The following is a 288,358-nucleotide window of genomic DNA, read 5'->3' as shown; positions in this document are numbered from 1 at the left end:
GTCTTGGCCCTCTGGTGGGCAGGACTGTGTCAAGAGGTGTGTCTAGAGGTGGCTGTGGGCTCAGGAAGTCTTTACACAGCCTTTCTGATGATGGGTGGGGCTGTGTTCCTGCACTGTTGGTTATTTGACCTGAAGCATCCCAGCCCTGAACCCTGCAGGCTGTTGGGTGGGGCTAGGTCTTGGTGCTAATGACCCAAGCAAGGGTTTTTTTGTCTGCCTCCAGCAAGAGTTCATATAGATGCACAGTCCTCAATAGGTCTGTCACCAGCTTTTATGATCCCAGAGCGAGCCACCATTCTCCCCAGGAGACCCTCTAAGATCAGCAAGTAGGTCAGGCCCAGGCTCCTATGAAGTCACCGCTTTTGCCCTGTATCCTGGTGTGCAAGAGACCTTATGTGTACCCTCAAAGAGTGGAGTTTCTGTTTCCTTCAGTCCTGAGGAATTCCTGCAATCATGCCCCACTCGCCTTCAAAGCCAGATGCTCTGGGGGCTCCTCCTAACACCAGACCCCTAGGCTGGGGAGCCTGATGTGGGGCTCAGAGCTCCCACTCCTGTGGGGGAACTTCTGTGATGTAATTATTCTCCAGTTTGTGGGTTGTCAACTGGATGGTATGGGATCTGATTATATCACAAGTGTGCCCCTCCTACTGTCTTATTGTGGTTTCATCTTTATGTCTTTGGATGTAGAATATCTATCTTTTTTTGGTAGGTTCCAGTCTTTTTTATCAATGGTTGTTCAGCAGTTAGTTGTGATTTTGGTGTGTTCATGAAAAGAGGTTAGCTCAAGTTCCTTCTAATCTGCCACTTTGTCTCCAGTCCCCAGCTCTGTGACTTCTATTTGGCATTTTTAAATATTTTCTGTCTCTTGTTAAAGTTCTTAGTGTGTTCATACTTTTCCTGAGTTCTCTGATCGTCTTTATGACCATTACTTTGAACTCTTTATAAGGTAAAATACTTACCTCCATTTCATTAAAGTTTTGTTCTGAGGTTTTATTTTGTCTTTCATTTGGAACATATTTCTCTGTTTCTTCATATTTCTTGATTCTCTGTGTTGGTTTCTATGCATCAGATAAATAGCGACCTCTCCCAGTCTTGAAGGAGTAGCCTTGTGCAGGAGATGAAACTTATCTTTCAATCTTGCCGTAACTCTTGATTGTTTTTTGATTGCCCAAGCAGCCCATTTTATTTTTAATGGCTCTGAGGTTGAGGTTGTACTAAGACCTGTCAGTGTCCTAAAGGGGAAGATCTCAGTCAACACCTAGATTCAGGCAGGTGGAAACCAGACCCTCAGGCAGCAGCTTTTTAAAGTATGTAAATATACACCATCTTATGGGACCACAAACATAATCCCTGCTGGCCACCAGAGCCAGGTGATCTGTTGGTATCTCCCGGGTGGCAGTTGCAAAAATCAGGGTTCCAGGTAAGGGTACAAGCTACTCTCTGGGAGCTACTGGTGAGCTGTAGTGGGGCAGAGAAAAAGCACAAAGATTGTGTCCCCTGGGCTATGGTCCCTGAAAGGACCTCCATAGGTCTCTAGATGTGTGCCAAACCAGAAGCCTGCCCCCAGGCCAAAGGTCTAGGACAAGCAAATAGGCCTTTTTCACAGAAAGACTGGCGGTATTTTCCAGTCTGCTGTTTTCACTATGCCCTAACGGTGGTAGCCTGCCAATAACTGTCTCTGCAATTGTTACAAATCCCATCGGGCTCAAGAATCCAAGTCCCCCCAACCACCAGAGTCAGGCAATCAAGGGATCCCATGGGCGACAGTCACAAAAAGTAAGGCACAGCTATAAAAACTGTGACACTAGGTGCATGTAAAAGCTCCCCCCAGGAGATATTAACACTCTGGAGTACAGCCAAGGGAAAGTGTGAAGATAGTGCCTGTCCTCCAATTTCTCTTACAAGGATTATGGTGAACCCTTAGATGTGTGTTTAATTACAAGCCTACCCCTCAGACTGCAGCTGTGATAGTAAGCTAACTGATCACTTTCACAGAAAGACTGAGCTCCTGGATCTGTTGCCCCTTGCTGTGCTAGGGGTGGGGTTCAGGGTGGGGGAATAGCTGTTTAAGAACTCTTTCTCCATCGATTACAGTCCTGTGGGACCCATGAGCATAAGTCCCACTGGCCATCAGAATTAGGTGATGTTAGGTGTTTGCAGATGCAAAAATCAGAGTGGCAGACAAGAGTATAAGTTCCTTTCTGAGAGATACTGGTGATCTATTGCAAGGCAGAGGGTGAGTGCAAAGGTTAAGTTCACGAGGCTCCATTCCCTGAGAACGTTTCCAAAGGACCCTAGTTGTGTGACAAACCAAAAGACTGCCCCTCAGACTGAAGTGCCAGGACAAGTAAACAGGCTTCTTTCACAGAAAGAATGGGGGTGTATTTAAGTCTTCTGTCTATGCAGTGCCTTGGAAGTGGTAGTCAGCCAAGAACTGTCTCTCTGAATGTTATAGTCTCATGGGGATTAGAATCACAAGCCCTCTTGGCCTCCAGAGCCAGATGACTAAAGGGTATCCCAGGGGAAGCCTCAAAAACTCAGGCACCAGACACATGTAAAAGCTCTCCTCTGTGAGATTCTGGTGCTCTGGATCACAGCAGAGGGAAAGCATGAAGATGGTACCCATAGCAGATGGAGAACATATACATGGTGCCGACAAGAAAAAAGAAAAAAGGATGGCACCTGCCAGCTTGAACAAGGCAGAGGGAGAGTGTGTAGATGTCATCTGCAGGAAGAAAAAATATGGAACCTGCTGGCTAGTATGAGGCAGAGTGAGAATGTGAAGATGGTGCCCGCCAGCTAGCAGGCCCCTAGATGTGTTCTAAATTAGATGCCTGTCCCTCAGGTCAACACTTTAAAATTAACAAATGAGCCTCATTCACATAAAGTATGGGTACGTCTTGATTGGCTGTTTCTTCACTGGACCCTGGGGCAACTGAATTCAAGCACACAAGCCCTTTAAGAGCTGTTTCTCAGATTGCTAGAGGCTGAGGGTCTCGTGGACTCAAGAATTGTTGCTTTTCAAAACTAGATGTTTTGGTGGCTCATCTCCCAAGTGCAGGTCGTAAAAGTTGGGTTACCTGATTCAAAATGTTCAAACCCTTTGCTCTTTATGGAGAAGCTCTGGGTTTTGAGTTCCTTCCCAACTGTGGGTTGCCACACTAAGGGTGGGGTATATTGGTGAGATTGGTTCCCAACCTCTCCTATTCACTTTGATGTGGTCTTTTCTCATTCACCAGATGCATAGGAATTGCTCAATATTTAGAGTTTTTTCAGAGGAAGTTGTGCCATATGTAGCTGCAGATTCAGTGCGTTCATGGGAGGAGGTGAGCCCAGAATCTTCCTGTGATGCCATCTTGAGCCAGATCCCTCTCGCCATACTATGTTTTTTAAATAGATCTTTATTGGAGTATAATTGCTTCACAATACTGTGTTAGTTTCTGTTGTACAACAAAGTGAATCAGCCATATGCATACATATATCCCCTCCCTCTTGAGCCTCCCTCCCACCCTCCCTATCCCACCCCTCTAGGAAGTCACAAAGCACGGAGCTAATCTCCCTATGCTATGCTGCTGCTTCCCACTAGCTATTTTACATTTGACAGTATATATATGTTGATGCTACTCTCACTTTGCCCCAGCTTCCCCCTCCCAACCCCATGTCTTCAAGTCCATTCTCTACGTCTGCGTCTTTATTCCTGCCCTGCCACTAGGTTCATCAGTACCTTTTTTATTTTTTTTAGAATCCATGTATATGCATGGAATCCATGTTAGCATACGGTATTTGTTTTTCTCTTTCTGACTTACTTCACTCTGTATGACACACTCTAGGTCCATCCACCTCACTAGAAATAACTCAATTTTGTTTCTTTTTATGGTGGAGTAATATTCCATTGTACATATGTACCACATCTTCTTTATCCATTCATCTGTCAATGGACTTTTAGGTTGGTTCCATGTCCTGGCTATTGTAAATAGTGCTGCAATGAACATTGTGGTCCATGTCTCTTTTTGCATTAGTTTTCTCTGTGGATATGCCCAGTAGTGGGATTGCTGGGTCATATGGTAGTTCTGGTTTTAGTTTTTTAAGGAACCTCCATACTGTTCTCCATAGTGGTTGTAACAATTTACATTCCCACCAACAGTGCAGGAGGGTTCCCTTTTCACCACACCCTTTCCAGCATTTATTGTTTCTAGAGTTTTTGATAATGGCCATTCTGATTGGCATGAGGTGATACCTCATTGTAGTTATGATTTGCATTTCTCTAATAATTAGTGATGTTGAGCATCTTTTCCTGTGCTTCTTGGCCGTCTGTATGTCTTCTTTGGTGAAATGTCTATTTAGGTCTTCCACACATTTCTTAATTGGATTGTTTGTTTTTTGATATTGAGCTCCATGAGCTGTTTGTATATTTTGGAGATTTGTTTATGGTTCATCTTGTTTATGGTTTCATTGCTGTGCAAAAGCTTTTAAGTTTAATTAGGTCCCATTTGTTTATTTTGTTTTTTTTCATTATTCTAGGAGGTGGGTCACAAAAGATTTTGCTGTGGTTTATGTCAAAGGGTGTTTTTCCTGTGTTTTTCTCTAAGAGGTTTATAGTGTCTGGTCTTACATTTAGGTCTCTAATACACTTTGAGTTTATTTTTGTGTATGGTGTTAGGTAATGTTCTAATTTCATTCTTTTGCATGTAGTTGTTCAGTTTTCCCAGCACCACTTATTGAAGAGGCTGTCTTTTCTCCATTGTATGTTCTTGCCTCCTTTGTCATAAATTTGGTTACCATATGTGTGTGGGTTTATCTCTAGGCTTTCTATCCTGTTCCATTGATCTATATTTCTGTTTTTGTCCCAGTACCATACTGTTTGGATTACTTGGTAGTATAATCTGAAGTCAGGGAGCATGATTCCTCCAGCTCCATTTTTCTTTCTCAGGATTGCTTTGGCTCTTTGGGTTCTTTTGTGTTTCTATAGAAATTGTAAAATTTTTTGTTCTAATTCTGTGAAGAATGCCATTGGTAGTTTGATAGGGATCGCATTGAATTGGTAGATTGCTTTGGGTAGTATAGTCATTTTAACAATACTGATTCTTCCAATCCAAGAACATGGTATAAATTTCCATCTGTTTATGTCATCTTTGATTTCTTTCATCAGTATTTTATAGTTTTCTGAGTACAAGTCTTTCTCCTCCTTAGGTAGGTTTATTCCTAGATATTTTATTCATTTTGTTGTGATGATAAATGGAATTGTTTCCTTAATTTCTCTTTCTGACTTTTCGTTGTTAGTATATAGGAATGCCAGAGATTTCTGTGCATTAACTTTGTATCCTGCAACCTTACCAAATTCATTGACTAGTTCTAGTAGTTTTCTGGTGTCATCTTTGGGATTTTCTAGGTATAGTATCATGTCATCTGCAGACAGTTACAGTTTTACTTTTTCTGTTCCAATTTGTAGACTTTTTATTTATTTTTTTCCTCTGATTGAGGTGGTTAGGACTTCCAAAATTATGTTGAATAAGAGTGGACATCCTTGTCTTGTTCCTGATCTTAGTAGAAATGCTTTCAGTTTTTCACCATTGAGTATGATGTTTGCTGTGGGTTTGTCATATATGGTCTTTATTATGTTGAGGTAGGTTCCTTCTATGCCCATTTTCTGGAGAGTTTTTATCATAAATGGGTGTTGAATTTTGTCAAAAGCATTTTCTGCATCTACTGAGATGATCATATGGTTTTTATTCCTTAATTTGTTAATGTGGTGTATCACATTTGATTTATGTATATTGAAGAATCCTTGCATCCCTGGGTTAAATCCTACTTGATTGTGGTGTATGATCCTTTCAGTGTGCTGTTGGATTCTGTTTGCTAGTATTTTGTTCAGGGTTTTGCATCTATATTCATCAGTGATATTGGTCTAAAATTTTCCCTTTTTGTGATATCTTTTTCTCATTTTGGTATCAGAGTGATGGTGACTTCGTAGAATGATTTTGGGAGGGTTCCTCCCTCTGCAATTTTTTGAGAAGATTTTGAGAAGGATCAGTGTTAGTTCTTCTCTAAATGTTTGATAGAATTCGCCTGTGAAGACATCTGGTCCTGGACTTTGGTTTGTTGGAAGATTTTTAATTACAGTTTCAATTTCATTACTTGTGATAGGTCTGTTTATATTTTCTAATTCTTCCTGGCTCAGTCTTAGAAAATTGTACCTTTCCAAAAATTTGTCCATTTCTTTGTGGGTGTCCATTTTACTGGCACATAGTTGTTTGTAGTATTCTCTTGTAATCCTTTGTATTTCTGTGGTGTCAGTTGTGATTTCTCCTTTTTCATTTCTAATTTTATTGATTTGTGTGCTGTCCCTTTTTTTCTTGATGTAGGGTTTATCAATTTTTGTTTATCTTCTCAAAGAACCAGCTTTTAGTTTTATTGATCGTTCCTATTGTTTTCTTCATTTCTATTTCATTTATATCTGCTCTGATTTTTAAGATTGCTTGCCTTCTACTGACTTCGGGTTTTCATTGTTTTTCTTTCTCTAGCTGCTTTAGGTGTAGGGTTAGATTGTTTATTTGAGATTTTTCTTGTTTGTTGAGGTGAGATTGAATTGCCATAAACTTCCCTGTTAGAACTGCTTTTGCTGCATCCCAAAGGTTTTGGCTCATTGTGTATTCATTGTCATTTGTTTCTATTCATTTTTTAATTTTCTTCTTTGATTTATTCAGTGATCTCTTGGTTATTTAGTAGTGCACAGTTTAGCCTACATGTATTTGTTTATTTTTACAGTTTTTTTTCCTGTAATTGATTTCCAGTCTCATAGTGTTATGGTCAGAAAAGAGGCTTGATACAATTTCAATTTTCTTAAATTTTCCAAGGCTTGGTTTGTCACCCAAGATGTGATCTATCCTGGAGAATGTTCCATGTGCACTTGAGAAGAAAGTGTTTTCTGCCACTTTCAGGTGGAATGTTCTATAAATATCAATTAAATCTATGTGGTCTATTGTGTCATTTAAAACTTGTGTTTCCTTATTTATTTTCTGTTTGGATGATCTGTTCATTGGTGTAAGTGGGGTGTTAAAGTCCACTACTATTACTGTGTTACTGTCGATTTCTCCTTTCATCATTGTTAGCATTTGCCTTATGTATTGAGGTGCTCCTATGTTCGGTGCATAAATATTTATATTTGTCATATCTTCTTCTTGGATTGATCCTCTGATCGTTATGTAGTGTCCCTCCTTATCTCTTGCAACAGTCTTTATTTTAAAGTCTATTTTATCTGATATGAGTATTGCTACTCCAGCTTTCTTTTGATTTCCATTTGCATGGAATATCTTTTTCCATCCCTTCACTATCAGTCTGTATGTGTCCATAGGTCTGAAGTGGGTTTCTTGTAGATAGCATATATATGGCTCTTGTTTTTGTATCCATTCAGCCAGTCTGTGTCTTTTGGTTGGGGCATTTAATCCATTTACATTCAAGGTTATTGTCAATATGTATGTTCCTGTTACCTTTTTCTTAATTGTTTTGGGTTTGCTTTATGGGTCTTTCTCTTCTGTTGTGTTTCCCGCTTAGAGAAGTTCCTTTAGCATTTGTTGTAAAGCTGGTTTGGTGGTGCTGAATTCTCTTAGCTTTTGGTTATCTGAAAAGCTTTTGATTTCTCCATCAAATCTGAATGAGATCCTTGCTGGGTATAGTAATCTTGGTTGTATGTTTTTCTCTTTCATCACTTTAAATATATCTTGCCACTCCCTTCTGCCCTGCAGAGTTTCTGCTGAAAAATCAGCTGATAACCTTACGGCGATTCCTTTTTATGTTATTTTTTGTTTTTCCTTTGCTGCTTTTAATATTTTTTCTTTGAATTTAGTTTTTGTTAGTTTGATTAATATGTGCTTTGGTGTGTTTCTCCTAGGGTTTACCCTGTATGGGCCTCTCTGTGCTTCCTGGACTTGGGTGACTATTTCCTTTCCCATGTTAGGGAAGTTTTCCATTGTAATCTCTTCAAATATTTTCTCAGACCCTTTATTTTCTTCTTCTGTGACCCCTATAATTTGAATATTGATGCATTTAGTGTTGTCCAAGAGGTCTCTGAGATTATCTTCAATTCTCTTCATTCTTTTTTCTTTATTCTGCTCCTTGGCCATTATTTCCACCATTTTGTCTTCCACCTCACTTATTTGTTCTTCTGCCTCAGTTATTCTGCTATTTATTCCTTCTAGTGTATTTTTCATTTCAGTTATTGCATTGTTCATCTCTGTTTGTTCTTTAGTTCTTCCAGATCTTTGTTAAACATTTCTTGTATTTTCTCAATCCATGCTTCCATTTTATTTCTGAGATTCTGGATCATCTTTACTATCATCACTCTGAATTCTTTTTCAGGTAGATTGCCTTTTTCCTCTTCATTTATTTGGTCTTGTAGGTTTTTACATTGCTTCTTCATCTGTGACATATATTTTGCTCTCTCATTTTTTTTTTTTTTTTGATTGGGATTGTGTTCCTACATTACTGGTTGTTTGACCTGAGGCTTCCAACACTGGAGTTTGTCAGCTGTTGCATAGAGTTGGGTCTTTATGCCGAGATGAGGACCCCCGGGAAACCTCACTCCAGTGAATATTCCCTGTAGTCTGAGGTTCTCTGTTAATCCAGTGGTCTGGACTCAGAGCTCCCACTGCAAGAGCTTCAGCCTGACCCCTGGCTCATGATCTAAGATTCCACAAGTTGCGTCAGGTGGCAAAAAAAAAAAAAAAAAGGAACAGTAACAAGGTATAAAATAAAATGACACTTGGAAACTAACAGATATGTTAGAAAGAATATAAAAATAAAAATGTAGATGAAACAACAACCAGAAGGTAAAATAGAACCACAGTGGTAAAAAGAGGAGGAAGAAAAAAAAGAAAGTTGAAAAGTCCTTTGTTGTGGAGGGCAGGGCCTAAGCAAGGGTGGGTTTTGGGTGGTGGACGGGGCCTATGCTTAGGACCCAGAAAGCTGGAAATGAGTGTGGGGGGTGGGGCTTATGCTCAACGGAACAGAAAGGGACCAGGTATGCCTCTGGTCTCAGAGGGTGGGAGACCCCACCTGGGAGTGCAGCGTGTGGGTGGGGCAAATGTCCTCCACTCCTGTCCTGCTCCCAGAGAGACCCTCCCACTTGCCTCTCCTGATCTCCCCTGCCTCCCTCCAATGCCCCAAGTACCCACGTGGCTGTAGGGGGCTTTGAATGGAGGGGAACCTGGCCTGAGAGCTCAGCAGGCTTCCTGGGCCTATGTGGTGGGGCACATGCTCTCTGCTCTTTCTCCTGCTCCTCTGGTCCTGGAGGGCCCCTCCCACCTGCCTCTCCTTTTCTCTCCTGGCCTCCCTCCTATGCTCCCAGGACCAACGTGGCCTGGAGGGCACCTCTGAGGACGTAGGACCCAGCCTGAGAACCAGGCAGACTTGCCCGGACCACTGGGCCAGGGATACGCTGGACACACACCTCCCTGATCTGAGCCCCCAAGGGTCCCTCCAGGCATGTGAACCCCTCCTCCCTCTTAGCCACCCCTCAGGGATGCTGGTCCAGTCTGGCCTCCACTTTTTCCTCCCCCTTCAATCCCCCCACGTCCTACAGGTTTGCTTCAGTGTTCCTCCCATCTCCTTGGGTGTCAAGGTCCCCCACCAGCGTCCTGCAGATGCTCTAGTAGTGGGGAGACATGAACTCCGTGTCTTCCCACACCACCATCTTGACTCCACCCCCTCGTCATACTCTTAACCATAACCATGCTTCATTTCCCTGCTTTGTGACAACCCTTTGTCCCCTTTCCCTTAAAACAAATTTATTTTATAACACGACCCCTATGTCTGAGGCCTTTGGAATGAAATTATTCTGAGTCTTCCCAAATATTCTTGACTCAGCAAGTAACTATGATAAAAGAGATTGGCAGGCCTTGAGAGAGGTACCTTAAAGAAGGGCATGGATGCTAAGAAGCAGATAAGGATGGAACAGCTCTGAGTACAAACTTTACACCTTAAAACATATTAACTCAGGAGAAGTTTGTGTAGGGGAAAAACTAGGCAGCCAAGAAATGAACAAGGAAGAAAAGGAAACTGAATTATGAAAGAGGTAATAGAATCTCCATTTAGGGAAAGTTTTTAAAGAAGATTTAGACTCATAGCTAGAAGGATTTTTATGAAAAAGTGGATGAGACAAAATGTACAGATGTACTCCTGTGATTACCCTTGGATGAAAAAAGAACAATTTAGTTAAAATTGGTGTGTAATTTTAGCATTTGCAAGTTGAATCCTATTGTGATTATAAAATAGATTTTTTTTCTATTTGTTTACTTTCTTATTCTTTCCAGTGACATTCAAAAAGGTGGCCACCAGAGTAGGGGAAGATTAGAGGTTGAGCAGAAGAAAATAGTTGTGTTGCACAAATTTGTCCATGTAGACACAAAACACACAAGATGCTTATTCTTTGCAAAAATACCAAGATCTTGGGAGTCTCCAAAGTAAAGATCTAGTAGTAGACTGCTCATATTTTTCCAACATGTAGCATATGAAAATAAAACATTTATGAGGCTTTTTACATGCACATTAATTATCTAAAATTAGACACGCTAAGAGTGGGTCATTAAGTGCTGATTAGATAATGATATTATGAGTTTGGGCAGCATTGGTAATAGGGAACTAAGTGTACTTCCAAAGGGAAGAGAGGTCATTAAATTTTTAATTTGTTTCTCAACAGTTCAATTATAACATGCCTAATGTGCTGGACATGAACCCTAAGGGACTTAACACAATTATGGGAATTTTCCAATGAACAATGAATCTTTCTCTCTTGCGTTTATTTTCTTATAAGATTAGGTATTTGTAACTCCTTTGGATCATTCCTGGCTCTCAAATATTTCATAATGTCTGTCTTCCACTTCCTATACTCTTTCTATTCCTTAGATACATGACAAGATTACCTCAAATAATGAGAACTATTTATTTTGCTGGGAAAAAACAACCTTCAAGTATGCCTTTTAAATATGGTTCACTAGCTGCCTATTCAGTGTCTCATATGAGGATATCATGCTAATGGCTCCCTCTGGTCAAGAATTCATTGACCACTTACTTAATAATGCATGGTCTTCATTTGATCCTTCTCTCTTAAAAGTTCTTTTTTTAACGTTTTTATTGGAGTATGATTGCTTTACAATGGTGAGTTAGTTTCTGCTTTATAACAAAGTGAATACGTTATACATATACATATATACCCATATCCCTTCCCTCTTGCATCTCCCTCCCTCCCACCCTCCCTATCCCACCCATCTAGGTGATCAGAAAGCACGGAGCTGATCTCCCTGTGCTATGGACTGCTTCCCACTAGTCATCTATTTTACATTTGGTAGTGTATATATGGACATATATACACTACCACTCTCTCACTTTCTCCCTGCTTAGCCTTCTCCCTCCCCGTGTCCTCAAGTCCATTCTTTAGTAGGTCTGCATTTTTATTCCTGTCTTGCCCCTAGGTTCCTCATGACCTTTTTTTTTTTTTTTTAGATTCCATATATATGTGTTAGCATACACTATTTGTTTTTCTCTTTCTCACTTATTTCACTCTGTATGACAGACTCTAGGTCCAACCACCTCACTACAAATAACTCAGTTTCGTCTCTTTTAATGGCTGAGTAATATTACATTGTATATATGTGCCACATCTTCTTTATCCATTCATCTGTCGATGGACACTTAGGTTGCTTCCATGTCTGGGCTGTTGTAAATAGAGCTGCAGTGAACATTGTGGTACATGACTTTTTGTGAATTATGGATTATTCAGGGTATATGGCCAGTAGTGGGATTGCCGGGTCGTATGGTACTTCTATTTTTAGTTTTGCAAGGAACCTCCATACAGTTCTCCATAGTGGCTGTACCAATTTACATTCCAAACAACAGTGTATGAGGGTTACCTTTCTCCACACCCATCGAGCACTTAAAGTTTGTAGATTTCTTGGTGATGGCCATTCTGACTGGTGTAAGATAATATTGCATTGTAGTTTTGATTTGCATTTCTCTAATGATTAATGATGTTGAGCATTCTTTCATGGATTTGTTGGCAATCTGTATATCTTCTTTGGAGAAATGTCTATATAGGTCTTCTGCCCAGTTTTGAATTGGGTTGTTTGTTTTTTTGATACTAACCTGCATGAGCTGCTTGTAAATTTTGGAGATTAATCCTTTGTCAGTTGCTTCATTTGCAAATATTTTGTCCCATTCTGAGGGTTGTCTTTTGGTCTTGTTTATGGTTTCCTTTGCTGTGCAAAAGCTTTTCAGTTTCATTAGGTCCTGTTTGTTGATTTTTGTTTTTATTTCCATTTCTCTAGCTGGTGGGTCAAAAAGGATCTTGCTGTGATTTATGTCATAGGGTGTTCTGGAACTTAGGTTCCTCTAAGTGTTTGATAGTGTCTGGGCTTACATGAAGGTTCTTAATCCATTTTGAGCTTATTTTTGTGTATGGTGTTAGGGAGTGTTCTACTCTCATACTTTTACATGTACCTGTCCGGTTTTCCCAGCACCACTTATTGAGGAGGCTGTCCTTTCTCCACTGTGCATTCCTCCCTCCTTTATCAAAGATAAGGTGACCATATGTGCCTGGGTTTATCTGTGGGCTCTCTATCCTGTTCCATTAATCTATATTTCTGTTTTTGTGCCAGTACCATACTGTCTTGATTACTGTAGCTTTGTAATATAGTCTGAAGTCAGGGAGCCTGATTCCTCCAGCTCCGTTTTTCGTTCTCAAGATTGCTTTGGCTGGTCGGGGTCTTTTGTGTTTCCATACAAATTGTGAAATTTTTTGTTCTAGTTCTGTGAAAAATGCCAGAGGTAGTTTGATAGGGATTGCACTGAATCTGTAGATAGCTTTGGGTAGTAGAGTCATTTTCACAATGTTGATTCTTCCAATCCAAGAACATGGTATATCTCTCCATCTATTTGTACCATCTTTAGTTGCTTTCATCAGTGTCTTATAATTTTCTGCATACAGATCTTTTGTCTCCTTAAGTAGGTTTATCCCTAGATATTTTATTCTTTTTGTTGCAATGGTAAATGGGAGTGTTTTCTTGATTTCACTTTCAGATTTTTCATCATTAGTGTATAGGAATGCCAGAGATTTCTGTGCATTAATTTTGTATCCTGCTACTTTACCAAATTAATTGATTAGCTCTAGTAGTTTTCTGGTAGCATCTTTAGGATTCCTATGTATAATATCATGTCATCTGCAAACCTTGACAGCTTTACTTCTTTTTCAATTTGTATTCCTTTTATTTCTTTTCCTTCTCTTATTGCTGTGGCTAAACCTTCCAAAACTATGTTGAAAACGAGGGGTGAGAGTGGGCAACTTTGTCTTTTTCCTGATCTTAGTGGAAATGGTTTCAGTGTTTCACCAGTGAAGATGATGATGGCTGTGGGTTTGCCATGTATGCCCTTTATAATATTGAGGCAAGTTCCCTCTTTGCCTACATTCTAGAGGGTTTTTATCATAAATGGGTGTTGACTTTTGTTGAAAGCTTTCTCTGCATGTATTGAGATGATCATATGGCTTTTCTCCTTCAATTTGTTAGTATGGTGTATCACATTGATTTGCGTATAGTGAAGAATCCTTGCATTACTGGGAAAAACCCCACTTGATCATGGTATATGATCCTTTTAATGTGCTGTTGCATTCTGTTTGCTAGTATTTTTTTGAGGATTTTTGCAACTATGTTCATCGGTGATATTGGCCTGTAGTTTTCTTTTTTTGTGACATGTTTGTCTGCTCTTGGTATCAGTGTGATGGTGTCCTCGTAGAATGAGTTTCAGAGTGCTCCTCCCTCTTTTATATTTTGGAAGAGTTTGAGAAGGATAGGTGTTAGCTCTTTTCTAAATGTTTGATAGAATTCGCCTGTGAAGCCATCTGGTCATGGGCTTTTGTTTGTTGGAAGATTTTTTTTTTTAAACATCTTTATTAAGTTTAATTGCTTTACAATGGCGTGTCAGTTTCTGCTCTATAACAAAGTGAATCAGTTTTACATATACATATGTTCCCATATCTCTTCCCTCTTGTGTCTCCCTCCCTCACACCCTCCCTATCCCACCCCTTTAGGTGGTCACAAAGCACCGAGGTGATCTCACTGTGCTGTGTGGCTGCTTTCCACTAGCTATCTATTTTACGTTTGGTAGTGTATATATGTCCATGCCACTCTCTCACTTTGTCTCTGCTTACCCACCCCTCTCCCTGTATCCTGAAGTCCATTCTCTAGTAGGTCTGCATCTTAATTCCCGTCTTCCCATAGGTTTGTTGGAAGATTTTTAGTCTCAATTTTAGTGCTTGTGATAGGTCTGTTCATATTTTCTATTTCTTCCTATTTCAGTCTCAGAAGGTTGTGAATTTCTAAGAATTTGTCCATTTCTTACTTGTTGTCCATTTTATTGGCATTAGAGTTGCTTGTAGTAATCTCTCATGATCTGTTGTATTTCTGCAGTGTCAGTTGTTACTTCTTTTTCATTTCTAGTTCTGTTGATTTGAGTCTTCTCCCTTTTTTTCTTGATCAGTCTGGCAACGGTTTATCAATTTTGTTTCTCTTCTCAAAGAACGAGCTTTTAGTTTTATTGATCTTTGCTATCATTTACTTCATTTCTTTTTCATTTGTTTCTGATCTGATCTTTTTGAATTCTTTCCTTCTGCTAACTTTGGGGTGTTTTTGTTCTTTCTGTAATTGCTGTATGCGTAAGGTTAGGTTTTTTATTTGAGATGTTTCTTGTTTCTTAAGTTAGGATTGTATTGCTATAAACATCCATCTTAGAACTGCTTTTGCTGCACCCCGTAGTTTTTGGGTCGTTGTGTTTTCATTTTCATTTGTTTCTAGGTATTTTTTGATTTCCTCTTTGATTTCTTCAGTGATCTCTTGGTTATTTAGTAACGTATTGTGTAGCCTCCATGTATTCGTGTGTTTTACGTTTTTTCCCCTGTAATTGATTTCTAATCTCATAGCGTTGTGGTCAGAAAAGATGCTTGATATGATTTCAATCTTCTTAAATTTACTGAGGCTTGATTTGTGACCCAAGAGGGGATCTAAACTAGAGAATGTTCCATGCACACTTGAGAAGAAAGTGTAAGCTGCTGTTTTTGGATGGAATGTCCTCTAAATATCAATTAAATCTATCTGGTGTATTGTGTCATTTGAAGCTTGTGTTTCCTTATTAACTTTCTGTCTGGATGATCTGTCCATTGGTGTAAGTAAGGTGCTAAATTCCCCCACTATTATTGTGTTGCTGTCGATTTCCTCTTTGATAGCTGTTAGCAGTTGCCTTATGTATTGAGGTGCTCCTCCGTTGGGTGCAAATATATTTATAATTGTTATATCTTCTTCTTGGATTGATCCCTTGATCATTATGTAGTGTCCTTCTTTGTCTCTTGTAACAGTCTTTATTTTAAAGTCTATTTTATCTGACATGAGTATTGCTATTCCAGCTTTCTTTTGACTTCCGTTTGGATGGAATATCTTTTTCCATCCCCTCACTTTCAGTCTGTATGTGTCCCTAGGTCCGAAGTGGGTCTCTTGTTGACAGCATATATACAGGTCTTGTTTTTGTATCCATCAGCCGGTTTATATCTTTCGGTTGGAGCATTTAATCCATTTACATTTAAGCTAATTATCGACATGTATGTTCCTTTTACCATTTTCTTAATTGTTTTGGGTTTGTTATTGTAGGTGTTTTCCTCCTCTTCTCTTTCCTGCCTAGGGAAGTTCCTTTAGCATTTGTTGTAGAGCCGCTCTTGTTGTGCTGAATTCTCTTAACTTTTGCTTGTTTGTAAATGTTATCTTTTTTTTTTTTTTACATCTTTATTGGAGTATAATTGCTTTAAAACGGTGTGTTAGTTTCTGCTTTATAACCAAGTGAGTCAGTTATACATACACATATGTTCCCATATCTCTTCCCGCTTGCGTCTCCCTCCCTCCCACCCTCCCTATCCCACCCCTCTAGGTGGTCACAAAGCACCGAGCTATCTCCCTGTGCTATGCGGCTGCTTCCCACTAGCTATCTATTTTTACGTTTGGTAGTGTATATATGCCCATGCCACTCTCTCACTTTGTCACAGCTTACCTTCCCCCGCCCCATATCCTCAAGTCCTTTCTCTGGTAGGTCTGTGTCTTTATTCTCGTCTTACCCCTAGGTTCTTCATGACATGTTTTTTTCTTAGATTCCATAGATATGTGTGTGTTAGCATATGGTATTTGTCTTTCTCTTTCTGACTTACTTCACACTGTATGACAGACTCTAGGTCCATCCACCTCACTACAAATAACTCAATTTCGTTTCTTTTTATGGCCGAGTAATATTCCATTGTATATATGTGCCACATCTTCTTTATCCATTCATCCGATGATGGACACTTAGGTCGCTTCCATCTCCTGGCTATTCTAAATAGAGCTGCAATGAACATTTTGTTACATGCCTCTTTTTGAATTATGGTTTTCTCAGGGTATATGCCCACTAGTGGGATTGCTGGGACGTACGGTAGTTCAAGTTATAGTTTTTTAAGGAACCTCCATACTGTTCTCTGTAGTGGCTGTACCAATTCACATTCCCGCCAGCAGTGCAGGAGGGTTCCCTTTTCTCCACACCCTCTCCAGCACTTATTGTCTCTAGATTTTTTGATGATGGCCATTCTGACTGGTGTGAGATGATATCTCATTGTAGTTTTGATTTGCATCTCTCTAATGATTAATGATGTTGAGCATTCTTTCATGTGTTTGTTGGCAATCTGTATATCTTCTTTGGAGAAATGTCTATTTAGGTCTTCTGCCCATTTTTGGATTGGGTTGTTTGTCTTTTGATATTGAGCTGCATGAGCTGCTTGTAAATTTTGGAGATTAATCCTTTGTCAGTTGCTTCATTTGCAAATATTTTGTCCCATTCTGAGGGTTGTCTTTTGGTCTTGTTTATGATTTCCTTTGCTGTGCAAAAGCTTTTCAGTTTCATTAGGTCCTGTTTGTTGATTTTTGTTTTTATTTCCATTTCTCTAGCTGGTGGGTCAAAAAGGATCTTGCTGTGATTTATGTCATAGGGTGTTCTGCCTATGTTTTCCTCTAAGTGTTTGATAGTGTCTGGGCTTACATGAAGGTTCTTAATCCATTTTGAGCTTATTTTTGTGTATGGTGTTAGGGAGTGTTCTACTCTCATACTTTTACATGTACCTGTCCGGTTTTCCCAGCACCACTTATTGAGGAGGCTGTCCTTTCTCCACTGTGCATTCCTCCCTCCTTTATCAAAGATAAGGTGACCATATGTGCCTGGGTTTATCTGTGGGCTCTCTATCCTGTTCCATTAATCTATATTTCTGTTTTTGTGCCAGTACCATACTGTCTTGATTACTGTAGCTTTGTAATATAGTCTGAAGTCAGGGAGCCTGATTCCTCCAGCTCCGTTTTTCGTTCTCAAGATTGCTTTGGCTGGTCGGGGTCTTTTGTGTTTCCATACAAATTGTGAAATTTTTTGTTCTAGTTCTGTGAAAAATGCCAGAGGTAGTTTGATAGGGATTGCACTGAATCTGTAGATAGCTTTGGGTAGTAGAGTCATTTTCACAATGTTGATTCTTCCAATCCAAGAACATGGTATATCTCTCCATCTATTTGTACCATCTTTAGTTGCTTTCATCAGTGTCTTATAATTTTCTGCATACAGATCTTTTGTCTCCTTAAGTAGGTTTATCCCTAGATATTTTATTCTTTTTGTTGCAATGGTAAATGGGAGTGTTTTCTTGATTTCACTTTCAGATTTTTCATCATTAGTGTATAGGAATGCCAGAGATTTCTGTGCATTAATTTTGTATCCTGCTACTTTACCAAATTAATTGATTAGCTCTAGTAGTTTTCTGGTAGCATCTTTAGGATTCCTATGTATAATATCATGTCATCTGCAAACCTTGACAGCTTTACTTCTTTTTCAATTTGTATTCCTTTTATTTCTTTTCCTTCTCTTATTGCTGTGGCTAAACCTTCCAAAACTATGTTGAAAACGAGGGGTGAGAGTGGGCAACTTTGTCTTTTTCCTGATCTTAGTGGAAATGGTTTCAGTGTTTCACCAGTGAAGATGATGATGGCTGTGGGTTTGCCATGTATGCCCTTTATAATATTGAGGCAAGTTCCCTCTTTGCCTACATTCTAGAGGGTTTTTATCATAAATGGGTGTTGACTTTTGTTGAAAGCTTTCTCTGCATGTATTGAGATGATCATATGGCTTTTCTCCTTCAATTTGTTAGTATGGTGTATCACATTGATTTGCGTATAGTGAAGAATCCTTGCATTACTGGGAAAAACCCCACTTGATCATGGTATATGATCCTTTTAATGTGCTGTTGCATTCTGTTTGCTAGTATTTTTTTGAGGATTTTTGCAACTATGTTCATCGGTGATATTGGCCTGTAGTTTTCTTTTTTTGTGACATGTTTGTCTGCTCTTGGTATCAGTGTGATGGTGTCCTCGTAGAATGAGTTTCAGAGTGCTCCTCCCTCTTTTATATTTTGGAAGAGTTTGAGAAGGATAGGTGTTAGCTCTTTTCTAAATGTTTGATAGAATTCGCCTGTGAAGCCATCTGGTCATGGGCTTTTGTTTGTTGGAAGATTTTTTTTTTTAAACATCTTTATTAAGTTTAATTGCTTTACAATGGCGTGTCAGTTTCTGCTCTATAACAAAGTGAATCAGTTTTACATATACATATGTTCCCATATCTCTTCCCTCTTGTGTCTCCCTCCCTCACACCCTCCCTATCCCACCCCTTTAGGTGGTCACAAAGCACCGAGGTGATCTCACTGTGCTGTGTGGCTGCTTTCCACTAGCTATCTATTTTACGTTTGGTAGTGTATATATGTCCATGCCACTCTCTCACTTTGTCTCTGCTTACCCACCCCTCTCCCTGTATCCTGAAGTCCATTCTCTAGTAGGTCTGCATCTTAATTCCCGTCTTCCCATAGGTTTGTTGGAAGATTTTTAGTCTCAATTTTAGTGCTTGTGATAGGTCTGTTCATATTTTCTATTTCTTCCTATTTCAGTCTCAGAAGGTTGTGAATTTCTAAGAATTTGTCCATTTCTTACTTGTTGTCCATTTTATTGGCATTAGAGTTGCTTGTAGTAATCTCTCATGATCTGTTGTATTTCTGCAGTGTCAGTTGTTACTTCTTTTTCATTTCTAGTTCTGTTGATTTGAGTCTTCTCCCTTTTTTTCTTGATCAGTCTGGCAACGGTTTATCAATTTTGTTTCTCTTCTCAAAGAACGAGCTTTTAGTTTTATTGATCTTTGCTATCATTTACTTCATTTCTTTTTCATTTGTTTCTGATCTGATCTTTTTGAATTCTTTCCTTCTGCTAACTTTGGGGTGTTTTTGTTCTTTCTGTAATTGCTGTATGCGTAAGGTTAGGTTTTTTATTTGAGATGTTTCTTGTTTCTTAAGTTAGGATTGTATTGCTATAAACATCCATCTTAGAACTGCTTTTGCTGCACCCCGTAGTTTTTGGGTCGTTGTGTTTTCATTTTCATTTGTTTCTAGGTATTTTTTGATTTCCTCTTTGATTTCTTCAGTGATCTCTTGGTTATTTAGTAACGTATTGTGTAGCCTCCATGTATTCGTGTGTTTTACGTTTTTTCCCCTGTAATTGATTTCTAATCTCATAGCGTTGTGGTCAGAAAAGATGCTTGATATGATTTCAATCTTCTTAAATTTACTGAGGCTTGATTTGTGACCCAAGAGGGGATCTAAACTAGAGAATGTTCCATGCACACTTGAGAAGAAAGTGTAAGCTGCTGTTTTTGGATGGAATGTCCTCTAAATATCAATTAAATCTATCTGGTGTATTGTGTCATTTGAAGCTTGTGTTTCCTTATTAACTTTCTGTCTGGATGATCTGTCCATTGGTGTAAGTAAGGTGCTAAATTCCCCCACTATTATTGTGTTGCTGTCGATTTCCTCTTTGATAGCTGTTAGCAGTTGCCTTATGTATTGAGGTGCTCCTCCGTTGGGTGCAAATATATTTATAATTGTTATATCTTCTTCTTGGATTGATCCCTTGATCATTATGTAGTGTCCTTCTTTGTCTCTTGTAACAGTCTTTATTTTAAAGTCTATTTTATCTGACATGAGTATTGCTATTCCAGCTTTCTTTTGACTTCCGTTTGGATGGAATATCTTTTTCCATCCCCTCACTTTCAGTCTGTATGTGTCCCTAGGTCCGAAGTGGGTCTCTTGTTGACAGCATATATACAGGTCTTGTTTTTGTATCCATCAGCCGGTTTATATCTTTCGGTTGGAGCATTTAATCCATTTACATTTAAGCTAATTATCGACATGTATGTTCCTTTTACCATTTTCTTAATTGTTTTGGGTTTGTTATTGTAGGTGTTTTCCTCCTCTTCTCTTTCCTGCCTAGGGAAGTTCCTTTAGCATTTGTTGTAGAGCCGCTCTTGTTGTGCTGAATTCTCTTAACTTTTGCTTGTTTGTAAATGTTATCTTTTTTTTTTTTTTACATCTTTATTGGAGTATAATTGCTTTAAAACGGTGTGTTAGTTTCTGCTTTATAACCAAGTGAGTCAGTTATACATACACATATGTTCCCATATCTCTTCCCGCTTGCGTCTCCCTCCCTCCCACCCTCCCTATCCCACCCCTCTAGGTGGTCACAAAGCACCGAGCTATCTCCCTGTGCTATGCGGCTGCTTCCCACTAGCTATCTATTTTTACGTTTGGTAGTGTATATATGCCCATGCCACTCTCTCACTTTGTCACAGCTTACCTTCCCCCGCCCCATATCCTCAAGTCCTTTCTCTGGTAGGTCTGTGTCTTTATTCTCGTCTTACCCCTAGGTTCTTCATGACATGTTTTTTTCTTAGATTCCATAGATATGTGTGTGTTAGCATATGGTATTTGTCTTTCTCTTTCTGACTTACTTCACACTGTATGACAGACTCTAGGTCCATCCACCTCACTACAAATAACTCAATTTCGTTTCTTTTTATGGCCGAGTAATATTCCATTGTATATATGTGCCACATCTTCTTTATCCATTCATCCGATGATGGACACTTAGGTCGCTTCCATCTCCTGGCTATTCTAAATAGAGCTGCAATGAACATTTTGTTACATGCCTCTTTTTGAATTATGGTTTTCTCAGGGTATATGCCCACTAGTGGGATTGCTGGGACGTACGGTAGTTCAAGTTATAGTTTTTTAAGGAACCTCCATACTGTTCTCTGTAGTGGCTGTACCAATTCACATTCCCGCCAGCAGTGCAGGAGGGTTCCCTTTTCTCCACACCCTCTCCAGCACTTATTGTCTCTAGATTTTTTGATGATGGCCATTCTGACTGGTGTGAGATGATATCTCATTGTAGTTTTGATTTGCATCTCTCTAATGATTAATGATGTTGAGCATTCTTTCATGTGTTTGTTGGCAATCTGTATATCTTCTTTGGAGAAATGTCTATTTAGGTCTTCTGCCCATTTTTGGATTGGGTTGTTTGTCTTTTGATATTGAGCTGCATGAGCTGCTTGTAAATTTTGGAGATTAATCCTTTGTCAGTTGCTTCATTTGCAAATATTTTGTCCCATTCTGAGGGTTGTCTTTTGGTCTTGTTTATGATTTCCTTTGCTGTGCAAAAGCTTTTCAGTTTCATTAGGTCCTGTTTGTTGATTTTTGTTTTTATTTCCATTTCTCTAGCTGGTGGGTCAAAAAGGATCTTGCTGTGATTTATGTCATAGGGTGTTCTGCCTATGTTTTCCTCTAAGTGTTTGATAGTGTCTGGGCTTACATGAAGGTTCTTAATCCATTTTGAGCTTATTTTTGTGTATGGTGTTAGGGAGTGTTCTACTCTCATACTTTTACATGTACCTGTCCGGTTTTCCCAGCACCACTTATTGAGGAGGCTGTCCTTTCTCCACTGTGCATTCCTCCCTCCTTTATCAAAGATAAGGTGACCATATGTGCCTGGGTTTATCTGTGGGCTCTCTATCCTGTTCCATTAATCTATATTTCTGTTTTTGTGCCAGTACCATACTGTCTTGATTACTGTAGCTTTGTAATATAGTCTGAAGTCAGGGAGCCTGATTCCTCCAGCTCCGTTTTTCGTTCTCAAGATTGCTTTGGCTGGTCGGGGTCTTTTGTGTTTCCATACAAATTGTGAAATTTTTTGTTCTAGTTCTGTGAAAAATGCCAGAGGTAGTTTGATAGGGATTGCACTGAATCTGTAGATAGCTTTGGGTAGTAGAGTCATTTTCACAATGTTGATTCTTCCAATCCAAGAACATGGTATATCTCTCCATCTATTTGTACCATCTTTAGTTGCTTTCATCAGTGTCTTAATAATTTTCTGCATACAGATCTTTTGTCTCCTTAAGTAGGTTTATCCCTAGATATTTTATTCTTTTTGTTGCAATGGTAAATGGGAGTGTTTTCTTGATTTCACTTTCAGATTTTTCATCATTAGTGTATAGGAATGCCAGAGATTTCTATGCATTAATTTTGTATCCTGCTACTTTACCAAATTAATTGATTAGCTCTAGTAGTTTTCTGGTGGCATCTTTAGGATTTTCTATGTATAGTATCATGTCATCTGCAAACAGTGACAGCTTTAATTCTTCTTTTCCGATTTGCATTCCTTTTATTTCCTTCTCTTCTCTGATTGCTGTGGCTAAAACTTCCAAAACCATGTTGAATGAGAGTGGTGAGAGTGGGGAACCTTGTCTTGTTCCTGATCTTAGTGGAAATGGTTTCCCTTTTTCAACATTGAGGACGATGCTGGCTGTGGGTTTGTCATATATGGCCTGTATTATGCTGACGAAAGTTCCCTCTACGCCTGCGTTCTGCAGGGTTTTTATCATAAATGGGAGTTGACTGTTTTTGAAAGGCTTCTCTGCATCTATTGAGATGATCATATGGTTTTTCTCCTTCAGTTTGTTAATATGGTGTATCACGTTGATCGATTTTCGTATATTGAAGAATCCTTGCATTCCTGGGATAAACCCCACTTGATCATGGTGTATGATTCTTTTAATGTGCTCTTGGATTCTGTTTGCCAGTATTTTGTTGAGGATTTTTGCATTTATGTTCATTGGTAATATTGGCCTTTAGTTTTCTTTTCTTGTGACATCCTTGTCCGATTTTCATATGAGGGTGATGGTGGCCTCACAGAATGAGTTTGGGAGTGTTCCTCCCTCTGCTATATTTTGGAAGAGTTTGAGAAGGTTAGGTGTTAGCTCTTCTCTAAATGTTTGATAGAATTCGCCTGTGAAGCCTTGTGGTCTTGGGCTTTTGTTTGTTGGAAGATTTTTAATAACAGTTTCCTTTTCATTGCCTGTGATTGGACTGTTCATATTTTCTATTTCTTCCTGACTGAGTCTTGGCAGATTGTGCATTTCTAAGAATTTGTCCATTTCTTACTTGTTGTCCATTTTATTGGCATTAGAGTTGCTTGTAGTAATCTCTCATGATCTGTTGTATTTCTGCAGTGTCAGTTGTTACTTCTTTTTCATTTCTAGTTCTGTTGATTTGAGTCTTCTCCCTTTTTTTCTTGATCAGTCTGGCAACGGTTTATCAATTTTGTTTCTCTTCTCAAAGAACGAGCTTTTAGTTTTATTGATCTTTGCTATCATTTACTTCATTTCTTTTTCATTTGTTTTTGATCTGATCTTTTTGATTTCTTTCCTTCTGCTAACTTTGGGGTGTTTTTGTTCTTTCTCTAATTGCTTTACGTGCAAGGTTACATTGTTTATTCGAGATGTTTCCTGTTTCTTAAGGTAGAATTTTATTGCTTTAAACTTTCCTCTGAGAACTGCTTTTACTGTATCCCATAAGTTTTGGGTCGTCATGTCTCCATTGTCATTTGTTCCTAGGTATTTTTTTATTTCCTCTTTGATTTCTTGTGTGATCACTTCGTTATTGAGTAGTGTATTGTTAGGTTGCATGTGTTTGTATTTTTTAAATATATTTTCCTGTAATTGATATCTAGTCTCATAGCGTTGTGGTCAGAAAAGATACTTGGTAAGTTTTCAATTTTCTTAAATTTACCAAGGCTTGATTTGTGACCCAAGATATGATCTATCCTGGAGAATGTTCTATTAGCCCTTGAGAAAAATGTGTATTTTGTTGTTTTTGGATGGAATGTCCTTTAAGTAGGAATTAAGTCCATCTTGTTAATGTATCATTTTAAGCTTGTGTTTCTTTCTTTATTTTTATTTTGGATGATTTGTCCATTTGTGAAAGTGGAGTGTTAAAGTCCCCTACTATGAATGTGTTACTGTCTATTTCCCCTTTTATGGCTGTTAGTATTTGCCTTATGTATTGTGGTGCTCCTATGTTGGGTGCATAAATATTAACAATTGTTATATCTTCTTCTTGGATCGATCCCTTGATCATTATTTAGTGTCCTTCTTTGTATCTTGTAATAGTCTTTATTTTAACGTCTATTTTTTCTGATATGAGAATTGCTACTCCATGTTTCTTTTCATTTCCACTTTCATGGAATATCTTTTTCCATCCCCTCACTTTCAGTCTGTATGTGTCCCTAGGTCTGAAGTGGGTCTCTTGTAGATAGCATGTATATGGGTCTTGTTTCTGTATCCATTCAGCCACTCTGTGTCTTTTGATGGGAGCATTTAATCCATTTATATTTAAGGTAATTATCGATATGTATGTTCCTCTACCTATTTTCTTAATTGTTTTGGGTTTGTTATTGTAGGTCTTTTCCTTCTCTTGTGCTTCTTTCCTAAAGAAGTCCGTTTAGCATTTTTTGTAAAGCTGGTTTGGTGGTGCTGATGTTTCTCAGCTTTTGCTTGTCTGTAAAGATTTTAATTTCTCCATCAAATCTGAATGAGATCCTTGCTGGTTAGAGTAATCTTGGTTGTAGGTTTTTCTCCTTCATCACTTTAAATATGTCATGCCAGCCCCTTCTCGCTTGCAGAGTTTCTGCTGAAATATTAGCTGTTAAGCTTATGGGGATTCCCTTGTGTGTTATTTGTTGTTTTTCTCTTGCTGTTGTTTTCTTTGTAGTTAATTTTTGACAGTTTGATTAATATGTGTCTTGGCGTGTTTCTCCTTTGATTTATCCTCTATGGGACTCTCTGTGCTTCCTGGACTTAATTAACTATTTCCTTTCCCATATTAGGGAAGTTTTCAACTATAATCTCTTCAAACATTTTGTCAGTCCCTTTTTCTCTTCTTCTTCTGGGACCCCTATAATTCGAATGTTGGTGCGTTTAATGTTGTCCCAGAGATCTCTGAGAGTGTCCTCAGTTCTTTTCATTCTTTTTTCTTTATTCTGCTCTGCAGTAGCTATTTCCACTTTTATCTTCCAGGTCACTTATACATTCTTCTGCCTCAGTTATTCTGCTATTGATCCCTTCTAGAGTATTTTTAATTTCATTTATTGTTTTGTTCATCGTTGCTTGTTTCCTCTTTAGTTCTTCTAGGTCCTTGTTACCTGTTTCTTGAATTTTGTCCATTCTATTTCCAAGATTTTGGATCATCCTTACTATCATTATCCTGAATTTTCTTTCAGGTAGACTGCCTATTTCCTCTTCATTTGTTAGGTCTGGTGGGTTTTTATCTTGCTCCTTCATCTACTGTGTGTTTTTCTGTCTTCTCATTTTGCTTATCTTACTGTGTTTGGGGTCTCCTTTTCACAGGCTGCAGGTTCGTAGTTCCCATTGTTTTTGGTGTCTGTCCCCATTGGCTAAGGTTGGTTCAGTGGGTTGTGTAGGCTTCCTGGTGGAGGGGACTAGTTCCTGTGTTCTTGTGGATGAGGCTGGATCTTGTCTTTCTCGTGTGCAGGTCCACGTCTGGTGGTGTGTTTTGGGGTGTTTGTGGCCTTATTATGATTTTAGGCAGCCTCTCTGCTAATGGGTGGGGTTGTGTTCCTGTCTTGCTATTTGTTTGGCATAGGGTATCCATCACTGTAGCTTGCTGGTCATTGAGTGAAGCTGGGTGTTGGTGTTGAGATGGAGCTCTCTGGGAGATTTTCGCTGTTTGATATTATGTGGAGCTGGGAGGTGTCTTGTGGACCAGTGTCCTGAAGTTGGCTCTCCCACATCAGAGGCACAGCACTGTCTCCTGGCTGCAGCACCAAGAGCCTTTCATCCACATGGCTCAGAATAAAAGGGAGAAAATGTAGAAAGAAAGAAAGAAAGAAAGAAAGAAAGAGAGAATGGAGGGAAGGAAGGGAGGGAGGGAGGAAGGAAGGAAGGAAGGAAGGAAGGAGTTGAAAGAAAAGAAAATGAAGTAAGATAAAATAAATTTATTAAAATAAAAAATAGTTATTAAGAAAAAAAATTTTTTTTAAGTAAAAAAAAAACAGATGGACAGACCCTAGGACAAATGCTGAAAGCAAAGCTATAAAGACAAAAATCTCAACAGAAGCATGCACATACCCACTCACAAAAAGAGGAAAGGGGAAAAAATAATAAATCTTGCTCTCAAAGTCCACATCCTCAGTTTGGGATGATTCGTTGTCTATTCACGTATTCCGGAGATGCGGGGTACATCAAGTTGATTGTGAAGATTTAATCTGCTGCTCCTGAGGCTGCTGGGAGAGATTTCCCTTTCTCTTGTTTGTTCGCACAGCTCCCGGGGTTCAGCTTTGTGTTTGGCCCCGCCTCTGCGTATAGGTTGCCTGAGGGCATCTGTCCTTCGCTCAGAGAGGACGGGTTTAAAGGAGCAGCTGATTCGGGGGCTCTGGCTCATTCAGGCTGGGGGGAGGGAGAGGCATGGAGTGTGGGGCGAGCCTGCCGCAGCAGAGGACTGCGGGATTTTACAGCAGCCTGAGGCATGCCGTGCGTTCTCCTGGGGAAGTTGTCCCTGGGTCCTGGGACCCTGGCAATGGCGGGCTGCACAGGCTCCCGGGAGGGGATGTGTGGATAGTGACTTGTGCTCACACACAGGCTTCTTGGTGGCAGCAGTAGCAGCCTTAGCATCTCATGCACGTCTCTGGGGTCTGTGTTTTTAGCCGTGGCTTGTGCCCGTCTCTGGTGCTCCTTCAAGCAGCGCTCTTAATCCCTCTCCTCGCGCACCAGGAAACAAAGAGGGAAGAAAAAGTCTCTTGCCTCTTGGGCAGGTCCAGACATTTCCCCGGACTCCCTCCCGGCTAGCCGTGGTGCGCTAACCCCTTCAGGCTGTGTTCATGCCACCAGTCCTCTCCCTGCAATCCGACTGAAGCCCAAGCCTCAGCTCCCAGCCCTACCCTCCCTGGCATGTGAGCAGACAAGCCTCTCGGGCTGGTGCGTGCTGGTCGGCACTGACCCTCTGTGCGGGAATCTCTCCACTTTGCCCTCCGCACCCGTGTCTGCACTCTACTCCATGGCTCCGAAGTTTTCCCCCTCCACCACCCGCAGTCTCCGCCCGCGAAGGGGCTCCTAGTGTGTGGAAACCTTTCCACCTTCACAGCTCCCTCCCACTGGTGCAGGTCCCATCCCTATTCTTTTGTTTATGTTTCTTCTTTTTTCTTTTTCTCTACCCAGGTACGTGGGGGAGTTTCTTGCCTTTTGGGAGGTCTGAGGTCTTCTGCCAGCATTCAGTGGGTGCTCTGTAGGATTTGTTCCACGTGTAGATGTATTTCTGATGTACTTGTGGGGAGGAAGGTAATCTCCGCGTCTTACTCTTCTGCCATCTTCCCCGAGACCCCTCTGTAAATGTTTTAATTTCTCCATCACATCTGAATGAGATCCTTGCTGGATAGAGTAATATTGGTTGTTGGTTTTTCCCTTCCATCACTTTAAATATGTCCTGCCACTCCCTTCTGACTTGCAGAGTTTCTGCTGAAAGATCAGCTGTTAACTTTATGGGGATTCCCTTGTGTGTTATTTGTTGTTTTTCCCTTGATGCTTTTAATATTTTTTTCTTTGTATTTACTTTTTGGTAGTTTGATTAATATATGTGTTGACGTGTTTTTCTTTGGATTTATCCTGTATGGGACTCTCTGTACTTCTGGACTTGATTAATTATTTCCTTTCCCATATTAGGGAAGTTTTCAACTATAATCTCTTCAAATATTTTCTCAGCCCCTTTCTTTTTCTCTTCTTCTTCTGGGACCCCTGTAATTCGAATGTTGGTGCTTTTAATATTGTCCTAGAGATGGCTGAGACTGTCTTCAATTGTTTTCATTCTTTTTTCTTTATTTTCCTCTACAGTAGTTATTTCCACTATTTTATCTTCCAGGTCACTTATCAATTCTTCTGCCTCAGGTATTCTGCTATTGATCCCTTCTAGAGAATTTTTAATTTCATTATTATGTTGTTCATGATTGTTTGTTTGCTCTTTAGTTCTTCTAATTCCTTGTTAAATGTTTCTTGTATCTTCTCCATTCTATTTCCAAGATTTTGGATCATCCTTACTATCATTATTTTGAATTCTTTTTCAGGTAGACTGACTATTTCCTCTCCATTTGTTAGGTCTAGTGGGTTTTTGCCTTGCTCCTTCATCTGCTGTGTGTTTCTCTGTCTTCTCATTTTGCTTAACTTACTGTGTTTGGGGTCTCCTTTTTGCAGGCTGCAGGTTCGTAGTTCCTGTTGTTTTTGGTGTCTGTCCCCAGTGGCTAGGTTGGTTCAGTGGGTTGTGTAGTCTTCCTGGTGCAGGGGACTAGTGCCTGTGTTCTGGTGGATGAGGCTATATCTTGTCTTTCTGGTGGTCAGGACTGAGTCTGGTGGTGTGTTTTGGGGTGTTTGTGGCCTTATTATGATTTTAGGCAGCCTCTCTGCTAATGGGTGGGGTTGTGTTCCTGTCTTGCTAGTTTTTTGGCATAGGGTGTCCAGCACTGTAGCTTGCTGGTTGTTGAGTGGAGCTGGGTCTCGGTATTGAGATCTCTGGGAGATTTTCTCTGTTTGATATTATGTGGAGCTGGGAGGTCTCTTGTGGACCAGTGTCCTGAACTTGGCTCTCCCACCTCAGAGGCCCAGCCCTGACCCCTGGCTGGAGCAGCAAGAGCCTGTCATTCACACAGCTTGGAATACAAGAGAGAAAGAAAGAAAGATAGAAAGAGAGGAAGGAAGGAAGGAAGCAAGGAAGGATGGAAGGAAGGAAGAAAGAAAGAAGTTAAATTAAATTGAATTAAATTAAAAAGTTATTAAAATAAAAAACAAATAATTATTAAAAACATTTTTAAAATAATTAAATAAAAAGAAAGAGAGAAAGAAGAGAACAACCAAACCAAAAAAGAAATCCACCAATGATAACAAGTGCTGAAAACTATACAAAAAAATAAAACGGGCAGATAGAACCATAGGACAAATGGTAAAAGCAAAGTTACACAGACAAATTCACACACAGAAGCAATGCACTCACACTCACAAAAAGAGAAAAAGGGAAAAAATATATATATCGTTGCTCCCAAAGTCCACCTCCACAATTTGTGATGTTTCATTGTCTATTCAGGTATTCCACAGATGCAGGGTACATCAAGTTGATTGTGGAGATTTAATCTGCTGCTCCTGAGGCTGCTGGGAGAGATTTCCCTTTCTCTTCTTTCTTCGCACAGCTCCTGGGGTTCAGCTTTGGATTTGGCCCTGCCTCTGTGTGTAGGTCGTCTGCAGGCCTCTGTTCTTTGCTCAGACGGGACGGGGTTAAAGAAGCAGCTGATTAGGGGGTTCTGGCTCACTCAGGCCAGGGGAGGGAGGAGTACGGAATGTGGGGTGAGCCTGCGGTGGCAGAGGCCGGCATGACGTTGCACCAGCGTGAGGTGCACCGTGCGTTCTCCCAGGTAAGTTGTCCCTAGATCACGGGACCCTGGTAGTGGCGGGCTGCACACGCTCCCGGGAGGGGAGCTGTGGACAGTGACCTGCGCCCGCACACAGGCTTCTTGGTGGCTGCAGCAGCAGCCTTAGCATCTCATGCATGTCTCTGGGGTCCGTGCTGATAGCTGTAGCTCGTGCCCGTCTCTGGAGCTCCTTTAAGCAGTGCTCTTAATCCCCTGTCCTCTCGCACCAGGAAACAAAGAGGCAAGAAAAAGTCTCTTACCTCTTTGGCAGTTCCACAGCTTTTCCTGGATTCCCTCCCGGCTAGCCGTGGGGCACTAGCCCCCTTCAGGCTGTGTTCCCGCAGCCAACCCCAGTCCTCTCCCTGTGATCCGAAGAAGCCGCAACCTCAGCTCCCAGCCCCCGCCCGCCCCGGCGGGTGAGCTGAGAAGCCTCTCGGGCTTGTGAGTGCCGGTCGGCCCTGATCCTCTGTGCGGGAATCTCTCCGCTTTGCCCTCCGCACCCCTGTTGCTGCGCTCTCTTCCATGGCTGCAAAGCTTCCCCCCTCCGCCACCCGCAGTCTCCCCCCGAGAAGGGGCTTCCTAGTGTGTGGAAACCTTTCCTCCTTCACAGCTTGTCCCACTGGTGCAGGTCCCGTACCTATTCTTTTGTCTCTGTTTTCCCTTTTGCCCTACCCAGGTACGTGGGGAGTTTCTTGTCTTTTGGGAGGTCTGAGGTCTTCTGCCAGCGTTCAGTAGGTATTCTGTAGGAGTTATTCCACATGTAGATGTATTTCTGATATATTTGTGGGGAGGAAGGTGATCTCCATGTCTTACTTTTCCACCATCTTGAAGCTCATCTCTCTTAAAAATTTTTATGGAGTGCCATGTGCTGACACTGTCCCTTCCTGATTTTGAAGTGCAGTCATACCCATGATTAAGTAGCTTCACCATGCTGACAAAGATCCCCTGACACATCTTCAAAGTTTGGGTCTCTGTATTCAATAAAATTATCAATGATTTTATAAAGTAATCTTTGATAATATGAAAAATCTAAAGGAAACCTTGGAGAATTGCATTTTTCTTCCCATATTTCACTTCTATGCTTTAGCTAGAGTTTTCTGCTGAAAATTGCCCTGTGTTTCAATATAGAGGAATTGTAGTCCACATATCAGAAACATCATTCCCGGAAGTCTAAGTACAAAATGATAGTAGGACTTTGGGTTTGCAAGTGCTAGAAACCTTTTTAGAAATTTATAGTAAGTCTCATGTATTTCCCAGACCCTAAAGGTATGCAATTCAAGGAGGAAGAAAACTGTGTGAGATACACATTTGTAGTAATTAGTGAATGTGTGGTATTTAAGGCCATGATACCGAATGAAGGAACTCAAGAATGAGCACCAATATTGAAGAGAAGAGGTAAGAGCACTAAGCATGCCAACACTTTGAGTTTCCTGTGTACATTCATTAGAATGTGGTGTCCTCTTTACCAGGTGAGGAAGGATTTGGAAAGGGAGTGATCAACTGTGTCAAAGACCACTGAAGTTATCAGAGATATGGGAATTAATCAATTCATTAGGCAAAGTGGAGGTCATTCATGATCTTGTCCAGAAGTATTTTCAGGTTTTGTTGAAGAATGAGGGATCTGGTGGGGAGGAAAGCCTGATCAGAGAGAGTTCAAGAGAGAATAGGATTAAACAGTACACTGTAAAAGAGGGTCATTTGAGGTAGTTTGCTATTGGGAAGTAGCAGGAGGAGTATAGGGTATCAAGAGGGGCTTTTCTTTTTTCTTTTTTATAGTTAAGATGAAAGTTCTTATAGGATTGTTGGTATATTTGTTGGTTTGCAACCTCAGGAATTCCCCTGGTGAAATCTGAAACTGGCCCAGCGAACAGAGGGCAAAGAGAGATTGAAGAAAGAGGCAGACCACTCCAAGTTGAGAGATGGCAGGTTTCATGAGCCAGGGAACTTACATACAAGTCTTCTCTTGGGCAGTCACAAGATGAGTAGATCTCTGCACCTGCCCACTGAAATCCTAAAAGTTTACATAGCAGCCTAACAGGGTTCAGTCATGAATACCGTCCAGATAGTCTCAGTAACACGTTGCTCTCTCTGAAGGCCGCGTTGTTGAAAACAGCACCTAGTGAGGGAATGGGAGGTGGAACTTACATTCCAAGGACAGAGGAGGAGGTAAGGAGCTTCTGGTTGTCTGGGTCCAGCTTGCATTTCAACTGATAGGTTCTCTTGCTGACCTCCTCTAACACCCTCCCCTCATGACTAGCTCTTACAATATTACACATGCCCTCTCTTCCACAATGTGCCCTGAGCTGTGTAAGAAGTTTTGTTAGTATGAACATGGCTCGTTAGGTGACTCTCAGACTATGTTGAAGGCAGAGGCCACAGCAACAATATAGGTACATGTAAGAGAAACACAGATTAAGCCAGTGATTCCCAAAATAAGGAATTTTCTTTTCACCAAGAGCCACATGATCCAAACCATTGATTTACTAAATCCCCTAGGTTGAGGGTCAGATCACCCAGGGCATTTACTCGTATGCTTATGTGATTTAATAAAGATGACACATTAGCAGACTCGTCAGGTATAAATACACAAATTCTGTTTGGAAAATGGCACAAGTACCTTTTTGTGGTTCATTAATAATGTCTAAGGCTATCCTACTTTGGAGGACAGCTTTTCTCATTAGACATTTCAGTGTTCCGTAAAGAAAAGCTTTGCAGACTATCATGTCAGGTTTGTTGGGCAAATTTAGTGAGGACTTCTCTGCATGCTATAATGTCTTCCAAGCCAATGGAGGGAACAAAGATGGCATCCAAATGATCAAACCAATGGAAAACACAATGTGCCCACCTGGCCTGAGGAGACGGAGGGTAGCAGCTTTAGGAACTTGACCTGGTTGTGCGTAACATTCATGTCGGCCAGGAGAGGCAGAAGTGAGCAGATGGATTGGGGATATTCCAGGTCAGAGCCCCCACCTTCTACCTTCTTTTGGTGGTAAGTATTCCAGTCCAGATGTAGTGCATTTCCACAGGTGCAGCTTGCAGTAGGACAAAGGGATCCCAGTGGAGACTGAGTAGTTTCCCCTCACCCAGGGGAGCAAAGTTGTTCACCCACCCTGGTGGAACATCCAATTGCAAATTCCAGTAGATAATGCCTTTCCCAGGCCTGACGAGGCTGGGTGTTCTCAGCAGCATAGCACATTGATCCATGGTGAGAGCCAGGGCAATATCTTTCCCCTGAGACTTCTATACCTTTATGATGTTGTGTGTCTCAGCAGGGATCCCCAGTCTGGACTATGGGGCAACAAGCCCTAATGATTAATCGTTCAAATATATTAAAGGCTGGGATAGAACTTTAGTTCACTCAGTCAATCTGGTTTTAACTGTTAGTAATTCAATATGCTGCTTTGATATTCCGTTCTTCCTTTCTATCAACCCTGTTCATTGTGGGTCATAGGGGAGATAGAATCTCCATTCAATGTCATGTTCTGTTGCCCATTCTTATATATCATGACCTTTGAAATGTGTCCCTTAATCACTGTGTATTTGATGAGGATACCTGTACATTGTACTCAGCTTCTCTAATCTCCTAATGGTGGCAGCCTGGTTTACATAGTGACACAGTAACTTGGGTTAGGCCAGACACAGTGTCCACACAAACCAAGGCATATTTAGAGCCCTCATTTGGAGGGAGGGGGCCAATATAAGTTTTTCAATTCCACACCAGCTGGGAACTCCAGTGAATGGCCCCAGACTCCTTTGGCATTTTCCCTGGGGATTGTTTGGAACACACAGGACATGCTGTTATTGCATTAACCAAGTCACTGTATTTCACTGATTGATTTGCATATGTTGAACCATTCTTGTGACTCTGGAACAAATCCAATTTGATCATGGTGTATGATTCTTTTTATGCATTGCTAGATTCAGTTTGCTAATATATTGTTGAGGATTTTTGCATCTATATTCATTGAAGATTTGGCCTGTAATTTTTCTTTTTTTTTTTTTTAGTGTCTTTGTTTGGTTTTGGTATCAGGGTAATGGCTTCGTAGAATGAATTTGGGAGTGTTCCCTTCTCTTCAATTTTTTGGAATAATTTGAGAATTTTTGAGAATAATTTGGAATAATTTTGGAATAATTTGAGAAGGATAGGTGTTAGTTTGGTAGAATTCCTCTGCAAAGCTGGACTTTGTTTGCTGGGAGTATTTTTATTACAGATTCAATTTCACTTCTAGTGATCAGTATGTGCAAATTGTCTGATTCTTCTTGACTCAGTCTTGGAAGGCTGTATGTTATAAGCCAGAAATCTGTTCAATTTGTTGGCATATGACTGCTCATAGTATTCTTTTATGATTTTCTGTACCTCTGTGGTATGTTTATTTCTCCTCATTCATTTCTTATTTTGTTTATTTGGGTCTTCTCTCTCTTTTTCTTGGTGAGCCTAGCTAAAGGTTTATCAACTTTTTTAATTTAATTTTTTATTTTGTATTGGAGTATAGTTGATTTACAATATTGTGTTTCAGGTTACAGAAAAGTGATTTCATTGTACATATACATATATCCATTCTTTTAAAGATTCTTTTCCCATATAGGTTATTACAGGTTATTGAGTAGAGTTCCCTGTGCTATACAGTAGGTCCTTGTTGATTATCTATTTTATATATAGTAGTGTGTATATGTTAATTCCAAACTACTCATTTATCCCTCCCCCTTATCAACTTTTTTTTCTTTTATAAAAACAGCTTTTGGTCTTATTGATCTATTGGGGATTTTTATCTCTATTTCTTCTCCAATCTTTATTATTTCCTTCCTTCTATTGAATTTCTGCTTTATTTGTTCTTCTTTTTCTAATTCTTTTAGGTGGTAGGTTAGGTGTTACTTGAAATTTTTTTTTTTTTTTTTTTTTTTTTTTTTTTTTTTTTTTTTGCGGTACGCGGGCCTCTCACTGCTGTGGCCTTTCCCGTTGCGGAGCACAGGCTCCGGACGCGCAGGCTCAGCGGCCATGGCTCACGGGCCCAGCTGTCCACGGCATGTGGGATCCTCCCGGACCAGGGCACGAACCCCGTGTCCCCTGCATCGGCAGGCGGACTCCCAACCACTGTGCCACCAGGGAAGCCCTGAAATTTTTCTTGTTTCTTGAGTAAGGCCTGCATTGCTCTGAACTTTACTCTTAGAAAGGCTTTTGCTGAATCCCTTAGACTTTGGAAAGCTGTGTTTTCATCTTCATTTGTCTGGAGGTATTTTCTGATTTCCTCTTTGATTTTGTTGACTAACTTCTTTTTAGTAAATTGTTCTTTATTCTTCACATGTTTGTTCTTTTCCCATTTTTGTTTCTGTAGTTGATTTCTAGTTTCATAACCTCACGGTTAGAAAAGATGCTTAATGTTATTTCTATCCTGTTACATTTCTTGAGGCTTGTTTTTTGACCTGGTATGTAATCTATCCTGGAGAACATTTCATGTGCACTTGAAAAAGAATGTGTATTCTGCTTTTTAGGGGTGTAATGCTCTGTAGATGTCAATTAAGTCCAACTAGTCTATTGTGTCATTGAAGACCTCTGTTGTCTTTTCGATTTTCTGTCTGGATGGTCTGTCCATTGATGTCAGTGGGATGTTAAAATCTCCTACTACTGTTGTATTATTGTCAATTTCTCCATTTATTTCTGTTAATATTTGCTTTATATAATTAGATGCCCCTGTATTGGGTGTGTATATGTTAATGAGTATAATGCCCTCTACTTGTATTGATCCCTTTATTATTATATAATGTCCTCTTTTGTCTTTCATTATAGACTTTGTTTTAAATTCTATTTTGTTTAATACGAATATTGCTCCACCTGAAAGTATTGCTACTTTCTTGTTTCCATTTACATGAAGTATCTTTTTCTATCCTCTCACTTTCAGTCTCTATATGTCTTTCACCCTAAAGTGAGTTGCAGCATATTGAAGGATTTTGTTTTTTATTCAACCAACTACCCTATGTCTTTTGATTGGGTTATTTAGTCCATTGATATTGAATGTAATTATTGATAGGTGTATACTTATTGAAATTTTATTCCTTTCTACTCCCCTCCCCTACATTTTAAGTTTTTGATGTCATATTTTATATCTCTATGCTATCCCTTTACTGTTCATTGTAGTTATAATTACTTTTACAGTTTTTTTCATTCTTTAATCTATGTACTGGCTTAAGTGATCTTCAATCCTTACTGTATATTTGCCTTCCTTATTGGAACTTTCCCTTTTCTAAAGATTCTTCCTTTTTTCCATTTAGAGGAGACCCTTCAACATTTCTTTTAGGGTAGGATTAGTATTGCTGAATTCTTTTAGTTTGTGCTTGTCTGACAAGTTCTTTATCTCTCCTATTCTAAATAATAATTTTACTGGGTAGATTTTCCTAAGTTGAAGATTTTTCTTTTTCTTTTTTGTCTATGAATATATCATGTCACTCTCTTCTGGCCTGCAAAGTTTCTGTAGAGAAATAAGCTGATAGTCTTATCAGTATCCTCTTGTATGTGACTCTTTGTTTCTCTCTTGCTGTCTTTAGAATTCTCTCTTTATCTTTAGCTTTGCCATTTTAATTATAATGTCTTGGTGTGGGTCTGTCTGGGTTCATCTTGTTTGGGACCCTCTGTGTGTCCTGTACCTGGATATGTTTCCTTCTTTAGATTTGGGAAATTTTTATCCATAATTTATTCAAATACATTTTTGCTCCCCTTCTCTCTCTCTTCTCCTTCTGGAACCCCTATAATGTCTATGTTGGGATGTTTTATGTTTCCCATAAATCTTATATGTTGCTTTCATTTTTTTATTTGTCTTTCTGCTGTTCTGATTGGGTGATTTCCATTATTCTATCTTCCAGGTCACTTATGCATTCTTCTGTGTCATTTAGTCTGCTATTCTTTGCTTCTAGAGTGCTTTTTATCTCAGAAATTGAATTACCTATTTTTGGGGGTCATCTTTATTGTTTCTAGTTCCTTGTTAAAATGAGCTATGCATAGATCAATTCTCTTTCCTTAATTAGTTAGCCACTTGTTTTGTTGTTGTTGTTACCAACTCTTTGAATTCATTATCTGGGAGACAGATTATCTCTGTTTAATTTGTTTTTTTCAGGGGTTGTCTCTTGCTCTTTTAATTGAAAAGGCAGAGGAACTACTCTCATCTTACTTAACTTTCTCTGTCTCTATGAATTTATGTAAAACAGTAATCTATTTTGGTCTTGAAGGGGGTGTTTTTATGTGGGAGAATTCCTATTGTAGCCAGCATGTGCCCAACCTTTTTGGTGTGAGGTATGGTAAGGATGCCAGACACGTCTTTCCTCAGGGTGTGCTGGCCACTCTCACCTTAGTAGGGGGTGTGGCTAGTGTTGGAATAGCTAGAGCCTGTGCATTTTGTGAGGTGGGACTTCCTTTCTGCTCAGTGGCAGTTACCTACCTGTCAGGAACGGGTTCTGCTCCCAAGTTGCTAGAGCAGAAGCCCTGAAGGTCAAGCTCAAGCTGGCACTCTTCCCTTTAAGTGTGTGTATTTCTTCTCCCTACACTGGGGCCTTTACCCCAAAGGAGTGGAGTCTTGAAGTAAGTGGATCCTGTGCCTTTACAGAGGTCTGATGTGCTGCTTGTGTAGGTGTCTGCAGCTCCACTCAGAAGCAGCCCAAGGTTGCATCTTTTCCTCTGTTGTGGTCATCCCAGATCTAGTGCTATATTTTGACATGGTGTGTGTAGGGCTAGAGTGATTGCTCAGGTAGGACTGAGGATTGCAGCATGTTGGTTGTGGGAGTTCAAACAGCTGAGCTACTGTCAGAAGTCTGGGCTGCTTCGGGGGAGCTATTTGAGTAAGTGCCAACAGTGACCACTGCCATACTACCTGGACCACTTCCCAGAACCCAGGTTGCCTCTGCATCCCTAGATCAAGTATCTTCCCAGGTCCTGGCTGACCTAGATCCAGTGCCAGGCAGTGGGGTGGAGAGAGCAGGTCTGAGGTGTTTGCTCTGTTCAGTTTGGGGAGTGAAATGGCAGCCGCTAGGGGAGACCTCTTTCTGCCCTGACTGTGGCACACCAGCACCTGTGCACTCCTCACAACTGGAGTCTTTGCTATTCCAGCCATTCTGTCTGTCCTAGTGGTTCTCCAAGCAGCTAAGGGGGCTTATCTCCTCCATGTAGGTCCCTAGGGCTGGGACGCCCAGTCTGTGTCTCATCCTGCTCACTCCCCAGGGCAAGTGTCCACTGGTGCAATTTCCCTTTTCCTCTTAGTCCCTTCCCAGGGGCCCAGATCCTGACCGGATGCTTTTCTTCCTGTTCTGCCTGATTACATGGGTATCTCTTGCAGTCTTGGTTGTATAAGAGTTCTTTTGCCAGTTTCCAGTTAGTTTTCCATGAGAACTCTTACTCATTTAGATGTATTTTTGATATGTTTGTGGGGGAAGGTAAGCTCCACGTCCTCTACTCCTCCATCTTTTCACCCGAATATAAGTACACTATTGATATCAAAGTTTATTTCTCTTTAAGCCAATTAAACAGAGCTCTTTTACAAATTATTTTAAAAATACCATCTGATGGTATAAAAATACCACATATATATATATAATATTTATAGACACACACAAACATACAGATGCAGAGAACCTATGGCTTTCATCCCAAAATATTAATCACGAATCATGTACAACAGTGCAAAACTAACTAGTTTATGAATAACATTTGAATCCAAATTGTGTCTGGCAGACAGAACAAGTTAAGGTTACCTGCTCACATGGCTAACGATTTTTACTAATATCTGTGGGAAAGATTTTAAGATTTGTATTTGCCTTTGAGTAATCTTATGGAGACTGTGGACTAGATTTTGGGCAACGAAGTTTCTATAGCAGTCTATGTCTTAAAAAGCCTCTTTTTTCTTTCTCATTTTTAAAATAATCTCAAGCAGTCATGGGCAGTGTTTTAGGTATCTCCTGGGGTGTTTAGATTTCAAAGATGTAAGATTTCTATCTTCAAGGGACAGAGAAAGAATGTAAGCTTTTTCTAAGGAGTTTTGGGGTATACTTGTTTATTATCAGAAGTCTAGGGTAATTACTATTTAAAATTTTCTTCTGTATTAGTGGTTGGACAGCATATGGTGCTTCATCTTTTTCTTTGTCAATCACTACAACATCCTCCCCTTTCTGTCCTCACTTTGCTAGGGGTTTCACCTCTTAGTGTCTCAATCAGGCTTTGCCAAAAGTGTTTGGGCTCTAATCTGTGGTAATTTGTGTCCTCCTAGCTTTGCAAAATGACATGCCAAGGTCTCCAACTTATTATCCTATTCTCCCACCTTGTCTGCCAGCCCCAAAGCTAACAGTCATGGACACTTTGCACATTCTTCTCTAACCTCACCCCTTCTTTCAACTTTCTAACTCAAGCTTTAGTCTCTAGTTAGGCATCAGTGTCCAGCCAATCTGCCCACAGTAGAGGCCCATCCACTACACAGCCCTTGGTCTCCTTTCTTTGCCACAGTGCACTCTGCACAGTTCATCAAGCAAGTGCATCAGACAAGTCCCCACTTGGGGGACATCCCCATATTCACTCAGTGGTCCATAAGCATCTCACATACAGCCTATCCCTCCCCACATAGAGGTCATTGGCTAATCTGGATTTCCCCCATGGATGCCTCTTTTCCAAGACCCATATATACTTTTTTCTACTGGATGGCTCACGAGTTGCTGGTTCACAACCTCCAGAGTTTCCTGAGTGAAATCTGAAACTGCCCCTCACCCCCATACACAGAGGGCAAGGAGAGACCAAAGAAAGAGGCAGATCAATCCAGATTAGTAGGTGGCCGGTTTAATAAGCAAGGGAACATCCATGCAAGGCTTATCATGTACCACCAAAAGATGAGCGGATCTCTGCACCCACCCACCAGAATCCTAGACGTTTATATAGAAACCTTAACTGGGTTAAGTCATGTATACTGTCCAGATGGTTTCAATAACACGTGCACTCTCAAGGCTGCATCCTTGAAAATAGCTCTCACAGTGGGAATGGTGGTCAGAACAAGCATTCCAAGGACAGAGGAGGGGGTGAGGAGCCCCTGATTGCCCGGGTCCAGCTCATGGGTCAACTGGCAATCATGTCCTCTTGATGACCTCCTCTAACAATGTTGGTGATAATAAAAATGCAGAGACAGAAAAATTATAAAGTAAGGGAGAGGGGACAGTTGTCAGAACAATTTACAGATGAGGAAACTGAGATATGAAATGTTGAGAAATTTGCCCCCAGTTTCACTGTTAGTAAGTGGCAGACCTAGAATGAAATCTCAGGATGCCTCACTGCAGAGATTCTCCACTTCAGTTCTACTCTATGTTGCCTCTCCCTGCGGAGTGGGGGGAATGATTAATCACCTCACTGTAAACTGGGTGTATGCCCCAAAACACATCCTAGCAGCCTAAAAGTAAGGGAGTTCCTAACAAATATGTTATTTTATAAACCTCAGTAAGGAGAGAATTCCTATGTGGATTTTAGAAAACATTCTCATGTAGACCACAGGAAAAAAACATGTTTTTGAAGTTTTGTGGGAATGTATAGGCCATTATCCCCAAAGGTGGTGTGTGAAAGAAGGAAGCAACAATAGCAAAAGACCTAACCACAGGCCTTCCCCACAGGCATAGGAAAAACCCTCACTAATCACAATAATACAGAACAAGGAGACCAGAAAGTTTAAGCTTTCTGTCCAGGCCAAAGCAGAACTAATTCATCAAGTTCAGCAAAAATCCAAAAAACAGTGACTGTGAGGCACATAGTTCATAATGCCATTAGGTCAGTAAGATGACTTTCTTTAGATAGAAATATGTGAACAAAATATGTTCTGATTATATTAACATATAAGTAAACCTACAGAATACAAACAATTTTTCACATTCACATGAATAGTCAAGAAGCAGATCATTCAGGAGCCCACTTCTGGCAAATCTATCCAAGCAGGCAGCACCTTCAGAGTCTTATGTGACTTCAGAGATACATGCTGGGAATCACATGCCTTCCAGGTGATGTGGATCTATAGAACTTGACTTGGAATGTGCTGGTGTTCATCACCTATAGATCATGTTTCCTTCCACCAGGGTGTCTGCCTCCTAGATCAGCATGTGGAGGTCAGGTCTTCAGCTCTTCCCCTCCATACTCTGTTTAAGCACTCTCCAGCCAGGAATAACTCCCCAGTGACTGGACAAGCAAAGCAGCCTTTCATTAGGGGACAAGTTGTCTCTCATCCAAGAAAATATAAGACTTCTGAGAAGGCACAATCTATTCTGGACATAGCTTACACTTGACAGGCCTAAACTCATTCTAGACTATATAAAAACGAATGCATTTTCCATCCTCATAGCTTTGGTAATAATCCAGATTACAAACCATTCTAGTCATCTAGTCTCTTCAGTACAAGCATCCTGTTTTGTACCAATTTTAGTTTTATACTTTCTCCAATACTAACTTCCTTATTGAAATTTCCATTGTTCTATCAGGTACCTCAATTCTGTGACTGGCTCCTTTACTCCTCAATATCTATTGACTATTTCTCTCCCTGTTGGCATAACTGAAGTCCATCTCATTCTTGTGGATATCAGTTTCTCTCCATCTTCCTCAAGTGGGCACTGCTAATTCTCTCATGAATACATAGCTTAAGACCCAGATAATAATAACAATTAATGTTTAATGAGCACACATGTGATACATTTTATGAAAATTTTCTCATGTAATCCCATCAGTATTTTGATTCTCAATTTTCAGATGAGAAAATGGAAGCAGACATGAAGTAAATTTGCAGAAGCCAAACAATTGGTAAATTATGGGACCAAAAGGCTCAAAGTGCCTGAGACCAATCCTAGTGTGCAGTCAGAATCTTCTTCAACATGTTCTTCTGTTTTGTACAGACTACATTGGAATACATATTACATTAAAGATGTCCCTGAAAACTCAGTGCAAACTGGATAAGACAGTGCATTTTTCTGGATAATGCTGTCTATCTGATATACATAACATACATGAAAGTAAACTTTAATCAGAGTTTAACCAAATACATATATCTATATCTGTATCTATCTATCTCTTATCTAATTTAAAAATACCACACTAGGAAAACATCCATTTCCAAATAGGGGTTAGGTTCCTGGGCTAGGTCTCACCTCCCCCTTTTCTCTACTTTCATGATAGACTAACCCCTACATTGACTCACACATTCTTTGTTAGATATATAAAATACATATTTTTCTTTTTCTAAATTGAAGTATAGTTGATTACAATGTTGTTTTATTTCTGCTGTATAGCAAAGTGATTCAGTTATACATATATATACATTCTTTTTTAAAAATTTTATATTGTAGTATAGTTGATTAACAATGTTGTGTTAGTTTCAGGTGTACAAAAAAGTGATTCAGTTATACACGTATCTATTCTTTTTCAGACTCTTTTCCCATTTAGGTTACAGAATATTGAGCAGAGTTCCCTGTGCTATATAGTAGGTCCTTGTTTGTTATCTATTTTAAATATGGTAGTGTGTATATGTCAATCCCAAACTCCCAATTTATCCCTCCCCCACCATATTTCCCCTTTGGTAACCATAAGTTTGTTTTCTAAGTCTGTGAGTCTGTTTCTGTTTTGTAAATAAGTTCATTTTTTACATTCTGCATTAAAGCATTTTCATATGATATTTGTCTTTCTCTATCTGACTTATGTCACTTCGTATGATAATCTACAAGTCCACCCATGTTGCTGCAAATGGCATTATTTCATTCTTTTAAATGGCTGAGTGATATTCCATTGTATATATGTGCCACATCTTCTTTATCCATTCCTCTGTCGATGGACGTTTAGGTTGCTTCCATGTCTTGGCTATTGTAAAACATAGCCAAGACATGGCAATGAACATTGGGGTACATGTATCATTTTGAACCATGATTTTATGCAGATATATGCCCAGGAGTGAGATTGTAGGATAATATGGTAACTCTACTTTTAGTTGTTTTAAGGAATTTCCACACTGTTCTCCATAGTGTCTGCCCCAACTTACATTCCCACCAACAGTGTAGGAGGGTTCCCTTTTCTCTGCACCCTCTCCAGCATTTGTTATTGGTAGACTTTTTGATGATGGTCCTTCTGACCTCTATGAGGTGGTACTTCATTGTAGTTTTGATTTGCATTTCTCTAATAGTAATGTTCAGCATCTTTTCATATGCCTATTGGCCATCTGTATGTCTTCTTTGGAGGAATATCTATTTAGGTCTTCTGCCCATTTTTCAATTGGGTTTTTGAGTTTTTTGTTGTTTTTGAGTTGTTTGAGCTGTTTGTATATTTTGGAAATTAAGCCCTTGTTGGTCGCATCGTTTGCAAATATTTTCTCCTATTCTGTAGGTTGTCTTTTTGTTTTGTTTATGGTTTTCTGTGCAAAAGCTTGTAAGTTTGAATAGGTCCCATTTGTTTATTTTTTTTAAAATTTCTATTGCCTTGGGAGACTGACCTAAGAAAACATTGGTACGAATTATGTCAGAGAATGTTTTACCTATGACCTCTTTAGGAGTTTTATGGTGTCCTGTCTTATGTTTAAGTCTTTAAGCCATTTTGAGTGGCTTATTTTTGTGTATGGTGTGAGGGTGTGTGGCTGTCCAACATTCCCAACACCATTTCTGGAAAAGACTTTTTCCCATTGTATATTTTTGATTCCTTTGTTGAGGATTAATCGACCATAGGTATGTGGGTTTATTTCTCAGCTCTCTATTCTGTTCCATTGATCCATATGTCTGTTTTTGTGCCAATATGATACTGTTTCGGTTACTGTAGCTCTGTAGTATTGTCTGAAGTCTGGGAGGGTTATGCCTCCTGCTTTGTTCTTTTTCTACAGGATTGCTTTGGCAATTCTGGGTCTTTCATGGATATATATAAACTTTAGGATTAATTTTTCTAGGTCTGTGAAAAATGTCATGGGTAATTCAATAGGGATCACATTAAACCTGTAGATTGCTTTGCATAGTGTGGCCATTTTAACAATATTAATTCTTCCAATCCAAGAGCATGGGATATCTTTCCATTTCTTTCAATCCTTGTCAATTTCCTTTATTAATGATTTATAGTTCTTAGCATATAAGTCATCTCCTTGGTCAGGTTTATTCCTAAGTATTTTATTTGGGGGCTTGTAATTTTAAAAGGTATTGTCTTTTTACATTCCCTTTCTGATAGTTCATTGTTAAAGCAATGCAACCAATTTCTATATGTTAATCTTACATCCTGCTACCTTGCTGAATTCGTTTATTAGTTCTAGTAGTTTTTGTGTGGAGTCTTTAGGGTTTTCTATATGTAGTATCATGTCATCTGCATATAGTGACAATTTTACATCTTCCCTTCCAATTTGGATTCCTTTTATTTCTTTTTCTTATCTGACTGCTGTGGCTATGACTTCCAAAACTATGTTGAATAGAAGAGATGAGAGGGAGTGTCTTTGTCTTGTTCCAGATTTTAGCGGGAAGGTTTTCAGTTTATCACAGTGAAACATTAGATTGGCTGTGGGTTTGTCATAAATAGCTTTTATTATGTTGATATATATTCCCTTTATGTCCAGTTTGGTAAGAGTTTTTATCATGAATGGATGTTGAATTTTGTCAAGTACTTTTTTCTGCATCTATTGAGATGATCATGTGGTTTTTGTCTTTTGTTGATGTGGTATATCACATTGATTGATTTGCATATTTTGAATCACCCTTGTGAACTTGGGATGAATCCCACTTGGTTGTGGTGTATGATCTTTTTTTTATGTGTTGTTGGATTCAGTTTGCTAATATTTTGTTGAGAATTTTTGCATTAATATTCATCAAAGATATTGGTTTTAATTTTCTTTTTTGATGTTGTCTTTTTCTGGTTTTGATATCAGGGTGAATGTGACTTCATAGAATGTCTTTGGGCATGTTCCCTCCTCTTCAATCTTTTGAAAGAGTTTGAGAAAGGTCATTATAAGTTCTTCTTTGTATGTTTGGTAGAATTCACCTGTGAAGCTATCTGATCCTGGACTTTTGTTTGTAGAGGGTTTTTGTAAATTAAAGATTCTATTTCACTCCTAGTGACCGGTCTGTTCAAATTATCTATTTCTTCTTGGTTCAATTTTGGTGTGCTCTATGTTTGCAGAAACTTGTCCATTTCTTTTAGGTTGTCGAATTTGTTGGTATATAATTGTTCATAGTTCCCTTATGGTTCTGTATTTTTGCGGTATTGGTTGTTATATCTTTGTTTTCATTACTTATTTCGTTTATTTGAATTCTCTCTTTTCTTCTTGATAAACCTGGCCAGAGGATTGTCAATTTTGTTTACCCTTTCAAAGAACCAGCTCTTGGTCTTATTGATTTTTTTCTCTTGTTTTTTTAATCTCTATTTTATTTATTTCCTCCCTGATCTTTATTATTTCCTTCCTTCTGCTGACTTTAGGTTTCATTTGTTCTTCTTTTTCTAATTCTTTTTTTTTTTTTTTTTGCGGTACACGGGCCTCTCACTGTTGTGGCCTCTCCCGTTGCAGAGCACAGGCTCTGGACGCGCAGGCTCAGTGGCCATGGCTCACGGGCCCAGCCTCTCTGCGGCATGTGGGATCTTCCTGGACCGGGGCACGAACCCATGTCCCCTGCATCGGCAGGTGGACTCTCAACCACTGCGCCACCAGGGAAGCCCTCTAATTCTTTTAAGTGGTAGGTTAGGTTGTTTATTTGAGACTTTTCTTGTTTTTTGAAGGCCTGTATTGCTGTGAACTTCCCTATAAGAACTGCTTTTGCTGCATCCCATAGATTTTGTATAGTTGTGTTTTCATTGTCATTTGTCTCAAGGTAGTTTTTTAATTTCCTCTTTGATTTCATTGTTGACCAATTGTTTTTTTAGTAGCAAGTTGTTTAGTCTCCATGTGATCATTTTTTTCGCATTTCTTCTTCTGTGGTTGATTTCTAGTTTCATGCCATTGTGGTCAGAAAAGAAGCCTGAGATAATTTCTATACTGTTAAATTTGGGGGTGCTTGTTTTGTGCCCTAGTATGTGGTCCATCCTAGAGAATGTTCCATGTGCACTTGAAAAGAATGTGTATTTTCTTTGTTTTGGATGTAATGTCCTGAAAATGTCAATTAACTCTAACTGTTGTATCATTTAGGACCTCTGTTGCCTTATTGATTTTCTGTCTAGAAGATATGTCCATTGATGGGGTGTTAAAGTCTCCTCAATCTTCTGATTGAATGATTTTCATTATTCTATCTTCCAGATCACCTATTCATTCTTCTCCATTATTCATTCTGCTATTTATTGCCTTTAGCTCAATTTTTGTCTCAGCAAATAAGTTTTCTAATTTTTCTTGGCTCCTCTTTATAGTTTGTTTCCTTTTTACAGTACTCTGCATTTCTGTTGATAGCCCTTCTTATTTCCTTCAATATTTTCATTATGTCATTTTTGAAACTAGTGTCTATTAGAGTGAAGTGGTCTGTTTCATTGTTTGTTCTTTCAGGGGAATTGTCTTGGTCTTTTAACTAGGGGTGATTCCTCTGCTTCTTTGTTTTACTTATATTTCTCTTACTCTTATCCACTGTGGTCTTTGAGGTCTATTTATATGTGGGAGCATCCCTGTGTAGCTTGTGTGAGTTCAATATTTTGGGTTCAAGGGCTGTTTTTTGTATGGATCCCTGCTGCCTCTTTCCTCAGAGTGTACTGGCCATTATCGCCTTGATAGGGGGTGTACAGATTCAGTGGCTGGTGCCTGCTCCTGGGGTTCTTGGTGGTGTTGGCAGCTCACATGTGCCCCTGGAGCCCATGATGGCAGCACAGGCAGCTTGAACTCACCCCTGGAGCCCAGGAGCCTAGTGAGAGGGGCTCACGACTGCTTCTGCAGCCCAGGAGGGCAGTAATGGTGGCTCATGACCACTCCTGGAGTCTGTGATGGTGGCCCAGAGCTTGTGTAGGTGATGTCCTGTCCCCTCAGAGCATGCAGGGAAAAAGGCTGCAGTGACAGGTCCCACCCCTCCCCTTACCTCCAAAACAATGGCTCCTAGCCTCTAAAGCAAGCCAGGCTTCATCCACATACACCCTCAGTTGCGGTCACAGCAGACTCCAGCCTGTTCAGGCTGTTTCTGTGCCGCCAACCCCAGTCCTCTCCTTGGGTCTGATCTCCAAAGCTGAAGCTTCAGCATCCAGCCCCTGCCCACACTAATGGACACATGTCTCAGGCTGGGGAGCACAGGAGGGTGGAACTGATTGTCTTGCAGGTTTTCCTCCATTCTGGCTGCTGTAAACTGGTTGCTGCACTCTCCTCCAATGCTCTGAATTCACGTGTGGTATTCTCTCATCCTGGAATCCTCTCTTCATTCTAATCAGATGCTGTTCCATGAGCACTTACAGGTGTTTCAAGAAACATTGATTTTATTAGTCATTATTTAAGACCTGCTTATCCTCTATATTTTTCTTTAGAGGATCACAAAAAAGTAGTTCTTTATGTATTTCATTACTGAAGTGAAATCTAGAAAAAACCGTAAATTGGGACACAATTGAAATATGGGTATTTTCATCCAACTGAATACTGTACTTTCTGCATTTGTTTGTTCAGATCTTCTGGCAATTTATTTTTGTCTGCCAATCAAATGCATTTATGTTTGTTTGTCATGTATTACTCCAGCCCTCTACTACAGGAAGAACAAGTCTTTGTGCAATTCGTTTTGGTTTTCATGTCTTTCACTCAAAGAAGACTTCTAAAAATTTATAATTTATGTTAGTAAAATTTTGTAAAGTACAATATTAAGTATCAAATGACTTTTAAAATCCCATTTAAAAATTGCAGAGATTTGTCTTCATTTTCTCCATGTTTAAAAAGTCTTGTTCCCCTGAAGACTTTATACTATCATTAGTTAATATCTCAAGACATGAAAATTCCCTTAGGGCTAAATTCAGCATTAATGGTAGTGATTATAATTTCTAATAGTCTTTTTCTTGATAACTACAGTTTTAGGTGACTTTTGGTCAAATCACTTTAGGGCATCATCTTTATTGCATAATGAGGCTCTGAAATGCTCCAATTTTGTGGTCAGGAAGATAAGTTGGTTTTGTCATTTTCTTTTATGTTCACATTATTAGTATTACTTTCATTTCACAGATCATTTTTCCTTTCTTTCTTCATTTCTTGCCTGCTTTTTAAAAAAATCTTTTAACCCAAGTGTCCTTGTCTAAGAGTTTTCTTAATTAAAATTAGTAAATATTTATAAATCCATGTACACAGTCAAGCATGAACTACAATATAAGACAATGAACATAACTGCTAACTCTTCCACATTGCATATCACTCTTTCTTGAAGACCAAGTGAGCATGTCCTAGTCAATCTGTAGATTAAATATGAATAAAGTCTTTAAATAAAATTCAGGTGGTAGTTTTCATATGCTCTTTGGACACCTTCAATGAACCTAACCATTTTCTGGACCATTACCTAGTGCATTCTATTAGAACAGTTCATATCTGAAAAATAGGGCATGTTAGATTTATGAACTATGAAATTTTTTTAAAAAGTTAAATGTTGAACTTCCAAGTAGAGTCATTAAACTCTTAAATAGAAATAACAAATGATAAAATCTGACATTTATTAGGAAATATATACATTTCAGTAATATGGTAATTCGAATATGAATGTAAAAATAAAATTGCCAGGAAATACAAACATTAATAGCTTTTAATTAGAACACATTGGAAAGGAAGGAATGAAAGGAGCATATGATTGAACTTATTCATAAAGAGCAAACACTAATTCTAAGTCGTTAGTGTTAATATAGTCTGCAGCAATGGACAAATCAATGTTAATTGAGTGCTAAAAGGAAAACATGCAGGAAGCAACTTCCACTATTATGAACTGTGGGTACATATGAAAAGGAAGAATTGAAATTAAATACAATTTAATTCAGTTCAAATACTTTTATTAACATCAAAAATGCTAGACAGAGTGAAAAATTATGTGCCTTTTATGCTGCATTTTCTAATACTTTATTATGAAAACACATGAACACGCAGCAGAGTTGAAAAAATGTTTCACTGAACCCCCTGAAATCTACCACCTAGATTCTACCCTTTACATTTTACTATACTTGCTCAACTATCCTATCTGCACCTCTCTATTCATCCATTAATTCATCCTAGTTTCTACCCATTTAAAGAATGTTGCAGACATCACAACAACTTCCTCAAATACTTTAGCATGCATTTTTATATAAAATTTACATAAAATGGAATGCACATATATTAAGTGTATCTTCCCTGAGTTTTGATAAATGCATACACCTGTGTAGCCCAAACCTCTATCAAGACTACAGAACATTATGATTCATCCATTCCAGAAAGTTACCTCATTATCAGTCCAGTCAATTGCTGTCCCCACCCAACACAACTACTGTAATATTATGATTTATAATAAATATATATTTGATCTTTGTCCCCATTTCTGGCACAAAGCTCCTAAAACCCTTGGAGATTTTTCTGATGAAGAAATAACGGTATTTTTTGTTATGTAAATAAGGTGACTTTTGGAAAGTGCCTAAGCATGGAGATGACCATGTGATTAGAGGGTTGGAAATCTCAGTCCCATCCTTCTGACCTCTGGGGAGGAAAGAGGGGTTAGAGATTGAGTTCAGTCACCAGTAGCCAATGATTTAATCAGTCATACCTGTATAAAGAAGACTCTGGGGCTTCCCTGGTGACGCAGTGGTTGAGAGTCCGCCTGCCGATGCAGGAGACACGGGTTCGTGCCCCGGTCTGGGAAGATACCACATGCTGCGGAGCGGCTGGGCCCATGAGCCATGGCCGCTGAGCCTGCACGTCCGGAGCCTGTGCTCCACAACGGGAGAGACCACAACAGTGAGAGGCCTGCGTACCGCAAAAAAAAAAAAAAGGAAGCCTCTGTAAAAATCACAAAGGAGAGCTTCCAGGTTGGTGAACATACGCAGATTTGGGGAGAGTAGTGCTCCCAGAGAGCATGGAAGCTCTGTGCCCTTTTTCCATACCTTGTCCTAGGCATCTCTTCCATATGGTTCTTCCTGGGTTATGTCATTTTATAATAAACCTAATCTAGTAAATAAGTAATCTAGATTACTAGTGATTTAGTAAGTAAAATATTTCTGAGTTTGGTGAGGCACTCTAGTAAATTAATGGAACCCAGGAAAGGGGGTCATTTGAACTTTGAGTCTTTAGCCCATGGTGATAACGCAGACGCACAGGTGATAATCTGAACTTGCGACTGGCAACTGAAGTGGGGAGTGGGGAGCAGTCTTTTGGGACTGAGTCCTCAATATATGGGGTCTGATGATATCTTCTTTGGCTAGATAGTGTCATAATTGAGTTGAATTGCAGGACACCCAGCTGGTGTTGGAGAATTGCCTGTTGGTGTGGGGGAAAGCCCCCCAACACACACACACATTGGAAATTGGCACTCAGAACCCATTTGATTTATGACGTTTTTCCACTACAGCGCTGTATATTTCTAAAACTGATCCACCAATTAAAAAGGAATTACCATACATTCAATTACCTGGGTGTCCGTTTTTCAAAGACATTAACAATAATGTCTCTCTCTTTAAAAGAAAAATATTTCAAATTGTACTCGTAAAATACTTATGCACCTTTTAAATAGTTGAATAAAACTTGAAGACTATTTAAAGTAAAAATTATTTAAAGGGTGGCTGGGTTTAGTTGGAGACTGAGTGAAGCATTAGGCAACTTCCATTAAATCTCAGAGAGCTGGCAAGTTATAAGCACTGTGGATAAACCGTGGTCCCATTTCTTGTTCTTCACCTAGTTGATTATCTTACACATTTAGATCCAATTATGAAATTGCTAACTAGCTCAATACCAGCCATAAAGAAGGTACACAATAAACCGTTGTTAAGTGAAATAAAAGAGTGAATGAAAACAGAATGAATGAGGAGGGAACTAACATTTGCCAAGTATTTGGGAACATGACTAGCAAAATGCTACATGTTTTAAATATATTATCTTGTGTTTTCTTAAAGCAATCATGCAAGTTAGGTACACTTTGCTAATGCTTTGTACATGGTAAATGCTCAATACATCACTATAACTGCTAGTATGCATCACTATAACTCCTGAAATGTGCAGGCTTTAATTTACTAAGGGGTTTTAATCCCCAGGAACATCAGAGCAGCAATTGGATTACTCACCTGCAATAGGCTTAACACTAATCTTTTCATATTCCCAAATTCTCTTTGTCTGGACCAGAAGGCAGTAGCTCAGTAAATAGTATATCAAATGCCAGTGGTTTATATTCATAATCAGTTATTGCTCTATTATTCTAAAAACTGGAAAAATTAGCAGCTTTATTTCAGGGCCAAATTTTTTCTATTATAGTTGGTAAGTAGAAAAAGCCACAGAATTTCTGATAAGTGGTAAATTTAAATACTCTATGCTAAAGGCAATTGAATCTATTTCAGAAGTGCCAACAGGAATTTATAAGGATATATATCTTCACAAACCAAGCTGGAAAGTGAATTTTAATCAAAACTGAGACCAGATCTAGACTTCCAGTATAAAATGACATTTATATAAAACAAATGAAATTTTCTATTTAAATACCATTAACAAAAGGAGGAAAAGAGCAAACAAAAAGGCAAAATAAGCAAATGAATAGGCAAATAACACTAACCAAATTATCATTACACCATTACCACAAACTGCTAGATAAACATCTATCAAAATCTGGAAATAATTTTCACCAAGTCTAAGGCTGATTACTACTCTTGTCTGTGCAGTCATCCAAGAAATATTTATTAAACACTTTGTCCTGTGGCAAAATAGGAAATCTCCCAAGGGCCTATAGGCTACTTATAGGACATTTTATAATGATTGTTGATTACTGATGAGGACAGGAGTTTGTTTTGCAGTAGTAATTTAAAATGTATATTGCCAGGAATTTAGTATTCAAGTTTAATGACTTTAGCTGATTGACAGGTTATACCTTTTAAAATATGCAATAACTCCTGGTGTTGATTTTGTCATTTGAACAGTCAACTGATATAAGTGATTTAAATGTTTCTGGTATTTAAATTGTATTAATTGTATAAGAGCACATTCAAAATATTTAAAAAGTGATTGACTTCCTCTCCAGACATGAGTACAACATCTGCCACTAAATTAGTCTTATTATTCCACTAACATCCTATAAAGAAGTCTCAATTCTGGTAATTTTGTAAGATGATTTTAAAATCTTAGATACCTGGAATGAGTGTATAGCATTCTCTGTGTGCATGCACTATTCTTCATGAGATGGAGTAAAATAGAAGGTCATTATGTTTTGTAAAATCAGACTTATAATAACTATCACATCTTTAGAAATTTGATCTATCATGTCAAATGTGTAATTTCTAACTTGTTTTAAAATACAGTACTAGTTAGATGTCTAATTTCCTTATTCAACTGAGTAGTTCTGTATGGTTGAAAGATTGCTGATTAAATCATTCTATTTCATTTACTTGTGTAATTTCACCATTCTATTTCATGAACAGACAAGAATTGGTGTATAGTTAGAATAATGCATAAGAAAACACAAGCCAGACAAATCCCTTGGAAGCAAAGGCTAGGTTCATCTGCTGAGGAAGAAATGTATTTCACTAAAGGATTCTTAGTCGTTTTATTAGGTAATTGAGCAGTTGGGCAGGAAATTATTAAGAAATATTAGGATTAATACAAATTTACTCAAGCATACTGGTTATAGGTACCATTTTCAATATAAAGATATAAATATAAAAATATTTTCATTGGTGTAACCATTTGTAGAAAGTGTGTGAAGGTACAAATGCTTGCACTGGAGCCAGGGCACATTTGCAGAGCTTGACTTGTGTTGTAGTCAGCACTTGCAGGAACAAGAGCCATGGATACTCCCCCATAGGAGCTATGAGACCTGATAAAGGAGCCAACATTTAGAATGAAGTCTAAGTGGATTGCTGAATAGTGTTGCCTTATGTTGCTGGGATTTGGTAAATAAAAGGAATTCAACAGAAATGAGCTGAAGGTCCATGGTTTTGGTGATGGTTTATAGCTTTGAGTGTTGCAACCAGTCCTTTCCATTTTGGAATGGAAATTTTCATGTCTCTGGAGTGGGAAATCACTGCTTAGTCTCTAAAGGCAAGTGTGTGTTTGGGAAGAAGTGTGTGTCAACCACTGAGGTCATTGGTTATTGCAATGATGGATGATCTCAATAGTTGTTAAGTGGTAAGTCTTTTCCTCAAAAGAAGAGAGTTAATTTGCTTAATTGTTCTGTCTTTATTCAGGTGGGTCCCTAGTTAAATCTTGTATAACTGTTAGGAAAGTGTTTCTAAGACATTTTCTGTCAGTGGAGAGGTTAACAGTACAACTATTGATACTTTCTTTATCATTGTAATCTCTTGTCCTTGCTTATGAGTTGAACCAAAGAGACTTGTGAGAGCAAGTTTCAAGAGGAGAAAATTTGTAGACTTACTGCAGTGCCTTCAGTCATGTAACAGTTACATGCAATAGATGTATGGAGCTCTTAGCTATCCATATAGCACTCTCCAGGGAAATGTGATCCTGGACTGTGAACCTTGAAGATTACAAATGTATGGTAGATATAAAGCTTTTATTCATTTATATTCTGCTGTATGAGAAATGTCTCTTTTTATCTGAAGTAATGCTTCCTCCTTTAAGGTCAAATTTGTTTTGTATTAGTATGAGGGCACTAGCTTTCTTTGGATTAGTGTCTGCAGAGTATATTTTTTCTTCAACATTTATTTTCATTCTTTATATTTAAGGTGTGTATTAGAAGCAGCATATAGGTTTTGTTGCTGTTTGCTTTTAATCAAAATTTAGTTATTTTAAATTTGAGGTAGTTACTGATATATTTGGCCTTATAGCTACCACCTTAGTATTTGTTTTTGGCTTGTTCTGTTATGCTCATTTTTCTTTTTGTTCTTTTGGATAATTTAAATAGATTTTATTTTTCTGTTTTTCTTCTCTGTAAACATGAGTCATACATTATTTTACTATTCTATTATTAGGTACTCTAGAGATTATGACACGCATGCTAAATTTATTAAAATTGATTACATTCATTTCTCTCATATGCATGGAACTTTAAGTCCATGTGGCCCCTAACACACCTTTGGTATAGTTATTACTTATTCTACGTATATCAACCAAGACAGTGTATCATTATTTGGTACAGTCAATATTGATTTATGTTTACCTGCATTTTCCCCCTTCTTTTGTTCTTTAGTTTTCCTGCATTTTGGCACTTTATCTGGGATCAATTTCTTTTTGCCTAAACTCTCTTTAATATTCCTTTCAGTACAGATCTCTAGGGAAGCATATATATTTATCTGAAGTAGTATTTATTTTATCATCTTTTCATTTCTATTAAGGTATGGTTGATGTACAATATTGTATAAGTTTCAGGTGTACAAGAGTGATTCACAATTTTTAAATGTTATATTCCATTTAGAGTTACTATAAAATATTGGCTATATTGCCCATGTTATACAACATATAATTGTTGCTTATTTATTTTATGCATAGTAGTTTGTATCTCTTGATCCCCTACGACTATCTTGCCCCTTCGCTCCTTCCTTCTCCTCACTGGTAATCACTAGTTTGTTTTCTAGATCTGTGAGTCTGTTTCTTTTTTGTTATATTCACTAGTTTGTTTTATTTTTTAGATTCCACATAGAAGAGGTATCATACAGTATTTCTCTGCCTAACTTATTTCACTTAGCATAATACCCTCCAAGTCAATCCATGTTGCTGCAAATGCCAAAATTTCATTCTTTTTATGGCTGAGTAGTATTCCATTGTGTATGAGTGTGTGTATGTATACACACACACACACATATGTACATATACACACGTACACCTTGATCCATTCATCTATTGGCCACTTAGGTTGCTTGAATTTCTTGACTATTGTAAATGATGCTGCTATGAACATTGGGGTGCATGTATCTTTACTTTTTTTCCTTTTTTAATTGAAGTATACTTGATTTACAATGTTGTGTTAATTTCTGCTGTACAACAAAGTGATTCAGTTATACAATATATACATTATTTTTCATTATGGTTTATCATAGAGTATTGAATGAGTTCTCTCTGCTATATAGTAGGACCTTGTTGTTTATCCATTCTATATATAATAGCTGACATCTCCTAACCCCAGCTTCCCACTCCATCCCTCCCACATCCCCCTCTCCACTGGCAACCACAAATCTGTTCTCTATGTCCATGAGTCAGTTTTGTAGATAGGTTCATTTGTGTCCTATTTTAGATTCCACATATAAGTGATATCATATGGTATTTGTCTTTCTCTTTCTGACTTACTTCACTTAGTATGATAATCTCTAGTTGCATACATGTTGCTACAAATGGCATTATTTCATTCTTTTTTATGGCTGAGTAGTATTCCATTGTGTACATGTACCACATCTTCTTTATCCATTCATCTGTCTATGGACATTTAGGTTGTTTCCATGTCTTGGCTATTGTGAATAGTGCTGCTATGAACATAGGGGTGTTCTTTTTGAATTACAGTTTTGTCTGGATATATGCCCAGGAGTGGGATTACTGGATCACATGGCAACTCAATTTTTTTGTTTTTTGAGGAACCCCCATGTTGTTTTGCATAGTGTCTGTACCAACTTACATTCCCACCAACAGTGTAGGAGGGTTCCCTTTTCTCCACACCCTCTCCAGCATTTGTTATTTGTAGACATTTTATTGATGGCCATTCTCACTGGTGTGAGGTGGTACCTCGTTGTACTTTTGATTTGCATTTCTCTGATAATTAGCAATGTTGAGCATATTTTCATGTGAATATTGGCTATCTATATTCTTTGGAGAAATGTCTACTTAGGTCTTCTGCCCAGTTTTTGATTGGGTTGTTTGCTTTTTTTGTTATTAAGTTGTATGTACTTTGGAAATTAAGCCCTTGTCAGTCACTTCATTTGCAAATATTTTGTCCCATTCTGTCAATTGACTTTTTTTTTTTTTTTTTGCAGTACGCGGGCCTCTCACTGTTGTGGCCTCTCCCGTTGCGGAGCACAGGCTCCGGACGCACAGTCTCAGCGGCCATGGCTCACGGACCTAGCCGCTCCACGGCATGTGGGATCTTCCCAGGCCGGGGCACGAACCCATGTCCCCTGCATCGGCAGGCAGACTCTCAACCACTGCGCCACCAGGTAAACCCTGTCAATTGATTTTTTGTTTATGGTTTCCTTTGCTGTGCAAAATCTTGTAAGTTTGATTACGTTTCATTTGTTTATTTTTGTTTTTATTTCTAATGCTTTGGGAGACTGACCTAAGAAAAGATCGGTGTGACTTATGTCAGAGAATGTTTTGCCTATGATCTCTTCTAGGAATTTTATGGTGTCATGTTTAAGTCTTTAAGCCATCTTGAGTTTATTTTTGTGTATGGTGAGAGGGTGTATTCTAACTTCATTGATTTACATGCAAATGTCCAAATTTCCCAGCACCACTTGAAGAGATGGTCATTTTCCTATTTTATATTCTTCCCTCCTTTGTTGGAGATTATTGACCACTATTGACCACAGGTGCGTGGGTTTATTTCTGGACTCTCTATTCTGTTCCATTGATCCGTATGGCTGTTTTGTGTCAATACCATGCTGTTTTGATTGCTGTAGCTTTGTAGAATTGTCTGAAGTCTGGGAGGGTCATGCTTCCTGCTTTGTTCTTTCTTCCAGATTGCTTTGTAAATTCAGGGTCTTTTATGGTTCCATATAGATTTTAGGGTTATTTCTTCTAGTTCTGTGAAAAATGTCATGAGTAATTTAACACATTATTGACCAGAGACATATTAATATGTCTTTTTTTACCTGAACATTATTGACCAATGACATATCAATACGCTTTTAGAGAGTGATACAATTAACATCACTGTGTGAAGTTGTTAGAGCTTAAAATTGATCAAGGGTTCATTATACAACTTATGATCGTCATTATCATATACATTTTGCTCCACTAGGTTTTTGTTCCAAGCTTGCATATATTATAAATGCAAGTTTATTATGTAAAATTTTCAAAACTGACACATCGCAAAAATTTGAGTGAAGAAGAATTTTTGGTGAATTTTATGCAGATACTTTCTCTGATTGTCTGAGTGACATATATACTAGTGTCTCATAAAATGATAGCTCTTCAGAATATAGTTCTGATTCAGACAATGTGAATATGAGGCCAACAAAAAGACAACAAAGGGTAGTGATTGATTCTGATATAGAAATTGAAGATTAAAGTCATGGACCTGGAGATTCCTCCTTTGTTTCTACAGAAGAGTGGTCTGAAGACAACATTTCACGAAAATGAGAAGACTTTACACGTGTCAGGTGTCACTATTGAATGTAATAACCCACAAAGTGTTAGTGTAATAACAGAATTAATTTTTGGTAATGACTTTCTTGAGTTTGTCACTTCTCAAACAAACTTGTATCATCACCAACAGAATGAAAAATCATATAAAAAGTATGATAAGGCTTTAAAATGGACTGATATAAACAATACTGACATGAAGATGTTTCTTGGATTAATAACTTTGATGGGACAGATAAGAAAGTCACACTGGAAAGAATATTGGTGGACTGATCCCTTACTTGAAACCCCTATCTTTCCAAAGGTTATGATAGGAAGGTTCAAACAAATGATATTTCTTCACTTTAACAATAACTCAGAAACTCCACTTCCTGTAGACAGAATTTCAAAGTTCTTTTGGGTTATTTTCTACCAACATTTCAATTGATCTGTATACAAAAACAAGAGCTATCACTTGATGAGGCAATGATAAAGTGGAGAGGACGACTCAGATTCAAAACCTATAATCCAGGAAAACTTACAAAATGTGGAATTTTGGTCAGGATGGTTAGCAAAAGTGAAACTGGATATATATGCAACCTTGAGATTTACATGGGTGAAGGAAAGAAACTGCAAGAAACAGTTCTATCAGTCCTACCACCTTATCTTGGTTCATGGCACCATATTTACCAAGACAATTATTACAACAGTGTGTCCACATCTGAAATATTGTTGAAAAATAAAACCAGAGTCTGTGGGACTATTAGAGAGAATCGTGGTCTACCAAACTAATTAAAGGAAAAATATAAAAATCTACAGACGGGAGAAATGACATTCTAACAGAAGGGAGAAGTGATTCTTCTTATATGGAAAGATAAGAAGCTAGTCCATATGGTGACAGCTATTCATGACACCACCATAGCATCTACAGGAAAGGAAGACAGGAGGACTGGCCATCAGATAACTAAGCCCACTTGTATATCAGAGTATAATAAATATATGAAAGGAGTTGATTGATCCAATCAATATCTGGCAAACTTCAATATCCTTCAGAAAACTCAAAAATGGTATAAGAAAGAGGGTTTCTATTTGAGCAATTGTGGTTTATTCAATGTGTTTAAAATATATTGTAGCCTTAATGCACAGAATAAAATGACTTACAAGCAATTTTTGTTAGCAGTAGCTAGAGAGTGGGTAACTGATCATTTTGGTGAATGTAGTGGTAGTCCCACACCTGGTCCTTCTTGTGGCATTTCTAAAAGAGCCCCCTGCAAAGATCCACCTTGTTGACCATCAGGTAAAATAAAAGAACATATTCTAGAGGAAATAATACCCACAGGGCTAAACAAAAAATGCTGTTAGAAAGTGTAGTCTGCTCTTCCAGGGGAAAGAACAGTGAAACACAGTATAGATGTAATAGATGTTCTGTTCCCCTGCACAGAGGTGCCTGCTATACTGCCTATCACACTCTAACAAAATATTAGAATGCTTTAGTAATACATGTACAAAGTTTCAAATAAATACATTAAGTGAAAAAACGTTTTTTAGTATTTATTCAGACGTGGGTGTTTCAATATTCACTTACATAACAAATCGCCAACCACAGGTGTTAGTTTCTGCAAAAATCCCCTGGTCTATAATGTGTTAATAAGGGTTGCATTAAATCTGTAGATTTCTTTGGATAGTGTGGCCATTTTAACAATATTAACTCTTCCTATCCAAGAGCATGGGATATCTATCTATTTCTTTGAATCATCTTCATTATTAATGTTTTATAGTTCTCAGCATATAAGTCTTTCACCTCCTTGGTCAGGTTTATTCCTAAGTATTTTATTTTTGGGGGTGTGATTTTAAAAAGTACTTTTTATTATTTTATTTTACATTCCCTTTCTGATATTTCATTGTTAACGTAAAGAAATGCAACCAATTTCTATATGTTAATCTTGTGTCCTGCTATCTTGCTGAAATAGTTTTTCAGTTCTAGTAGTTTTTGTGTTGAACCTTAAGGGTTTTCTAAAAATAGTATCAAGTCTTCTGCATATAATTACAATTTTACCTCTTCCCTTCCAACTTGGATACCTTTATTTCTCTTTCTTGTCTGATTGCTGTGGCTATGACTTCCAACACTATGTTGAATAGAAGAGGTAAGATTGGGCATCCTTGTTCCAGATTTTAGAGGTCAGGTTTTCAGCTTTTCACCATTGAGTATTATATTGGCTCTGGGTTTGTCATAAATAGCTTTTATTATGTTAAGATATGCTCCCTCTATACCCACTTTGGTAAGAGTTTTTTCATGAATAGATGTTGAATTTTGTCAGATGCTTTTTCTGCATCTATTGAGGTGATCAAGTGGTTTTTGTCTTTTCTTTGGTTAATGTGGTATATTGCAGTAATTGATTTGCGTATGTTGAATGAGACATGAACTTGGGATGTATTGTACTTGGTCATGGTGTATGATCTTTTTTATGTGTTGCTGAATTCAGTTTGCTAATATTTTGTTGAGAAATTTTACATCTATATTCATCAAAGATAGTGGCCTGTAATTTTCTTTTTTGCTAGTGTCTTTGTCTGGTTTTGGTATCAGACTGATGGTGGCTTCATAGAATGTCTTTGGGAGTTTTCCCTTCTCTTCAGTCTTTTAGAAGAGTTTGAGAAGTGTCAGTATAAGTTCTTCTTTGTATGATTAGTAGAATTCACCTGTGAAGCCATCTTGTCCTGGACTTTTGTTTGTAGGGAGTTTTTAAATTACAGATTCTAATTCACTTCTTGAATCAGTCTGTTCAAGTTATCTATTTCTTCTTGATTCAATTTTGTGGGCTGTGTGTTTCTATAAAGTTGTCCATTTCTTCTAGGTTGTTGGATTTGTTAGCATATAATTGTTCATAGTATTCCCTTATGTTTTTTTTGTATTTTTGTGGTATTGGTTGTTATGTCTCCTTTTTTATATCTTATTTTGTTTATTTGGCTTCACTCCCTCTTTTTCTTGGTGAGCCTGGCCAGAGTTTTGTCCATCTTGTTTACCCTTTCAAAGAACCAGCTCTCGGTTTTATTGATTTTTTTCTACTGTTTTTTTAATCTCTATTTTATTTGTTTCCTCCCTGATCTTTATTATTTCCTTCCTTCTGCTGACTTTAGGTTTTGTTTGTTCTCCTTTTTCTAATTCTTTTAAGTGGTAAGTTAGGTTGTTTGACATTTTTCTTGTTTTTTGAAGAAGGCGTGTATCACTATGAACTTCCCTCAAAGAACTGCTTTTGCTGCATTCCATATACTTTGTATGGTTGTGTTTTCATTGTCATTTGTCTCAAGGTATTTTTTAATTTCCTCTGACTTTGTTGTTGACGCATTGGTTTTTTAGTAGCATATTGTTTAGTCCCCATGTAATCATTTTTTTTCTCATTTCTTTTTCTGTGGTTGATTTCTAGTCTCATGCCATTGTGGTCAGAAAAGATACCTGAGGTAATTTCTATACTCTTAAATTTGGGAGGCTTGTTTTGTGCCCTAGTATGTGGTCCATCCTAGAGAACGTTCCATGTGCACTTGAAAAGAATGCGTATTCTGTTTGGGTGTAATATCCTGAAAATATCAATTAAGTCTAACTGTTTTATCATTTAGGACCTCTGTTGCCTTATTGATTTTCTGTCTCAAAGATCTGTCCATTGATGTGAGTGGGATGTTAAAGTCTCCTACTATTATTGTACTACTGTCAATTTCTCCCTTTATGTCTGTTAGTATTTATGTATTTGGGTGCTCCTATATTAGGTACATATATGTTGACTAGTGTAAAATACTCTTCTTGTGTTATCCTTTTATTATTATATACTGTCCTTCTTTGTCTTTCTTTATGGACTTTGTTTTAAAGTCTATTTTGTCTGAGTATTGTGAACGTGCTTTCTTGTCGTTTCCATTTGCCTTAGATAATTTTTCCATGCCCTCACTTTCAATCTGTGTGTCCTTTGCCCTATTTTTTAAATCCAATCTACCACTCTGTGTCTTTTGATTGGAGCACTTAGTCTATTGACATTAAGGTAATTATTGGTTGATATGTATTTGTTGACATTTTATTTATTTATTTATTTATTTATTTTGGTACGCGGGCCACTGTTGTGGCCTCTTCCCTTGCGGAGCACAGGATCCGGACGCACAGGCTCAGCAGCCATGGCTCACGGGCCCAGCCACTCCGCGGCATGTGGGATCTTCCCGGACCGGGTTACGAACCCGTGTCCCCTGCATCAGCAGGCAGACTCTCAACCACTGCGCCACCAGGGAAGCCCTGTTGACATTTTAAACCTTGTTTTCTCATTGATTTTTACATTTTTCCTTTGTCCCATACTTTTTCTTTTTGGTTTTCCTTTTGTGGTTTGATGTTTTTCAGTTATATTATACTTATGTTCTCTTCTTTTTCGTTTTTCTGAATCTACTGTATGTTTTTGATTTGTGGTTACCCTGTTTTTCAAATATGTTATTCCCTTCCTATACCTATATCCCTTAGACTGGTAGTCATATAGGCTCAAACACATTCTAAGAAATGAAAATTTCTACATTTTTTTACTCTCCTCACCCACATTTTCTGATTTTGATGTCCTCTTCTACATCTTCCTGTTCATCCTTTTGCTGTTCATTGTAGTTATCATCCGTTTCACAAAAATGTTTTGATTCTTTTAAGTCTGTGTACTGGTTTATTTAGGTGATTTGCTTTCCAGTTGTGATTTTCTCTTTCCTATAGATTCTTCTATTTAGAGAATACTTTTGAATATTTCTTTTAGGATAGGTTTAGTATTGTTGTATTCATTTAGTTTTTGCTTTTCTGAGAAATACTTTCTCTTTCCTTCTATTCTAAATGATAATCTTGCTGGGTAGAGTATCATAGGTTGCAGACTTTTCCCCTTCAGGACTTTGAATACATCTTGACACTGCCTCTGGCCTACAACATTTCTGTAGAGAAATCAGCTGAGAGTCTTACGTCAGTTCCCTTGTAGTTGATGCTTTGTTTTTCTCTTGCTGCCTTTAGAATCATCTCATTAACTTGTTTGGGACCCTCTGTACTTCACGTACCTGGATATCTTTTGGGGAAGTTTTCAGCCATAATTTCTTCATATACATTTTTGATCCCTTTTTCTCTTTCTTCCCCTTTTGGAATCCCTATTATGCATAGATTGACATGCTTTACATTATCCCATAGGTATCTTATATTGCCTTTATTTTTATTTTTTTATTTGGCTTTCTGTATGCTGTCCTGATTGGGTGATTTCCACTATTGTATCTTCCAGGTCACTTATTCATTCTTCCACATTATTCATTCTGCCATTCATTGCCTTTAGCTTGGCTTTCATCTTGGCAAATGAGTTTTCTAATTTTTCTTGGTTCCTCTTTATAGTTTCTAGTTCCTTTTTATAGTACTCTGCATTTCTTTCAATCACCTTTCTTAATTCCTTCAGTATTTTCATTATCTCCTTCTTGAAATCAGTGTCTATAAGACTGAAGAGGTCTGTTTCATTGTTTATTCTTTCAGGGGAATTCTCTTGGTCTTTTAACTGGGAGTGGTTCCTCTGCTTCTTCACTGTACTTATATTTCTCTTACTTTGTGAGTTTAGGAGAAAGAATTATCTACTGTGGTCTTTGAGGACTATTTATATGTGGGAGCCTCCCTGTGTAGCTTGTGTGGGTTTAATATTTTTGGTGCAAGGGCTGTTTATAGTGTGGATGCCTATTGCCTATTTCCTCAGTGTGTGCTGGCTGTTATCCCCTTGATAGGGGATATCAAGATGGGGTGGCTGGTGCCCGGTCCTGGGGTTCTTGGTGGTGATGGCAGCTCACGTGTGCCCCCCCCCCCAAGAGCACGTGATGGGAGTGGAGGTGCCTCATGACTGCTCCTGGATTTTGGGAGGGCCACAGCAGCAGCTTGCAACTGCTCCTGGAATCCACCAGGGTGGCTTGCAACCTCTCCTGGAGTCTGCAAGGGTGGCAGCAGCTCACGACTGCTCCCAGAATCCAGGAGGGTGGTGGCTTGCATCCACTTCTGTAGCAGGTGCTGACAGCAGCAGTGGCGGTGGCTTGTGATTGCTCCTGGAGCTCGTGTAGTTGGTGTCCTGCCACTTGAGAGCTCACACAGGGAAAAAGACTGCAATGGCAGATCCTGCCCGCCTCTACATCCCCCAAAACAAATGGCACCTGGTTTCTAAGGCACCTGGGCTTCCTCCACGTACACCCTTAGTTGCAGTCACACAAGATCCCAGCACATTCAGGCTGCTTTCATGCAGCCCACCCCAGTCCTCTCCCTGGATCTGATCTCCAAAGCCACAGCCTCAGAACCCAGCCACCCCCCCACCCCCATACTGGTGGATGCACGTCTCAGGCTGGGGAATGCAAGGCAGTGGCACTGACCATCTGTGCAGGTCTCTCTCAGATCCAGCTGCTGCAAACTTGTTTGTGCATTCTCTTCTGAGGCTCTGAAGCTCCTCCTTTGTCCCAGCTGATCTCCTTGCTGGTGAGGGGACTTCCAGGGTGCAGGAAACTTTCCTCTTTCACAGCTCTCTCCCAGGGATGCAGGTCCATCCCAATTACTTTCTCACTTTTTTTTTTTTTTTGTCCTACCTGGTTTCATGGGGATTTTCTTGCCCTTTCAGCTGTCTGAGGTTTTCTGCCCACATTCAGTAGGCATTCTGTGAGAATCGTTCTGCATGTAGATGTATTTTTGAAGTACTTGTGGGAGAAGGTGAACTTCATGTACTACTACTCCACCATCTAGATACTCAATTCCTATCTTTTCTAATTAGTATTTCCATTTTTTGGACATATACTGAGGAGTGGAATTTCTGGGTCATATGGTAGTTCTATTTTTTAGTTTTTCTTTTTGTGGAAACTTTCATAATGTATTCCACAGTGGCTGCACCAATTTACATTCCCACCAATTTACATTCCCACCAATTTACATTCCCACCATTCCCACTAGAATTCCATTTTCTCATATCCTCACCAACATTAATTATTTGTGTTCTTTTTGGTGTGAGATGGTATTTCATGGTTTTAATTTGTATTGCTCTGATGATTAACTATGCTGAGGATCTTTTCATGTGCCTGTTGGCAATCTGCATATCTTCTTTGGAAAAATATCTATTTATATTTTCTGCCCATTTTAAAATTAGTTTATGTAGGGGTTTTTTTGATGTTGAGTGTATGATCTGTTTATATATTTTGGATATTAATTCCTTACTAGTCATATCATTTGCAAATGTTTTCTCCTAATCAGTAGGTTTTCCTTTTGTTTTGTCAATGATTTCCTTTGCTGTGCAAAAGGTCCTGTTTGGGATTAACATATACACACTACTATATATGAAATATATAACAAACAAGGGCCTACTGTATAGCACAGGGTGCTATACTCAATATCTTGAAATAGCCTATAATGGAAAAGTAATCTGAAAAAGAATAGTTATATATATATATATATATATATATATATATTTATCTACCTATCTATCTATATATATATAATTGAATTTCTTTGCTGTACACCTGAAACTAACACAACATTGTAAATCAACTATACTTCAATTTTAAAAAGTTTAATTAGGTCCCATTTGTTTATTTTTGCTTTTATTTCCTTTGCTTTAGGAGACAGATCCAAAAAATTATTGCTATGATTTACGTCAAAGACTGTTCCACCTATGTTTTTCTCCAGAAGTTTTATGATGTCCTGTCTTATATTTAAGTTTTCTATATGATGTTAAAGAACATTCAAATTTTATTCTTTTACATGTAGCTGTCCAGTATTCCCAGCACTAGTTATTGAAGAGACTGCCTTTTCTACATTTTATATTCTTGCTTCCTTTGTTGTAGATTAATTGACTGTAAATGTGTGGGTGTATTTCTGGGCTCTCTTTTCTGTTCCATTGACCTATGTGTTTGGTTTTGTGCCAGTACTATACAGTTTGATTATGCTAGCTTTGTGGTGTAGTCTGAAGTCAGGGAGCATGATTCCTTCAGTTCTGTTCTTATTTTTCAAGATCATTTTGGCTATTTGGGGTCTTCTGTGTTTCCATACAAATTTTAAAATTATTTGTTGTAGTTCTGTGAAAAATGTAATTGGTATTTTGATAGGGATTACATTGAATCTGTAGATTGCCTTGGGTAGTATGGTCATTTTAAAAATGATAATTCTTCCAATCCATGAACATAGTATATCTTTCCATCTGTTTCTGTTATATTCAATTTCTTTCATCAGTGTTATATAGATTTCTGACTACAGGTCTTTTACCTCCTTTAGTAGTTATTCCTAGGTATTTTATTCTTTTTGATGCAATTGTAATTGGGATTGTTACCTTAATTTCTCTTTCTGATAGTTCATTGTTACTGTATAGAAATGCAACACATTTGTGTATTAATGTTCTATTCTGCAACTTTACCTAATTTATTGATTAGGTCTAGTGGTTTTTTGGTGGCATTCTTAGGGTTTTCTATTTATAGTATAATGTCATCTGCAAATACTGTCAGTTTTATTCTTCCTTTCCAATTTGGATTCCTTTTATTTCTTTTTCTTGTCTGATTGCTGTCACTAGGATTTCTGATTCTATGTTGAATAATAGCGGCATGAGTAGGCATCTTGTCTTTTTCCTAATCTTAGAGGAAATGCTTTCAGCTTTTCACCATTGAGTATAACGTTAGCTGTGGGCTTGTCATATGTGGCTTTTATTATGTTAAGGTATGTTTCTGCTGTGCCCACTCTCTGGAGAGTTTTTATCATAAAAGGTTGTTGAATTTTTTCGAAAGCTTTTTCTGCATGTATTGAGATGATCACATGGTTTTTAATACTTAATTTGTTAATGTGGTGTATCACACTGATTGATTTGTGGATATTGAAAAAGTCTTGCATCCCTAGGATAAATTCAACTTGATCATGGTGTATGATCCTTTTGATGTATTACTGAATTCAGTTTGCTACTGTTTTCTTGAGGATTTCTACATCTGTATTCATCAGTGATTTTGGCCTGTAATTTTTTTTTCTGTAGTGTCTTTGTGTGGCCTGGGTATTAGGGTGATGCCGACCTCACAGAATGTGTTTTGGAAGTGTTCCTCTGTAATTTTTTTGGAACAGTTTGAGAAGAATAGTTGTTAACTCTTCTCTAATTATTTATTAGAATTCATCGGTGAAGCCATCTGATCCTGGACTTTTGTTTGTTGGGAGTTTTTTTTTTTTTTTTTGGTTATTGATTTATATATATTTTATTACTGTTTCATTTTCATTACTGGTAATTGGTCTATGCATATTTTCTATTTCTTCCTCGTTCAGTATTGGGAGATTGTACATGTCTAGGAATTTGTCCATTTCTTCTAGGTTGTCAATTTTATTGGTGTATAATTGCTCTTAGGAGATTTTTCTGATACTTTGTATTTCTGAGTTGGTTGTAACTTCTCCTTTTTCATTTCTGATTATATTGATTTGGGCCCTCTCTCTTTTTTCTTTCTTTTTTTTTTTTAAAGTCTGGGTAAAGGTTTATCAATTCTGTTTATCTTTTCAAAGAACCAGCTCTTAATTTCATTGAGCTTTTCTTTTTTTAATTTTCTGTTTTTCTTTTGTAAATTTCATTTAAGTTTGTTCTCATCTTTATGATTCCTTTCCTTCTTCTAACTTTGAGTTTTGTTTGTTCTTCTTTTTCTAGCTCCTTTAGGTATAAGTTTAGGGTGTTTATTTGAGATTTTTCTTGTTTCCTGAGGTAAGCTTGTATTGCTATAACCTTCCCTCTTAAAACTGCTTTTGCTGCATCCCTTATATTTTGGATCATTGTGTTTTAATTTTCATTTGTCTCCAGGTATGTTTTGATTTCCTTTTTGATTATATTCAGTGATCCATTGGTTGTTTAGTACCACATTGTTTAGCCTCCCTGTGTTTTGCAGTTTTTTTCCTTGTAGTTGATTTCTGCTCTCACAGTGTTATGATTGAAAAAGATGCTTGATATTATTTCAGTCTTCTTAAACTTACTGAGACTTGTTTTGTGGCCTAGCATGTGATCTATCATGGAAATGTCCTATGTGCACTTGAAAAGATTGTGTACCTTTGCTGCTTTTGGATGGAATGTTCTGTGTGTGTTTGTGTGTGTGTGTGTGTGTGTATAAAATGCATCTTGTATAATGTGTCATATAATGCCAGTGTTTCCTTATTGATTTTCTGTCTGGATGATCTATCCATTGATGTAAGTGGGTGTTAAAGACCCCTAGTATTATTGTGTTACTGTTGATTTCTACCTTTATGTCTGTTAATATTTGCTTTATGTATTTATGTGCTCCATGTTGAGTGCATATATATTTACAATTGTTATATCTTCTTCTTGGATTGATCCTTTATCATTATGTAATGTCTTTCTTTGTCTCTTATAACAGTCTTTATTTTAAAGTCTAATATAAGTATTGCTACCCCAGCTTTCTTTTGGTTTCCATATTCATGGAATAACTTTTTCTATTCCCTCACTTTCAGGCAGTGTGTGTCTTTAGATCTGAAGGGAATTTCTTGTAGGCAGCATATATATATACAGGTCTCAGTTTTATCCATTCAGCCACTCTGTGTCTTTTGATTGGAGGTTTTAGTCCATTTACATTTAAAATAATTTAAAATACCTTTAAAATAATTATTGATATGTGTATTTTTATTGCCATTTTGTTAACTATTTTCAGGTTGTTTTTTTGTAGGTGCTTTTTGTTCCTTCTTCTTTTATTCTATTCTCTTGAGGTTTGATGACTATCTTTGGTGTTATGTTTGGATTTCTTTTTGTGTGTATCTATTATAGATTTTTGGTTTGTGGTTACCATGAGGTTTAGCAATCTATATATACACATGATTGTTTTAAGTTGCTGATCTCTTAATTTCAAATGCATTTTTAAAACACTGCATTTGTACTCTCTTCCCTCATGATCACTCTTTTTGATATATTTTATGTCTAACTGTTTTGTGTATCCCTTATCTGCTTATTGTGGATATAAATGATTTTACTACTTTTGTCTTTTACCCTTCCTACTACCTTTGTGCATGGATGATTTTCTACCTTTACTATAAGTTTGCCTTTACTGATAAGCTTTTAGTTTTTGTGATTGTCATGTTTCTTGTTGTGTCTTTTTCTGTTTTACTCAGTGAAGTTCCTTTAACGTTTCTTGTAAACCTTGTTTGGTGGTATTGAACTCCTGTAGCTTTTGCTTCTCTGTGAAGCTTTTGATCTCTCCATCAAATCTGAATAAGAGCCTTTCTGGGTGGCGTATTCTTGGTTGTAGGATTTTCCCTTTCTCACTTTGAATATATTGTGCCATTCCCTTCTGGCCTACAGAGTTTCTGCTGAAAAGTCAGCGGATAGCCTTAAGGGAGTTACCCTGTACTTTATATGTTGCTTTTACCTTGCTGCTTTAAATATTCTGTCTTTATCCTTAATTTTTGCCATTTTAGTTACAATGTGTTTTGATCTATCTTCTTTGGGTTAATTCTGTGTGAGACTCTCTGTGCCTCCTGAACTTGGGTGTCTGCTTCCTTTCCCAGGTTAGGGATGTTTTTAGCTATTCTATCTCTAATTATGTTCTTAGCCCCTTTATCTGTCTTTTCTCCTTCTGGGACCCCTATAATGAAAATATTAGTGGACCTGATATTTTCCCAGTGGTCTCCTATACAGTTTTCATTTCTTTTCATTCTTTTTTTCCTTTTTTAGTTCAGCATCAGTGATTTCCATGACTGTCTTCCAGCTCGCTGATCCATTCCTCTGGATTACTTAGTCCATCATTGTTTCCTTCTAGTGTATTTTTCATTTTAGTTATTTTATTCCTGTTTGGTTATTCTTTATATTTTCTAACTCTGTTAAAAACTTCTAACTTCTTGCTCTGTGCATACGTTCTACTCCGTTGTTCTTTTTTTTTTTTTTTAACATCTTTATTGGGGTATAATTGCTTTACAATGGTATGTCAGTTTCTGCTTTATAACAAAGTGAATCAGTTATACATATACATATGTTTCCATATCTCTTCCCTCTTGCGTCTCCCTCCCTCCCACCCCTCCAGGCGGTCACAAAGCACCGAGCCGATATCCCCGTGCCATGCGGCTGCTTCCCACTAGCTATCTACCTTACATTTGTTAGTGTATATATGTCCATGACTCTCTCTCGCCCTGTCACAGCTCACCCTTCCCCCTCCCCATATCCTCAAGTCCGTTCTCCAGTAGGTCTGTGTCTTTATTCCTGTCTTACCCCTAGGTTCTTCATAATATTTTTTTTCTTAAATTCCATATATATGTGTTAGCACATGGTATTTGTCTTTTTCTTTCTGACTTACTTCACTCTGTATGACAGACTCTAGGTCTATCCACCTCATTACAAATAGCTCAATTTCATTTCTTTTTATGGCTGAGTAATATTCCATTGTATATATGTGCCACATCTTCTTTATCCATTAGTCCAATGATGGGCACTTAGGTTGTTTCCATCTCTGGGCTATTGTAAATAGAGCTGCAATGAATATTTTGGTACATGACTCTTTTTGAATTATGGTTTTCTCAGGGTATATGCCCACTAGTGGAATTGCTGGGTCATATGGTAGTTCTATTTGTAGTTTTTTAAGGAACCTCCATACTGTACTCCATAGTGGCTGAACCAATTCACATTCCCACCAGCAGTGCAGGACTGTTCCCTTTTCTCCACACCCTCTCCAGCATTTATTGTTTCTAGATTTTTTGATGATGGCCATTCTGACTGGTGTGAGATGATATTGCATCGGAGTTTTGATTTGCATTTCTCTAATGATTAATGATGTTGAGCATTCTTTCATGTTTTTGTTGGCAGTCTGTATATCTTCTTTGGAGAAATGGCTATTTAGGTCTTCTACCCATTTTTAGATTGGGTTGTTTGCTTTTTGTTATTGAGCTGCATGAGCTGCTTGTAAATTCTGGAGATTAATCCTTTGTCAGTTGCTTCATTTGCAAATATTTTCTCCAATTCTGAGGGTTGTCTTTTGGTCTTGTTTATGGTTTCCTTTGCTGTGCAAAAGCTTTTCAGTTTCATTAGGTCCCATTTGTTTATTTTTATTTCCATTTCTCTGGGAGGTGGGTCAAAAAGGATCTTGCTGTGATTTATGTCATAGAGTGTTCTGCCTATGTTTTCCTCTAAGAGTTTGATAGTTTCTGGCCTTACATTTAGGTCTTTAATCCATTTTGAGCTTATTTTTGTGTATGGTGTTAGGGAGTGATCTAATCTCATACTTTTACATGTACCTGTCCAGTTTTCCCAGCACCACTTATTGAAGAGGCTGTCATTTCTCCACTGTACATTCCTGCCACCTTTATCAAAGATAAGGTGTCCATATGTGCGTGGGTTAATCTCTGGGCTTTCTATCCTGTTCCTTTGATCTATCTTTCTGTTTTTGTGCCAGTACCATACTGTCTTGATTACTGTAGCTTTGTAGTATATTCTGAAGTCAGGAAGCCTGCTTCCTCCAGCTCTTTCATTCTCAAGATTGCTTTGGCTATTCGGGGTCTTCTGTGTTTCCATACAAATTGTGAAATTTTTTGTTCTAACTCTGTGTAAAATGCCAGTGGTAGTTTGATAGGGATTGCATTGAATCTGTAAATAGTTTTGGGTATAGAGTCATTTTCACAATGTTGATTCTTCCAATCCAAGAACATGGTATATCTCTCCATCTATTTGTATCATCTTTAATTTCTTTCATCAGTGTCTTATAATTTTCTGCATACAGGTCTTTTGTCTCCTTAAGTAGGTTTATCCCTAAATATTTTATTCTTTTTGTTGCAATGGTAAATGGGAGTGTTTTCCTAATTTCACTTTCAGATTTTTCATCATTAGTGTATAGGAATGCCAGAGATTTCTGTGCATTAATTTTGTATCCTGCTACTTTACCAAATTAATTGATTAGCTCTAGTAGTTTTCTGGTAGCATCTTTAGGATTCTCTATGTATAGTATCATGTCATCTGCAAAGAGTGACAGCTTTACTTCTTCTTTTCCGATTTGGATTCCTTTTATTTCCTTTTCTTCTCTGATTGCTGTGGCTAAAACTTCCAAAACTATGTTGAATGAGAGTGGTGAGAGTGGGCAACCTTGTCTTGTTCCTGATCTTAGTGGAAATGCTTTCAGTTTTTCACCATTGAGGATGATGTTGGCTGTGGGCTTGTCATATATGGCCTTTATTATGTTGAGGAAAGTTCCCTCTATGCCTACTTTCTGCAGGGTTTTTATCATAAATGGTGTTGAATTTTGTCAAAAGCTTTCTCTGCATCTATTGAGATGATCATATGGTTTTTCTCCTTCAATTTGTTAATATGGTTTATCACATTGATAGATTTGCGTATATTGAAGAATCCTTGCATTCCTGGAATAAACCCCACTTGATCATGGTGTATGATCCTTTTAATGTGCTGTTGGATTCTGTTTGCTAGTATCTTGTTGAGGATTTTTGCATCTATGTTCATCAGTGATATTGGCCTGTAGTTTTCTTTCTTTGTGACATCCTTGTCTGGTTTTGGTATCAAGGTGATGGTGGCCTCGTAGAAGGAATTTGAGAGTGTTCCTCCCTCTGCTATATTTTGGAAGAGTTTGAGAAGGATAGCTGTTAGCTCTTCTCTAAATGTTTGATAGAATTCGCCTGTGAAGCCATCTGGTCCTGGGCTTTTGTTTGTTGGGAGTTTTTAAATTACAGTTTCAATTTCAGTGCTTGTGATTGGTCTGTTGATATTTTCTATTTCTTCCTGATTCAGTCTTGGCAGGTTGTGCATTTCTAAGAATTTTCCATTTCTTCCATATTGTCCATTTTATTGGCATAGAGTTGCTTGTAGTAATCTCTCATGATCTTTTTTATTTCTGCAGTGTCAGTTGTTACTTCTCCTTTTTCATTTCTAATTCTATTGATTTGAGTCTTCTCCCTTTTTTTCTTCATGAGTCTGGCTAGTGGTTTATCTATTTTGTTTATTTTCTCAAGGAACCAGCTTTTAGTTTTATTGATCTTTGCTATCGTTTCCTTCATTTCTTTTTCATTTATTTCTGATCTGATTTTTATGGTTTCTTTCCTTCTGCTAGCTTTGGGTTTTTTTTTGTTCTTCTTTCTCTAATTGCTTGAGGTGCAAGGTTAGGTTGTTTATTCGAGATGTTTCCTGCTCCTTAAGGTGGGCTCGTATTGCTATAAACGTCCCCCTTAGAACTGCTTTTGCTGCATCCCATAGGTTTTGGGTCGTTGTGTCTCCATTGTCATTTGTTTCTAGGTATTTTTTTATTTCTTCTTTGATTTCTTCAGTGATCACTTCATTATTAAGTAGTGTATTGTTTAGCCTCCATGTGTTTGTATTTTTTACAGATCTTTTCCTGTAATTGATATCTAGTCTCATGGCGTTGTGGTCAGAAAAGATACTTGATACAATTTCAATTTTCTTAAATTTACCAAGGCTTGATTTGTGACGCAAGATATGATCTATCCTGGAGAATGTTCCATGAGCACTTGAGAAAAATGTGTATTCTGTTGTTTTTGGATGGAGTGTCCTATAAATATCAATTAAGTCCATCTTGTTTAATGTATCATTTAAAGCTTGTGTTTCCTTATTTATTTTCATTTTGGATGATCTGTCCATGGGTGAAAGTGGGGTGTTAAAGTCCCCTACTATGAATGTGTTACTGTCAATTTCCCCTTTTATGGCTGTTAGCATTTGCCTTATGTATTGAGGTGCTCCTATGTTGGGTGCATAAATATTTACAATTGTTATATCTTCTTCTTGGATCGATCCCTTGATCATTTTGTAGTGTCCTTTTTTGTCTCTTCTAATAGTCTTTATTTTAAAGTCTATTTTGTCTGATATGAGAATTGCTACTCCAGCTTGCTTTTGATTTCCGTTTGCATGAAATATCTGTTTCCATCCCCTTACTTTCAGTCTGTATGTGTCACTAGGTCTGAAGTGGGTCTCTTGTAGACAGCATATATAAGGGTCTTGTTTTGGTATCCATTCAGCCAGTCTCTGTCTTTTGGTGGGACCATTTAGTCCATTTACATTTAAGGTAATTATCGATATGTATGTTCCTATTCCCATTTTCTAAATTGTTTTTGGTTCGTTATTATAGGTCTTTTCCTTCTCTTGTGTTTCTTTTCTAGAGAAGTTCCTTTAGCATTTGTTGTAAAGCTGGTTTGGTGGTGCTGAACTCTCTCAGCTTTTGCTTGTCTGTAAAGGTTTTAATTTCTCCATCAAATCTGAATGAGATCCTTGCTGGGTAGAGTAGTCTTGGTTGCAGGTTTTTCTCCTTCATCACTTTAAATATGTCCTGCCAGTCCCTTCTGGCTTGCAGGGTTTCTGCTGAAAGATCAGCTGTTATCCTTATGGGGATTCCCTAGTGTGTTATTTGTTGTTTTTCCCTTGCTGCTTTTAATATGCTTTCTTTGTATTTAATTTTTGACAGTTTGATTAATATGTGTCTTGGCGTATTTCTCCTTGGATTTATCTTGTATGGGACTCTCTGTGCTTCCTGGACTTGATTAACTATTTCCTTTCCCATATTAGGGAAGTTTTCAACTATAATCTCTTCAAATATTTTCTCAGTCCCTTTCTTTTTCTCTTCTTCTTCTGGAACCCCTATAATTCGAATGTTGGTGCGTTTCATGTTGTCCCAGAGGTCTCTGAGACTGTCCCCAGTTCTTTTCATTCTTTTTTCTTTATTCTGCTCTGCAGTAGTTATTTCCACTATTTTATCTTCCAGGTCACTTATTTGTTCTTCTGCCTCAGTTATTCTGCTATTGATCCCATCTAGAGTACTTTTAATTTCATTTATTGTGTTGTTCATCTTTATTTCTTCTAGGTCCTTGTTAAATGTTTCTTGCATTTTGTCCATTCTATTTCCAAGATTTTGGATCATCCTTACTATCATTATTCTGAATTCTTTTTCAGGTAGACTGCCTATTTCCTCTTCACTTGTTAGGTCTGGTGCATTTTTATCTTGCTCCTTTATCTGCTGTGTGTTTTTCTGTCTTCTCATTTTGCTTATCTTACTGTGTTTGGGGTCTCCTTTTTGCAGGCTGCAGGTTCGTAGTTCCTCCTGTTTTGATGTCTGTCCCCAGTGGCTAAGGTTGGTTCAGTGGGTTGTGTACCCTTCCTGGTGGAGGGGACTAGTGCCTGTGTTGTGGTGGATGAGGCTGGATCTTGTCTCTCTAGTGGGCAGGTTCACGTCTGGTGGTGTGTTTTCGGGTGTCTGTTGACTTATGATTTTAGGCAGCTTCTCTGCTAACGGGTGGGGTTGTGTTCCTGTTTTGCTAGTTGTTTGGCATAGGTTGTCCAGCACTGTAGCTTGCTGGTCATTGAGTGAAGCTGGGTGCTGGTGTTAAGATGGAGGTCTCTGGGAGATTTTCGCCATTTGGTATTATGTGGAGCTGGGAGGTCTCTTGTTGATCAGTGTCCTGAAGTTGGCTCTCCCACCTCAGAGGCAGAGCCCTGACTCCTGGCTGGAGCACCAAGAGCCTTTCATCCACACGGCTCAGAATAAAAGGGAGAAAAAGTAGAGAGAATTAGTAGAAGTATGAAGAAAGAAAGAAAGAAAGGAGGGAAGGAAGGAAGGAAGGTAGGAAGGAAGAAAGAAAGAAGCAAAGAAGGAAAGAAGGCAAGAAGGAAAGAAAGGGAGGGAGGGAGGAAGGAAGGAAGGAGGGAAGGAATGAAAAAAGACAGACAGAAAGAAGATACAGTAAAATAAAATAAAGTATAATAAAGTTATTGAATTAAAAATTATTTAGAAAAAGGAAAAACAAAGGACGGATAGAATCTTAGGACAAATGTTGGAAGCAAAGCTATACAGACAAAATCTTACACAGAAGCATACACATACACCCTCACAAAAAGAGGTAAAGCGGAAAAAATCATAAATCTTGCTCTCAGAGACCACCTCCTCAATTTGGGATGATTCGTTGTCTAAAGGAGGGAAGGAAGGAAGGAAGGAAGGAAGGAAAGAAAGAAAGAAAGAAAGAAAGAACAAAGGTAAAGTATAATAAAGTTATTAAAATTAATGATTAAGAAAAAAATTAAAAAAAAAAAAACATGGACGGATAGAACCCTAGGACAAATGGTGGAAGCAAAGCTATACAGACAAGATCTCACACAGAAGCATACACATTCACAAAAAAGAAGAAAAGGGGAAAAAAATCATAAATCTTGCTCTCGAAGCCCACCTCCTCAATTTGGGATGATTTGTTGTCTATTCATGTATTCCACAGATGCAGGTACATCCTTGATTGTGGAGCTTTAATCCGCTGTTTCTGAGGCTGCTGGGAGAGATTTCCCTTTCACTTCTTTGTTCTCACAGCTCACAGGGGCTCAGCTTTGGATTTGGCCCTGCCTCTGCGTGTAGGTCCCTGGAGCACGTCTGTTCTTCGCTCAGACAGGACGGGGTTAAGGGAGCCGCTGATTTGGGGGCTCTGGCGCACTGAGGCTGGGGGTAGGGAGGGGCACTGCATGCGGGGCAGGCCTGCGGCGGCAGAGGCCGGCGTGACGTTGCACCAGCCTGAGGCCCGCCGTGCGTTCTCCCGGGGAAGTTGTCCCTGGATCCCGGGAACCTGGCGATCCAGGCTCCCCGTGGCGGGCTGCACAGGCTCCCCGGAAGAGGGGTGTGGATAGTGACCTGTGCTCGCACACAGGCCCCTTGGTGGCAGCAGCAGCAGCCTTAGCATCTCCCGCCCGTCCCTGGGGTCCGTGCTTTTAGCCGCGGCTCGCGCCCGTTTCTGCGGTCCGCGCTTTTAGCTGCGGCTCGCGCCCGTTTCTGGGGTCCGCGCTTTTAGCCGCGGCTCGCGCCCATCTCTGGGGTCCGCGTTTAGCTGCGGCTCGCGCCCTTCTCTGGAGTTCGCGCTTTTAGCCGTGGCTCGCGCCCGTCTCTGGAGTTCCTTTAAGCAGCGCTCTTAAACCCCTCTCCTCGTGCACCAGGAAACAAAGAGGGAAGAAAAAGTCTCTTGCCTCTTCAGCAGGTGCAGACTTTTACCCGAACTCCCTCCCGGCTCCGACCGAAACCCGAGCCTCAGCTCGCAGCCCCGCCCGCCCCAGCGGGTGAGCAGACAAGCCTCTCGGGCTGGTGAGTGCCGGTCGGCATCGATCCTCTGTGCGGGCATCTCTCCGCTTTGCCCTTCGCACCCCTGCTGCTGTGCCGAAGCTCCCCCCTCCGCCTCTTGCAGTCTCCGCCCACGAAGGGGCTTCCTAGTGTGTGGAAACCTTTCCTCCTTCACAGCTCCCTCCCACTGGTGCAGGTGCCGTCCCTATTCTTTTGTCTCTGTTTTTTCTTTTTTTCTTTTGCCCTACCCAGTTACGTGGGGAGTTTCTTGGCTTTTGGGAGGTCTGAGGTCTTCTGCCAGCCTTCAGTAGGTGTTCTGTAGGAGTTGTTCCACGTGTAGATGTATTTCTGGTGTGTCTGTGGGGAGGAAGGTGATCTCCGCGTCTTACTCTTCCGCCATCTTCAAGGTCCCCCTCCCTTGTTCTTTGATCATCTTTACAATCACTACCCTGAACTCTTTCTCAGGTACATTGTCTATATGCACTTCACTTAGTCCTTCTGGAGTTTTATCTTGTTCCTTCCTTTGGAATATGTTCCTCTATCATTTCATTTTGCCTAACTTGTTTTTTTTTGTTTTTATGTATCTGGTAGGTTATGTATCTGGTACATTTCCTGACCTTGGAGAGTGACATTTTAAAGGAGAAGTCCTATGCATGCCAGCAGTGCAATTCTCTCTCTTTGCCAGAGCTATATGCTCTAGGGTTCCCCCCCATGAGGGTTGTATGGATCTTTGTATTGTGGCAGGCTGACTAGCCTAGAGCAGTTCCTGTCTCTTGTTGGGATCATTGTCCTTCAAGCTACTTTATTATACCATGACTTCATTTATTCAACATATCCTTCAGTGGTGACTATAGGCTATGTTATAGGCACTGTTCTATACACTGGGAATATAGTGGTGAACCTAAGATTCTGCACTGGCTGAGTTACATTCTGGTGTAACTAATTAGACCATTAACACATATACTAATAATATGTAAATTGTCAGGTGATGAGTCCTGTGATATAAAAAAAAATAAGATAAAGGGGATAGAAGGTGATGATGTCATTTTATATGAGATGTTCAGAGGAAGTCTGTCTGGTAAGGAGACATTTAATGATGCTTTAGATATGGTATATTTGAGATGACAGTTGGACACTCAAGTGGAGATGTAAATTACTCAGTCTTGAACCCAGTGAGTAGGTCCAGACTGTAGTTAAACAGATGGGATAGCTGGAAGATGTACTGTATTTAAAGCTATGAGATTGGATGAGTATCCAGTAGAGGATCAGAGAAGACTGACTAGTGAAGGAGGAAAACTACAAGATAATGGTGTCCTGGAGACCAATCCTAGAATGTATTGCACAAAGGAGGGGAGACAAACTGTATAAAATTGCTACAGATAGTGATGGGTCAAGTATGACGATTGAAAACTGACCATTTAGATTGGCAATGAGGTTGTTCTGACTTTGAGAATAGTGGTTATGGTAGAATAATGGGAAACAAAATGTTGAATGAAGAGGGTTTAAAGAAAGAATGGGAGGGAAAAAGTAGAAGGCAGGAAGTGAGACAAATTTTACCACGAGATTTGCTGCAAACAGAAGTCAAATGAAGCATTAGCTGGAGGGGAAGATGAGATTCCCTCCAATGAGATATGTCTCTTTTTTCTGAGCATATTAGTGTTGATCTGATCTCAGGATCATGGTTTGGCTTATCTGGGTTGATTGAAATGACTTTTTGTCTCTCCCTAGTTTAGTGAATGCTCAGTTATTTAACTGAAGACCTCTCTGTGTTGTTCTTTGAAAGGATTAACAATATTTTCTATCAATCCAGTTTTGTGAACAATCAGCATCTTCACTCTTCTGGAATAGTGGTTCTTCATGTCATAGAACTTGGATCTTACAAGCAGCCCCAAACTGTAATTTTGCTGGGCAACAATTTTGAATCGTTTGTGCTGTATTATTTCAGTATTAAAGTTATTTAGCTAGCTGACTTCTAAGTAGTTACATCTCAAAATGCTCTCTTATCCTCCATTAATCATTATGATAGGTGTAACTCTGATGTAGTATTACAAAGTTATTCTGAGATGTGGGATAACAACAGTGCAAGAACTAGTGCTTGAAAAAACCAGGGGGCATTCTGCTTATCTGATACCTATATTAACAGATTAATATAGAAGTGTACTAGGGCTACATTAACAAAATTCCAGACTGGGTGGCAGAAATAATAGGAATTTATTTTCTCTCAATTTGTTTTGGAGGCTAGAAGACTGAGATCAAGATGTTGGCAGGTTTGATTTCATCTGAGGCCTTTCTCCTTGGCTTGCAGATGGCCGCCTTCTTGCTGTGTCCTCACATGGTTTTGCCCCTGTGTGTTGTGTGTCCAAATTTCCTCTTCTTATAAGGACACCAGTCAGATTTATGAGAACCCACCCCAACAACCTCATTTTGACTTAATCACCTCTTTAAAGGCTCTATTTCCAAATACTTCAAATTTGGGGGTACTAGGGGTTAGGGCTTTAGCATATGGGTTTTGGGGAAACACAATTCATCCTACCACCTGTGGTAATCTGTTCTGTTAGTGTATAACATATTTTTAAAGGGATGAGAAAAAAATAAGCAATTTGAAAAACAGTAGTAAGAAGTAGCAACTTAGACCAAATGAGAGCTAGAAAAACTAATAAATTAATAAATAACATTTACTACACCTCTACTGTGGGTCAGGTATGTGACATATACACACACATATAAAAATATGTATACAGTCATCTCTCAGTATCTGCAGGAGATTGGTTCCAGGACCTGCTACTGATACCAAAATCTGAGGATGCTCAAGTCCCATAGTCAGCTCTTCATACTCATGGGTTTCATATCTGTAGGTTCAGCCAACCATGAATAGCATATTAAGTTTTCAGTCACAGTTGCCTGAATCTGTGAATGCAGAATGTGTGGATACTGAGGGCCAACTTCATACTTATTGAAAAAAATCCACAGATAAGTGGACCTGTGCAGTTCTTTCCCTTGAACAATCTGGGGGTTAAGGGCGCTGACCTCTGCCCAGTTGAAAATCCTTAGGTAACTTAGAGTTGGTTCTCCCTATCTGTGGAATCAACCAACCATAGATCATGTAGTACTGTAGTATTTACTGTTGAAAAAAATCCGTGTATAAGTGAACTGGCACAGTTCAAACTTGTGTTGTTCAAGGGCCAACTGTATATGAGTCATACTACAAGATCAGTGTTATTCCCACTTCTTGGATGAGGACATTTAGATTCTAAACTTTAATAATTCACAAAAAGTCTTAAATCTGTACAGGTATCTCAATTTTTAAAAATGTTACATTCAACATATGGTAGCCATGGCAGAGAAGATAAGGATATACAAAATAATTTAAAACATTTAACAAAAAATTGTTAAAAATAATAACTATAAAATGTAAAGCAGATAAATTTTATCTATCTACAAGATTCATTTCTGTGATGTCTATTTCCAAATGATTAGAAATAAATGTGATGATTGTACACATAATAGGATATCCACATTGTTGATAATATTAAAGTCTTGGTGCAAATTTTGATGAGATAGTGAAAGTTTACATTTTCTTCTCCCCAGAGTGATTATCAAAAGTTTAAGAAAACGTGCAAATATCTGGATACTACCATCTATCCAAATAAATTTGGTGCATTTTCAAAAGTATTTCCTTTTACAATATAGTTTATTTTAGGATTAAAAATTATCAAATGTAAATGCAAATTAGCAGCTAATATAGTTATGTGCACATCATATTTTTGCTTCAATTACTTTTGCTTAGTTTTATTAACTTTAGTTAGGGCTCTAGAAATGAGAGTACCATCAATCTGTTTGTGTCATGTCTGCATATATTCATCATTTAAAAAAGAACAATATTCATACTGACATGTTTGAAAAAATGACAGCTAGTTTGAGGTGTATATTAAATTCAGTTTTAAAAAAGGCAAAAAGGAAAGGCAATCTATTTGATTTATTTCTCTATTTTGAAAAGTTCAAAGTGGTTATTTTGAAAATCAGTTGCACTCAAGTGGACTTGTAAAACAATTTTAATTTTTACTCAAAATATATGAGAGGTCATCATTAGTCCTTATCTTACACTTGAAAAATGGAGACAATTGTACAGGAAGGGAAGGGAAACAGAAGTTATTAGATTTTAAGCTCAAGTTTCAAAAGTATTCAAATAAGGCAGGTAAAAAAAAAGATACTTTCCCATTGTCCAACATAATTTTCATGTCTCCTTATTTCATAAAACATAAATATCATTTACCAGAAATAATAGTTTATTTTAGATTTTTTCCTAAATACCATGATTTCTTGCTTTTTAAAGGAAGGCTCCCCAGCAGTGCCACCTATAAACTGACCAGCAGTTTCTCTCTTTAAAAAAATTCCAATCTATGTGGATTTAAAGAATAAATATCACACCCCCATGGTAAACTATTTTATCACCACCATATATAAGTGATCAGTATTTTTCAATGAAGAAATTCATAGCATCAAACAGTGTTATACTGCACTATGATTGGACTGACTGAAGTATGGGCCTCTGTATACAAATTCTGATAAGACACCTGAAAAACAGGGGGAAAAGGAAATGGAAACTTACACTGCATTGAAGAGACTGTGTGCAGAGGACCTCGCATGGATGCCACTTGCACTGAGTGCAAGTGGAATAAAGCTAGGAATGAAGCTTGGCTACCTAAAATAATTTTGATCAAAATAATTTTGATCAAAACTCACCCGACCTAATAAAATTCTAAAGAAACTGACAAAAAGTGCTACCCCTAATGTCACCTATAACTAGATAGTATTGTCTGTGAGGAAAATAACCAACTCAGTAGGTACTCTTTATGTGGAAACAAAAGTAGAGGGCTTGGTCATTATTCATCAGGCACAGGGAGGAGACTGCTGCTTTATTAAAAAAAAAAAAAAAAAAAGACAAGGTTAAAAGTGAACTGGTAGCCCCCAGAAGTATAGTATCAATTGTTAATCTAACTCCTACCTCCAGGTGGCCATATGTTGTACACTTCCAGTAAATTTTGACTCAGTCTTACCTAATAAGAAATGAACATACAAAGAAAAACAATAAACCAACAATAAAACCCTGTGATGATGAAAGTTGCTCATTCCAAAATGATAGTAAGGAACTCTAAATAAAAAAAAACAAAAATTGCTTGTACACAGCAACAGTGCAAGTGTCATCCATGCCAGGTCCTGTGCACACAATCTCTTCAATGCAGTATAAGTTTCCTCTCAGCAGCCACCTGCAAAGAACTGAAGTGTAGTGAATGGATTTGCACTGCAGCTGATTCACTGACACTGTAAGGAAGAGTGGCCAGTGCCATTATTCGTGTTTAGTGGCTGAATACTAATCTTGGGAAATACTTAGTCACTAGACTTTTTTCTTAACAAGCAGTTTCTCGTGAACAAGGTCTGGTCAACAGTGAACTAGAATGAATCTCAACCTGACCTCCTTGACTTTTAGGACATTTTTAACTCTGCCTCTCTTTTTTTTTTTAAATGTCGGTTCATTGGTTTGTTTATTTATTTACTTTTGGCTGTGTTGGGTCTTCGTTTCTGTGCGAGGGCTTTCTCCAGTTGCGGCAAGCAGGCGCCACTCTTCATCGCAGTGTGCAGACCTCTCACTATTGTGGCCTCTCTTGTTGCGGAGCACAGGCTCCAGATGCACAGGCTCAGTAGTTGTGGCTCACAGGCCCAGTTGCTCTATGGCATGTGGGATTTTCACAGACCAGGGCTCGAACCCGTATCCCATGCATTGGTAGGCAGATTCTCAACCACTGCGCCACCAGGGAAGCCCCCTCTTTGCCTCTTTTAAAGTGTTGTTTGATAGGCAGCCACTAAAATAAATCCTCCCCCTTTTCAACTTACTTCCTTTTTTTCCCCTAAGGTTGGCCCTGTGTAAACCTAAAAACATATGGTAACTTTATATACAAGGTTTCTCAAAGTGCAAAATGTGTTACATATAATTTCATAGGCTTCATTTATACAGAGCATTCTATACAATACAGTACAGTTTGTGATTTCTGTTCATAAATTTACACCACTTAGACAACTACAGTTGACCCTTGAACAATGTGGGTTTGAACCGCCATGGGTCCACTTATACATGGACATCTTTTTTTTTTTTTGCGGTACGCGGGCCTCTCACTGTTGTGGCCTCTCCCGTTGCGGAGCACAGGCTCCGGACGCGCAGGCTCAGCGGCCATGGCTCACGGGCCCAGCCGCTCCGCGTCATGTGGGATCCTCCCAGACCGGGGCACGAACCCGTGTTCCCTGCATCGGCAGGCGTACTCTCAACCACTGCGCCACCAGGGAAGCCCCATAGACATCTTTTGATAGTGAATCCTACAGCACTACATGATCCACAATTAGTTCAGTCCACAAATGCAGAGGAATTCTGTATACAGGGGAGGGGTTTGACTACAAATTATGCATGTATTAACACACCAACCCTTGCCCATGTTGTTCAAGGGTCAACTGTACTTCAAAAGGTGGCCACTCAAAGTAACCCAATGCCTTCCTACACAAGGTTAATATAGCTGAACTGTACAGGCTTTGTTCAGAACAAAACACAGTGAATTTACACTTATATATACATACATAGTTTAAAATGCTCTTTAAATGGTTAAGGATAGCTAGACAAATCTCACCAACCATGAAATATATTTTGGTTTCTGGTTTGCACACATACATTGTACACAATATTTAAAAAAATAATTTGCAAGACAAGTCATTTTATTTATTTTTACACCATCTACTCAGGCTGTGACTCTTTTGGAAGGGTTCTTGCCCGCTGTAGAACCACACTAAGCTCTTCGATGACCTTTGGTGGTAACTTATTAGAGTCCAAAGTAGCTTTGCCATTCCTGTCCTCAGTCTTCTTCAATGTCTTTAGGCCTTTCTGGCCTTTCTGTTGCCCTTGAAGGACCTCAGCCTCTGTGTCCTCCAGACAGTTGAAACTCCAATGTTTTCTGGTTCGATTTCGAAGTTTCTCATCCTTGTGCTCCAGGCACTGGGCCACGATGGAGGCTCTCTCCCTTAAGGTGCCATCCCCAGGCTCTTGGTCACGCTTTGCACTGAGCCGTAGCCTTTCGAGTTCTGCTTTTGCACTCTAAATATAAAACAAAACATCTCACAGGGAAGCAAGATCTGGAACACTTTTTTTAAAGAATACTCTGCACATAAAAGTTGATGCTTCTTGTATTAGAATTTATTTCTATGATTTAGGTTCTAACATGACTTTGGTACAAGCAGCATGTCTGAATTTATAGACTGATCTTAGAGCTACAAAATCAACTGAAATGGAGATCATGGAAATTTATTTTAACAAGCATTTAGCATACCACTTCAAAGATGTCTTTCAAGTTAGTTATTCAAATTAACTCTCATTTCAAACTTGCCTCTTCCAATTCAGTGCCGCTTATATGTGTCACATATTCATGCATCTGTAATTCCTACAGTGTTATACCCAAAGGACAGAGGAAAAAGGGAGTCTCCGTGGCCATGAGTCCAGGAAATGCTCTGTACTACAGATCCCTCTTTGAGAGTCACAATACATATTAGCATATTAAAGAAGCTAAGAAATATTACAGCAGAAAAATCTGACTTCTTTTTCTATTTTCTCTTCCCCAAATATTTGACTAGTGAAATCTTTTCCCCACATAATACCCTATTAGAATCCCACAGAAATATATACCCATAGATATACTTATGAAAATACTGAAAGGTATATATAGTTGTGTATTAAAACCCACTTTTGTATCAGTGGATTAAAGTACACATTCATTCAGTGAACTTTAAGTGCCTACAGGTACCAGAAATCCATCGAGACACAACTTGCATTGGGACAGAGGTGCACTTTCCTAACTAGCGTCCAGGGTGTCTTGTGACTGGGCAAGTACTGGCATCCAGAACTCTCATGAGATTCTCAAAGGTGACTACAACCTCATCAAATGTAAGATAAAAGAATGAACAACAGAGAAGCAAGCATCTAGTGGATATGGAGCCACAGCAAGAGGCTACCCAAAAAATTGGGTCAGGGCAGGAAGGCATAGTCATTTTTCTTTTCACAAACAAGAATTGAAGGAATTTCTTCAATATTTCCCTAGTAAAAATTGAAAAGCACAGAAAGAAGAAATCCAAAGAAAATTTTTTTATTATATTACAAATGTTTGAGAGAGAGAAGATGAAATAAAAGGGGTAGTATATAATATTAAGAATGGGACTATTTTGCAGATGGCAGAGTAGTAGGACGTGAGCTCACCCCTTCTTAGGAAAACACCAAAAATCACAACTAACTGCTGAACAACCATGAACCAAAAAAAAAAGCCAGAACCTACCAAAAAAGATACCCTACATCCAAAGACAAAGAAGAAGCCACATGAGATGGCAGGAGGGGCACAATTGTGATAAAATCAAATCCCATATCTGCCAGGTGGGTGACCCATAAAACTGGAAAATAATTATACCACAGAAGTTATCCCATAGGAGTGGAAGTCCTGAGCCTCACATGAGGCTTCCCAGCCTGGGGGTCTGGCAACAGGAGGAGGAGCCCCCAGAGAATCTGGCTTTGAAGGCCAGCAGAGTTTGATCACAGGAATTCCACAGGACTGGGGGAAAACAGAAACTCCACTCTTGGAGGGTACACACAAGGTCTCATGCACACCAGGACCCAGGGAAAAAAAAGGAATGAACTCATAAAAGACTGGGCCAGACCTACCTGCCAGTATTGGAGGGTCTTCTGCAGAGGCAGGGGGGAGGCTGTGGCTCACTGTTGGGGACAGAGACACTGGCAGCAGTAGTTCTCGGGAGTACTCATTGGTGTGAGCTTTCCTGGAGGCTGCCATTTCCTCCCCAAGACCTAGCCCCACCCAATGGCCTGTAGGCTCCAGTGGTGGGATGCCTCAGGCCAAACAACCAATACAGCACCACCCATCAGCAGACAGACTGCTTAAAGTCTTCCTGAGCATGGCCCTGCCCACCAGAAGGACAAGACTTAGCTTCACCCACCATTGGGTAGGAACCAGTCCCTCCCACCAGGAAGCCTGCACAAGTCCCTTAGCCTCATCTACCAGAGGGCAGACAGCAGAAGCAAGAACTACAATCCTGCAGCCTGTGGAAATGAGATGGCAGAGGAGTATTTCCCAGATGAAGGAACAAGATGAAACCCCAGAAGAACAACTAAGTGAAGCAGAGATAGGCAATCTACCAGAAAAAGAATTCAGAGTAATGATACTGCAAGATGATCCAAGATCTCAGGAAAAGAATGGAGGCACAGATTGAGAAGTTACAAGAAAAGTTTAACAAAGACCTAGAAGAACTAAAGAACAAACAGAGATGAACAACACAGTAAATGAAATGAAAAATACACTAGAAGGAATCAATAGCTGAATAGCTGAGGCAGAAAAACGGATAAGTGAGGTGCAAGACAGAATGGTGGAAATCAATGCTGCAAAACAGAATAAAGAAAAAAGAATGAAAAGAAGTGAAAACAGTCTAAGAGACCTCTGGGACAACATTAAATGCCCCAACATTCACATTACAGGAGTCCTGGAAGGAGAAGAGAGAGACAAAGGATTTGAGAAAATAATTGAAGAGATAATAGCTGAAAACCTCCCTACCATGGGAAAGGAAACAGTCACCCAAGTCCAGGAAGTACAGAGAGTCCCAGGCAGGATAACCCCAAAAAGAACATGCCGAGACACATAGTAATCAAATTGCCAAAAATTAAAGACAAAGAAAGAACATTAAAAGCAACAAGGGAAAAGAGACAAATAACATACAAGGGAACTCCCCTAAGGTTAACAGCTGATTTCTCAGCAGAAACTTTACAAGCCAGAAGGGAGTGGCACAATATATTTAAAGTGATGAAAGGGAAGAACCTACAACCAAGAATACTCTATCCAGCAAGGCGCTCATTCACATTTGAGAGAGAAATCAAAAGCTCTACAGACAAGCAAAAGCTAAGAGAATTCAGCACCACCAGACCAGCTTTGCAACAAATGCTAACGGAACTTCTCAAAGCAGAAAAGAAAGGGCCACAACTAGAAACAAGAAAATTACAAATGGAAAAGCTTTCTGGCAAAGGCAAACATACAGTAAAGGTAGGAAATCATCTGCACACAGATATGATTACCAAAACCAGCAACTGTGAGATGAGGAGAGCACAAATGCAGGATATTGGCAATGCATTTGTAATGAAAAGACCAGCAACTTAAAACAATCTTGTTTGTATATAGACTGCTATATCAAAACCTCACGGTAACTGCAAACTGAAAATCTACAATAGATACACTCAAAGAAAAAGGAATCCAAACACAACACTAAAGTTAGTCATCAATTCACAAGAGAACAAAAGAGGAAGGGAAGAAAACAGAGCTGCAAAAACAAATCCAAAACAATTAACAAAATAGCAATAAGAACATATATATTGATAATTACCTTAAATCTAAATGGAATGAATGCTCCCACCAAAAACAGACTGGCTGAATGGATACAAAAACAAAACCCCTAGGGCTTCCCTGGTGGCACAGTGGTTGAAAGTCTGCCTGCCGATGCAGGGGACACGGGTTCGTGCCCCGGTCCGGGAGGATCCCACATGCCGCAGAGTGGCTGGGCCCGTGAACCATGGCCACTGAGCCTGCACGTCCGGAGCCTGTGCTCCGCAACGGGAGAGGCCACAACAGTGAGAGGCCCATGTACCGCAAAAAACAAACAAACAAAAAACCCCTATATATATTCTGTCTACAAGAGATGCACTTCAGATCTAGGGACACATACAGACTGAAAGTGAGGGGATGCAAAAAGGCGTTCCATGCAAATGGAAATCAAAAGAAAGCTGGAGTAGCAATACTCATATCAAACAAATAGGCTTTAGAATAAAGACTGTTACAAGAGACAAAGAAGGACACCACATAATGATCAAGGGATCAATTCAAGAAGAAGATACAACAATTGTAAATATATAAGAACCCAATATAGGTGCCTCAATATATAGGGCAAATACTAACAGCCATATAAGGAGAAATAGACAGTAACCAATAATAGGGATTTTAACACCCCATTTTCATCAATGGACAGATCATCCAGACAAAAAATCAGTAAGGAAACACACTTTAAATGACACATTAGACCAGATGGACTTAATTGAGATTTATAGAGCATTCCATCCCAAAGCAGCAGAATACATATTCTTCTCACGTGCACATGGCACATTCTCCAGGCCATGTGCTGGGCCATAAAGTGAGCCTTAGTAAATTTAAGAAAATTGAAATCATCAAGCATCTTTTCCGACCACAACAATATGAGATTAGAAATCAACTATAAGAAAAAAACCCGTAAAAAACACAAACATGTGAAGGTAAAAAATATGCTATTAAACAACCAATGGATCACTGAAGAAATCAAAGAGGAAATCAGAAGATACCCAGAGACAAATGAAAACGAAAGCACACTGATCCAAGACCTATGGATGCAGCAAAAGCAGTTCTAAGAGGGAAGTTTACAGCAATGTAATCTTACCTCAGGAAACAAGAAAAATTATAAATAAACAACCTAACCTTACGCTTAAAGCAACTACAGAAAGAAGAAGAAAAACCCAAAGTTAGTAGAAGGAAAGAAATCATAAAGATCAGAGCAGAAATAAATGAAATAGAAATGAAGAAAACAACAGAATATCAATGAAACTAAAAAGCTGGTTCTTTGAAAAAATAAAATTGATAAACCTTTAGCCACACTCATCAAGGAAAAAAGGGAGAGGGCTCAAATCAATAAAATCAGAAATGAAAAAAGAGAAGTTACAGAGACACCACAGAAATACAGAGGATCATAAGAAACCACTACAAACAACTATACGCTAATAAAGTGGAAAACCTGGAAGAAATGGACAAATTCTTAGAAAGGTACAATCTCCTAAGACTGAACCAGGAAGAAATAGAAAATATGAACAGATCAATCAGGAGTACTGATATTGAAACTGTGATTAAAAAACTCCCAACAAACAAAAGTCCAGGACCAGATGGCTTCACAGGTGAATTCTATCAAACATTTAGAGAAGAGCTAACACCTATCCTTCTGAAAGTGTTCCAAAAAACTGCAGAGGAAGGAACACTCCCAAACTCATTCTATGAGGCCATCATCACCCTGGTACCAAAACCTGACAAAGATACTACAAAAAATGAAAATTACAGGCCAATATAGCACTGATGAACGTAGATGCAAAAATCCTCAACAAAATACTAGCAATCTGAATCCAACAATACATTAAAAGGATCATATACCATGATCAAGTGGGATTCATCCCAGGGATGCAAGGATTCTTCAGTGTCTGCAAATCAATCAGTGTGATACACCATATTAACAAATTGAAGAAGAAAAACCATATGATCACTTCAATACATGCAGAATAAGCTTTTGACAAAATTCAACATCCATTTATGACAATAACTCTGCAGAAAGTGTACATAGAGGGAACATACCTCAACATAATAAAGACCATATATGACAAACCCAAAGCTAACATTATATCCAACAGTGAAAAGCTAAAAGCATTTCCTCTAAGGTCAGGGACAAGAGAAGGATTTTCAATTGTGCCACTTTTATTCAGCATAGCTTTGGAAGTCCTAGCCATGGCAATCAGAGAATAGAAAGAAAAAAAAGGAATGCAAATTGGAAAAGAAGAAGTAAAACTGTCACTGTTTGCAGATGATGTGATACTATGCATAGAAAATCCTAAAGATGCTACCAGAAAACTACTAGAGCTCATCAATGAATTCGGTAAAGTTGCAGGATACAAAATTATTACACAGAAATCTGTTGCATTTCTACACACTAACTATGAAAGATAGAAAGAGAAATTAAAGAAACAATCTCATTTACCATCTCATCAAAAAGAATAAAATACCTAGGAATAAACCTACCTAAGGACGCAGAAGACTTGTACTCTGAAAACTATAAGACACTGATGAAAGAAATCGAAGATGACACAAACAGATGGAGAGATATACCATATTCTTGCATTGTAAGAATCCACATTGTCAGAATGACCATACTTCCCAAAGCATTGCTATCTTTAAAATAGATAACCAACAAGGTCCTCCTGGATAGAACAGGGAACTCTGCTCAATATTCTGTAATAACCTAATGGGAAAAGAATTTGAAAAAGAATAGATACATGTATATGTATAACTGAATCACTTTGCTGTACACCTGAAACTAACACAACATTGTTAATCAACTATACTCCAATATAAAATAAAAATTTTTTAAAATACTATTTTGAAAAAAAAAAATGAAACTAAGTAGCATAAACAGTGCTGTAACTAAGGATGTCTAATATAATGTTTAAAGGGCAATATCTCACCTCTTTATTTTTCTCTATAGTGCTCATCACTTTCTAATATATATACTAGGCAAGCTACTTATATCTCGTGATTATCTGAATGCTCTGCTAGAAAGTTAATGCAATGCAAGGATTCTTTTGTTTGATTTGTTCATTGACGTGCAAACCTATCACAGTGCCAGCACACAGGAAGTGGTCAATAAATATTTTCTGAATAGGAAATGAAGAAAGCTTAAAAAAATTCAGATGTTTAATATTCTGTTCTATTTTCCTAAATTTCAGCAGATCAGGACATGAAATTTTGTAAGTCAAATTCAAGCTGAATAAAAACATTTTAATCAACATAAATTATAAATAATTTTGCAATTTAGGATTTTCTGATAAGCTCATGATTATACATCTCAGATAAGTATTTCTTCTCTAAAACTGATAGGAAGAAATATTTAGTTATTTAGTGTCTAGTTGAATTCTAAAGTTTAATTAGAATATGTTTAAGAGAGATAGTAGTAATAGTTGCACAACCATGTGAATGTAATTAATGTACTATGCACTTAAAATGGAAAATTTATGTGTATTTTATCACAGTACAAAAAAAATGAGAGATTAGTAAAAATTATGGCTATTTAGCATGGGAATGTGACTGGGAGTTTATAAATATGAATCTTACTAAAAAGTTTCACATGACATCTATTACGGAAAATCAAGGATCAATATAGAGTGGTTTTATATATTATATATATTATACAGTTCTCATTACTTTTCAGTTATCAGCAGAAAGACTTTGGGACGCTCTTAGATGCAGAATTTAGAGGCCAAATATTCATACATGTAATGCTGAAATTTCAAGTAAAACTATGATATTAGCTAAATGACATAACCTTATACAAAGGTGGGGAGGCATGATGAAGTGAACTGGTAGAAATCAAGAGATGGTAGTGAGTGCTTTGCATGAACAATATGGTGTGTGGAGTGCCTTTGCATGTTGTGGGGAAAGAAAGCCAAGGCATCAGTACTGTGGAAAGAAGGGCATCATTTATGTGCTGCACTGTCCTTAAGGTCTTAATAATTTAAAAAGAAAGACTGATAAGGTATGAAATTAGGAGAGTAAAAGGTAGGCTGGTCCAGACGATGCCAGTTTGTGTCAGAGGGCATTTAGAGAAAACTGTTTGTTTAAATGGAAATGAGGATCTGAAATGGAGTGTGTCTCCCAGCAGAGAGAACACCCCCCCTGTGAAGTAAGGGCTTTTATTATCCCTAGGAGCTTACAGATAAAAGCTGAGCACAATGAACACGATGAAGTAGGTACCTAAGAGGAAGTAGGAGGGCCGTAGGTAGCATCTAGCTTGTACATTCTTATGCATTATTTGCCTCTTCATGTATGATTTCCTTTGTCAACAACTTACTTCCTCTGGCTTATTCACTAGCTCACTACTAATTTACTCAATAAATTTTGGAAGTCACTTCCTCCAGGAAGCCTTCCCTGCCTGGAGGAGGTATTCTCATACAAGTTTCTACTGAACCTCATGAAAGCAAGACAGCTCATGGAATGGGAAGTCACCAAATTCACCAATCTGTCAACAATTTGTTTGAAAAGCAACGCTTCTTGAATATATCTGTTGATATGACTATATATATATATATATATATATATATATATATATATATATATTTTTTTTTTTTGTGGTACGTGGGCCTCTCACTGTTGTGGCCTCTCCCATTGCGGAGCACAGGCTCCTGACACGCAGGCTCAGCGGCCATGGCTCACGGGCCCAGCCGCTCTGTGGCATGTGGGATCCTCCCGGACCAGGGCACAAACCCATGTCCCCTGAATTGGCAGGCGGACTCTCAACGACTGCGCCACCAGGGAAGCCCGATATTACTATATTTTTTTCTTATGAATCTACTCTTAGTAATACTTTGTCATTTTATTAATATATTTTCTTATGTATTTACATAAATCTAATTCAATAACAAATATTTTATTGGTTCATATGAAAACTTGCAATTCTAATTTTGTCTTCTTTTTAAGAAATTTTAAAATTTGTTGAATTACCACATTTACTAAATTTACAAAAAAGCTTGGTTTAGTTTACTAACAAATTTTCTAGCAATTAGTATTTCACAAAATTGCTTTTTAAGCCTTTAATGATTTTGTTACAGTTTTTGTACAGTTTTCTGGTCTCAAGTATGCTAAAAAATAATTGTCTCTGAAATTCTGGATTTGGGATTAAGTAAGAAATTATTATGTATTCAATCATCACCTCAGTTCTGTACTGGATACTGGTTAATGTATTTTGATCCTAATAATTTATTTTTTGCTTTGCTCCTAAGGCACAATCCTGAGGCACTGTCAGGAGAAGCTGGAGTCACAGTAGGACATATCTACTCCCTATGTTCCTGTGTTCCCTAATCTGGGTTCTTGGGAAACATGACTCTTAAAATTTTAAGATTCCAGATTAGCTGAGGAATCCATAGTTCTGCAAAGCAGTTTATTAGGAAGAAAAACCTGTAAGCGCAGAATGGCAGGAGGGACAAGCTCCTGAGTTCTTACTGTCTTATTCCTCCTTTTGATCACAGCAGCGCATAAGGACTGAACAGGCAACAAAGGGAATAAACCATTATTTCAAAGCTTTTATCTTCTGGAGAAGAAGCATATTACAGTGAGATAAATGTTCAAGGAAAGACAGTCATGGAAAAACATTTTAAAAAAATCTGATCACTAAATTAAAATGGCTTTTGTCTTTCAAAAGTTATTCCTGTTACACCTGAAACTAACACAACATTGTAAATCAACTATACTCCAGTAAAATTAAAAAAAAAAAAAAAGTTATTCCTGTTTGGAAAGCAAGGAACTCACACAGCTTAATGGCCAAACCTAGGCTCCAAGAAGAAAGAACAGTATCTTTTACATGCTTTTCTTTTTGCTTTGAGGGACTCATTTAAGGCCTTGAAATGCACATTAGTTGCAAATTGTCTAATGAGTTTTGAGTGCAAACAGCCTATGTCTTTTTCCTGAATCAAGACTGATGCTACTTATGGTCACCCTGCCCTTCAAGGTGAGAAGGAAAGCACACAGTTTTCATGAAAGATGCCAAATCTTCTTTATTGATGCTCAGGGGTCATCTTGCAGTTCCTTATATTAACTGAGACACCCCATCGGTTCCCAGCCTCTGAAATTTGATTGTGTTACTGGAAAGTCTAACTACCATGGCTCCAGACATTCTGCCATGGGCTCATTCTAAGGAGGTTAGAAGTGAACTTGTAAGGCTAATTTGAGACTGTGATTTTTATCACCAGAACTTCTATATACATATTTAACATTCTTGGCCACTTTAGGAATAAAAACAAAAAGTGGTATTGTACATATTTAATTGAGTGGTCAATGACATTATTAAAATTGATCATTTAAGAGAAGTTAATAAAATATAAAACTTCAGAGAGTGGCATAGGGTTATTCATAAAGTTTTCTTGATGGATGTTAGTTTTACTGTGCTTTTCAAAGTGCTTATTACTGTGCTTTTGAAACCAATGAAGTAATTAATGCATTTAATCACATTAAGACATAAGAAAACAAATGCTATGATTAATATAAAAACAAATAAAATCCTAACCTTACCTCAATATCTCTCCAGGCTTGGGTTGCATTTTTCTCATGCTGGATGGGAATTAGAGGCAAACCTCCAATTTTGGGAGTTTTGGTTATAGAACGTTTTCGTTCCTTTCCAGCTGGTGGCCATATATCACTTTCATGCTGTGGAAACAAAATTTCTTGCTGTGGGTGTGTGATTTCATTATGTGGTACACCAAATTATATAGTCACTTGGCTCCTTTCTCATATATCCAAGTCAGATGATCTGCTTTCCATGAGAAGGCTGTTTGTAATTATGATGTTCACTCTGATGGTGGTACCGCGTGAGGATGTAAAACTCTTAAGTGAACTGAGCTTTGAGGTCTCAGTTCAATTTCTAAACGTCAAATACATGCCTTCTGTACTGCTTATCCAACCAAAAGGGGAAAAATATTTAAGGAAACCGGCAAATCTCTTTGTGGAAGAAAATTAATATACGTGTCTACATTTTTAGGCCCTGTAATCAAAGCAATTGTACATTCATTTTCCCTTACCACCAAAGATAACTTTAGTGTCAAAATAATTTGACATTATATATACCCCAAGTCAACCTAAGGCATGGCTATTGGAAAAATTATCTTTATTTTATGACCTTTCAAAAAATGTTATTTTCATCATCTAATTGAATTCCAAAGAAACGTTACCTTGTACACAGACATTTATACTGAAAATCATTGTACAACAGAGAGTGGCACACATTTGTTCTCAAACTATTGACTACATATTCTGGGCACTGAGCAATTATAGATATGACTGGAGAAAAGGTAATTTTGCAAAGGGGAGAAATATCCATAGGATAAAAATATAAGCTCTTGGATGATAAATCCTTAAGACATGCATATAAAAGAAAAATCTTTAAAGAATTTTTCTATTCTTCAGGGTAGATTAACTTTTCAGAAGTTGGGAAAAACAAATTGATTTTCAGACAACAACCTGTGAAAGAAATACAGAATACCAACTACACACAATGAGACGTTTACAGATGTTATGATGAAATGAAAACCATTTGGTAAACTATATAGCTAAATGCCTACTCATTTTTTTCCTCTAAAGAATGAACAGATTCTCATTCTTATGTTGCAATTAGTAGTTTAACGTCGTGTTTTATAGCAAAGAACTAATTTCAACAAATGTTGACTATATACTCACTATAAAATAGCAGCTAAGTTATACTGAGGGGCAGACTGCTTGACTTTGTGCTTATCAATATACAGATATTATCTCATTTAATCCTCCATGATCCTACAGTGCAGGTCCTATTATTACTAGATTTAGTGCATAGGCATCAGATCTACCCTTGGATTTCAGTGAAGTGCTTACTTTGGTTCAGCAAATCTACAATGGTAAATTATACAATATTTCAATCAGAGAGAAAGTTACAAGCTTCATATTATTATTTTTATGTCATGGTCTTAAACTTGGTAAAAAAAACTTTGATATTACATAATTGGGATGTTCCCAACATGTAAAGCTGGGAGAATACTGGCTGGGAAGGAATTAGGTAATCCTAGGAATTATGCCTACACTTTTACTCACTGATGTATAATATATGTGTTAAACGGTATTTTGAGGAATCTAAGAGCAAATGTAGTTTTCAAACACATTTTTTTTTCTGACATGATATACAATGCTGTGAATACCAGCTAATTAGTTCTCACTGGATTGATCCAAGAGGTATTTTTCCCAATAACAGAAATCTTTAGATCTAAGTAATATGTTCTGATAACCTTTATAGTTATGTATAAGTGACTTCAAAAGTCATACTGCATGGAGCATATAGCTGAGGATCATACTCTCATTATAGTGATCACATCCCCAAATCTTCATTTCTGCATCCCACTTTTTCAAATTTTTTCCCCACATCTTTACTGAGGTATAATTGACAAAACTGTAAGATATTTAAAGTGTACAACGTGATGATTTGATACATGCATACATTGTGAAAGGATTCCCCCCATCGAGTTAATCAGCATATCTATCATCTCACATATTTAACCTTTCTGGGTTTCTTTTGGTAAGAACATTTAAGTTCTACTCTCTTAGCAAATTTAAATTATATAATACAGTGTTATGAACTATAGTCACCATGTCATCTATTAGATCCTCAGACCTTATTCATCTTATATCTGAAAGTATGTACCCTTTTACCAGCCTCTCACTATTTCCCCCACAGCCCCTGGCAACCAACTGTTCCATTCTGTTTCTATGAGTTTGATTTTTATATGGAATACCATGCAGTAATTGTCTTTGTCTGGCTTAATTCACTTAGCAAAATGCCCTCCAGGTTCATCCATGTTGTCCCAAATGACAGATTTCCTTTTTTAGGGCTGAACAATATTCCATTGTATACATGTTTGTATATATGTATGTGTGTGTATATACACACACACTACACACATCTTCTTTATCCATTCATCCATCGATAGACACTTAAGGTTGTTTCCATACCTTGCCTATGGTGAATAATCCTGCAGTAAACATGGTTCTGCCTCTCACTTTCTGACCTTGACATCTTTCCAGGTAACCTAGTTTAGTTTCATTAACCCTAAATATTCTTTAGACTCCTTGAGATCTTCAGTCCATTCTCCACCACCATTCTACTTTTCACATTTTTTCCCACTTCCTTCACAGTCTGGCTTAGATTTCATGGTCAATCAGTATACTCACCTCCTTATAAATAAGATCAAGTCCTGTGCTGCTTCTCCTTTGATCACACTTGCCTGGCAAAGCCCCAAGCCTAGTTAAACCCAATTATAATTACTCCATGGGTGCCTCCAAATTGATGGAGGGGAAATAAAAAATAGAAAATCAATCTGGAGATGCATCTCACTTTAAATTTACCCTTAAATTTCAAGTGAGCACTTAGCCTTCCCTTCATATTCTAGTATAGTACAACTGGCTCCCTCACTCTCTGAAGGTATTATCTCATCTTTTATTCTGCCCCTACACTTCTAATATCCACCCCTGACTCACATGTGGTGACCTCACTGATTTAATTGAAAAATTATTAGTAATCATCCAATAATTTCATTTTCCCACCATGAAATGTACCAGTCTCTCTGCATCTATAGCCATATAAACAAGGCTACCTTCTCTTCCAATAAGTATTTACTCTGATTATAAATAACTCTGCCCCAATCATATCTATAATCACTCAGTGGGCCAGAATATATAGTCAATAATATGAGAACAAATGTGCCCCACACTCTGTTGTACAATGATTTTTTTCACAATGCTGAACACATGCACTTGCTCACATTGCTTCCTGTTGGCTCAGGGCCTCTGCTGGTTTAATATTCTATCCTCTAATTCCTTGATAGAATTCTCTACATGTATCACCTGGTTTTCCTCCTTCCTCCAAGCTTCTTATTTCTTTTGCTCAATTTTTCACTTCTGTTTGACCTTTAACGTTTGGAATGTCCTAGGGCTTATTTGTCTGTCTTCTCTTTCTCTGTCTTTCCCTATAGCCTCCCCTCTCCAATTTTGTGTTCTAATTCTTTCTCATTCATACAGTCTCTCTCTCATCTCACCCTATCCTCCAGTGGCCTTTCAATACAATCCAAATGCTGACTTCCACAAAATTTACATTTCGGCCCTAAACTTTTGCCTGAGTTGTTGATGTATACACCTAAACTGCTACTCATCATATCCCCTTGTATGTCTAACAGGCATCTCAAATTTCATGTGGCCAAAACAGAACTCTCAATTTTCTTCTGCATCTCTGATAATGTCACCTACATTCATCAGCTGCCCAAGGCCAAACAAACAACTCGGACTCTTCCTTGATTTCTACTCCTCAAACTGCTATAGCTGATCAATCTGTAAGCTTTACTGCCTCTACCTTCAAATACTCCTGGATCTGAATATGTCTTACCAGACCCACTGTTACCACCCTAGTCTGAGCTGCCATCTTCTTCCACAGAGCTGTTCTTCCTGCTTCCATCTTTGACCTTCTACAGTGCAGTTCAACAAAGGAACCAAAATTATTATTTTCCAGTAATATAAGCTGATTATATCTTTCCCTTGTTTCCCACTGAAACTCCTAAACTGGGACTACATCATATGTCCCCTGCCTTCCTTATCTCTTACATCCTGTCTCAGATAGGCCTTCATGATAGTCATGGAATAAGTCAAGATTATAACATGTCAGGACCTTGCTGACCCCTAACCCTGCCCTGGAATGCTCTGCCTGTCCTGCATACCTGGCTCCCTCATTTCAGACAGGTCTCAGCACACCTTTCAGATACTCAGAAAGGTATTCCCTGAGAATCTTTCTCAATTAATGTCCTCCTTATATCAGTCACACTGGCTTTCCTTTCCCTAGCTTATTTTATTTATTGTTTTATCACACTAATATCTATTTGAAATTTTATCAGATTATCCTCTATACTATTTTAGAAATACTAATTGAGCATGTACTTTGTAAGATGTATTGGGTTCTGTGATACAGATATATGATTAGTTCTAATAAGACTGACAAGGTCCTTCCTCTCATGGAGTTTACATTTTAGTAGGAAAGACAGACATAAACCTAAAGACACAAATGCTTTTTAATTAGTATGACAGTGTTGAAGTAAAGAATGCTAAGGGTTCCTACAGCCTGAAGGTCTAATTGGTCTGAAGGTCAGGGAAGGTTTCTCTGAGAATGTGACATGTAATCCGAAGACTTTTGAGGCAGGGGTAAGGATGGGGATGGATATTAGAAAAGTATTCAGGGCACCAGAAAGAATGCATTGTAAGGGGGCACTCACTGTTGGATTTTGTGTGTGTGTGTGTGTGTGCGTGTGTGTGTATGTATTAACGTATATGTTAATGTTTGCTATTTTCCTGTCTCTTTCCCTATGGAGGTGAACCATTAAATCCTCAAATCAAAAAGGACCTTAGTGTTTACCTTAATCCTAAGAAGTGGAATGAACTTAAGAAAAGTAATTGGGCTGAGTCTCTGGGGCCAACACAATGAGGGACAGGTGAGTCAGGAAGAAATAACTTGGTGGTAAGAGCAACCTCTGCTTCCTGGCTATTTACACCTTGATTTTCAACTACAGAGTCTACTGACTTCAGTTATAAAAATGAAAACAATTTAGTTGTGCCATAACCAGACACTGTAACAGTTTTAGACTCTATAGTTCCAATTTTACTAATAGTTCAAGCCTACTCTTTTTACAGTAGGACTTGAATATCTGGATTTTTAAAGTCACAAAAAAGAAGCAAAGTCTCTAAAATGTTAGCCACTGGTCTTTTTCTGAAAATGCATTCCCAGGTAGTGATAGTAGAATCGGGCTGAGAAAAGCAGTGTTTATTAACCACTGGGAAGGTTAATAAGTTACATGAACAGAGAAAATGGTTTTCAAAACAAATAAGGACAAGATTTGGGGGTGAATTAACTTCTCATTTGTAAGAGAAACAGGGAAGCACATCCTCAGTAATAAAGAGTGGCAACTTAATTGTTACCAGTGAATTTCAATGCTCTTGTGGGGAAGCGTTGCTGGGAATTCGGCCAGACAATGTTGGGGAAGAAACCAGTCCTATTAATGGGTCTATTTAACCCTTCACTGAAAGAGTGAGTCCTCCAATAGGGAGGAGACTAATTGGGGAATTGAGTATAGACATTGGCCTCTGGTGCCTCTGTGTTAAACCACTAACTAAATGTATGGTCCTAAGCAAATCATGGAGCCTTTGGTAACCTTTGTTCCCTCATCTATAAGCAGTGCCATGCAATTTGTTGCAAGGAATACATGAGTTAACACTTTTGAAGTATCTAGCACACAATATGTATTTAAAGAAATGTACGTTCCTGTCCTTGTTTCTGGAAAAAGCAGGAAGCTGTGGGGAGAACAAGAAGGAAAAGAGCACATTTTCTAAACAAAGGTTAATGTGGAACTGCAAAAAAAAAAAAAAAAAAAAAAAGACGCAACAAAGAGTAGACTCTCTTTCAAAGAGTAATGGGTAAATCTGGGTTCTCATATATTTAAAAAAACATGAATGAGAAAATAAAAGTATACACATAAAACTCATTAAAAATTCTTTGAAAACTACTACTCTATTAACATTTGCTATAAACAGTTGTTATACTTTACTGGCTAGTTGAAACAGATACGATACCTGGGCGATAAAGATGTTGGCCATCCACTCCATCTGAGTTTGTGAACTATCACAACACAGGTGCCTGCAAAACAATGTTTATAAAATATAATATTGAAAAAGACAGTGGAATTCTCCAGTGTATTTGGCGAGTAAGTGATCAGAAACCTCTTGGGGTTTCTCCTCTTAATGACATTAATGTCATCAAAATGGGAGTATTTCAATACAAGTTGCTTCAGGCTTCTGTTAAGTGTACAGTATCAAAACAGTATAAATATGCTAGTTTAACCAAAATATAGCCAAAGGCTTTGGTAACTGCTGAAAAATGATCGGTGGTATTTTTGGAAAGGCAGAAAGGTCAATGTCATTTGCTTTCTTAGGTACGTGACTGTAAAACATCTTTTTCCCCAGAAACTCTGAGCCTAAGAAGAAAAAGTTTGTGCACATAAAAGCAGATTTTTGAAAAAGGCTTAATCAGCCACCTTCATTATGATTATAAACATTATACCCACAAGGCTCATGAAAAATGAACTAAATGAAAAACCACCGCATGTCCAATAACACTGATTCAGTAACCTTTTATTGAAAACCTACACAAAACAGAGATGTTGCCCTCTAGGTTCACATCATCTATTAGGGGAGCCAGGAATATAAACAAATAAATTATAAGACAGTGAGAAAAAGAGAAAGTAAAGTCGAACACAAACATAGAAAGAAAGGGAGCTTCAAGATGGCGGAAGAGTAAGACATGGAGACCACCTTCCTCCCCACAAATACATCAGAAATACATCTACATAAGGAACAACTCCTACAGAACACCTACTGAACTCTGGCAGAAGACCTCAGACGTCCTAAAAGGCAAACTCCCCACATACCTGGGTAGGGCAAAAGAAAAAAGAAAAAACAGAGACAAAAGAATAGGGACAGAACCTGCACCAGTGGGAGGGAGCTGTGAAGGAGGAAAGATTTCCACACACTAGAAGCCCCTTTGTGGGCGGAGACTGTGGGTGGCAGAGCGGGCAAGCTTCGGAGCCACGGAAGAGAGAACAGTAACAGGGGTGCGGAGGGCAAAGCAGAGAGATTCCTGCATGGAGGATCGGTGCTGACCAGCACTCACCAGCCCAACAGGCTTGTCTGCTCACCTGCCGGGACAGGTGGCTGCTGGGAGCTGAGGCTCGGGCTTCCATCGGATCCCAGGGAGAGGAATGGGGTTGGCTGCGTGAACACAGCCTGAAGGGGGCTAGTGCGCCACAGCTAGCTGGGAGCGAGTCCGGGAAAAAGTCTGGAACTGCCTAAGAGGCAAGAGACTTTTTCTTGCCTCTTTGTTTCCTGGTGCGCGAGGAGAGGGGATTAAGAGTGTGGCTTAAAGGAGCTCCAGAGATGGGCGCAAGCTGTGGATATCAGCATGGACCCCAGAGATGAGCATGAGACACTAAGGATGCTGCTGAAGCCACCAAGGAGCCTGTGTGCAAGCACAGGTCACTATCCACACCCCCCTCCCGGAATCCTGTGCAGCCTGCCACTGCCAGGGTCCCGTGATACAGGGACAACTTCCCCGGAGAACACACAGTGCACCTCAGGCTGGTGCAACATCACACCAGCCTCTGCCACTGCAGGCTTGCCCCGAAATCCGTACCCCTCACTCCCACAGGCCTGAGTGAGCCAGAGCCCCCAAATAAGCTGCTCCTTTAATCCCGTCCTGAGCAAAGAACAGATGCCCTCAGTGACCTACATGCAGAGGCGAGGCCAAATCCAAAGCTGAACCCCAGGAGCTGTGCAAACAAAGAAGAGAAAGGGAAATCTCTCCCAGCAGCCTCAGGAGCAGAGGATTAAATCTCCACAGTCAACTTGATGTACCCTGCATCTGTGGAATACCTGAATAGACAAAGAATCATCCCAAACTGAGGATGTTGACTTCAGGAGCAACGATATATATATTTTTTTCCCTGTTTCTCTTTTTGTGAGTGTGTATTTGTATACTTCTGTGTGTGATTTTGTCTCTATAGCTTTGCTTTTACCATTTGTCATAGGGTGCTGTCTGTCCATTTTTTTGTTTTTTAGTTTTCAGCACTTGTTATCATTGGTGGATATCGTTTTTGGTTTGTTGCTCTCTTCTTTCTTTCTATTACTTAAAATTTTTTTTTAATAATTATTATTTATTTAATAACTTTATTTTATTATAATTTAATTTATTTTATTTTTTTTCTTTGTTTCTTTTTTTTCTCCCTTTTATTCTGAGCCGTGTGGATGACAGGCTCTTGGTGCTCCAGCCAGACATAAGGGCTGTGCCTCTGGGGTGGGAGAGCCAAGTTCAGGACACTGGTCCACAAGAGACCTCCTAGCTCCACATAATATCAAAGGGCGAAAATCTCCCAGAGATCTCCATCTCAACGCCAAGACCCAGCTCCACTCAACGACCAGCAAGTTACAGTGCTGGACAGCCTATGCCAAACAACTTGCAAGACAGGAACACAACCCCACCCATTAGCAGAGAGGATGCCTAAAATCATAATAAGGCCACAGAAACCCCAAAACACACCACCAGATGTGGACCTGCCCACCAGAAAGACAAGATCCAGCCTCATCCACCAGAACACAGGCACTAGTCCCCTCCACCTGGAAGCCTACACAACCCACTGAACCAACCTCAGCCACTGGGGACAGACACCAAAAACAACAGGAACTACGAACCTGCAGCCTGCGAAAAGGAGACCCCAAACACAGTAAGTTAAGCAAAATGAGAAGACAGAGAAACACACAGCAGATGAAGGAGCAAGGTAAAAACCCACCAGACCTAACAAATGAAGAGGAAATAGGCAGTCTACCTGAAAAAGAATTCAGAATAATGATAGTAAAGATGATCCAAAATCTTGGAAATAGAATGGAGAAAATACAAGAAATGTTTAACCAGGACCTAGAAGAATGAAAGAGCAAACAAACAGTGATGAAGAACACAATACATGAAATTAAAAATTCTCTAGAAGGGATCATTAGCAGAATAACTAAGGCAGAAAAACGGATAAGTGACCTGGAAAATAAAATAGTGGAAATTACTACAGAGCAGAATAAAGAAAAAATAATGACAAGATTGAAGACAGTCTCAGAGACCTCTGGGACAATATTAAACGCACCAACATTTGAATTATAGGGGTCCCAGAAGAAGAAGAGAAAAAGAAAGGGACTGAGAAAATATTTGAAGAGATTATAGTTGAAAACTTCCCTAATATGGGAAAGGAAATAGGTAATCAAGTCCAGGAAGCACAGAGAGACCCATATAGGATAAGTCCAAGGAGAAATATGCCAAGACACATATTAATCAAACTATCAAAAAATTAAATACAAAAAAAAGTATTGAAGGCAGCAAGGGAATAACAACAAATAACACACAAGGGAATCCCCATAAGGTTAACAGCTGATCTTTCAGCAGAAACTCTGCAAGCCAGAGGGAGTAGAAGGACATATTTAAAGTGATGAAGGAGAAAAACCTACAACCAAGATTACTCTACCCAGCAAGGATCTCATTCAGATTTTGTTGTTGTTGTTGTGGTACGCAGGCCTCTCACTGTTGTGGCCTCTCCTGTTGCAGAGCACAGGCTCCGGACATGCAGGCTCAGCGGCCATGGCTCATGGGCCCAGCTGCTCCACGGCATGTGGGATCTTCCTGGACCGGGGCATGAACCCGTGTCCCCTGCATCGGCAGGCGGACTCCCAACCACTGCGCAACCAGGGAAGCCCTCATTCAGATTTGATGGAGAAATTAAAACCTTTACAGACAAGCAAAAGCTAAGAGAACTCAGGACCACCAAACCAGCTTTACAACAAATGCTAAAGGAACTTCTCTAGGCAGGAAACAAAAGAGAAGGAAAAGACCTACAATAACAAACCCAAAACAATTAAGAAAATGGGAATAGGAACATACATGTCGATAATTACCTTAATGTAGATGGATTAAATGCTCCAACCAAAAGACACAGACTGGCTGAATGGATACAAAAACAACACCCATATATATGCTGTCTACAAGAGACTCACTTCAGACTTAGGAACACATACATACTGAAAGTAAGGGGATGGAAAAAGATATTTCATGCAAATGTAAATCAGAAGAAAGTTGGAGTAGCAATTCTCATATCTACAAAATAGCCTTGAAAACAAAGAGTATTACAAGAGACAAAGAAGGACACTACATAATGATTAAGGGATAAATCCAAGAAGAAGATATAACAATTGAAAATATTTATGAACCCAACATAGGAGCACCCCAATACATAAGGCCAATACTAACAGCCATAAAAGGGGAAATCAACATTAACACAATCATAGTAGGGGACTTTAATACCCCACTTTTACCAATGGACAGATCATCCAAAATGAAAATAAATAAGGGAACACAAGCTTTAAGTGATACATTAAACAAGATGGACTTAATTGATATTTATAGGACAATCCATCCAAAAACAACAGAATACATTCTTCTCAAGTGCTCATGGAACATTCTCCAGGATAGATCATATCTTGGGTCACAAATCAAGCCATGATAAATTTAAGAATACTGAAATCATATCAAGTATCTTTTCCAACCACAACGCTATGAGACTAGATATCAATTACAGGAAAAAATCTGTAAAAAATACAAACACATGGAGGCTAAACAACACACTACTTAATAACCAAGAGATCACTGAAGAAATCAAAGGGGAAATCAAAAAATACCTAGAAACAAGTGACAATGAAAACAGGTTGGCCCAAAAACTATGGGATGCAGCAAAAGCTGTTCTAAGAGGGAAGTTTATAGCAATACAATCCTACCTTAAGAAACAAGAAACATCTCAGATTAACAACCTAACCTTACAAAAAAAGCAATTAGAGAAAGAAGAACAAAAAAACGCCAACATTAGCAGAAGGAAAGAAATCAAAAAGATCAGATCAGAAATAAATGAAAAAGAAATTATGAAAACGATAGCAAAGATCAATAAAACTAAAAGCTGGTTCTTTGAGACAGTAAACAAAATTGATAAATCATTAGCCAGACTCATCAAGAAAAAAAGGGAGGGAGCCTGAACCAAGATAGTAGAGTAGAAGGAAGTCCTCTCACTCTCTCTTGTGAGAACACCAGAATCACAACTAGCTGCTGGACAATCATAGACAAGAAGACACTGGAACTCACCAAAAAAGATACCCCACATCCAAAGATAAAGGAGAAGCCACAATGAGATGGTATGAGGGGCGCAGTCACTGCAAAATCAAATCCCATAACTGCTAGGTGGGTGACTCAGAGACTGGAGAACACTTATACCACAGAAGTCCACCCACTGGAGTTAAGGTTCTGAGCCCCATGTCAGCCTTCCTAACTTGGGGGTCTGGCAATGGGAGGAGGAATTCCTAGAGAATCAGACTTTGAAGGCTAGTGGGATTTGATTGCAGGAATTCAACAGGATTGGGGGAAACAGAGACTGCACTCTTGGAGGGCACACACAAAGCACTGTGCGCATTGGGACCCAGGGGAAGGAGCAGTAACCCCAGGGGAGACTGAACCAGACCTACCAGCTAGTGTTGGAGGGTCTCCTACAGAGGCGGGGGGTGGCTGTGGCTCACCGTGGGGACAAGGACACAGGCAGCAGAAGTTCTGGGAAGCAGTCCTTGGCATGAGCCCTCCCAGAGTCAGCCATTAGCCACACCATAGAGCCCAGATAGGCTCCAGTGTTGCATTGCCTCAGGCCAAACAACCAATAGGGAGGGAACCCAGCCCCACCCATCAGCAGTCAAGTGGATTAAAGTTTTACTGAGCTCTGCCCACCAGAGCAACACCCAGCTCTACCGACCACCAGTCCCTCCCATCAGGAAACCTGCACAAGCCTCTTAGATAGCCTCATCCACCAGAGGGCAGACAGCAGAAGCAAGAAGAACTACAATCCTGTAGCCTGTGGAACAAAAACCACATCCACAGAAAGATAGACAAGATGAAAAGGCAGAGGGCTATGTACCAGATGAAGAAACAAGATAAACCCCCAGAAAAATGACTAAATGAAGTGGAGATAGGCAACCTTCCAGAAAAAGAATTCAGAATAATGATAGTGAAGATGACCCAGGACCTCGGAAAAAAAATGGAGGCAAAGATTGAGAACATGCAAGTAATGTTTAACAAAGACATAGAAGAATTAAAGAACAAACAGAGATGAACAATACAATAACTGAAATGAAAACTACACTAGAAGGAATCAATAGCAGAATAACTGAGGCAGAAGAATGGATAAGTGACGTGGAAGACAGAATGGTGGAATTCACTGCTGCAGAATAGAATAAAGAATAAAGAATGAAAAGAAATGAAGACAGCCTAAGAGACCTCTGGGACAACATTTGCATTATAGGGGTCCCAGAAGGAGAAGAGAGAGAGAAAGATCCCGAGAAAATATTTGAAGAGATTACAGTGAAAACCTTCCCTAACATGGGAAAGGGAATAGCCACCGAAGTCCAGGAAGCACAGCGAGTCCCATGCAGGATAAACCCAAGGAGAAACATGCTGAGACACCTAGTAATCAAACTGACAAAAATTAAAGATAAAGAAAAATTATTGAAAGCAGCAAGGGAAAAACGAAAAATAACATACAAGGGAACTCCCATAAGGTTAACAGCTGATTTCTCAGCAGAAACTCTACAAAGCCAGAAGGGAGTGGCATGATATACTTAAAGTGATGAAAGGGAAGAACCTACAACCAAGTTTACTCTACCTGGCAAGGATCTCACTCAGATTCGATGGAGAAACCAAAAGCTCTACAACAAATGGCACAGGAACTTCTCTAAGTGGGGAACACAAGAGAAGAAAAGGACCTACAAAAACACACCCTAAACAATTAAGAAAACGGTCATAGGAACATACATATCGATAATTACCTTAAACGTGAATGGATTAAATGCTCCCCTAAAAGACACAGGCTTGCTGAATGGATACAAAAACAAGACCCATCTATATGCTGTCTACAAGAGTCCCACTTCAGACCTAGGGACACATACAGACTGAAAGTGAGGGGATGGAAAAAGATATTCCATGCAAATGGAAATCAAAAGAAAGCTGAAGTAGCAATACTCATATCAGATAAAATAGATATTAAAATAAAGAATGTTACAAATGACAAGGAAGGACAATACATAATGATCAAGGGAATCAATCCGAGAAGAAGATATAACAATTATAAATATGTATGCACCCAACATAGGAGCACCTCAATACATAAGGCAACTGCTAACGGCTGTAAAAGAGGAAATCGACAGTAACAGAATAATTTTGGGGGACTTTAACACCTCACTTTACACCAATGGACAGACCATCCAAAATGAAAATAAATAAGGGAAGAGAAGCTTTAAATGACACAAGAGACCAGATATCTTTAATTGATATTTATAGGACATTCCACCCAAAAGCAGCAGATTACACTTTCATCTCAAGTGCGCAGGGAACATTCTCCAGGATAGATCACATCTTGGGTCACAAATCAAGCCTCAGTAAATTTACGGAAATTGAAATCATATCAAGCATCTTTTCTGACCACAATGCTATGAGATTAGAAATGAATTTCAGGGGAAAAAACATAAAAAAGCAGAAACACATCGAGGCGAAACACTAGGTTACTAAATAACCAAGAGATCGCTGAAGAAATCAAAAAGGAAATCAAAAAATAGCTAGAGACAAATGATAATGAAAACACGACAACCCAAAACATATGGGATGCAGTAAAAGGAGTTCTAAGAGGGAAGTTTATAGCTATTACAAGCCTACCTCAAGAAACAAGAAAAATCTCAAATAAATAATCTAACCTTACACCTAAAGGAACTAGAGAAAGAAGAAGAAACAAAATCCACAGTTAATAGAAGGAAAGAAATCATAAATATCAGAGCAGAAATAACTGAAATAGAAACAAAAGAATAGCAAGGATCAATACAACTAAAAGCTGGTTCTTTGAGAAGATAAACAAAATTGATAAGCCATTAGCCAGACTCATCAAGAAAAAGAGGGAGAGGACTCAAATCAATAAAATAAGAAATGAAAAAGGAGAAGTTACAACAGACACTGCAGAAATACAAAGCATCACAAGAGACTACTACAAGCAACTCTATGCCAATAAAATGGACAACCTGGAAGAAATGGACAAATTCTTAGAAAGGTATAAGCTTCCAAGACTGAACCAGGAAGAAATAGAAAATATGAACAGACCAATCACAAGTAATGAAATTGAAACTGTGATTAAAAATCTTCCAATAAACAAAAGTCCAGGACCAGATGGCTTCACAGGTGAATTCTATCAAACATTTAGAAAAGAGCTAACACCCATCCTTCTCAAACTCTTCCAAAAAGTTGCAGAGGAAGGAACACTTCCAAACTCATTCTATGAGGCCAACATCACCCTGATACCAAAACCAGACAAAGATACTACAAAAAGAGAAAATTATAGGCCAATATCACTGATGAATATAGGTGCAAAAATTCTCAACAAAATACTAACAAACAGAATCCAACAACACATTAAAAGGATCATATACCATGATCAAGTAGGATTTCTCCCAGGGATGCAAGGATTCTTCAATATATGCAAATCAATCAACATGATACACCATATTAACAAATTGAAGAATAAAAACCATATGACCATCTCAATAGATGCAGAAAAAGCTTTGACAAAGTTCACCACCCATTTATGATAAAAACTCTCCAGAAAGGGGGCATAGAGGGAACCTACCTCAACATAATAAAGGCTATATACGACAAACCCACAGCAAACAACATTCTCAATGGTGAAAAAATGAAAGCATTTCCTCTAAGGTCAGGAACAAGACAAGAATGTCCACTCTCACCGCTCTTATTTGAAATAGTTTTGGAAGTCCTAGCCTCGGCACTCAGAGAAGAAAAAGAAATAAAAGGAATACAAATTGGAAAAGAAGAAGTAAAGCTGTCACTGTTTGCAGATGACATGATACTATACATAGAGAATCCTAAAGATGCCACCAGAAAACTACTGGAGCTAATCAATGAATTTGGTAAAGTAGCAGGATACAAAATTAATGCAGAGAAATCTCTTGCATTTCTATACACTAGTGATGAAAAATCTGAAAGAGAAATTAAGGAAACACTCCTATTTACCACTGCAGCAAAAAGAATAAAATACCTAGGAATAAACCTAGCTAGAGAGACAAAAGACCTGTATACACAAAATTATGACACTGATGAAAGAATTAAAGATGATACCAACAGATGGAGAGATATACCATGTTCTTGTGTTGGAAGAATGAATACTGTGAAAATGACTATACTACCCAACACAATCTACAGATTCAATGCAATCCCTATCAAATTACCACTGGCATTTTTTACGGAATTAGAACAAAAAATCTTAAAATTTGTATGGAGACACAAAAGACCCAGAATAGTCAAAGCAGTCTTGAGGGAAAAAAGCGGAGCTGGAGGAATCAGACTCCCTGACTTCAGACAATACTACAAAGCTACAGTAATCAAGACAATATGGTACTGGCACAAAAACAGACACATAGATCAATGGAACAAGATAGAAAGCCCAGAGGTAAACCCACGCACCTATGGTCAACTAATCTATGACAAAGGAAGCAAGGATATACAATGGAGAAAAGACAATCTCTTCAAAAGTGGTGCTGGGAAAACTGGACAGCTACATGTAAAAGAATGAAATTAGAACAGTCCCTAACACCATACACAAAAATAAACTCAAAATGGATTAGAGAAAAAAATACCTCTATGGAAAGAACAGGTTTGAAACTAAGGTTTTTTTTTTTACTGAGTTTTGGTGACTTATTATCCTTTATTTAAAACTGAGTTTTGCCTGCTTATCCCATAAAACCAGAGATTCCTCATTTACATAATGAGTAGGAAGAAATCATGTGTAGCTTCTCTTTAGAGGCAGTGGCAAATAGGATACATGAGACTGAAATAGACCTAAACCCTGAAGCAAATCTACTTTCCTCTTCTTAGGCTCAAAGTATTTAGAAAAGATTTTAACTTCACTTAGAAGAAACATTTCCTGTCTCTAGATCTATCTGCCAAATAATATCGTTATTCATTTACTAATCCTGTATCATCAATATATCAAATCCAAAACTTGCTGGCTGTTAACTTACCAGAGATGTTTTTCAGAATATGCCGTCAATCCCCAACTGCATTGCATGGGAAAAAAACACATGCATACATATTAAAAATGATTCATTTTACAAGATAATACACAGGATTAGATGTTAAGGAGGTAATATTTAATGGTGGGAATGCATAACAGAATTGATACCCACAAGTGATGATTCATTGGGTATGATTTATCTAGAGGTAAATGATAGATGTTGAGGTATTTGGCTACAAATTTAAATACACCGAAGGACACAGGGGGAAAGGGTCTCATGATGGTATGCGGCAGTGGGGGAAATCTCTCACAGGATATTCGGGGCTGAGTAAGGACAGATGTCTAGGAAAATGGCCAAAATAAGATAATATATATATACTTATTGATACTGTGAGAAATTTTAAAGAATGTGCCAGTCACAACACAGATATGTGTGCTGGGCTTAGAAATTAAGCACAGAGGCAAAAGTGAGGACATTTTCAGTGACAGAATCTGAATCATATGCAGTTCATTAAAATGGCATTTCATGATATTAAAAGTATTAGTGCAAACATTAATTAGCTAATCAAAGTAATCCGTGATGAGAAAGTGTGGTATAACTCGAATGTTGGGTTGATTCAAGTGCTAATGAGAAACATAATATTTAAGAAGGGTCCACTTCCTCTCAACCATCTGTGTGCTGTGGGTTTATTACCAAACTCAGCAAAACGAAGGGGGCAAATTATAAAGCCAGGACCAAGATGATGTAAAAGCCATGGAGGCTGGAGGGCAGCATTTGTCTTCCTTTGGGTAGACTTGTTTGGAACATTCCTTACATCGCTAGGCTGTGACTGAGCAAGGAATGGGATGTGGAGAAACCCATGTGCTTCCCAGTAGACAGGGCCTTCTGGGGATTTCTTGTTCTACACAGAGGAGATGCAATCACCCAGTAGCTTGACTTGAGCGGGAACATCATCATCCCTCCTTATCCACCCACACAGGTTCCCTTGATCTGCCATAGGTCCCCTGCCACATGTCTGTGGCAACTTAAGGAATCTTTCTAAAGCTTAACTTATAACAAGTTAGACTAATGCCACTGATCCCTAAGTCCTTGAACAGATATACTTTCCTGTAACTTTTTCAACAGCTCTTCCCTTCCAAGCTTTACCTTGTTGGAGGCTTCATCTTCTTTTTTACTCCAAGATAAAACTTCATTGAACTGAGAGAAAACATTTTGTCAGGTTTACTACTCTGTAAAGGAAAACAAGGTAAATTTGTAATTAAACAGATTTTATCAGTATCCTTCTATTTTCCTTAAGTATTAAGAATCGAGTTTAGAATTATTAGTTTCTCCAATGTTTCATGAATGTAATACCAAATTTTTAGTAAATGAAGATTGTTTTGATTAAAATGTTATAAATTTAAATAAATCTGGATACATACATATGATTACATATGTGTGTATATATACAAACACACACATACAGTAATTCCTTATTCAAAACACTTGGGACCAGATGTATATGAGAATTGATAATTTTTCAATTTTTCATACTTAAAAAATACATGTGCAATATATTTTGTAACTCCATGATACCACCAGTGTTGTCTGGGGCAGCACCCTATATTCAAATATATTCATATTTCTCTACAAAAATGCATGACATTTCATACAGTGTGAATAAGTAAAGGTCATAAATATTGTTATGGACTGAATGTTAGTCCACAGTATAGATGAGAATTTAAGTTGAAAAACTTTGGTTAACAATTATCCCAGTCCTTATTAAACAAATCTTTCTTTAGACATGCATTTATGATGGCATAATTATCAAAAATAAATTATGATAAACAGTTACATCTTTTACCTCACTTTATGTTACCAATGCTATCTCTGTTCATTTTTATGCCAGGATATTATCTAACCTATTTTAGTTTTACTGTATGAATAAATAGTTGGATGGGAAATACTTGACAATTATTTTACTTTTTATGTCCCCCAAAATGTTTGCAAATACTCTTCTCTGTTTACCCTTTGAGGTGAGTTATCAAATCATTTTTTCCAAGTTCTAAAAATAATTCCCTTTGCGATTTTGAAAAGAATTACATTAAACCTATAGATCAATATTAGTAGACTTTGTCTTTTTGTGTTTTTATATATAAATTTATTTTTTGGCTGCTTTGGGTTTTCGTTGCTGGGCGTGGGCTTTCTCTAGTTGCGGTGAGTGGGGGCTACTCCTCGTTGCTGTGCACAGGCTTCTCACTGCCTTGGCTTCTCTTGTTGCAGAGCACAGGCTCTAGGCAGGCAGGCTTCAGTAGTTGTGGCACACTGGCTCAGTAGTTGTGGCTCGAGGGCTCTAGCGCGCAGGCTCAGTAGTTGTGGCGCACAGGCTTAGTTGCTCTGCGGCATGTGGGATCTTTCCGGACCAGGGCTCGAACCCGTGTCCCCTGCATTGGCAGGCGGATTCTTAACCACTGCACCACCAGGGAAGTCCATAGATCAATATTAGTAGACTTTACATTAATTTTCTTTCATTTCTATCAGTGCAGTTCTGTAGTCTTCTTCATGTAAGCCTCTTCTTCTTAAGGTCATTTTCTGGTAGTTTATGTGTTTGGTTTGGGGGTATTGATTTTTTAGCTTGCTACTTTACTGAATGTTAAGGAATAACACTTGAAGTCTGATATGGAACAGTGAGGTAGCTTTGTAATTCAGTAAGTTTTCCATATAGGAAAGAGTCAAGGAGAGGAGAACGTAGGAGTGTATATAGTAGCACAGACTCCTGGATACCTTTGTCAGAGGTTCAATCGGATTACATCTGTGGTTAATGTCCCTCCTCAAAGCTTAGACTGCTAGTCCCAATGGAGGCAGCAGCAGGGTCAGGTGAGAGGCTGCAATTCCAGTAGTACAGGTAGAGGGGACCTGCACATTTAAGAATGAGAAGCACTGTGCCTGATCTAAGTAGTCTTATTTATACACGGCATTGATAAGCCCAGGACTGCCTATATTTTGAAATACTGTTGGCAATAGATAGAGAGCCTGAAATAATACAACTGATTCCCAAGCCACTCTGGACATGCCAGCTCATGACTTTGTATTTTATCCTGCCCAAAGAGAACACAGATGCCATAATTTAAGATGAGTTCAGCCAAGGTGGAAAGAAACCCTTTTCAGTTTCAATCTTTAAACTGAATAAGCATAAATAGGAACTGTAAGGATCCTAATGCAAAGTTCTATTAAAAGAAATCTCTTTTGGCATTATAACTTTACTGTTGGTTTATTACAACTCTTTAGGTATGTGTACTTTCTGGAGTATTTCTTCAAACAGTTGAGGTGTTATGAAGTGTATAGTATGTTGCTACAGGCAGTATATTTCAAAGTAAAATTTTTGACTGAGCCAATTAAATTAGTGTGCTTAAAAAAATTATTCTTGTTACTAAGAAGAGTTTGCTTATTAGTGCATGCAACTTTTAACGACCACTCCCTCCCCATTTGCTGTTTTCACACCATTGATAGTGTAATGATAATATTCGTTGAAACTTCTCACCTTTTATGTAAATCAAGTCTGAAAACATTTTAATTAACATTTTCTGTGCAGGGAAAACTCTCAAAACAAAATATATCTTCCTCTGTGTATTACCCTAATTTGTTGTTAATGAGCATTCATAAATTATCTCTAATTAACACACAGTCTCTTTAAATACACTTTTCAGTTTGTAATTTCTACTCCCTTCTCAGTAAATCATTTTCTAAATATGTACAAGCACACATATATTAAGGGCAACTGTCAAACCAGAGCCAAATCTTTATTCAAATAAGCTAGGAATTTTTTACTATTGATTATTTACTGTAAAATCATTTGAAAAGCAAACACTGCCAGTGACTTGACCATCAATATTAAAAGGGAAAGACCAGCAACATGAAGAAATAACCAGCAAAATAACACCATGTGTTGAAAATAACAGTAGTTTGAGTTTAAAGGAAAACCACAAGTCTCTCATCTGCTTGCCTTAATGTGCAAATTAAAATATCAGTTGCATTAATTGATTCTGACAGATGCATAAATACAACTTTCAAACACTTAGACTATAATTCCGTAACCTGAGGTCACTGTGACAAAAATAAAATGTCTTCATTGTCTTTAAAGAACACTATCTTTCTGACAAACACTATATGATCTCACTTATACGCAGAATCTAAAAAAGTCAAACTCACATAGAAGCAGAGTAGAATGGTGGTTTCCAGGGAATGGGAGTGGGGGAAGTGGGAAGGTGTTGATCAAAGGGTACTAAGTTTCAGTTATGTAAAATGAATAGGTCCTGGAAATCTAAAGTACAGCATGGTGACTACAGTTAACAGTACTGTATTGTATACTTGAAACTTGCTAAGAGGGTAGATCTTAAATGTTCTCACCACAAGTGCATACACACACAAAACTATGTGAGGTAATGAATATGTTAGTTAGCTTAGATTGTGGTAATCATGGCACAATGTATAGGTATATCAAAAGCATCACGTTGTATAACAAATAAATACAATTTTTGTCAATTATACTTCAATAAACATGGGGAAAAAATTCAAATGTCAAAAAAAAGAACACTGTCTTTCAGGCAAGCTCTCGATACTATTACTGTCTACCAGTTTGTATGAATTATTCTAGATTAAGCAGGATGATACTTTCAAAAAGATACAAATTCTTAAAAACATTCTGTTAAGGGATGAAATTCTTTAGCTCAATTACAAAATTATTTCATCTTAAAAAAAATAATTTCTCCATGAACAGGCTTCCTTGTGGCAGGTTTTAAAATTTACATCAGCTTGGGGAAAAAACATTATAAAAAACCTGAATTGTGTAAAGTGTCATATTTGAAAATATTTGGTACAATTAAAATGAAAAACACTTATCCTCTTTAAATAAAATTCCATCAGCAATAACACCAAGCCAAAATAATACAAATTATTGTTTCTATAGTAAGAAACAATAAAGCCTCTGCATAAAGCCTTTGGAAATAGACATCTGGGAATGAATTCTGACTCTATCGCTTATAGGCTAAGTGATCTTGGGCAAGTTATGTAATATCTTGGTATACTACATTTCTTCATCTGTCAAGGGGGAATAACTATAGCACTAGTTTCATAGGATTATTGTAAAGATAAAGTGCGATAATCAAAGCGAAATATATAGAAGTCTGCTTTTTATGGATTAACGGGTTGAATGCTAGTTGGGGCCATTATGACTGCACTTCTATTGCTACTAGTTGTTTCTAGCAACCTTCTGTTGCTACACAATGGAAGCGTAGGTTCCTTAATGGGACTAAAAAGTCCATGATGATTTTAAAATACCCTAAGCAGATATCCAACTACACAAGTGACAATTAACCAACATGTAGATGGAAGGACAAGGATGAAGGAAATGAGTCTAATGAAGGTCAAGGTGGGTGACGCATTGAAGAAAACCAAACAAAATTCAATCAGATTGAGTTCTAGATGGCTAGAATAAGCAGCTGTGAAGTTTAGCATTTCCTTTCATGAACATAAACCTACAGTTCATGAACCTTAAAATCTGATGTGTTTGGCTCACATAATCCCAAATTCTTAAATGCCTTATTTCTGCAAACTCCACTCTTCCTGCACTGAAAAAAGTGAAGAATGATATCAAATGATAATAAACGGTAACAATCGTTTGATACCCACACAGATTCCCTGCTAGGTTTATCAGATGGAGTAACAAAGTGTGACTTCCAGTATATAACACAGCCCTCTGAAGAGAGGGATTAAGGGCTGCGGAATTCAGTGCTGTTTTGTTAGCTCCCTGCCTGGACATTCCACTGTTCTTGAAGAACATGAACATGAAATGGATACACTAAGTAGAATGCTACTAAAATTTATTTATGCCCACCTGGAGGCTTCCCTGCTGGAGGAACATACAGGACAGTGGTCAGTGTGTGGAGAGCTCAGTAGAAGCCACAACTAAATGGGGCTATAGAACTTTGGAAAGCTGTTTAATAATTCTTCCTTCATAACAATACAGTATTAAATAATAGATGTTACTAGTCTGGTCCTTCTTTATAGATCTCCAAAACACAACATAGTGAAGCATCACACGCTTGAAATATGCAAGCAATGCTTACTTAAGCGAATATTAGAATTCAATGGAAAAAAGTAGCTTTAGGTCCTGCTGTCATTCCAGATTTAAAAGAATTGCTTGGATATTTCTTGAATCTCAAGGAAGTAGAAATGTTACTGTATATACCCATGTAACCACCACCCAAAACTGGATAGAGAACATTTATTTCTGTTATCCTAGAAAGTACCCTACTGACCCTATGTCCTTGCTTCAGTAGCAAACCTTCTCCACACCACAGGCAAACACTTTCTGACTCCCATCACCATAAATGATTTTGCCTCTTCTTAGACCTTTTATAGACAGACTCATATGGTACTATTTTGGGTCAAACTTTTTTGCTCAGAAAGGATTTGAACATTCACCCATGTGGTTGCATTCATTCATTTTTATTGCTGAATATTATTCCATTGTCTGAATATATCATTCTCTTATTGATGGGCATTTAGAATGTTTACAGGTTTTAGCTTTTATAAATAAAGCTGCTTATGAATATTCTTGAACAAGTGCTTTAGTGGATATAATACCTGGGAATAGAGTTGCTGAATCATGGGGTAGATGTATGAATAACTTAATTTTAAAAACTGCCAAAAAAGTTCTAATAGTAATTGTGTGATTTTACCCTTCCACCAGTTATTGATGAGGGTTTTAGTTAATCAACGTCCTTGTCAACATTAGATGTTGTCACTCTTATGATTTTAGTTGTACTAATGGTATAGCTTGTGGTTTTAATTTGCATTTTCCCTGATAACTAATGATGCTGAGCACTTTTGGTTCAACCACTTATTGGCCATTCCTATGTCTTCCTTCCTGTAATGTCTGTCCAATACTTTGCCCCAATTTTTATTGGGTTGTCTTTTTATTGTTGATTTGGAGGAGTTCTTTATATTGTGCAAATGAGTCCCTTTTCAGATATATGTACTATGAATAGATTTTTCTCAGGCTGGAACTTCCCTATTCATATTCTTAGTGGGCTGTTTTGATGAGCATGCTAATATACATATATATATATATATATATATATATATATATATATATATGTTTCACAGTTTGAAAAGGAACTTTTATATATATTCTTATTTAAGCATTACAACAATCTGGCATGCAGGACTCATACTATCATCATCATATTACAGATCTAGAAATGATGGATGACAGTTTAAGATTCTTATTCACACAACCAACTTGGCGGTTTTGAGGTTTTCTGATGCTAAGTTCAATATTCTTATACCTACTCCCTCTTTTTCATCTCTAAGTCCTCTCTCCATTCCTCAATTCATTAATAAAAGCTGTTAGGGAATTCAAACATATTGGGATACATCAGTAAGATTCAATTAATAAATACAATATTACGAGTTAATTCATTCAAGAGTATAGGAAATATATTAATCAGATTTAATTTTTAATCAGATTTAGCATTTGGGTTTTGCCTTTTTATTCTACATTTTATTAATTTCCATTTGCTAAACTCAAGCCACTTTTGCCTTAAGGCATGACACATTCTCTTAATTTTATTGACTGAGATGCTGATTTATATGCTAGTTTATGTAACACATATTAGACTTTTCTTTAGAACTTAAGTCAATCTCTGCCCTAAAAAATATGAGGTGCTCAGAAAGGCCGTATAGGGAGTTCTTTACTGTGTTACTAGTTGCATTAATGTCCCAGAGGCTGAAAGTAATCATCAGCTTACTGTACATTTTATTTACTAGAGGCCTTGACTTCCAAGAGAGAGGGCTGAGAGGCATGAAATAAGAATGTTAACACTCACACAAAAGTATATACATTTTCAAATACTACATATATTAAATACCTTCATATCCTTGTAAAGAAAGAGATACCCATCTCGTAAAACAAAATACCGGTCTTGAAACTTATTTCCAGAGAGTATTTTAGATGGTTCTTCTTTGATTTTCAAGACTCCCTCTTTGATACTTTCCAGGGCCTTCCTCTCTGTAAAGTACAACATTTACTTTTGTAAGTTGGGTACATTTTCATTTATTTGGAATAGAATATAAAACATTATTGTATTTTCAGTTTTGATGATATAAAGTAATAACTTGTTTCCTACCATTAAGAAGCCTCTAGTTAATTTCTGGGAACACCTTCTGTCAGGGGAGTATTGGAGAAGTCATAGATCCAGTAACCAGATCTATTTATATCTATTTATAATACATAGGCCTGCCCATGCTGTCCAATTAGCTACTGGCTAATGAGCATCTGAAACATGGCTAGTCTAAACTGTGATGTGCTATGAGTATAAAATATATACCATATTTTGAAGATTAGTACCAAAAAAATGTAAACATATCACAATTTTATAACACTGATTACATGTTGAAATAATAATATTTTGGATATGTGAGTTTAAATAGAAGATACAAGTAAAATTAATTTCACCTATTTCTTTATATATATGTTTATATATATATTTTAAAATGTGGCTATTAGGCAATTTAAAATTACATACTCAGCTTGCATTTTATTTCTCTGAATAGCACTCATATAAATAATGCAAAATACACAGGTAAAAGAGAAATCTCTTCTGGAATCCTGTCTCAGGAATCCAGGAATTCTTGAGACATTAGAGAAATTCCTATTCCTATGAAACAGGTAAGGGTAAAGAAGGCAAAACTGCTAACAATGCTCGTGCAATACTGCCAGTGTCCCACACTTAGAAATCATTTCAACAGTTCTATTAAAAATCACGTTTTTGGTAAAAAAAAAAAAAAATGTTGAAGTTGTGTAGATTTATCACGAATAAATTTATCACTGTATCTCTAGTCTACAGCTTTCTTCTTGAAATCCCAACAGTATTAAACTGCCTACTTGAGAACTGAGGAACAGTGGAAAGAAAAGAAACGTGAAGCCAAGTAGCCACGACATGGTCATTCTGGGGTCAACTCCTGCTTTTCCTGTAAAACAGGAGTAATAACACTTATCCTGCAGATTGTTATCCTCATATTAGATCATGTCCATAAAAGATGAAGCATGAGACATTATATCAGGATGAGGGCTTTTAGCAATTTCCTGATATTAAGGTGACACAATTTTTAAATATTCATGCAGAGTTTCTAAAATTTACAAATAACTTGATTTTAGAAAGAAAAACTCAATCTAAAACCTAGCATCCCTTGGTTTGGGGAAAACCTTTACTTATACAGCAAATACTACACAGACGTTCACAATTATAGTTAGTATAAGAAGACGAAAGTTAGAAAAAATTGAAATAGTGCCTTATAACTCAAATATGAGCATGGGATGACAACCTAGAAGCAAAAATCCCCATGATTAATCACATCACTGATCCTAACTGCAAACAAAAGTAACGGACAAGCCCCAATAGTTTTCATGATCTGCATACTGGTCACAGATAACATTCTTTTAATTGCGATGTTATACTAAAATAGGTTCTTTTTAGGTGGTCTGTGACCTTAAAATAATTTCTGAAAAATACACTGCCAATATTTGTCTTCTGGTATAATCTGTTAATATTTAATTCCATAGAAAAATATTTTAAGTAATATTTTATAGCTAAATAACTTCTATTTAAATTAAAAATAACACTTATCCAATTAAAAAACTTGAAAGAAGATGTATTTTAATGCAATAGGAAGATCAAGGAAAAAATATAAAAGTAGTATTCAGCAAAATTCATATGACATCAATTCATTCTTCATGAAGTATTAAGAGTCCAGTAATACAATAACCTCAAAAGAGATGATTTCTGGACTTGCAGTGCAGTGTAAGAGACAGAGTGAACATGGACTAACAAACAGTGCTTATATATCCTGATAGGAGAAATACGGTAAGCAATTTAGAAAACATTGGGTGGGCTTAGTGATTCAGCTGATTTAGAACAGAAAAGTGGAGAAAGGCATTTATAATACTATTGATTTAGAAATAGGTAAAGTATTTTAACAGCATTAAATTATAATCAAGTTGTGAGATAAAGATATTATATATTGCTCAAGCCAAACCAATTCCATTCACACCTTCTGATTATACTTTTTTAAGATTTTTGTTCAACTTAATAAAGCTTTCTAATTTTATCAATAAGAAATAATCGTATGTCCAGTGTTAAAGTAAACCACTCATAGGTCAAATAGAAAACAGGCTTAGGAAAAAAAAATATTGTTGACACCTTTGGTTGCATTTTTATTAAAATTTATTTTTAAAAATCGTATGTAATTATCTTAGCTAAATCTTGTTGTACACATTATTAAGGGACTCGGGAGGAGGCTTTGAGAGGAATATATGTTAAGGAGAAGGAAAGACCAAAAAGAACCTTGAAACACTAAGTTCCATGATAAATACTGAGAACTTAGAAGAATTTCTAAAAGCTCACACAATGTTAAAATAAGTAGAAAAAACACCCATCGCTTAAGGGCCAAGATGAAGTTATGTACTTTGGGGACATTGTGCATGACTCGGCGTGTAACACAACGAAGGATATGAATTAAATGGCTTCCAATAATTCACTTTTCCAAGCTTTTCCAGTACTGCCAGGTCCCTCAACTGTGGAGTACTTCACACTTGTATTTTCACTCCCTCTACCTCATCCTGGGGACAAAGTTTAAGATCTAGAGACACTGTTATCATTAGAGAATCATAAACCCCTTTCCCCCTCCAGGTGTTTGCTGAGACAAGGAAGGAAGGCTCAGTTGAGTTCAGTGAAGGTTCTTTAGAGTTAACACTGGGCAAGATAACAGATTGGTATTCTTAGTTATATTGTGCTGTAATTTTGTTATTAATTAGAAAAGCCCTTAAAAAGTACATGTATGAAACCACGCAGAATGGTCAATTTATTTATTTAAACAGAACAGACATCATATTACTGAGACTATGAAACTGATCTCCCCACCCAAAGAAAAAAAACAGTTTTCCAAATCATTTGAAAAACCTCAAGTTCTTAGACAAAAATAGTAATTCCTAACTAGTGGCCCCTAATCCCAATAAAATAACTGATCTGTGGAGGAGCTTGGAGGGTCTTGGGAAGGAGAGACAGAGACAGACAGAGATAGGGAGAGACACAAAGAGAGAGAAGTGGGTGGGGGAACATAAACTAGGAATGGTATTTCTAGAATACATATTCCCCCTTTATCCTTCATGCCCAGTCATCTAGCAGTTCAGCCATTGTTCTCTCTGGGGTTCAATTCCACTTCTTTTCCAATATCATCTCCCTAACCCCTGCCTTTTCTACCTAATACCTAGACGCCAGGATTCTATAATTCCACGTCCTGCTTTTCTAATGGCTCCATATAATTCCAGATTTGTGCTATGCAAATACTGTTTTATCATGTTAATACCCTTTCCAAAACTCTATTTTTTTTTTTTTTACTATTTGAAGTCTTACTTATGTAACATTAAAAGGCTAAACTTCTTTCCCTGACTTTTCAAGGACTAAATAGACTCCTCCTACTCATCTTCATAAGCTATTAAGTTAAAATATAATATTTATTTATAAGTCAGTTGATAATAATACACTGGAAAACCAATCTGTGTCTCTGTGGCATGACTGAAGTTGATCATCTGAGTGAACCTAAGGGAAATTCCATTCTCCTTGGTTCTATACAAATTCTACCCCCACTTCTTGACCCAACTCATCCTTGAAGATTTTTTCTAACTACTTCAGTCCATACTTGTTATTCATGTCTTTAAAACTCTAAGATAAAAGTTAGGCATTGAATACATGAAAAGTCATGTTTGTCTCATAATTTTGCTCTTAAAAATAATAATTTCAGTCTATGGCTATACCACCCTGAATGCACCCAATCTCATCTGATCTTGAAAAAATAATAATTTCATGTTTGCTTTTTAAAAAATTGTGGGCTTTAAATTTTCCTCCCCAACCTATGTGAGAACTAACATAGCACAGTGACTAAGAGTTTGCTCTGGAGCTAGACTACCTGGGCTTGAATGACAACCACATCCTCCACTGGATCCCAGGTAGTAACCTCTAAATCTCAGTTTCCTCACCTGCTAAATGGGGATTTATACAGTGATCACCCAGTAGATCTGGTATGTAAAGTATTTAGAAGAGTGCTTAGCACATAGCAAGCAGAATGTAATTGGTTATTTATCTAATGGAGGACAGACATCATTTTTTTCTGTACTGCAGAGTCTGTAGTAAACAGTATGGAAAAAATTACCCTTCCAAAGGCCTGGTGATTTATAGACTGAATTTACAAGAGTTTTAAAAACTAAAATCTGCTTCTCCACTTACCTGCCGGTCACCTTGAGGGAGTTACGTAACGTCTCCATGTCCAAGTTTCTCCATTTATAAAAGGCTTAGAGAGTACTAGTAAAAAACCCCTGAAGACTGCTAGGAAGATTAAATGACATGGTGTATGCAAAGCCATCAGCTCAGCATCTGGCGCCCAGTAAATGCATAGAAACTATGAACAATTTATCTCTTATATATGATCTGAGCAACGAAAAGGGAATATAAAACAAATGGGTCTATTTTCCATGGTCTTTATGTGTCTCCCTTCCTCTTTTGCTGGCAAAGACTATTTTCTCAGGCCTGTACATTATCTGAAAAACCAAGTTCCACCCCTGCGCATGTACTCTAAGTGCTGAAGGAGACAAGCAGTTTTCATGAGAGAATGTGCCACAACCAAGTGATATTTGGCAATATTTGCAGCCTGAAATCTAGAAATTTCTTCCAAATTAAATTAAATTAAATTCCAAATTAAAAATTATCCATATTTTCCTTTGTTTGATATTGATTATATAGAACACATATATTCTTTATTATTTGGAGGAAGCAGAATTTGATATAGTTCACTCACTGCATGACATTCGCTCAAAATGTATTTAATAAAATTTAGTTCTACGACTGAGTAGTATATTTTCCTTTGTTACTTGTATTGAAGAAGTAATGCTTAATAGAACTAGCAGCCTGATAACATCCTTTTGTAATTAGATTATCCTTAAGCAGTAAAATTGTAAATATACTTACTACTGGAGGATTGACTAGAAAAGTGCCAGAGATTCCACACCATTTTACTGACAATGCAGCAAATTGTAGAAAGTAGAACACTACTTTAATATTCTATCATCAATTTCCAAGAAAATACTTCCACTTGAAGTGGACTGGATCTTACTTTCAACTTTTACACATCTTTGGATTTAAAAAGATATGATGGGAGTGGAATATAAATTATTTCAGCTAGACTATGATTTATGAACTCATATTATTTTTGCTGGAATTTTCCTTTATTTTCTTAAGTCAGTGGATAGGGGATGGCTCAGCTTTCCAGGTCTGAATTTGCTGGAAGCAGTTGCATTTTGAACTATTCTATTCTAATGTAAATTTAATTCCAAAGCATCTGTCATATGTGGCAATCTAAATTTAGAAACCCACACGCATTTTCATTTGAGTTACATCTTCTATCTTAAAAGTAGTTCTTCCCCATTGAGATCATTAAAACTTGATTCTGTTGTATCACATTCTATTGGGGTAATATTAAAGAACTTTAGTGCTTAAAATAAGACTTCTGCAAGAAAAAATTATTTATTCTGGAACCTTATAGAAGCTATAAATTTATGGCTAACTTGTGATAGAGATGTTGAAACTTAATATGAGATAATGATAATATAAGGTGGTCTAATATGATTAGCTCTGACAAAGTCTAAATGGCAATTTGAATGAAGTTTCATTCTCCCTATCTCAATGTCTCAGCCATAATCCATGGGGTAGAAAAGAAATTCAGACTATTATTTTTCTTTTCAAGTTAGTTACCTCCTCATTACAATAAGGACAATAGCCCAAAATGCTTCTCAGAAATACAATGCTGCTTTTGCAAAACACAGAATTGATTTTTAAGTAGAGGCAACAGAAAATTCATTTACTCTTACATACTTGTATAAAAGTAAAGTATGCTTCCTCATTACCTTAAATGAATGAGCAGAAATTAAGTGTTGTTTGACTCTAAAGTCTATTCCTTCTTGTGGTATCTATATTTTAAACTATTGAGATAAAATGAACAAATTGAGAAAATTAAAACCCCTAAACAACCCCAAACCCCTAAACTTATTATTTGATAAAATTTTTCATTAAGCAAGAAGGTGGTATCAAACAAAAGTATATGCCTATAATTTGTTGCATAAAATCAGAAATACCATCATGCAATTAATGAAATGCAAGTCGTGTGTGTGTGTGTGTGTGTGTGTGTGTGTGTGTGTGTGTGTGTGTGTAGATAAAGGAGAGACAGGAAGAGATAGGGATAGGTAGACAGACACTAAGGTTTGTGGCAAAAGGTGTCAGGTATGATGAGACAGGTGTGACGGATGTGTCGGTGCTACTTTATGTTTTAAGAAAATATTAACACAATAGCTATTCATTACTGAGAGAAAAGTATGGTTGTAACCAACCAGCCTTGTTTCAAACTGTGCTAATTTCCACTTGGCCCCCAGGTTAGAATAAGAAAATCTTAAGAAAGGAAAAGAAATCCTTAACATTGTTTCCTCTCTGCTGTGAAGAGCCATGTGTTTCTGAGGTGATTCCAGTTTTTCTGCTAACAAATTGACAGAGAAATCACATTTGATTTACTTTCACTATTTTCCCTTTAGATCCCAATTTTAAGTAGTAGCGCATGTAATGAATGGAGCAATAACTCTGGAGTAGGTGGTCACTGTGATTGATTTAGGAGACATTTGCCAAGACAAAGACAAAGTAGACTGAATACCTAACCAACCTAAACTCTATCACACAGGGTACCCCATAAGAAGTACTTAGAACCCCCAGGTTACTGTAAGACATGACTATAAGAAAAAATCATGACTTTAGAAGTTGATTTAAAAACAAACAATAGGCCAAACCTTCTTTAAAATGACAATCCTAAATGCACACAGATGCAGAACCAACCATAATGAAAAAGATTTTACTTTGACAATCTGAATATAAATCAAGCTCTAATTAAAAACATTTATAAAAATTTTATTGGCTAGAAAACTAAAAAAGAAAGTTAAAATGTTACTTCATAGGTACTCCTGTTTCTGACCAAAAGTACATAACTACTAATATGAAATGGTCTAATTAATGTATTTCCTGAGGGTTACTCTAAAACCTTTTTTTTTTTTTCATTCAGAGGGACATAATTTCCTGGTAGAAAGAACTATTGATATCATACTAACAAGTTGTGTATTGGCTTGGCCAGCTGAGGAGGGTAGAGTGCAGGGGTAGTGATAAGTTTCATAGCTCCCACCCTGTCAGAGGAATGCAGGAGATATGAGAGTAGCATAAGAGTTTACTGACATTTTACTCTAGAGAATATTTCATCCAAATCTCAGAAACTGTCATGTAAGCCTGCTTTCCACTGCTTGGGTTCCCCAGTTTTTATGCAAGGTGCTTTGTCTAGACCTTACAGAAGCCTGATGCTTTCAAAACAGGACACACTCATAACCCCCAAAAGAGGCCGTGTACAATAGGTGAGGCATCATTTTAATGCCCAATTAAATGCCCAATCTTCCTACCTAGTTTGTGGGTAGAGCAATTTATAGTTTGTCACTCGACCATTTCTTGTTGCCCTTAAACAACAAAGATTTTACTCAGATGTGAGTAAACCCACTCAATCTAACATCGCTAATACAGCGCTTAATGGTATCCTTGCTTTGGGTTATCCCTCAGGCCACCTGCACAAAACCTTCCTTTATATTATAGCCTTTTAAGATCTTATTCTTGTCTGGTTTTATTCACATAGCCAGTCCACTAGCATTCAAACAAGAGCTAAGTTTTTGCAACATGGAGAATTAAGAGACATTTTTGAGGGATATTAGAAAAAGGAAAATTCTCACCAAAAATAAATTAAAATTTACCTGAAAAGATGACTTATTTTCTAAAAGAAAAGAAGCCATGAGAACCTATAATGTATTTCATAATGCAGGCAGGAGTTTGTTCATAAACTCAATATGTTTCCTTTATCTCAATGTTAAAATGAAAGAATAACAGAATTTAAGAGTTAGGCCAGATTTCAAAGGTTATCTAAATCAGAGATTCTCAACATGACACCATTGACATGTTGAGCCAGATTATGCTTTGTTGTAAAGAGCCTTCCTGTGTATTGTAGGATGTTTAGCAGCATCTCTGGTCTCTAACCACTAAATACCAGAAGCACCACCCTACCCAGTGTGACCATCAGAAATATCTCCAGACATTGCCAAATGCCCCCTGGGGGACAAAATCTCCCCCACCTGACAATCACTGCTCTATGACAGGGATGCTTGTAGCAGTCATATGATGAGAGAGAATTTCTATTGCAATCGTTGAGCAGTATACAGAGGAAGTGGCCAAAATCATATGTAGGAGTAAGAAAGAAGTTAAACAAGATAAAGTTGTCTAAAAGGCTAAATTTCTATAGCAAAAAGAACACATGTTGTGTTTATTTAGATGCTAGTAAGACCAGAATGACATAGAAGCTGTTAAACTGCTTGCATTTTGTAAAAATACTTTTGTGTAATTGTAAGATATGAAGGGCAGAGTTATGGACTGAATGTTTATGTTTCCCCAATTCATATGTTGAAACCTACCTACATGGTATCAGGTTTTAGGAGGTGGGGCCTTTATGAGGTAATTAGGATTAGATGAGGTCATGAGGGTGGAATCCTCAGGAATGGGCTTAGTGCCCTTGTTAAGAGTCACAGAGAGTGCGCTTCCCCCTCTCTGCTCTCTGCCCTGGGAGGATACAAGAAGTCCCCAGTCTGCAACCTGGAAGAGGCCTCTCACCAGAACTTGGCCAGGCTGGCACCCTGATGTCAGACTTCTAGGCTCCACACTGTGAGAAATAAACTTCTGTTGTTTATGAGCCATCTAGTCTATTGTAGTCTGTTATAGTAGCCAGATTATCATGAAATCAGAAACATATCAGATTAGCCTGGTACAATTAAGAACTTGCTGATTTATGGCTACTAGCTAGAGAGTCTGCAATCATACCAAGTAGCTTTACTGCATTTAAAAACTGTACCCACTTCCCCATCTTTTTTCTTTTTTCTTTTTTCTTAATAATTAGAAGTAAAACCAATCTGTTCTCAAATCTAGTACTTAATAAATGTGTGATCTGGAGGCAAGTTACTTAATTTCTCTGAGCTTCCCTTTTCTCAATTGTAAAATTCAAATGATAATATAACTCCTGGAGAAAATTTTTAAAAAGTATAAATGAGTTTTGGTATGCAGAGAGCTCATTTTATAATACCTGATTAATAAATAGTAATGGTTATTATCAATATGAATTATAAAAGTTGTGGTAAATTTTATCTTATAAAACTTAAATCCTCTGCTTTCGGGGTTGGTTTATAGACAGTGTGGCAAGAAATCTTTTTCTAATCTGTCAGATGATGTAAACATAACAGAAGAATCTAAGTTTCAAAATGAAAGTTTTCTGATACCTCAAACAAGTTCAGAGACTGTCTTATATGGATCCCCCGTGCTAGCTAACTTCTTATTTAACCTTACATGTATACATGTCTTCTCCCAGTTGGATGGCAAATATCCTTATTGGAAGTATTTATTTTGTATTTGTTTTCCAATATTACTGCAAAATAGGTGAGAATTATAACAAGCACACAATCTCAGAGCTTGCGATTCTTGAATGCTCGGAGAACTTTCAAATGTAAATATAATTCAAGATGATTCACCATCTATCTAAAAATTAGGAAAACACTTAAGCATGGCAAATAAATAAACTAAACCCAAAACCTTAAAAAGATGAATCATTCCTGCTAAATCTTTAATTTGATATGGTCAAATTAACCAACTATTACCACAGTCTGACCCACCAGGAAAATATGACCCTGGCACTTGGTCTATACATTCTTCTTTCTAACAATAATGGCAGTAGATTTTTCATTTAGCTACTCATTTTTACATTTGCAGAAAACACTTGTGCCATAATAATTATCCTTTAACCACTCGAATTTTCAATCATAGTTGCAATGCGAAATAACAGCACCTACCATTATAGTGTTTAACTGTGTCAATGGTTAAGAATCTCTTCACCACAAGATAAGCAGATCCAGGTTCAGCTAATGAACTCCACCGAAGCACCTGTTCCAACACATTTTCTGTGTAGTGAAGAGGGCGCTCTGCAAACAGAAACAAATCAAATTACAAAAAAAACTTAACTTTTTTTAATTATAAAATTTAAAATGTCCTTTTAGAAAGTTCTGTACAAGACAATAAGCATGACTGTATCTTATGGTACACAAGATAGTGCTAGGACTACATACAGGAAACCCTAAGACCTAGAACAGCATTAAGCACGTAATAAAATTTACTGTATAAATAAATCTTTGCAGGGACATTTGTTTGTTATGCAACAATTTAAAAAAAATTCAGAGGTACTACCCTTTAAATATAATTTCACAAATATAGCTACCTTTTTGTACAACAAATTAGTGAATTACTCTACTTTTTAATTTAAACAACATTCTGGTTTGCTTATGGAAAGCTGTGTATTTGAATATGCAAATAATAATTATAAAAGGGCTAGTAAAATTAGTCTTGTCCAGTACTAAGTAATAACATAAATAAACTCTTTGTTTCTCCCAACAAGACTAGCATAATTTGTGATCACTATTAGTGAATAACTTATAGCTGATACAGTCAACTTACATGAAATTATAAAAAATAACTTCAACAGAGAATATAAGATAATCATTATCAAACAGTACTGAGTAATCTATGTTTAACTATTAGTGGAAATATCAATCAGAAACATTATGTAGCAATATTATACATTAACTGTTCATATAATAGGCCAACAAGCAAGAAGTTGATGACATCTTAAAGATTTCTCCTTGGTAGAAGGACGTGATCTCACTCCCTCTTGCGAGAACACCAGAATCACAACTAACTGCTGAACAGTCATTGACAGGAAGACACTGGAACTCACCAAAAAAGATACCCCGCATCCAAAGACAAAGGAAAAGCCACAATGAGACGGTAGAAGGAGCACAATCACAATAAAATCAAATCCCATGACTGCTGGGTAGGTGACTCACAAACTGGAGAACACTTATACCACAGAGGTCCACCCACTGGAATGAAGGTTCTGAGCCCCACATCAGGCTTCCCAACCTGGGGGTCCGGCAGCGGGAGGAGGAATGCCTAGAGAATCAGACTTAAAGACTAGCGGGATTTGATTGCAGGAATTCGACAGGACTGGGGGAAACAGAGACTGCACTCTTGGAGGGCACACACAAAGTAGTGTGTGCATTGGGACCCAGGGGAAGGAGCAGTGACCCCAGGGGAGGCTGAACCAGACCTACCAGCTAGTGTTGGAGGGTCTCCTGCAGAGGCAGGGGATGGCTCTGTCTCACCATGAGGACAAGGACACAGGCAGCAGAAGTTCTGGGAAGTACTCATCAGTGTGAGCCCTCCCAGAGTCTGCCATTAGCTCCACCAAAGAGCCCAGGTAGGCTTCAGTGTTGGGTTGCCTCAGGCCAAACAATGAACAGGGAGGGGACTCAGCCCCACCCATCAGCAGGCAAGATGATTAAAGTTTTACTGAGCTCTGCCCACCAGAGCAACACCCAGCTCTACCCACCACCAGTCCCTCCCATCTCTCTTAGAGAGCCTCATCCACCAGAAGGCAGACAGCAGAAGCAAGAAGAACTACAATCCTGCAGCCTGTGGAAAAAAACCACATTCACAGAAAGACAAGATGAAAAGGCAGAAGGCTATGTATCAGGTGAAGGAATAAGATAAAACCCCAGAAAAACAGCTAAATGAAGTGGAGATAGGCGACTTTCCAGAAAAAGAATTCAGAATAATGATAGTGAAGATGATCCAGGACCTCAGAAAAAGAATGGAGGCAAAGATAGAGATGATGCAAGAAATGTTTAACAAACACCTAGAAGAATTAAAGAACAAACAGAGATGAACAATACAATAACTGAAATGAAAACTACACTAAAAGGATTCAATAGCAGAATAACTAAGGCAGAAGAACGGATAAGTGACGTGGAAGACAGAATGGTGGAATTCACTGCTGCAGAACAGAATAAAGAAAAAAGAATGAAAAGAAATGAAGACAGCCTAAGAGACCCCTGGGATAACATTAAACACAAAAACATTCGCATTATAGGGGTCCCAGAAAGAGAAGGGAGAGAGAAAGGACCTGAGAAATATTTGAAGAGATTATAGTCAAAAACTTCCCTAACATGGGAAAGGGAATAGCCACCCAAGTCCAGGAAGTGCTGAGAGTCCAAGGCAGGAGAAACCCAAGGAGAAACACGCCAAGATACATAGTAATCAAATTGGCAAAAATTAAAGACAAAGAAAAATTATTGAAAGCAGCAAGGGAAAAAATGACAAATAATATACAAGGGAACTCCCATAAGGTTAACAGCTGATTTCTCAGCAGAAACTCTACAAGCCAGAAGGGAGTGGCAAGATATACTTAAAGTGATGAAAGGGAAGAACCTACAACCAAGATTACTCTACCCAGCAAAGATCTCATTCATATTCGATGGAGAAATCAAAAGCTATACAGAGAAGCAAAAGCTAAGAGAATTCAGCACCACCAAACCAGCTCTACAACAAATGGTAAAGGAACTTCTCTAAGTGGGGAACACAAGAGAAGAAAAGGACCTACACAAAGAAACCCAAAACAATTAAGAAAATGGTAATAGGAACACACATATCGATAATTAACTTAAACGTGAATGGATTAAATGCTCCAACCAAAAGACACAGGCTTTCTGAATGGATACAAGAACAAGACCCATCTATATGCTGTCTACAAGAGACCCACTTCAGACCTAGGGACACATACACACTGAAAGTAAGGGGATGGAAAAAGATATTCCATGCAAACGGAAATAAAAAGAAAGCTGGAGTAGCAATTCTCATATCAGACAAAATAGACTTTAAAATAAAGAATGTTACAAGAGACAAGGAAGGACACTACATAATTATCATGGGATCAATCCAAGAAGAACAATTATAAATATATATGCACCCAACATAGGAGCACCTCAATACATAAGGCAACTGCTAACAGCTGTAAAAGAGGAAATCAACAGTAACACAATAATAGTGGGAGACTTTAACACCTTACTTACACCAATGGACAGATCATCCACACAGAAAATTAATAAGGAAACACAAGCTTTAAGCGACACAACAGACCACATAGATTTAATAGATATTTATAGGACATTCCAGGTAAAACAGCAGATCACACTTTCTTCTCAAGTGCACAGAGAACATTCTCCAGGATAGATCACTTGGGTCACAAATCAAGCCTCAGTAAATTTAGGAAAACTGAAATCATATCAAGCATCTTTTCTGACCACAACACTATGAGATTAGACATGAATTACAAGGAAAAAAACATAAAAAACACAAACACACGGAGGGTAAACAATACGTTGCTAAATAACCAAGAGATCACTGAAGAAATCAAAGAGGAAATCAAAAAATAGCTAGAGACAAATGACAATGAAAACACAATGATCCAAAACGTATGGGATGCAGCAAAAGCAGTACTAGGAGGGGAGTTTATAGCTATACAAGCCTACCTCAAGAAACAAGAAAAATCTCAAATAAACAATCTAACCTTACACCTAAAGGAATTAGAGAAAGAAGAACAAACAAAACCCACAGTTAATAGAAGGAAAGAAATCCTAAAGATCAGAGCAGAAATAAATGAAAACGAAACAAAGAAAAGAATAGCAAAGATCAATAAAACTAAAAGCTTGTTCTTTGAGAAGATAAACAAAATTGATAAACCATGAGCCACACTCATCAAGAAAAAGAGGAAGAGGACTCAACAAAATTAGAAATGAAAAAGGAGAAGTTACAACAGACACTGCAGAAATACAAATCCTCTTAAGAGAATATTACAAGCAACTCTATGGCAATAAAATGGACAACCTGGAAGAAATGGACAAATTCTTAGAAAGGTATAACCAAGACTGAACCAGGAAGAAATAGAAAATATGAACAGATCAATCACAAGTAATGAAATTGAAACTGTGATTAAAAATCTTCCAACAAACAAAAGTCCAGGACCCGATGGCTTCACAGGTGAATTCTATCAAACATTTAGAGAAGGGCTAATACCCATCCTTCTCAAACTTCCATAAAATTGCGGAGAAAGGAACACTCCCAAGCTCATTCTATGAGGCCACCATCACTCTGATACCAAAACCACACAAAGATAGTACCAAAAAAAAAAATTACAGACCAATATCACTGATGAATATCGATGAAAAAATCCTCAACAAAATACTAGCAAACAGAATCCAACAACATGTTAAAAGGACCATACACCATGATCAAGTGGGATTTATCACAGGGATGCAAGCGTTCTACAATATACACAAATCAATCAATGTGATACATCATATTAACAAATTGAAGAAGAAAAACTATATGGTCATCTCAATAGATGCAGAAGAAGCTTTGACAAAGTTCACCACCCATTTATGATAAAAACTCTCCAGAAAGGGGGCATAGAGGGAACCTCCTTCAACATAATAAAGGCCATATACGACAAACCCACAGCAAACAACATTCTCAATGATGAAAAACTGAAAGTATTTCCTCTAAGATTAGGAACAAGACAAGGATGTCCACTCTCACCACTATTATTCAAAATAGTTTTGGAAGTCCTAGCCACAGTAATCAGAGAAGAAAAAGAAATAAAAGGAATACAAATTGGAAAAGAAGAAGTAAAACTGTCACTGTTTGCAGATGACATGATACTATACATAGAGAATCCTAAAGATGCTACCAGAAAACTACTAGAGCTAATCAATGAATTTGGTAAAGTAGCAGGATACAAAATTAATGCACAGAAATTTCTTGTATTTCTATACACTAATAATGAAAAATCTGAAAGAGAAATTAAGGAAACACTCCTATTTACCACTGCAGCAAAAAGAATAAAATACCTAGGAATAAACCTACCTAGGGAGACACAAGACCTGTGTGCAGAAAACTATAAGACACTGATGAAAGAAATTAAAGATGACACCAACAGCTGGAGAGATATACCATGTTCTTGTATTGGAAGAATCAATATTGTGAAAATGACTATACTACCCAAAGCAATCTACAGATTCAATGCAATCCCTACCAAATTATCAGTGGCCTGCCTTTTTTACAGAACTAGAACAAAAAATCTTAACATTTGTATGGAGACAAAAGAGACCCTGAATAGCCAAAGCAGTTTTGAGATAAAAAAGCGGAGCTGGAAGAATCAGACTCCCTGAGTTCAGACTATACAACAAAGCTACAGTAATCAAGAAAGTATGGTACTGGCACAAAAACAGAAATATAGATCAATGGAACAGGATAAAAAGCCCAGAGATAAATCCATGCACATATGGTCACCTTATCTTTGATAAAGGAGGCAAGAATATTCAGTGGAGAAAAGACACCTGTTCAATAAGTGGTGCTGGGAAAACTGGACAGCTACATGTAAAAGAATGAAACTAGACCACTCCCTAACACCATACACAAAAATAGAATCAAAATGGACTAGAGATCTAAATGTATGACCGGACACTATAAAACTCATAGAGGAAAACATAGGAAGAACACTCTTTGACATAAATCACAGCAAGATCTTTTTTGATCCACCTCCTAGAGTAATGGAAATAAAACCAAAAATAAACAAATGGAACCTAATGAAACTTCAAAGCTTTTGCACAGCAAAGGAAACCATAAACAAGACGAAAAGACAACCCTCAGAATGGGAGAAAATATTTGCAAACGAATCAATGGACAAAGGATTAATCTCCAAAATATGTAAACAGCTCATGCAGCTCAATATTAAGAAAACAAGCAACCCAATCCGAAAATGGGCAGAAGACCTAAATAGACATTTCTCCAAAGAAGACATACAGATGGCCAAGAAGCACATGAAAAGCTGCTCAACATCACTAATCATTAGAGAAATGCAAATCAAAACTACAATGAGGTATCACCTCACACTGGTCAGAATGGCCATCATCAGAAAATGTACAAACAACAAATGCTGGAGAGGGTGTGGAGTAAAGGGAACCCTCTTGCACTGTTGGTGCGAATGTACATTGATACAGCCACTATGGAGAACAGTATGGAGATTCCTTAAAAAAACTAAAAATAGAATTACCATATGATCCAGCAATCACACTACTCAGCATGTACACAGAGAAAACCATAATTCAAAAAGACACATGCACCCCAATGTTCACTGCAGCACTATTTACAATAGCCAGGTCATGGAAGCAACCTAAGTGCCCATTGACAGATGAATGGATAAAGAAGATGTGGTACATATATACAATGGAATATTACTCAGCCATAAAAAGGAACGAAATTGGGTCATTTTTTGAGACATGGATGGATCTAGAGGCTATCATACAGAGTGAAGTAAGTCAGAAAGAGAAAAACAAATATCGTATATTAACACATATATGTGGAACCTAGAAAAATGGTACAGATGAACTGGTTTGCAGGGCAGAAATTGAGACACAGATGTAGAGAACAAACGTATGGACACCAAGGGGGGAAAGCAGTGGTGGGGTGGCGATGGTGGTGTGATGCATTGGGAGATTGGGATTGACATGTATACACTGATGTGTATAAAATGGAGGACTAATAAGAAGCTGCTGCATAAAATAATAAATAAAATAAAATTCAAAAATTCAGAAAAAAAGATTTCTCCTTGATAAATGCTCATTCATATACATCTGTTTTATGTAAGCATCTTTTAAAATACATCACAAGTTCTTAGCATAGAATTAACAAAAAATCACAGGCTTTTAAAATTACAATCAAAGTTTCATAGGAAATTGTTTTGCTGATCAAAATATGCCAATCAGTTAATAAAATGTTATGACAGTAGCATATGCTGAGAAAAAAAGAAATTCAAGCTTTTTCACAGTATACTGAAAATAGCATAATTGAAATAGCAAGAACATAAGCTCTAACATGAAGATGTTGATGTCACTTTCCTCGTACCATAGCCTTTATAAGTGAGTTCAGCTCTTTCATACTCTCCTACATGTGAAACGAATAGTACTTGGCTTTTCGTTTTTGGTTAAAGTAGTAATTAATGCTAATGACAAACAACAAAGCGTATGTCAATAGCATCACACTTGTATATGACCCATGCTATTTTAATTGGTAATAAAATCACAAGTAAAAAAGACCAAATATATCACATTCTCCTTAATACTGGTCTCCCAGAGAAGTTCAACTACTTGCCTAAAGCCAAATAGCTGGTAAGGAACAAAGATTTGACTCTCAAATGTATCTGACTTTACAGCCCCAAATCATAACTACTACACTTGGTTTTATTTTGGACAAATATGTAAACCTCCCCATGATGATTTTCACACATGTAATTTTGCGGAAAAAGTATCAACTCACCAAGGTATTTCTGAGGACTAAATAAGGTAATATAAGCAAAGTGAAAAACAATTCAGTTCACACTTTCTCCTTTACTTTCCTATCCTTAGTGAGAAGATGGTAAGGAAATAAGATAGTTTCAACATCCTATATTTAAAGAACCTGATGATATTGCAGTTGGATTGGCAGTGGGAATGATAACCTTAACTGCAAAACTATCTGGATTGAAATAAAAGCGTACTCTCCTTTATTACAAGATTAAATTTGTAATGAGACTTCCAAATATCAGAACATTTATATTAAAGAGGGTCACCATTACAAGTAGATACAATAGTGATAGTTCTGAAGTGCTCTTAGTTATACTGAAATATATCACAGCAGACATAGAGATAAATATAGATGTGCAAAAAATTAGCCAAGTATATTTTTCACATCAGTCTCATAGTATGAAATACTTCAGGAGAATGAAAATCCTGAAGATCCAAGTTCCTGCTTAAAAACAGAGCTGAGAGCTTCCCTTGTGGCGCAGTGGTTGAGAATCTGCCTGCCAATGCAGGGGACACGGGTTCGAGCCCTGGTCTGGGAAGATCCTACATGCCGCGGAGCAACTGGGCCCGTGAGCCACAATTACTGAGCCTGCGCCACTGGAGCCTGTGCTCCGCAACAAGAGAGGCCGCGATAGTGAGAGGCCCGCGCACCGTGATGAAGAGTGGCCCCCGCTTGCCACAACTAGAGAAAGCCTTCGCACAGAAACGAAGACCCAACACAGCCATAAATAAATAAATAAATAAATAAATAAATAATAATTTTTAAAAAAAGCTGTAAAAAACAGAGCTGAAAAATGGGTTGAAAAGATAAATATTTTAAATCGTTAGACTGTCAAATGATACAATTCTAAAAGAAAGAGGTAAGAGGCAGGAAAAATGGACTGAGTCATCAAACGTTGTTGGAATATAAATTCCTACAAATAAACAAGTTTTTATTAATAGTTACATTTACAACCATCTGTCATGATAGATTTTATGCTGTGTAAGTCAGCTGGCATTAGGGCATTATTAGAAATAACTAATTTGCACACTATCTATAGCATTAAAATTGCTGAAAATTCAGTGTAGTTATTTAACAACAGGTCTGGACGTGGTTCTTTTGCTAGGTAATTCATGTTCTCAATAGTTTAAAATCTTGTCCACAGAATTAAACCTGGCCTACCTTGTTAGATAGAGAATTATTCATTTCCACCTGAAATAACAGGTGTTGTCCTTAAACTTCTGGCAGTAATGACACAGGATTTCCAGAGACAATTATGACTTCCTTAATAATTATTTTTAGTGCCAAGCCTAGAGCCATGCAAGTCTTTCTCTGTCCTATCCACATACTCAGAGGGTGACAGCACTTGTGTCAATCAAGAGAAGAGCTAGAAAGACTCTGATTAAAACTGAACTGATCTTCCATTTCATAGTAGCTATGAAGAGAAGGAAGAAAACATTTTGTTATGATATTGCTGTGTAGAAAGTAACTGCTTCACAAACTTGAACCTCTCAGTGAGGAAGCCCACTTAAATGAGGCCCCGTGGGCAGTTAATTTTTTTCAGCATATGAAGAACCTAAGGGGTATGGGACTACATTGGCAGGGTACAGGTTCATTTTTAAGGTGAAGCATTAAAATAACAGTGTACTTTGTAAGTATGGTGAAAGAGATACCCTCTCCTAAGGTGGGTTTCAGCTTGTCCTGATGATTGCCTGACATCTTTCAAAGAATGAAACAGAGAAAGACTTGTTCTCCATCTAGTACAAATTTCAAATGTCCCACAGGCATTCATTTAAAAGGAAAACCTACTTATAAACTAACAGCTTAGAATCTAACTCAGCTTTACATATAAATTCTCAAAATATTTTATATGGTTTTAATGTGGTATTTTTTTCCCCCATGACTGTAACTACTGTATGAGCAAAAAAAAAAAAAAAGATTGTGCTTTGTCTGTCAGAACTTTTCTAAGAGTTGTTTACCATTTGCTATGGTCTGAATGTTTGCCCTCTCCCCAGTTCATATGTTGAAACTAATCCCCAATGTGATGGTATTATGAGGTGGGCCCTTTGCAAGGTGATTAAATCATGAAGGCAGAGCCCTCCTGAATGGGTTTAGTGCTCTTATAAAAGAGATCCCACGAGCTCCCTTCTATCATGTGAGGACTCAGTGAAAACATGGACATGTGATCCAGGAAGCAGGCTCTCACCAAACACCAAGTCTGCTGGTGCCTTGATCTTGGACTTCCCAGCCTCCAGAACTGTGAGAAGTAAATTTCTGTTGTGGAGTTCTGTTATAGCAGGCTGAACAGACTAAGATGCCATTTCACCAATGATGGCAATTCTGCTAATGATACATGAGTCACAAACTGACATGCTTGTATCAGTCTGCATTTGTAGCTGTCACATCCATGATAATTCCATTTATAAATTTAAGAATATATTTTCATTATCTTCGACTATATAGGAATGTCTGAGCATTTATGTATTATAACACATATTTTCTTCTTACTTATTTCTATAATTAGGTTATAACATTTTTTTAATGGGTATAATAGAGTATCTCAGGAGAGTAAAGGGACCAAACAAAATATCTATTATACAAAGGGGGCACTGGAAAAGACAGGGTAGAGGACTATTGCTTTAAAATTTACAGGTACCTAAAATAAAATCCAGCACTTCTGGTTCACTTACTTATTTATCCATTTATTTATTTATTTATCTATCTATCTATCTATTTATTTATTTTTGGTTGCTTCAGTTACTTGGAGGATTTATATTTACATTAGGAAAAGCACCAATTCCCTGCTGACATTCTTCCTATCAACTACAATCTTGTGACTACCAATGCCTTCACTTTTATCTTCTTTTTACACTTCACTTTATCTTCCCTGCATGTTACTAGAAATAAAGCTCTTAACATTTCAGAATTTCAGGTGGAGCACACAGGTCCCATCTGCTCCAGTAAGCCAACATAATCACAGGCCCCTTTGTTGCTTTCTTAGCTTTATTCCTCTAAAAGCAGTGAAAATAATCTTAGTTTTCCCTTCTGGCAATTTCGACTTGAATGGTTGACCAGACATTAAAACCATGCCAAATTTGAATTCCTAACTCCATCAGATGTATTCTTTCTTGATGTACATGGGGTGTTCCTTTGATTACATATTTGGACATTCACAAGTCAAAACAGCTTGAAGTCTCCTAGTCTTTTTATATCTTCATCAAGATAACTTTTTTTTAATTAGCGAGAAGGAACCACCACCACCACCACCACCAACAACAAAAACCCGACTCCAATCTTACCATTTGTGATGTACTAATGGGCACATGCAAGTTGATAATTAGTCATTTTCAGGGTCAGCCTCCCTTCATTTTCCCAGGTGAAATTTAAAAAGACTGTTTCCAGATACATTGCAATCTCTCTTCTAGCTCTACATAATTCTTCCTATCCTCACCCATTCTGCTTACTCCTCTCAGTCCAAAAGACCAATGCCCAAAGGCACAGACCTCCAGAGCTGTGACACAGGGATATGCTTTGACTCAACCCCTGAGAGAACAAGGGTGGTAGCGAGAGGATGCTTACCCCCAAATCCACTGTTCATTTTTTGCTGTGGCTCTCCTTAAAAACAAACAAACAAACAAAAAAAAACAGCAACAGAAGCATGCAGGAGACCATCAGCTGTCTAAGATCTCACCAGGGCTTTGATATCTCCTAGTGGTTCCTAATCTATAAGCAGAAATTACTTTTTTTGTGCCTTCCATATTTGGATACATCTATCCAAGCAGCAACAATCCCAGTCACTCAGGTTCAGAATGCACCCCTATCCTGTTCCACCTAAGTTAACAAGATATTGAAAATATGTTCCACATCATACACTATACTAGAGGTACCAAGAGATATAAAGATCTAAAATATATGGTAAATCCTAAAGAACGTAAGGCAGAGCCAGGTTACTATTCTACAAGTCAGATTAGTATGCAGTATTATAGATCTTTAAGCAAATAATCACAAAAGATCAGTGAGAACTATATTCATCTAATTACCATCTTGGAGGAAGGGGCATTTGAGCTGGATCTTGAAGGATGGATAATAATATGGATAATGAAGAAATAATGAAAGGGTATGTATTTATATATTGAAGTATAGTTGATTTATAATATTAGTTTCAGGTGTACAACACAGTGATTCAATATTTTTATAGGTTATACTCCATTTAAAGTTATTACAAAATAATGGCTACATTTCCTTGTACTGTATAATATATCCTTGTTGCTTATTTATTTTATACACAGTAGTTTGTATCTCTTAGTCCCCTACCCCTATCTTGCCTCTGCCACTTCCCTCTCCCTCCCTCTGGTAACCACTAATTTGTTCGCTATGCCAGCGAGTCTGTTTCTCTTTTGTTACATATATTCGTTTGCTTTACTTCTTAAATTCCACATATAAGTGACTATATGTGGATATAACAGAGCACTTGTATTTTTCTGACTTATTTCACGAGCATAACACTCGCTAGGTCCATCCCATTGTTGCAATTGGCAGAATTTCATTCTTTTTTACGGTTGACTAGTATTTCACTGTACATACTCTGTATATACATATCACATCTTCTTTATCCATTCATCTGTTGATGGACACTTAGGTTGCTTCCATATCTTGGCAATTGTAAGTAATGCTGCTATGAACTTTGGGGTGCATGTATCTTTTCAAATTACAGTTTTCCTCTTTTCTGGCTATATACCCAGGAGTGGAATTGCTGGATCATATAGTAGCTCTATTTTTAGTTTTTTGAGGAACCTCCATACTGTTTTCCATAGTGGCTGCACCAATTTACATTCCCACCAACAGTGTACTAGGGTTCTCTTTTTTCCACATCCTTGCAAACATTTGTTATTTATAGACATTTTGATGATAGCCATTTTGAGAGGTGTGAGGTGATATCTCATTGTGGTTTTGATTTGCATTTCCCTGATGATTAGTGATGTTGAGTATATTTTCATGTACCTGTTGGCCACCTACATGTCTTCTTTGGAAAAAATGTCTATTCAGATCCTCTGCCCATTTATTAATTGGGTCATTTGGGGGGTTTTTGCTACCGACTCGTATGGGCTCTTTATATATTTTGGATATTAACCTCTTAACAGATATATTATTTGCAAATATTTTCTCATATTCTGTAGGTTGTCTTTTTGTTTTGTTGATGGTTTCCTTTGCTGTGCACAGCTTTTAAGTTTAATTAGATCCCGTTTATTTTTCTTTTTGTTTCTTTTGCCTTGGGAGACGGATTCAAAAAATATTGCTACAATTTATATCAAAAGAGTCTTCTGTCTATGTTCTCTTCTAGGAGTTTTATGGATTCAGGTCTTATATTTAAGTCTTCAGTCCATTTTAAGTTTATTTTTGTATACGGTGTGAGAAAATGTTCTAATTTCATTCTTTCACATGTAGCTGTCCAGTTTTCCCAGTACAACTTATTGATAAGACTGTCTTTTCTCCAGTAATGAAAGAGTTTTAAAATGGTTTTAAAACAATATGAGAGAGTGGCATGGACTAATATATACTACCAAATATAAAATAGATAGCTAGTGGGAAGCAGCCGTGTAGCACAGGGAGATCAGCTCGGTGCTTTGTGACCACCTAGAGGGGTGGGATAGGGAGGGTGGGAGGGAGGGAGACACAAAAGGGAGGAGATATGGGGATATATGTATACATATAGCTGATTCACTTTGTTGTAAAGCAGAAACTAACACACCATTATAAAGCAATTATACTCCAATAAAGATGTTTAAAACAATAACAACAAAAATGATGAAAATTAAAAGAAAAAAATAAAACAATATGATCCTATTTGTGATTTAGAAAGATAATTCTGGCAGTAATGCTGACAATTATCTTTTACTCACAGGTATGATGAAGCTGGTAACCTAGCCCCTCCCCTTAAAATTAAACAAAAATCAAGACTTTACCACCATTGAACCATATAGTAATACAAAAGTGTGCTTCACTTATGCAAAAGATTTTAATTGTATGGCAGCTAGTACTAGGCACTGTGCCAGGGACAGAGACTGTACTAAAGATAGAAGAAAAGAGAGGCCCTCCTTCCTTCTAAAGAGTTCTCATCAAGAAAGACAAAAATAAATCCACATGATAGGCATTATAAAAAAAGATAAAGACAAAGTGCAATGGAACACTTAGTCTGGGTTTTAAAGGAGGTAAACAGGTGGGCCAGAGGGGCAAGTATAAAGGCACACTTGGGAAACACCTGCTTGCACGTTAGTCAAGCACAAAGGGTAGAAGTGACTGTCTATAAAGAAATGTAAAATGAGAAAAGATGGTAAAAGATCAGAGCAGCGGAAACCCACTGCTTAGGGAACAGACAGAGGAAGAAGAACTGACAAATGAGATAAAACGATTTGAGCACCAGGAGGAGAATCCAGGCAGCAATGAAAATAGAGTGAACACTTTCCAAGAAAAAGGGAACGGTCATTAGCAATAAATGCCACGGTAAGGACAAGCAAAGTAAAGCCGGAAGCAAATCCACTGGACTTGGCAGTTAGGGGTCACAGGAGTCATTTGACAAAGCACCTTCTGTGAGTGGGGCTGACTGAGCCCGACTATGGGCTAGACAGTGTGAACTGACACCGAAGGACCAGTGTCACTGAATCTTGGCAATGAATATTGGAAAGTAGTGTTTTAATACAAATTATATTTTTAAAGAATTGTGCACAATAAAAAGCAAAAAAGGAATAAAAACATCAAGATGGAATAATGAAAGACAAAGTATTTGATAATCTCATTTCATTCTAACACTGATTACAAGACTCCTAATAATACAGGATGAGGTATTTTAACATTCATTTTTAATTTTTGTCTTGAGCTTGTGGGTGGCAAGATTTTACTTTTGGCAGTTTGACATCTATACTTGAAAGGGTCCCAAGACCTTAGCAGGTATCAGCTAGACAGATGGTCAAGGTACAAAGACGTTCTGCATCTCATTTTTTTTTCCTAGAGGTCTTTAAAACCAAATGGTGTCATTATAATGTTAGGCTTATTACTCTTGGGGCAGTCAAGGTGTTTTAAAAGCTCTCTTTATCCTTCTGCATCTGAGATAAAAGATGACAAAATACCTGATTCACTCCACTAAAGATGAAAAAGAAAAAATGAAAAATAAGCTTCTGCTAGGCTTAATACAATATTATTTTTAAAAATAATAAATAACTTTTTAAATCAGTACTCTTGTTCTTGTTAAATAAGTAGCATACAGGAATAAGGTAGAATACGGTGGATAGTGGTGGTGACATTTAGACTATTGTTACAAATCAAATTGCTTGTTCTTATAAATAAGGCCTTATTTCCTGAGGCAACAACATACATGCCTAATGCTTTATACTATATGTTTATGGTCAATAAAATAATTACTTTGATGAGTAAAATCATAGGAGGGCAACCTCAAGTGGCACTAACATACATCAACACATGCACTGAGGTAGAAGGGAAGTCATAACGAGATGTTAAGCTTTAGAAAAACATAAAATGTTAGTAATGACTTGTCACAAAAATAGTATTTCTTCATACTTTAAGCAATTTAAGAATCCCTAGCATGAGAACCACTTACCAAGCTCTTCATTTTCTATGACTTCAAATGTGGCCCAGATATCATCTTTTGTAGGAATTATATTTTTTATTGCTAATATGTCATTAGTTAATTCTTCTGCTTCCATCACGGGAGATATCTAAAAGAGAAGCAAAATTTCTTCAGAATATATGTCAGACACAGAAGTGGCCTTTGCTAGGGCAGTAATACTCCCCCATCTACCACCTAATGATACTCCAAATTTCCTCTTAGTATGTTTACCTAGCTTCTCTAAGCACATGGGGAAAGCCTATTCAGATCTTCTCCATATAATGTAATATATTTTAATGCATGTGTAAAAAAAAGATCACCATATAGGCATAATCAGAGAGAATGTTTTTTTCTCACTTAGTGAACAATTACATCACTCAAAAAGGGAAGAATATACCTACTCATACTAAGACCTTCCACAGACATTGGATCCAATGGTCTTCTAGGGGTAAAACTTTTCACTCAGTTCTATAATTAGGAGTTCCAAGGAGTTTGGTTTATTCAGCTTGGGCCCTAAATTATACACAGTTGACTGCTGTCTGCCATGCCAAAAAGCCCCAGGGTTTTAGTGGTCTGTGGTGTGCCCCACCATGCCAAGTGACAGATGGTGGGACACCGAAGTATGCTCGAGCCAGGCTTTCAGGGCACAGGGCAGAGTCTGCAGTGTCAGCCTGGGGGTCAGCTCTACAACAGTCCCAACGCCTCAGGCCATTATATAAGCACGCCATCTTCTTCAGGGACTTTGGGGATTTTTGATTTGTTTCTTCCTGGTTTTGGTTTTGCCAGTCAGTCTTACAGGTATGTTGGCCAAAAGCAAGTTGGCTTTCTCCAATTAGAATTTAGTTATAATGTTAAACAAATAGAAGATGATTTAAGCTTTAGAATATTGCAGCTGCAACTTAATTATACACGTTTTCAGTAAAACTATGTACCTATTCAAAAATTTCTTAGAAAATGTGCTCACTTCCCTTTCTCCTGTCCATTACTAATCTTAAGCACACTGCACATATATAAATAACATAAAACATTTCTCTTACAGGTAATTCATATAGTCTATCTTTTGGAGTTCATGGAATTTAGTGCTTTCTTTGGAATATATTAACGATACAGTGAAGTCCATTATTTGCTATTTAGAAAAGCCTAATGTAATACAACCTTAAAAGAAAAAAAACATTAGCATGGGAAAAGTAGAGCACTTTAAGCAGCTGAAACATCAGTAGATGAGTCACTTCAGTGACACCATTCATCGGAATGGCTTTACACTTTTTTAAGAAGTGTAGCCCTTTCTTAAAATAAATAATGAAACTGAGAAACCAAACTAGTGAAATAGTCAGCAGGGAGTTCCTCAGGTTGACTTAGGAATGTAAGACTGGGACTCATTTCCTTGTCCTAGATGACACCCAAGGCCCCTCTTAAGAATGCCTAGAACTCCACGAAGCACATTTTGGAAATCATTACTCTAAGCAATATACACATCAGTATAATGATCAGCAGGTTTGGAATATGATGATTAAGGTTTGCATCCGGGCCTGAATGCTATTAATTCCCAGTTTCTACTCATATAAATGTGAGCCATCACCTGTTTCAAATACCTCCTTGGGTTAAGGTAATGATCAGCTGAAATAAATGTAAGAGTTGTGCAAAGTTTTAAGCATTAAACGCATGTTAATGATTATTTTTGTATAGTTTTTGTTATGTTTTTCAAGAGAATTTAGAGTTGTTGTAGGTGAAACTGGACAGTCCTTTATGTGAATATACTTAAAATAAGCACTTTGCTCAACTGTAATAACTTTTGTTATGGCTTTATTAGTCAGATAAGATTAAAACGAGCTACTAGAGAGTTTATGTGTAAGTGGAGTTAAGTCATGTGCTTTGACTACCTCTTCCAGCATTAGTGATGGACTTGGGCTGATTAATCTCTACTATTTCCTCATGTCCCCTGTGATGAACATCACATGTTCAGCATAACAAATAGATGGGGACAAGGAGGGGCAAGGCAGCTCATGTAGTTCAACTGCACAACTAGGCGAGTAATCAGTGCCAAAGAGTCATTATGTGTAATCATTAAAAAATATAAAATAATAATTACAATATCTTTGACCTAAGTGAAGTCCAGAAATATCTAATGTTAAGACCCTGTTTAATCTTGGACTTTAAAAGTGATAAAAAGCTAAAGCTGAATTTCTGCTGTTAGATGGCATCATGTCTATTCTGCCTACAGAGAAAGTAGTCTCACTCTCGCTCAGGCAGACTAAGTACAGAATATGGTAACACGAGAGGGATCTTTTTAATTCAGAACAAATGGCTAACTAATGGTCTCAAGGAAGAAGAGAGTTATTGAATATTCAGGTACATTGAAAGACTGGAAGCTAATGTCTAGGATACAAGGGTGGGGGATTAATAATAATAGTACTACTAGTAGTAGTTATTTATTAAACACTTATGTACCAAGCAATTTGCTAAGTGTTTCATAGGCAGGATCTTATTGAGTCCTCACATCAGTGCTATGATGTAAATACTGTAATGTTCCCTCATTTTACAGATCAGAAGATTGAGACTCAGATGGAGTATATACGTTGCCTAATGTTGACAAGGAAGAAAGGAGAGGAGCAGGTGATTGAGCTCAGGTGGTTTTCCAGAACCTACAGTACGTCCTAACCATAACCTAAAGAACATAGGATGGTCTCTTTCCAACTCATTAAAACATGGAATTCCCAGAGGATATTGGCATGAAGAGTCAAACTTGTCATGACTTGAATCGGACATGTAAAATAAGACAGAAGAAACAATAGAAAATTCAAGACATGCAAACTAATGCTAACACTTATGACTTCCAACAGTACTCTTTACATCCATCTTTAGGGCTCACCCGAATTATAATACTGCAGTCAGGTTCCTTCCTTTCTACATATACTTCAATTAACAAATCTCCGGCCTGGGAAACCTAGAAAAGGGCAGATGTGAAGAGAGCAAATGTAAGTATCTTGCAAGAACACACACATGACACTTAAGATGGTTAGAAAACCCCAGTCATATTTCTAACGATTTTATAATAATGAAATGAGATCATTCCCCCTGTTAAGTTGCATAATGATACCCATTTTCTGGATGTGGTTGATTAAGGACAAGCAATCTACACAAATGACATAGTTAGCAAACTCAATCGCAATGCAGTTTTTTCTCTCTTACTCCAAAGTTTAGTGACCTCACATACCCTTAACATTCTTATTGAGATAATGAATGTGGCTACAGTGGACATAAAGAGATGATAAGTCCAAAAATTGAAATTTGAAGATAAATTAGGTCAGAGCTGTGTTAAAATTACAAATAGAAAAAGTATATTTAGCAAATAAAATTAAAAGTGAAGTGATAGAATAAGGAGATAATAAAGTTTTTATTTTAATTACCTTTAGCCAAGCATCAAGTGCTAGGTTATTTGGGTCACTGTTATAACCAAGAAGACACACTAAGTGAAGAATACACAAGCCAGAAAATAAAAAGCGTAAGATATCACTATGTAGACTGACAGCACATGTGGAGAAGATTAACAAAGAACGAAACGAATCTTGAAAAATATTTTGAGTCGCTTTTTTCAGAAATTCCCTTAAGTTATATAAACACTTGGAAATAATATCCATCACTCATTTTTAAAAAAAGGTCATAATGGAGGAATGATCTTTCCACAGTTAAATCTGCCTCAGAATCAACCTGATGAGTAAATTTAGTAAATTTTTTCAGAAATTCCCTTAAGTTATATAAACACTTGGAAATAATATCCATCACTCATTTTTAAAAAAAGGTCATAATGGAGGAATGATCTTTCCACAGTTAAATCTGCCTCAGAATCAACCTGATGAGTAAATTTAGTGGAAAAACATTAAAAATGTACTTTGAAGAACTGCTCTTAGTTATTCTGACACTACAGGCTTAGAAAAGCTTATTTCCAATTTTTCTTCCTCACTTTTGGTGCTACATAAAAATTCTAGGGAAGAAAATATACAGTTGACATTTTTACTTTTCCCTGTGTTTGCATAAACAACTCTCCAGGAAGGACACATTTTAAAAATTAAAAAACCAAATACAAAGAACTCATAGCATGCAGCCAAAAACAAGAATAGCTAAGAAATTCAAACAGGGATAAGACTTAGAGACTGTCAGGAAACTACTTCAGAGGAGTTTTGAATGGACTAGAGAAAAACTCCAGCAAAACAACAGATTTTTTCCAAACTGTTCTACTTTTCTTTCCCAATTACTCTATTTTATAGACAATTCTTTTCTTGTTTTACTGACTTCTACTTAATCAGAAAGCATTCAAGGCTCATTTCTTTATTGTAGTATGAATATAAATGATAAACTTGCAGAATGGTACTCATACTTTATCCAATAACAATATAGATAGTGCTGCCAAAGAATATCCCATGGGCTCACACAATCCTTTATTTCATAACTGAAACTCTCCCTGAAAAGCAAGAATCCAAGAGAACTAACTGATAAGGAGCCACATTTTTTAGTGTTACTGCTAACTTGTCTGGAGGCTGCATTAATTACTTTGGGTCAAAATGGAGGACATACTGTCTAAAAGAATTAATGTCATAGTATTAGTACTCGGGGAGCTAGGCACTAGGATGAAAGCCTTTCCTCACATCCCTCATATGGAATGATAACTCCGACAACTTCTCTAATTAGTTGTGTGTATTTCAGGAATGAGGTGAACTTAGGGTTTGACTAAGAAGGAAGCATTGGCCTCATCCTATGAGTGTATCTATATGGAGAATTTATTGATACTTGACCCACTTCTATTATTTGCATTGGTACCCTGAATCCACTACAATTCCTAGTTATTAGAAGACCAACTTTAAGAAAGTCCAGTGAATATTCATCAAACAAGGAAAGGTACTCTAGAAAAGTATAGTGCAACCTGAACACACAAATCTGGTATGATGCAACCAAGGAAAGCAAGAAAAGATCTAGAAAAGTCAACTTAAGACATAAATAACGTATGTTACAAAGAGCACAATAGAAACATTCCCACTAGTGCAATCATCCAAGAGCATGCAAAGCAAAAGCATATAAGAAATAACTTATTTCAAAAGGATAATGGAAAGAATCATTAGGGAGTCTGAACTTTCAATTTATTCTAGTATTTCTTTTGACTTTAAATGCTTCTTTTGAAATCCACTAATATTTTCAATAGTGCTTTTATAAATGAAAACTGATTTTAAAAAGGACATTTTGATAAGATTAAAACTGATTTTTCCATCTATGTTTTAAAAAATTTATATTTGCATACTTTGGCATTTTGCATATATGCAATGCTACAGAATTTCATGACTATTTTATCTAGGTTCTTTTTCCCCATTACTTTTACTTCGCTTCAAATAGGAATTTGAAAATAAACACAACAAATATTTACTTACAATGAAAATATTTTTGTTTTTTGTTGTTTAAAAAATTTTTTTTTTTATCAGAGATCTAACTATTACTACTCACTTGAGTGTCTTTCCACTTGGTAATAAAGCTATTTTCTATGTCCATTTGTTTGACTTGGTCTTCTTTAACCTGTTTAAAATATAATTTGGGACATTCTAATAAAATACAAGGAGTGATGGTACTTATCCTCACATAACTTTCTTCAGGAATTTAAAGACCAACACATTAAAAATAAATGAGAATGGCCATCTTTAGCAGCGTGGGCCCACAAAGCTAGGGCAGAAATAAAGCCAACTAGATACAGCCTCATAAAGTTCAGAACATCTTATGATGATATCATTTCAGGCTGCAGATTCCATCAATGGAATCCCCTTTGCTGAGGCAATTTAATTAGCAAAGGGGCTGATGATGTGTTTGATAGAGTTTATGTAGGTTGACAGACAAGACTCATTTCTCAAACAGAAATGTTGATCAAGTGCTTATGAAATTTTCACCATTTGGTTAAAGTTGGATTTAACAAAACTATGTAAACATTTTTATTTAACAGTACAAAAATAGAAAATAAACAGAGCATGCAAAGCCACACATTTTTTTTTCTACGTCTTTCATTTCTCAGCATCAGAACTATTGCAAAGAAGTTGCTATTGATCAAAAACAGTAGACACGTATAGGAAGAAGTGAAAAGGAGATCAAAGAGCAAAGAGGATCCAACAATTCTGGTCCATTCCTATATAAATTAAGATACAAACTGTGTTATTTTATTTTATTAAAATAGTTTCTTTCCCTTTGCTAAGTAATCTTTTTATCAGTTATTGTAAGAATGTATGAACTCTACAAAAGGTGACCTATTACATTAAGCTATTTGATTTCATCGGTATATACATAGCCCTGGAAAACAAGGGGTCTTGTACAAGACTGTTTAATAGAATGCCCCAAAAGGCTAAATGGCAACCCTGAGATGGCAGAAGCAGTTAAGCAATGGAGCTGGACCTTTGACCCAGATCCTTTATATTCCCCCCATATTCAAATCCTGGGCTTATTTAGTCTATTTTTACTCCTTTGAATTAAGAAATCATCCCTATTCTAACAGTTTTCTGATAAAACATGAAAATCTGAACTTCATAATATAGCAAATTGAAAAGTCAAATAATTAGAACAGAGATGACTTAATAAAAACCACAGACTGTTAATTCAGAATTTTCTTTTTTTCCAGTTCATGCGCAATTAAAAGAAAACACTAAAATGCTTTCAACTGCAAAACTTATCAGCCTGATGTATATTACCGAATTTGTGAAATTCACAAATTTCATACCTCTAAGTAGACATACTTAATGCATACATATACTGAGGAAAAAAGCCATAGAAACACTATAAATAGAAATATTCTGTCCAAGACACCAGATGGTAAAAAAGCTTTAGAAGCAGCCAGATTTAAATGAATGGCTATAGCTTAAAAAGCCAGTTATATCTAAAAAATTAAGGATCATATAACTATCCGTTATTTTCTTTAAATATTCATAAAGACCTGAATAAAAGCATCCCAAAATACACATTTTTGTTTGCAAACAGTAACATCAAAACTATTCTTACAATGGTAGGATATAAAATATTTACCTCAAATATTTCAACATAATTATTAATTAAGTCCTCAATTACATTCACTTCTTCACTAGTTTGTCCCTTAGTTTGAAACAAACAGGAGGAAAAAACCAAGGCCAAATTGTGGGCGTTCATGTGATTGATTTCTGAGCATTTCTGAACCCTGTGAGAGAAAAGCAGAGCTTATTACAATGTATTTCTATTTGAAAATTTCATAGAACTTATAAGTCTTCATACTCATTTATTTTTTTCTCTCTCTTTTTTTTAATACACATATATTGAAAGTCTCTGATGTAAAAGATACAGTGGTGATTTAAAGAAAAATACACAGTTCTTTCTTCCAAGTGGCTCAGTGTAATTAAGAACATAAGAAAAGACTACTGTTAAAGATATTACTACAAGTTACAAAGCAGTACTTGATCACTGCTTTAGAAGAGGGACTCCTCACCCTCACCACCATATCCAGACAATTCCACTAATGGGACAACCTGCAGCTAAGGCATAAAGGTGTGCTTGCAGAATGGTGTCAAATGACTTGTGGGGTAGGAGCATAATAAAAGAGGAGAAAGGGGCAGTAGGTAAGCAGGAAATAAGGCAAGAATGGCAAATCAGGAGGCATATAGGAGAGAGTTCCAAATTCAAGCTTTAGGGCTAGGCTGAATTTCCCAAAGTACATATCGGGTGAAAAATGCCTGGCAGCATGTGTTTGGATGGTTATTCAAAACAGGATATTTTCTCTCAAAAAGCAATCACTTAATTAAAAAATACAATTACATTTTTCTTAGATAGAACTAAGAATGGCTTTTTACAATGAACAGACATGAACAGAGGAGTCAATTATCCCAACCAGTAGGCTACAACACTTGAGTTTTACAAAGAGCATTTAAAGTACTCACGAATGTAAGTTCAAAGTGATTAAAAACAAAATACAGCCATTACCCCAATAAAAGGAAATTTGCACTGATAAAAATGCTCGAGAACTCTAACTGATGCCCGTGGAAGTATCTGTTAATGCTCTCTGTCACTGACTATAGACATAGCAGCTGCTCAGTTGCCTGTCTAATTACATTTGTAAATTTCTAAAATACATACTAAAAAAGGGAGACCAAGTCTATCAAAGGAATAAAGCAAGACTAAGGTAGGTACACCTGACTATAAAGAGCAAAGATTCTAGTAGGTACAAGACAAATAAGGAAACACGACAGGAATATATATGATAGTGTAAGAAACTCACAAGGACATGCCAAATTGCATAGCAGAGACAGAGCAAGCTTGATCATCATATATAATTTATAAGATGCAAAAGGCATTGCAAGTTAATAGAGGAAGATGTCATAATGTGGGCATCCCTCTCAAAACCACTTCCGTACTTTTTTTTTTTTTTTTATCACACTGGACTGTAAACATCTGGAAAATTTATCTGCATGTCTGCCTGTGCTACTAGAATCTAAGCATCTCACAATCAGAGACTTTGTGTTAATCACACTGTAGTGCGTAATAAATACCTGGTCAATGGAATTAAGTCAAAGTTAGTCATGGAGGAAATGGTCTGTTATCTAGGGCAGGGATGGAAGTGAATGCTAAGTCAACCTGACCTTATTCAAACTGACCTCTCAAACTTTTGACAACACTATCAAACATTCCCATCTCTCCTGAGACCTCCTTCTGCAATAACCTTCTCCTCCAGCACTTGTCACCTCTCCAGTTTCTATAGCTGCCTTAATTTCTGGCATAAAGCATGTACACTATGTATTTTCCTTTTCTTCTTTTATTTCACTGCTCCCACACTAGCATCCCCAAGTGTCCCATATTCAGCCAGCTCACTCTCTTCCCACTCAGCCCTTCTCATCAGAAGCCCAAGGAAATGGTTTCTTAAATAGTTTCTCTGCCTCTATTCTAACCTCTTCCCAATCAACCGCAGGACATGGTTTATTATCCTAAAACAGATTGGATCAGCCACTTCTTATCATTTAAAGGAATGAAATCCAAATGTTTCTGCATGACCAACAGTGTCTTTCGCAGCCTCCTGCCAGCTAGCTACAAACCATCTCATCTCCTGATACACCTATTTCCTAGAAAATATCCTTCAATCATGTCTCGTGCTTATGTTTCTTTCATGCCCAGTTCGTTTATCCATTTAAATCTAAAACATCACTTGGACCTCAACACACAATGAACCACTTAATCCCTCCTCTATAATTCCATGTCTTATGCTAAAATTCTTCATATTAAAATCTGTCCTGAGGGTGCTGTGTTTTCCTAAAAAAATATAAAATGCCCTGCAGTATCCCTGTGAGTTCCCACTGTGATGTCCCAGGGCTCCTTGGTGCTATTTAGAAACTGCAGACTTAAGACTATTTTTGTCATTCATGTATTATTATCAACTATTTTTGTTACATGGAACCTTAATGGACATTGTACTATACATAGTAGGAGCTAAAATATATGTCAACTGAAGAAAAGGATTGGAAGGAACTCATCTGAAATAAAGTTTAAGAATTATGTGTAACAATGTTTAAAATGTTAATATGATAACTGTAGCAGCCTGGTGACATATTATAACTTCTGAAGAAAAAATTATTTGTCCCAATGTCTCATAGGCATAGAGATAGCACTATAAATATATAGACTACATTTATATGATGCAATAAGAAAATCAGATTTACAGTAGGAATGGGGTTTACAAGTATCAGAAGTGGTGGCTGGAAAAGAAAGATAAAGAGAAAAGACCAATTGTGGAGGATTTAGGAATCTAAATTCCAAATAAGGTACTTTTAGTAGAATTCAGGTTCATAGAAATTTATTCAAGGGAATATTGCATCCACGAAGGAAGCTGCAAACAATATGTTTCTTAAGCAATATTTACACTGATTTAAGTTTTTGTAACGACAAAACTTGCTCATAGCAAAACAAACAAACAAACCTTAAGTTTGTTGACTTAAAATGTTATTCCTAAACATTGTCATCCTTCAGATGTCATTTCTCAAGCTACCATTTTATTCCTCTTATCCTCCCAAATGCAGGGGACTACATGCCCCAACATAGAAAATGTTTTTGATTTTTAAAATTTCCCTCATCTAATCAACTGTCTGACACCAAAATATTGGAGTCAAGTTATATACAAACTCATAATAAAGAAATAAAGGTTTATTAAGAGTCCACCACGAGAAAATACTGTACTCACAGATTCCTGCTATAGAATTCTGGTCCCTGTACTTCCTTCTCTGACATCCCTCTTAAATGTTTTAAAATTCTTGCTTATGTACTGGATGTATCTGATTTGCTGTGCATGATTATTTCTAATCCATTTAAGAAATTCTCCAGTGCTATTTATTTGAAATGTGTCTTAATTCCACTAAGAGACACTAAAGTGATAGTTCATGGGAATTCCATTTTGAAACTATTCTTAAGATATGGCGAAAGATTCATAGTCACAAATAGAAGGTTAACCACAGTACTTTAAATTTAAGAAATAATGTCTTATTGAGTGCCACGTTTGAAATGTCTAGAAAAGTTCATGAATCCACCCACCTATAAAGGTGTTCAATTATAGCTGCCAATGTTGCTCTGTTGACCCCAGGAAGAGTACGTATAAATGCTCCATATTTTTTAATTCTTTCCTTGTCATCTTGGGTATCTAGAGGTTAAACACACACACGTAAAACTTGAGGCCTAACTAATCGTCTGTATTACCAATTTGCCTTTTATCAATATTTTAAAACAATATTCACAATTGTTATTTCACTGACACAATCAAGTTTCAATAGGAAAACATTCAAACTTCTATAATTCTGGAAAAGTATTTACAAAAACATTCCAGGGCTATACGTCATAGTTCTTATACTTTGTAATTAAAAATGAAGCACTTTCAAAACCCAGGGTTGTATTTTATCTTCAACTTTACAGACTACTGAATGTCAACTAAGAGGAATCTTTTCAATTAATAACAAATTAGAATACAAATTGAAAAGATAAGCCAAAAGTATTTTAACTGTAGCTATGGAAAGATTTCACTATTTGTTATTTGAAAATAACATTTCTGACTTTTTTCCCTTGTGGAATCATAAAAATCTTCCCCAAACTATGAACCATCCCAGAACTATGAACTGTACCTTACCCCACAGATCCATGTAAGGGAGCTTTCACCAGCCCTGGAACCTTCAACTCTTTGGAGAAGGTAAGGGGACAGTGGAAGAAGTCATGTGTAGGCCCTGGAAACGATGATATAGACTGAGAGGAGGATGGACCCTCTGCCTTAGTCATGGAGAGAAGGATGAGAAGGAATTACTCTCCTCCACCCTCCTAACCCCAAGAAGTCAAATACTTAGAGCAACTACACAGGACCCTCCAAAGTTCTGGAGTCTAGAAGATGTGCAGTCGTGGTCTGGTCTAACCTACTCCCTCACAGGGGAAATAGGAGACCTCTCTTCAAATAAATAACTTGTGCTGACTCTGTAACTCAGGGGGATTGCACTTATATATCCCCTCTCAATTCCCAACTACCTTTGGAAACAAGACTTTTTCATTTTCTGCTTAGCCCTACACATTCTATTAACAGAAAGCCAGCAGCACTTTATGATTCTTTGAAAGTACACAGTCACTTGTAAAGGGCATTCCGATCCCTGGGGAGGTAAGAGATTCTGTGACACATTTCTGAAGTATGCTCCTATTCAAAACTGCAACTGATAGCTCTTTTGTACTGACTTTGCCTGCACATGAGATCTATAAAAGTAAACATGGTCATATTGACTTAACTGTGCTGGTAGATGACTCTCTAAAAGCAAGAGGGGATGACACCCAAATGACATTCAAAGATGATACTAGAAGTGAATTAAGAACTTTCTGTCATCCCTGGTATAATCCAAATATTTTCCCTTGTGTCATCCAGTTTCTAACTGTAGAGGTAATTGTATTTATTCAACAAAATGCAATTAATACTACTACGCTTATAACAAGTCATGCTATTACAGCATATTTCCACAAATCTTATAAGAATAAAATAGATGATATTTTCAAAATAAAGCTTAAGTAATTGGAAAGGAAAACTGAAGATAGATTTTAGGTCATATAGGAAACACAATGATCTATTCAACTAGCCACAGACTTCAGACAGTTTAATAGCGTTCTTAGAAGAAGAGGTCATGTATCATATAAATAGGTGCTATGCCACTGTAGGGCATTCTTCGCCTTGGGCTCACAGGACCCAAGAGAGCTCTCCTGTGAGTTCACCCAGAGAGTTCTAGTTTATTCTTGTCATATCCAACAAAGGGCACTTTTCTGACAGGTCAGGGTGAGCTACATTGGATCTAAAAGCAAAGAACTTTTAACACTATTTGACCCAATAGTAGAAGCCTCCAAGTAAATGTTCAAGGATTCACATCCAAATGAAAGGTGAACACACTCCTCTCTGACACATGCTAATACTTCCCAACTACCTCCTGCTGGTAGATTGACAACAATGAAGACATCTCTATCATGAAATTTGACAACTTCAGCAAAAGCATATTTGTCACAGATTTTTGATAAATGATTTTATAATGAAGACAAATTGTAATTCTTTATAAAATAGAGATACTATAAATAACTTCATGGTTATAAATTACAATAAAATCTTAAAACAAAAAATGAGGATGGCAGGGTAATTGGGCTTATAAAATATATCATCTAATTCCATATTTTATATTCCAGAAAATTATACAATCAACTTTTCTTGTGATTAGAGTTAAAACTATTGATTTTAGAAGTATTGGGAAGTAACTATAAGACTTCTGAGTTAGGCAGTTAAATTGTGAAAAGCTTTATTTTAATAGCAATACTACTCTCTTCTTGCTGACACAAATAAGGGACATTCCTGGAATAATTTTTCAAACTGTGGATGTTTTATGACATTTCAGAATTAATCCCTTCAAATGTCATAGTTATGTTTTGGATTAAACAAATGCTTTCAAAGAAAAAAACTATTTCTCAACAGAGGGACATCATATAGTTAAACTCAAAGGTCATTTTATAAAACAATTTCTCGAAACAGATTAAATGTACAAGAGAGAAATATATTAGTAACTTATGGTATAATTCAATGATACATTTTAAAAACTGTGGAAAAAATGAAGATTCAAAATTGTCATTTTGAAAGCATTGTAGATATATGGGAAATATTTTTGGTTTATTAATAAAGATTATATGTAAATCATAGGCATGGGGACAAAGATTATAAAATAATGTGAAAAATGAAAATAGCTCTATTAGAAATCTGGGATTAAAGGCAATGTTTATATTTAAAAATATTTATCATAATCTTTCTATAAAAAGAGTTATTTTGAATTAATTGATGTAAATATAGGTTTTACTAAAATTAATCTGACCCATTAACTTTTCTAGGGTCATTTCTTAAATAAGTTCTCTTACAGTGCAGCAAAGCTTTTTTGCTTCATTAGACAGAATCTAGAAAAAATAAAGAGTAAAAAAAAAATTGTTATGTAACTCTAAAGAGGTAGAATAAATGAAAAAGGAAAGCCAAACAGCCATATGGCAAAACCGTGTAAAACCAATCTTATATTAAAACTTTCATTTTAATCTTAATGAGAAAATTAACAGCCTACATGGACTTGACTATAACACTTCCAAAGTTAAGGCAAAGTAAGCACTAAGAAATCTACTGAAAACTAAGTATTACCATAAAACACTGTTTAGCAATTATCACCATAAATTTCTTTTGAGGCAGATATAAACAACTATCGATTGCAAAATTTCTGTTCTGAACCATTATGTATATTGTTCCTTTCAATTAAATATTCAGATTATCAAAGGAGATTTTAAAAATCTATTATCAAATGAGAAGGCAAAGCCTTTATTCTGTTCTATATTATATGTGTTACCTAAGGCAGAGATCCAATACGGATAGAGCTCCTTAGTAAGAAGTGCGTCGTCAATGTCAGAGAGAAAACTCTTCAATACGCCCGTCACATCTTCAAGCTGATGTTTTCCAGCCATCAATTTAAAGCTTCTTGCATCCTTTTTGAAACTCTCCAGGAGTTCACTTACATGTAAAGGATCACCATTCTTTTGATAGATATATTTGCACCCTAAACCTTTGTTAAAAAAAAAGAAAATGGTTATATGAAAAAAGTCTCAGGTCAAAATCCACTTTGATATCTTAAAAATAGAACAAATTTTTGTGTTGGAACGATGCACAAGACAAAATCATTATCCAAGAGCTGATATAAACATGCATGAGAAAAAAAGAGCCCCTCCCCCTGCAACTTTAATATTTAAAATGTAAACCTGATGAACAACTATTTCATCCTCAGCTTTTAGTAAGTCTCTGGCCAGCCTTTCCCCTAGTCCTTCATAGCATCTTTTTCAAATGTTCTTTTACCACAAGTACCCTTCGCTTAGTCTCCCAGAATACAAATTTGCCTCCAGTTTCACTGACAAAAGTGAGGTTCTCTGGTACAAATTTCCTCAAGTCTCTGCACTCACATTTGTATATTAATTCTGTCTGTTCCCACCTTCACCTTCTTCTACATGAAGAGTTGGGTCATGTCCTTTTCACAGTTACAGATTCATCAAGTTTCCCATATAAAATAAGAGGAGTAGCAGTGATTAACTGGAGGAAGAGAAGTGATGATGATATACAAACAAAATAAATTTTTTAAATCCTTTTTTGCCCCTCCCCCCCCAGGTCTCTTGTCTCTCTTCCTTCCAAAACTAATCTGAGTTTCCTATATTTATTTTCTCTCATCTCACATCCCTGTTAATCCTTCAACCACATAATCTTGCTTCTGTGCCCAATTCCCACTGTATCAGGACCATCTTCATCAAGAATATCTATTTTCTAGATGCTTTTCAGTTTTTATGTGATAAGAATCCCTGCAGTGTCTGACAATCCAATGAATCCCTGTTAAAATTCTGTTAATCTCAAGGTTTTCACGATGTTATGATCTCATCTTTTTTGCCCCTTCCTCTATAACTACTCTTCTAGTCTTCTATTTATTCTGCTATCTAGTATTTACTGATAATCCCAGCAATCCATCCTCAACTCTCTTCTCTGCTCCCCTACAAAATTCTGTGGATGAACCCATCCATCTTCATCACTTCAACTACTACATGTACATTTCCACTCAGGTTTTAATTCCTAAAATGTCAAATGCACATATGCACTTTAATATATATATACTATATAAATAATACATGCAACACACACTATACTTATACATATGAACAAATTAATTCTCCTGCCCCATTCACTACTTCACCTCCCAATCCCAGCATGTTCTTTATTTATCTTGTTCCTATACCTCAGAATTTGGCATTGCTTCCTCCCCAGTCCTTTACAAGTCAGAACTTTTCTTTCTCACTTACCACACCAAACAAAAATGTCACATATATTTTTCATCATGACTTCTCTCTCAAAAGTGTCCCCTTTTTCCATCCCTTGTGCTATTATTATTTTGTGCACCCAGTTCCTCACTATGTTATCACAACTCCCTGTCCTATTCCTGTGCAGCCCTCCAGTCAGCCTCGAAAATGACAACAGCAGGGTCTGAGACACAGGTTGGCTAGTGTTACCAACATGATTAAAAATATGGATACAGCCCTCCCACTGCTTTGAGGGCAAGTTTGAGGATTTTATTATGATACATAAGACCCTACATGAATTTTCCTAACTAACCCTCCTGCCTCTTGTATTTGTCCACTCTTCTCACACTGAGTTCTGGCCACACTTAACTAGCCCCAAGTTCCCTGAAAAGACAACCTCCTTCATGACTCTGCACCTAGGCATACACTGTTTCCTCTTCCGGGAATTCCTATTCCCTCTTTCTCTTAACTAGTTCCCATTTTCTCTTAAGACCTGTGGTAGGTTCCATGCCTCACCCATGAAGCCATCCATGACCACCTCTACACTGGCTGAAATTCACCCTTAAAACATGGACACCTGTACCAACCCCTGAACCTCTCTGCCATAGAATTTTGTACACTTGAGATGTAACTGCCCACTTGTTTGCCTTTGATCCACAATCTGTAAACTCCTAGAAGGCAAAGATCATGTCTTATTTTCTGTACACAGCAGCTACACAGCTCCTAGAAGAACTCAGTAGGTACTTAGTAAATGACCACAACAGAATAATTAGCAAATTCTACAAAAAAAAAAAAAAAAAAGCCAAGTTTCTGAGAGATTATGTTGCTGGTTGAGTGAATCTCTAATAGCTGGTACACAAGGTAACTGAATGTGAATTTGAAGGTAATTTTGTTTACATAAATTAAATATATTCCCCCAAGAACGAACTACTGTAACTCATTAAAAAAATTAAAACTCTAAGAATTATTCTGTGAACTTGGTCAGATTCGGATCTTGACACCATGAGCACAAAAAATTGGCCTTAGATTTTAACCCAAAGATTAGGAAATTCAAAATAATTATGACCATAAAGGCTCTGAGCCAACCACTTGCATCCTATAATTATTGGGCATTTTCTAAGTTCATATCAAATCTTCCCTTGTATACATGCTGGTAATATTGGGTCTCCATGTTCTGCTCATTAAAAAAAAAAAAAGCTAAAAATACATGAAGACTTTTATTGGCTTTATTACTTTAATATGCAAGTTAATGTACCTTATGCTAGAGCTACAAAGTAGTTATAATGTATGAAATTTAGTTGAAAACAATCTAATGCTTAATGATTTTAAATTCAAATAAACACCACAAAGAAACTTCTGATTTCCCCAGAGAAACATTAAGTTGGATACGCTGAAGCTAGTCAAGTTATTTTAATCATTTGTCAGCTTATGAAGCACTTTATGCCATTATGAAATTAAGATGATTTGAAAATTCCCAATGAGGTTATGCTCTTGCTAAAACAGAATATGTGTGCAATTCATTTACACCTACAAAATGTAAATGCACTAATACTGAATTACTAATAAATGAAGATGATAACCTTCTTCTTCCCCCATTTTCAAATAAACAGATGATGACAGTTGATAAGAAAAATATAAACATACTATCAAGGGAAGGAACTTCATAGAGTAATCCCACATAATGTGATTACATACATATTTACAATAGATATATAATTAAAACACAATAAATCTGAATATTAATGATAATTGTACTTGGATTACATATGAAATAACTAAAATACTTAAAATGGCACTCTCCCTAGGAGAAAATATATTAATATATACATATTCTAAACTTAATTTCCTAAAATTATTTTCCTCGTAGCCTTTGTTATTTTTGACATTTTGTTTCACATCAGCTTATTTAGTTCTCAGACTGGAAGGCATGATTTATGGCTCTGTGTTTCACTCTTTACTCCCACTGTTCAATTTCTAGTATCAAACTCAGCAGCTAGCACACAACAGACACTTGATAAATAAGTAAAAAAAAACCTCATAACACAATGTTTTACTATAGCTCTTTCAATGATAACATTTTCTTTTCAAATTAAAAACCCCAAAGATACTTTTAATATTAGGAGAACAATGAAAGGTTAATATATCAATAGCTTCCAAAATACCAGATAATCGTTTTACTCTTTTTTGCATGTACAATCTAAATCAATGACACTTATCGACAGGTTAAAAGAAAAAATATATTTTTATATTAAAAATATAGTTAAGCAATTTATTTACTCTACCTTTTAGAGTATTAAGGAAATATGTAACAGAAGGAATTTTAAGAATGAACAATAATTTGAAAATAAACATGAATAATAAAGGCATACTTTAGTTAATTTTAGGCATAGCTAAAATACTACCATAGCATATTAAATTAAAATGAAGCTGCACATGTGGGTATAAATCAAGTTGGTTTTAACCTGCAAACTATTCATAAAAATATTTGTTACAATTAAGTCAAACTATCACAGTTAATGACCATGATTCTTAATATAAACATGTGACCAATAGCACGTTGAGTGGAATAAATACACATACACTTTGTATGCAGGCCAACAAAAAGTAAATTCTTTTACACATTGTCCCATAGTTTACCACTTCTAAAAACACACTAAGGTGCCTCTGCGTTCCCCTAGATTTACTGTAAAGTTATAACCTCTGAAAAGTACAATCTTAATCAATTTTTAATATACATTTTATAATATAGATTCTTCTACTATGTCATTTAAAATTTTTATGCATGTAAAGGAAGAAGGAAATGGTAAAGGCACATGATATAATTTAAATGAGCTTTATTGTGAGAAAGAATGGCATTTAGGCTGAAGAGTGATGACACTTTTCTTTTTCACTGATGTACTTACAAAGGGCTCTAATTCAGTCCAATGGAGGTACCACTTAAAAACTGTAAATATGCTACTATGAGTTCTGTGGGTTGAATAAAAACTTTGTGATACTTACCACACTGTGTAACAAATGCTATACAGCTGTTCACGATAATGGGAACGTCATTTTTGCTGAGCTGCTGATCTTGTAATGCATTCCCATCTGTACCTGCTGCTTTTGCAATTGCAGTATGCCAGACTGTGAAATCCAACTTGGTATGCCCATGGATGTATAATGTTCTGTAAGGTTTCAAAAATATTTCAAATTATAATTTTGCCTTTTTAAAAATTCTTAACTTCTACACAGATTATCCTTAGATCCATATAAATGGGATCTTGTCTCATCCATCAGAAGAAAACCCCTCTGGGGACGTCCCTGGTGGTCCAGTGGTTAAAAATCCGTCTTGCAACGTGGGGGAAGCTGCTTTGATCCCTGGTCAGGGAACTAGGACCCCACATGCCGCGGGGCAACTAAGCCTGCGCACCGCAACTACTGAGCCCACAAACCACAACTAGAGAGCCCACGCGCCACAATGAAAGATCCCACGTGCCGCAACTAAGACCCAACATAGCCAAAGATAAATAAATAATAATAAATAAATATATTTTAAAAAAGAGGAAGAAAACCCCTCTACCACCAGCTTCCACTCACTCAATCCCTCTTTGCATGTACAGTCACGTCTCTCTCTATATAGAGTCCAGGAAGTTCCCTGAACTTGTGGTCTCGCCTCCTTGCCTCCTTTCATTTCCCCTTTCATTCTGTTTCTGAATAACTGAACAGAAACCCTTGTAGCAAGCATCACCTGTGACTTCTCATGGATATTTGGGGTATATTTTTCAAGATTTTAGAACTGTTTGATGACTTCATTCCTTTAAAAAAAAAGAGAGGAAAAAAAATACCACCCAATTCGGCTCTTGTAGCACAATTCTTCCTGGCTTTTCCTTCTATCTTTCTGGTGCCTCAATTTCTTTCCCAAGCTCACCTCCTGTTTCTGAAAATGAAGTTGTAACCTCAGTGCACTCACATGAACTCCAAGGACTTTCCAGGGACATGTCATTCAGGCCAGTGGTTTCATCCCCCGTATATAAGCTGGTAACTCCCAAATCCCTATCTCCAGGCAATAACTGTCTCACAAATCAGATCTCTATGTGATTGAAAAGCAAGAGCATAAAGCAGCTAAGAGAGTGGGAAATCCAATCAATTCCCAAACTCAGGTTTTAGCTCTGCACTCCCTTTATGACTTTGGACAAGTTATCAATCTTCTTTGGTTCTCAGTTTCATCACTGGCAAACTTAGAATAATAATAAACGTAATATTAGTAAATAATAAAATATAATACTAATTAATGTTGATTTTTGGACATCTTCACTTTAAGGTGCCACAAGCATCTCAAATCTTTATCCCTCCTCATACCAAACCAGTACTACTTTCTCCACTTATCCCACCAGAAATTTAGGATTCATTAACTGTCTATTGGTCCACCCCCACTCCCACCCCATCACTGCCACATGAATTCAGTCACAAAATTCTGTTCATTCCAGTTCCCTGACATATATGCTCTGCCTCCTCTTTATTTGAACATCACTTTCTTTCAGGTCTTTGTACTGCTCCTTGAAATCACTAAAACCCCTCCAAACAAAATTCATTTCCCAATTCTCCACCTCTCCAGTCCCTGCTCCCCAAGACTGCCAGAATGATCTTTCTAAAATACGAAGCTAATGACATCACTTCCTAATCACTGTCCTTCCACAGCAGCTCTGGAGTTTTCAAGATTAAAAGGCCCTCATGATCTGGCCCGTATTTTCCCCTCCAATTCTGCCATTCCAGGAAGGAAGGAAGGAAGGGAGGGAGGGAGAGAGGAAGGGAAGGAAGGGAAGAAAGGGAGGGAAGGGAGGGGAGAGAGGGAGGGAGGGAGGGAGGGGAGGGGAGGGAGGGAGGGAGGGAGGGAGGGAGGGAGGAAAGAAGGAAAGAAGGAAGGAAGGAAGGAAGGAAGGAAGGAAGGAAGGAAGGAAGGAAGGAAGGAAGGAAGGAAGAATTAACATGTTCCTGTCTTCATAATAAATACTTCCAGCTCTTTGGCTGGTTACTCCAGCTCCTCCCCCATCGGTGTATTCCAGGTAACCCTCCCTGACACTCCATCCCCATCTCTCTCCATCCAATGCTTATTGTGTACCAGGCGTCCCTTCTTAATTCTGAACATCCACTCTACCCGCCATCATATTGCCTGCTCTATCTGTGTGAATGTTTTAGCCGCTACACCCCAAACTTTGTACAAGCAAACAAAGAAAGCATTTCAGCATCAATAGCCTTTAGCATAGGACGAGGTATTTAGTGGGTAAATAAGTTTTAATGTTCTAACACTAGATATAAAATTTGACTTGAAACACAAAGTAATCGTTGATGTATTTAAGTATAAAACTATTTAATTTTCATTTCAGACTATGAGACAGCTACTTTGGATTCAACCCAAAGAGAAAGGAATGAGCTGCTTGAACTCTGGATTGTTTTGGTTTCTTTCTTTTTTTTTTTGGTGGGGGGTGGGTAATGTTTCACATTCCTGATAATTCACTGGCCCTAATTTAAAAAGAAAACAAAAGTACTCCTTTCTGTCCTTCAGTTTCTTTTCTTGAAATGCTCCTCTAAGAAGATAAAGCTACTGGCACCCCACTCCACTCACTTCTAACATCTTCTGAACTTGCTGTAACTTCTTCTTCAGTGACACTGGTGCCCGTAATCTTCATCTCTTTTCTCCTGGCATCTCTATCTATTGTTTTTATTTTCCACACCACCACAACAGCCTTGACTTCCGGGTCTTATAATTTTCTTTTTGAAGAATTCTGATACTTGCTCTAATACTCCTGACATACCTTAGCCTTACATCATCTTTAGCTCAAAAACATTCTACTGCTGGGCATATTTGTCTAAATGAAACTATATAACCTGGGTAACTTCCTTGAGGAATATCAAGCCCCTACATTATGTAGACTTAATCAAAATTACCTCTTGCTAAATTAAGGAGTTTAGGTAAAGAGAAAATTTTAACTCTTTTTGAGTCTTGGTTTTTTTTATCTGATAATTAAGCTCTGAATATGAGACAAAAATCTTTGAAAACGTGTGCTTATAAACAAACGACAGTGAGTATTTGAGCAAGCAGTAAAAGAAATCCAAAAGGCAATGGCCCTCCTATGATAGCAGTATAATTCTGCCGTTAACTGTAAATGTTTCCAACTTCAAATATTCTTTCTAACCTGAAGAAATCCTGTGATGACAAGTTTAGCTGTCTGCTTGTGAGCTAGTGAAGGGTAGAATGAGTAATGACAAGTTAAGTCCTGAGTCCACTTGTCAAAGGCTGAATCCTAAAATACATCATCGTGTGCAGTAGATGTTTGACATTTAATAGCATCAGTTCAACAGCTTTCCTCTCTGATGTTATCTAAACTCTGTGCACATCGACTAAAGCATCAAAAGATATTTTTAACACAAATGCTGGCCAACTTTGTGATTTCAAGTGTTATCGAACAACAATTTTACATTTCTGGATAACAATTCCAAAGAAGTAGGAACTTATATCTTGAAAATCTGGAAGTTCTTTTAAAGAACTCTAATTATAGAAAAATAAATTTTCCTGTCCATTCCCCAAGCCTAAATTTTAAATGGTACTTCAAAGCCAAGTAAAAAAAAATCCCTATATCCAATAATGAGTTAAGACAGGTCAATAAGACCTAGAAACCAAGTCCCAAGACTAATAAAAACAACTTTCTCAAAACTGTAATATAATAACCACAAAGCAGAGACTATCATATTTGAGCTTGGTCTACTGACAAGAACCAGAACAAATGATAGGATCTATAAATACGGCTGTATGAAAAATAAATTCACCTTTATAAAGAACATTTTAAACACAACTAAAAAACAAAAACAACACATTCCAAAAACATGACTAAAGAAGATAATATCCTAGGCATTTATACAGAAATCAAAAACTGAGTCTTGTAGTATAAGTCAGCATGTTTGACCAAAAAATACTTATTTTGCTTTCATTTCTGGAAGATCTTTTTGCTGGATAGAGTATTTTAGGCTAATAGCTGCTGGTTTGGTTATTTTGTTTCCCCCCTGCCCCCAACACATTAAAGGATATCATTATACTATCTCCTGGCTTGCACTGCTTCTGACAAGACATTCTCATCTTTGTCCCCTATTTTTAATGTGTCTTTTTTCCTCTGGTACTTTTTAATTTTTTTTTGTCTTCACACTGGTTTTCAGGAAATTGATTATGATATGTTTTAATGTGGTTTGCCTTTATCATGCATGAGGTATGTTGATCTTAGTACATCTGTGGGTTTACAGTTTTTATCAAATTTGAAAAAAGTCTGGCCATATTTCTTCAAATATATACATATATATTTACTCCATCCTTCTCTTATTTTGGGATTCTAATTATACTTACATAAGAATGATATTGTCTCACAGGTCACTAAGGCTCTGCTAATTTTATTCAGTCTTCTCCCTCTGTGCTTAAGTTTTGATAATTTCTATTGTCATGCCTTCAAGTTCGAGTTTTTTTTTTAATGTAGAGTCTGTTCTTGCATTTAGCTGATCTAGTGAGATTTTCTTTTCAGATAGTGTATTCTTCAGCTTTAGAAGTTCCATCTGGTTCCTTCTTTAGATCCATTTTTCTATGTTTATGTTTTCCTTTACATCTTTTTTTCTCTGTGTAAATAATTGTCTTTTTATTTATTTATTTTTTACTGGAGTATAATTGCTTTACAATGTTGTGTTAGTTTCTGCAGTACAGTGAACTGAATCAGCTATAAGTATACACATATCCCCTCCCTCTTAGACCTCCCTCCACCCCCCAATCCCACCCATCTAGGTCTTCACAGACCACCGAGCTGAGCTCCCTATGCTATACAGCAGGTTCCCACTAGCTATCTATTTTACACATGGTAGTGTATTTATGTCAAACCTAATCTCCCAATTCATCCCACCCTCCCTTTCCCCCACTGTGTCCACACGTCCATTCTCTCTGTGTCTATTCCTGCCCTGCAAATAGGTTCATCTGTACCATTTTTCTAGATTCCACATATATGCGTTAATATACGATATTTGTTTTTCCCTTTCTGATTTACTTCACTCTGTATGACAGACTCTAGGTCCATCCACATTTCTACAAATGACCCAATTTCTTTTTATGGCTGAGTAATATTCCATTATATATATGTACCACATCTTCTTTATTCATTCATCTGTCGATGGACATTTAGGTTGTTTCCATGTCCTGATTATTGTAAATAGTGCTGCAATGAACACTGGGGTACATGTGTCTTTTTGAATTATGGTTTTCTCAGGGTACATGCCCAGTAATGGGATTGCTGGGTCATATGGTAGTTCTGTTTTTAGTTTTTTAAGGAACCTCCATACTGTTCTCCATAGTGGCTGTATCAATTTACATTCCCACCAACAGTGCAAGAGGTTTCCCTTTTCTTTGAACTCTCTCCAGCATTTATTGTTTGTATATTTTCTGATGATGGCCATTCTGACCACTGTGAGGTGATACCTCATTGTAGTTTTGATTCGCATTTCTCTAATAATTGGTGCTGTTGAGCATCTTTTCATGTGCCTCTTGGCCATCTGTATATCTTCTTTGCTGAAATGTCTAGTTAGGTCTTCCGCCCATTTTTTGATTGGGTTGTTTGTTTTTTTGATATTGAGTTGCATGAGCTGTTTGTATATTTGGGAGATTAATCCTTTGTCCATTGGTTCGTTTGCAAATACTTTCTCCCATTCTGTGAGTTGTCTTTTTTATGGTTTCCTTTGTTATGCAAAAGATTTTAAGTTTAATTAGGTCCAACTTGCTTATTTTTGTTTTTATTTTCATTACTGTAGGAGGTGGATCATAAAAGATCTTGCTGTGATTTATGTCAAAGGGTGTTATCTTTTACAATATTTATAATATTTTAAAATTACTGTCTATATTCTTTGCTAATTCCATTATCTTTCTCATTTCTGGGTCTGTTCTTATCAACTGATTTGCAGCTTTTTCACTTTGCTAGTAACTTTTACTGTATGCTAGACATCATTCAGTGCCAGGATTGTTTCTTCCTTTAAAGGGTGTTGATGTTTGTTTTGGGATCTTTTGCCTATTTGACCCCAGGTAACTAAATGACTTGTGAAGAGGTCTGTTTTTAAGCTTAGTAAGGTAAAAATGGAGCAGCCTTTACCTGAAGGCTGGTTTAGCCTTAATACTCTGGAATTAACTTTCTGGAGTCTTTACAAATGCTCTGTGTTAATGAAGTCTGTCTAACTTGGCTAGATAAAATTTGAACCCACTCCAGCAGTGTCTAAACTCTGGGAATTGTTCAACTCATAGCACACCCTGGGAGTATTTCTACCTGGAGTTTCAACCTGCAAATATGCAGGTTCGTATTGAGCTGAAGATGGAAGGGAACTCCTTTGAAGATTTCTGAAGCTCTTGCTCTGCACATCTCCCCCTCTGCTCTGTACTCTATCCTGCAATGTTTAGCTACCACAGATTCCCCTGTCTCTATAGGGGAAATCAATACAGCAAAACCTCTTCAATATAGCAAAACCACCACCTTCTGCTTGGGTTTCCCCATTCCCTGTGCCAGGGACTGATAAGAAGCCAAGGTGATCTTAACCCTTATGTCACTTGTTTCCCTTCTCTCCATGATCACAATCCTGGGATACCTCTTGTCCTAAAGTCTGAAAATAGTTCATCTCATATGTTTTGTCCAGTTTTCTAGGTGTTTAAAGTGAGAGGGCATGTTCCATACCAGTTATTTCTTCATGGACAGAGATGGGAGTCCAGAACATTTCATTCAGTCATTGCATCCATAAATCACCCTCATCTTAGTTTATAGAGAAACAGTATTTTTTTCCCCATACCTTCAGATAAGAAACTGCTGCACAGTGATGGAATTTTAGCCAGAAAGAGGCAAACAATTATTAAGACAATCTGCAGATGCACAGACTGTATCACAAGAATAATGAAGAATGAAATATTAGCTTAACTAGCTTGTTTCCTCCGAAGCCAACAGTTTAGTAAAAAGTGTCAAGGCACACTATTCCTTGAGAAAGACAAAGCCTCCAAGCTTTCAATTTCATCTCTATATAGTATTAGGCAATCACCTATAGGAATGTGAGAAACAGCCCTGTTTCAAGTCTGCTTAAAAAAAAAAAAAAAAAAAAAAAGCCATCTTTACCCTTGTAAAGAGCCTGCAATCCTTCCCAGAACAAGGCAAGTTATTAATTACATTTAATTGATAATACTAATATGGTATTGACCTATCTCTCCAGGCCCACTCTCTCATGCTTCCTCCTTAAGAACTGAAGGTTAAGGCTGAGCTGGACTGAAGTTGTACCCTAGCCCATCCTATTTCTCTGACACTATCGTTTCCACCTCTTTGAAGATCTTAGTGTCTCGACCCCTCATTTTTCTCCTACTCTAATCCACTTAAATATACTTTTTCTTGAAAAATAAAAACTGACTATCTTGATCCCATTTATCTAGACGGGATCTTCCCATTCTTTTGTATTTTTTCACACCATATTGCATTTATTTGTTCATAAGCTTACATTCTAGTATATGGGAGGTGTCTTGAACTGAATGAAATACATTTTTGAAGAAAATAATACATACTTTAAAATCCACCTTTTATTAAATAGGCACACATTCCCTTTATCGTGATTCTCTTTAACAAACAAAAAAAATCACCTTATAATGCAAGTTTGACTAGCCCCTTTCTTTCTGCAAAACCTGCGGGGGTGGTGAGAGAAGAGTGGTTTGCTTTGGCAACATTCAGATTAAACCATCTCTGCAAATTAAATCATCAGAAAGTTACAAAAGCAGTCAAGCTGATATTGTGGGCAATCAGCTACTGTTTAATTTGCAATTAAATGCACAATTTAGAAACCACTTTAAGATAATTCACCCTGGAGGGTACTGCTAACATATCAGCTGCTATAAAACACAATTCAAGGAGGGAAAAAAAATCACATGCAATAAGTTGATATGAAATAAGAATCTTCAACTTAGGGTATTAATCACCCAAATTGAGAAAAGTATTCTGTCCCATAATTGTGAAACATATCGATAAAATGTTTACTCCCCAGTGTCGACTTCTTTATGTCTGGAATTTGCAGTTAAAACTGGATGTCATCAGGCTTGGGAGCCATCAAGTGCTTCATGCTTTACTTTAGGTCAACTAAACAATCTTTAAAAAGTTAAAACAAACAAACAACAACAACAAAAAGCTAGGCTGTTCTGTTTCTGATGAACACAGTTGAGTTATTCATACTGTGTTTATTATAACAGCCTTTCTACAAAAGCTTAATAATAGGTGTCTTTGACAAATGAGCACGAAGCTACAGAATGTGAGATGGTGCACACAGTAACTTATTTATCAGAAAGAGATACACAGAGAATGTGGGCCAAGTGCAGAAATAGTTTTTAAATTTTATGAAAAGGATGCTGTAATCTACTGAATACTTCAGTCACAGTGGATATATAAGCTACTGTCCAGAAAAGTGTCTTCTGACCTCAGCAGGGTCCAGGACATTCACTGACTAACAATGGGTATTCAAAAACATGATTTCTTTCTTTCTTTTTTTTTCTTTCTACACCAAGAAAAGCACAGAATCTAAGTCCCAATAACAGCATCAAATATCATGGCAGAAAGCCTTAAGTGTAATCAAGAAAGCTTTATTTTCCAAAATAATAATTTTTAAAGTATACAAAGAATACACATTAAAGCGACACCATCTGGAGCACCTTCTGCTTAGAGCTTTTCAGAGCAAAAATGCTCTGTGTGTGGAAAATATTATTGCAATATTTTTCTGTCTAAAAACACTCATGCTATGTATATAGAGAAAATTACCATGAAGATTAAAATATATATCTAGTGACTATATTCACTGGATGGTTATCAAGTTATGAACTAGTTCATGGGGTTCATTCTCTTGCCTTTAAGAAACATTAATATATTTTAAAATTTTAATCAAGGGTAGACAAGGGCAGAGAAAATATGTGAAATTAATTCATTAAGTTTATTTATGATTTGCAGCTCTGGTTCAAGCTGTTACTAGCAAAAAAATAAAGGTTAAAACTTATAGCTAGTTGGTTTCTCTTTCTTGCAATTATTCTCACTATCTTTATATGCCACCAACGTGAATAATTAGAAGTTGTTTTATGTCTTAAAGCCACAATTTTGTCTGTCATTGACAAGTCTACTGCAATCGACTGTACTTTACGGTCCGTATTTCCCAAGGGGCTAACAGATCAAAAGACAGATGAAAAATAGGGCAATGCAATGCAATTCTCTTATTTTTATATGATATTAAAACAGATCTTAAACCATTACATCTATAATTAACTGGCTTTGTTTGAGTACTGGGAGAGAAGTACAGTACATATTCCCTATTTTGGTAAGTGATAAAACTATTCATAAAGTCACCCAGGCCAAAAGCTCAGGAGTCATCCTTATTTCCTACCTCACAAAACAACTGAAAACCAGCAGACTGGTTGAAAACCAACAGATTGGTCTCTCTCTCTCAACATCCCACCACCAAATCTAGAAAGCTACCAACATCCAAAACCATCCATCAATTCCTCTTTTCTTCCTGTTAGAACTGAGGGACCTGTCCTGTTGTCCTCTCTCTAATACATTCACTCTTCTCCTTTTTTTTTTTTAATCTCTGCTCCATCAAAATGTTTTAGATGGCACAAGTTCAAGCCATCTAAAACAAAATTGCACATACATTCCCTTCCTGGATCAAATCCCTTTTACTTCATTAATCCTATTAACCTCCAGACATCCTAGACCAACTGGTTATCTAATCTGATCCCTTTCCCAGCCTGACTCTAATCCAGTTTCTGTTTTATCACTTCTGTTCTCCACAGAGTCCCCAGATGGACTCCCCATCACTTACCAATGGAGTATCTGTCCTCATCAGATAGCTCCTGACACTTCTGACTATTCCTTCCTTCTTGAAACACCCTCCTCCCGGGCTTGGTGCCACATTCTCTCTTGGTCTCCTGCTTCAGTCTCTGGGTAAACTAGCTTTACACCCCACGATAGCTATTCCTCTCTGACAACCATCCCCACCTCCAACTGACCTGTATTCACCAAGGCTCTCACACGTTACTTCTTCCCTTCTCACTCTGTAGACTCTCCCTAGGTGATTTCACTTTCTTTCTTCTATATGCGGGTAACTCCAAAATCTATATCCCCACCCCATTAACCAATCAGGACTGTCAGATCCATAAATATAACTCCCTCTGAGCAACTTCTCCTTAGCTATTTATAAGCATTTCACGTTCAACATGTCGAAAATCAAACTCATTATCTCCCCAGCTCTCTCCCAGACCTGCTCTTTTTCCATTTTTCCCTATCTCAAGTCCCCTTATTTACATATGTATATACATATCCACATATATGTACACACACGTGTGAATGTCTGTGTATAAATATATAGACATATGGGTCCCTGTTCAGCACCACACAAGGTGCTCTGGACACCTGCAGGCTCTTTGTTACATCAAAGATTACAACCTAGTGCACTAACCATCTCCCAGGTTGATTCTTTATTCACACTTCTAACCTCTCTTCTTTCTGCTTCATCTTTAATTATATAAGCATTGTATGGATACATTTTTCTAATAAAATAACTTTTTAAGTTTTCTAATAAAAATTTTATTTTCTAATAAGTTGTTGAAATTTTAATTTCTAGTGACTTATATTATTTATCCAGGCTTCTAGTACATTTGATGACAATTCTTGAGAGTGATCTACACAAAAGTATTGGTAAATTAATACTTAACACTTGTTTTAAAAAGAAGAAATATTTAGGTTGTTAAGTTAAAAAAATGACCTTACCTTGATGTCAAAATGGATTACTGTCCTCAATACCATATAGGCATTGGAAGGCTAAGTGCTTAAAATAGTGGCTAGTATATGGTAAGTTCTATACATTGGTGTCATTGTATTATTGTTATCTGAATATTATTGATTTGAAGAAAACAGGGAAAGCAAATGAAACCAAGATATAAGCATGTGATAAACACAGTTGTTTTCAAATGGTGCCTTTGTATGGCAGCTATTCAAAGAGATCCAAGGAAAATACCTTAGTTTTATATTTGTCCCTGTATTTCTCCTACTCTCCTCCTGACACATTCTCTGTTCCTTTCATAAAAATGCTTTCAGCATAACTAGTTGATAACACATCTAGATTAAAAACTTTAAATTATTATCAGAAACAAAATTACACAGCTTTGACCATTATTTTGATTTTGATATTCTATTAGTTTTTAACTATTCCATGAATTCAGAGTGTATCTGAATTCACCTCCTGATTCCTGTTGCCCAGGGGAAAGATCAAGATGTTACAAAGTAACAAAACATTTAGTCTTCTGGCTTCCTTATCTAGCATTCATGAGGGAGTGCGCTGCATGCAGTAAGCACTAAAGAAAAATTAAAATTGAATATCACTAACCCACATTTGGTACATTTTAATTAAAATCTAGGTACAACTGGTCAAATCCTTTATAGACTAAAAATGATAGAAAAATACCTTGGCTATAGTAACCTGATTTAGAAAAAATTATGTATACATATAATAAATACAATAAATTCCACTAGCAAGTTCCTGCTTGCTTATTTGTTTAAGAACATAAGCTCTGTGAACTCAGACATGCAATGTGTATTGCTGACCATTTTTTCCTGCCGTGTAGATAACAGGCGGCAGGCATTCCATAAACATTAATAGATGACTATAAAAAGTACATTTGTGCTAGTACTTTAATGCCATAATACTATCCACTGTCTCATTATCATTTCTGAACATGTACGTAACAGGATTCTGAGAGAACAGTATAACTATCATCTGGTACTGAAAATCAGCATCTAAAGAGCATCATTGACCATTGTAAGTCCAGAAATAAATAAGTAAAAACATAAAATCCTAATTATGTTTGTAAGTTAAAAAACACACTCTGACATAAGTATCTAATCAGCAATATGTTTGCTGTCTAAAGCTGTTGATATTCTCCTATGAAGTTCAAGAAAAGACAGGTTCAGATAACTACTCAAAGTCATTATCCTTGTCACCAGCATGGAAATTCACCAGAGGGAAGGCTGATTTAGCTATATTTTTATATTATCATTACATATATTTTTACAAATGATCCTGTACTCTTGTGGAACTAAACATTCTGAATTAATGTAATTAAGGGATTTGAAAGCAAATAATGAAACATCAAGAGAAAACAATTTGTTCTTCCTAATTGTTGTGATATGACTCTAGCTGCTCCTTCTCAGGCTCTTTTGCTAGATCATTCCTCCTCTACAACTGGAGGCCCTGGGGCTACATCCTTGTCTCTTTTCTATCTACAGTCCTTCTCTAGGTGAATCTGTCCAGTTCCTTGGCTAAATAAATAAGTCAAAATGCTGATGACTCAAATCTTGATCTCCAGCTGCAACCTCTCCACTTAATTCCAGGCTTGTATATCCAAATGCCCAGTCACCAGCTCCACTTTGCTTTCAAACAGACATCACAAAATTATTATTTCCAAAACCAAATTCTTGATCTGCTACCCTAAACTTGCTAGTGTCCTACCTCTACTCTCCATGTACTTTTTATCTCAAAAACACAGCACCATTCATCATTTATGTAAATGCTCAGGCCAAAAACTTTGGGGTCATCCTTGACTCTCAGAGTCATTGAATCCATCAACAGACCTGCTCACCTCCACCCTCACAGTAGATCCTACACTCAACACTATGTCATTAGGAAGTCACGTTTTGCCTGGCCTCTGCAGCATCATCCTACCTGGAGGCTCAGTTTCACTCCTGTCCTCCAAAAGCTATTCATCTGAATCACAGTAGTCATTTAAAAACATAAGTCAGATGATTCCACTTCCTGGCTCTCAAATCAAGCAGCTTCCCGTCACGCTTAGAATAAAATTCAAATCATTTTTACATATCATGGCCTGTAAGGCCCTATATGTTCTGGCCCAGGGATATCTCCGCAATCATTTCTTCCCACTGTCACTCATTCAAATTCCCCCAGCCACAGGAGCTTCCTTGAAGACCCTGAACATTCCAAGCACAACACAGCCTTGGGGTCTTCAAAATACCCTTGACTTTGTGCCTGGTACATTCTATTCAGACTGCTGTATGGTTTGTTTCTTCACTTTATACAAATCTCTGATCAAAGATACCTTCTCTTACCACCCTATTGAGAACAGAATACTGCTCCATCAGGTGCACTCTCTTCACCTTATTTTTTTTCAAGCATTTAAAATTAAGGGACACAATACTATGCCATTTTTTTTGGTCTGCTTATATTGTGTTTCCCTCACTAGTGTAGATGCTTCATAAGGGCAGAGACCATATCTGTTTTACTCATCACTGTATCCCCAATACCTATAACAGTTCCTGATATACAGTAGAAGCTTAATATTTATTGAAAAACTGAATAAATTCAAGAAATCAGGTTTTAGCTATGCATGATTCAGGGTATTATTTATAGCCATCATATAACTACACTGAAAACATATTTACAACTGGCAAAGTGCTTCCAAATACTTATACGTGAATGTTGAAAAGGGATCAAGGTCTGTAGAAAACTCTAATAACTGATCACGCTGAGTTTCTCCTAATGAATATAAAAATATGCAAGCTTCATTGGTGTACTCTTTCTACTAAAGAGAACATACACACACACACACACACACACACACACACACACACACACACGTACGATTCGGAAAATTCCCAACAGGCTACAAAATAATAGGTTCTCCTCCAAGAGGATAACCAGTATACTCAACTCCCTAGAGCTGTAGAGATAAAGAGTAAAAAGCAAAAATGCACTTACCTCCCTTTTTCTACCAAGAGCAAGACATCCAATTTTTCCCCATTTTGAAGTACTGTGCTAATTGCTGAAGGGAAAGAAGAAAAGCATGAACATATTTTTTAAAAAAAGAGATATGGGAACATATGTATATGTATAACTGATTCACTTTGTTATAAAGCAGAAACTAACACACCATTGTAAAGCAATTATACTCTAATAAAGATGTTAAAAAAAAAAACATTACACAAAATACCCTTAAAGACTACTGAGTCAGTCATATGATGTTTGGGAGTGAGCCATCATAATTTTATGTGAAATCTACTACTTCCATGTACAATAAAGAATTGTGTGCAGAATACAAAGTGAGAGAGAGAGAAAAAAAACCACTTACTTAGTTCTTGCAGTCTTCTTAAGTGCATTCTATCCTCCTGACCTTCTTGCATTTGAAGGCAAAAACGCAAACTAGATTTGTCCATAGCAAACCAGCCTTTTCTCCACTGATCCAGGGCATGGCAGTCTTTGTAGTAGAGTTGACCAATCAAATCATAGTCAGCTTCTGTTAAGTTTTCAGCAACAAAGGGAACAAAATGCTGTTAAAACAAATACAAAAAAGTAATAAAGACAGTGGAAATAGGAAATCCCTTACATAGCTACAGATATGAGGGAAAGTGGAAAAATTTGTTTTTCTATTTTTAATATTTAGAAGGAGTCCAGATTGCAAAACAATTATTTAAACCTGCTACCAGTCTTAAAACTGAAGAGCTATAATGCAATTTCAAATGGCAGCATCTTAAGCCATTTTTCTTATATATAGATTTGAAATAGGAAGACATTCTCTTTGTTGATTTGTGGCATTTTTCAAAATGTCAACCTTCAATGTTTGTCTTCATTTGTATCTTTTACTGAATCTGTCCTTTTCCCCTTTGTGTATACCATGAATAAGATATCTACCTATAAAAAGACATACATAAAAATGACTTTACAACATTGAAAAGATCTCCATAATCAAGGCACAGCCTTAATTTGAAGAATGACTTGTCCAAGATCCTACATTAATTTTGTCTCTGCTTAAGGCTCTAGGAAGGTAGTTCTTAACCTCTTTTGACTACAACATATGAAAACCTAATGAAGTATGGACATTCTTCCCAGAATCCTGTATAAAATTTTCATGGACCTCTGAAGGTTAAGAATCTTCTCTGGATTTAGGTAATAAAACAATATTTAAATACCTTGGCTATTGCTTCTGTCCATTTTCTTTGAGCTTGAGATGTTTCAGCTCCAAATAAAAATGCACGTTCTGAGGGTAAATAGATCTCGAAGGTAAAGATGGGCCTACAGCACACAAGAATAAAAAGATACCACTGGTTATGTTTGGCTTTTATGAGAAAAATAACACAAAGGTCCAGTTTTTAATTAAATTCTTTTTGAAAACGGAATAATGGTGTGAAATCTATCTACCCCCTACCTACCATATTTTTCTGTTGATGGTTTATATTTTATTCAAATGAGTTAAATGGAACACACTGGATCAGACAAAAGGAATATTATTCTGACTAATCACTCTACAGCATGACTTTGTCGATACCCTGATGTGACAAAGGCTGTCTTCTGTCTCCTCTTCCCTCTCAGACCACTCCTTCTTGATTTATTCTGACCCCCTATTCAACGCAAACATTGTCCAAACAGTTCTCTAATTAGTTCTCTTCTTGTCTTACTTCACAAATTTTCCTTCCATCATCTTGTCTTATGCCAAAATTTCATCTCCTTACCATAGATAAAATTAGGGTAACATCCCAAGCCCTGAATTTTTCCTTCTGTTCCTCATCCACAGCTCCAAGTATTTCTTGGAACATGCTAAGTATATATTCTGCCATTACTCAAAATACCTTATACCAAACTCATCTTCCTTCTTCCTCTTTCTCACCCCCAACCTACTGTATCTCCTTCATATTCCAATTTAGAGGCATCACCATCTACCTCAGCAACAAGATCAAAACTTTGGAGTCTAATTTATTCTTCCCCTTGACATGAGCTCTTCATCCATTCAGTCAGACATTTAATGTTATCAGTTCAATCTTAAGAGTCTCTCAACCCACTGTTTTCCTTTTTCATTATTTCTTCCTCTAGCTAAACTTTCAGTAATTACAGTCTCTCTCCCTCCAACCTCTTCTTTATCACTTCAGTCAGCTCTCTTCCTAAAATACAAATCTGTGTGATTTTTCAGTGGCTACATTACTGATTTAAAATTCTGTAATATGCTATTGAAGGCAATTAAGAATTATTTTTTTAACCACATCTCATTATAGATGCTTTCTCCTGCATATCTACTTGTATCAGTAACATTCCATCAAGAATGTTTTATTTTTGAATATGATTATATGCTAATGTAAAATTATTTAAGCAACTTAATAAATAGGATGCACTTAATATTCCATGGTAAGCCATGTTAAACTGATCATTCATTTAGAGTAAAAGCACTATTAAGATTAAAACAAAAACCAAATCAACTAATAACCAGCTTTGTTCACATAAAAGAATCAAATCAGATTTACTAGAAAACAACAGTCATTTCAACTAGTATAAATTGGTCATTATGTGATAACAGTAATATATTTCATGCAATTTTATATAAATAACATAGCTTTACAAATCTCTTCCTTTTCTCACATAAACTTTTTATTAAAATACTATGATCCTATAAAACTGTTTTTTGCAGATTTTAGTATTCATACTTTTTTATTAATTACATGACAAAATGTGATAAGAAACTTTCACGCCAAAGATCTTAGAGGGTCAATTTCCAAAAGTCCTCACAGAATCCTATTAAACTATTTTGTAAGTCAAACATATTAAATAAAAAATGCTTCCTCTTTGAATTAAAACTTTTTTGAGACCATAAAAATGCCAAAGTAGATCTTTTAGGAATTTAGTATTTCAATATGCTATTAAATATGCTTAATAGTTTATTTTATTATGAACCACTGAATTTTCTGTCATCTCTTTTAACCATGATACATTTAATGAAAGCATAAATTTTTTCATTAGTCCACTATTTTAAATAATGAATAAGTCATAAAAATTATGGGACCACATGTTCAAGAATGGAATGACATAAACTTACTTAAAATTAGATACGAACACGTCAGCCTTTCATATTACCTAATATAATATTTAAATGTTTCCACTTTTTAGTGAATTCCCTAAGGAACTTTCAGAAGCTGAAAAATGAGTAGGCTTCAAGAAACCATTAAACTCTTCTAAAAGAAGCAACTGAAGTGAAATGATAATAAAATCCTTATTACCTCGTATGATACATACCAGAAAATACTTTCGACTCCTAACCATTTAATGATAGACCTACCCAGTATTTAAACAGAAGTCTTCTTTGTGTACAGCCAGGCAGATAACTTCATTGATATTAATGGTGCCATTAGGCGTGGTAGACTTATCATTTTCATAGTAACTCAAGAAGCCTCCTTCCAGAACACACCACTTTTTATTTGTCTCTAGGAATTGAAAACAAAACACAAAATAAATTGAGCTATACCATAAATCAAATTTTAAAATATGTGGTTTTAAATAATGGCTGGATTCAAATAAATAAATGTATTAATTTTCTATTTTGTGTAAAGAGCATGATATTGCTGCATGGGATAAAAAGTTGTCACACTCCCTGCTCTCAAAAAAATTTACAATCTAGTAGCCAGGGACATACAAGACAAAAACAACCATGACACTGATGACCAGAGAAACAAGCAGATCCATAAAGAGACCGCTGCAAAACAACTCTGACATGGCAAAGACTAATGTCTGTACAGAGTATTAGGAGGAAAAAATGTAGGGTTAAAGAGTAAGACTGTGGATGATGTGAAGTAGGTGAGCAAAGAAAGAAGGGGTCAGACCCTACAATGCCCTTAATGCCCTGTTTAGGGGATTTGAAATTCATCTTGTTAAGAATTCAGCACACTATGGCCTGCAGGCAAAATCCAGATCAACATCTGTTTTTGTAAATAAAGTTTTATTGAAAAAGAGCCACACCTATTCATTTATGGATTTTCTGGGGCTGCTTTCCTGCTACAAGGGCAGAGATGACTTGTGGCAGAGACCATCTGGCCTGCAAAGCTTGAGATATTTACTATCTGGCCCTTTTCAGAAAAGTTTGTTGAGCTTTGATTTTACAGTTGATGGTGAGCCACTGAAATGGTTTCAACAGAAGAAAATTCCATATTTAAATTTTACACACTTCATTTCTGTGGAAAATGGATGTGAGAAGGTGAGGCTGGAGGCAGGAAACCAGTTAGGACACTGTCAAAAGAAGTCTAAGTGAAAGATGAAGATCACCCAAAGCAGGACAGTGGTACTAAGGATAATGGGTGGGGGGGGGGGGAGACGGAATGATGGGAAAGGATGGGGGACAATAGAGAGAAACAGGAGACAGAGGGGGGAAAGGGAGAGAGAAATGCATACATGCACCTGTGTGTTTTAAAGGGATACAACATGTATTGATGGGATGAAGGGAGTAAGGGAGAATTTATTAATAGTTGTATCATTTTTAGCTTTGATTACAAGGTGGGCAGAAATGTTTACTTTTTTCTACAAGAAAATAAAATAGAAACAGTTTTAGTGCGTGTAATCTGAGTTTCCTTTGATATATACTAAATGAGAGCTATCCCCTGGAAATCCAAGTAGGAACACCTATTAGGCAGATCACCCTATGAATTTGCATCTTCAGGGCAAGGAAAGGCCTCAATGACCAGAAAGTCTTTAGCATACAGCTAGTGGTTGAAAATACACAGTAACCAAGGATAAAATCTTAGGGAACTTAGGGAACAATGGATATAGAAGGGTCCATGAAAGCAATGAAGTAAATGAGAAGAGATGGTGTATAAAACAGGAAAGCGGTGAGCATTTATGAAAGGAATGATTACCAACATTAAATATAGAAAGAGATCCAATAAAACAAGGGCAGAAAATAGCAGTTGGTCTTCAGAATAAGGAGGTAACTGCCTCTACTTTAGTGAGAGTTCTGTCTCTCTCATCATCATCCTGAGGTGGACCCTACAAAGGTTGGACCCATTCTTGGAGGGAAGCTACCCTCAAACTGGAGTGGTAAGAAAATAACTTCAAACAAAGATACAGCTTCTGAAATAGTCACTTGTGACTGAAAAGGATGTTTCTAAAGCAGCAAAAAATGCTTTCTGAGCTACAATCCTTCCATAATTCTGAGAAAGAACTGTGGGAGGAAAGTCATAGAAAGGGGAAACTGCCAAAAACCTACCTGGCCAAAGAAAGAGATTACACGTGAAGTTAGGACCTAGGAAACGAGACTGAAGGCTCATGGCAGAGGCCAGGCCCCAGGAGTCTTACATGACAGGTGTTCAGGAGTTTGTACCTGCAGACAAGTGGGAGCCATTGGAAGGTCTTAAGCAAAAAGTGCCAAATGCATGATGCATAAAATAGATGTAAATGAAGAATCTAATTATGTTAATTCTAGTGGGAAACAAATGACAGATCTCTTTTAAAAGGTGAGTACAGGCTCACTGTAAGTTAGAAATATGGGCTTGAGGAGATTTAATCCTGTAGCATCATCACCATAACCCTTGATCAGCTTCCTTTTTATAAGTGAAAACAGGTCAGAGGTCAAACCAAGTGGGCACAGATATTACCTTTGAGGATTTATAATAACAAAGCTGTGATAGTAAATCCTGACATTTCTATTCATCTGGGAAGCAACCAAAAGCTTCAACAAAATTATGTTGGATGGCATTCGTCTCATTGGGCTAATTCAGACAGGACACCCTCTCTGCTACAGAAGTCTTACTTTTTAATCAGTTACCAGAAGATGTCCACCAGATGGTGCACAGAATGGGCAACTCTGAGGACACAAGGTATTTACTAGACACAAGGTTGTGTGTATGGTGGTTGTACTGGCTGGAGGGGTTGTTCTCTGTTTCTATTCAACCTTGACATTTAGATCAGGGAAGAAAAACACTACTGGAATTTACTCACACACAACTAAAGAACTCCAGAGGTGACCTACTGAAATACTCCTACGAAGTGATGTAGATACTATAACAGAGCTGGGCAGCTTGGCTGTCAGCTACCACCTGTAGGATATACCTAAATGCAAAGGCTCACTGGAAACCAGAAGCAGCTGTGTACATGGATCGCCTCTCTGCTACTCTTCCTCCTCCCCTTATCATCATATGCATGTGGCACGCACTGTTCTACACATCTTATGCACATTAACTCACTGAATCCTCAGAACAACCCAGTTAGGTCAGTTGTATTACTGCATACCCCTTTCCTTATACCCCGCCCACAGGCACAAGCTGGTTGATTGACCTTCCCAACATCACACAAGTACATCAGAGCTGGGGGTAACACCCAGGCAGTCAACTAGGGAAGCTACCCTTCTATCTACTTCACAAACTGCCTCTCTGTGCCTGTTACATGCTTGAAGCATGTATGTCCATTTTTAAAATGCATCAGGGTACAGCAGAGGTCATACCGTCAAATAGATATGTGCACAATAAATGTATGATAGTTAAGACGAAACTATTATTTTTTGAAACCATGACGTTGTTTCCTGATGAAGAATTTCCTCAACTGATGGCATTCAATGTTCACAGAAGACAGGAATACACACTAGGAATCCTTTTGATTTAAAATAAATGTATTACAGCCTTGGAGAAACATTTTTAAACTATACGAGTTAGGTATTTATAGAACAAAAGACCTTCAAAATTCCTCAATGCTAATCTATAAAAGAAAATATGAACAGTTAATAGAGAATTTCTAGTAAACCGTATCAACCACTTTCTTTTTAAAAATCAAACACTGTGTCAACAAATCAAGGTAAGATACCAAGGGAAAATAATACAGTTGAGGGGAGAAAACAGAAAACAAAACCAGGATGCTATTATTCAGCTCTACACTTCGGTTTAACAAGAGCTATCAATCTTTCCTTTCATGAACACTAAATTGGGAAGAAAAAGAAAAATACAGATCAGTCTTCATAACCAGAAGCTAGAAGAACTTCAAATCCTGAAAACCTGAACTGACAATTTGAAGCTCTGTAACTCTCTGAAGGACTTGCATGCATTCTATTCCCCGACTTTTTTGTTTGTTTTTAATCAGTCTATTCTATGGCCATCCTGACAAGCCCTGATGGAGTTATGCAGTCCAGATGCTTTCAGAGGCAAAGGTGACAACCACACTTTAATCTCTAAATCTTTCCAAATAATTCAGTTTTCCCATAAAGCTGGTGCTCAACAGGAGTACCACCACTGCAGAATCTTGACAGAAAAGAAAAACAAAAAAACCCACCAGAACTCTATGCTTCTTGGTAGTTCGGCTTTTTCTTCTTCATTTTTAAGTGTTTTGTTCAGAATATTAACTAATAACTATAAATGGAATATAACCTTTAAAAACTGTGAATCACTACATGGTACACCTGTAACATATACAATGTTGTACAGAAACTATACTTCAATAAAAATTATATTAAGTCAGCTGTGCTTTTACACTGGTAGTAATGTGATTAGAGAAAAGCCTATTTATTCAACAAATATTTATCACATGACTACTAAGTGTGGACACTGTTTTAGGCACCAGAGATTTGATAATCCTGAGTAAACCAGAAAATGCTGCTGCCTCAATGAGCTTTCACTCCAGAGGGGGAGAGAAACAAATCAAAGAAGGAAGGATCATTTTCATGCGATGAGTGCTATGATAGAAATAAGCAGCACACTATGAAAGAGAAGAGCTGACAGTGGGTGCACTCTTTAGTGGGCTGCCAAAGAGGTCTCTCCAACCAGGTAGCACTGAACTGATCCCCCGAGAGATGAGAAGCAGTCAGGCTGGGGGAAGTGCGCTCCTTGCAGAGTGAACGGCAATCACAAAGGTCCAGAGGAGGCAGAAAAGAACATGGCATGTTGCAGGAACAGACAGGAAACGAGTGTGGCCAGGCATGCAGAATAGGAAGGAAGGATGTGAGATGAAAGGGGGAAGGTACGAGAAGGTCTTTAAGGTCTTAATAAGGAAGAGAGTTATACTCTGTCATGGGAAGCCATTAAATGTATTTGAATGATGGAAATACATGATCTGATTTACATTTTCAACAATCACTAAGACTCTTTTGGGGAATGGTTTGGAGGGAAGCTAGGGCAGATATCGGCAAGTAAGCGGGGTTGGGGCATGGGATGGGGGTGGGCGTATTACAGCCCAGGCAGGACAGGACGGTGGCTGGAGCTAGGACCATGTTAGTGAAGATGGAGGGTAGCCAACTGATTCATGGTCTATCCTGAGTCTTAAATGAGAGACACATTGGATGGAAGAAATGAAGACCATCAAAGAATACCCTGTCATTAGATTATTTTCCAATGAAATCATTTCTGTGTGCTGCATGGTCAAAGTACAAAAGTTCAGTTTCCCATTACTTAAAACCGAATGCTCCAAAATGAGAAAATACCCCCAATTAAATTACATATATGGAGAATGCACTGGTTTCTGTTTTTTGAAGTAAATTTTAACAACAAAAATCCATAGTTAACTTATAAAAGATAAAAAGGAAAGAATGATTTAGTTACAGGTTTAAAACATCAATTCAGTCCTCAAGTGATTAAGAAAAACAATCTATTTCAATGAAATATTAAAACAAACTGGTAAGTCTATAAATATTACAACCAGAATTGCCAAAAAACAAATAAAAGCTTATTTTTAGCCTGCAGAGTACTTATGATATATTGAGAAGCTTTAGGAAGAAAAGCTTATATCTCAAATTCCCTATTTCATCTTTGTATAAGTGGTTTGAAGGGTGGATCTAAGATATCCTACAATTTAGAAGAAACATTCTAGAAAGCTTGTACACTTATTAACAAGTACATTAATTGCCTTGTTATTCAATTATTTTAATAATGACTATCGCCAATTCACAGATTGTTCTGATACTTTTTCCCTCCTGATCACTCAACTTTCGACTACTTAAGGGTTAAATATAGACAAGGAGCAATGGAAGATGAGAAAATCTCTGTAAAATTCGTTATTTATTATTGGTTAGATTGAGTAAAGGAAGACAATAAAAACCACTTGCTGAAAGAACCAAAAAAAACCTAAGCTCAAAGAATAAAAATGCTCTGCCATCTAGTGTCACCCAGCCATCACACTCACCAAAGCCAAAGTTTTACAATAACAATTATAACACAAATCAGATGTAAAACTCGGCTTCGTGTCAAGTTCCTCCACTGTTCATGTGAAATCAGCATAATATCAACTATCTTGCAGAGCTTTTATGAGGATTACAATGAACATAAAAAAGTGATGCCTTACACATAGTACATGCTCACTAAAGGAGAGGTACTGTTTATAGGAAAATCTAATAAAGTATACTTAATCTCAGTACAATTCTGCTTAGGGTTACAATTTTTTTTGGGAAATAAAGCCTTTAACTGAAATAATCACTTCAAGTGCATGAGGATCAAGATTAACATTCTACAGTGAGTTTTTCATCCTATTGTTCCTTGGATCGAGTAATATAGCTGGATTTTACCACCTAGGGAATTACTAACCAGGCTCCCAAGCCTCTGAATATCCATCATCAACTGGCCTGTACAGCTTAATCTCTCTTAAATTCTCTTTGCTCCAGTGAGACAGAGATCATTATAGTTTCACGCCTACATTTCTAAAATTAGTTCAAATGTATATAGCAAGAGCATGAGGCCTCTGTCTTACTCATTTTTGTATGCCGAATGCCCAGCACATGCCTGATTCAAGGAGCTGAATGGATAGGTGGATAAATGATGATTCTGCTAAGATTAATGCCACAAACCTAGAATGGGTTGTTAAATCAAATTAATTCACATCATTTTTTGGAAACCATGTTTAAGCTTTATTTTACTTACACAGACACACACACACACTTATCATCAGAACAAACTGAACTACTGATAGAACATCCTGATAGAATACTGACAGAATATGTACTGAAAACTTGTCAGTTCTTCCTACATGTTGACATTTATCTATATTATCTCCCCAGTTAGGGTTTCTGTCCCGAATGGAAGGGGCTAAGTTTCACATTTCTTTGGAATAACCCTTAAATCCTGAAAACAGAATTGGTTGGCCCTGAGGTAGATGTCACTGAATTTTGCTGAGAATTCACTCAGCATTCCAAACCAGTGGTAAATCTTTGCTGCAGTGCATGAAATAATATCTGTGCCTGGAAGCATTTATAAAACCTAAAAAAAAAAATATTTCTCTACCGCAAGATCAAATCTAACATATTAAGGGAAAAAAACAATCAAAATTTAAACCTAATTGTTTTGATAATGAAATAAAGTTTTACCAGATAACAAATCTAAAAGGAGCAAGAAAAGATACCTTCAAGGAGTTTTTTTTCTGAAGAGAGTTTAGAAGCTGCAGCAGGAGCCTGATACAAAAAGTCACAGAGGAACGTCGACTGGGAGGACTCTTGACTAAATCCACCTTCAGCATGTATGTCATGTTGAGGGAAATCTAGAAAAGTTACAGAAATAACACATCTGAAACCTGAAATGTAAACAATTTTCCCTTTGCTTATAAATATGTAGGTGAGTTTTGAGGTAGAAGAAAAACTACTTCAAATATACCGCAGAATAAATATACAGAGATATTTATTTTACTTGGCATAAAATTCGCAAGTAAGCACTTCAGTTGTATTTATTAATCATGCATGAAAATCAGATTTAATTTTGGTGAAAATGATTATGTGGGATGAATTATTTTAATCTCCCATTTATAAAATTAAAGACACATAAAAGATTTATTTCCTAAACTTTCCCTTTAAATGAAATAAAACATGGGTCTTGATAAGCATCATCCACCTTTTTGGTAATTACATTTTCTTTTCATTCTGATGGTTTTTCTGATTTGAGAAACAAACAGATTCGTGCTTCAGTTCTCTTGGGGATATATAAGGAGAGATCAGGCTAGTGAAGGGATAGGGACTAACCTGAGAATTTGTTATGGTAGAGAAATTCCATTTGCAGACTCTGCCCCGCCTTCTTGGCCAGCAGATAAGGGGTGCTATGCTCAGGGTCACCTGTTGCACACATGACATCTGCTCCACTGAACAGCAAAGCCATTGTTTCCAGAACATCTGGTTTCACCACAGCAGCACACAGAGCCTGGTCAATAAAAGAAAATACAATTTGTAAGTGAAGAAAGTATGATTCTAGCTATTAAAATGTGTAAAAGTCTGCCAATTCATTTATGAGAGGAAGTCTGTATTCTTTTTTTTTTTAATTTTTATTTATTTATTTATTTATTTATTTTGGCTGCGTTGGGTCTTCGTTGTTGCATGCGAGCTTTCTTTAGTTGCGGCGAGCGGGGGCTACTCTTCATTGTGGTGCTCGGGCTTCTCAGTGCGGTGGCTTCTCTTGTTGCGGAACACGGCCTCTAGGCGCGTGGGCTTCATTAGTTGCGGCACGCGGGCTCAAGCTGCTCTGTGGCATGTGGGATCTTCCAGGTGCAGGGCTCGAACCCGTGTCCCCTGCACTGGCAGGCGGATTCTTAACCACTGCGCCACCAGGGAAGCCCCCTGTATTCCTTTTTAACAAATAAATCTAATAATCATTATGCCCTGAATTAACCAACAGACAAAAAAAGGCCTGCTCTACATGAATTTAAATTTCAACCGAAGATGTCCAAATCTCAATTCATTGTTTTGTTGAATTCAAATGTTGTGATGTTCCAAATCTTCAAATCCGTCATATTTGCCATGGAAGATATTTTGTATGTTTACATACTATGACAATGGCTGATGCTCAGAAAATTCACAATACTTCAAACGTAGTAAGGAAGTATCCACTAAATGTTTTGTTATGTCATATGAATGTTGTATGCATATATGTCTGTATGTCTGTATTTTCCAGAGCAATCGGGATGTGAGGAATCTTTAAATTACCGTTATGCTTTGGGAATTTGAAAGATGTGTACAAATTCAGGATCTTTCCTTTTGGAAGGGAGTATAGGTAGGGAGGAGGAACAGCAAGCAAGACACAATAAGACATGATTGACATGATATACATCATCATTGTACAAACAGTAAAACTCCTGGAACATGATGTTTTTTCCTTTGAAATAATAAGCTGCCTTCACAACTTTTCCCATCCCCTCTTCTTGCTTCCACACTTTACTGGCTTTCCATTTGCTTCTGAACTCTGATTTGGCACCCTGATTCCGTCTGACTTCTTAGCCTTGGGTTCACCATATTCCTCCTTCCTGACATGGTGCACCTGGACAGATGACTGGTTAATTTGCTCTCTGTAATGCAACTTCAGGACAATCACTTGCTGATTATCCCAATGGGCAGCTCAGAGAAGAGCGTACAACCAAGAAGTCCCAGGACACATTTCACAGCTCCAGCCTAGAGGGTCTACTACTAAAAAAGTACTTATCTTTTCTACCATGGTCTAGCTAACCTCTACAATTTCCTTCACATCAGAATCAAGAAGCCTAAATTCTTGTACCTGACTGTACTAATTTGCTAGGTGATTTGGGGCAATTCCTTCTCATCTCCGGGTCTTAGTTTTTCTGCACCTGTGAAATGAGGATACTGGAAAGTGAAACAGCTAACATCCCTCCACTGGCATATAGCCTCTGACTGCTCTCACAATCTAATCCCGCGTATTTCCTCTCATTCTCTCTCTCATTACCCTATTCTTTTCCTTTACAGTGTGCTGCATTTGCTGTGGTATATTTATTGGCATGCAGCTGTTTATGGTCAATCTCCCCTGCGTGCAGATCACTCTCATGAATAAAAGAATCACATCTACTGTTTACTACAACTGTACCCCCGGAACCTAAAAATGAATTCAGCAATGAGTGAGTGTGCAATAAATATCTATTCACCACAAACACTCAATGGAGAAAGGATAGTCTCTTCAACAAATGATGCTGGGAAACTAAGTAACTACGTGCAAAAAAAAAAAAAAATGAAATTGGACCCCTACCTTACACCACTCACAAAAATTAATTTGAAATGTATTAAAGACTTAAACATAAGACCTGATACCATAAAACTTCTAGAAGAAAACATAAGTAGTAAGCTCTTTGACATCAGTATTGGCAATGATTTTTTGGATATGACACCAAAAGCACAAGCAACAAACACAAAAATCAATAAAGGAGAGGCGGGCAGGATGCTTAACAAATTCTTTGCCAAAAGGGCAACATAAAATGGTCACAAGAAGACCTGGAATAACTCAACCAAAGGCAAACGACACTTCAAATCAATGGCACTAAACAAACTACTGCTTTTAAAAATAAATTAATTGAGTAAATGAAGTTAATTTTGGTGATAGCAAGTCAACAATGTACTGGCTGAAGTTATGTTCAGTATCCTGTCCCTAAAATGGGGAAAATTGTCGAAGTTTTAAATGGTGTGTTTTAATGGCCTACGTCAGATAGAAACTACGTCAGATAGACGTAGATAGAAATGTTTTAATGGCCTACGTCAGATAGAAACTACGTCAGATAGAAACTTCAGTTAGGGACAGAAGTTTATTCGCTATTGATAACGAATCCTCAAGTGAAATGAAGGAAAAAAAAAAACAATGGCACAATCTCACAAAAGGAAATAAAATTAAACAATAATATTATGCAATAGCAAAAAATTTTTTTTAACTTTTTTTCAAAACCCTTGGCATATATTTAAAAAGACCTTGATATCCATGTTTTCTGTTACATTTCATTGGTTACCTTATTTAATTCTTCCTTGGTAAGAGATGCCCAAAGGGTTTTTCTGAATCTTCCTTCTTTGTATTTCTGAGTGATAAAGTTTTTTCTCTTTTCTACTGGAGAGTCCACGTGTAATTCTTCATCTTTTTGAAGACTACCAGCCCAAAAGTCATTAGCTCTTTTGTTTCCAATGACAATAAAAAGCTGAATTATCAAAAAAAAATAAAACATATCAATTCACAAAATGTATTTGAATCTGCAGAAAACTGACTCACATGACATTAAAGCATAGCTTGGTACAAAATATGCATAATACAAGACCCAACTTTTTCTAGAAGATGGAGTGTGAAAGCAGATACTATTTCTATTTTAAATAGTCTAACTGCTCGTCATAGTGGTAACAGAATAGCTAGAAAAGAAACTGCAAGCAACACAAATTGCAGCAAAAGCATTATTACTTTTTTTTTTAACATCTTTATTGGAGTATAATTGCTTTTCAATGGTGTGTTAGTTTCTGCTGTATAACAAAGTGAATCAGCTATACATATACATATATCCCCATATCTCCTCCCTCTTGCGTCTCCCTCCCACCCTCCCTATCCCACCCCTCTAGGTGGTCACAAAGTACTGAGCTGATCTCCCTGTGCTATGCGGCTGCTTCCCACTAGCTATCTATTTTACGTTTGGTAGTATATATATTACTTTTTGAAGGTAGCTCACATTGAGACAGATTCATTTAAAATGGCTGAGTAGGTGGGCTAATGTGGTTGACAGTGAGTGGTACAGACACCTGAGCAGAGAATGGATACAGGAGACAGCAAGTTAGACATGATCTCAGTTACTGACAGAGCATGGCCAAGATAAAGAATAGTCGATTTTGCCAAATGTTTTCATTCACTTTTCTGATATTTTATCCATGCTGGGTTAAAAAGAAAGAAAGTCAATTCTGGCTTTAAAAAAAGCTGTCAAGCCTTTAAGAGTAGTTATTACTTTTTTTTTTTTTTTTTTTTTTGCAGTACGCGGGTCTCTCACTTTTGTGGCCTCTCCCGTTGCGGAGCACAGGCTCCGGACGCGCAGGCTCCGGACGCGCAGGCTCAGTGGCCATGGCTCACGGGCCCAGCCGCTCCACGGCATGTGGGATCTTCCCGCACCGGGGCACGAACCCGTGTCCCCTGCATCGGCAGGCGGACTCTCAACCACTGCGCCACCAGGGAAGCCCCAAGTAGTTTTTACTATTAAAGCTCCTTGTATTTTTTATTTTTAAAATAACTGTCTCATTTAGGAAGCATTCGGAAAGTTAAAGTAGAAAGTTACTACTATCAAACAGGCTATAAGCCATTTTTATAATGTGGTGAGAACTTGATCAGAGAGCTCTTAAAGTAACCACCCCACCCCACTGCACACCTCCTCCTGGACCTCTGCTGACCACCACCACAGTCAAGTCGGACTCACCTCAATGAGTTCATTGCTCCAAATGCTGGCATCCATTTTCAGACTTCTAACCTTGGAATCTTTTGGTCCTAAAGATCTATGTTGCCCTGAAGTCAAAAAACAATTGATTTCTATTTGAATTTGTATGTAAACTTTTTACCTTTAAAAGAAAAGTGTATATGTACGTGTATAGGTATGTGTGGATTAATATATCTTTTGAACTTAAAACAAACCAATACCTACTTTCCACCCTACAGTAGTGGTGGTAATCATACAGGAATCATAACCAACCACACTGAAGATAACAGAAATCACCATCACCACCCTGTACTGGTATAAAATTACACTTTTAAAAAGTGTGTATACATGTACATGTGTGTATATGTGTGCGTGCATATGCATGTATGTGTGCGTGTATGTATGTGTATATACGTATATATATATTTTTTTCATTGTTTGGTAATTAACTAGAAATTGTAGGTCACTGAAAACATTTTATAATGGGTCTGTGTAAATTATACCTATGTGAGTGAATACAGATATCATCCCTTTACTCTTAAAAAAAACTAGCTACAACTGTAATAAATGCCTACTTAAAAATCTAAAGTCGATTCTTTATTCTACTATTATGCCTGGAAGAGAATGCCCAGCATTCTACCATAATCAATTTAATTCTGCTGTATAAATCATCATTCAGCCATTACTGGGCATTCAGGCATATGTCAGACTCTTTCTAAGCTGAGATAGAAAAAAGGTATATAAGACATCATCCTTGATCTTAAGGACCTTTTGCCTAATGTGCATGAGAAAGCTCATTCCTCTCATTCCTTTCTCTACATTACATAGGTTCCTTTCCTCCATTCTTTGAGAAGGAAACTACTCAGAGCACAAAGCCCTAGAATTACCATGGCAAGAACCTGCATAGGTTTGCACTTATGAAGACTACAGAAAGGCAACACCAAAAGGAGTCAAGCTCAAAAGCATGCAGGAAGAAGGGATGCTGGAGTAGCCTAGGAAAGAATCTGACTTGAGGCAGCAGGAAAAGAAATAATGTGGAGAACAGATTTAGAGATATTCAGAAGATAAAACTGATGGGACCTGGTGGGCTTTAAGGAAAGAGGAAGGGTCAAGAGGGTCTCTCAAGGTTTAGGCTTCAGTGTATGGTAGATAGTATTGCTTCTGACCAAGATTTGGAATATAGGAGAATATACAGTTTAATGTAATGAGATGGGCAGCAATGAGAGCTCCATTTTATCATGTTAATTTTGAGGTATCTTGGGCAAATCCAAGTTGAGAATCTAGCAGGAGCTATAAGAGTAGAGTTTCCAACAGAGTGAGAATCCCCTGCTTAAAAATGAGTATTGAATTCAAATGACAACCTCACTCAGGAACACCAGAGTGAAAGAAAGCTTAGGATATAATCCAAGGAAACACACATATTTTAGGAGCAGGCAAAGGAAAAGTAACCTGGAAAAGGATGACCAGAGTAGTAAGAGCACACTAACAGGAAATGGTGTGTCGGAAGTTGTGGGAGGATGGAAAGTCACTGAGCGACAGATTGGTCAAGAGTGTCAAATACTGCAAAGAAGGCAGAGAAGACAGGCACTGACCACACAGAAACTGAGAGGTAAAATACACTGGTAAATGTGGTGAAAATATTTTTACTGGAGGCAAGAGAAACGAAGACTGATTACAGGATGCTGATGATACACTAGGAAGTTAAAGAAATGAAGAAAACCTGTGCAGACCACTACGCTTGAAAGTGTCTTGTCTATGAAAGGAAAAAGGAACAGAGAATGATACGTAAGAGAATAGTAAGTTTTCAGAAAGCTGGTGTTAACAGAATTATGCAAGTTTATATGCTGAACCAAATAAACCATAGTTCAATACAGTTGTCCCTCGGTATCTCGGATTGGCACTAGGACCACCCACAGATACCAAAATCCGAGGATGCTCAAATCCCTTGTATAAAATGGCCATAGTATCTGCATATAACCCACACACATCCTTGTATACTTTAATTCATGTCTAGATTACTTTTTTTTTTCTTTTTTCTTTTTTTTTTTTTGCGGTATGCGGGCCTCTCACTGTTGTGGCCTCTCCCGTTGTGGAGCACAGGCTCCGGACACGCAGGCTCAGCGGCCATGGCTCACGGGCCCAGCTGCTCCGCAGCATGTGGGATCCTCCCGGACCGGGGCACGAACCCGTGTCCCCTGCATCAGCAGGCGGACTCTCAACCACTGCGCCACCAGGAAAGCCCCCCTAGATTACTTGTAATACCTAATACAATAAAATGTTATGTAACAGTTGCTGGTACATGCAAATTCAAATTTTGCTTTTTTGAACTTCCTGTAAATTTTTGTTTTTCAAATATTTTTGATCCACAGTTGTTTGATGTAGAACCATGAATATGGAGGACCAACTGTACTTACACAGAGAGTGAATAAGTGACAGGGTGAGGATCCTGAGAAGAGAGGAAAGGAAGGGAACATATGTAGACAGAGCAGCCTTAAACAACACAAACGCTATCTCTTCCAGTGAGACTGGAGAGGAGAAGAGGTTAGGAAAAAATACGAAGTCAAGGAGGATTAACTGATGCTTTTTATTGATGTAGGTGATCAGCTCAGTGTGATGAGAAATGTGGTAGCACAGAGCTCTAGAAAAGTCTGAAGGGCTTGAAGCAGCTGTCCTGTCTTTGCTCTGAGGTGCTCTTCCTCTGCATTCTCTCAGTGAAACCTGTGCTCAACACTATTCCTGCCCTTATCACACTCTATTGCAATTACTATTTATATATTTGTGCAGGAAATGTCATGTCTTGTCTTACAGAGCATTTCAATTCCCAGGAACAGCACAGTACCTGGTAGAGCTGAAAAGCTGAAGGAAAGTTTAGGTTGTAGCTAACTTTTTCCAAGACCTCCACGGTCGCATACCTAAGCTAGGGTCCATTCCCTCTACTCACTTGGACAGCTGTCTTACCTCCCAAATACAAGGAGCTGTCAAATAGTTTGTAAGGTATAAGATCACAAGAAGAAAATTAGTCACAGTACTGGTTACTTTCACAAACTTCAATACACCTGGAAAATGCTTCTATATAAAAATTCAGATCTGGTGAACCAAGATTAGAGTGCAGAGCAGATTGATGTGAAAAATAGATCTTACAAAATATGACTGAGGAAAAAGGGACAAATCATATGAAGTGCAAGCGTGTTCAGGGTGCATTCTGAAACACATTCATCCAAAACCTAAAAATTTCAGCATTGTCTTTTTAAAATCCATACATGGGCCAGCAGGCACAAAAAAATGATTACATGCTTAAAAATCAATTTTTATATTTAAGTCATGCATAAGAGAAGTTTAGAATGATATTTCTAAATTTGATTTAAATGTAATAAATTTTCTCTGTCTTTATTTTTCATAGCCATTAGGTGGGACACAGTATATAGGAACACTAAAGAGCATTCAGTGCCAATCTGTCACCAAACAGTGATGAGCATAACTTATCTCTAATTACCTGCACACTTCTTACAGATGACAACACAGAGATTGATGGATGCCCAGTCAGGATTTGGGGCTTTACAATCTGCACAGCTCCTGTTGGACTCATTGAACCAAATCTTCTCAGCTACTTCATAATCAGAGAGAGTTTCTGCTATCGATTGCTGCACAGCTTCAATCCACTCTTGTTTCTCTTTTTCAGACTCGGCTGTAAAGCTGAAACAATGAACGTTTCTGCATTATCGATCTCCCTTGTAAAAGCCAATTAAGCAGTATGTTCAGTTTGCATATTCATTTCACTCATAAATTAAACACCTGCTGAAAAATATGCCTTCCAGGCGGTTGGAGTCTTTTCTGTTAAAAATCATCTCATTGAGAAATCTATTTTTTTCCTTTAACTTTCCACATTGCTTATGACTTTGTTTACCTATCTTGAACCAAAATTAACATACACACTTTTCTGACCAGAATATAAAAATCACCTTGTTAGGTCAAAAGCTTAAAAGAGAAGTCATGCTTCCTAAGCAGTGGTTACATAATAATCAATAAGAGACTGGCAGAGTTTCAGGACCATTGGCTTATTTTGCCAAGAAAATATGCCATAGTCTGAAACTAAGTTATCAAAAACACCCACGAGAAATTTCGATTTTTTGTCTTAAAAATAGATTCTTGTTTTTAAAATAGAAGAATGTCCAGATGGCTTTAAGAAACTGAGAAATCAAAAAAGTTTTAAGTGATTACTATTCTAACAGAATTCTAACTCATTTTTAGCCATGTAATTCTTAGTGTTTATTGGGTGCCTGAGTGAAGGAATAAAACATTAAAACATCAGTTCACTCTTTCAAGAAATATTTACTGCGTACTTATAATGTGCCAGAAAATGTGCTACATACAAGTGCTCCAAACTCAGTCAATGACCCACAAAATGATGCTTAACACTGAAATTTTCTGTTCTGAAGATGAAAATGCTTTGAGAGACAATGAAAACAACAGAGGATTAACATTTTCTATGTAATCTATAAAGAAATTGAGTGGCCTACATGGATTATATTTTTTGAATCACTTCATGGTCCCATCATCACTATAATATTGATAAATTCCTTAGTGGTTTCTGCTTCTCTATAGAGATTGGTCAGAGCCCATATGGTACAATGGAAAATAGACATTTGGTCTTAGTCCCTGGTTCCTGGTATATAGTTCCCCAAAACCTTGGAATACCCTGAATGATAAAAGTCCTTTATACGCTAATGAGATAGCTTGTGGCTGAAGGCTAGACAGCTTCAGGATGGGAGCTGGTCAGCAGAAGACCAAGATGTGACTACAGACTTGGAACTTTCAACCAGCCCTACCCCGTGACCTCTGGGAAGGAGAGAGAGGCTGGTGGAGTTAATCACCAATGGCCCAGGATTTCATCAATCTTACCTATGAAATGAAACCTCCATAAAATCCCCCAAACACGGGGCTTCCCTGGTGGCGCTGTGGTTGAGAGTCCGCCTGCCGATGCAGGGGACACGGGTCCATGCCCCGGTCCAGGAAGATCCCACATGCCGAGGGAAAAAAAAAAAAAAAATCCCCCAAACAACAGGGTTCGAAGAGCTTTCAGGGTGATGAACACATTGAGGTGCTGGGAGAGTGGTGCACCCAGAGGGTCATTACAGATTATTAACACATATTAAGAACACACATTAAGTTTTCTGTTTCATTGTCATAATAAAGCAATTACCAGAGTGCCATAATACAAGACATGTATCAAAATGCTAAGGTATTTGATCATATGTGTTATGAGATCCATTAAATTCAGCAACATTTTGAGCTGAGGTTACTTTTAGGAAATCACGGAGCAGTTGTAATTAGGGATTGCTCTTAAAGGACAGACTGTATTTGGTTAGGCTAAAAGAGGGCAAAATAACAATACAGCTTAAAGACAATGTAATATCTCTTTTTATTTTATATACCTTCAAAATAAAGTAATTTTTCACATATTTCTGGATCAAAAATCACCAAGCCTTCTAAGAAAAAGAGGTATTATGAAAAGAAACTACACAAATCTCATGAAATTAGTATCTTTCAGGTTGTATGATTATTCAAATCACTTTTTCAAGGTGTTATTATACACTGGATAATAAATTACACGATATGAAAAAGTAAAAACATAAACTTTTTCTTTGTTTCAGGTGTACAGCAGAGTGATTCAGTTTTATATATATACATATATTTTTTCATATTCTTTTCCATTATAAGTTATTACAAAATATTAACTATAGTTTCCTGTGCTATACAGTAGGTACTTGAATATAGTTTCCTGTGCTATACAGTAGGTACTTGTTGTTTATCCATTCTATATATAGTAGTGTGTATATGTTAATCCCAAATTCCTAATTTACCTCCCCACCATCCCCCTTGGTAACCATAAGTCTGTTTTCTATGTCTGTGAGTCTGTTTCTGTTTTGTAAATAAGTTAATTTGTATCATTTTTTTTAAGATTCCACATATAAGCAATATCATATGATATTTGTCTTTGTCTTCACTTAGTATGATAATCTCTAGGTCCATCTGTGTTGCTGCAAATGGCAAGATTTCATTATTTTTATGGCTGAGTAATATTCCATTATATATATATACCACATCTTCTTTACCCATTCATCTCTCCATGGACATTTAGGTTGCTTCCATGTCTTGGCTATTGTAAATAGTGCTGCAGTGAACACTGGGGTGCATGTATCTTTTCAAATGAGAGTTTTCTCCAGATATATGCCCAGGAGTGAGATTGTAGGATCATGTGGTAACTCTATTTTTAGTTTTTTAAGGAACCCCCATGCTTTTTTCCATAGTGGCTGCCCCAATTTATATTCCCACAACAGTGCAGGAGTGTTCCCTTTTCTCTACACCCTCTCCAGCATTTATTATTTGTAGACTTTTTAATGATGACCATTCTGACTGGTGTGAGGTGATACCTCACTGTAGTTTTGATTTGTGTACCTCTAATAATCAGTGATATTGAGCATCTTTTCATGTGCCTATTGGCACATTTTTATATACTGGCTAATAAATTATACAATATGAAAAAGTAAGAACATAATTTTATTAAGTATCCTATAAGAAGGAAAATCACCACTGGCAACGTACAAGGGGATCACTCAAGATTTCCTGTAGTAGTACAAACAAAAAATGTTTAAATATAACTTACCTAAAACTCCTATAGGGAGTGATTATTTCAAAAGACTGTTTCACAGTTCGGTCCACTTGCTTTACATTTGCTACATTCATAGGAATTATGGTAATACCAAGTCCACTCTTAAAATCCTAGTTTGGAGAAAAACAAAAAAATTATAAACAAAAATGTGGATTTTTGAAAGTACATTTATATTCTCTAAAATTTAATAAATCTCATCAAATTTTACTACAACATATAAAGATGGAATTATTTCATTAAAAATGGATTGAGAGTGGTTTTATAAAAGGTAGTCACTTTCAATACATGGTAACACGATAGCATTTGAAGCTTGACAGGCTATTAATAAAGCAAGGGTCTTTTCACATGAAACATAAGTTGACTAGGACATAGATCTTGAACTACATATGCCTGTTAACAGTTAGGCACTTTTTCACCTTTAGCCATTTAGTAAAGGGAACTAATAGTGAACTAACCCTTACCATGTGCCCAGCCGTTTTCCAGTTGGGGGAGCCAGATGACACTGTGAGGCTGGTATAATTACTATTTAGATGAAAAGAAGGGAAAACCGAGGCTCAAAAAGGTAAAGTGAGGCGGAAAGTGCGGCTGGCTGTACATGGTAGAAAGGGACTGAAACCCAAGCCGCCTGACTGCTCACTCTTTGTTCTGCTGTATGTCGTTACCTCTGCTCTGTCACATTATTTTCCTCATTTGCTCTCAACCAAAAGCATTACTTATATTACAATTTTATCTCATTTCCAATATTTTATTACTTTCTTCTTCCTTCAATTAGATTCTTTAAAAGCTCCTCTAATGCTATTTTCGTATGAAAGCTGCCATTGGTTCAGCACCTACAGCCACTATGTTCAGCTTGATCTACCAAAATGAGAAACTGTTCAAAAGGCTACAAAGTCTGCCTTCTAAAAGCATTAAAGTTTGCAATACATTATCTAGCCATAAGGGTTCTGGAATTTGATTTATCAAACCATCTCACACCTTAAAAATATAATTAATCTGTACCTCGAAAAATGAATTATCTATGTGAACAGGTTCAGATTAAATGTGTTCTGAATTCCTAAATTAAATTATGACTAGGAAAAAGTAGCCATACTAAAGACGACTGCAAAAAATATTGGTCCACTTTCAGGAAGGACACTTCTGGCAGAGACTGTGAAAGAAACAATTCACAGGTCTTCTCTTTGTCTCTCCTGTTGTACAAGCTAAAAGCAAAAGTACTATTTTCCTATCTCCCTTGCAGTTGGAGTGAACATATGTCATACTTATGGTCAATAAAATATAAGTAATTCCTGGCCTGGGGGGCAAGAGAAGGGGGGTGGAGAGACACATCTTCAAAGAAAAGACTTTCATTCCTTGCTTTTCCATCTTCTCGGGAAACAACAACTAGAAGCACAAAGCGATTTTAGAATGTAATAAGCATCCTTGAGATGAAAAGCCTGAGGACAAATTCTTGTACTGTAAGGATGCCAGAGTGAGGAGAAAAAAAATAGGAAGAATCTTGTTCTCTGATGGCATTAGCAAGAGATTTGTTAAAACAAATCCCTGTCTATTTAAACTATCCTTCAGGTTTTTGTCATCTGATACTAATACATTCCTGGTTGATAAAATAAGTGGAATAAAACAACATTATAACAAATTTCCCCCATTCGTAGAGGGTTTCCATTCACAAACTGCAGAAAAGTTTCACTTCATATTTTTAAAAATGTACAAGTTTTTAGTTAGAATGAAGAAATGACCCATTTGTAACTTGAGTATGATTTTTTCTGATGAAAGAACAATGGTTAATTTTGTTGGGAGAAACAGCCAGAAATTGAGCCAGGAATATAAAAGATGCAGAGACATGCTAGGTGTTGTGAAATACTTGGAAGGTGATATACTTCCACTTTGTATCATAAGCCCACCTAACAAAAAACAGTACTATATGGAGGAGGAGAATCAAACTTTTCCAATCTGCCCCATTTTAATAAGTTTTAGCATATTGGTATCGAGTTAAACTTATAATTATCAAATTAAAGAAAACAGATTCTCAGTTATCTATACCAATGCTCCTGCTGGATAATGTAACTATTGGAGAAACTCCCAGGGCATGTGATTAGAAATTCAAACTCTCTTTTATAAATCAGAAAATAAAGTAGGGGTAGCCAGGTAAGATATTTTAGAAACAGCTTTCTGATGGCTCAGCTTGATATGGGGGTACCTCTAGAATAAAACAGTCAGGCTGCATCTTCTTCAAACAATTCTCTGTGATGCAGCTTTTGACCAGACCTGGCTATCAGACTACTCCCGCTTATTATTCTCTGATGGGGGCCTGGCCTGCAGGTACCGCGTGTTACTAAGGGCGGAGATACAGACTCAGACCATCAGACTAGCAGATGGTAAGACTGACAACCTTGGATGGAAACTGATGAGCCTTATCAAGGCTCCAGCCTGAAGAGATGGTACCTCATTTCGACAAGCAAGTCGTGAAGTATCTACATATAAAGCTGCGACTTCTGTTAAAAATAAAACAAGTGAGGGTTGGCTCAAGGCCCCAGATTTCTCCCAAGCAAGGCAAAGATGATTTTGTAGCCTGGAAAGAAACTGTAACCCATTTATCAGCTGCTTGCCATGGCCATATGGTTTTGAGTAATTAGAGAGTATCCCCTGAACTCACCGGCACAAACGGACTGTAAAATGTACAGCAGAGTAACAAAATAAATGTCAGTGCTCTTGAAAGCTATTAAATAGGAAACAACTGCATTTCTTACTAAAAATATTTGTGGTGACATTAAGCCATCTTTTCACGCAGTCTTTAGAACATGTTTAGAACATATCTCACTCCTAGATGCTCATCAAAATTACCTGTGTTGATCTCTTCCTCCCACCCTGAGATTCTGATCCCATGAATCAGAGGGCTTGCCTAAGGATTTTCAGTTAAAAAAAAAGCAAAACAAAACTACCACCATATGATTCTCATAACCTAGCCAATACTGAGAAACACCGAATTAGACAGCAGAACCAGCTGTAGAATCTAGACAGTATGAGTCTACAGCACTTAAATATCAGGATACAAACATTTCTCTCTGCCTTCTGCAGAGCAAAAAAAAAAGCATGCAGTCAGATTATACAAAAACCATTTGAAATTATTAAGGCTAGTGGTTAAAAATAGGCTGGTCAGAACACAATGACACACTGGATTGTCAAGAACCTATTTGTCCTGTATTCCAACCCTTCTGCTAATGTTCAAAGCTTTAAAAGCATTGGTCTTCATTAAGCATATACACTCCATAACTGATTTAATATCTGTTAGTGTAGTGCTCTGAAGCCTACAAACAGCTATGAACTCTTATTTGATTTTCTTAACAATTCTGCGAAGAAGGCAGAGCAGATACATACTCCCAGTTAACTAATTGTTATTACTATTGTTATCTTATACCTCTTGAATTTGAAGGCAACCGAACATATTACCTATTAAAAAGTTAATTACAAGAAAATGCATGCTTAAAAATAACTAGCAGGCATATATAAATTTTGTAAAATGGGATGGAATGTGAGTGTTAAACTTTCAAGAAAATTAAATTACCCATTAACTACAATCTGATTGTGAGTACTATTCTCATTTTGAAAAATAAGCACGAGTCGGGAACATGCCAAACTTCAACCTTTAAAACCCTATAAACTGCACTGAAAAAAAACAATAGCGTAGAAATTCAATAGGTAGAAATATATTGTTACAGAAAACGTAAAGCTAAAAACAGATTCTGCAGTAAACTATATTTTACAGTTAATTTGCTGTTATACTATGTAGGATCTCAAAGAGCATGAATGGCCACACTTGGCAGAGCAGGTCTGATGTTGCAAAGGTGATGATGATGATGTGGGCACCAAGAGTCAGAACTGGGAGAGAATCTTTGCTGATCCATTTACTGGCTGTATGACTACTGGCAAGGTCCTTAATTCATCTAGACCTCCATTTCCTCATTTATGAAAAGATAGTACTATCTACCTTATATAGCATTGCTATAAAAACTGAATAAAGAAATACACGTTGGGGGTCTGATACATCCAGACAGTCCCCTGATTTGAGGGTTCTAAATACAGAATTTGTCTTCAATGAGAATATATCCATTTTATTTACAGTGACTGAAAGTATTCACACCAATGATTCCATATTCAACATTCAGATTAGAATTAACGGCAAATATTTACGACGACACTGAAATGGGTTATTTGTACAAATGCGTAGCAACAGAACCTGGCTCAAACTACCTTTTAAAACTACAAAGTGAAAGAGCAAAACAACCGTTTGATTCCTAAACAGCAAAATTAAAGAAGGGTTTGTTAACCCCAAATTCGCTGAAATCTCAAACTTATTTTTGGAAACATCAGATGCCAGGTTTCCAGGCCAGGAATTTAAGAACTTGGTGCTTAGACATTTGTGGAAAACAGATGTGGCATTGTATGACATTGGCACCAGATTTCCAGGGAAACACCAGATGCAGAGTTTGGCCAGATACAGAACCAGAGAAACAGCAGGCCACCACCTCCATCCTGCTGCTTCTTTCTGCACCACACAAGCCAGAGCCCTATGAGGTCTATTTAAATTCTGTTAGAGTTTCATTCCCATGCCAGACACGAGGGAACGTTATGTTGGGGGAATGAGTCTCTTGCTATACCCCGACTTGAGAATGTTTAATCAAGTGAATGTAGTTAAAACCTCAATGCCACAATTATCATTAAATGGATACACAAACCCACCAAGCAAGACATCTGGTTGTAATGAATTCCCTAATATTAACATGATATTCAAAAACTCATCAGGAAAAGATGGGAGACTGGCTTTCAGGACAACATAACAAATGGAAACCAAAGTCAGTTATCTTAAATTCACCTCATATCTATTAGCAGAAATTCCGTTCAAGTAGCAGTACCATATATATAACACTACATATATATACCTGAGGGTATGTTCATATTTCATTACCTATCTAAAATTTTAAAAATACTGGCTTATATACTACACCCACATCATTTCAAGATAAATAAATGTATAAGATAATTATTTTTCAAAATACAGAAAGTCTATTAGCTTTGAACTGGAAAAAAACACACAATTTATCTCTATAAACAAAATTTCTATGTAACAAAACTTAACTGAAAAGGCTTCCCTGGTGGTGCAGTGGTTAAGAATCTGCCTGCCAATGTAAGGGACACGGGTTCGAGCCCTGGCCTGGGAAGATCCCACATGCCGCGGAGCAAGTAAGCCCGTGTGCCACAACTACTGAGCCTGAGCTCTAGAGCCAGCAAGCCACAGCTACTGAGCCCACACGCCACAACTACTGAAGCCTGCGCACCTAGAACCCGTGCTCTGCAACAAGAGAAGCCACCGCAATGAGAAGCCCGCACACAGCCAAAAATAAATAAATAAGTAAATAAAAATTAACTGAAAAGTGAAAAATAAGCAACAGCTTAGAAAAACAGTTGCAGAAAACATGACACGAAGATAAATATCTATATTATATGAAGAGCTTAAAGAAATTGTCAGGAGTGACAATATAATTCCAGTAAATAAATAGGAAAAAATGAAAAGAGAATACATAAAGAAGAAAATAATATTAAAAGAAAAATTTTTTTCAAATATAAACTCTCTAGTCATGAAGACAGCTGTAAATGACTATTAATTCAACCATTTCATTCTACAAATGTTTACTGAGTGTCAGCTACTTGCCCGGAACTCCTAAGGGCACAACAGTGAATGAATAAAGTAAACTGTCACAGCCTTAATTTGGGAATATAAAAATAATAACACTTTTAAAGTTAAAATGAAACTGGTACCTATTCTCTGTTAGGTACCTATTCAGGTACCTAACAGCATTTTAAATATAAACAATTCTTTAGAAAAGGGTCATAGGAATTCTTGTCCAAAAAGCAAATCTAAAAGAAAGAAAAGGCTACCAACAGAAGGCTCTCAGAAATCTCATTTATTTATCACGATGTGTTACCCCCATCAGAAGGTAAGATCCTAAAGAGCAGGGACCTTGTGGGTTACCAGTGAGCCCCTAGTGCTTGGAGCAGCACCCAGGAATGAAGAGGTACCCAATAAACTTTTGTAAAACAGATGAATAAATAAACACAGTGAACTGTAATCAAACTCTATTACACAACTCATTTTATACAAAGTTGAAGTAACAATGTGGAAAAACTATCATAATTATAATATATTGCAGGCATATAAACATAAGCAGAAACAAGGAATAGAAGAAACTATGCAAAAATTAAACACATGGGGGGTGGGCTGAGAGATGGTGTAAGCATTTAAAGGGATAACATTTAATTTATATAATAGCACCACGGTGTTTTTCAACTGAGTAATTAGGTAAAGAATTTTAGTATCTATTTTTACTTTGCCATCTTCCTCTCTAACAAATGTTTCTACATATCTCTTCATAGTTCTTTTCTGCCTCTTATAGGCCATCTGGAAAAACAAAAAAACAAAAAACAAAAAACCCTAACATTCCCTAAGGCATTTCTCCTACTCAGAAGCTACTTCAAGTTAGTTTAAACAATCTGCTAATAAATGAAAGGGAAAGAAAGGGATTTAAAAAAAGTAAATCTTTGAACTGAGCAACTGAGAAAGTGAAAAGTCCATGTTAATCGCATAGAGTTTAGACTTGGCAGTGTACTGTTGAGAACGTGCAGATTGGCATCTTCCTTTCTGTTATCATGCCACTTTTCTTAAAAAATAAAGAATTTCAAAAATAAGACCATAATTATGATAGTCTATTCTAATAGCTATTTTAACTTAGAAAATATAAGTTCTTCATTCAGTAGAAGGGACAGATCCAGAAAAAAATGAAAGTAGTACTGCAAATATATCTGTACGGATGCTTGACATGGACTATTAAGGACACCTATTGGAAGTAAAGGAAGAGCACTAGAAAAGATAAACGATAATCCACAAAGTTAGAGTAAATTTCCAGACATACACACAGAGTTAAAGGAACTTATGGGAAATAACATTTTCAAATTGTTTTTCAAATACTTTCCTGTATGCTGATTTTGCAAATGGAGTTTTAATTTTTCCAATAGATCACACTCTGGTAACAAAAGTTTGTATGCAGAAAAAGGAATTAAGCAGTTATCATATAATTTATAAGCTGAAAAATTTAAATTTTATATAAAAATTGAGATTGTAGGAAAAAACCCCAAAACAGTAGCTATAGTTTAGAACCATACACAAGTTATTAGTAGTAGTTCTTCAAAACTATTTAAAAACTTATCACCACTAAAAAATGATTTTCTTAAATTTCCACTTAAACATTTGCACATTTCAAAGTGTTTGATCAGGAAAAAGACACACTTCCAAGTGAAAGTTAACCTCCAACAGAGGTATAGCAACCCCAAGATTAGGGATGATGAACTAAAAGCAGCACTCAGTGCTGTCACAGGAGATCTTTACACATTTTCCATCTCCAGAAATATCTCGTTTCTTTGGCTGGATGCTTATCATTTTTCAAGAAGAAAAACCCGTAAAGCAGTGATTTACTGTGTGTGGTTTTTGCATCAGCAGTCACTGAGTCAACTGGGATGCTTTATAGGAATACAGATTCAAACCCCTGTCCCCAGAAATAAGTCAATGGGTCTGGAATGAGCCCAGATATCTGGAATTTTAACATGCAACTTAAATAATGGCCTTAGAGATAGTAATCCAACTCTCTTCTTCACATGATGCCATTCAAACTGGAAGAGATTAGCTTAATTATCTGAGCCAATCAGTAGCAGAGCAAGAATAAAAACCCAGAACGGCTATAGCCCAGTCCAATCGTCTTTGCTCTAAATAAGCTTCCAATCTTCCATTTTAATAACTCTTCAACACATTCTGTAGCAGCTACCCTTCCACCTCTATCCACTGTTTGTTTACTTCCTCTGGAGAAAGTTCCAAAGTAAACTAGTAAAACTATGTATAAATAGAGGCAAGAAAAATGAAAATAGTTCATATGTGAGGGGGATGTAGGTCAGTTTTATTTTTTATTTTATTTATACTGTAAGTTATGTGGGTGATAAAAATCACTATTTTAATTTTTTTTAAACTAAGCTTTGATTCTTGGACTTAAATTAGATGTAATACAAATTAAGATACAGAGATTCAAATCTAACATCGCTTACATTTTTACGATTAGTTTTTTTCTATCATTTAAAAAAAACATAAGATTACTTCACGTGTTGTGTGTATAAAGCTTTTAGAAGGGACATCTAACTATTTTACTATCTTTTAGTGCTTTTCCTAAAACACTAGATTAAAGCCCTCTGCATTCAGAAGGACTCCTTATTTAGCCTGTCACCCAAGTTCTTTCCACAGTCTGCTCAACCACGTAAGAAAACCCACGAGCAACTTTCCTCTGGAGAGAAAGACATATACCAAGATGTAAAAATAGATGAAACTGGAATGGTATGTCAGGGCCTAAACATGAAGGGCCTTCCTTAATTTATCCATCTGGTCTTGAGCCAACTAATTAATTCTGTAAGACTTGACTCAAGACCAAGTGCCTTAAGACCTGGCTCTATATAATACGATGCAATTTTTTTTTAAGACTGCATATACAAACAATGGTGTGCACTTTTTAAAGGCACACATATGGGCATGTTAAAGCATTGAAAACAGACTTGAAATATACATCCATCAAAAATAGGTTTACTTCTCAAAAGATGAGGAGGGGTCCAGCATAAATGCTTTAATTTTTAAGGAGATAATATTGATTAGTTGTATATGGAAGTGTTTCTAATTCCCAGACTTCACTAGATGCCCTTTTTGCCCTTCTCTGTAACTTCTTCACAAGTCTAATAAAGTACTGAGCTCACCATCCACCATAAATGCTGACTTGTCTGACTTTTCCTCCTGGAAGGTAAGACGTGTTCTCCTCAGTAAACACATCATTTTTAGAGTGTCTGACATGGTATACAATGTTTACTGAATGCACACTCTGAACCTCCTAGGCAACTAAGTTATTCAAGGAAAGAATTCTTAGTCTATTTCTAAAAGGTCACAAGCCAGAAATTTTCTTTTCAACATACACTTTAAAAAGACACTTTGATATAGTGGCTAAGAAGCTAGGCTTAGAGTTATAAAGTTCTTGTTTTAAACTAAACTCTGCATGATGAACTGTAATCCTTAAACAAGTTACTTAATTGTCATTCTCCTCATCTATAAAACATGGATAAGAATATCTTCCTCCTACCTTTGTGGGGAAGATTAAAAGGGAATGTTTATAAATTAATTAGCACAGTACCTGGTACCCAACATATGGTGGTCATTATTATGCTCTTCAAGCTCAATTATTATTAAAGCAAGAGTTTCTTATAATTTTTTGTTAACCAGAAAGTATTAACAAAACTTTAAAAATATATACTTTTAGAGGATAATATAAACCCAGATAACCTAGCTAATATCAATAATGAAACTAGTAATTGGAAGTCTACCAGGTCTGTGCAAGTAAAAAATGAATACCTCAATTAATTTGGCAGAGTAACTTCCATTCTGATACATGCAAATTTTGCATTTTTAACCTTATTCCAATTTTTTTTTAAGTTTTAAGCATCTTCACAGACTGAAAATGTTCATATTCAATTCATACACATTATTAAGCTGTACCTCACCACCCTTCTTGAGGAACATGCTAACTCTCCATGTTATTAATATGCCAACAGTGCTCAATGATGCCTTCCACAGTTAATTGGCTAAGAAATCTTATCCTTAAAAATGTAATTAATAAATCCACACTGAAGTTCAGAGGATGCCTTGGATAAAGATCTATAGTTAATTTTTTTGAAACTACTGTCTGTTTTGAGTTGCTATCTCTATCTTCTGTTATGAAAAATGTCAGCATTTATATTTCACTTTATCGTAACCCATGATAATTTATCACAAAATAAGTTCATGTTAGATTGGATATCCAAAACATACTGCTTAATTCCACAAATAATGACTAAGTATCTAATACATTCTAGGCTGAAAGATTAAAAATTCATTCCTAAAAAGGGGTAAGAAAATAATTTTCTTATGCATATTAAAAACCAGGTATGTTAGAGAAAAAGAAGTCTACAGAATCAAATGAAATTAACAGAATTTGTTAAAACTAACATCAGTCTCCTCAAAACATTTAAATTCTCTACTGAGTCCTTTGATGTTAACAAATTTAATATCCCAACAATCTATCTTATTTATATATGTGATACGTGTGTGTATGCATGCGTGTGAATGTGTGTATATCAATCACTTGTCTCTTGTCAATTATCTCCTCGGCAAGCAATGTATCTACTCCAAAAAAACCGACAAAAACAAAACCAAAAAAAAAAAAAAACCCAAATCCTGTAAACTGAAGAAAATATGTTACCTGTGCCTACCCTATAATTTTCTGTCACAAAACAAAAGAAATAACAACAGGCGCAGAACGAGGTCTATTCAACAACGGCTGTAATGGTTAATTGGTTCTTAATTATTCTCTCATGTAGTTTTGTAATGTTACTTCAGCTAAGAATACTTTTCAAAAATTATTTTTCATGATTCTATTTCCTCAGTTCCTTCAAAGGGTGATGTCCAGTCTCAAATTTGATGTAGATTACCTTCCTGATTCTGGTGGAACTGAGAAAATTCAACAGAGCAACTCCTTGTTATACTTAGTGGAGTACAGAAGGCAAAAGCAAAACTCTATCAGTAAAACATGAATAAGTCTAACAAAGCACTGTTGTTAATGTAGCTTTGTCACGTTTGTAATGTAAGGAACCACAATTTGCAATCACTGTAACATAGCTCACCTGTTCATTTTTGCAAAGCCACACACTGTTTCCACTTAACACAGTAAAAATTTTAGCTTTATAGCCTCTCAGTTCAAGATATCCACATTTCTCAGGTGCAACAGCTCCTTGAGACTGCGAGGAAAGGGCCTGTAACTTCAGTGCATTTAACAGGATGCTGATCCAGTCATTTCTCTCCTCTGAAAATAGACAGGAGAAAATACATATGTTTAGTAAGTTATAAACACATACAAATGTGGAAAGAGATTGACTTTCTCTGGAACAGATCATTTACAGATTCTTTCCCAGAACTACAATCTAAATGCTACTGTCGGCAGGGCAAATGGCCCAATTTTGTTAGGGAAAATAAATAACACTTATTAGTCATTCCTTGGTATCCACAGGAGATTGGTCCCAGGACCCACAGCGGGTACCAAACTCTGTAGATGCTGAAGTCCCTTACAGTCAGTCAGCCCTCTGCATCCTCAGGTTCATCAATGAGGGTTCCACCAATCAGGGATCAAAAATGTCCTCAGATATGGAAATCAAGGATATGGAGGGCCGACTGTACTCAGATGTCCTGTAACCAATATCACTGGCTTCAACTGGCAGCTAAATAGAAATGCAAGATTCTAGACACCCCTCCAGACTTGATGAATCAGAATCTTCAATTTAAGAAGATCTCCAGATGATGTGTATCCATGTTAACGTCTAAGTAGCATTCTGTTAGATTATTCATGAGATTGGATTGTCTCTTTTAATATAAGAAAGTAATATGGCTACTGAACAGGTAACAGATTGTACCCAGCAATGCAGTTACTAAAATATCCAGAAAAGCTTACTTTCTAACAGGCACTTGGAATCTACTCAAGAGTGTGCTTGCCTTGATATTCACTCACCCATTCCATTCACTAACAATAGCATCTTCATCTGTTGAATTAAAACTTAGTTCTCTCACTCTTTCCACAAAGTGATCTTCAACTATGTACAACACATTGTGTTACAGGCATAGGAATTCAATCCAGTCCCCAAAGAGCAATCAAAGCTATAAGTCAAATTTGATATGAACACATAATGGAACACAGAATACTACAAATGTCATGCAAGAGGTATCAAATAATGTATGAGTCAATTCAGTGGAGGTAAGTGATTTGCTGAAGGTCATATAGCACGTGAGTATTAAAATTAGGAGAATCAAATGTTTTAATTCTCAGACAATTGTCCTCGGCACTATGAGAAAAAAAAAAAAAGGATATTTGTGTGAGCTCTTGAGGATGTGGAGCAATTTAAAAGACAAAACTAGAGTTTTGGGAGGAGGATGAGCAAAACAGAATTCTAAGCACAAGACCAAAGGTGGAAACAACAAACATCTGCTCAGGAACTAATTTATGAATGAGCATATTTATAATTCTGAACTCACAAAGAAATAATGGGAAATAGGGCTGGAGATCCTACAGTGCCTAGGAGAGGAATTTGGTCTTTATTATGGAGGCAAAAGAAAACCATTTCAAAATTCTTGGCAAGAAAGGGACATGATTAAGATGACAGACCAAACTGGAAGCTTGGAGGTCAGGAATAAGGCAATAGAGTCTTATACAATGAAAAGGGAAACATATGGAGAGTCAAGATATTAAGGAGAGTAAAAAATAGCTGTGGTTTTGAATATGTTTGACACGTGTTCACCAAAAAATGAATTAATTACTCAGAATAAAAGGTAGCTGGGTATCATGAGTCAACCAAAGAAGGTAGAAGGTTGTATTAACAGAACCACCTGAGGTTTTTAGCTCCCTGGCATGAGCATCCAGGCAGACTGATAGCAATATGTGAATGAAGGTAATCTATACAAGGGAAGACTCATGACCGTGGATGAATGTTTAATGTAAAAGGAGAAGAAATGGTATACACCTGAGGTATAACTGATTCTAGGAGGCTAGAAAATGGGCCAGCAAAAAACAAATGGAAAAGTGATTATTAAGGTAAAAAGGAAAAAAAACAAAACAGGCTAAATTCCAGGTAGGAAACTTTTTTGAGAAGGAAAGAGTAAGTAGGACCCAAGCTTGGGAAATTGCCTAGTATCTCAGATCCTTCTAAGACAGGTCTGGTTAGAGGTGATGTCATTGTGGATTGAAATAAGTCTCCATATTAGACTTGCTTACATTCCAGCATGGATCCAGAGTTATTTTACAATACAAGTCTTAATTTTTAAAGTATCTTCATTCTTTCTCACCTTCAAAACTACTAAAACCAGCTAGTTGTGTCATTAATGACCAAGGCCAAAGTATTTATTAAAAACTCATTCAACAATATTTTATTGCAGGTATTACATAATCCTCAATAACAGTGTTTGTTCCTATATACCAAGTTTCCCCAGCATTATTATAAAGTAAAAGACATGAAAATATTCAGGTAACTAAGCCTATGTCAATACACAGTAGCTACTCTACATTTTACATCTACACAGACTGCACTGTAATAATTTATTACATTTTCAGTAACAGCAAAAGACCTTCCACTCTACTTGGTGATTACTTGTGATCATTAAGTCCACACAAGATATTCCTGCCAAGTTAATGGTATATAATGTTTTCTGTTTGTTTATGTTAATCCATATAAATCACTGACTTTGAAATGTAGGTCATAATTTAATGAATGGGGCCAAAGTGATTGTGGTTTCTTTGTCAGGAAATAATTTGAAACTGGCTATTGCATTAACTGTTGGACTTAAGTATATTATGGCTGTATCTCAACAAATGGTGCCCTTATAGCCTAGAAGAATTCTCTAGCTCCTGAGGGCCTCATTTACTAATAGGAAGTACACAGTCATGAAGAAGAACAGAATTGAATAGTAACATTCAGTTTATATTTAATTACCCATACCAATGGAGATGAACAGTGATACAGACAATTCAAACACAATGAAAGAGATTACAAGTGTCATTGGTATTTGGCTTTGCAAAGTGTGCATACTTGAACATGGGGAACATGCTCTGACAAGTCACAATATTCCAAAACAAATAATGATTTCCCCTTGGGCAAAGGCAAAGCTGGATACTAAGCTGGCTTTTGCCTGCTCTTCACACCAAGATACTTTTATTCTTTCCAATAACAAGTGTTTATTGAGCATCTATTTTGATCTTAGCACTGTGCTAAGCACTACTCCCTCTGAGAATACACTCTGATGTTGATATATCTTTGCTCAGAGTAGAGTATTCCAGGTTGGAAAAAGAAAAAAAGGAGTTAGCAATCCCCTCAAGCCTCAAATTATTTCTTAAGGTTTTCAGGAATGCCAACTCAGAGTGTACAAATCAAAAAAAAAGAGGTTAAAAAAATGAACAGGAGAGACTTAACATCCTCTGGACTACTGGATTTAGCACTAGGCATATTCATTAGTAAAAAAGGACTGATTATATGAGGGGTTGCTACACAAGTGCCATGTAAAACATTAATAAAAGAATCTAACAAAGTTTGGATGTACTCTTAACTTTTGATATAATATAATCTAACTAACGATTCCTCAGTGTAACCCATGATCAATATTAGAGAAGGAATTATTACACACCAGTGTTGTTCTTGAAATTGATAATGATTCATTCATACAAATGTCTACTGAGTGCCTACTATGCTCTAAGCCCTATTCTGAATACCAGCCTTACTCTCCAGAAACTCACACTCTTGTGAAAGGAGGAAGGCAATAAAATGTAGACATATATTACACGGCGACAAGTGCAATGGGATAAAATAAAGCACAGGATGAGGGGTACAGAAAGTGCTATTTTATATAGGGTAATAGAAAAAGGCTCAGAAAGAAGGTGGTGGCTAAGCAAAAGCCTAAAGGAAGTGGAAGTGATGGAGCAAGTTAGGAGGAGGACTGGAGGAAGAGCCTTCCAGGATACAGAAAGCAGAAAGTGCCAAGGCCAAGGCAACAGCAGATTTGACATGCTCGCGGGACAAGAGACCCCTGTAGCTGCAAGGCAGTGAATGAGGTAGAGCATAGAAGGAAATAAGGACAGAGAGACCAGGGTCAGATCATGCATGGACTCTGGAAATCACAGTACTTTACTCTCAGTGAGCTGGAAACGTGACAGAGCATCTGAAATAAACTGACAGAACCTGACTTTCTTGTTGAAGGATCACTCTGACAACCATACTGAAAATATGCCTGCAGTCTATCAAGGGAGGTTGTGACAATCATCAAGATAGACATGGTGGCTTGTAGGAGAGTGACGGTGGTGGAGGTGCTGACAATTGGTCAGAACCCCGACATATTTCCAAAATCAAACTGGTAAGATTTGCTGATGGCCTGGATGGGACCGAGGTAGGAAAAGATTTGATGATGATGCCAAAGTTTGTGGCCTATTAAATTATGATAGGCAATCAAAGTACACAACAGAGAACTTTCAACTCCCCTGGCTCTTCCTCCAGATAGCAAATGTTCCATGCCTTGCTCCTTTTTTGAAAAAAATAAGTTTATTTATTTTATTTATTTATCTTTGGCTGCGTTGGGTCTTCCTTGCTGTGCGCGGGCTTTCTCTAGTTGGGGCAAGCGGGAGCTACTCTTCTGTTTTGTAGATAGGTTCACTTGTGCCATACTTTAAATTCCACATATAAGTGATATATGGTATTTGTCTTTCTCTTTCTGACTTACTTCACTTAGTATGATAATCTCTAGTTGCATTCATGTTGCTGCAAATGGCATTATTTTGTTCTTTTTTATGGCTGAGTAGTATTCCATTGTATATCTGTACCACATCTTTTTATGCATTCATTGGTTGATAGACATTTAGGTTGTTTCCATGTTTTGGCCATTGTGAATAGTGCTGCTATGAACATTGGGGTGCATGTATCTTTTTGAGTTATAGTCTTGTCCAGGTATATGCCCAGGAGTGGGATTGTTGGATCATGTGGTAATTCTATTTTTACTTTTCTGAGGAACCTCCATACTGTTTTACATACTGTCTACACCAACTTACATTCCCACCAACAGTGTAGAAGGGTGCCCTTTTCTCCACACCCTCTCCAGCATTTGTTATCTATAGACTTTTTAATGATGGCCATTCTGACCAATGTGAGGTGTACCTCATTATAGTTTTGACTTGCATTTCTCTAATAATTAGTGACGTTGAACATCTTTTCATATGCCTACTGGCCATCTGTATGTCTTCTTTGGAAAAATGTCTATTAAGGTCTTCTGCCCATTTTTTGAATGGGTTGTTTTCTGTTGTTGAGTTGTATTGGCTGTTTGTGTATTTTGGAGATTAAGCCTTTGTTGGTTGCATCATTTGCAAATATTTTCTCCCGTTCTGTACGGGTTTTTTTTGGTTTGGTTTGGTTTGTTTGTTTGTTTGTTTTATGGTTTCCTTTGCCATGCTTGCAGGTTTGATTAGGTGCCATTTGCTTATTTTTGTTTTTATTTCTATTGCTTTGGGAGACTGACCTAAGAAAACATTGGTACAATTTATGTCAGAGAATGTTTTGCTTATGTTCTCTTCTAGGAGTTTTATGGTGTCATGCCTTATGTTTAAGTCTTTAAGCCATTTTGAGTTTATTTTTGGACCACTCAGAATTCGTAAGCCTTCTAACTATGAGAACTGCCCACTGAAAATGTGATATCACCTGTTTTTTAAAGTAACACAACACCTGTGTGACTACAGGTGCCAAGGGCATACAGACTAACTGAAGGATCATTAGCTGTTACAACCCTCTGAGCAATTCCAGCAATTCTGCTTGAGGACAAAAGGAATCAGATTAAATTTTCTAGTTGAGGAAGAGAATTTTAAAGATGTTATTATTTCAATAAAATTAACTTTCAAGTAAGAAAATGACAATATTTTCACAAGGAAATCCAGGGGAATTGAAGCCTTAGAAAATTTGTAGGGAAAAGATGCCAAATTGTAATCTTCTCTTAGCAACACCAGTGGGCAATGCAGCATTTTTGAAATCTTGACACTGGTTTCAAGGGAGACAAAGGGAGCTGTGTATTTAGGTCACTCAGATACTTTTCACCAAAAATGAAGAATTCATCTCTGTTACGATGTCAAACTACTGCCCCCTTCTGCTCTAAACTTTGATTTTGCTTCTTGATTAGATTGAAGCAAAGTTTAATTAGGCTTAAAGTTCATTAAGTCAAGTTTTTCATAAGCCACTATGGTTGATTCCTCAGTGTCCACCAAATAAAAAATAATCAACCATTTGTATACATAGAAGGAGGAATAAAAAAACCTTAATAAAATACATATAGTATCTTGTTGAAGGTTCCATACCAAATATATAGACACATATGCCATTTACATATATACACATATACACATACATACACACACACACCCTTATACACTTATCTTTAAAAATGTGAGTTGTTACTATGTAAAAATGACTTTCAATGAAAACAGCATATTCATTAATTCTATGTTGACAGTCTGTTTTCACTGAAGCAGTATTTTCATGGTTTCAAAAATTAAACACCTAATACTTATTTAACAAACAATAATTCATACTAAGGTTCATAAAGTGTTTTTTTTGTTTAATAGATCTTTATTGGAGTATAATTGCTTCACAATACTGTGTTAGTTTCTGTTGTACACCAAAGTGAATCAGCCATATGCATACATATGTCCCCGTATCTCCTCCCACTTGAGCCTCCCTCTTATCCTCCCTACCCCACCCCTCTAGGTCACCACAAAGCACTGACCCGACCTCCCTGCGCTATGCTTCTGCTTCCCACCAGCCAACTATTTTACATTCAGTAGTGTATATATGTTGATGCTACTCTCACTTCGCCCCAGCTTCGCCCTCCCACCCCATGTCATCAAGTCCATTCTCTATGTCTACCTCTTTATTCCTTCCCTGCAACTAGGTTCATCAGTACCATTTTTTTTCATAGATTCCATATATATGTGTTAGCATATGGTATTTGTTGTTCTCTTTCTGACTTACTTCACTCTGTATGACAGACTCTAGGTACTTCCACCTCACTACAAATAACTCAATTTCATTTCTTTTTATGGCTGAGTAATATTCCATTGTATATATGTGCCACATCTTCCTTATCCATTCATCTGTCAGTGGACATTTAGGTTGCTTCCACATCCTGGCTATTGTAAATAGTGCTGCAATGAACACTGTGGTATGTATCTCTTTTTGAATTATGGTTTTCTCAGGGCATATGCCTAGTAGTGGGATTACTGGGTCATATGGTAGTTCTATTTTAGTTTTTTAAGGAAACTCCATACTGTTTTCCATGGTGGTTGCATCAATTTACATTTCCACCAACAGTGCAGGGGGGTTTCCTTTCCAACACACCCTTTCTAGTATTTATAGTTTCTAGATTTTCTGATGATGGCCATTCTCACCAGCATGAGGTGATACCTCATTGTAGTTTTGATTTGCATTTCTCTAATAATTAGTGATGTTGAGCATCTTTTCATGTGCCTCTTGGCCATCTGTATGTCTTCCTTGGTGAAATGTCTTTAGGTCTTCTGCCCATTTTTTAACTGGATTGTTTGTTCTTTTGCTATTGACCTCCATGAGCTATTTGTATATTTTGGAGATTAATCCTTTGTCTGTTGATTCATTTGCAAATAGTTTCTCGAATTCTGAGGGTTGCCTTTTTGTCTTGTTTATGGTTTCTTTGCTGTGCAAAAGCTTTTAAGTTTAATTAGGTCCCATTTGTTTACTTTTGTTTTTATTTCCATTTCTCTAGGAGGTGGGTAAAAAAAGATCTTGCCGTGGTTTATGTCAAAGAGTGTTTTTCCTATGTTTTCCTCTAAGACTTTTATAGTGTCTGGTCTTATATTTAGGTCTTTAATACACTTGGAGTTTATTTTTGTGTATGGTGTTAGGTAGTGTTCTAATTTCATTCTTTTACATGTAGCTGTCCAGTTTTCCCAGCACCACTTATTGAAGAGGCTGTCTTTTCTCCACTGTATGTTCTATCCCCCTTTGTTGTAAATTTGGTGACAATATGTGCATGGATTTATCTCTGGGTAGTCTATCCTGTACCACTGATCTATATTTCTGTTTTTGTGCCAGTACCATACTGTCTGGATTACTGTAGCTTTGAGGTGCAGTTTGAAGTTGGGGAGCCTGATTCCTCCAACTCCATTTTTCTTTTTCAGGATTGCTTTGGTTATCCGGGGTCTTTTGTGTTTCCATATGAATTGCAAAATTTTTTGTTCTAATTCTGTGAAGAATGCCATTGGTAGTTTGACAGGGATTGTATTGAATCTGTAGATCGCTTTGGGTAGTATAGTCATTTTCACAATATTGATTCTTCCAATCCAAGAACATGGTATATTTCTTCATCTGTTTATGTCATCTTTGATTTCTTTCATCAGTATTTTATAATTTTCTGAGTACAAGACTTTTGTCTCCTTAGGGAGGTTTATTCCTAGGTATTTTTTTCTTTCTGTTGCAGTGGTAAACAGGAGTGTGTCCTTGATTTCTCTTTCTGATTTTTCATTGTTGGTGTAGAGGAATGACAGAGATTTCTGTGCATTAATTTTATATCCTGCAACCTTACCAAATTCATTGATTAGTTAGAGTAGTTTTCTGGTGGCATCTTTAGGATTTTCTATGTATAGTATCATGTCATCTGCAAACAGTGACAGTTTTCTTTTCCAATTTGTATTCCTTTTATTTCTTTTTCTTCTCTGATTGTCGTGGCTAGGACTTCCAAAACTATGTTGAATAAGAGTGGCGAGAGTGGACATCCTTGTCCTTTTCCTGATCTTAGTGGAAATGTTTTCAGTTTTTCACCACTGTGTTATGTTGCTTGCTATGGGTTTGTCATATATGGTCTTTATTATGTGGAGGTAGGTTCCCTCTATGCCCATTTTCTGGAGAGTTTTCATCCATCAAAAATGGGTATTGAATTTTGTCAGAAGCTTTTTCTGCATCTATTGGGATGATCATATGGTATTTATTCCTTAATTTGTTAATGTGGTGTATCACAATGTTTGATTTGCGTATATTGAAGAATGCTTGCATCCCTGCGATAAATCCCACTTGATCATGATGTATGATCCTTTTAATGTACTGTTGGATTCTGTCTGCTAGTATTTTGTTCAGGATTTTTGCATCTATGTTCATCAGTGATATTGGTCTATAATTTTCTTTTTTTGTGAGACCTTTTTCTGGTTTTGTATCAGGGTGATGGTGGCTTCATAGAATGAATTTGGGATTGTTTCTCCCTCTGCAATTTTTTGGAAGAGTTTGAGAAGGACTGGTGTTAGTTGTTCTCTAAATGTTTAATAGAATTCGCCTGTGAAGCCCTCTGGTCCTGGACTTTTGTTTGTTGGAAGATTTTTAATTACGGTTTCACTTTCATTGTGATAGGTCTGTTTATATTTTCTAATTCTTTCTGGTTCAGTCTTGGAAAATTGTACCTTTCTAAGAATTTGTCCGTTTCTTCACAGTTGTCCATTTTATTGGCATGTAGTTGTTTGCAGTATTCTCTTATAATCCTTTGTATTTCTGCGGTGTCAGTTGTGATTTCTCCTTTTTCATTTCTAATTTTATTGATTTGTGTCCTCTCCTATTTTTTCTTGATGAGTCTGTGCAAGGGTTTATTAATATCATTTATCTTCTCAAAGAACCAGCTTTTAGTTTTATTGATCTTTGCTCTTGTTTTCTTCATTTCTATTTCATTTATTTCTGCTCTGATTTTCATGATTTCTTTCCTTCTACTGACTTTGGGTTTTCTTTGTTCTTTTTTCTCTAGCTGTTTTAAGGGTTATATTGTTTATTTGAGATTTTTCTTCTTTCTTCAGGTGAGATTGAATTGCTATAAACTTCCCTCTTAGAACTGCTTTTGCTGCATACCATAGGTTTTGGGTTGTTGTATTTTCATTGTCATTTGTTCCTATGTTCTTCTGTGTTTGTTTTTTTGCAGTATGTGGGCCTCTCACTGTTGTGACCTCTCCCACTGTGGAGCACAGGCTCTGGATGCACAGGCTCAGCGGCCATGGCTCACAGGCCCAGCCGCTCCACGGCATGTGGGATCTTCCCAGACTGGGGCACGAACCCATGTCCCCTGCATCGGCAGGCAGACTCTCAACCACTGCGCCACCAGGGAAGCCCCCTATGTATTTTTTAACTTCTTATTTGATTTCTTCAGTGATCTCTTCGTTATTTAGTAGTGCACTGTTTAGCCTCCATGTATTTATGTTTTTTAGTTTTTTTCCTGTAATTGATCTCCAGTCTCATAGTGTGGTCAGAAAAGATGCTTGATACGATTTCAATTTTCTTAAATTTTCCAAGGCTTTATTTGTGACACAAGATGTGATCTATCCTGGAGACTGTTCCATGTGCACTTGAGAAGAACGTGTATTCTGCTGCTTTGGGGTGGAATGTTCTATAAATATCAATTAAATCTATGTGGTGTATTGTATCATTTAAAGCTTGTGTTTCCTTATTTATTTTCTGTTTGGATGATCTGTCCATTGGTATAAGTGGCGTGTTAAAGTCCCCTACTATTATTGTGTTACTGTCGATTTCTCCTTTCATGGTTGTTAGCATTTGCCTTATGTATTGACGTGCTCCTATGTTAGGTGCACAAACATTTATAATTGTTATATCTTCTTCTTGGATTGATCCTTTGATCATTATGTAGTGTCCTTCCTTATCCCTTCTAACAGTCTTTATTTTAAAGTCTATTTTATAGGACACGAGTATTGCTACTCCAGCTTTCTTTTGATTTCCATTTGCATGGAATATCTTTTCCCATCCCTTCACTTTTAGTGTGTATGTGTCCCTAGGACTGAAGTGGGTCTCCCCGGGATCGAGTGGGCCAGGCGATCGCCCTTGGCTCCTCTCTCGCTCCTCCCGGAGGGCCCCTCCTGCCTGCCTCTCCTGCTCTCATCGGCCTCAGGGGTGCCGATCCTGTCTGGCCTCCACTTCTCCTCCCCCCTCACTCACCCCACATCCTACCAGTTCACTTGGCGGTTCCTCCCATCTCCTTGGGCATCAGGGTCCCCCACCAGCGGCTGGCAGGCGCCCTAGTTGTGGGGAGATGCTAACTCCATGTCTTCCCACACCGCCGTCTTGATTCTACTCCCTCCATATACTAAGTTTACATCATAAAGATGAACTATATACCGGGGAGGGACTTACTGGTCCATTGTAAACATGTAACTTTTAAACATGTGTGGGTTGATACATTTTCTTTAAATAAAATGTGTCTGTTTAATTTGTAACTGCCACAAGTAAATATGGCTAAACAGATTTTCACACAAGTCGAAGCTTTATTATGTCTAGCTTAAAATGCAGACTCTGTGGCATATGTGAATTTCCCTATGAGAAGCCAACGGGAAGAGGATAAGCACCTCAAAAAACAGGCAATCAGCTCGGGCAGTGGAGACCAGAGCATAAGGACTGACCATTCTGATAGCCAGTCGAGAGGAGCAATGCCATGTGTTTTAAGAAAATACAGAAAAAGAGAAACTGTGATTTCAAAAAAGAGTCTCATATCGAGTATCACAACTGTGGATAATTTTCTGAATTTCAGGCATTTGAGTCATAATACATATGTCAATATCAAATACTCTAGGACAGGGGCTGGCAAACTTTTCTATAAAGGGTCAGAGAGCAAATATCCCAGGCTTTCCTGGCCATACAGTCTGCAGCAACTACTCAGCACTGCCACTAAGGCACAGAAGCAGCCATAAGGCAACATAAATGAACGAGAGTGGCTGGGGTCTAATAAGACTGTACTTACGAAAACAAGCAGCGGGCCAGATTCAGGTTACAGGCCAGTTTACCAACCCCAGCTCTAGGCTACAGTTCTTGACATTTGTTTTTAAATAGCAAGTCAAGTGAGAAACACTTCTTACGTTACACCTGGGCAGTATATACATAGGTACGTTTCACACTATGAGACTTACGCTTACTGTAGGCAGTGCACTTTGATATTCCTTATTCTGCTGTATTTTATATTTGTTTGGTTTTTGTTTTGTGGGACTTTGGGGGAACCATCAGAAACCACTACGCTGATCTCACAAATTGACAGTGAGTGACTCACAGTTTGAAAAAATTTGCTGCAGTGTGAGCAGCAGTTGGGACTTATCCATTTACTGATTATCCCAAGTAATAATGGAAACTTTTCAGTGACATACAGTATTTATTGAGTGCTTTCCATGTGCCATGCATTGGCATATGTTCTAGGAATCCAGCAATTAAAAAAAAAAATGCCCCATAATTTCTAATATTGTTGTAGTTTATAAAAGGTAAATACTTACATGTGTAAAATAGGATAATAACTGTACTACCTACAAACCTCATGAGACTATTGGGAAAATGAAGCGTTTAGCAAATATCACATATTCAGTAATTTCTCCATACCACTATTATTCAAATAATTAAGTACCAAGAAGTACTTTTTAAAATCAAGTTATCATCTCTACTAAAATAAAAGATGCTTTAAGTTAAAATTCTAATTCTTTAGTTAATGAAGATGGCCTTATTTACATTATTTAAAAGTAGTACTGATATACTGAGAGTCAATAGAAGTTACAACAGAGAATTTTAATTTGCCTGTCTCTCCCTTCCCCATCTCCCCCACACCAGAAAAAAGAGTCAGAGAAGATTTAAAGGTTTAGACTCCATCCACAAACCATGTGCCATCTTTAGATCAATTTTCACCATCAAGTGACCCACAGCAGATGATACAGGTGAAAAAAACTCAAGAAATATAAAAGATACTCCAAAATCTATCTTAAAATGATTGCCATGCTTGTTTGATCGTAAAAATAGGCCATACATAAACTTCATAAAACCAATGTTTTAATTGTTAGAAAAATTATTTTTCCACATTGAATAACTATTTTGCATTATCAACAACTAAAAGTGAGCTCCATAAGAGCAGAGATTTTTATCTACTTTTCTTCACTGCTATATACCCCAAATTTAGAAGAGGCCTTGGCACTTAGTAGATTCGCACTAAATATTTGTTGCATGAAAGAACAGTGAACAAACAACAATGACTTGTCAATGTGCTTATGTTTTAATATAATGGCATTCAAAAAATTAATATAAAATGTAAATCATTTAAAAGTAACATATTTAAAGACTGTCTGACATTTCTAGCTTAACTGGTTTATTAAATCTTACCATTGGTCAGAAATTAATGTCTCTCATTTTATAGGGATAAAGAAAGAATCTTACCTTCCTTTTCTACCCTAAAAACAAAAGTTCTTTGTGTTGTAACAACTTCAAATTTGTTGTCTCCTTGAACTCGTACCGTAGATATAGCAGAAAGGGGAATTATTCCTTTTGAATACTTCTCCTGTATTGGTTAGAGAAAAAGATCCATAAAGAAGAAACATTAAAATAAAATTCCCTTTATCAAGAATAGAATGGCAAGATATTTACAAGTGCTTCTCTTTCATAATTTCAATCTAAAATTTTAAAATCACATATAAATAGCATATATCCTTATATACACTTAAGTCCCCAGAAAGGAAAATATTAAGTGCCCCTTCCAAGTGAGATGTCTTTTCACTTTTCTCTTCATCTGCAATGAAGAGACAATGACTCACATACAAACAACATAGCAGACCAGCAATACATAGTTACAAAAACAGCGGTATGTTCTTTGAAACAATCTGGTCAAAATGATTTTATGGTGTTTGCAGGCATCTGCTGGCCATCACAGGTACTGTAACTACACCAATTCAAAACTACTGCTACATATTGTGAACAAGAATATTATCTAAGAAACCAGACTGTTGGATTGTATCAATTAACCCATACTACTCAATGCTCTGGTAATGAAGATCTTAATCTCCACTGCATCACTTTTTATTCTCCAGTGACTGAAGAGTGAAAAAACATGGATTCGGCTCTTTGCAATTGGCATATACCTATTACAATTTTGCTCAAGAAAGTCATTCTTAAGACTCTTGATAATTTTCTCTGTCAGCATTTTCCTGGACCCTCCTAAAACAATTGGCATAATCATCGCCCCCATAATTTCAACTATTTACTAAGAGTGTAACATTTACTGGGCCCTGTGTTGGAAAGAAAATTCCAACAGTATTTATATGTTCACGTGGCCTCAAAATGAAAAACCAACTAACCAAATGAGAAAAAAGTTTAAAAAGAGTACAAGACATGGGAAGTAAGAGTACGAAGATGAGAATTCTCAATTCTGCTTACAAAAGGTCAGAGGTATTTTCACAGAAATAGTGACATTTGAACCTGACTTTAAGAAACCTTAAGTTAACCAAATAGATAAGTGAGGGGGCAGGGGGTATCCTGGCCAGAAAGACTGAATAACAGAGGTGTAAAGTAGAGAAGTAAGAGGAGCTGCAGTGTCGAGTCAAAAGAGATGAGGCTGAAAACATAAATCAAGGCCACATCATGAAAGGTCTTAGTGTCAAAAGAGTTTAGACACAACTTCATGGGGTTTCTTCTACAATTCCTTTCCATCATCCATGGAACCATCACTTTTGACCCGGGTCCCAAGTATCTGAAACAACTGGTTAGGAGAAGAATGCACTAAACCACTCCATGCAGATCACAAGGGTCAAGTTCACATTCCTCCCAGCGGCAAACTCCAGCCATACAATAGCAGATGGGTAAAAGATAGTTACTGCGAGCAACATGGCAGTCTACTGGGAAGGTTCTCCTCTGCCAGTTGAAGAGATACACTATACTCTCATGGTATTCCCTCTTAGTTATTTGACAGTTTCTTCTACTCTAACTCCCATTCCTGCCTTTGTGTATCCCTCAAAATCCTATCCATTCTTTAATGCCATCTTCAATAACAACACCATGAAGGCTTTCCTTTATCCTTTCAAGCAGCCAAAATCAAGTAAGATACTTGAACTGTGACTTAGGAAGATGAGGGGGCAACTTCCTGGAAAAAGGGGAGGGAGGTCAAGGAATAAGTACTAACAAAATAACTTTTTCTCCTCCTTATTTTCCATGTTTTTGGTTTTATCTTCTGTCCCTAAGGAAAAAAAAATACCTTCTTACTATTTCAACTACCAAATTTATGTGGAGAATTCTAAAATCTGTCCCTTCCTTCCTTCCTTGTCCATTTCCATCAACTCCACTCCTGTATTTTGAATCATCAATGGGACATATAACTGTCCCATAAGCACCTCAAACTTTTAAACTGAATTACCTCCTGGAAACATACCCTTCCTCTATATCTGTCCATAAAAATATCAGTCTTCTGGTCAGTCTTCAATAGAGCAGCCTTTGACTTGTACTTCTCTTTTGTACCCACATAACCTGGGACTCTTCTGACATCTACATGGTCAACTTACTCCCTACCAGTTCCTGATTCTTTCTAGTCACATTAGCTTTACTGAAGTTCCATGAATACATTGTGGTTCTGCTCAGTCCAGTGACTCTACATACTCTGTTCTGCACGGAACCATTTTTCATACCCATTTTCACATACTTACTGCCTCTACATCTTTCCTATTTCAGCATGAATATATGCTCTGAAGAAAGCCCTCTGACCAGTCTCTTCTCTCAGGCCCCTCATCCTCACCCAGCCAGATAACCCTAATTTAACAGTAACCTGTACTTTCCTCTATAGCAATTACTAATTCTAATTTAAATGATAATGCTTTATATTTACTGTGGGATCATCTGATCAGTACAGTCTTTCCAAACTGACTGTGCATCTTACACCTATTTTCTCCATTACCTTTCACATAATGAGTATTGCTTATTTTCTGAATGAATGAATCCTATGTCCAATCAATCACAATTATACAAACTCCGACAGCTCATTTTTAGTATTTTTCGAAATTCATTTTTTTAAACACCTCCACTGGCCTATACAGCCTACACCCTGATAAATTAATGCCTGATTTACTGCACACTCTCCTGATTTGCCTCCCTACTTTCAGCTTGTTTTCCCTCTCACCTTTCCTGCATATTATTGTTCAAATGTCATAGTTGGAGAGAATAAAGGAAACATTCATGGAGGAGGAGAACAGGATGGGTCTTAAAGTTTGCACAGGATTTTCATGGATGGTAATGGCTAATGAGAGTCAGAGGGAAGAGCAAAACCATGGAGGTGAAAATACAGGAAAAGACACACAAGTTCTCCACAGTTGTACCAAGACACTGTTGATAAAGGTCACTGCAAAGAAACACGTGACATGATTGGCTTAACAAAGAAAACCCAATAAATGCAAGTGGGTTATAATGGCAATATTAGACCAGGAAGTGCTCTAGGAATTGACAGGAGGGAGAGAATGTCTCCCCATTGTCAGGCAACCTGAGAGATTCAAAGGGGCACAGCACCTTTGGGGACAGTGATACAGTCCCTCTGGCTGTAAGTTTGTAGTGGCTGAGTCCAGATGGTGAAAAATCCAGAATATCCAGAAACATTTATTTACACTTTATCCCCCAGGTGATCCACTATCAAACTGTAGTTTGCCTAAGAATTAGAGGAGCTTACAAAAATACATCTCTAGTGAGATAATTAACTATATGTTGAATAAAACGTTACCATTAACCCATTTTTCAGTAGAGAAAAAAATGAAGCAGCATTGTAGAGAAAGACACAGGAATTTTAAAAAGGAGATTTTCCTTCTTCTAGATCTCTTCAAAGAGATAAAAAAAAAATTCCTTAAAAACATAACAACTCACCAACATGCCTACAATAATGATGTTGTTTAACGTTAGTACTTATGGAAGAGTAATAGAAACATAAATTCCCCAGAAGTGATAAAAATGTACTTAAGAAGCGAAATACTATGCTACTTTAACCTCAGGAAGTTGTAGTTTCTCTAATGGCTCACCTATAAGCTTTTCTGAGATTCTAAGATAAATCTCAAAATTTTTAACACTGTAGAGTTGATTTTACATTTCCATTCTAACACACAATAAAGACAAAACAGGAAAAGAAAAAAAAACTAAATGACACTAGGCTCAAAATGACTGCATTTTTCCGCGTGTGAAATTTTCCTTAAGGAAAGCAATTCTAAAGCATCCCTTGAGCCTATAATAAACAGATATCTAGGTCAGGTTGGCCATTTATCTCCCACTTTCAGGCAATGAAATGACCACAGGGCAATTCTGCCCCCAGCTGAGTGAGAACAGGGGTGAGTGAGATCTCTTGGCAGGTGACCAGATATCAAGGCTGTTGGGATGATGCCATTTTCAGTAATACAATGAAAAGGCCTTGCTGAGACATGATTGAGCAGCACTGAGGAAAGCAGAAGAAAACTAGGGGAACAGGCAACTCTGCAAACTACCTCCTGAAAGCCCAACCACAGGCTTCTCAAGTGCACATTTAAACAATGGAAGACACAACTCCTTGGTGCACAGGACCACAAAAACTGCACACCCAGCTGAGATAGAAGCTATGGCCACACTTATGCTCTCTGTTCACTGGCCTTGAAATCCCCTCTTCCCAGTCCACCAATCCATCCCTTTTGCCAGAAGGGTCACAACAGAAACCACGTCTCCTTTTAGGAAAGACCCATCCTAGTGTTTTGGGGTTTTTTGGCCAACATGAAACCACTCATCTGAGTACTAAAGGAACGAAATGCCATAGGAAACAACAATTTGAATTTTTTTTTAAATTTTAATGTCAAGGTAAAGAATTTGTAATAATTCATCTTAACAAACTTTTTATCTCAATTTAAAACCAAGGCTGCATCGTTTTTATTGCATCAGGGTGGATGGGTGCTCAGCTCCTCACTACAGTTGAGATGAGCTTTTAAAGGACAAAGAGAGTGAGTCTGGTTGGACAGAGACACTAGAAATTCTCTCTCCTGAATGATAATGATATCAACAACAACAGAGCCTGATGGCACAGAATAGTTTTCTTCCTCATTTCAAGCAAACCAGAGAAGGGCACAGGTGCTAAAGAAAACCAGAGGTCAGATTGCATCAGATACAGAGACTACATTTTACCCACCCCTTGGCTACAGAAATTGTCTCAAGATTCAAATGAACAAGCAAACTAAAAACAATAGCTAAGGCAGAAAACTAGCTTTTAAAAATGTTCATCCCATATCTTGCAAATGTCAAAGAGGTGTGTTTAAACCTATCTGATGCTTTAGCGGGATCACTGCAAAGAGAAACCAGTGAATACTTCTCTAAACTTTCTGTTATTCTTAGTGTTGTAGCATGCAGCGTGTATTACTTTCTGTCTAAAAGCATACGCTCTTCTTTCTTGTAGCATTGAACAATCAATACATGAAAGGGAGTCTAAATCTCTATTTGAGCCACCAATAACACCAATATTAGGCAGTGAAAAATCACTAAATAATGAGAAGATAATATTAGATTATAAACTATAAATAAGAGGATGTGGTTAAGTGTTAAATCAATATATTAAAAGAATGTATATAGTTAAGATTGTAAAATTATATGATTTTAACTAACAAAAAATACGGTCTATTTATTAGTTGCAACTTTTTAATTAAAGAAATTTTCAAACACATAGAATTTGAAAGATTAGTACAAGGAACACTCATAACCTCAAGTGGACAGTTGTTAACATTGCTATTTTTTGTTTTACCTAGCTATGCATGTGTGCATATATATATATACACACACATATACATATATATATATAAATATACATATAGAGAGGGTATATATACATAGGTAACATTTGAAAGACATTTGCATATATAATGACACTTCACCCCTAAATATTTAAGCCTACATCTCCTAAGAATAAAGACATTCTCATCCCTAAGGAGAAGGACATGATCAAAATAGTATCATGTTAAGACTCAACTGCCTAAAGGATATATTGTAACCACTTGCACATCAAGATATTCGGTGTGCTCTAACTCCAAACACAACCTTCTCAGCTTCATCTCCCACTAGGCTCCCGAACATACTCTATTTTCCAATCAGAGAATCTGGGCATCTCATTGTTCTGCTATCAAGTCCTGTTCTTTCTAGTTTCTCTACGTACAAACATTCTTCTTTCTTCAAAATTCATGGCCATTAGACATCTCATGCAAGAAGCGTTCCTTGACTCTTCCACACCCCTTCCAGAGGACAAAATAACCTCTCCTTGCTTTGCCATTTTCTACTTGTGGTGTCATTTTGTAAACATTTTTGAGCACCCTCTAGGATAAAGGCAATTTCTTATGTATCTGCATATCACGTATAGCAAATCCCGTAGTTCGTAGGAGCTATTCCATAAATAATTGTTAGATACTTAAGTTTTAAAAAATCCCAATTTTATATGTCTGGGAAAAGTCAAACTGTGGAAAGAGTTAAGTGTTTTATCCTATGCAAATTCTTTTCATGTTGATAATCCAACTCCTATTCTTAAAGACCAAATCACGTGCTTAGTTTATTGACGTACACTCAGCATGCGTAGGACAATGTTTGAAAACTGTAAAACGTACTTACCTTATCGTTATTGTAATAAGAAATGCTAAGGCCATCAAATTTCACCCATCTCTTCTGAAACATGCGTTTTCTGTAAAACGTATGAAATTGTCATTTTACATTTAAGAACCATGCACTTGGATTTTAAATACAGTTGTAATATAGAACTGTGTTGAGTACATTCCAATTTGATAGTAAGCAGTGAAGAGAACAGTAGGCTATGACAATGTACAGTTTTGGCAATGGTACAAAGGAAAGGAAATATGTACAATGACACTTTCTAATCAATTGCCCTAGGTGCTTTTAAAAAAGGATACTGCTAACAGTGTCATCATTTTTTTTTTTTTTTTTTTTTTTTTTGCGGTACGCTGGCCTCTCACTGCTGTGGCCTCTCCCGCTACAGAGCACAGGCTCCAGACGTGCAGGCCCAGCGGCCATGGCTCATGGGCCTAGCCACTCCGCGGCATGTGGGATCCTCCCGGACCGGGGCACGAACCCGCGTCCCCTGCATCAGCAGGCAGACTCTCAACCACTGCGCCACCAGGGAAGCCCTGTCATCATTTTTTAAAATGTAACTTGCAGTGTTATCATCCACATCGGTAAGGTTGAGTAGAAAACAAAGTGTGGTCAGAAATACTATCATGGCACCTATATCCCTTGAAGGAGATAATTCCTCAATGAAGATAACATAAATTTTTATCCTTCATTAAGCTTATAACATTTTATCTTATTTTTTTAAATTTTTGCTTTGGGGCATGCATAATATTTTGCTAAAATAACAAAGCTTTGTCAATTGGATTTACATAGATATATTATTTAATTCTGATCAAATAAGCTGTAAAGGCCCTGACTAAATATGGAGAATCATTTGCAATCATCCAAAATTCATTGAAACATTAACATTTTGAGAAAAAGAATCATATGAAAGGCAAATACAGTTTAAAATGGTTACTGACACGAGAAACAAAGCAAAATAATGTCATCATATGTTCCCTATTTTAGGCATAAAAGGAGAAAAAGATTTTCTGACTATATAAGGGAAAAGTGAAGACCCATTTCTAGTTGGGCTTGTTTTTGTTTTTTGTTTCAGTCCCCTTCCCCGAAGTCAGACAATCCTAAAGGTTTTGAATGTCTTATTCTCTATGCGACTCTCAGTGTGAACTGATACAATCTAGATACTTTTAGCCTTTATCACAGATAATATATGAAAACTAACTTCCTGTTTAAAAAACGAGTCATCTCTAAACAAATAGGTAGATAACCACATCTACCTTTTCCTTTTGCAGTTCTCTAACATGTTTAAGATAAGGAAATGGTATAGCTCTCTGTGGTTTTTAGAAGACTTAAAGCTAGAAAAAGCACCTCAGAAAGAGTGGAGAACTTGTCTTCTGGGCTCTTTCCTAGGCCACACACACCTATTACTCTAGTGAAATACAGCGAGCTGCCCACATTGATCATTAGCCCAATTATTCTGCTTAAGATAAAATTAGAGCAAATCTGATCAAACTGAGAAAAGCTTCAAAATTCACTGGTATGGACAACACTTTCACATATAAGCACTGAATCAATCATGAAGTAATAAGAACATAAGACCATACAATTATATAACTACAACTAACGACCCAGCCCTCTTTCCATCTTACTCCCTCTTCCTTCTGCTTTTTTTTTTGTTTTTTTTTGCTGTACGCGGGCCTCTCACTGTTGTGGCCTCTCCCGTTGTGGAGCACAGGCTCCGGACGCGCAGGCTCAGCGGCCATGGCACACGAGCCCAGCCGCTCCGCGGCATGTGGGATCTTCCCGGACCGGGGCACGAACCCGTATCCCCTGCATCGGCAGACGGTCTCTCAACCACTGTGCCACCAGGGAAGCCCCCTTCTGCTTCTTTTTAACTTCCCTTGGCCTGTCATGTGTTCTCTTAACCTTGCAACATCCAACAGTGTCGGTTTTCATTTCCTTCACTGACTCAAAGGTTCTTCAAGTTGCCAGCATTGAGTTACAAGGTAAAGAAATACTAAGCAAACACACAGTCATTATACATTGAATGAAATCACTTAACACTCATTTCATACTGATCTCTGTCACACTTAAAGCCAGGTGAGCAGACATCTTCCCACACAATCTCAACAGTAATTCTATAAATCAAGATTTTGTTTTAGGCCCACCTTACATGGTGAATAGTAGTAAGCTAGAACTCAGTAGTACATATAATCTTCCATTTTAGAATAAAAATAATCTACGTCTGTGGGAGATAACGGCCTTAGGACCTTCCATTAGCCCTCTAACTCCTTTGCTAACTACTCCTTACCTTTCAGAGTTCCACCTAAACCACCTATACAGACACTCCTTCCCTGATGAGCCAATCCAAAGCAACTCACAAAGCTGTCCTCTCAAAGCACCCTCTCCTTTTCCTCATAGCACTTAACACAATCTCTAATTACATGTTTGTTTAGTTGCTTGATGTCTCCCACACCAAGGATGTTTCACTCTCTACTCTATGATCAGCAACTAACACAGAGACACATATGGCACTAAAAAAGGATCTGTTCAAGGAAAGAGTGACACGATTAAGCACATATCCCCTTAGCAAAAAACAGCCAGATGACAGACAGATAAAACCTCAAATGACCACCACTCAAATAACCAGCATATTTTAAAAGAAAGGCTGCCAGAAGGCGAGAAAACTTCTGAAACCTCAGAGTTAGATTAAAAGTTTCAAAATGTGCCAAAGCTGGAAGTGAAAAAAAGTTTAGAACCTACATTTTTTTTTTTTTTTTTTTTGGCTGTGTTTGGTCTTCACTGTGGGCTTTCTCTAGTTGTGGCGAGCGGGGGCTGCTCCTTGTTGTGGTACGCGGGCTTCTCATTGCAGTGGCTTCTCTTGTTGCAGAGCAAGGGCTCTAGGCGCACGGGCTTCAGTAGTTGCGGCTCGCAGGCTCAGTAGTTGTGGCACACGGGCTTAGTTGCTCCGCGGCATGCGGAATCTTCCCGGACCAGGTCTGGGAACTCGTGTCCCCTGCATTGGCAGGCGGATTCTAACCACTGTGCCACCTGGGAAGTCCCTAGAACCTACTTTAACATGTCTTACTTAAGATGGTTTAGTTGCGGCCACTTGGACTCAAAGTTTTCTTAGAATTCCATCACCATCTGGATAGACAGTTTGAGGTCTGAGGCATCATCCAGGAACTTAACATTCATGTCCACAGGAAAATGAGAAGGAGAGCAGGGAGGGCAGACAGCTCAGAGATCAGTCAGAGATGCTACCAGGTGACAAGCTACATTTCTCTTCTCAGGCACTGACTACAAACCACACACTGGATGCTTGGCTTTCTAAAGAAAGCCAACCAAAATGTCAGCCTCTGAGAGACTCAACGCCTAAGATATTCCCCCAACTATTTTTTAATTTTCTCGGCTACCGGGTGACTATTAGATGTGTTCAGCCATTTTAACCGAATATTTTGAAAGGTTAAATCTGTTTAATAATCTATGGAAGGACAGGTAAATAAGACAAATCCCAGCCCACGTTGAAATGGAATGAGAGTGTGGACGCTGAAAAAATCAAATGTTCTGTAGTTGGAGAGAGCCATTTTGCTATCCTGCTGTTAAAACATTACTTCTGCTACCATTCATTCATCCAGTCAGCCGTCAAATCTGTGGGTAACTATTCTGTGGACACTGTCCTCCAGCCATACTGCCTCCTCTGTCTAGATGCTTTCTTGCCTCGTGGCCTTCCCATATGCCATTTTCTTCATTGGAATGCTCCCTGCCTGTTCCTGACCTGGCTTGGATCCTTGAGATCCTTGAGATCTCAGCTCAAAAGTCATTCCCCCAAGTGGCCACCATTGAGTAACACATAGATCCTTCAGATTCCTTTGGTCTCTTGCTCCATTTCTTTACTTAATGACACTTAGCAGAATTTGCAATTATATATTTGATTTGTGTCCTCCACCTCCCATACTAGATATTGAGATCCTTAAGTGCAGAAACCATTTGTTTTTTTAATCAATGTAAAACCAGCAACTACCACAGTTTCTAGCATATAAAATATGCTGAATATCTAGTGAATAAACTAACAAATATGTATATTTCTCATTGCAAGATGCTTCCTCAAATTTTCATGTTACGTATAGAGAAAACAAATACTACTAACAAAACCACTTCACCCTTAATTTCATTTTTTGCTTTTTTCAAGTACAAAGATCAGAATTTTTATATGACAAAAGCTTTGTAATTCATCATTAGTTTCCATGTAATTTTAAAATACATTTTATAGTTAAATATTTTAAAATGCATTCTTTAACACGTGTGCATTTTGTACCTTCCTATTTAAAAATTCTAATTAGTAAATTAAATGTTTCTAAAACTAAATTTATATAAACATGTTTAATCTATTTTTCTCATTAAATATGTCAACATTCAATTATTTTCTGCATGTGAACTTCAATATTGAATTCTAATAACTGGCTAATTAAAGATAAGAACTTATACTTAGATCCTTTCTCACAATTCCTCTTTCTAGCAAATGGAAACTTGAATTTAAATTGTTAAACTCAATAAATTAATCAAAATTTCAACTATTGATACATAAAAGGGAAAGCTTAAGAAGCACTATTTCTAAACTTCAGTAAAATTTCGAATTAAAAAAAATCGGTGAACAGTAAATTTTTAAGAATTATCTTTCCTTACCAGAGTTAAATATTTTTCTCATGTATTTATAAAAATCTACTTGATACCAGGCAACTAAATCCAGTGTAATTATGTAAAATTAATCTATTACACACAATTAGAGGTTTCTAAAGTACTTTAAACGCTTTCTCTGACATAAGTTATGTCTTTCCCTTAAATTTTGATTAACAATTTATTTAGTAAATGTTAAAAAAAAAGACAAAGTATAAAATACAGTGTCACTCTAGTCTGTGTTCCTACTATCACATGACACAAATTAGAACTAATGGATTATTATACAAAGAAGAGATTTTAAAGCCTGTCAATACAGAATTTATTAATCTTGATAATAAAAACAACACTTATATAGTGCTTTGTTCTAGGCACTGTTGCAAGCCATATACAAACATTAATTCATTCAGTCCTCCAAACAATCATATGAGGCAAGTAATATTATTATTCCCATTTCACAGATGAAGCCACAGAGGAGCTGGCAGGTTAAATAATTTGCCCAAGTCACACAACTGATAAAGATCATTTCTGTAAGTCAAATCCAGGCAGTCTGGTCCCAAAGTCTATGCTCTTAACAACTACACAAAACAGACTCTGGGACATTTTATGGCAAAGCACCCTCAATATCCCTTTAGGTAGCAATAACATTTGACCTCTACCCATTTAATATGTGAGTTCAATTCTGCAAAGTGCTTCAGAATTCCTTCGGGAAAAAAAGTAAAGTAGACGTGAAAAATATTAGCCTAGGTTTTATCCTATTTTGTTTTTAGGGTTCTAAAGGAAAATATTTCTTTGAGAAGCCTTTTTAGAATAATTCATAAGGCATGTGTGGTGTTATTGAATGGATTTCTATAAGCACTTCCCTTGAGTTCTAGTAGGGCAGGTTGTGTGAAGTTTCCACTGCTATCATAAATACAGCCTTGCCACCTGGTGTCAGTTTTTGTTGTCTCAAAAACTGTGTGTCTTAAAAATTCTTTTTTAACAACAGTGTATATACAAACAATTACATCTCTATTTATGAAGTATATACATGAAGGCACTCCTGTTTAATTTCAATCCTAAGTGCTAGAAGGTTGTTTTTTTTAAAGATTACATCTTTTAGCTTTAAAAAAACTAAAAAATTGGATAAGCATGCTAACCAATGATATTAATTTAAAGTGGCAGAGGCTACCAAACTATCTTTAAATATCACATAACCGAAATGAACCTCAAAGTAACTAAGTCAAATTTATGGCTTTTATTAATCATGGTATTTTAATCATCAAAAAATACTTCTCAATTATTCTAAACAATATCTAAGAAAAAAGATATCATAGACATGCTGTTCCAGATTCACCTGCCTTGTTTACATAATCCTGAAGAATTATATGCATATTTTATCTTATTTTCTACTCTAACTAGACTCAATATTTTTTAGAACTACTACAATTTCCAAAAGTATAGATTTTTGTTTATCTAATTACTCATTTTCTATTTAGTTATTTTATCTCATTACTCTTAAGTATGAGGCTTTTAAATGCTGCAGTATTATATGACCCAGCAATCCCACTACTGGGCATATACCTACAGAAAACCATAATTCAAAAAGACACATGCCCCCCAATGTTCATTGCAGCACTATTTACAATAGCCAGGACATGGAAGCAACCTAAATGTCCATCAACAGACAGATGGATAAAGAAGATGTGGTAAATATATACAATGGAGTATTACTCAGCCATAAAAAAGAACAAAATTGGGTCATTTGTAGAGACGTGGATGGACCTAGAGACTGTCATACAGAGTGAAGTAAGTCAGAAAGAGAAAAACGCATATTATATGTATATTATATGTATAAAATAGATAAATAATAAGAACCTACTGTATAAAAAATAAATTAAATTAATTAAATTTAAAAAATAGTAAATGCTGCAGTATTAGTTATGAAGTATTTTATAGACACACATCCAAGGAATTATAATATTTCTAGAAAATATCAGCCCTTTTTTCTAGACTGTATTTCCTTACTTTTAAGTAAAACAAAATGATTGTTTCCAAGATTATATGAACCAAAATGAGTTGGGGCCAAAAAACAAAAACAAAACAAAAATTTTCTGAAATCCCAGCTTCCTTTTCTGCTTTAAATGAGAAAAAACAAATTTTAAGATAAAATCTCAAGGGCTAAAAGGAGTTTTAGAAGCCAATGATAAAGCACAAATTTTAATGTGTGACTTCCAACTTTTACAATATTCACAAAGAGCTTTGTGCTTACATGACATGGTATATGAAAAACCACGTTAAAAGACTCAGACCTCTTTATTTTATGGAGTCATACTCTGTTAAAAAAGTAAAAAATCCAACATGAAACCAGCTTCTAGTTAAGACGACCAATGAAAAGTTTGCATTTATCTCTACTCCTCCTAAAACCTCAAAGGATTAAAAAACAAATAAAAATAAATAAATAACTACAAGCCAACACTGACTGGAAAAGTAAATGATAGCATCAGTATCAAGAAATCAGGAAAGCCTAAGAAGGGATAGGAACTAACTCAGGAGGTTTCAGAGAACTGATTGCTAAGCCTGCAAGAGATCAAACTGAGAGGAAAACCAATTTACTCACAAAATTTCAGAAGGTCTCAGGAGATACAGGCACAAGTAACTCTGGAAGTAACTATGAAGGAGAGGGGGTGCTGAGAATAGAAGAGTTGTTGAAAGGCAATTAAAGAGATAAACTTGCACCCCTCACCACTCCATCCCAGAATCCCTCCCTTACTTCTCAGCTGGAAAACTGCCCCTCCTCTTCCTCAACAGAATAATAGGGTTTTATTCACTGGAGAAGATCAAACAGGGGTCTCTGGACTGGGAGACTCAGACAAGGCTAAAGGTAGGGGACAGCATTAAAAACAGTAGAATCATGTCTATATCATAAATATTTATCCTAAACATCCACATTCCCCTACTGAGCTCCCAAAAAAGCTGTTAACCACTCTTACCACCCTCAATAAGGAGATTCATTTAAAAGATACTGGCATGAGGAGTCTCCAAGGAAACACATTAGGAAAGTTTAGCAAGATCATCTTACAAGAAATAGAAAGACCCATCAGGGCCTGATCCAATCAGCTTTGTAGGATCTCATTTTAAATGAACAGCCCAAACAGAGAATCATTCATGAAAGGAAGATGCAATAGATATGGCAAACTTCACTGTTGTCTTCTTCTAAGAAACAGCCACAACAGCCCCAGCATTCAGCAACTACCACCCTGATCAGCAAGGAGCCATCAACACTGAGGCAAGACTCTCCACTAGCAAAAAGGTTATGACTTGCCAAAGGCTCAGATGATGGTTAGCATTTTTTGGCAATAATTTTTTTTTACTTAAAAAAATTAAAAGCCCAAGATTAACAAAACATTTGAGGAAAACATCTCTAAGGTAAAAGATGGGGAAGAAACCCTCCTCCAAAATATTGAAAGAAACAGACACTACAGGAAAAGAAAGCTTCAAAACACTTATTAATATCCATAGAAAGATAAGAGAATATATTAAGTCCATGGAACAATAACAGTACATTGTAAGATGAACAGTCAAAAGAAAGAAAGTGCTTTCTACATTAAATATAGGACAACAAAAAACAAAAGTGGGTTAGAAAATACAAGCTAAATAAGCTTTCTTAGGGGGCTGTAAGATGGTGAAATTGATACGTGTATGTATTTTGATTACTCCACAAATTCATAGTCCTGAGGAAGAATCTGTGGAGAAATGAATTTTAAGTACATAAAAAACTAAGTAAACCAAAAAGAATCAATAATTATTAACTCCAAGAAAAACTAAAGGTTGCAAATGAAAGAAAAATTAATCATAATATGTTGCAAAGCTCAAATGAGTAGCATTTACATAGATATTAAGAGTATAAAACTAAATACAGATATAACATAGACATTTTATATGGCTACTTTAAAAGAATGATTAGATGGGAACTGTGTCTACGCAGGGGGGACAGTGGGTGAAAATGAATAAATATTATATTCCATGGTAGTGCCTCAACAGCTAATTACTAACACTGAAGAGTCAGAAAGAAACAGTATGAAAAAATTATTAAGATAAAGTAACCCTCAGAATGGGAGAAAATATTTGCAAATGAAACAACAAAGGATTAATCTCCAAAACATACAAACAGCTCATGGAGCTCAATATCAAAAAAACAAACAACCCAATTAATAAATGGGCAGAAGCCCTAAATAGACATTTTACCAAGGAAGACATACAGATGGCCAAGAGGCACATGAAAAGATGCTCAACATCACTCATTATTAGAGAAATGCAAATCAAAACTACAATGACGTATCACCTCACACCAGTTAGAATGGGCATCATCAGAAAATCTGTAAACAACAAATGCTGAAGAGGGTGTGGAGGAAAGGGAGCCCTCTTGCACTCTTGGTAGGAATGTAAATTGATACAACCACTATGGAGGACAGTATGGAGGTTCCTTAAAATACTAAAAATAGAATTACCATACGACCCAGCAATCCCACTACTGGGCACATACCCTGAGAAAACCATAATTCAAAAAGAGTCATGTACCACAATGTTCACTGCAGCACTATTTAAAATAGCCAGGACATGGAAGCAACCTAAATGCCCATCGACAGATGAATGGATAAAGAAGATGTGGCACATATATACAATGAAATATTACTCAGCCATAAAAAGAAACAAAATTGAGTTATTTGTAGTGAGGTGGATGGACCTACAGTCTGTCACACAGAGTGAAGTCAGAAAGAGAAAAACAAATACCGTATGCTAACGCATATATATGGAATCTAAAATTTAAAAAAAATGGTACTGATGAACCTAGTGGCTGGGCAGGAATAAAGATGTAGACATAGAGAATGGATTTGAGGACACAGGTGGGATGGGGAAGCTGGGGCAAAGTGAAAGTAGCATCAACATATATACACTACCAAATGTAAAATAGTTGGCTGGTGGGAAGGAGCAGCATAGGACAGGGAGATCAGCTTGGTGCTTTGTGATGACCTAAAGGGGTGGGATAGAGAGGGTGGGAGGGAAGCTCAAGAGGAAGGGGATATGGGGACATGTGTATGCATATGGCTGATTCACTTTGGTGTACAACAGAAACTAACACAGCACTGTGAAGCCATTATACTCCAATAAAGATGTATTTTAAAAAAAAAGATAAACAAAGTAAGTACCAAAAGAAACTACTAAAGAAAGTAGAAAGTGGCTGCCTCTTGTGATAAAGTGGGAGAAGAGGAAAACTGCTTTTTTTCCTCCAGTTTTATTGAGATATAATTGACATACCACACCATATAAGTTTAAGGTGCACAGCATAATGATCTGACTTACATACATCATGAAATGATTATCACAGTAAGTTTAGTGAACATCCATCATCTCATACAAATGCAACATTAAATATTAAAAAAATCTCCTTGTGATGGGAACGCTTAGGTTTTACTCTTTCATATAGAACATACAGCAGTGTTCTTTATATCTATCATGTTATATATTACAAGTACTTACTTATCTTATAAACTGGAAGTTTGGACCTTTTGACTGTCTTTATCCAACTTCCCCTCTCTCCAGCTATTTTTTCTTAATAAGCCATACAGAACTTTCAGATGCTTTAAACCATGTGCTTTTATAACCACTAAAAAACTTAATTTTGAAGGTTTAATGTGAACATATGATTTCTTTACCTTATAGTTACCAAGGTAAGAACTGACTAGAACTTACTTTTGGTAACATTATCAAAGGTCACCTGAAATGAAATGATGCTCTTCTGAAAAGAAAGCAAGCTGAGGTTTACTGAGCCCTGCTTAAGGGGCTCTGTAGTCAGACCCAATGTTAACCTACTTTTCCAACTGATCCCACAGAGGAAGCCTTGACCTTACACTTTTATGTGTGGGAAACAGCAGTTCTGAGACATTGAGTCACACAGCAAATGAGCAATAGCTTGACAATTCTAATTTCTGCCTGATTCCAACACCCTCATTCACTTCTCTGCAGCTAGACTGACTGAAATTAGCCATGTTATTTTAATAAACACTAAAACTAAGAATTTTTTCCTCAAATTACAAATAAAATATGGAAGTCTTTTATTTGCTTGGCATGGTCTTCACAAGTTATGTGTGATTTGAGAGAAAAGGCCAACTAGTTCACTAGTATAAAAAGATACTTTTTATCAGAGATTTAAGATTCAACTTTAAGTTCAACACACTGATTGATATAGAAAACCCTGGTCAGATAGAGAGACTTGTCAACTTTCCACTACAACTGCTTTTCACTGAAAGGCTGGCCGCAGGACAGCACTCTCAGGAGGCTTGAGGCTCTCACACACTTATGGAGCAGGTGGAAAACTGCTCCACTAAAGCAGCCTTGGAGATTCTGGGCACAGGCTGGAAAGTCAGCCACTGACAAAGGAACCAACAGTATAAGTTCTGATCTCCCTCCAAGACATGGGTGGCTTCTAAGTGATCTCTCAATCACTGTTTGGAATTTGACCCCTGTTTTGGTATTTGATCACTGGCTTTTTCATTTTCCCTAGTTCTGTGTTCAACCTGGACATGTAATTCTCTGGCAGTTTCTCCCTCCTGGTCCTAGAGCCTAACTTGTGTCTTCCATAAAATAACCTCAGCTAACCCCTCTATTTATCTCATAGACTTCAGGATATCCAGATATCACTGACATCAGTGCCTTTTCACTCCCTCTAGCCTGAAAAGTATTTCATCTAAAAACGCCAGCTGAAACGGTATCCATTTTCCGAAGGTCAGTCGAGCTGCTATTTCTCCTCCTTAGAAGATCTCTGAAGAAATGTTTTCTCAACCCCTCTGTAACCTCATGATTCTGTATTTTGTGGACCTTTCTGTACCAATTATTATACGTTATCTTTCAAATTTATTTTTTATTTGTATTTTTTTCTGCCCAAAGTGGAAGATACAAAAAAGGCCAGGAACACATCTTGCTTATCCTTGTATTCGTCCAGAAATTCTTGAGCATATTATATACACAAATTTCTGAGTTAACCTTGCATGTTCAGCTCCTGCTGTCCCGGACTGACATTACCACACAATGCTTCTCTATGGTTAAAAACATTAATTTTTTAAAAGAGGAATTTAGCTGAGTAAGAAAAAATGTTCTAAAACATCTTGTCAAGTAAAAATATGAATTCCTCAAGATATATTGCGGTTTTTATAACTATGCTCAGTGCGTGATACCAAACACACAAACATCTTTAGAAAACAGCAGGTTAAAAAGTCAAAAGCGTTTCCTAGTTGCAGATATTCTTGGATATTTCAATACCTGGTTCTCCTAGAAGGGGTGTGGCACATTCAACCATGTTCTCTTTGATTTACAGAAACTCACAGGATTCTTCCTCTGAGTTGCACATTCAGGAAATTCTGGAATAAATTCTATCCAGTCTTCCATATTTGCATCTACTCAGACTTGCTGAAAAGCTTGAGCGTATTAGTTGCAGATAGGAAAGGGGAAGGAAAGAGACTTGTTTTTTTATCTTCAAAACCCAGTGAGGTTTTTTTAACGCAAGACCATTTATTAAGTTTCTCATCTGCCTCACCTGTTTGAAACACTAACAACGAACCCAAGTTCAATATTTTATCAAGTTTTTTCCACACAATTTTTTAAACCAACAGTATAAGGCTATATTATAATTAGATCATTCTAATAGTTAAATAAATGTTCATACTTTAAGCTCAGCTGGAAATGTTTCCATATTTCTCTAGTTGCATGGTGTTATCCAATTATTTTCTTACTAAATATTGGGCAGTTTTCACATACTGTGCATGGATTCAGAACTGGCATTTCCATTTCAAAGCAAACAGATACTCAGTCACATGAAATAAATCCAGATTATGAATTTTATTACTTTGTTTAATGTCACTCATGACTGAGGACAGTTTCCAACACTATTTGGAGAAGGATAACCAAGTATGGCTTTTTTTTTTTTTTTTTGTGGCGTATCTTGTGGGATCTTAGTTCCCTGAACAGGGATTGAACCCGAGCCCATAGCAGTGAGAGCACAGAGTCCTAAATACTGGACAGAGCAGGGAATTCCCACTATTTGTTTGTAAACTGTGTTTTGACAACACATGTCCTCACATACAGAAAACAGCAGGTTAAAAAGTCAAAAGGGTTTCCTATATGTCTATAGGGGAAAACAGAATTTAAATAAATGCACTGAGAGTTCACTGCTCTGTTAATGTACACCAGCACTATCAACGGCACCAGCAGATTTCCAACCAATACAGTGTCTGGAGTTTAGTTTTTACTACAAGATCCCTATAAATTAAAAAATAGCTGTTTTAGAAAGATTGAAAGAAAAAACTATGCCTAATACTAGTTTGTTTTTACTAATTCATTCAACAACAAACACTAAGAATATCTACCACTTGCTAGGCAATCTTCTAGTTGCTGAGGATACCACAGTAAACAAAAACCAATATAGATGACTGTCCCCACGGAGCATATATGCAACAAATAAATCATCAAGTGTATAAGCTATGAGAAAAATAATTAAGGGAGTAATGGGGTGGTGAGGGAGGGGCAGTGATAATATTAACTTTGGTGTTCAGGGATTCGTGCAAAGGAGACTTTGGAGCAAAAACTTGAGGGAAGTAAGGTACAAGTCATGCTGCTCTCTGGGTACGAGCATTCAGGGCAGAAAGGTACCCGTAGAGAGATCCTGCTTCTTATTATGTCTAGATTTGATAGAATAATAAAGTAGTTTCCTTGTTCCGTAATCTATCAGGTTATAATTTTCGATGTGGGGCCCAAAGGAGATGGAGGAAGCTGGTATAAGATTTCAGCTAACCCTCAAATCTGTTTTATGCTACTATGGCCCACAAGCCAAACCTGGCCCATGAAATGTGTTTATAAATAAAGTTTTATGGAAACACAGCCTCATTCATCAGTTTACACATTCTCTGTGGCTGCTTTCATGCTACAACTGCAGAGTTGCTGAGCTCCCACAGACACCATATGGCTGTAAAGTATTTATTATCTGACCCTTTACAGAAAAAGTGTACTAATACTTTCTCTGTGGAATTCAGAATGCCATCAAAATCAGTGCTACCTGCACCAAAGAGACATGCGACCATGAGTTAAACAAAGCTCAGTAACCTCTGCATAAGGAATGGGTAGGCATCATTTTGTCTAATTAATGAGCATCTTAAACACCCTCACCATAGCCTACAGAGTCTAACTAGAAAAAGGAAAAATGGAGATTCCACTTGTGGTCTAATAAATACATGCTTCTTGGCCAGTTACACATATTTCTTTTAAGTCATAGCAATATAATCATGGAGAAGAGCTTTTTAATTTCTTGGTGATATAACAAGCTCCTTTGTTTACTTTCCTAGCTGCATCCTGGTAACCTGGAAAAAGACTCTGAAGTCAGAAAACTCAATTATTTTCTCTAAAATGGAAAAATAAAAATCTCAAAAAATTACAGCCTCTAACCTTAGGCAGGTTCAGAATAGAAAGGATGGAAAGTCAGAGTTCTGATAAAAAGAGAGAGAAAATGTTCTAACTATCCCAGAGGTGGCCAGTAATGGTGAATCTTTCTCAGTGTGCCTGCAACATAAACATACTAACCTAACTCCATCAAGATCGAGGTACCACCCACCAGAGATCATTCAGGAAACCACAGCTGCTAGGGGCTCTGTATGCGGAATCTGCTAAATCTTCCAGTGATACTTTGAGAGAGCACTGGGATCTCCCTAATCATTTAAATTCTACAGAAATGAAAGACCTGAGACTATTCCCGTTCAATGTTTCATTCCACCAGTGTGTATATTTGAGTAATGACTCATACCGGTGCAATTTGACTATGCATTTACCAATAATACCGATGACTGATGAAAAGCAGACACAGTTAACTACTTTGTCATCCTAATGCAACCAGAAAGGAGTGAGACAAAATATGTGATGCTAAGAAGTTCTCTGCTTCAGTTTAGTCAACATCTAATTTGCTAAAGGGATGCAATCCTATAAAGTATTAATCATGTAATTATTAACCACAAAAGGGTTCAGCTTTTTTTTTTCGATTCCTTAAGAAATATCATTCCTTCTCCCACTAGTCAACTGATGCTTCTTCTAGCAATTTTTTTGCTAATAAAATTTATTTTAGGAGAAAACAAAGCTTTCTAGAAATGATACACCTTTTCGGGGAAGAGTAGAGAAAACCAGCACAACATAGGGACTCACCACAACAACTACTTAAACAGAAGAGATTTAATCCCTAAATAATTTAATAATTCATGAGGAACATTTCCAGTAAATATTTCAAAAGGACATTCAAAATTCAGGATGTCAGAAAATAATTCTAATTAAACATAATCCCTCCCCAAAGATTTCTCAGTACTGCAAAATGCTTAAGGACAGAAGTTTCTTTGTCAACAACTGAAATGATAAAACTGCTTTTAAAGTATAATATTCAAGGGACTCTGACCTTTTGTGCAACATTCAAAACTCAAAACAATATATCAATAGCAGTGAAGCCTAAAATGTAACAGTGACATACTTTCCCCTAACTACAATAAGCCTTGTATTCCCAAACAGAACGCTGTTCTAATGGGAGCGAAGAGCGAAGGCCAAACAGCGTGGGCTGAGTAATACAAACTCAATCGCTGTTGTTTTTCTTTGCTACAAATTGAGATACAGGATAGTGCATTTTGGTGCAAAGTTAGAAACTAACATTAAGGATCTAGATGTGAAATCAGACTTCCAGTTTTAATTTGCTATGCAGAACCTTAACCTAGAATTCCACACAGCACATGGCCCATGCCCCACATTATATCTAAAGAAGAGCATTTGCAAAAGTGTATTGAAAGTCCCTACAAACTGTCTCTGTATGCATGGGGGGTGGGGAGGAGCAACAGCAACCTAGCAGGTTTAGAAATGGATACGCTTGAATTTTTAAAAATATGCCACTTAGGGGAAAAAAAACAAAAAAGAATAAATACATACCCTTGGGGACAGAGTTTGTCAAGCCATCCTGATTTAACCTTTCTTGCAGATGATCCATAAAAACAGGCATAGGGAGATATTACATTTGAGGAAATGATTGATGAATCAGCCTTTCCACTTGTTGAGCTTAGTGGATAACTGTGCCTATTAACAGGGACAAAATTCACTGCTTTTTGAGTCCTAGATTTATATGGCTTTGAATGTTTTCTTCTTAAACTGTGAAAGCATTCTTCTACTGTTGAATATTCTGATTCCGAAGCAGAGTCTATAGGAAGATTGTTTTTGTCCTCTCGAGGTATCCAAATATCTTCTACTTTGTCTTCACTTACGTTCTCCATCCTGTTATCATATATGCTAAATGAAAAAAGAATGGTTTTAATATTTCCCACAGCTCTATGTGACTTAAGCCATTGGTTACTTTTTCTATTTATAAACAACCAATCACAGAAATTTAAGGCCAGGAAAAATGGTGGAGTTCAATTAACGCATCTGATAATTTTTAAAACTTCCTGAAAAATAGAAATCTCTCATTATACTAACACATATTTGAATACTACTAGAAGTAGTGTATTTTTTCTTATGTATCATTTAATCTGACCTGTTTATTTGGGGGGTTGGGTGTGAGTGGTGAGGATGGAGACTGCCATATTCTCTGCATCACAATTTAAACGTCTTCACCAGCACCAGTAAGTGGCCAGTCACTTAATGGGCCAGATCATGAACCACTATCTCGTGGAGAGAGGCACTAGAGATCTTATTTCCACATGTTGCCCCTTCTCTGACTCTCCACTAATTGACTTCAAGGACCCTATGTTCCATCATAATGTAATAAAACAAAGAGTACATCTGACTGGTGAGAACTTTAGTATTATTTTGCATCACTAATGAGAAAAAAACTGCACCACACTGCTAACTAGAAAACAAGAAAGGGCCAGGGTACATTCAGAAGGTAAAAGCTGTATAACATATAATATTTACTGGAACACATAGTTGCTAAGTATATTCGTATAGATTTAAGGAATGACAAAACAGATTGGCTCAGCCATTTATGCATAATAAAACTCATTACAAAGAAGTTTTTGCTAATCAATGAAACAGATATGCGTAGGAGTCAAATTACATCCTTCTGGACGTGGTATTCTAAAAATCATTGCCACCTTAAAGGACTTAACTTGGCCCCTTCCACATTCTGCACTGTAGTAAGTTCATATCAAATGCCTACTGAAGATTCTCAATTATTTAGTCTCATCTTAAGGAAACCCTCAACAGTGTTAGCCCTGGAGAATAAAGGTTAACATAGACAAATGTTAGGTAATGATGCACTACATCAAGTGCTAATAAAGCTGAGAGAAAAATAAAATTTAAGTTGGTACCTTACAAACGCTATTCAATCTCATGTGTGATCCAAATAACTGGATAATTTTCAAGCTGCTTGTCAATGCTGAACTTCTAATAAAAGGATACTTTACATTTGTAAAAATTATGCACCTCACATAGCGACATTTTTGGCACTGCCCCTTTCTTCTTCATAGTAAGGTAACTTCCTATCTTTAAAGTGCAAACATGGTCACCACATATTTGCCACTTTGGGAAAGGGAGAATGGTTTCAATTAGGAAAAGACAAAAATAATGTGCTACAGACTATAGAATCGATTTACAGGCTCTAAATTCAATTACTGAAATGAGTGCTGTTGTCAAAAGAAAGGATTTGAACTTACCAATGTAAACTATTTTCTTAGAAATATAATATGAGCAAGAATTCAACATTGTATATTATATAACATTTTATTCAAAAGAATTAATCATCATCAATCATGTCCTCATACCTTGATTTGACAAAAAATGAGTTTCTTTCAGTAGCTGTTTCCCCTTTGAGTGTATCTTCCTGGGTCCAAAATTCATTCTTTATGGATCTCTTCTATAAAAAAAAAATACACATTTTTTTAGGGGAGCAATATTCTACAAAGATTCACAGTATCTGGGTTTAGTTTTATTAAACAAACGTCAATTGTTTAGATCAATTTTCAATAAAAACAATTTAATTAGGGTGACTATATTAAATGGTAGCCTTTTGATCCCTTTTTCAATATTTTATTTAAATCATTAATAACTCATCATTTCAACTAAGAAGAACAGAAGATGCTAAGAATAAAATTTATTTACTTTTACTTTCCCACTTACTTTTTGTCTTCCAACTTCTCTTTCATCATGACCAAGAAATAAAATACCAAAAGAGAACAAGTAGTGGAGAGGAAAGACTAAGTGATAAACTGAATAATTAAGATTTGTAAATAGTTAGAAGTCTGTCTATATTTGGGTATAAGGCAAAGTAAAATCTAGTAGCTTGTCAGTTTGCCTTTCCTTTTTACAGGGGTTTGTCTTATTCTTTTTTTTTTTTAAGTAACTTGTGGTAAATTTTGAAAACCCACTGATCTGTATTCCTAAAATCAAATTGAAATGTATTTCTGTGATATATTTTTAAAGATATAAATCTGCCATGATTTTACTGAGCAGAATTTCACTGAATGGAAATTTCTTTCTTCAATATAACACATTCTTCAAACAGCTTAAAGGAAAATGAAGAGGCATATATAGGCAGAAAAGCAAAGAATTGAATATGGAAAAAAATTAAAATGTACGGGACTAACCTTGGAATTTTCTAGTCTCTGGAAGAGAAAGGTCTCTCCATAAGGGAAAATGGAAGATGAATTCTCCTCATTCGTATCTTTTGGGGGAATTATAGGATGAGAATAGAAAGATGTGAATAATGTGAAATATTGTTTTAAAAAAGCATGTGTTTAATTATTTTATAGCAATATCACAACTTAAGCTTTATTCTCTGAGAGTCCAAAATTCTGCTCATAATTCTTACCCTCAAATCAACTCTAAGCATGATTTTCTCAATGTATACACCCCTCACTTCACAACCAAAACACATTACTCACTGTTTCTCAAAGTGTGATGTGTCACATTTGTCCTTGCTAACCTATAGGATCCATGTTAATATAAGTAAGCACATTTCCCCATACAATGGAAATTGTCATGGTGTGTTTATAATGTTAATTCCTAAATAAGAGATTAGTTTTAATGGCAGAAAATTAATCTTAATTCTATTATAATTTTAAACAAATGATCATTAAAAGTTCACTAACATAACAGCTAGATGTTATAGCATTCAAAATGCCAGAATCCACTTAATATAATCCCTCTAATACCATAACTACTAATGCACCTGTAAGTAAATTCTTTCAAGAGAATTTCCACAATCCCTGAATTACATTGATCCACAAGAAAGAATTCTCAACACTTGCATTTTCTGCTGTGGTAAATTTTTTTAAAGGTTCAGTAGTCAAGTGTTTGCTAACAGCATTGAGAAGAATGTTCCTGAACTTGCACACGCAGAATTTTCAAAAAGAAAGAAAAGCCTCTGTCAATGAGCAGTTGACCAGAGCAATGTCAGCCCTTTCCTGTTACCATGGCAAAATTACTTTCCATAAATCTACGCCCTGTAGTTCAGACTGTCAGAAACCACATAATTTAGTTAAATGCTTTCGACTGTGGTTAATGATAAATGAAGCCTGGGTAAAAAAATCTTTTTACATTAGCATGTGCAAATTTCCAGGAGTCTGCGTATATATTACTGTCTTTCATTCGCTCACCTTTAAAAGTGTCTGGAGTACTATGAACCCTGGCAGACAGTTATTCCCACTATTCCCTATTCCACAGGTGGGCTGCTTTCTTGATCATGATTTTAACATTTGTAAGAGTATCAAATGAGTACTAACTAATTTACAGACTTTAAAAGCTGAGACTCACTTTGTTGTGTCATAGATTTTCCAGTTGAGGTGGGAACATTTCTTCTCTCACGGAAATAGCTTAAGGCAAAGGGAAAAATAGATAAAATACGTAAAAATAGATGTTACCATCTTGAGTAAAGGATTAATTGTAGGCACATATATTCTTTTTGTTAGAAAAACCAATATTCAAAAATAAGTTTGATTTTAATGAACAAATACAATGGCCAAATTCCATAAATGTGTTTTTTTAAATAGCCTTAAAGGAAGAGATTTTATTGGATTTTACAAGTGTTTGCTTCTTACATTTATAATTCACAAAAGTAAAATGAACATATTTGCCCAAGTATTTATGATTTCTTTTGTCTTTAGCTTTACAATATTGAATAAAAAATCTGTCTGGCTCTAAGAGCATAATTTGAAAATACATAAGACCTTTTCTCAAAGATCTCACAGCCTTGAGAGAGAAATACTACAGGTAATTAATTAGAATACAACATAACAGCAATGCCAGAGGAAAACACTGTGGAAACAGAAGGTAATGAATACCTACTACCATATGAAAGAGTTCTATTTTTCCATTTAAATATAAGGATCAGGACAGTGTCCTTAACTTCTCTTAAATATAAATATGCCCAAGTAACTATAGGAAAGACTATATATATGTAGTTGTAGTTATCTATTTATTTATATCTATATAAAAGAACAGAAACCAATGAAATAGAATATAAACAAAATTTAAAAATAATGGTAACCAAAAGCTGTTTCTTTGAAAAGATCAATAAAATTTATAACCCTCAGGGAAGGAAAATAAGAATGAGAGACAGAAGAGACAAATTACCAATATCGGGAATGAAAGAGAGAACATCACTACAAATCCTACAAACATTAAAGGGATAATTACAGACTATTAAGAAAAACTTTATGCCAGTAAATTCAACAATTTACATGAAATGGAAAAATTCCTTGAGATACAAATGATCAAATAGGACACAAGAATAGAAAATCTTAATATCCCTGTATCTATTAGAAAATTTGAATTCAGTAATTAATCACCTACCCACAAAAAGCTCCAGGCCCAAATACTGCAATGGTGAGCTCCACCAAACATTTAAGGAAGGAATAATACCAATTCTATGTAAACCTTTTCAGAAAATAGGAAAGGAAGGACTACTTCCTAGTTCATTCAGTAAGGCCAGTATTACTAATACACAGCCAGTCAAAAACAAAACAACAGATAAATATTAGACAAATATTCCTTATAAATTTAACATGCAAAAATCGTTAACAAAATATTAGCAAATCAAATCCAACAATACATAAAAAGGATAATATATTATGACCAGGTGAGATTTACCACAAGAAAGCAAAGTTGGTTTATCACGGAAAAATTAATATAATTCACCAAATTAAGAAAATAAAGGAGAAAAATCACATTCTCACAGCAATAGATTCAGAAAAACCAATTGACAAAATTCAAAATCCATTCATGACAAAAACTCTCAGCAAACTAGGAATAGAAAAAAACTTCCTCAACCTAATAAAGGGCATTTATGAAAAACCAACATCATAATCAAAGATTAAAGACTGAATCATTTTCCTTAAGACTGGAAATAAGGCAAGGAGGTGGGCGCTCACTAGTTATATACACATTAGTTCATATGTTGCAGTCAGTGCAACAAGCGAAAGAAATAAAAAACATTCAGATTGGAAAGGAAGGCCTCTTATAAGCAGAAGTCTGTATCTAATCAACAGGAAATCCTTAAAAATCTACCTAAAAGCTTCTCAAACTGCTAAGTCAGTCAGTCTAGCAAGGTACCAGGATAGGGGGAAATATTTTTAAAAATCAATAGTATTTCTAAATACTAGCAATGAACAATTGGAAAAATAGTTTGAAAATATAACTTTTACAAGAGCATAAAGAAACATGAAACACTAAGGGGTAAATTTATCAAAATATGGGCAGGATCTGCACACTGAAAACTCTAAAACATTGCTGAGAAAAATTAAAGAAGACCTAAATAAGTAGATATATCATGTTCATGGATTGGAAGACTCAATATCATTAAGATGTGAATTCTCCACATATTGATATACAGCGTCAACATAATCCCAAACAAAATTCCAGTGATCTTTTTTATAGAAATTAACAAGGTGATGCTAAAATTTACATGCAAATAAGAACAATTTGGAATGGTCAGAATATTTAAAAGAAAGACAAAATTGGAAGATTTATCGTATATGATTTCAATATTTAGTCTAAAACTACAGCAATCAAATTTGTGTGGTATTGGTGAAAGGGCAGACATATAAATCAATGGAATTAAACAGAAGTCCACATATACTCCCACACATCTATGGTCCAGTGATTTTTGAAAAAATATGTCATGGCAATTCAATGGGGAAAGGATAGTCTTTTCAACAAGTGTTGCTGGAATAACTGGATAGCTCAATTTAAAAAAAGAAATGAATATCAACCATTACTTCATACCATATACAAAAATTAACTTGAAATGCAGTTTAGGCCTAAATGTTACTACTAAAACTTTAAACCTTCTGGAAACCAACAGGAGAAAAATTTTGCAACCTTTAAGTATGCAAAGATTTCTTAAGTAAGATACAACACCCCCCCAAAAAAAAGTTGGACCTTTATGCTGTCACATATTTCTGATAAATGACTTGTTTCTAAAATATAAAAAGAATACTTACAATCTATTAATAGGAATGATTCAATTTAAAAATGGACAAAAATTTAAATAGACACTTTATAAGAGGATACACAAATGTGATAATAAATACGGACTCATTAGAATGGATAAACTTAAGGCTGTAAATACCAAGTGTTAGACAGCATGTTGAATAAATAAAAGGTTTAAATACTGCCAGCAGGAACGCAAAAGGGTACATCCATTTTGGAATACTGCTTGACATTTTCTGATAAAGTTAATTTAAGCTCCCAGCTATCCAATCCTAGAAACTCAAAAGAATTGAAAACATATTTCCAGGGAAATAAAGTTTTCTGGTCTTTCTTCATAGCAGTTTTACCTTCAATAATCAACAACTTAAAGCAAACTAAATGTACATCAACAGGTGAATGATAAACAAATAGTGGTATAAGGACCTAAGGGATTACTACCAAGCTTGGGGGTGGGAACTAATAAAAGGATACAAATTAATACTAAACATAATAATATGAATAACTCTCAAAATCATCATGCTCAGCGAAAGAAGCCTGGCACAAAGACGTATATCCTATATGATTCTATAAGGAAGCGTGGAAGATGGATGGACTGTAGAAGGACACTAAGAAATGCTTAGGGTTGATGGAACTGCCACTTCTTAATTGTGGTGATAATTTAATAGGTTTACACATCTTTCAAAACTCATCAAATTATATGCTTTGAATTGGTACAGTTTATTATGCAAATATTATACCTCAAAGAGTTGTTTAAAAATGAATTTAGCAAAGCTACTCTTCATAGGGTTGATACATAAAATATAAACTATATTCCCAAATATCAGCAAACAAAATGAAATATTAAAAGTGATACCATATACAAAAGTATCAGAAAAATATAAAAACCCAGGATTAAATCTAACAAAAGATTTGTAAGAACTCAGTCCTGAGAAACCATTCCTGAGAAAATTAAAGAAAATCTAATTAAGTGGAGGAATATATGGAAGACTGAATACCGCAAAGATGTCAACAACATTTGTAGAATCAATGTAATCCCAATCAAAAGAGTTACAGGGGTGGGTATCTAGGTGGAATTTAACAAGTTGATCTTTAAATTTATAAGAAAAAGCAAAAGACCAAGAATAACTAAGACACCTGAAGAAGAAAGTGAGAAGACTTGCTCTGCTAGGTATCAGGATTTATTTTTAAAGCTATGGTAATGAAGACACTACATTACTGATAAAAGGACAGATATATAGATTAGTGAAGTAGAATGGGCATAAAGGCACCCAATATTCATTTAAGTTAAAACAAAGATGTCAATCTTGAGCAATGAGCAAAGCATGTCTTTAATAAGAAGATGACTTGGATATCCACTTGGTATTAAAAAGAAAAAGTACTCCTACCTCAAACTATACCTAGAAATCAATTAAAGGTGGACTATAGGGGCTTCCCTGGTGGCGCAGTGGTTGAGAGTCCACCTGCGGATGCAGGGGACACGGGTTCGTGCCCCGGTCCGGGAAGATCCCACGTGCCGCGGAGCAGCTAGGCCCGTGAGCCATGGCTGCTGAGCCTGCGCGTCCGGAGCCTGTGCTCTGCAACCAGAGAGGCCACAACAGTGAGAGGTCCGCGTACCACAAAAAAAAAAAAAAAAAAAAAAAGGTGGATTATAAATCCCAACATGATAGGCCAAACAATAAAGCTAGAAGAATATAAAACAGAATATCTTCTGTGTCTTAACATATGAAAAATTCTAACTCTAAAGGAAAGTAATGGTAAATCTGACTAAATTAAAGAACTTTCATTCATTAAAAGTCACCATCAAAGAATAAAAAAGCAGTATGTAGAAGAGGAAAATATATATTCGACAAAGGGCTCATACTCATGGTGCATCAATAACTCTTAAAAATCATTATAAAACACAGAAAATGCAATTCAAAACAACAACCCCCCTCCCTCAAAATGGGTAAATGACTCCAAAAGGCACCACATAAAAGAAGATAGAAACATGGTCAATGACCAATAAATGCATTAAAAGGTGCTCGATTTCATTAGTCATCAGAAAATACAAATTAAAATCGCAATGAAATATAACTACCCGCCCACCTGTATGGCTAAAATTTTTTAAATAACGAAATTCTGTTGAGGCTATGAGACAAAAGAAATGCACTAGTTAACACTGCTAGTGTTAACATAAGTGAGCATAACTACTCAATGATGAGAACCACTTTGCATTACCCACCAAAGTGCAAGATAAGCATATACTATGACAGCAACGCTACTCCTAAGTATATATTCAACAGACATACATGTAGATGAAAAGAAAAACCACCCAAATGTACGTAAACATAAAAAAGTTAAAGAAGCTGTGGGAGAATCACACAAAAGAATAACATTCAACAGACAAAACAACAAACTGACATGCAGCCACATGGATGCATCTCATAAACATCAGGTTGAATAAAAGATATCGGACACAAAACGTTACTTGCTGTATGATTCAATTTATATGAAATTCTAGAATAGGCAAAAGTAATTCAGTGAGATCAGTGGTTCCCCAATGTAGGTGATAGGATAATTTACTGCCAATGTGCAAAGGCGATTTTTGAGGGATGATAGAAATGTTCTATATCTTGATTGTGGTCACATGGGTGTATATATTTGTCAAAACTCATCAACCTGTCTATTTAATATCAGTCTTTTTTCTTACATGTAAGTTAGATATAAATAAAGCTGGTTTAACACGTGTGTACACATATATCATTTACATGTAAAATACTAGATGATGTGGAGAATGTGAACTATAACAGTAGAATGGATATCATGATATATCCATATGGGGAAATATTATACAGCAGTGAAAATGAACAGTCTACAAACATAGGTACCAACATAGATTAAGTCTCAAAGTTAAGCAAAATGAACTTAACTAAAAGATTTACTATATGGCTGCATTTTTAAAACCATAAGACAGTCAAAACTACAGTATAGAGAAGGGATTCAAGATGGCGGAAGAGTAAGATGTGGAGATCACCTTCCTCCCCACAGATACATCAGAAATACATCTACACGTGGAACAACCCCTACAGAGCATCTCCTGAACGCCAGCAGAAGACCTAAAACCTCCCAAAAGGCAAGAAACTCCCCACGTACCTGGGTAGGGCAAAAGAAAAAAGAAAAAACTGAGACAAAAGAATAGGGATGGGACCTGCACCAGTGGGAGGGAGCTGTGAAGGAGGAAAGGTTTCCACACACTAGGAAGACCCTTCGTGGGTGGAGACTGTGAGTGGCTGAGGGGGGAGCTTCAGAGCCATGGAGGAGAGCGCAGCAACAGGGGTGTGGAGGGCAAAGCGGGGAGATTCCCGCACAGAGGATCGGCGCTGACCAGCACTCACCAGCACGAGAGGCTTCTCTGCTCACCCCCCGGGGTGGGCGGGGGCGGGGAGCTGAGGCTCGGGCTTCGGTTGGATGAGGACTGGGGTTGGCTGCATGAACAGAGCCTAAAGAGGGCTAGTCTGCCACAGCTAGCCGGGAGGGAGTCCGGGAAAAGGTCTGAAGCTGCCGAAGAGGCAAGACACTTTTTCTTGCCACTTTGTTTAGGGGTGCGCAAGGAGAGGGGATTAAGAGTGCTGCTTAAAGGAGCTCCAGAGATGGGCGCGAGCCGTGGCTATCAGCGCGGACCCCAGAGACGGGCATGAGATGCTAAGGCTGCTGTTGCAGCCACCAAGAAGCCTGTGTGCAAGCACAGGTCACTCTCCACATCTCCCCTCCTGGGAGCTGTGCAGCCCGCCACTGCCAGGGTCCCGTGATCCAGGGACAACTTCCCCGGGAGAACACACGGTGTGCCTCAGGCTGCTGCAATGTCACGCTGGCCTCTGCCGCCACAGGCTTGCCCAGCATTCCGTACCCCTGCCTCCCCACGGCCTGAGTGAACCAGAGCCCCCGAATAGCTGCTCCTTTAACCCCGTCCTGTCTGAGTGAAGAACAGATGCCCTCAGGTGAACTACATGCAGAGGTGGGGCCAAATCCAAAGCTGAACCCCAGGAGTTGTGAGAACAAAGAAGGGAAAGGGAAAACTCTCCCAGCAGCCTCAGAAGCAGCGGAGTAAATCTCCACAATTAACTTGATGTACCCTGCATCTGTGGAATACCTAGATCGACAACGAATCATCCCAAATCAAGGAGGTGGAACTTTGGGAGAAACAATATATTTTTTTTTCCCTTTTTATCTTTTTCTGAGTGTGTATGCTTCTGTATGTGATTTTGTCTGTATAGCTTTGCTTTTATTAGTTGTCCTAGGGTTCTTTCTGTCCGTTTTTTTTCTTTTCTTTTAGTATAGATTTTAGTGCTTCTTATCATTGGTGGATTTGTTTTTAGGTTTGGATGCTCTATTCTTTCCTTCTTTATTACTTTAAAATTTTTTTAATAATTATTTTTTATTTTAATACCATTATTTTATTTCATTAAATTTCATTTCATTTCATCTTTTTCTTTCTTTCTTTCTTTTTTCCCCCCTATTGTGCTGAGCCGTGTGGATAACAGGCTGTTGGTGCTTCGGCCAGGCATCAGGCCTATGCCTCTGAGGTGGGAGAGCCAATTTCAGGACATTGGTCCACCAGAGACCTCCCAGCTCCATGTAATATCAAATGGCAAAAATCTCCCAGAGAACTCCATCTCAACGCCATGACCCAGCTCCACTCAATGACCAGCAAGGTACAGTGCTGGACACCCTATGCCAAACAACTAGCAAGACAGGAACAAAACCCCACCCATTAGCAGAGAGGCTGCCAAAAATCATAATAAGGTCACAGACACCCCAAAACACACTACCAGATGTGGACCTACCCAACAGAAAGAAAAGATCCAGCCTCATCCACCAGAACACAGGCACTAGTCCCCTCCAGCAGGAAGCCTACACAAACCACTGAACCAGCCTTAGCCACTGGGGGCAGACACCAAAAGCAATGGGAACTACGAACCGGCAGCCTGCGAAAAGGAGACCTCAAATACAGTAAGTTAAGCACAATGAGAAGACACAGAAACACACAGCACATGAAGAAGCAAGGTAAAAACCCACCAGACCTAACAAATGAAGAGGGAATAGGCAGTCTACCTGAAAAAGAATTCGGAATAATGATAGGAAAGATGATCCACAATCTTGGAAATAGAATGGAGAAAATACAAGAAATGTTTAACACCGACCTAGAAGAACTAAAGAGCAAACAAACAATGATGAACAACACAATAAATGAAATTAAAAATTCTCTACAAAGGATCAGTAGCAGATTAACTGAGGCAGAAGAACGGATAAGTGACCTGGAAAATAAAATAGTGGAAATAAGTACTGTAGAGCAGAATAAAGAAAATAGAATGAAAAGAATTGAGGACAGTCTCAGAGACTTCTGGGACAACATTAAATGCACCAACATTCGAAATATAGAGGTCCCAGAAGAAGAAGAGAAAAAGAAAGAGACTGAGAAAATATTTGAAGAGATTATAGTTGAAAACTTCCCTAATATGGGAAAGGAAATAGTCAAGTCCAGGAAGCACAGAGACTCCCATACAGGATAAATTCAATGAGAAATACACCAAGACACATATTGATCAAACTATCAAAAATTAAATACAAAGAAAAAATATTAAAAGCAGCAAGGGAAAACCAACAAATAACACATAAGGGAATCCCCATAAGGTTAACAGCTGATCTTTCAGCAAAAACTCTGCAAGACAGAAGGGAGTGGCAGGATATATTTAACGTGATGAAAGGGAAAAACCTACAACCAAGATTACTCTACCCAGTAAGGATCTCATTCAGATTTGACGGAGAAATTAAAACCTTTACAGACAAACAAAAGCTAAGACAATTCAGCACCACCAACTAGCTTTACAACAAATGCTAAAGAAACTTCTCTAGGGAGGAAACACAAGAGAAGCAAAAGACCTAAAATAACAAACCCAAAACAATTACGAAAATGGTAATAGGAACATACATATCGATAATTACCTTAAATGTAAATGGATTAAATGCTCCAACCAAAAGACATAGACTGGTTGAATGGAGACAAAAACAAGACCCATATATATGCTGTCAACAAGAAACCCACTTCAGACCCAGGGACACATACAGACTGAAAGTAAGGGGATGGAAAAAGATATTCCATGAAAATGGAAACAAAGCCGGAGTAGCACTTCTCACATCAGACAAAACAGACTATAAAACAAAGACTTTTACAAGAGACAAAGAAGGACACTATAATGATCAAGGGATCAATCCAAGAAGAAGATATAACAATTATAAATATATTTGCACCTAATGGAGGAGCACCTCAATACATAAGGCAACTGCTAACAGCTATAAAAGAGGAAATCGACAGTAACACAATCATAGTAGGGGACTTTAACACCCCACTTTCACCAATGGACAGATCATCCAAAATGAAAATAAAAAAGGAAACACAACCTTTAAATGATACATTAAACAACATGGACTTAATTGCTATTTACAAGACATTCCATCCAAAAACAAGAGAATACATATTCTTCTCAAATGCTCATGGAACATTCTCCAGGATAGATCATATCTTGGGTCACAAATAAAGCCTTGGTAAATTTAAGAAAATTGAAATTGTTTCAAGTATCTTTTCCAACCACAACGTTATGAGACTAGATATCAATTACAGGAAAAAATCTGTATAAAATACAAACACATGGAGGCTAAACAACACACTACTTAATAACCAAGAGATCACTGAAGAAATCAAAGAGAAAATCAAAAAATACCTAGAAACAAATGACAATGAAAACACGATGACCCAAAACATAAGGGATGCAGCAAAAGCAGTTCTAAGAGGGAAGTTTATAGCAATACAATCCTACCTTAAGAAACAAGAAACATCTCAAATAAACAGCCCAAACTTACAACTAACACAATTAGAGAAAGAAGAAAAAAAAAACCCCAAAGTTAGCGGAAGGAAAGTAATCATAAAGATCAGATCAAATAAAAGGAAAAGAAATGAAGGAAACAATAGCAAAGATCAATAAAACTAAAAGATGGTTCTTGAGAAGATAAATAAAACTGATAAACCATTAGCCAGACTCATCAAGAAAAAAAGGAAGGCTCCAATCAACAGAATTAGAAATGAAAAAGGAGAAGTAACAACTGATACTGCAGAAATACAAAGGATCATGAGAGATTACTACAAGCAACTATATGCCAATAAAGTGGACAAACTTAAAGAAATGGACAAATCTTAGAAACGCAAAACCTTCCAAGACTGAACCAGGAAGAAATAGAAAATATGAACAGACCAATCACAAGCACTGAAATTGAAACTGTGATTAAAAATCTTCCAGTAGGGCTTCCCTGGTGGCGCAGTGGTTGAGAGTCCGCCTGTCGATGCAAGGGACACAGGTTCGTGACCTGGTCTGGGAGGATCCCACATGCCGCGGAGTGGCTGGGCCTGTGAGCCATGGCCACTGAGCCTGCACGTCCGGAGCCTGTGCTCTGCAATGGGAGAGGCCACAACAGTGAGAGGCCCACGTACTGCCAAAAAAAAAAAAAAAAATCTTCCAATAAACAAAAGCCCAAGACCAGATGGCTTCAGAGGTGAATTCTATCAAACATTTAGAGAAGAGTTAACACCTATCCTTCTCAAATTCTTCCAAAAGATAGCAGAGGGAAGAACACTCCCAAACTCATTCTACGAGGCCACCATCACCCTGATACCAAAACCAGACAAAGATGTCACAAAAAAAGAAAACTACAGGCCAATATCACTGATGAACATAGATGCAAAAATCCTAAACAAAATACTAACGAACAGAATCCAACAGCACATTAAAAGGATCATACACTATGATCAACTGGCATTTATCCCAGGAATGCAAGGATTCTTCAATATACTCAAATCAATCAATGTGATACACCATATTAACAAATTGAAGGAGAAAACCCACATGATCATTTCAATCGTTGCAGAGAAAGCTTTCGACAAATTCAACACCCATCTATGATAAAAACCCTCCAGTAAGTAGGCATAGAGGGAACTTACCTCAACATAATAAAGGCCATATATGACAAACGCAGAGCCAACATGATCCTCAATGGTGAAAAACTGAAACCAATTCCACTAATATCAGGAAAAAGACAAGGTTGCCCATTCTCACCACTAATATTCAACACAGTTTTGGAAGTTTTAGCTGCAGCAATCAGAGAAGAAAAAGAAATAAAAGGAATCCAAATTGGCAAAGAAGAAGTAAAGCTGTCTCTGTTTGCAGATGACATGATACTATACACAGAGAATTCTAAAGATGTTACCAAAAAACTACTAGAGCTAATCAATGAATTTGGTAAAGCAGCAGGATACAAAATTAAGCACAGAAATCTTTTGCATTCCTATAAACTAATGATGAAAAATCTGAAAGTGAAATTAAGAAAACACTCCCATTTGCCATTGCAACAAAAAGAATAAAATATCTAGGAATGAACCTACCTAAGGAGACAAAAGACCTGTATGCAGAAAATTATAAGACACTGATGAAAGTAATTAAAAATGATACAAATAGATGGAGAGATAGACCATGTTCTTAGATTGGAAGAATCAACATTTTGAAAATGACTCTACTACCCAAAGCAATCTACAGATTCAATCCCTATCAAACTACCACTGGCATTTTTCACAGAACTAGAACAAAAAAAATTCACAGTTTGTATGGAAACACAAAAGACCCCGAACAGTCAAAGCAGTCTTGAGAAAGAGAAACAGAGCTGGAGGAATCAAGCTACCTGGACCTCAGACTATACTACAAAACTACAGTAATCAAGACACTATGGTACTGGCACAAAAACAGAAATATAGATCAATGGAACAGGATAGAAAGTCCAGAGATAAACCCAAGCAAATATGGTCACCTTATCTTTGATAAAGGAGGCAAGAATATACAATGGAGAAAAGACAGCCTCTTCAATAAGTGGTGCTGGGAAAACTGGACAGTTACATGTAAAAGAATGAAATTAGAACACTTCCTAACACCATACACAAAAATAAACTCAAAATGGATAAAAGACCTAAATGTAAGCCCAGACACTATCAAACTCTCTTAGAGGAAAACATAGGCAGAACACCCTATGACATAAATCACAGCAAGATCCTTTTTGACCCACCTCCTAGAGAAATGGAAATAAAAACAAAAATAAACAAATGGGACCTAATGAAACTGAAAAGCTTTTGCACAGCAAAGGAAACCATAAACAAGACCAAAAGACAACCCTCAGAATGGGAGAAAATATTTGCAAATGAAGCAACTGACAAAGGATTAATCTCCAGAATTTACAAGCAGCTCATGCAGCTCAATAACAAAAAAACAAACAACCCAATCCAAAAATAGGCAGAAGACCTAAATAGACATTTCTCCAAAGAAGATATACAGATTGCCAAGAAACACATGAAAGCATGCTCAACATCATTAATCATTAGAGAAATGCAAATCAAAACTACAATGACATATCATCTCACACCAGTCAGAATGGCCATCATCAAAAAATCTAGAAACAATAAATGCTGGAGAGGGTGTGGAGAAAAGGGAACACTCCTGCACTGCTGGTGGGAATGTGAATTGGTTCAGCCACTATGGAGAACAGTATGGAGGTTCCTTAAAAAACTAAAAATAGAACTGCCATATGACCCAGCAATCCCACTACTGGGCATATACCCTGAGAAAACCATAATTTAAAAGAGTCATGTACCACAATCTTCATTGCAGCTCTATTTACAATAGCCAAGACATGGAAGCAACCTAAGTGTCCATTGACAGATGAATGGATAAAGAAGATGTGGCACATATATACAATGGAATATTACTCAGCCATAAAAAGAAACGAAATTGAGTTATTTGTAGTGAGGTGGATGGATCTAGAGTCTGTCATACAGAGTGAGGTAAGTCAGAAGGAGAAAAACAAATACCGAGATCAGCTCGGTGCTTTGCGAGCACCTAGAGGGGTGTGATAGGGAGGGTGGGAGGGAGGGAGATGCAAGAGGGAAGAGATATGGGAACATATGTATATGTATAGCTGATTCACTTTGTTATAAAGCAGAAATTAACACACCATTGTAAAGCAATTATACTCCAATAAAGATGCTAAAAAAAATAATGACAGTATATTGTTTGGGACATACTTAAGATGTAAAACTTTTTTAAAATGAGAGTAATCATCATTATTTAAAGTCAGGATAGAAGTTGTCTTTGGCTGGGGAGGGCACACAAGTTTACAAAAGGGTTGCAAAATAAGTCACCCTTTATTTGTGCATTATCTCCAGATTCTTGACACTGTTATATGGCTATAATCATTTCCTCAAATTTGTATGTCACTGACACAAATACATATTAATAATCTGAACCGCTGAGTAGAGCAGCACTCAAATTTTCTACATCTTTGGTAACTTGTGCTAATAATATATATTGCTAATTCTTATTAAGCATTTACTATATGTCAGACACAGGTCTCAAAATTTTATAAATACACACACACTCATAATGTGTGTGTGTGTGTGTGTGTGTGTGTGTGTGTGTGTAGTCACAAACACCCGAAGAAGTAAGAACTATCATTTATCTGCATTTTTTAAGAAGATTGTCACACAAAGCAGTTAACTTACTTTTCCACAGTCACACAGCTCAAAGTAACTAACCTGGGATTCAAACTCAGGCAGTCTAGCTCCATAAGCCCTTTTCTAAGTCACCATGCTTAATAAAGAACTCAACATTAACTTACTAAAAAAAAAAAAAAATGTAAATTAAAAAAAAAAGATTTTTGAATTATTTTAAGTACATCCATTAGTGGTATTTTTAAAGCATATTTTGTTGGTTTTACTTTTAGTCTGATAAATGTAAAGAAAAAAGTTTGCGATGATTTTTATTGATAGCTCTATTCAATATCCACCTGCAAGCAATTACCAAATCTATCAACCAAGCTCATTTGATCTACTGTAGATGAAAATTAGGTCAATACAGGAAACAAGCTGTTTTGAAAACTGGTGATTAGCAATTTATATTCTCATTTATCTATGAATAAATTATCACAAGCTATTTTATATTCTAATATCTACTATGCCCAAAGTATTTTGTTAGGGGTTTATATATCTACATCTCATATTTCATCCTCCTAATAGCCCACTGAGGTAGGACCTAGTGTCCTAATCCTACCAATAAGGAAAGGAAGTTCTCCCAGCCCAAGGCGCACAGCTAATAGGAGACAAAACCAACATTCGAGGTCAATTCTGTCTTGAGTGCAAAGCCCACGTTCTTTCCTTTCTCCCTCTTTCTGCCCTATTATTTCCCCATCAGTTATCCTAAAAACTGCGATTGCTTTTAAATTTGAAATATAAAGCATGGTTGATTAGCAAAAATTTAAAACCCATTTAGAAAAGCAGTAGCTATTATCATTTTTTGTTATTATGCTTTGGTGATCTTGGTCAAGTTACCCAACAGCCCTGAGCCTATTTTTCCTCATTTATTGAAGGGGAATAAAAAAAGGGTCTGCTGCCTATGAATATTATGAGGATTAATGAGATGATGTTTTTAAAGAGCATAAGGTGTGTGCCCTACACAATGTAAACACTCGGGTAGAATGAGCCAATTGTTATATTTTTTATTAGTGAAAAGAACGTTTGGTCTTCCTGGTACACTGAATATGCACAAATGTTTCTTAAAGTCCTTAAAAGTATGAGAACTCTTCATTTGTAACAATGAAAAAAATAGTCAATGACCTAGTAGGGGAATAAACTGTGTTTTCCATCATTTAATAAAATACTATACAGCAATTATTGCTAAAATACGTGCATGGATGTGAACAAATCTCAAAAATAATATTAAAGGAAACACCAAGTTGCAAAAAAATAACTCTGATTATCAAAGTGAATCTTCAACATGCCTACAGATGTTATGTGTTCACATATTTTTTATCACTAAAATTGCCAAGAATAGCAGAGGCATAAAGTTTAATTAACGTTAAAGATCTCTCTTTATGATCTACACTTACCTATTACTTAAGCAAGGCAGCCGTGCTTATCATTACACAGAATGTTTGTTTAAAAAAAAATGCAATTCTTACAATTCATAACAGACAAACTACAGGTCACTGTAGGATTGAATTCAAAAGAAAAACACCACAATCATTAGGTGGCAGTTGAAACTGCCTTGAGGTTACATAATGTCTAACTAAAACACACAAATCTGAATTTGGAAAACACAAGAGTGCATTAATTACAGCACAGACTACGAATATGAAATGTATAATGCACAGATAATTCTCAATCTACAAAGTTACAAAAAATGTCCTTAGGATAAGAATAAATAATTACAGAAGGATTACAGCACAAAAGTCTACATCATTATTGTGAAACTTTTTTCATCACGTAGCAGAAGCTTCAGTTCAAAATATATTTTTTCAAACAAAGAAGGGCTTTTCAAATTATGAATAAAGGGTACAAATGTTAATGTCTTTTCACTTGTAAAAAGGATCACACAGATACCTTTATCCTCTAACAATAAATCAAACGGTTAACTATTAATTTTGATTCATTATTTAGATATTCAAGTCAAAATTTGCAAATATTGAAATAATCAACCAATTTTATAAAAAGTCATTTTAAAGGAAAAAGTCTGAATTTTAGAATGCTAAGCATTTTTCTGCTATAACATGAAATGTAAAGTTTTCCTTGAACATGGAAAGGATAGGATGAGTTTCTGTATTTTTCTAATTCAATGTAGCAAACAATTGCTTACCATTTTTCTGTACGTTTTTGGTTCATATGTATTTCAACATTAAAGTCTAAAATAGTTGCACCCATTTTTAATATCTATGTATTAATACATCTAGAGAAAAATATCTAAGATTTTTACTTTTAATAAAAAGTTCACAGGAGGCTGGAGACTTCAGGTTTAGAATTCAAATTTTTGAAAAGCCCTCAAACAGTCACTATAGCACCTCAGTCTTATAACAAGTTATAACAGATACTCCAGTCACAGTGCAGCCTTGCATACCACACTCCTCCCCTTTACCGCTGTTTCCTTATTTTTCCTTCCCCCCAAACATTCAAAGGCATGACACCTAAAAGACAGGGCTTTGACTGTGCCAAGGATAAAACAGTTACATGAAAGATGAATGAAAATCATTAAACTGGGGAGGAAGATAAGACAGGTATCTCTTCAGTTGCTAAAGATACTTGTTCCTTCCTGCTTTGAGCACTAAGGAGGATCCTCCTGGAAGGCTCACAAGACACACCTATGACTCCCAGGGAAGGGCAGCTGGTGAGACTTGCTTTCTGCTTGGAGACCTCTGTGGGAGACCTCCAGATGAGCTGATAAGGAAGAAGCTGGCTCTTCAAGCCTAGATCTGACCTGGGCCTCAAAAGATAGGACTTAAAAAAAGAGATCCTGAGGTCCAGTGTCCAGCATAGCCCCACCCAGCCCAGCCTTCCCAAAAGGAGCAGACAGGAGTTCAGGGAAGAAGCCCAAGGCAAGGACAAACATAACCCATTTGACTGGCAAGTTAATTGCATCAGATAAATTGGCAGGGGGTGGTGGGGTGAGGGTACACGTCCAGGGAGATAGAAACAAAGCACCTCACACATCAGGAATACACATCCAGCATCATGTTCCTGTCAACACTTACATGAAATCTTTAAGGAGTAAAGAAATTATGTCCAAATCACTGACCACAAAGAAATATATTTATATGGTACAGCAAGAAATGTACTAAATATCGTTTAGATGTTATTTGATTAGAGAGGATCTCAGATTATATAAGCCACGGTTTCATTTTATAAAAGTCATAACACTGTAATTAGTTTGCAATTACTGTTTGCAGTTCAGGCAAGGACCACAAAGAAAAACAGTGAAGTCTGAAAATAATTTAATTTACTTTCTCATTTTATAATTTGATCACCAGAAATACCTAGTTACCATCTACTGCCATAATCAAAGAAGAAAAGAGAGGTGACAATGGGTTCTCTGGCAGTGCTATGATGAGGCTCCCGCTAAGCTCTTTACTACTAATTTCAACATTATTTTAATTCTCATTTTCAAAGACTCAGTCACAATGTGAATAACAAGTCTTTCACATGGTGCAAAGCTTACACTTAGAAGTAAATGAACATCAAAAGATTCTCAAAAATTTATGAAAAATAGCACAACTTATTTAAAACTTGAGCCAAATGTTTCTTATCTGAAGTTATCCTTATGGCTCGCAAAAGGATTCTGTTCCTGCAAAGACATAGCAGACCCTTCTCATTTACTTTCTTTTAATTGTTTAAAATTAGCAAAATATGCTAAAGCTATGGTGTCATACAAAAATTGGTGATCTTCTACTTTCCTAAGAAATACTCCATTTCTTATATATGCAATCAACACTTTTAAGAATATTTACTAAATGAGTGGTTAAGAAAGTGTGTTATAGAGTCAGATGTACTGGAGTGAAATCCCAGTTCACTACCCATGTGATCCTAGAAAAATTAACCTAAGGCTCAGTTACCTCATAAGAAAATGGAGGAATAATACCTATTTCAGAGGGCCAATGTGAGAATTAGATAACCCATGGAAAATTATAAGCCAAACCAGCTTCTAGGTGTTTAATAAATGATACTGCCAATTGATTTCCCAGTAAATACTCAATATTGCCATTGGCACCAGGGATGCCATGATAAAGACAAATTAATTAGGGCCTCTGCCCTCAAAAAGTTTACACTCTAATGGGAGGTACTTAACATGGTCTTGTAAATTGCCGTTTTCTCTTGCATGTACTAAATTTCCATATTTTTCTCTTGTAAATACAACCAAGATCCAGCACCAGGGACAGACTGGATACACAGGGAGACAAAGGGGTAATGAGAACCTTGCAGAAATGCCAGCCTAGAGCCTGTTTACAGGAATCTGTAATTGCACTTAGTGCCACAGCGGTAAGGATTGAACTTAAACAACCTCATGACTCCCAACAGAGACAAGTGTTAGCTTTTAGTGAATTAAAAAAAAAAAAAAAATCCCACCACAACCCTGAAGAAAACCACATCTTAGGTGTAACTTTGAGAAATGGTTGAAAGCTCTCCCTGCTATAAGTCAGCTCCTCTTAGACTCCACAGTTACCTCAGGGTACCAATGACCCAACAGGCCGGTAGGCCCCCTCTTCAGCGTTCTTGGTCTCCAGCTGAAGTGGTCTCATATTGTACTGTTACTACTTTTTACATGTCTTCTACACTACACTCAAGCCCCTTTTTTTCTCTCTACCTCCTCCGCATCTAGTGCCGTGACCAGTACCAAGCAAGTGCTCGCTAGATGCGTGGTGAATGATTAATTCGTGCCAATCATGTCAGGTAGTAGAGATACAGTCATTAGGAACATGGCCCCTGCCAAAAAACACATAACCTAGTGGGGAGATAGAGTCAGCAATTCAAATATAAAGTGCACTCATGGAAGAATATAATACCAGGCATGGAGGAAGGTACAGGAAAGAATGTCCAGGCAGAATTAGGGGAAATGAAGTCCCCCAATTAAATAGGAGAAAGCTGAAGAGTCCCAGGAAGTTTTAAGTTGGAAACCGACTCTGGGCAGTGGTGTACAAGAGAGATGGTATGACAAAAAATTTCAGAAGAAGGAAAAGGTTGGTTGAATGGGTCAAATTTAGAAATGAACACTGAAAATAAAATTGTTAAAAAATAACTAAATTCCCCCAAATTGAATACACACAACTTATCATAAAAATTCTTACCTCCCTGAAATTCCTTTTGCTGACCCTGGAATCTCTGGTACAGGCCGATGTCTTAGCAGAAAAGATCGAGATGGTCTTGAAACCAACTTGCTACGACTTCTCATAGGTGTTAGGACTGGCGATGACGGAACATACAAATCATTTACAACCATTTCTCCTTGAAATTGAAAGAATGGGGATGGTGGTGAGCTTTCTAATAAACCATTAGTTCCATTTCCAGAATTTGCTTCTGATACTGAACAGTCAGGGGAAGAAAGGAATTCAGGGTCTGCACTAGGAAGCTTGCTCACATTTTCTGAGATCAAATCAACTTTTTTTGTTTGTTCTTCTTCGGTTGTACAGTCGATAGTCTTTTGTGCAGTCAAAGATTCTACGTCAGTAATTTCACTACCCAACAAAGAATCTTGAAAAGAATCTGAATTCGGGTGTGGTTCTTCTTCCGGAATGGGAAAGTTGTATGCAGGAAGAGTCAGCTTATCATCTGATTTAAAAGACTGGCTATTTTCCACACTAACTTCATTTTGATCAAGACTTTTTGTAACAGTCTCCAGCTGCGTTGGGCTGGGTGTCTGAACACTGTGTGAATCTGAAAGTTCTAGGCAGGTATTCTGAGCAGAAGATGGAGCATGGTGATCCTCTGAAGTCTCATGATTCTTCTTTGTTTTATGGACATTTGCATATATTGAGATATCTTGCATTTTTGACAGGATTATCTGTAACTGTTTAAGTATCCTCCTCCGGTGTCCTGTAGGTGATATTCCAACTTTGAGGAGCACGCTGTCATTTATTTCTGCACAGTCCCTTACATTATTAAAACCAAATTCGCGGAAGCGTAAGAGGTACTGCTCCAAATTAATGCTCATTAGGAAATCTTTGATATCAACATTCACTTCACTGACTGAGGACATAATGGTGGCTTCATTACTAGGCAATATGATAGAAGCAGTACAATGCAATACACACACAAGAGGGTGCACTTCTGTATTGGATTTTCCTCTATCACTTATCTCAAAATGTTATTTTCTGCACAGTGAATGCTTTATGTACTTAAGCCTAGAAAAAAAGAAAAGCAATATATCAGGACATTTTTGGTATTAAAACTAGTTTCACATTATAAACGTTCTCTGAAGAAAAACAATAGAAATGAGGATCATTACTTGTGATCGCTGAGAGTTTGGAATCTTTGTGCATTACTTTGTATGCCCTAGAAAGTCAATTCCTAGGTAGAGTGTGAAGGGACAGGACAGAAATGCTATGGTAGTATCAAATGACGATTTTCAAAAAGGTAAAAAAAACGATTCTCAAATATAAAATGAACATGTATCCAAAAAAATTCATTCACTAATTAATGAGGGAACCAGTAAGGTGGTAGGGCTAGTTCCAAGAGCATTTGTGGAACAGATTTACACAGTCCCTCAGAAAAGGCTTTTTTTTTTTTCTTTTTCCTCAGTGCTAGAATAAAATGGGTAGGTTAGATAAAAAACTGGTTAGTGCCCTACAGGACAATAAAACCATAACCTTTGGAGATATCTTTCTACTAGACAAAAATCTACAAGCTAACAGGTAACTTCTCAGTCCGGAGCTCTAAACAAATAGTAAGTGGAAAGTGGAGCACAAGGATTAGAATTAAATATCCCTGAGGTGAGCCTGTTAAACAACACCCCCAACAAGGCATTGAAGGAACATGCTGTACATTCTTTTGATATCCAAATTTTAGATAATTTTTCTTAATAGTACCTAACTAGATATGAACAACCTCCCCTTTAGTACACCTTCTTCAAAGACTCTCTCCAAAAGCACAGTTAGAACATACTTCTCAGGTTAATAATTTTCACTTCAAAATTGCAGCAGCATTGTATGTAAATATTGTTATATAGGATAAGACTAGCTGAGCAACTGTACAGTAGATAACAGGAAGTTAGTATGAAAGTAAAAGGAAAAAGTTTGAAGGTCACATTTTCCTTTATATACAGCATATACACATAGGTTCATTTTTCTCATAAACAACATTAATTTTTTAAAAAGTTGATTTATCAGGTGCTGTTTACATGGCTGCATTCAGTTTGTAAAAATGTATGGTATGCAAAAATTTCTGTATATTATGCATCAGGAAAAAGAAAAAAATACAGAATGTGCATAACAACCATACACTGAAGTAATAAAATGAGACACAGCCAAACAAGGTATATTTATCTGAGCAAGCACAGATGCAATATTTCTGGAAATCACATCTCAAAGTAGCTGTTCAAAAGACATAACTCAGAGCCTCTAACATGCCCATAAGCTCTTGCTTTAACTGTTCAAAAACATCAGCCAACATTGACAAGTAAGTATATGAAAAAAGGGAAAACACATATCGTATTCAGGCAGCACTGCAGAAACAGAGAAATAAAAGTACAAACAAGAGATGAAAGGCAGGAAATGCCTTTGTCAAACAGGTATCCCTCTGTCACACTCAAAATGACAAAATGTCAGGAAAAAAAGTAGAAAGTTAAACCTCAACACCACATATGAGCCTAATTCTCAGATATATTATTCTTGTTCACAAAGTTATTTTGTTTAAAAAAAACGCATTAGCTAATTTTGTTTGCCCATCACAAAAGGGAAATAGTTATATCCAAATCGGCTGAAACTTTGATCTCGGACTCCCCAGCCTCCAGAACTGTGAAAAAAAAAAAAAAACGGGAACTGATAACACTCCTCCAACCCTCCTCAACACAGTTCAGACCCTCGTTACATCTCCTGCCTGAATCACTGCAAGCATCCCAACAAACCCCTCAGCCCGGTCTCCACGTACCACTGAACTACTGAAAATCCACATTTGGCCTGTCACTCCACATCTGAACAAGACAGTCTAAGCTCCTTGGGGTGCCGTATGACAGTCTGGTCTCAGTCTAACAATCAAAACAGCAGCAGCTACTATTGATGTAAACGGCAAGGATGCTCCAGATACCGTACCTCATATACATTTCCTGCAAGGTGGGTGTTCCCATGTACCAACTTCAGGCTCAAGTTTAACCTGTGCCACATCACTGACTTTAGCACATTATTGTTAATTATCATTTCCCCCAGGCAGCAAACTGTTAGATGGCCCCATACCTTTTGCGTATGCTGCAACTGCTTGCAAATCCACACATTTTGCAAAATCCTCGGCACTATTTAAAATTCTGAGTAGGCAGGTATTACTTCCTCTCTGAAGGCTTCCTATCAACCCCTTGAAATAGAATGAATCACTCCCTTCTCCATATACATCTCTAACTAGGTTTCTAGAAATTTGCAAAGTGCTCGGGACACGTTTAAGAGATGGGAGACTGGCCGGGAAGGATGGTAGCAGTGGTTCGGAAGCCCATTTTGTGAATTTTTTGGGGGGTGTGTGCACATGTGGGGAGTCTTCATGTTTTCATGCACAAGTCCTTTTTGTCTCTTACACATAAACGTCCTGAGTGGCTGACTCAGGGATGGATATACCAAATGTTCTAAGCAAAACCACCTCTCTCTGCTATCAGTGGACATGCTGAATAGGGCTAATGAACCGGATTCCTTTTCATGACCCAGAGAAGCTCCCTGCCACAGGCCTTAAAATCCTCTCTGCACTTTTGTGTCGGCTGCATCCTCCAGTCATCTGACCCTTTAACAGTCTGACCACCCAAGGGTCCACTTCAGAGGCTTCAAACCCCCAGGCACTTCACCAGATGCAAATAGATGGGCACTCCTAACCATAAAAGTCTACCAGGTGCAAACTCCTTAACATGAAATCAAAGCCCTCCATGTTTTGACCTCCACTTGGGCACCGGGCACACATGCCATGCTCTTAAGTTTGTGGCTCTCCAGGTACCGGCCAGTGGAGCTGCTGTACAGCAACAACTGATGATAACACGCCCAAGAATCTATATTTATAACACATTCCAAAGATGACTGAGATGCACAACAAAAATTTGGTTCGGTTTTCAATTCCTCATACCTGAGCCTAAGCCCATCACTCTCCCGCCTTAGGATGGATGCCCTTCCAAACAGCCCAGGAGTCTGAGTCATACTCAGTTCCCACCCTCCTCCACTTTCATAGGCACGTGTGTATGTGTCTGTTTCCTTACCCATAAAATGGAAATGCTCAAAGGTACCTCAGTGCTGGTGAAGATTAAATGAGACAATCCACCTTAAGTGCTAAAATGGTGCTTAGTCCCCGGTGAGTGTTTTGTACATATTCACTTCCCTCATTATAATTATTTTCATCACTAAGCCATTATCTTCCCACAGTTGAAACCTTTCCCATTCTTTGAAGTCTAACTCAAATGCTATTTCCTTCACAAGGTCTCTAGTGAACAAGAAGTACTCTCTTCTCTGTGTTCCTACCACATTTACTTCTTAGCATTTAATCACATTCTATTCATTCCATAGTAACCTATAGAAGTGGGGTAGTGCAGTGCAAAAGCCAGGATTTTGGAGCTGGATAATCTTGGTCAAATCCCAGTATTTAACCTCTCTGTGCCTCAGTTTCCTCATCAGGAAAGTAGGAGTGATAATAGTTCCTATTTCATAAAGGTTTTGTAAAGCATCAAGAACACCAATGGCACACAACAAATGTTAAACAAGCATTTGTCATTATAATTATTTTTATTATCCCATAATAAACGAATAAATCTGCCAAGATGATGACCAGCCCATACAGGCTGCCCAGTAAATGCCAGTCAAATTATTTGTTTATACATAGTATATGACGTATATGCTGTACATGTTTAGAGAACCGTACAGTTAGCATTACAGATGTGAATGTACATTTGCCTGTGCTATACTGACCCATTTCCAAGAGAAAGTATAAGTAAAAGGGAAGTAACGTTTAGGAGCACCTGCTGTATGCCTGGCTTTCAGTATCACTTAATAACCATAATCTTATTATCTTCTTGAGCTCCACCTTAAAGGTACAACTGCTTCTCACCACCTCTCCTACTCACATCCTAGCCCAAGCCACTAACCTGTCTATCTTAGACCATTGCAACAGCCTCCTGACTGATATCCCAGACTCTGTCCTAGCCCCCTGCCCCCACAAGCAGCATGTTCTCAGTACAGCAGCCAGAATGATTCACTTTATAACGAAAGTCACTCTCTGCAACTTCCCAACTTCATCTTCCCTGGCTTCCCATGACAGCCCCCTGACCCCCATCACTCAATCACCACTAAGTTGGGTTCAGTCCTATTCCCACTTCATGACCCTACCTCTCACCCTTCCATCTCTTTCAAATCTACTTTCCCAACATATACCCATGGTTCATGGCTCACTCCATCACTTGAGTAGGTCTCTGCTGAAATGTGTCCTCTTCAGAGAGGCCCTCCCTAATGCCCCTATGCATACAAGCATGCCTTGTGCCTCAGTATTCCTTACCCTTGCTTTCTCTGTCTTCATGGCATTTGTCACTACCTGACATCTGTGGACTTTTACAAGAGGGTAGGGATTTGTCTATTGTTCACTGCTCTAGGCCTTAAGTTTGAACACTGTCAGGCACATAAAAGGTGCTCAATAAATGTTTTCTGAATGACCCCTTCCCACCTTTGAGATGATTTAAGATAACAAGTGGAAAGTACACAAAGTTTTAAAGTTTTGTCTATTTAGGTCACCAGGCTTCTAAGGAGCAGAAACAGGACTCAAATACAGATTTCTCCAATCCATCTAACCACTACAAGAGATCTTCAAATCAAAAATTGGGGAGAGGAGAAGGCTGGCAGTAGGACAACTGGAAGCATTCCAAACCAGCTATGGGACTTCTAAAAATTCATCAAAAAGAAAAAAATACCTAAGAATAAACTTAACCAAGAAGGTGAAAGACCTATACTCTGAGAACTATAAAACACTGATGCAAGAAAATGAAGATGATATCAAAAAATCCTGTGCACATGGATTGGAAGAATTAATATTGTTCAAGTGGCCATACTACCCAAAGCAATATACAGATTTAATGCAACCCCTATCAAAATACCCATGTCATCTTTCACAGGACTAGAACAAATAATCCTAAAGTTCACAAGGAACCACAAAAGCAAACTCAAATTCCCAAAGCAATCTTCAGAAAAATGAACAAAGCTGGAGGTATCACACTTTTTGACTTCAGACTATACTACAAAGTTACAGTAACCAAAACAGCATGAGACTGACACAAAAACGGACATAGGCCAATGGAATAGAATAGAGAGCCCAGAAATAAACCAACACACTTATGGCCAATTAATCTATGACAAAGGAGGCAAAAATTTACAATGGAGGAAAGACAGTCTCTTCTTCAATAAGTGGTGCTGGGAAAACTGGACAGTCTCATGTAAATCAATGAAATTACAACATTTTTTCACACCATATACAAAAATAAACTCAAAATAGATTAAAGAACTAAATGTAAGACCAGAAACCATGTAACTCTTGAAAAGAACACAGGCAGAATACTCTTTGACATAAATCGTAGCAATATTTTTTTTGGATCCGTTTCAAGGCAAATGAAGCAAAAGCAAAAACAAACAAAAGGGACTACATCCAACTTAAGCTTTTGCACATCAAAGGAAACCATCCACAAAACAAAAACACAACCTACTGAATGGGAGAAAATATTTGCAAATGATATGACCAATAAGGTCACAGCTCACATATTCAGTATCAAACTTAATATTAAAAAAACAAACAACTCAGTTAAAAAGTGGGAAGAAGACCTGAATAGACATTTTACCAAAGAAGACATGCAGATGGCCAACAGGAACATGAAAAGATGCTCAACATTGCTAATCATCAGAGAAATGAAAATCAAAACCACAATGAGCTATCACTTCACACCTATCAGAATGACTATCATCAAAAAGAACCCAAATAATAAATGTTGGTGAGGATGTGGAGAAAAGGGAACTCACATACACTTTTGGTGGGAATGTAAATTGGTGCAGTCACTGTGGAAAATAGAACGGAGGTTTCTCAAAAAACTAAAACTAGAACTAGCATATGATCCAGCAATTCCACTCCTGGGTATATATCAGAAAAAAACTAAAACACTAATTTGAAAAGATACATGCACCCCAATGTTCACAGCAGCATTATTTATAATAGCCAAGATAAGGAAGCAACCTAAGTGTCCATCAACAGATGATGAACAAAGAAGATGTGATACGTATACACACAGAATACAATGGAATGTTGTTTGACCATAAAAAAGAATGAAATAGTGTTATTTGCCACAATGTGGATGGACCTAGAGATATTATGCTTAGTGAAATAAGACAGAGAAAGACAAATACTCTATGTTATCACTTATATTTGGAATCTAAAAAAGGAATGTAACAAAACAGAAACAGATTCACAGATATAGAGAACAAACTAGAGGTGAGGAGAGAGAAGTGAGGAGGGCCAAGATAGGGGTTAGAGATTAAGAAATACAAACAAATATATATGTATAAAATAAGCAACAAGGATATATTGAACAGCATAGCCAGTAGATTGTAATAACTTTAAATGGAGTATAAGCTATAAAATATTGAATCACTATATTGTACAACTGAAACTAATATTGTAAATCCATTATACTTCAATAAAAAAAAAAATTTACGGGTTGGGATAGCCCTCCCCCTCGAAATGCCTCAAGTATGAAAAACCGCCACAGTAAACCACTCCCCACCACCCATCCCCCCACCCATTACCAGTATAACTTTGTCATACTCCCTAGTTGAACTAGGAAAGAAAATAACTGAAAACCCTGGGTCACTCCAGTAAACCATAAAGTCATTAAGTATTCAGTGCTGACAACTTTTGGAATCACCTTTGCCTGATTTTAATATCTTATGGGAGGTAAGAAGTAGCATAGTACAACTGAATTCACTCATAAGTTTAATCCATTTTTTTAAATGGCACACCATTTTAAAATCATAAACATAACCTTACAGTATTTAGAAGCCTGCAAATATGTCAAAATAATGGCTTAACAATCATAGAATCCCAGGACTGAAAGGAACCTTAGAAGATGTGTACCAAATAAAAGAAATTAGGCTGCCACATGAGTAGCAAAACTTTTCAATGTCATCAATACAAGTCTTACACATTCTAAAAACAAGGGAAGTTTATTGTATTCCAGAACGGTGGTCCCCAATTGAGTGGAACTATCTCCTAGGGAGAAATCAAGAAATGTGTAAGAAATTTCTTTTGCTGGTCATAAGGACTGAGTGGCACCAGCAGATAAGAAAGATGACTTAGGACATCCTACAATGATACCCAAGGTAGAAGCCTCAGGTACAATTTTTACTTGTCCAAATCTTTACAGCTCATCAGCTATCCCTAAAGGATACCTAACACTATAGATGATTAAAAGAAGTGTCCCTGACTTCAAGTTACTAACGTGGAGAAATAGCTAATCTCTTAAAAACTTAGGGCGCTGCATATAAATAATACACTGAAGTAGTTAGTTCTGGCTACAGGTCTTACAGAATTCCACCTTTGTTTCTGTACAGAATATAGTCACGAGAAATAGGGATCGCTGTATTTGCATATCAAGCAAACTCACTGTTTAACACCAAGATGTTAACTCCACATATGCATAAAGACAAATCGTTCCACCTTGTTGCCTACAACCATGCAGAAGAGGAAGTGGTTTTGAGAAAGCACACTTGTTGTTGTATTACTCCATCTTACAGTAAGGAGCAGATTACAAAAGGTCAGAGGTCAAGAATCCTATTGTTCTAGTCTGAGTACTTTCACCTCAGAAGCTGTAAACTTGGTCATTTAGTATGCCTCTCCCCTACCATCAGTCACCTACCTTAGCCTGTGGCAACACTACCCCCATTTAACCCCTTACAGGAAACCCAGTTCCCTCAACCTGGCCTTCTCTCTGAACTGTGGTCACCCACAGGCTCTGACCTTCACTGCCCCCATGTTCTCTACCTTACGCATTCTCTTTCCCATTCATCAAAACGCATCCATCTCTTTCATTCTCCCTCAGACTTACATTGTTAATAGTAATAGCCAATATCTGTGGAGTGTTTACAAACCATCTGTATAGGATCTCATTCAATCCTCAAGGCTGCCTTGAAAGACCCATGCCCAAAGCCACACAGAAGATAAACAGCAGATAGATTCCAGAATTCTAAGAGTCGGACTCCACAATCTGTGCTGTTAACGGTGATGCCTCCTAAAAGCTATGCAATTGATTTAACAGTAGAGGAGTATCAAGGAGGTCATATTTTCCCTCTCATTGGACTGTCTAGTTATGCATAAGGACTTAGAGTCACTAGGGAAATGCTGCTGAAATATACCATGCCTTGCAAACTCAAGTTGTATATACCTTTGCAGCTGTGAGTATATGTGTCCATGTAAGTGGGTAAATATGGAAGCCTACAAGTCACTTACAGTTAATTCTTTGCAATATTCAGGCCATAGTACACAAAGGACAAAGAGTGAGAGTCAGGCTGCCTGCAATTCCAACCCTGTCTTTCCCAGTTGTTTACTGTGTCCCTGGAGTTATTTAACTTCCCTGAAGCTCAGTTTCCTTGTCTATAAAATGAAGACGACATGTCTGATAGGATTTCTGTTAGAATTAAAGTAAAATATATAACGTATATAGAACAGTACCTGACATGAATTGTAAGTGTGCAAAAAATGTTGGCTGATTATTAATTCATCCACTGTATACAATATTGCACTTGGTCATACATGGTGTGACTGGCATTCTTCTGCCGGCCTAATAAAACTGCATTCCTTTCAATTAGCACTGTAAATTATTCTCCTAATAAACCTACAAAGCACTTCACACAGCAGTAAACATAGTTTTATTAATTTAGTAAAATATAGATGTGGTTATAGTAGCGAGAATGATGATTTTTACCTGAAGACTTTTGGCTTGGTACAAGCACAGTGATGACCAGTGATCCCAGCTCTGCCATGTGACGCCTGCATAAACTTCGGAAAGTTCCTTTATTTTTCTGAGTCGCACTGTTGTCACTGTTGTCATCTGGAAGCAGTGATCTGTAAGCAATAATGCCTACCCCACAGGACTGTTTTGAGGATGAAATGAGTAAATATGCATAAAGGTCTTAGTGCCTGGCAAGCAATAAGCATGTAATTATTGGCTGCTAGATGAAGAATAACTGAGGTTTGAGCTGAAAATAGCTAGGCTCCAGGCAGAAGCATTCTGCAGTTTGGATCAGGGAGAAAAGACTAAGTCACTTTCGGATTACTTTTTTCTGGGCAATCTGAAAGACAACTCTTTCAAAATCTAGAACTTAATATCCATTTCCACATCTGGTGAAGGCCAGTAGTGATCATTCCTTTCCTTATTCTGAGAAGTTATTACTAGCATAAGTAGTACCTGGGTTTAGGTGTTTTCAGTAACATCCTACTAGTTACGTGGCTTGAAAATCTTCTCAGCTTCAGTAAGTCTTTTCTCTTTCAAACTGTCCTTCCAGATTTTAATTGCCTAATGCTTGAGGCTTACTTTCAATTCTAATTCAGAGACCTTTAATGTGGGCCCATTAATTCTTGGTCAAGAATCTTCCTGAGTTCCTACAAGAGCAGGAGTGGGGATAATGAAAAGTCATAATAAGCCAAAACCGGCACCACTGTAGAGGACTCCTACCTGAGTGACCCTAAAACCTGGGCAGCTGCCTCTGCCTGGTGCCAGCCCCCTCCTACCCCCTCTACAGTTTAGCCACATCTGTTTCCTGACAGCTGAAAGGAAAATCGGACCCTTTAGAATTCTTGATATGAGCACGGTACATACATATTCTTCAGGATTCTGTTCTATTTCATGCTACACTGAGCACAGCTTTAACATTTAATTGGCTGAGATAAAAACTAGCATGATTTTATACTTCAATAAAAAGATTATAAAATGTATACTTATGATATATGCACTTTTATATATATCAATTTTATAATTTTAGTACAAATGTACACTCCACTATTTCTCTGAATTTGAGTCACATTTTTTTGACTAACAACCAGATGTTTCAAAATAGCCTACTGTGCATGGTTTCCTCTCTTAGCATTTATAAATAGTACCCTGACCTCTTTTCCAACTAAATTTGAGGGCTTATTCCTATTGGTTCTGTAATTATCAAAGTCTCTTTTTCTTAGGTAGAGGGTATCTCAGCAAATGTCTCTCACCTTATTGACTCATTTATTTACATTTATTCATTCAATAAATATTTAAGGAACACTAACTACTCTCTCAAAGATAACAGGGGGAAATATTTGCAGTTCAAGATAATACCTATTATCTCATTTGAGAACAGTGCTAAGTCCTATAAAGAAAGTGAAAATGCAATGTATTCTCTCCAAGAGTTTAAAATCTAAAGGGATAGATTAGACATGGCTGTAAGCAAGGGAAAATGGCATGCATATGATCAGTTCTTTACTAGTCAGTAAGTGCCAGTAAAGGAGGAACACCAAAATTGAAAGACTCGAATGTACTGAATAAAAGCATTTAAAGAATAATGATGAGCAAACTCAAGTTTTGTGACCTTGACTTACACATGGTTTATATTTTAAGTATTGTTTTATGTTTAATTACATACAGAAGTAGCACCACCATCTTTCAAGAATGCCAAGGAACTCCAAAAATCTCAAATCAACTCCATGAATATAAGTGAAATATGCAGCAATTCAGAACTCTGAGGATGGAGTGATCAGTGAAGGAGCTATGGAGGGGAATTTCACGATGTATGGGAAGAAACGTAGCAGGTGAAGACAGCAGTATCTCAAGTAGAAGGAATGACACAAAGTGGGCTGTGAGGGAGCTGTCTTCAGGCAATCAAGGAGACGAGAATAGCTGGGAAGGACCTAGGGTTCAACAGGTAATGAAAGGTGATGACAGAAAAGGAAGCTGGAAGTGGCCATGGATGGGCTTAAATATTGTGAACTTCATCAAGATACCGTGCAAGTGTCTTGGCAACTACTTTCACCACAACCACCCCCAGGAGCCCATCACCTGATAATCAGCATGGAGACCACACTTCTCTTCTACCTTTCCCTGATCATCTTTCCAACTCCAAACTGATTAAACCATTCTCTCCTCTTCCTAAAGCTATGTAATGTAACCAAAAGTCCTTTTTTTTTGCATCCTACTTTTTTTGCATCCTACTTTTATCTTCTTTGTTCCTTCCTGAGTATTCCCTCACCTACTCATCCACCAGGTACACAAATAGTATAACACAGAAAAATAATTCTCCCCACCTCTTCACTAGTAGTTTTTACCCCTGAAGCTGCTCAAAATGATTACTCCAGTCCATGTCCGAGCTCCTTTGTTCCCTCTATAACATGGGTAAGGAAGTAAGTTTGTTCTGAGTCAAAACTAAAAATTTCACAGGTCAAATTTCTAATTAGAAAGGATCATGTAAAGAGAATACCATTGACCACTATTTCAATTAAGGAAATAGTGAGCAAAAGGTTTAGCTATAATATGTATTTAATCTAGCCAATACTTTAAAAAACCTAAAATGATAAACTACAGTGGTCCAGGACTTCACAGAAAAGATTGAGAAGACATCTCATAGCCTCTAGTCTCTCATCAATCACCTTTGGTCAGGGCTTCCCTCATGGCGCAGGGGTTGGGAGTCTGCCTGCCAATGTAGGGGACACGTGTTCGAGCCCTGGTCCGGGAAGATCCCACATGCCGCGGAGCAACTAAGCCCGTGTGCCACAACTACTGAGCCTGCGCTCTAGAGCCCGCGAGCCACAACTACTGAGCCCACGTGCCACAACTACTGAAGCCCACTTGCCTAGAGCCCGTGCTCCACAACAGGAGAAGCCACCGCAATGAGAAGCCCGTGCACCGCAACGAAGAGTAGCCCCCGCTCTCCACAATCAGAGAAAAGCCCATGCGCAGCAACAAAGACCCAATGCAGCTAAAAACAATAAATAAATAAAATAAATTTATAAAAAAAAATCACCTTTGGTCAAAGATAAGAACTATTTCCAACATTAATAAGATGTTCTTTACCTAACTAATATTTTACAGAAAATTCCCAAAATCCCTCAGTTTAGAAAGTCCAAAAATTGGATTCAATGAATGAGCCAACAAACAAGGGGAAAAAAAACCAAAACACTTGTTAAAAGAAAACATTAAAAGAACCACTTGTTAAAAGCAATGGTTGTCATTTATAAGTAGCATTTTTATAGCATCTTGCACCAAACTTTCTCAAAGTTGCAAGGAGGTGGGATAGAAAGAAACAAAGCAAAAAGAAATAACTTCTCAACTATCATGAAGTTTACAACCCAGAGTCCTAAGCGAGTTTTTAAAACTTCAGTCTTATGGTGCTAATGTAAGAGTTTCCAAGAAAACTGCAATTCATTATAATCTTACTCCTATACTTGATCACAGTAAGTAGTTGAATTGAAAAGTACTCACTGAATATCTATGAGCCAAACACTGCTAGAAAGTTGTAGTGATGCTAGATGATTAAGAATTTGTTTTTAGAAGCAGATTCACAGATAATATAGAGAACAAACTAGTGGTTACCAGTGGGGAGAGGAACAGGGGAAGGGGTAATACAGGAGTAGGTGGGGGAAAAAAAGGGCTGTTATGGGATTATATGAAATCATGTGTGCGAATCTTCTGAAAACTGTGAAGCACTATAGAATTCAAAGAATCTTTCATTCAAAAAAAAATTTAATACACAAGAGACATAGGAAAAATTCATATATGTATATATATATATGTGTGTGTGTGTGTGTGTGTGTTTAAATGTACCATCCGTTTCTCCTTTCAGGGGCAATCCATATAAAATCTGACAGGCTTACAGAGGAAGGAAAAAATACAAACACACACATGACCAGATAAATAAGTTTTAACAAGTCATTTGACTTCCCCTCTAGGTACATTTTAATTTAAATAAATCTTTTAGTACTGACAAATCAAGTCTATGTAAAACACTCTTGGTGTTAAGGCCCACCTTAAGTGCGTATGTGTTAAATATCTGTTTGAAAAGGAACCAGGGAGATATTTCCACTTTAGCCTCTAGCCTAGTTCCATGACCCATTTTACTTTTTTCTTTCTTTTTTAAACATAGTTGAACAGTGGAATGTCATTAGGATTTTCCCCTCAATATTTCTCTTGTATGGGCATAAAAGTCACAACTAAGAGTTCAAAAATATTTTTCTTTTTTTTTCCCCCCTTAAAAAAGTTAGCTTCCTTTTTAAAACAGCCATAACTTCATCTTCCAATTATTTATGGGCAATGTTCCATAAACTCGTCTGGGTGTAGAGTGCTTAAGTGCGGGGGGAAATCAATACTGAGCTTATAAGTACGATATTGTTATTGGTAATCACAGTGACATCCGATTAAATGTACTTTTAAAAATAGCTTACTTTTCAGTACGCTTCTTTTTTTTTTTAACCAAAAGGGTATATTCCACTGAGCAGCCTACTTCAAGGACAAGCTTGCAAAAAAAAAAAAAAAAAAAGTTGCTGTCACCATACAAACCCGCGACAGCCTAAAATGTCACTATTCCACACAAACTAGCTTCTAACTTGCCTGTAATTATCAAAGATTATAGTTCACAATATAATTTCACAAAGCCTTCCCCCAAATCAAAATTGCTCCAGATCGCCGCAAGGAGGTGAAGGAAACGTTTAAGAAAACAAGCGAGGATGAATTTACTTTACTTAATGAGATAGGCAACCATTCTCCCAGGAGACTCTGTCTCCAAAAGTAAACGAGATCAATCTGGTAAACTCACTGTCGACAGCTCTCGAGTATAAGGTTGGGTTCAGGCAAGTGGAGGACAAATTATTGTAATTAAAGTTAATTAACAGGCCTGCCGTCTCAAAATGTAGAACAAGCAGGGTGCGGGGGAGCACGGAGATCCGAGCAAACTCATTATCTCTACCGAGAAAATAACCTGGTACCTGAAACTCAAGAAAGGGCAGCTCCTTTTCGAGGAAGGGGTCTAGTTGTCTAACCGGATTGTCACCCTCCCGAGTCAACTCCCATTAGTAAGCGGAGTTTTTGTGTCACTTACCCACTTCTGGTTTCCTTTTAGACGCCCACATGCGGGAGCGAAATCCAAGGGGCAGAAACCGGAGCCGAACACTTGGCGCTCTGGAAATTTACCCGGAAAGGTGCCGGAAAGCCCCGGCTCAGCCCGAGACGGTCCTCCCGCGCCGGTCGCGGCCCCGCCGACCAGCTCACTGCGGCCCTCGGGACTCGCCCTGCGCGCGGGCAGCGGACCTGGGAGGCGCGACGAAGCGCCGGCGTCTCTCCCGGCCGGTTCGATAGGTCCTCACCCGTCTGCCCCAGGCGCGGGGCCTCCTCCTTCCCTGTCCCCGCCAGCTGCCCGCACGGCGTCTGCTTCCAGGAGGCGGCCGCGCGGGCGGCGCTGTCACTCCGGCCGGCACGCCGCGACCGCCGCACCTGGAGGCGGGGAGCGCGGACCTGCGCGCAGCTCCGGAAGCGCCGCGCCCGCCGCCCGCGCCCTGCCCAGGTGCTTCGGCGCCGCGCCTCGGCCGCTTCCTCCCGGCCAGCGGGGGCGGGGAGAGGCGCCTGGCGTGGGGGCAGCGGGGCTCAGCGATCCGGGCAGCCGAGCCGGCCTCCCGGGTTCCACAGCATAGTTGGGTGGCTGACTCAGTCCGCCGCGACTTGGCCGCGCCTGGCACCCTCGCCACCTGGCGCACCTCGGCCCCGAGGCTCCCGGCGGGGTTGGACAAGCTGCGAGGACGCGTCCCGAAGCCCAAAGCGGCGAGGTCATGACCCTCCTGGGACGGAGATGCCCGTGACCCTACCCTGGCTCCGGACAGCCGGCCAGTTGGTTGGTCGGTACGCACTGATGGGTGGGTTGTCAAGTGGGCGGAACCTCACCATCACAGGTTATTCGTATTACTCTACTAAGTACTTTCCAGGTTGCCTCAGCGTTTCCCAAATTTAAGACTCATCTAGGGCGCTAATTTTCCCAGGCTGCTTCTGCGTAAAGTTACATTCGATGGGCCCGGGAATCTATTTACCAAGGCCCGTGCTGATTAGGCTGAATGCATTATATCGGATCCTCCTTCACGTCTCTGTGAGGAGGGGATTAATATTCCCGTTTTCTAATTGAGGAGTCTGCGGGGCAGAACAACTTGCCCAAGCAGACACAGCTTTAAGCGGTGGAGGTGATTTTCCATTTAGATCTGAACTAACACAGCCTCCTCATTGATTTTTTAAATTCCCTTTTCTTGTCTCCACGCTCCCCCCCCCGCGCCCCCACCTCCGAGGGAAGGGATAACCCTGCCCTAGTCCTTCTGGCACCTGAGATTGTTAGATCCGGGAAAGACATTTCCCCTTGGACTTGGACCTTGACACTCTGCCCTTGGAAGTAAAAATAAGACAGCAAGAAAATACAGGAATCCAAAAAGAAAAACCCTTGTGCGCCCCAGAATACCTAAGTGTCCATAAAATCCACTTGTCTGCTGGTGAGTTCAAGGGCCAGCTCCTTATTTTTTAGTTAACATCTTTTTACAGGCTGTGCCTGAAACTGTCTCCCTTAAAAGATGAAATGTCCTTATCTTTCCCCTAGACCTGTTGATGGAAGTAAAGCAATTAGGGAAAGCTCTGAGCTTATTATGAAAATGAAATAACTGGTGAAGTCTGAAGTGTGGGAGGCTTCCCAGGAGCCCAGGCCCTAGGGAGGCCTCATCTTCACCAAAACACCTGCCCATCAAAAAGCACCCTCCTGCCCCTGGGGAGACTCTGAGACAGCTGTGGCAAGCATGCTCCAGAGACACCAAATCTCCAGTTTCTTTTAAACGACATACTTTATAGCAAGCCCTAGTTCCACCGGGAAAGTTTTCTTGACATTTTCCAAACCTTGAGAATTGTCTTTTTTTTTAATTCCTGTAGAATTTTATTTCTGTGGCTCTTTCTTGACTTTATGTTAAGTCCATACTCGTTGTGGTTTTTTTTATTTTTTTCCTCTCCCTCAGAGTTCTCACATACTTGTCATTTATTTTTATCTTTGTAAGCCATCTTAAATCCTTTTCTGAACAAGGTGGGTTATAAATAAACGAAAATTCTTACATCAGTTATGGTATGTCTCAGAACGTCAAGCATCGTTACTTGAATACTGAGTCCTCAAGTTACTTCTCTTGGTAGATTTTATAAAATAACTGAGAATTTGTGCCTCTTTGCAGCAATATCTTAGTTCCTTGATTATTATTCTGTCATTTATTGTTTGAAAATTCTATTGAACATTTACTTTTTAATAGTTTGAAAATACAGTGGTTAGCAAATACAATACGACCCCTAGATTTACAGTCTTCTCTGAGGGGAAATAAAGTTAAGCACTGTAAGGCACACCAATGATTTAATAATAGCTCTGGGAAGTGAAAGAAAAACAATGCTCCCTCATTGAAAGTATACATTGGTTATAAGAAGTATGCTGATCTTAAGAACCTTAATATATGAAGGAAAATAAAAGACGTCTGAGGCACTAATCATACCAGGTTCTAGCCAAACACCTAAGATATATGTTGTATATGTTGTACAACAACTCCATGAGTTGGAATTCTTTTTCCAGTTTTATAAACATAGGCTTAATTGAGACTTAAAGAGATTAAGTAGTAAATAGTGGATAAATTGAACACATCTAGGCTGTATTCATAGGCTATACATTATTTATTTAGCAGCCCTCAGAGTGAGGCATTCAGGGAGAAAAGGAGGCAGGAAAAATATCTTTATAAGAATTGATGTGTGGAAATCTGTTTACTGCCAAGGCCACTGGAGTATATAGTCCCAGTTAATTTCCACCTATTTATTTATTCCAAATATGTATTTGGAACATATATTTTTATTTCTGGATTTATTCCAAAATGACCCACTCCAACCCTTATTTCCTCCATTTTTAGTGAGAGAGCACGGATACCTCTGTCCTTGTCAAATTATGTCTTTGCTCTGCCCATCTCTCCTACTTAGAATGCACTCTGCTTCTGAAAGAGGCAATTTGAGAGAGTGAAAACCATCCTCTCCTCCCCCCTCCATCCTTTTTCTCCTTCCCTTTCTCCTTACATCATCAAGGTGAACACCCATAGAGCATTTATGTGCCAGTTGCTATTCCCAGCAATTTACTTGTAAAAGCTCATTTAATAATCTCAGCAGCTCCTTGAAAAGATAGAGTTATTATCCCCACCAGGAGAAACTTAGGAAAAAGATGTTGCATGATTTACACCAAATATTCCATAAAACAGAGAGAATTCCAACCCAGTCTTCTCCAGGAACCATCCTCTGCACTGGATTGCCTATTAGGGAAAGCACACAGTGCTGGAATTGCAAAGGTCTGTGCTCAAAACGAAGCCTGATCAGTAGGTTGTGACATTTTGAGCAAATTCAACTTATCTGAGCCTCAAGTTCCCCATCTGTAAACTGGGAATAATAATACCTGTGAGAATTTAATGTGATTACATATCTAAGGCACCTAGAAAATAGTAGTCTCTCAATACATCTAATTCTATTCTCTTTTGTCCAATTATTCTTCAAAACTAGGTTCAAATCCCACCTCCCTCTCAAGCCTTTCCAAATCTCTGACACCCAGAATTATTACAGAACAGAATTTAAAGTAATCACTCTATTTTTCTATAAAGGAAAATACAATATTACTTTTGCCAAACATAAAATTTTAGGAATGTAGATAAAATAGGCATATGTCTACTTATAATATTTAATTCATCATTTTAGATAAACTATTCATAAAAGTAAAATTATATATCAATGTGTAAATACTGCCTTTTCCATGCATATTTTATAAAATAATTTTATTCAAATTTTAACTTGCAACTTTGACATCAATGACTTCATCATTGGAGCCTCACTTTGAATCACAGGTGTTTTGTTTTGTTTTCAGAGTATATTATTTTCACTTGTCTAAATTTTTGAAGGTACCTAATTTGCTGAAACCTTTTACGATTCTGTCATTAGGAATTTTATTACAAACCACAAGTTCCTGCTTGCTTTATATTAAGAAGTTGTTTTTTTCTCATTCATCCCAAATATGTACACTAACGAGTCACCAATTTTTTTACTGGTTTTTAAAAGGATGCTTGCAGTAACATGGTACACTTAAAATTGTGAGGTCATACCCCATAAATAATTGCTTAATCAGTTTTAAATATCTTCACCTCCTTTTAACCAATTTCATCAGATGGCTTCTGTATGTATCCTAAACTAGGATTGATTGAGGATGTTTTAGGCTACACTCCCCACTCCCACGGTTCCGTAGTTTGCAGTTCAGATTGATGTACAATAATTACAGGCAGGTAGAGATCCTATGATACACAGGTTCTATGTTCCGGGCATTGTTACACTTTATGAACTCAATTCTCTCAACAGGGCTGACAGGTAGATACTATCATTATCTCTTTTTTTAGCCAGTGAGGAAACCAAGACATAGAAAGATTATTCCATCAAAGAACTCACAAGTAGTAAATAAGGAAGAAAGGATTTGAACTCAGCTAATGTAGATTCAAAGCCTATGCCTTAAGCATTCTGCTATGTTGCCTCAGAGAAGACTTTTAAAGTTTTGACCATAAGGACCTTTTTTCTGATGCCTAATTTTGGGGGGAAAATGATGTACAGTATATTCAGGCACATACAACACTCTCTCTTGGATTTTCCCATTACCCTTTCTTTTTACTGCTATTGGAGCACTTTGTCAGTGGGCTTTGCATTATGGATATTGAGACATTTTTCTTATTACTAAATATTTGTATAACTGAAGTACTATTACCTCTAATATAGTATTCTTGTCAGTCTGCCTTGCATTATGGATACCTGGAATCTTATATTTGAATTCTCTGAAGTACTTACCATAAGGCCTTAGATAAATGTTTGCTTTATTAAACTGAAATGCTATATATTCATTAGGTTGACTCTTTTCAGTACTTTGTTACAAGTTTTAAGAGTTGCTTTGAAAGTTTTTTCTTAACTCTTTCTCACCACAAGGGAATAGCTTATTGTAAGGTAGACAAAAGAGCAGTGTAAAATATTCAATCAAGTCAATTATTGACTAAAAGTTGATGGTATTGTGGAAATAATTTATTTTAAAATATAAGTTTTTCAGAAACCACTAATAATATCAAGAAAAAAGTGAACACAAATTTTCCTATGAAACTAATATTTCAGGAACTCATTTAGGCTCTAGGGATTAGAGTATTTCATTGATACAGATACACATATTTTAACACTTTACTACTTCTGAAATGGAAATTCATCTTAAAATGAATTGCTGTTGACCAGGCAGCAGTCATAGCATAGTTGTCATTGCCTACATTTTCATGAACTTGATCATAGATGTTTATGTTGTCGACACTTCATTGAAGTTACTCGCACTGACAGTGCTACACATGTTGAGTCTGTCATTTGAAATGTCTTCAAAAAGATTATACTAGATTTCTTTGCAGAAAGGCAAAGAAACAGGGCTGTGTAAGATTTGATAAAAATCTATGTCTAAATAATTCTCAAAGAGCATTTTCATATGTATACATAATAAAAATTCTAAACGAATAGTGTTATATCATAGGTTAATAGTGAATTTTTTTTCTCATAGTATAGAAAATAATCATGTATCCAAAAGTAGATTGCATTTCAGAGTTGTGAACACCCAGTAGTTTCTACCTCTGCTAACATAAAAATCTAATTTTATTTTTATACGGAAAAAAGTTTCTTAAGGAAAAATCAGTGTTAAGAGAAGTTCAGGGCTTCCCTGGTGGCGCAGTGGTTGAGAGTCCACCTGCCGATGCAGGGGACACGGGTTCGTGCCCCGGTCCGGGAAGATCCCACATGCCGCGGAGCGGCTGGGCCCGTGAGCCATGGTCGCTGAGTCTGCATGTCCGGAGCCTGTGCTCTGCAACGGGAGAGGCCGCAACAGTGAGAGGCCCGCGTACTGCAAAAAAAAAAAAAAAAAAAAAGAGATGTCCAGAAATCCTAACTATCACTCAGTGGATTTGCACATGAAATACATCAGCTGAGTGTAACATCATTGCTTTCACTTTGTTGTGTCAATCTTTCTCAAGTATTTCTAAAATTGAGTTACTAAATACATCACAAAATTCCATTTCTTTCTGCTATAGCTTGAAAATACTATATCGTTTCATTTTTTTTTTCCTTTGGCTAAAAATGCTGCCCTTAAAATAAATAAATAATATAAATAAGATAATAAACCTTGAGAGTTCTTCCGACATCAAGGAAAAAAGAAGTGGGGAGGGATTCAGAGAAGCAAAGTAGAGAGGTAGAAGTACACAAGCAACAGCTAGAAATAGATCCCTTATAAAATAATGAAATTAAACTGTTACAAGACCAATTTGAAAAGCACGGACTAATATTCATGTAAAAGGTAAATGAAAAACAAGAAAAGGATTGATAAAACCTCACCACAGGACAACTACCATAAAAGCAGAGGTCACAAACTAGCTGCCCACGGGCAGCATGAAGTCTGAGTATCTTTCTGACTACATAGAGTTTAGCAATTTTTAATTAGTTTCTCAGATTTAGAAGATTTTACATTAAAATATGGATTTTCAGCTTCTTTTGAAAAATCAGAATGTCTGATAACACTGAATTCACATTCCCACAAAGCAAGTGTGAACAGATTGGAAAACTGACTGCCGTTTTTGGACACGAATACACTCTCTAATTTATTATAGTCTCTCCTCACCCTAGTTCTGCTTGCTTAAAACTTAGGCGCTGTAGAAGATGCGACTATGGGATATTGCCTGAAATCCTGACCAGTGAAAGACCAGCTATATGAGCGACCCTCGGAGGCAAACTTATGGATTTCTGAAGTGGAAGTCTTAGAAATACAGAGCCCAGATCAAAAGTCAATAACCTACACATCAATAATGTTTTATCAGCAAAAGCACTAACCGGTGTGATCATCAGAATAGCTAGCATCTACTGAGTTCTTAAAATAAGTCAAATAACATGTTAAACACTTTGCAACTGTTATTCATTCAACAAATTTTTGTATTTATTATAAGATGTGATGAGTCACAGAGATGCAGAGATAAAGTAGACCTATTTCACTATCTTTTTGGAGGTTACAGTATGATAACAGAGGCAGATATTATCCAAAGATCATACAAATATATATAGTATAATGTATGTATACATATATATATAACTTATAGTACAGTACACTACATGTGTAGTATACATATACATAGGTATATATATTACATATCTTACTAGTATATCTATGAATTTATATACTGTATTTATATATTTACATGTGTATACAATCTATACGTGTATGATTTTCTTTAAACCATACGAATTTGCTGATATTTGTCTGTATTTAACTTCAGAAATGGTCATTGCCTATGGTTCAAATTAATACATTTTAACTGAGAAGGAAGGCACTGCTTTTCCCCTATTCCCAGGCTTTCCTTCTTGTGTAGTGAGTTTCTAACCCTCTTAGTTCCCTACCTCCACCCACATACACACCCTGCCCTGCGATCGTGTAGTGACTTATTTATTTGGTGTTTTTGGAAGGGGGAAATGGCCACATGAGCCCTGCTCTTTCATTCCCTCTTTCTCACAGGGAGCCAGAATTCTGTGTTGCTCCTCCAAGCTGTAAAACCTGTGGGAGGTTTGAATGTATCCATAGCTTCCAGAGCCTGGCATGTTGTCAAAAGCTAAGAAGAGTAATGTTTGATTCCTTCTCTGCCTGATTTCTGTCTATCTTTCCATTCATTTCAAACAAAGTACCCCAACATTTGTTGTTTTAGGAACGAATGAGATTCTATGCAAGAGAATAATAAGGGGAAGGAATGGTTTTGTATGGTAAATCAGAAGATTCTTCTTTACAAGTGATGTTTAAACTGAGAAGTACAGGCTGAGTGGCAGTGAGCTTGTGTGCTGTGCATGTGAGTGGGAGGACAGAGGTGTGTTCTAGGCAAAGAAGAACATTTGTAAAACCTCAGAGTTAGCCAAAATCAGGAATTTTTGAGGAACTGAAAGAGGGTCTTTCAACTAGACAGTGAAGAAAGGACGAGATGAAGTTGAAGGAACAGGCAGGTACATTATGTACAACGGTATAGGCCACGTCTAGATTTGGGGATTCTATCAGAAGGTTGATTGGAAGTCATCAAAGGGATTGAAGCAGGAGAGAATGTAATCATTTCCTTATCTTACGTAATCTTCAAAATAACCCCTTGATGGAATATTATTATTATGCTCTTACATCAGCTGTATAAACTGAGATGCACAGAGCTTAAGTTGCAAATGTATTATATGATAGCTAGCACATTCGCATGATTCCAGGGACCATGCTTTTTTTTTTTTTCCTAATGCAGCCTCCCCATGTTTAGAGAACTGCCTTGTTCAGAACCATGGCAGAGGGATGACGTGAAGAGCCAAGTCTCCTGAAGAGGTGAAAACAATGCTTCGTAAGAAAAGCCAAAGTGAAAAAAGAGTCTTTTCAGTAAAACAGACTTCTAACAGGGACCATCCTTTTAATCACTCTTCTCTTCCACCTATCCAAAAGAAGTACACAGTCTAATCTGTAGATATTTCAAGGGTATATGTCTATTTGTAGACTGCAACTTACAAATAATAGATATGACTGAGTCACAGCTTTCTGAGGGATTTACAAAAATTATTTGATACTTGTTATTTGATATCTCTGTGTTTAGGGACAATAAAATGGACAATCAAGTCGATTCATCCTTCTTGTTTCTACAGTAGAATCCCAATGTTAGGGGAAAATTAAGTTTTTAACTATGAGGTGCCTCTTTTGTGTTATATAAACAAATTTAATAATTTCCCCCAAACCAGGTAATTAAAAATAGATTGGCTAAAGGGGAACAGAGGTTAAAAATGTCCCAGCCCTTCATAAAAAAGTTTTGGTAGATTTGAGAATGAAGCTGCTAACCACTTTACTCTCTCTGTCTCTAACAGTGCCAGACATGGACTCATGAGTTAAAAGTTCTTTCACCATTGACCTCATGTGCAGTTTGTACATTGCTTACTAAAACTTCCGTGCCATCCACGTCTGTTGTTCTTACTTTAGAAAACAAAGATCCATATATCCTGTTTATCT

At 37.3% G+C, this 288,358-nt stretch overlaps 1 protein-coding gene across 6 annotated transcripts; it reads right to left on the bottom strand.

Moving 5' to 3' along the window:
• Positions 1-80,082: 80,082 nt before the first annotated feature.
• On the bottom strand, positions 80,083-279,457 carry ARAP2 (ArfGAP with RhoGAP domain, ankyrin repeat and PH domain 2). 6 transcript variants are annotated; one of them, XM_033421634.2, is made up of 33 exons: positions 279,317-279,457; positions 274,183-274,351; positions 245,936-245,994; positions 244,768-244,844; positions 243,946-244,037; positions 242,120-242,473; positions 226,487-226,556; positions 220,298-220,418; positions 207,161-207,339; positions 196,367-196,482; positions 193,196-193,395; positions 189,706-189,791; positions 188,275-188,457; positions 185,525-185,699; positions 184,915-185,049; positions 177,896-178,040; positions 175,764-175,866; positions 174,926-175,124; positions 174,556-174,619; positions 160,735-160,898; positions 156,252-156,464; positions 152,908-153,013; positions 149,392-149,539; positions 147,838-147,906; positions 145,217-145,291; positions 142,339-142,456; positions 127,307-127,435; positions 117,165-117,304; positions 110,401-110,483; positions 109,261-109,296; positions 99,142-99,205; positions 93,028-93,162; positions 80,083-83,183 (listed from the first exon to the last, which is right to left on the bottom strand). In XM_033421634.2, exons 2-33 carry the CDS (start codon positions 274,251-274,253, stop codon positions 82,827-82,829), a joined length of 4,266 nt encoding a protein of 1,421 aa, XP_033277525.2. In that variant the 5' UTR covers positions 274,254-274,351; positions 279,317-279,457; the 3' UTR covers positions 80,083-82,826. The 6 variants fall into 6 exon arrangements, with proteins under 6 accessions (XP_033277525.2, XP_049565564.1, XP_033277522.2 ...); XM_049709607.1 differs by having other exon boundaries at positions 274,183-274,308; XM_033421631.2 differs by lacking the exon at positions 274,183-274,351 and adding an exon at positions 264,347-265,399 and having other exon boundaries at positions 279,317-279,456.
• Between the last annotated feature and the right edge of the window lie 8,901 nt (positions 279,458-288,358).

The sequence above is a fragment of the Orcinus orca genome, chromosome 4 (genome assembly GCF_937001465.1).
Source record: "Orcinus orca chromosome 4, mOrcOrc1.1, whole genome shotgun sequence".
In the NCBI taxonomy this organism is placed as follows: domain Eukaryota; kingdom Metazoa; phylum Chordata; class Mammalia; order Artiodactyla; family Delphinidae; genus Orcinus; species Orcinus orca.
This window is presented reverse-complemented; position numbering and strand designations above follow the sequence as displayed.

Coding starts and splice junctions, on each gene's coding strand:
- ARAP2 (XM_033421631.2), bottom strand. CDS start 265,254: ATGTCCTCAGTCAGTGAAGTGAATGTTGATATCAAAGATTTCCTAATG. Junction 189,792..193,195: donor CATCTGTAAGAAGTGTGCAG/GTAATTAGAGAT, acceptor TTTTGACTTCAG/GGCAACATAGATCTTTAGGA. Junction 147,907..149,391: donor ATTATGTTGAAATATTTGAG/GTAAATATTTTA, acceptor TATTTTAAACAG/GTTAAAGAAGACCAAGTCAA.